This window comes from Mytilus trossulus, chromosome 10 (assembly GCF_036588685.1).
Source record: "Mytilus trossulus isolate FHL-02 chromosome 10, PNRI_Mtr1.1.1.hap1, whole genome shotgun sequence".
Lineage (NCBI taxonomy): Eukaryota > Metazoa > Mollusca > Bivalvia > Mytilida > Mytilidae > Mytilus > Mytilus trossulus.
In genome coordinates, this window is record NC_086382.1 from 53,221,217 (window position 1) to 53,438,111 (window position 216,895).

General features: G+C 32.0%; 9 protein-coding genes across 18 annotated transcripts; 6 read left to right on the forward strand and 3 right to left on the reverse strand.

Annotated features, from left to right (window-relative positions):
• The first annotated feature begins 8,994 nt into the window (after positions 1-8,994).
• LOC134686339 (multiple epidermal growth factor-like domains protein 10) lies at positions 8,995-29,491 on the forward strand. Of its 3 annotated transcripts, none has more exons than XM_063546011.1 (6): positions 8,995-9,343; positions 24,802-24,927; positions 26,373-26,498; positions 27,223-27,405; positions 27,870-27,995; positions 28,895-29,491. In XM_063546011.1, the coding sequence occupies exons 1-6, from the start codon at positions 9,022-9,024 to the stop codon at positions 29,239-29,241; spliced, it is 1,230 nt and encodes a 409-aa protein (XP_063402081.1). In that variant the 5' UTR covers positions 8,995-9,021; the 3' UTR covers positions 29,242-29,491. The 3 variants fall into 3 exon arrangements, with proteins under 3 accessions (XP_063402081.1, XP_063402083.1, XP_063402084.1); XM_063546013.1 differs by having other exon boundaries at positions 27,223-27,348; XM_063546014.1 differs by lacking the exon at positions 27,870-27,995 and having other exon boundaries at positions 27,223-27,348.
• A 6,199-nt stretch (positions 29,492-35,690) lies between these two features.
• Positions 35,691-39,087, forward strand: LOC134686340 (uncharacterized). The gene is made up of 4 exons (XM_063546015.1): positions 35,691-35,802; positions 36,739-36,891; positions 37,218-37,319; positions 38,886-39,087. The coding sequence occupies exons 1-4, from the start codon at positions 35,746-35,748 to the stop codon at positions 39,015-39,017; spliced, it is 444 nt and encodes a 147-aa protein (XP_063402085.1). The 5' UTR covers positions 35,691-35,745; the 3' UTR covers positions 39,018-39,087.
• Positions 39,088-40,782: 1,695 nt separating this feature from the next.
• Positions 40,783-57,339, forward strand: LOC134686341 (uncharacterized). The gene is made up of 4 exons (XM_063546016.1): positions 40,783-40,852; positions 41,265-41,417; positions 41,756-41,857; positions 57,193-57,339. Exons 1-4 carry the CDS (start codon positions 40,796-40,798, stop codon positions 57,322-57,324), a joined length of 444 nt encoding a protein of 147 aa, XP_063402086.1. The 5' UTR covers positions 40,783-40,795; the 3' UTR covers positions 57,325-57,339.
• Positions 57,340-59,664: 2,325 nt separating this feature from the next.
• On the forward strand, positions 59,665-151,270 carry LOC134687622 (potassium voltage-gated channel subfamily KQT member 1-like). Of its 6 annotated transcripts, none has more exons than XM_063548057.1 (21): positions 59,665-59,766; positions 65,893-65,960; positions 67,127-67,206; positions 68,522-68,649; positions 71,164-71,292; positions 75,109-75,211; positions 93,252-93,627; positions 94,320-94,949; positions 109,517-109,607; positions 113,495-113,621; positions 127,243-127,321; positions 128,559-128,655; positions 131,281-131,424; positions 132,305-132,415; positions 135,925-136,020; positions 138,135-138,417; positions 139,765-139,843; positions 142,069-142,144; positions 143,305-143,399; positions 146,158-146,254; positions 147,563-151,270. In XM_063548057.1, the coding sequence occupies exons 8-21, from the start codon at positions 94,528-94,530 to the stop codon at positions 147,671-147,673; spliced, it is 1,908 nt and encodes a 635-aa protein (XP_063404127.1). In that variant the 5' UTR covers positions 59,665-59,766; positions 65,893-65,960; positions 67,127-67,206; positions 68,522-68,649; positions 71,164-71,292; positions 75,109-75,211; positions 93,252-93,627; positions 94,320-94,527; the 3' UTR covers positions 147,674-151,270. The 6 variants fall into 6 exon arrangements, with proteins under 6 accessions (XP_063404127.1, XP_063404128.1, XP_063404125.1 ...); XM_063548058.1 differs by having other exon boundaries at positions 68,566-68,649; positions 71,164-71,297; XM_063548055.1 differs by having other exon boundaries at positions 68,566-68,649.
• Positions 151,271-155,982: 4,712 nt separating this feature from the next.
• Positions 155,983-157,508, forward strand: LOC134688005 (uncharacterized). The gene is made up of 3 exons (XM_063548472.1): positions 155,983-156,074; positions 156,287-156,588; positions 157,425-157,508. The coding sequence occupies exons 1-3, from the start codon at positions 156,035-156,037 to the stop codon at positions 157,506-157,508; spliced, it is 426 nt and encodes a 141-aa protein (XP_063404542.1). The 5' UTR covers positions 155,983-156,034.
• On the forward strand, positions 157,244-163,097 carry LOC134687623 (interferon-stimulated 20 kDa exonuclease-like 2). Its single transcript, XM_063548062.1, has 5 exons — positions 157,244-157,310; positions 158,326-159,053; positions 159,915-160,084; positions 160,883-161,051; positions 162,819-163,097. The coding sequence occupies exons 2-5, from the start codon at positions 158,345-158,347 to the stop codon at positions 163,058-163,060; spliced, it is 1,290 nt and encodes a 429-aa protein (XP_063404132.1). The 5' UTR covers positions 157,244-157,310; positions 158,326-158,344; the 3' UTR covers positions 163,061-163,097.
• A 14,519-nt stretch (positions 163,098-177,616) lies between these two features.
• Positions 177,617-194,862, reverse strand: LOC134686342 (placenta-specific gene 8 protein-like). Of its 2 annotated transcripts, none has more exons than XM_063546018.1 (4): positions 194,752-194,862; positions 183,542-183,820; positions 181,459-181,598; positions 177,617-178,002 (listed from the first exon to the last, which is right to left on the reverse strand). In XM_063546018.1, the coding sequence occupies exons 2-4, from the start codon at positions 183,804-183,806 to the stop codon at positions 177,910-177,912; spliced, it is 498 nt and encodes a 165-aa protein (XP_063402088.1). In that variant the 5' UTR covers positions 183,807-183,820; positions 194,752-194,862; the 3' UTR covers positions 177,617-177,909. The 2 variants fall into 2 exon arrangements, with proteins under 2 accessions (XP_063402088.1, XP_063402087.1); XM_063546017.1 differs by lacking the exon at positions 194,752-194,862 and adding an exon at positions 186,155-186,286.
• A 6,710-nt stretch (positions 194,863-201,572) lies between these two features.
• Positions 201,573-205,926, reverse strand: LOC134686343 (cornifelin homolog B-like). 2 transcript variants are annotated; one of them, XM_063546020.1, is made up of 4 exons: positions 205,862-205,926; positions 204,169-204,429; positions 203,544-203,683; positions 201,573-201,704 (listed from the first exon to the last, which is right to left on the reverse strand). In XM_063546020.1, exons 2-4 carry the CDS (start codon positions 204,425-204,427, stop codon positions 201,612-201,614), a joined length of 492 nt encoding a protein of 163 aa, XP_063402090.1. In that variant the 5' UTR covers positions 204,428-204,429; positions 205,862-205,926; the 3' UTR covers positions 201,573-201,611. The 2 variants fall into 2 exon arrangements, with proteins under 2 accessions (XP_063402090.1, XP_063402089.1); XM_063546019.1 differs by lacking the exon at positions 205,862-205,926 and adding an exon at positions 205,730-205,855.
• A 3,415-nt stretch (positions 205,927-209,341) lies between these two features.
• LOC134686345 (placenta-specific gene 8 protein-like) lies at positions 209,342-213,630 on the reverse strand. Its single transcript, XM_063546021.1, has 4 exons — positions 213,545-213,630; positions 211,982-212,181; positions 210,603-210,742; positions 209,342-209,818 (listed from the first exon to the last, which is right to left on the reverse strand). Exons 2-4 carry the CDS (start codon positions 212,169-212,171, stop codon positions 209,723-209,725), a joined length of 426 nt encoding a protein of 141 aa, XP_063402091.1. The 5' UTR covers positions 212,172-212,181; positions 213,545-213,630; the 3' UTR covers positions 209,342-209,722.
• Positions 213,631-216,895: the final 3,265 nt, after the last annotated feature.

Consider the following 216,895-nt stretch of genomic DNA (forward strand, 5'->3'; position numbering starts at 1 on the left):
CAAATATAACATCAAAACCAAATACATGAATTTGGGATAGATAAGTACCGTGACACGTCTTATAGTAATGTGAATTCACACTTAAAAATAAGAGAAAACAAACGACATGTCTCATGTTAAGAGCCTGTTGTGTTGATTTTCTAATCCCATCCGTATTTGGCACAGTTTTTTGGGGTTCTCGATGCTCTTCAACTTTGTACTTGTTTGGCTTAATAAATATTTTGATTTGATCGTCACTGATGAGACTAATGTTGACGAAACGCGCGTCTGGTGTATTGAATTACAATCCTGGTACCTTTTATAACTATTAGAAATTTTCGATGGTTTCTGTCTTTAACCTTATGGTTTCTCTTTCATTGTTATCGCTTAAATCAGGTCCTTGGTTTTGTTTGTTTGATTTGTGTCACATTTTGTCATTTTTTTTATAACTTACTATACGGTATGGAATTTGCTTATTATTGTTGGCCTTACGGAAAACGGAATAGTCCGTTGTGAATAATTGTCCATGTGCATTTAAAAATCTCCTTTTTGTTGAAAAAGAATACAAGAAGATTCTGATGACGATATAAAAAAAAATGGAGATCTTCTATCAGAAATAAGAACGCATATGAATAGTGTACAGTACATACGTTATATTTTGGTGGAATTATGAACGTTTATTAAAAAATAATATCTGTGTTATGTAATACTTCTTTAATTGTTAAATTTTTCGTTTATTGTATATTTAAAAATTTACAGTTTCGCTTCGTTGCCATTATTTAAGTATATCTTTATATATATTATAGAATTAGAAAGTACTCCTGTTGGAACCTTGTTTATATCGACAGCAACTGGATGCATTGTTGGTTTTATTCTAATACTCATTTGTACGTCAATGATTTGTATGAAAATGTGTCATCGGAAGAAACAAGAATCACAAACTACAACCAGCAATACACAAATCGCTCATACCAATGTAGAGGACTCTTCTTTCTATCACGAGTATATAGACAAAGAAAATATCAACAATGACAATAGAAACGCTTTGGACAAATACGAGAGTCTTCTTACGTCTGGAAGTTACGAAGACGTTTCAAACTACGATATAATTTTGAAACTAAATGTTGGATGCAAAAACACAATAGACGTACTTTTGAATCAATACGAACCTCTACGGGGCGCGAATCAAATCTCGCATATTCATATCTATTCTGACAATTCTGCTTATGATGATTCAATGTATACAGATATTTATGGATAATCCTATATATATAAAGTGTAATGTTTTCACCAGACGCTATGAATTTTTAAACAACAAAAGAAAAACTTTCACGGCCGCACATGCGTTAACAGCTCTGATTAAGTTGATGCCATTATAAATGCAACTTACAATGTAGCAAAAACAATTGTTTGTATTTGCAGGAAATTATAAAGACATACAGAATGTTTTAGTCTTAGTTAAAACAGGTTTAAGTGGTCGATAGAAATTAGTTGCTCTTTTGAGTTTTAGCTTAAAATATGATTTTATTCTAGAATAAATTGTATTTTAATTTTATTTATTTCTTAGTTGATTAAGGAAACATGTGCGCAAACAGCATTACTCGTGTTTTTTTTATTAATGAATATAAAGTATTTGATAAGAGCTATATCTTTCTTAATCTTTCTTAATCATTTGCTAGGCCAATTTTAGCCACACTTGGTCACAATCATCATTAGGGTATGCAGTTTACAAACTGTGTCCGATGACCCCGCCTGCCAACCAATATGGCCAACATGGCTAAAAATAGAACATAGTGGTAACATGCAGTGTTTGACTTATATCTCTGAAACTAAAGCATTTAGAGCAAATCTGATATTGGGTAAAAATGTCCATAAAGTTAAGATCTATCTTCTCTGAAATATTTAAACGAATCAGACATCTCGTTGATGGGTTGCTGACCCTGCATTTGTAGTTTTAAGGAAATTTTGCAGTTTTTTGTTATTATTCTGACGGGATTGCGTCCCTTAGAACATGTTGTAGATACTTAGTTAGCCGTAAGCGGTTGGGCTAAGGAAGTACTTCTTTAGCTCAGTCGGTTGACGCGCTTCTTTGTAACACAGAGGTCCCGAGTTCGAGTCCCGGTGGAGACAGATGATTTTGTAATGAAATCCGTGCCCTCCGGTTACATTATCTTGAATATTATTATAAGCGTTCTCATGTTTTACCAAAAAAAACTACAACAGGGCTGAAATTACAGTATAATTTATACTCTGTCTTCATGAGGATCTTCAGTCTTCAGGTATTTCGGTTCATTAAACTATTCAAATAAGCGTCTTTTCCCAATTTTTCACACCACTAGATTATGATAGAATACTATGCGACTGTTTAATATACAGAGAAGAAGTTACGGAAGCTATAAAACTAGGTTTTATCCGTCATTTTCTACATAAGAAAATGCCTGTAAAAAGTCAGGAATATGACCGTTGTTTTCCATTCGTTTGATGTGTTTGGGATTTAGTTTTGATATTTTGAATTTTCGTTGGAGATTGTTATTTTTGCTATTTTATAATTGTTTATCAGAGCTGAACATGTTCAAATCAATAAAATGTAAAAAAAAAAAAAAAAAAAAAAAAAAAAAAAGTAATTGGAATCTTGCACTTGTTGTGACTCGCTTATACAATTAAAAACAATCTGGGTTTGTTTGGTTTTGATTACTGTGAAATCAAATCTTAATAATAGCAACCAGACATTGTTGGTTATCATGGTTACATTTCCTCAAATAAAGTCTAGTATGATGCATTCACATCGATATATGTCTACTCTTCTAAAGTACTGACATTACATACTGTCTTAATTTGGATGTCCTTGCCTCACGGTCATAAAACTTTAGAGCATGATTTTTGTACTCAGACTCGAGAATCAACCAATCAAATTGCTGGATTTCATGTTTCGAGCAGGATTTTTGTGCTCCGAGCACTGAGCAAAGTGTTATGCCTTCAAGGCCTTGTTGTTGATAACCCTGTCGACACACCTAGTCTCGCTTTATTTTGTATTTCACGCGGTTTCCTCACTTTACGTTTGCTACTTTGAATTTGTTTTTTTTCTCTATCCGATTTACGATATTGAACATCGATAATTTATTTTCGCCTTACTTTTTCCTTGTTTAAATACTTGTCTTTACGTATACAAACGTGTCTACGAATGGTATGATGTTTTTCACTTTTTTGAAATGTGGCGTTCGTATGTTGCCCACTAGATTTTTTATGACTTTAGATATTATATTATTCCACACATACCTTAAAATGCTGATCTGGTCACGAAACAACGTTTTATTCAAAAGATATGGGTTACAATAATTTATCGATGTTCGAATTTTAGCGCGTATGTACCCGTTTTCGCGCTCGACTGACACCTTATTCGATTTTTATACGTTGAGGCTTTCTAATATTTTTTTGTCTTTTATGTTATTGTCTCTTGTGTTAGTTCTTAGTTACCTTACTAGCGCGCGTGTAACCGTGTTTGAGCTCGACTTAAACCCTGTTACTTATTCGTTACGTTTTCGTTTTTTATACGTTGTACCTTTATAGTGCTTTCATTTCTTTTATTTTCTTGTCTATCGTGTTAGTTTTTTGGTTTATATGGTGGAATAACGCTTTTAGCGCGAATGTACCCGTTTTCACGATCGACTGATTCCCTGTTACTTATTCGTTAAATATTTGTTCCTTATTTGCTTTCTATACGTTGCGTCTTTTTTTATATTTTTTATTGTAGCCTATTAGTTTTTGGTTTATTGAGATGCAAGTATCCCCAAAAAGTTCATATGTCCGCGCTAGACTAAAACATTGTTACTTATTCGTTTTATGTTCGTTGATCATGCATTTCTGCATTTTAAAGCGCTAATTTCTTTTATTTTCATGTCTCTGGTATTAGTTCCAGTTGTTGGATTTGACTCAACATTTTACGGCAAATGTACAGGATAATGCTCTCAATTGATACCCTGTTACTTGAAAAAGGAACAAATAAGTGGCGAATAGGAAACACGGTATCTGTCCAGCACGAAGAGGGATACACGCTAACCAATAGGATAATTGCACCTCTACGAAACAAGAACCAACACCAGAGACAAAAAAAACAGTAAAAATTATCAACGTACAAAAATCGAATAAGGAACAAACATGTAACTAAGAAGTAACAATGTATCAGTCGCGTTCAGGAACGAGAACATATGCTTTTAAAAGGGTAATTCCACATCTTTCAACCAAGAATTAATACAAGAGACAAAAAAATAACAGAAAACAAGAATGTGTCCAAAGTAAACGGATGTCCCACTCGCACTATCCTTTTCCATGTTCCATGGACCGTGAAATTGGGTAATAATCTAATTTGGCATTAAAATTAGAAAGATTATACTATAGGGAACATATGTACTAAAGCCCTTGGATGGTGTAAACTTCCCAAAAAAACGTGTATGGGGTAATAGTGTATGGCATATGGTGCAATGATGTACGGTGTATGGTGCAATGGTGTATGGTGTAAGGGGAATGGTGTAATGGTGTTTGAGGAATGGTGTGATTGTGTAACGTGCGATCGGGAATGGTGTGAATGATGGTGTACGACATTTCATTGGTTGAAAACGAAGTTCTTTCTATTTTATTTTCTCGAATTGTAAACATAAACAATAATAATAATCTTAATATTTGAAATTTAATTGCTTTATGGGTAATTTCGGATCGTGTAGATAGAATGGGGAATGGTGTATTGTGTAATGTGTAAGGTGTATGGTGCAAAGGTGTAACGTGTATGGTGTAATGGTACAAGGTGTATGGTGTAATGGTGTATGGTGTTATGGTGTATGGTGCTAGTGGGAAGTTAACACCATCCAAGGACTGTAAGTTTAAAGTTGATTGGACTTCAATTTCATCAAAAACTACCTTGACCAAAATCTTTAACCTGAAACTCCAACTTTCATTTTCCATGTTTAGTGGACCGTGAAATTGGGGTCAAAAGTCTAATTTGGTTTTAAAATTAGAAAGATCATATAATAAGCAACAAGTGTACTAAGTTTCAAGTTGATTGGACTTCAGCTTCATCAAAAACTACCTTGACCAAAAACTTTAACCTGAACGGACGCACAGACGAAGGGACGAACGAACGAACGGAGCCACAGACCAGAAAACATAATGCACCTCTACTATCGTAGGTGTGGCATAAAACGCATTAAAATGGAAACAAATTAAATCCGGATAAGGAACAAAAAGGTTAAGAATAGGGAATAAGTAACGAATGGGTAACACATAAGGAATAAGTAACGAATAAGAAATAAGGACGACGTAATGAAAAGGTAACGAATAAAGAATATAGAATAAGAAACGAGGATGTAACGAATAAGGAATACTTAACAAATAAGGAATGAGGATCAAATAACCAATTTGACGACTCTTGCAATCACTTATTTTCAGTTTCAATTAAATTTATCGACGTAGTTTTGGAGTCTTTTACATTCTCAAACGTTTTTCTTGTGGAACTTCGTTTTGTCGTGAAATACGACACTGTTGAATTTAAATAAAATGCCTTAGCTTTTTATGTACTTTCGGGATAACAACAAATCTGCGATGTTTGATATTTTATGTATTGTTTGAGTTTGTTTTCAATACAAAAAAAAATAGATTTTTGTTTTCAGATACTAATAGTAAGAGTAATCTTATATATGCATCAGGTATTTGTTTCAAAATTTTCTGAACATAAGATTTAACCTTTTGATAACGAATGAAACCTAAAACTAAGTTTTATTTGGGGTAAATGTTGATTGAATTATAATAATTGAAGTAATATACCACATTAACTTCATAGGCGTTTGTTGTAATATGATTAGATATCTTTGCCATAAATAATCATGCCATGAAATTGACAAACCTTCATTTTGATTTCGTGATATTAAACAACATCTTTAAAATCAAGTGGCATAGTTTGATCAACTAAAATATTTCACTATTTCAATGTCCGGTTCAACTCGGTATGCACTAAAGTTTAATTGTTTTGTTGTAGTTTTAGTTTTGCATTGAAAGAACGATCTGGTTGTTTTTTAAATGAAGTTTATCAGTCAAATTTAAGCTTTATGAGTTTGCTGTTCCATTAAAGTCAATATGGATGCATAAAACTAGAGCATGAGAAACTGTACATGAATATCAAAAAAAGTATCCATAAAACTTTTATACTTTCAGAGATAGAGAAAAATGACAAGGAACGCTCATATCCGAATATCTAAAAAAACAACCAAATAACAATCTAAACAGTTGAAGAGCTATATAACTAAAAAGGACATACAAAACAGCCAAATATATCTAAGGTCAACTTTGCCTAAGGGAGATTTATAAATGAACAATTTTAGAAAGGTTAATTATAAGTAAATGAACATTTTTCAAAATTCTGACCAACAAATTATTTTAAAAAAAATATGCTGAATATCTGTTTTATTGATATAAAATGTAAAAGGAGTCAACTAATTCGTTTTTAGTTTAAATTGTTAACAATCTTCTGTACAGCCTGGCAAAAAAATAAAACGCCAACAATAATTGTGACGTTGCCCCTAGAAATCTGATTTTTGGACGTATTTTGATGTAACAGAAACTCTTGAGGAGTTAATACAGCAAAAATTTATTTTGTGATCCCATATGCATATGACTTGTATACAAATAAAACAGAACTTTATTGGCAATAGCATATCAATCTTTAAGAAAATTCGTAGGAAACGTTATTGAGAATAGGCAGTTTGAAGTCACAGTTTCATTCTTTTCTCTCCCTTTTTTTATGTGCATTCTTGAAAGAGTTGGTATTGCTTTGCTTCATAAAAAAGAATGACCAACGTAGATACAAGTATCTCGTCTTAGGAAGGGATAAATCCTACTTTGTGAAGGATCACTCTGATTCAAACAAAAAATTATCTGAAACTGACAATATCAAGATGTTTGATTTTTTTATTGACAACATATTTGTTACGTTCGAAGGACGTGTTTTTCAACAGACTGTCGGCATTCCAATGGGAACAAATTGTGCCCCTCTACTTGCCGACTTGTTTCTTTATTATTATGAGGCTGACTTTATGCAGGAACTTCTTAGGAAGAAAGATAAAAAGTTAGCAATATCCTTTAACTCTACTTTCCGCTATATAGATGATGCTCTTTCACTAAATAATTCATTATTGATCAAGATTTGGTGACTATGTGGAACGCATCTATCCCATCGAACTAGAGATAAAGGATACTACAGAGCAGTTAAGTCGGCCTCATATTATCTTGACTTACATCTAGAAATTGACAACGAGGGTCGGTTGAAAACAAAACTTTACAACAAAAGAGATGATTTCAGCTTTCCAATTGTGAACTTTCCATTTCTAAGTAGCAACATTCCAGCAGCACCTGCATACGGGGTATATATCTCCCAATTGATACTCCCGTGCTTGCATTTCCTATCATAATTTTCTTGATAGAGGGTTGCTGCTCACAAGGAAGTTATTAAACCAAGAGTTCCAATTGGTGAAGTTGAAATCATCCCTTCGTAAATTTTACGGACGCCATCACGAGTTGGTTGACCGTTATGGAATAACCATTTAAATGTTGAGCATTTGTGATCAAAGTACATTTTGGACATATTAAAATCTGTATTTATAGAATAACTAATCGAAGAATTCAAATAGAGAAAAATATATAACGAGTGACCGAACAACACCTTAATTCACGAATGTGCGTAGCGCATGAGTTAATTATCAGTGTTGTTCGGTCACGAGTTGAATATTTTTCGATATTTGAATTCTTTAATTAGTTATTCTTTTTATTACATTAGCAAATGGGTTTTTTTAAAGAAATTAATGTAAAACATGCAAGGAACTATATCTTTTTTTCTACGCATTCACAATTTGTTTTGATCTGCCGTTATCGACGTCTTGACAACGCCTTTCGTTGTATGACGTCAGAGAGTGAAATAACCACGTTTATATCACATGTGAAATTATCGGTTTTTATTTAACTGGGAAATCATTGTAATTCATTGTAACCAATGTAATAAAACATTATAACTAAGATTCTTGTTTGAAATTAAATCAAAGTACAGTTTTATTTGTTTCAAACAGAGTTCAGAATTAATATTTTTCTATTACTATTGATTCAATTATTGTTTGTGTTAAGTAATTTTCGCGGAATAATACTGAATGCTATTTTTGTGGATATTTGATATCATGGTTGATCCAAAGTATCATTATAGACCTACATGTATATAAAAATAGAACTTTGTTGGTTGGACTTTAGAATAAGTAACATATACCTCCGATATCTACCCAAAAATGGTATCCCACAAACGATGATGAATTCACATTGGCAGTCATTTTAATTCAATGTAGTCAAAATGAGTCAAGAAAGATCGCTATGTTTTATATGCTGGTATGTCATAGTTAATACACAGTGTAAGAACAAATTCATGATTGTATAAATTGTAAATTGTTTTTTATAGAATATTTATAATTTTGATATACATTTTATATTAAAACGAGGAGGTCTTGTATGAATGTTAATGAGAATACTCACCAACAAAGTTCAAATATATGATTTTATAAATTTCATTTCAGTTTGATACAATTTGACAGCAATTCTATTCAGATTAGTTTGATTATAGAACATTGACCTAAGTTTGACAATTCCGCAGATCATATCACTTTGCATAGCCTATGATTCAGTTGTGTCGAGTGTTCATTATCAATTGAAAATAATTTCCAGGAAGGAAACTTCGCCTGTTAAACAAAAAACATTCATACTACAACAACAATTGCTTAACACTTGATTTAAATGATTGTTCATATTGAAACAATGGTCGAAAACATTAAACATCCGATTTTTAATAAAACTTATGAATTAATCCAAATCATATCAATGCAAAAATGACCCAAAATGATATCAAACGTGTTATACTTTGGAAATGAATACTTAAACGCGTGCATATAAAAACAAAATACTTCCAATAACTCCCAGTTAGAGTGGGTAGCATCACCCTACTTATGTGATTTACTTTTAAGAATGATGTACATGTATTGTTTTTCAGTAATAGCCCTATTTATAATCAGATATGTGCAAACTTGTAGGCATTGTAGCTTTGGTTCATGGGAGCCGTGGGGTGTTTGTTCACAAAATTGTGGAGGAGGAACAAGATTAAGAGAAAGGGTTATTTGCTGTCCAAAGAAACAAAGCTATGCATATTGCAAAAAAACATATTGTCGTAAAGCGGACAATGAAATATGGCAATCTTCAGCTTGTAATCAGTACTGTTACAATGGCGGTGAATTTGACGGTAGCAATTGTAAATGTCCATTTGGGTGGAAAGGTGACTGCTGCAACGAAGGTAATTTTTATAATATTTTTGGTACTACTAGATTTACTTTTACTATACCAGGGTTTGACAAAATCATATGAAAATTTCGGAAAGGTAATTATTTTCTAATATTGTGTCCGTACCAATAACTCATGCCTAAAACTTTTGTTTATTTTTCTAGAAACAATTTTAGTGAAAGAAAGAAAAACTTTTAAAGGTAGCTTCTATGCACACTGGAAAAATACATTGAAATTACAAATAAATACTATCATTATGACTCTGTTTCTGACTCTACAACCAATATTGTACGATCAATCACGTTGAGGATGTATGCTAGATTTCGCACCTTTATTGCTTTCAGTTCCGACTCAGTATAACATAACAGATAACATGATATAAGGTCAACGACACTATACTTCAAACACGACATTGTTCTTGGCTATATATTCTTTAAGTGACATCCGATCAACCAAATATATAATATTTTTTTTATTGTACCGTTTTATTGCTAATATAACTTTTATTATCTTTTTATATTCGATTGTCTGACTTAAATTGAGAATTCCAGTCTCATGCATCCACTGGAAAACTAAATATAGACAAAAAGTCGATAAATATAAGGTAATTTGCAATGAAAAAAATTCCGTACATTTCTGCTGTCTGTTGGTGTCATATTATACATTTGTAGCCGTATTTGTCTTTGTTGGTTGTAATTAAAAAGATTATTTAAAGGGGCACAAGCTACGAGATACCTGAAAAAAATCTGATTTGTTTTGGTTCATTCATTTATGAAAGTGAAATAATGAAATAATACTTCCCTTTAAGTAGCCAGTATGGTCAATTTTGTCAAAATAAACAAAGAAATGTCGATGATGAATTATTCACTTGCAAGTAAATAATTCGAACTCATTGAATACGTAATCATGTGGACTTCAATTTAACCCCTTAGCTATAGATGGATTACACATGCTTGATGGGGGTAAGATTATTAAAAGAAAAGAATTTCAACATTGAGAGTGAAATAAAAGTAAATCAATTGATTGACTGATTCGATCCGCAAAAAAAAATCATTCGTATACAGGTTATCTTCGTTAGCCAAGGGTTACGATCCACTCCCGCTCTCTCCACCCTTGGCAGATTAAGCCAACATTTGTGAAAACAATGTTGCGCCATCTATCGGAAGATTAAAGTCACGCCCATTCCGAATACATTATTCTTGACCAATGGTAGTACTTGAACTCTTCAATTTGGAGGTTAAAACACGGTAGCGTTTAGATTCTACACACTTGGTAAAGCCGGAAAAGAAAATATACGTCAACATTCGTGCATTTGTGCACGAAATATACACAGGAACTTCTATTAATTGATTAAAAACATTCAAGTTGTCACTAAATATAGTCGTATGTTTAGGGATGTAAAGACTTGTTGCACAATAAACACGTGGCATTGTTTACAAACACCTTCTACATTTACACGCGATCATGTAATAGGCGCTTTTTTATTGGATGCAGCGAGTTTCGACTGCAACCAATGAAAATCCTAATCCTGTGTCTCCTAAATTTTATCTCAATCCGCCAAGGGTGGAGAGAGTGGGATTGGATCGTAACCCTTGGCTAGCGAAGATGTATACAGGTATAATCGGGGAAAACAATAAGATAAAACACGAAAACAAATAGCAAAGAAAAATTCATTTTCACGAGGACCATGACTTTTGTCTATTTAAATGTATGTTTAAAAAAAGAGGGACGAAAGATACCAAAGGGACAGTCAAACTCATAAATCTAAAACAAACTGACAACGCCATGGCTAAAAATGAAAAAGACAAACAGAAAAACAATAGTACACATGACACAACATAGAAAACTAAAGAATAAACAACACGAACCCCAACAAAAACTAGTGGTGATTTCAGGTGCTCCGGAAGCGTAAGCATATCATGCTCCACATGCGGCACCCGTCGTGTTGCTTATGTGATTACAAATCCGGTAAATAGTATAATTCGGTAGGTCAAATTCATGAAAGGGAAGGGGATTTTAGTTACGACGTAAGGAACATATCCGATATCATTTGTGAAACGGTTATTCCATAACGGTCAACCAACTCGTGATGGCGTCCGTAAAATTTACGAAGGGATGATTTCAACTTCACCATTTGGAACTCTTGGTTAGCGGAACGGCTGCAGTGCAGGCGATTTGGTGTCACGATATCACAGTAGCATGGGTTCGAATCCCGGCGAGAGAAGAACCAAAAATTTGCGAAATTTACAGATCTAACATTGTTGGGTTGATGTTTAGACGAGTTGTATCAATTGGGAGATATATACCCCGTATGCAGGTGCTGCTGGAATGTTGCTACTAAGAAATGGAAAGTTCACAATTGGAAACCTGAAATCATCTCTTTTGTCGTAAAGTTTTGTCTTCAACCGACCCTCATTATCAATTTCTATATGTAAGTCAAGATATGAAGCCGACTCAACTGTATCTGTAGTATCCTTTATCTCCAATTCGATGGGATAGATGCGTTCCACATAGTCACCAAATTTTGAATTGTTTAGTGAAAGAACGTCATCTATATAGCGGAAAGTAGAGTTAAAGGATATTGCTAACTTCTTATCTTTCTTCCTAAGAAGTTCCTGCATGAAGTCAGCCTCATAATAATAAAGAAACAAGTCAGCAAGTAGAGGGGCACAGTTTGTTCCCATTGGGATGCCGACAGTCTGTTGAAAAACACGTCCTCCGAACGTAACAAATATGTTGTCAATCAAGAAATCAAGCATCTTGATAATATCGGTTTCAGAGAATTTTTTGTTTGAATTAGAGTGATTCTTTACAAAGTAGGATTTATCCCTCCCTAAAACAAGATACTTGTATCTACGTTGGCCAAGTTTAAGTTTATATCGTGTTATGTGACCGTCGGTAGTTTTCGGGGTCTCGACTGAGATACACAAAAAGTTCTGATATATATCATCTATAGCTAGTATATGCACTATTAACTATTTATTTAAGACTTATTATAAGTTAAATATGAGTTTTAGTATGTTATAAATCAAACAAGAGAATTTGGGTCAATCGGTGAATATGATTTTGACAGCTAGTGCCCCTTTTAGTTGATTCAAACAATAAACTTAATGTTTCGCTCTTATGGCTTACACAATGAAATTCAGCAGTTTATACTTTTAAAACTTTAAAAAATAAATGCCATTTGTAACTCAAACGTACATGTATTTTTTTATTGAATAAATCATTAAACGGTCAAATATCTTTTCTAAGAATACCAATTGTTTTAACATTTTGACGACGTTTTATGATGTTCAAACAGACAATTTCAAAACATTTCCCTGGGTTTTTTTTATTTTCCCATTTTATAAAGATTTACTAATTGACGTCTTTAAGGATGTACACCTCTGAGAAGCTAAAACTTCTAGAATTAAACTTTTTTTCTTAACCTGATTTTTTGGGTTTATATGACTGTAAAAAAAAATTGGTGAAGAAAAATATCATATGGTGGTGCACTTCTTTTTTTTTCTACGGCCCTTTGAAAGTACCCAATTTTGATGAATTTCTCATTTTTTATCAATTTTTGTCCATTTTTGAGCTATTTTCGTGAATAAAATCACAGTTTCACAATTAAACTTTTTTTCATACTTTCAATAAAGATAAAGTGGACCAATGAGAATAGATTCAACTTAAAAAAAACAACACTAAAGGTAGGTGTTGATATAAGAAAGTTTTATAATATTTTGTTGCTTTTCCTGTCAAATTTACCGTACTGTCAATTTTGTAAATGTGTGATTTTTTTTAATTTTTAGAACAAAATGCATATAATTTCATCTTCTTTGTTATAAATGATTGAAAAACTATATATCTAAGAAATTTAAAAAAAAAAAAATTATATGGGATGTACATGTTTCGGGTAAATTCATATGTTGTGCCCCTCACCCATTTTCTCAATATTTTGGCTAAAAGACTGACTTGATTGGTAATTAAATTAAAAAAATTATTACTCAAAAACTGCTAATTGTAAATACATTTTTTTTTTCGCAGAGTTAAGTTTGATTATAACATTTTTTAAATTCATTGATATTTTCCACTTGTATCACATGTTTTGGAAATAATTCCACAACTAGATTTCAACGAGACTGAAACGTCAGAAGAATACAAAATTAAATGGCTATATTTTACCTTATTTGTATCTATTTAATTTTGATAACTTCATTTCAAATTTATTCAATGGTTTTCAACTTTACTCGATTTAACTTTTTTGATTAGAGAGTCGCCTACAAGTCTTTTTACACAGAACGCGTCTGGCGTACCAAATTTTACTTGCCCTTGCCATGATTGAACAAAACGCTTCGCGTGCAGATATTTAAAGCCTGCTATGTTTGATGAGTTTAATGAATTATTAACATTATGTACCAAAATTGAGGAAAAAAATGCTTCAAAGACTTTTAATATTTTCGACAGTTTTGATGGTACCAGAATATTTCTATATATTTTCCATTTCAAATATTGTCTTGATAACAATATTTTTCTATCCTATATAAAGATTGACAGTTCAATTTTGTACGTAAAACTTAAATTTTACAAACATTACAGTCTTATGATCATATTACGTCGGATTTTTTTTATTTGACTCATTGGCCGATATTTTGGTCACGGGTTTCAACACGTACGTAGTTGAAACAAATGTCAATTTTGGTCACATTATTGGTAACTGTATATATTTTACTTCTCGACCCGACAAAAATCGCAGAAAAGTTACTGATAACTGTGACTCAGTTTTTGTTTAATTAAGGAAAACCCCAATTTCAACATTCAATTCTGGCTGTGGTATTCCTTCGATTAACCAGACATTTGTTTCTTAATAAGTAGTAATCAAAGGTACCAGGATTATAATTTAGTACGCCAGACGCGCGTTTCGTCTACATAAGACTCATCAGTGACGCTCATATTAAAATATTTATAAAGCCAAACAACTTAACAAGTACAAAGTTGACGAGCATTGAGGATCCAAAATTCAAAAAAAGTTGTGCCAAATACGGCTAAGGTAATTTATGCTAAGAATATATAATGTAAAGTAATAAATATTAGAATGGTTGTATTTTTTTTTTGTTAGATATCGTTTGTCCAGCTTTTTAACCGTAGTTTTTAATTTAAAAATAAAACACAAAATACTGCTTTTCTTGACTGACATTAATGAATGCATAAAAATGTAAGGAGCTTGCAAAACGGATGTCAAGTTGGTTCAATATTCAACATTCAACATTCAACATTCAATTTTTTTTAATTTTTTTTTCTTGTATCCATTTTCAACTTTCAACATTCGATTTCAACCTTCAACATTCGTTTCAATATTCAACATTCAACATTCAAATTTTTTTTATTTTTTTTTCTCGTATCCATTTTCAACATTCAACATTCGATTTCAACATTCAACATTCGATTTCAATATTCAACATTCAACATTCAAATTTTTTTAATTTTTTTTTCTCGTATCCATTTTCAACTTTCAACATTCGATTTCAACATTCAACATTCGATTTCAATATTCAACATTCAACATTCAATTTTTTTTTTTTTTTTTTTTTTCTCGTATCCATTTTCAACATTCAACATTCGATTTCAACATTCAACATTCGATTTCATTCAACATTCAATTTCAACCTTCAACATTCGATTTCAATATTCATCATTCAACATTCAAATTTTTTTTTTCTCGTATCCATTTTCAACATTCAACATTCGATTTTAATATTCAATATTCGTTTTCAACATTCAACATTCGTTTTCAACATTCGATTTTCAACTTTCAACATTCGTTTTCAACATTCAACATTCGTTTTCAACATTCAACATTCGTTTTCAACATTCGATTTTCAACTTTCAACATTCGTTTTCAACATTCAACATTCGTTTTCAACATTCAATATTCGTTTTCAACATTCAACATTCGTTTTCAACATTCAACATTCGTTTTCAACATTCGTTTTCAACATTCGTTTTCAACATTCGTTTTCAACATTCGTTTTCAACATTCAACATTCGTTTACAACATTCAACATTCGTTTTCAATATTCAATATTCGTTTTCAAAATTCAACATTCGTTTTCAACATTCGATTTTCAACTTTCAACATTCGTTTTTCAACATTCAACATTCTTTTTCAACATTCAACATTCGTTTTCAACATTCGATTTTCATCTTTCAACATTCGTTTTCAACATTCAAATTTCGTTTTCAATATTCAACATTCGTTTTCAATATTTAATATTCGTTTTCAACATTCAACATTCGTTTTCAACATTTCATTTTCAACTTTCAACATTCGTTTTTAGCATTCAACATTCGTTTTCAACATTCAACATTCGTTTTCAACATTCAACATTCGTTTTTCAACTTTCAACATTCGTTTCAACATTCAACATTCGTTTTCAACATTCAACATTCGTTTTCAACATTCGATTTTCAACTTTCAACATTCGTTTCAACATTCAATATTCGTTTTCAACATTCAACATTCGTTTTCAACATTCAACATTCGTTTTCAACATTCAACATTCGTTTTTAACATTCAACATCCGTTTTCAACATTCGATTTTCAACTTTCAACATTCGTTTTCAACATTCAACATATGTTTGTAACATTCAACATTCGATTTTCAACTTTTAACAAACTTTTTCATTATTTACCGCTCTGACGTTTTATCCTAGACTTTTTGATAGGTCTAAACGTTTCGAGCACGGATCGAGAAGCCAGTCACTCTACAAGATATCGAAAATTTGTCGAGTAGCAGTCGAATTGTTCTGGAAGGATCGTTTAGAGATCGGGTTTGGTTGGAATACAAAAAGTTTACCGATCAACTTTCAACATTCGATTTCAATATTCAACATTCAACATTCAATTTTTTTTTTTTTTTTTTTTTCTCGTATCCATTTTCCACATTCAACATTCGATTTCAACATTCAACATTCGATTTCATTCAACATTCAATTTCAACCTTCAACATTCGATTTCAATATTCATCATTCAACATTCAAATTTTTTTTTTTCTCGTATCCATTTTCAACATTCAACATTCGATTTTAATATTCAATATTCGTTTTCAACATTCAACATTCGTTTTCAACATTCGATTTTCAACTTTCAACATTCGTTTTCAACATTCAACATTCGTTTTCAACATTCAACATTCGTTTTCAACATTCGATTTTCAACTTTCAACATTCGTTTTCAACATTCAACATTCGTTTTCAACATTCAATATTCGTTTTCAACATTCAACATTCGTTTTCAACATTCAACATTCGTTTTCAACATTCGTTTTCAACATTCGTTTTCAACATTCGTTTTCAACATTCGTTTTCAACATTCGTTTTCAACATTCAACATTCGTTTATTCAACATTCGTTTACAACATTCAACATTCGTTTTCAATATTCAATATTCGTTTTCAAAATTCAACATTCGTTTTCAACATTCGATTTTCAACTTTCAACATTCGTTTTTCAACATTCAACATTCTTTTTCAACATTCGATTTTCAACTTTCAACATTCGTTTTCAACATTCAACATTCGTTTTCATCTTTCAACATTCGTTTTCAACATTCAACATTCGTTTTCAATATTCAACATTCGATTTCATTCAACATTCGATTTCAACATTCAACATTCGATTTCAATATTCATCATTCAACATTCAAATTTTTTTTTTCTCTTATCCATTTTCAACATTCAACATTCGATTTTAATATTCAATATTCGTTTTCAACATTCAACATTCGATTTTTAACTTTCGATTTTCAACTTTCAACATTCGTTTTCAACATTCAACATTCGTTTTCAACATTCAACATTCGTTTTCAACATTCGATTTTCAACTTTCAACATTCGTTTTCAACATTCAACATTCGTTTTCAACATTCAATATTCGTTTTCAACATTCAACATTCGTTTTCAACATTCAACATTCGTTTTCAACATTCGTTTTCAACATTCGTTTTCAACATTCGTTTTCAACATTCAACATTCGTTTACAACATTCAACATTCGTTTTCAATATTCAATATTCGTTTTCAAAATTCAACATTCGTTTTCAACATTCGATTTTCAACTTTCAACATTCGTTTTTCAACATTCAACATTCTTTTTCAACATTCAACATTCGTTTTCAACATTCGATTTTCATCTTTCAACATTCGTTTTCAACATTCAAATTTCGTTTTCAATATTCAACATTCGTTTTCAATATTTAATATTCGTTTTCAACATTCAACATTCGTTTTCAACATTTCATTTTCAACTTTCAACATTCGTTTTTAGCATTCAACATTCGTTTTCAACATTCAACATTCGTTTTCAACATTCAACATTCGTTTTTCAACTTTCAACATTCGTTTCAACATTCAACATTCGTTTTCAACATTCAACATTCGTTTTCAACATTCGATTTTCAACTTTCAACATTCGTTTCAACATTCAATATTCGTTTTCAACATTCAACATTCGTTTTCAACATTCAACATTCGTTTTCAACATTCAACATTCGTTTTTAACATTCAACATCCGTTTTCAACATTCGATTTTCAACTTTCAACATTCGTTTTCAACATTCAACATATGTTTGTAACATTCAACATTCGATTTTCAACTTTTAACAAACTTTTTCATTATTTACCGCTCTGACGTTTTATCCTAGACTTTTTGATAGGTCTAAACGTTTCGAGCACGGATCGAGAAGCCAGTCACTCTACAAGATATTGAAAATTTGTCGAGTAGCAGTCGAATTGTTCTGGAAGGATCGTTTAGAGATCGGGTTTGGTTGGAATACAAAAAGTTTACCGATCAGTACTCGATTATTTCAATCTTTGCTCGACTGATATCTGATAATTTCCCGATTAACGCCAACCTGGTCGAAATGTGGTCCAGATCAATCCCGATTGCTTCATCCTCACCGCGACTTCTATTTGTTTTTCATCCCATACAAACTCTACCAATCCCCAATCTCTACACGACGAACACTCGACCACTACTCTACTCGGCCATACCAGACATAAGTTGCGTCCTTTTTCCTTTTTGAATATTCAAATTTTAAAAAAAATAATCTTTTCCTATAATTTTTCCCCTTTTTTCATTTCCTTATTTGGATTTTTTATTTACTAGATTTTCATTTCCTTTTTCGGTTTCGTTTTCCGTATTCAATTTTCATTTCCTTAATTAATCGATTTTTATTTCCTTGTTCTGTTTCTATTTCCTTATTCGGTTTTTATTTCCTTATTCGGTTTCTTTTTTCCTTTTTCTTCATTTCCTTATTTGGTTTCTATTTCCTTATTCGGTTTCTATTTCCTTATTCGATGTTTATTTTCTTTTTCGGTTTCTATTTCCTCATTTGTTTTCTATCTCCTCATTCGGTTTCCATTTCATTTTTTTTCATTCCCTATTCGGTTTCTATTTCCTTATTCCATTTTCATTTCCTTACTCAGTTGTTATTTCCTTATTCCATTTTCATTTCCTTACTCAGTTGTTATTTCCTTATTCCATTTTCATTTCCTTACTGACTTCTTATTTCCTTGTTCTGTTTCTATTTCCTTATTCGGTTTTTATTTCCTTATTCGGTTTCTTTTTTCCTTTTTCTTCATTTCCTTATTTGGTTTCTATTTCCTTATTCGGTTTCTATTTCCTTATTCGATGTTTATTTTCTTTTTCGGTTTCTATTTCCTCATTTGTTTTCTATCTCCTCATTCGGTTTCCATTTCATTTTTTTTCATTCCCTATTCGGTTTCTATTTCCTTATTCCATTTTCATTTCCTTACTCAGTTGTTATTTCCTTATTCCATTTTCATTTCCTTACTCAGTTGTTATTTCCTTATTCCATTTTCATTTCCTTACTGACTTCTTATTTCCTTTTTCGGTTTCTGTTTCCTTATTCGGTGTCTATTTCGTTATTCGATTTCCATTTTCTTAAGAGGTGTAAAAAACGGTGCATGTAAAACAATAATCGGGATGGTTTTCCGTACTTCAAATTCGAAATACTCTGGCATTTCAGGATGCGCCTTTCCATACTACAAAATGACCACTTTCAATTTTATATTTCATTGCGATATGATCATTAAAGTTATTCAGCTGATGAACGGAAATGGACTATCAGGAATAATTGAAACTACAGATCGTACATAGCTTATAGAATGTTACCCCTCTAAGAGTTGTCCAATAAAGATAAATGTAAATGGGTTTGAGGGCGGGTGCCAATATACGTTAATATCATTTTAACATCACTTCGATAGACTTCGATAGACTTTGATGACTTTGATAAAAGAAATATTGTGATGACCACTGTGTTACAATCTTAAAACAAACAATTTTACAAAACAAGCACACAAGCATCTATCAAATAAAAAACACATTTATTGCTTCGCGTGTCTGACGCCAGAAAATGTATACGCCACATAGGAAGAACTGTTGTCGTTCAATGTTTACACAAAGCAATTTTATAATTCAACATAGGAAATGTTGGCATACAGGGTTAGAAACAGGCATAGATTTAAAATTGTCCAGAAGTTCAGTAAAATTTCTAAGAATCCAAAAATGGTTAATATACCACTACTCGTTTGTCGTGACAGTATGGTCAGATCCGTGTTATGCTATGCATTAGAAATATGGGGTTGCCATCGTGCTAAAGATATCGAACTGATTCATAATCGTTTTTGTACGGAGCCCCTAAAGTGCCAAAGATGAAATTAAAAATATTTGTGCGCGTGACTTTAAATTTTGTGCGCACAACTTTAAAATTTGAGCGCACAACTTTAAAACTTGAGCGCACATCTTTTAAACTTGTGCGCACAACTTTTTTGTACTTGTACTTTTTTAATCTTGTGTGCACAAACTTAAACTTGTGCGCACGACTTTTTTAATCTTGTGCGCACAACTTTTAAACTTGTGCGCACAACTTAAAATCTTGTGCTCACAACTTTTAATCTTGTGCACACAACTTTTGAAAACTTGTGCGCACAACTTTAGTTAACTTTTTAAACTGTCCACATACGCTTGATTTTTACGTATATTATTTTGAGAATAAATCATAGGGATATACATAATACTGCATTTTCTGTCATTGTAGCTTATTTGAATATTTAAGCTGTTACCCGAAGTACTATGTGAGCTATTGTTATCAATAAGCGCCAGTCGTGAGAGTCGTGGTGTAGTGGTTACCCGAATACCGTATCGAAATACTAATACAAAGGTTCCTGGTTCGATACCCGTTCCGGTGAGAAGATTTCAGGGACATAATTTTAAGTTCTCCCTAGACACCATTTGCGAGTATGGTCTTGAGAAACGATGATAGTCCGGCGGAAGGGTACGATAAATGACTGACCCGTGTTAAGAGTGAGCAATATCCCTTGCACGTAAAAGACACCCATGTAGATTTCGAAAAAGAGCTGGCTAATGTTGCTACAAGGCAGCAAACGCACCCACAAAGTGTAAAGGGATTTATATAAGTTGTAATAACTTATTTTTCAATCCACTATAACTAAATATGTTCAAACTAAGCGCCAGTCGTCCGCCCGTTACCAATCCACATTTTATTTTTTCCTCTGAAACCTCTGAAATATCCAAAACTCATTCAATTATGGAGTGTACATTTTCCAACTTATACGATGTTCTATAGCTTGCAGCCGCTACTTTGAATTTGTAAAACATTTTTAGAATCGGATGAAGAAATAAATGTGCCAATTAAGGCAAAAGAATTATAGTGTAGTTGGAACATCTGTAATTGATTTAGAAAAAAAAATCCGGTTTAAAAACCAAATTGTGTGAAACACATCAAATAAAAGGGTAAAACAACAAAAAAAAACACTGAAGTGCAACCAAAGAAATGACACTGCAACCCCCACAGAAACGAACTATAAGATAATATCTGACATTTTTCTGACTTGGTACAGGACATTTTAAAAAACAAAATTGGGTTGAATCTGGTTTTGTGGCTAGTCAAGTATTGCACTTTTTTGGCAATATCAAAAATAACACTAAAATGACAACATTACATATCTGGAATACAGTACAAAAAATTGCAAGAATAGAAAGGACCTAGAAATAAACATTACAATAGTAAATTTCGACTAACTACAGAATAAAAACGAACACGTATTGTGTATTTTTATAATAATTACAAGAAGATGAATATAGAATGGTGATTGTATTATCATGATTATCTAGCTTAAAACATAACTGCTGGATAAACAAATACCTTGACACATCTTATATGATTTTGATTGTCCCTCTTGTATCTTCCGTCTCTCTTTCATAGCAATGGGAATTAATACTCAACAAAACAGTCGTGTCTGGAAATAGGTCATGTTCAGACCAGTCTATAGAAAAAGTAAACCATAATTTCAGACTGAACAAATTCGTGATGGTGTCATAAAATTACAGAGTATCAAAGAACATATTGTCATTTTTCTCAAAAATTTCATACAGTAGTACCACGACTGACCTAATAAATAAATCGTATGTGTTTACTTCACAAAAACTACAAGATGATCTTGAGTTATTGATTCTCTTACTGAATTTATGTTCTGTTTTATTTTACGTTAGTTCCTCATTATTTGTCATCGTGTTATGTATCTTTTAGTCATATATTTTTTCAGTTGACTATACTTTGGACGTTCCTATAAAAAAAGAAGATGTGGTATGATTGCCAATAAGACAAATCTCCACAAGAGACCAAAATGACACAGAAATAAACAATTATAGGTAACCATATGACCTTCAACAATGAGCAAAGCCCGTACCGCATAGTCAGCTATAATAGGACCAAAAATTACAATAAAACAATTCAAACGAGAAAAGTAACGGCCTTATTTATTTAAAAAAAATAAGAAAAACAAATATGTAACACATAAACCAACTACAACCACAGAATAACAGGCTGTTAATCTAGATTTTTCATGATGTGCTATTCAGACACAAAGTGTGCAGTATCAATTCTGTTTAGAAACGAATGTTGAATATTGAAAAGGAAAGTTGAAAATTGACTTGAAAACAAATGCCTAAAGTTGAAAATGAATATTAAATGTTGAAAGTTGAAAACAAATGTTGAATGTTAAAAACAAAGGTTGAAATTTTCAATTTTAAACTGAATGTTGAAAACCGAATGTTTAAAATTGAAAACGGATGTTGAAAGTTTAAAACCGAATGTTGGAAGTTGAAAATTGAATGTTAAAAACGGATGGATAAAGTTGAAACGAATGTGAAAAGTTGAAAATAAATGTTGAATGTTGAAAACGAATGTAAATTGTTAAAAAGGAATATTGAATGTTGAAAATCGAATGTTGAAAACGAATGTTAGAAACAAATGTTTAATATTGAAAATCGAATTTTGAAAACGAATGTTGAAAATTGAAAACGAATGTTGAAAATTGAAAACGAATAGTTCAAATGTTGTAAATCGAATGTTAAAAACAAACGTTTAATATGTTGAATGTTGAAATTGAATGTTGAATATTGAAATCGAATGTTGAATGTTGAAAACAAATGTTGAAAGTTGAATATCGAATGTTGAAAACGAATGTTGAATGTTGAAAACGAATGTTGAATGTTGAAAACGAATGTTGAAAGTTGAAAATCGAATGTTGAATGTTGAAAACGAATGTTGAAAGTTGAAAATCGAATGTTGAATGTTGAAAACGAATGTTGAATGTTGAAAACGAATGTTGAAAGTTGAAAATCGAATGTTGAATGTTGAAAACGAATGTTGAATGTTGAAAACGAATGTTGAATGTTGAAAACGAATGTTGAATGTTGAAAACGAATGTTGAAAGTTGAAAATCGAATGTTGAATGTTGAAAACGAATGTTGAAAGTTGAAAATCGAATGTTGAAAACGAATGTTGAAAGTTGAAAATTGAATGTTCAAATCGAATTTTGAATGTTGAAAACGAATGTTGAAAGTTGAAAATCGAATGTTGAATGTTGAAAATCGAATGTTGAATGTTGAAAACGAATGTTGAATGTTGAAAACGAATGTTGAAAGTTGAAAATCGAATGTTGAATGTTGAAAACGAATGTTGAATGTTGAAAACGAATGTTGAAAGTTGAAAATCGAATGTTGAATGTTGAAAACGAATGTTGAATGTTGAAAACGAATGTTGAATGTTGAAAACGAATGTTGAAAGTTGAAAATCGAATGTTGAATGTTGAAAACGAATGTTGAAAGTTGAAAATCGAATGTTGAATGTTGAAAACGAATGTTGAATGTTGAAAACGAATGTTGAAAGTTGAAAATCGAATGTTGAATGTTGAAAACGAATGTTGAATGTTGAAAACGAATGTTGAATGTTGAAAACGAATGTTGAAAGTTGAAAATCGAATGTTGAATGTTGAAAACGAATGTTGAAAGTTGAAAATCGAATGTTGAATGTTGAAAACGAATGTTGAATGTTGAAAACGAATGTTGAAAGTTGAAAATCGAATGTTGAATGTTGAAAACGAATGTTGAATGTTGAAAACGAATGTTGAAAGTTGAAAATCGAATGTTGAATGTTGAAAACGAATGTTGAAAGTTGAAAATCGAATGTTGAAAACGAATGTTGAAAGTTGAAAATTGAATGTTCAAATCGAATGTTGAATGTTGAAAACGAATGTTGAAAGTTGAAAATCGAATGTTGAAAACGAATGTTGAATGTTGAAAACGAATGTTGAATGTTGAAAACGAATGTTGAAAACGAATGTTGAAAACGAATGTTGAATGTTGAAAACGAATATTGAATATTGAAAACGAATCTTGAATGTTGAAAACGAATGTTGAAAGTTGAAAATCGAATGTCGAAAACGAATGTTGAATGTTGAAAACGAATGTTAAATGTTGAAAACGAATGTTGAAAGTTGAAAATCGAATGTTGAAAACGAATGTTGAATGTTGAAAACTAATATGTTGAATATTGAAATCGAATGTTGAAAACGAATGTTGAAAACTAATATGTTGAATATTGAAATCGAATGTTGAATGTTGAATATTGAAATCGAATGTTGAATGTTGAAATCGAATGTTGAATGTTGAAAATGGATACGAGAAAAAAAAAATGAATGTTGAATGTTGAATGTTGAATATTGAACCAACTTGACATCCGTGCTTGCGAAAGTTAATCCATTCAACATCGCTTTAATAATTGTTCCAAATGTTTAAAAATGTGTTTTTCTATACGTTTTACTATGATAGATTTATAAATTTGTTTCATTTGTAATGCATTAAATCATACAAATTTTACAGACACATTTATTTTGGACCAGAATCTGCTTATCCGTCCGTAGCATCTGAGATCTAGGTTTTTTGCCATGACATTTTCAGTTTGTGTTCGACGTATGAGTTTGATTATCCCTTCAGTATTTTTCGCCTCTCTTAATTTGTAGCGGTTTCCATTAAAGGCATATGACAGTAAAACTCATTTTACTTGTAAGTTGCAAGAATTAGTTGCACAAGAAATCTTATTTTGCAGCATGTAACTATCAATATTTTGGTGTTGACTGCCAAGAGAAATGTGAATGTGAAAATGGTATCTGCAATCACGTGACCGGAAACTGTACCTGTCAGCCCGGATGGACTGGAAAAACCTGTAATGATAGTAAGTCTCGATTTATTATCCTTGATAAATTTAAGATCAACACAGTTTGTCTCTATGGCTATGTTAGTGATATAAAGGTTCTCCTTGTACGAGGAATATGCCTTTGGTCACTGTTATAACGGTTTGTTCTTAAACTTAATCCTTTCGTCTTTGTAAACTACTTATTAGTATTCGTTATTTGTGTCTTTGCGTGAATAAACTGAATCTTGAATTACTTTGACTTTAACTTCATTCATCAACTTATTCTGAGACGAACATAAAGTTACAGGAGAGCCAGTCATACAAGTTAAACGATATCAACTCACCTTTAATCAGTGTGCAATCGTTCGAGTGTATAAGAGAAAAGTTTTGAAATATTCTTCTACAATAAGATATGTTTTTAATTATTGAACTGTTTAAAAGTATCTATGAATATTATTCAAGGTGAATTTATTTTATACATTTTTAACCATACAAAGTATGTGTAGTTCTTTCGAATAAACAAAGATCAATCAAAGCCACTTTGACAAATGTATTCAAAATAATAAATCTATATTGACACTCTTATCTTTTTCTGCTAACTTCGTAAAAAAATACTTTTAAAGTGACTTTTTGATCACTTTTCTCTGTATAGTATCCCTCGAATGCCATATCTCTTTCCTTCTAAATTCTTCTGTTAAGTTGTTCATCTTTTTCTACTTATATTCTTCTGAAACTGTCGGTAATTTCGCAGCTGCACCTGCACTAGTTCATTATTTGTTTTGGGAATTATCAAGCTTTATGTGCGATCATTGAAAAAAAAAAAATCAGTATGATAAACAACTCGCAATATAATGTTTTTTTAGCAATCTGTTGGGGTTACATTTCACTCTTTTAATTCTTTATAAAATACCTACTACATTTATAGATAAACTGAAAAGTCTGAATGTAATCGACCAAGTATTACATTTTAGAAAGTTAATCAGTTAAATACGCTTTGATATTTTTTTACAAATGTAATTTAATGAGTTTTTCTATACGTTTTGTAACGAAGAATATTTTTTTCATTTCCAATGTATTGCACCGTTATACATTAAATCAAAGCTTCTTTTATATTTGAATATCTCTGTATCGTGATTTGTTCAGTGAATCTTATTAAATTCCTTTAAGAAAGAAAGAATGCATATCTGCTCATCCTTCCAGATCACCTAAGATCACACACGGTTTTTGGGTGGGTTTGGTGTTGATGAGTTGTTTGTTTTCATTGTCGAGTTTTGTGTACTGTTGTTTGCCTTTCGCCGTTTTTCGGTTGTTTATGTTTTTGCCATGACATTTTCAGTTTGTGTTCGACGTATGAGTTTGATTATCCCTTCAGTATTTTTCGCCTCTCTTAATTTGTAGCGGTTTCCATTATAGGCATATGACAGTAAAACTCATTTTACTTGTAAGTTGCAAGAATTAGTTGCACAAGAAATCTTATTTTGCAGCATGTAACTATCAAAATTTTGGTGTTGACTGCCAAGAGAAATGTGAATGTGAAAATGGTATCTGCAATCACGTGACCGGAAACTGTACCTGTCAGCCCGGATGGACTGGAAAAACCTGTAATAATAGTAAGTCTCGATTTATTATCATTGATAAAAATATCAACACAGTTTGTCTCTTGTGCTATGTTAGTGATAAAAAAATTCTCCTTGCTCGAGGTATTTGCTTATGGTCACAGTTATAACGGTTTGTTCTTGGACTCAACTTCTTTATTTATGTAAATTACTTTATACATTATTGTTTAACTTTGAGGGAAAAAAACTGCATTATGAATTACTTTGACATTACAACAATTAAGCAAACCTCTTCATTCGTCATTTTTTTCTGAGACGGACAAAATGTCACAGGACATCCAGTCTGTGATACAAGTCGAACGATATAAAATCACATGTAATCAGTGTGCAATCGTTCGAATCTATAAGAGAAAAGTTTTGAAATATTCTTTTAAAATATATGTTTTTTAAACTGTTTAATAAAGTATCTGTTAATATTATTCAACGAGAATCATTTAATACAATTCTAACCATACAAAGTATGGATAGTTCTTTCGAATAAACCAATATAAAAAAAAGACACTTTGAAAAATGTATTTAAAATAATAATTCAATATCACCTTTTTTTTACGAAGTTCTTTAAAAAAGAACCACTTTTAATGTTACTGACTTTTTGTTCACTTTACTTTGTGACATCCCTCGAATTGCCATATCTCTTTCCTTCCTTATTCTTCTGATAAGTTGCTTATCTTTTTCTACTAAAATTCTACTGAAACTGTCGGTAATTTCTTTTTTGCAGCATGTACCTATCAAAATTTTGGCGTTGACTGCCAAGAGAAATGTGAATGTGAAAATGGTATTTGCAATCACGTGACCGGAAACTGTACCTGTCAGCCTGGATGGACTGGAAGTACTTGTAATGATAGTAAGTGTCGATTTATTATCAATGATACAACCGATATCATTGAGTGTGTAGTTAAAGGTAATTATCTTTGGTTAGCTTGCTATGAATCCAATATCCCTTATTTTGCTGTTCACTTCTGCAAATGTGCGCTGTGTTAGTGCATACATGTTTGCCTGAGTGCATATATGTGTGTCTGTGTTAGACATAGCGAGACATCTATACTACAGATAAAAGTTGGTCTGCAGGAATAATATTCCTAATCGAAAAGTAACTGAAATGTACCAGTGAAAAAAATGTGAACTTACTAGCATTGTTAGTATGCTACATCAATGACTTTTTTGAAAATACATTATCGTGTCGTATTTGGTCATACAGACAGGTAAAAAAAAAAGGTAAAGAGGAATACAAGCTAAGTCAATGGAATTTAAACCAGGAACATGAAAAAAAAAATTTCACTTACTAGTAATATATGTTATGGCAATGCAAAAGGCAGTAATTTTACTTTAACAATAACACACTTTTGTTCATTTTATTAAAACCAGCTTGCAAACAGGGACATTTTGGAGTAAAATGTCGAGATAAATGTACGTGCTTAAACGGATACTGTGACAATGAAAGTGGAAACTGTACGTGTGAAAGTGGATGGAATGGTTTAACTTGTGATGAAAGTAAGATATTTTCAGTGACACCAAAATGGTGCTGTATTTTAAGGCTATTATTGTGATGTTCATGTGTCTTATTCATATTAACTCATCTTCAAACGAGCATCATACATCTTAAACCTTACAGTACATGTGTATCAGTCAAATACAGCCGAAATAAAAAAAGACTGTTATAGGTTTAGGTTGTACTGCATACAGATTGCGTTCATTGTAGCTATCCCAAACACACACATTTCTCTTCGAGAACAAATGTGTTCTAATGTGGGTAAAAGTTATATTATTTGTTTTGAAAAAGCATGCATTTTTTTCTCCTTCACAAAACAAATAAAAAATTAATGGTTGTTGCTTAATACATAATTTTGAATATATATTAAAACTTTTTGTGTTGATTTTTTCCCCCACATGAAACAAACATATTCCTGATGTATCTGCAGTGTGATTAAAACCGCGAATACATAGTTATCTCAATAGACTTAATTGTAAAATGTTATTTCAGATTCTAATAAACGTTTGAAAGTTTTTATGTAATTGTTTTGATTAAAATAATGTTAAAAACATTTATAATTTTTATTTACATTAGTGAACATGGTTCTCAATTTCACACACACAAAACTATTTATCGATTTCAAAGTGATTTTGTTTTCAAATCCAAAACCTGCGTTGATCCGTTTTGATCTACATTTTAACAAAGACATGATTTTCTTGTATATTCAGTGTAAATAAACTTTGAAACTGTGTCTCCTTTTAAAAGTATATATAAAAGTAAGAAGACGTGGTGTGGTTGCTAATGAGACAATTATCTACCAGTGACAAGATAGCGTCGATTTAAGCAATGGTAGATACTCGTTTAACGTTTTCTTTGAATAGTGCATGCTTGAAATAATTGTTTATACTATCCATCATAGCTGACGCAAATTATTTGTCAACAAATATGCGTTATGGAACCTGGTTTACATCGACATTTGGTGGCTTGGTTGGTTTTGTTCTCACGCTCATATGTTTGGCAATCATCTTTATAAAGTTACGTAGAAGCAAGAAACAAGGATCACAAGTTACAGCAAGAAAAACACCAACAGTGCCTACAAATACAGAGGAGTCCATTCCACACTACGAGTATATAGATACAGAAAATACCACCATTAACAATGAACAAATAATGGAACAGTACGAAAACCTACGAACCTCTAGCAGTTACGAAGAAATGTCCAACTACGATATTATTAAAAACAAAGTGCTTGATGTAAAAACATAAATATAACTAACATAAATTTCCATCAGAATGAACCTCTACGTGTTTCAAAGAAACGTTCACATATTTATTCAGATACTAGTTCTAAAAATGATACAGAGCATTTAGAAGTTTTGGGATACTTGAATATATATGAAATGAAATGATATGGTTTGGTTTAATATCTTACGATGGTATTGCCTAAAAGAATTGATATTCATGTTTTTTATGGAAAGTATGTTAAATACAAAAGTTCTTGGTTGAAACAAACTGACATTATTTTATAATTTTTGGGGCTTTTTTCATCAAAATAGCTAGACATATTGTACCTTTATATTATCATAATATAGTTTTACAATAATACAAAATGAGAGGTAAAAGATACTATGTCGGCATTCAAAGTTTTTGAATCACAAACAAGTGAGAAAAAAACCCAGAAACTCTGACAAGTCGAAAAACACTATAAAGAAAACTAACGACTGGACAACATGGTCTCCATAAAAAAAACAACCTTCGATGGGATTAACTCAAGTGCTCCGGATCGAAGGGTTAGCTGTTCATAGTTCTCCATGCAGCACCCTTAGTGTTGCTCATGATAGTCAGATGATAACATATTCAATTTCTTGTTTTTTCGAATAATCATATAGTATAGGCAACAACTTTTGTAAAAAAAAATATATGTTTTGTATTTCCTAGCATTACAAATTATATTTAAATCTGTTTTATCTCACCAGGGCCAAGTGAGCTTTTCCCGTCACTTGGCCGTCTGTCGTCCGGCATCGTCGTCGTCGTCCGTTAACTTTTACAAAAATCTTCTCCTCTGAAACTACTGGGCCAAATTTAAACAAACTTGGCCACAATCATTACAATGATAACTTATTAAGAACAATGTGTCTGATGACTTCGCCTGACAACCAACGTGGCCGACGTGGCTAAAAATAGAACATAGGGGTAAAATGCAGTTTTTGGGATACGATTGCTTTCAAGCAATCTGTAGACTTATACCGGTGGCTCAGAGCATTGCCCTCACGTCAATCGTTTAATTCTTAACATTAAGGAACATCTCAGATTCTTATGATTGTCTTGCTTTAAAGCAAAGGGATTGAACATAAACAACTTTCCTATAATATTCTTTTCATAATCTTCGTGTTTGATAATTCCCTTGACTTATATGCGTGTTTTTAACAACACGGAAAATAAGAATTAAGCAGTATTTATATTTAGTGTATTTATAAATTTAGAAACACGTCAGAGGGAATTCCCAGTTTTGATAAAATGCGAGAGTTCTCTGAATTCCGATAAATCTATTTCTGTCATCTAAGAACTGAAGTGGAGTTTTTCTTATATATGTTACCGTTATGAAACTGATATTTGTGTACTTCCATAAAGAAATAGAGAACCATCTAGGTCGTTTAATAAACATCAAGGATTTGTATAGTAACTTTACAAATCCTTGTAAACATTTAATATACGTTTTTGCTCCAGGGTTTGTTTTGGAAATTATGCGCATGCGTATAGTTTTCTTGACTTCAGGGGGTTTTAGATTGAATAGTTGCTCTAGATTCCCCTCTCAATTAATTAATTTATAACTCATGGGATCTTTTCTATGTATGTCTGCTATTGAGGGTTATTGTTGTTGCATAATTTTAAATCATATGCATCATTTAAATTAAAATAAATGTCGTCCGCATCGTAGAACACCCATTCAGGCGAAATGGAGTCTTCCACATTAGCGATTCGAGTTGTCTCCCTTCCGGAATTAACTTTCGTGAATTCTCACACTGAATCACAACACGTCGCGTATTCATGATTAGCTCGTTCTGTCAATGAACGTCGTATTATATTAAAAACGATCGCAATTTAAACCGATAAATGTGTACGGAAAGGAGTCATGATCACTGACCCAAAGGAAATTAAATATTTAAAGAGTTAGTAATGGGGTTCCTCCTAGAATTAACGTAGGAAAATAGGTGATAAGATACGAATTTAAATACCTTCTCTCACTCCGAGTCTCAGTGAATGCTGTGGAAAGTAAACTTGGAATTGATAGAACAAAAATAAAACACAATAGGCCTAACTACATTGTTACACTTTTATCCTAGCTATTTTGTAACTATTTTACATGTGCAGTTGAATTAGTTTTGAAAATAATATTATCCAGCTACATGCTATACATGTGTCAATGAAACAACGGCAATCGTATCCCTCAGAGCAATCTGCTCTTTGATTGGTTTATATCTCTGAAACTAAAGCATGTATAGCATACCTGACATAGATAAAAATGTTTACCAGGTTAAGTTCTATCTGACCTGCAATTGGCAGACGAATCAGACAACCCGTTGTTGGGTTGCTGCCTCTAAATGTGTCATTTTAAGGATATTTAGCAGTTTTTGGTTATCACCTTGAATATCATTATAGATAGAAATAACTCTTAATGTAAACTATTAATATAACAATCCGCATTGATTTATTTGGCTTACAGTTTAACCAAATTAGACCGAATGACAATCCTATAAATTGTTACAGTTATCTATCAATCTTATTCATTAAAACTGCATGTTCAAATTCGTCCACGTGTTTTCGTGTAAGTATTAGAGTTTCTGGACTTAAATGATACTCTATAAATGTGTTGATTATATACAAATAGTCTCAAACAAGTCAACTAATAAATATAAAATAAGAAGATATGGAATGATGGTGGTATACTAATGAGGTAGCTGTCCACCATGCAGAGACCAAATTAGTCTATTGTCTACTTAAAATATGTCTAGTTTTGCATTTTCTAATTACTGAAACTTTTAAATCATTCCGATGTATGTTTTAATATTGCCTGACCTCAAAATATGTTCAAATACTACAGATGAAGTAAACTATCGTCGAAATGTACATCTGTGAGTTATTGACGAAGTTAATCGTCTTTTTTAAAGAAGTTAATAATTTAAGATACTAAAATCAGGAGCAGCGGCATGATTGCCAATTAGACACTCAGATGACAAAAATGAAAGCAATTATAGGTCACTATACGGTCTTTGGCAATGAGAAAACCCCATTTCATATAGTTATCTTTTAAAAGCCCCGACATACAAAACTGAAACAATTAAAAATAACCGGCTAAATACAATTTACGAAAAACAAAATCTTAACGAAAACCACTGCAGAACAGGCTCATGACATGAGACAGACAAATGAATAATATGGTTAAACATGTTTGCAAGGGCAAACCCTCTCCTAAATAATCTAGGACAGTGGTGTTACAACAAAACTGTAAAAATCCGTTTCAAATGGCCCAACTCAATAAATCAATACGGAGCCCAATTAAACAAACTAACATAAAAACAATAGACACAAAGTACCGATATAACAGTACTCGCCGTTACTGAAAGCTAGTTCAAAGCTAATTAAATCTCATTGATAATTCATGTTTTTCTAGACTGACGTATCAATCAGTATAAATCTAATGGATTTGGTATAAGGACTTCAGGAACAGTCTTGAGAAACGCATGCACTTTTGCAAACGGAATCCATGAACAGATGTAATTCTAATCGGACAATGCTATTGATTGGGTTGTTTAATCAAGAAGTCTCTGTTGTAACACCTTAACCTTCGTCAACTTTGAAACTAGCTGTCAGTAACTGAGAGTAGTGTCTCTCATAAATTTACCTTGTACTTTGTGTGTCTTTTGTTGTGGGATGTATAGATACGCTGTCACGTCCGGTCTGTGTTTTCGTTAGATGTTTTCAACTGATTTTTATTGTTTTTTCTTATGTTGTACTGTTACACCACTGTCTCATACTAGGTTTAGATCCAGCAAACTAGTTTAAACCCGCCACATTATGTATATGCCTGTGCCAATCAGGAAAATATAATTCAGTGATAGTCGTTTGTTCATGTCTGTAATATTTGTTTTACGGTAAACTGTTTGTTATGAATTAGGCTGTTAGTTTTCCAAATTAAATTGTTTCATATATTTCATGTTGGGCCTTTAATAGCAGACTACACAGTATGGGATTTTCTCATTGAAGTTCGTACCATATTCCCTTTTTTTTAGATACCAGTTATTCGGAGATTTTAACGTAGGCGTTCGTGTGAGATTTTGTCTGCTTCTTTCTAAAACAAAATGTGTGGGCCAGGCAACTAAATAAAGAAATTATTGGTTTCATGGTTTAAATTCTTAAAATCACACGGTTAACGATTATGATATTTCGGCAATAATTTTATATATATCTATATTATGCTATCAAAAAGAGCCAGCTTCCACTCAGTTTATTTCAACTTAGGGCTTTTTAATCTTACCATCTTTATTAAATTTACGTACGTACAGTACAAAAAGTGTCTACTTTGAAGTTCTAACAATAGTATGGCTTATTCCTGATCAAGAAAGTTTTGACAAATTTTTATTACTTGTCCAAACATGCAGATGTGGATCTTGACAAACGGCCACATTTTGTAGCAGGAAAAGCTACACATCTATTTTAATGGTTTTCGAACCTTCAGTTAACATTTCATTAAAATCCATAAAGGCTTGACAAAGTTATTGATGTGTGAAAAAACCTTTTACTACAGATTGAATTTTTAAAAATGTTGACGACGCCGATGCCTAGGTTTACGACGGAATTTAGGTCACGTACTCGCGGCATAAATGTTGCAGACTTGACATAAAGGAGAGATGCAGATGAGTACTAACTAGAGGCTCTAAAGAGCCTGTGTCGCTCACCTTGGTCTATGTGAATATTAAACAAAGGAAGCAGATTGAAAATTGACTACAAAGGTCAATAACTCCTACAGGGGTCAATTGACCATTTCGTTCATGTTGACTTATTTGTAGATCTTACTTTGCTGAACATTATTGCTGTTTACAGTTTACCTATATCTATAATAATATTCAATATAAAACAGCAAAATTTCCTTAAAATTACCAATTCAGGGGCCGCAACCCAAAAACAGGTTGTCCAATTCATCTGAAAATTTCAGGGCAGATAGATCTTGACCTGATTAACAATTTTACTTCATGTCAGATTTTCTCTAAATTATTTGGTTTTTGAGTTATAAGCCAAAAACTGCATTTTACCCCTATGTTCTATTTTTAGCCGTGGCGGCCATCTTGGTTTGATGGCCAGGTCACCGGACACATTTTTTAAACAAGAAACCCCAAAGATGATTGTGGCCAAGTTTGGATCAATTTGGCACAGCAGTTTCAGAGAAGAAGATTTTAGTAAAAGATATATAAAATTTACGAAAAATGGTTAAAAATTGACTTTAAAGGGCAATAACTCCTAAAGAGGTCAACTGACCATTTTAGTCATGTTGACTTATTTGTAAATCTGACCTTGCTGAACATTATTGCTGTTTACAGTTTACCTATATCTATAATAATATTCAATATAATAACCAAAAACAGCAAAATTTCCTTAAAATTACCAATTCAGGGGCCGCAACCCAAATACAGGTTGTCCAATTCATCTGAAAATTTCAGGGCAGATGAACTTCACCTGATTAACAATTTTACCCAATGTCAGATTTGCTCTAAATGCTTTGGTTTTTGAGTTATAAGCCAAAAACTGCATTTTACCCCTATGTTCTATTTATAGCCATGGCGGTCATCTTGGTTAGTTAGCGGGGTCACCGGACACAATTTTTAAACTAGATACCCCAATAATGATTGTGGCCAAGTTTCAAATAATTTGGCCCAGCAGTTTCAGAGGAGAAGATTTTTCTAAAAGATTACTAAGATTTACGAAAAATGGTTAAAAATTGACTATAAAGGGCAATAACTCCTAAAGTGGTCAACTGATCATTTTGGTCATGTTGACTTATTTGTAGATCTTACTTTGCTGAACATTATTGCTTTTTACAGTTTATCTCTATCTGAAATAATATTCAAGATAATAACCAAAAACAACAAAATTTCCTTAAAATTACCAATTCAGGGGCAGCAACCTAACAACGGAATGTCAGATTCATCTGAAAATTTCAGGGCAGATAGATCTTAACCTGATTAACAATATTACCCCATGTCAGATTTGCCCTAAATGCTTTGGTTTTTGAGTTATAAGCCAAAAACTGCATTTTACCCCTATGTTTTATTTATAGCCATGGCGGCCATCTTGGTTAGTTGGCGGGGTCACCGGACACAATTTTTAAACTAGATACCCCAATGATGATTGTGGTCAAGTTTGGTTAAATTTGGCCCAGTAGTTTCAGAGGAGAAGATTTTTGTAAAAGTTAACGCCGGACGACGACGACGGACGACGACGACGGACGCCGGACACCAAGTGATGAGAAAAGCTCACTTGGCCCTTCGGGCCAGGTGAGCTAAAAATAATCCACAATTATCTATTGAACAGGAACCCGTTATTCAATCCAAGACCCGTTTCAAAACTGACTAACCGCTACAATGTATGTACATACACTGTATAATCTAGAGTTCACCAACACTATTATTGTTCTATAATAGTTATAGACTTCTTCTGGCATGATTTTATCCTTCACAGATAAACTTTGTATAAATCGAGATAAGGACTGTCAACATGGCTGTGAGACACTTAACAATAGCAGGAATCTGTCTGATATTTATCATTCATTATGTAAGTTTTATAATGTTGCAATTTAAACATATTTGCTAAAATAGTTATCGAAGGTACCAGCTTAAAAATATATTTACTTTTATCTTACATAATCAAACTGAATAACGTTGTTCACTATTAAAACACTTCTTGTTTAGACACTGTTTTGGTAAAATTGGAGAGCATAGCTCTTATAAATCACTTCATAAGTATATGTAAGAGAATGATAATCCCTTTCTTTATGGTTAAGTACGAGCGATATGGATAAGATTATACTAATTGTCAATGAAAAATACTTCATTAAATTAATGTATGATTGTTAAAAATATGGATCATTTTTGTTTTCTATATTTCTTTTTATAGCAGATGTTAAGTTTCAAAATCATAAGGTCGTCCACCCGTTAAAATTGCCGGTTTGCGCTCTTTCCTCTGCCTAAAACAGCTAAATTTAAGTAGTAAAAATTATTTTCAAATTTAAACATAAAATATAAAGTAGTTTCAAGATGTATTTGTTTGGATAATGCCTTTTGGATTTGCACTATAATGTAATAAGTTACGTTTTAAAAGGTTTCCAGTAATTCAATAAGCGATTTTCACGTAATTTGGAGGTTTCGGGCTATAAACTCAGTACTAGGATACAAAGTTTTTTATGATTCATCAGATGAAAATATAAAGCAGTCTTCAAGACTTTACAAAACTGGAATACATTTTCTTTTTGCCACCTTTTTTATTTGTTTGAATAGTTTGTTATTAACCTATACATGAAAACTGGAAACATTTTCATATTGTGTCTGAAAAAAAATTATAAAATCAATCCATGCAATTCAATACAAAATATTATCTTTATCATTATCACTATCACTTTTTGTAGGTATTAAACTCAGTTAATACTACCTGACATCCATACAATTTTATTCAACACATTTTCAATGTCATCATCTGTTAAACTTTCTGTAGGTATATACTGCAAGCGTAGTGACTACAACCCCAGCTGCCACCCATCATACAACCACCAAACGTCATCATCATCATGGCCACCATCCGACTCATAGTTCAGAAAAGATAGAAAATGACCACATAACTTTCCATTACGACGGCTATTCCATTGAGGTATAAAATTCTAGACATTATTCTATCTTTTTTACAATACTTTTATATTGTTATTTCAAAAATTGTAACAACGTGTTTTGTAGCCATTTTTTTATACTGTTCAGAAGAAAAAAAGAAATGTATTAGGATTTATAACAAAAATAAATGACGCATGAAAATAGTAATTTTGTCATCCTTTACTATCAATTTCAAAAACTGATAAAGATATACCATCTCCTTGCCAGCTATAATACATCACAGACTGTGCTCAAACCATTGCTTTATCCGACAAAGTAGAAATTTATTTGACATAAATACAATGCAATGAAAAAGAGTTTATGTTATAGAAACTATTGGTGGCAAAGCAAAATACTGTTTGTTATGCGTATCCACTGTCCTCGGTGGAAATACAAAATATTCATAAAACAGCGACAATTTTCGGATTGGAGGTAAGTACATGTAATATTAGTCTGAATAATAACGGGAAAAGGTGTAAGCCTTAATGTTTCAACAGGCAGTCAGTATTCCAATGGATACTAATTGTGCACCCCTTCTGACCATATATATATATAAATTAGAAGTGCATGTGAATTTGCATTTTTATACGATGCGTCCCGGTATTTTGTACATTCATGCATTGATCTTTTTTTTTTGTTTCTATTATGATTTTCAATTGTACCACGTGCATATTTTTGGGTGTTAGACCCAAAATGATTTACATTGTTTTTACTTCAGAAGTTATTGCGCGTTTTTGAAAGGGATGGTTTTTAACGGTCAAAAGTGTACATTTTGCATAATTTCAAGTAGGATGCTTGGATAAATATAAATAGTATTTGTCTTACAGGAATATTACCTACGAGATATATATATATTATATATATCATACGATTTTTGTTTGTTTAAAATCATAAATGAAAGTCAAAAAGGGGGAAAATCAGTTTTGTTTGCAACCAGTTTACTTCGGTTTTTGTCACAATAAGATAGGAGACATCACTGGTTAATTATTCACTTGCAAGTGAATAACTCGACCTAATTGTATCCGTATTTATGTGACTTTAAATTATGCATACTCAGATATTTATGGAAAAAATGTCAACATTGAAAGTAAAACAATGGTTATTTTATTAACTGGTTCGATCCGCAAAAACTCATTCTTATACAAGTACGATGATTCATATATACTTTTAACCATCAATTTCATATTAAATCAAACAGACATTGATCATTTTAGTCAAGCCATCATTTAGTTAGCCATGGAGGTGACCTCAAGATACTGTCAACGGCTATATAACCCGATATAAAAATAAACATAGATACAAATAGATAACGAACTCGTGCAACTAAATTTCCCAGGTCGGTTCGATTTTTGTTTATTATTATTTAAAAAAATATGTTAACAATCGTTTTTACCTGTAGGAGAAAGAGTGTTTGTAAAGCTTTGTATGATATGAAAATTGAGAGCTCATGTATTTAATTTAAAATAGATTCAAACCTTAATCGGTCAAATAACAGCAGGAAACTGATGCAAAATGTGTGATTTTTTTCCTTTAAAAAGATGCCTCAACTTTGTAGTTTAACTTAACTTATGAGTATTGTTTTTCTTTCGTTTTCTTTTCTTTTTTAACACCAGGAATTTTCTCAACTTTTCATCGGGTGACAAAGAAGATTGAAAAGCCAAAAATTTATAAAACGTCTGAGAGCTTTCAAGCTAAAAGAGTACAAACAGAACTATCAGTCTCTTATTGGTGCATAAACATAAGAGGGTAAAAGATCACAGTCTTGAATTGAGATAACTTGTTAATTCATTTTAAGGAAAATTGGAATATTAAGGTGAAACATGACTGTTGTATTTGTAACCAATTGCAAGGTTCGTCAAACATTTAAGGTCCTCGAATTTCATTTTATAAGATTATTCAGAAAGTTTTCCATTTTGTCCATTTTTGATGAAATGTTTGTTTTGGAGTATCGGAGTATATTGTGGTTCATACTTTTATATATTGTATGTTATATTTTAGGCTCATGTCCTCCATCAGATACAAGTAGATGCTTACTATAACTGGACCCACGACGACATTTCAGTCAGAAGTACTTATTACACGAAATTCTGTCCACATGATGGCCACGTCTACAGAGTACATCGTCTGTGAAATGACTGGAAAAAAGAATTCACCAGTGTTCCAAAACGTTTCATTCAGAAATATATAACTTGAAAGAACATCTTTTTGTTTCGTTCATTAAAGCATCACATTTTCTTAAAGAACACAGATATTAATAACAAAAATGTAGTTGGGTGATACACTCAGTGCACATTAGACATCAGGTCTTTTTTATAGTGAGATACAAATCTTCGGTCAATGCATGTCATAAAACGCAGAAAAAGTCATAACAAATACTCGGAGTCATTTATATAAATCATTGCATGTCATAACATTGGAAAAACTCATTATATACCACGAAAACTCCATCAACGATCTGATAACTTAAATGTAAAATATCGCATGTCCGACAATGAAAGCAGTGTAAGTGGCGACCTCTGCTTTATTGGTCCCTCATTACGAGGTTCAAGATTTCAAATCAATGTAGCTGAATGGCAGCTCATTATTTTCTCTGTTTCATTCATTAGCAAATTCGCTAAACTCAGAGTTGTATAGTTTGACATATTGTGATGTGATGTGTTTATTTTTGAAGACCATATGATGAAATCTATAATAAATGTATTAATGTTCAAATAAGAAGATGTGGTATGATTTTAGAGTGAGACAAATCTCCACAAGAAACCAAATGACACAGAGTTCAACAAATGAAGATCAGCGTGCAGCCTTCAACAATAGTTAAAACCCATACCGCGCAATCAGCTCTCAAATTCGCCGAATGAACATGTGTTATAGTAGTTTCAGGTGATAAGTGAGAACCGATATCATCATATGGCACTTCACTTCATCTTAATTTTAAAATCTGCAGATAATTATAATATTTTAGTTGTTTTTGAAACTATCGGGGCTGACTGTCGCTGTCCAAATTTAGTTTATCCTAGTAAGACTGCATCTGTCTCTGGACTATTTACACATTATATATATGTCAGTCTAAGCACTTCGTAATCTTTTTTATTCTATATGGTTACCACACAAACGAATATTATATGTAAATTATTATGTTTATACATGCCTCACATACACACGTATATCATAGAATAAAATGTATTTAGGATGACGAAATGATGATAATTCATATAATGCATTTAACTAAATTTGAGAGGTCACTGTTAAAAAAATTCTATGTTTTGTATTCATGAAAACTGGCGTACCTCAATCAGTAACGGACTTTGCTGAGGGACTTTGATATTCAAAGTACTGCATTTATATCATTCATAACCTGACCTCGCAATTTGATGGATCGATTGATTGCTGATTTTTCATTTTTTTCAGTTTAATAGAATTCTTAGCAACTGTCAAACAAACTAGCTTTATAACCAGGTTTAATCCTCCGTGTTCTACATAAGTCTGGAAAATGAAATTCCATTTGTTTGATGTGTTTTAGCTTTTGATTTTGCTATTTGAAAAAGGTATTTTCATTCAAAATTTTCCATAGAAGTAAGGTATATTTGCTATTCTACTTTTGATTTTGACGACGCCAACGCCACCGCCGTCAACGATACTACGGATCGCCATGTCTCGCATTCGCGAACTGATGTCGCATGCTAGAATGTAACAAATGAAAAAGACCGACCATAATATATTGAACAGATTCTTCGAAAAGCTACCGAGCCCAGTTTCAAAACAGACAAACAGCTACAATGTATACATGTACATATATTGATCGAGAGTTCACCAATACTGTTATTGTTCTATACTAGTTATAGACTTCTTTTGACTTAGTTTTGTCCTTCTTAGATAAAATTTGTATAATCGAGATAAGAACTGTCAACATGGCTGTGAGACACTTAACAATAGCGGGCATCTGTCTCGTATTCATCATTCATTATGTAAGTTTTTTAAATGTAACAATTACCACATATTTGCCTAATACATGTTAAAAAATACCTAAAAAAAATTGAGTAAAGTCTGTTTGCCTTGCTATGTAACTACTAACGTTATAGAAAGGTTTCAAAAAGTTAAATGAGAGGCTTTCGTGTAATTCAGAGGTTTCGCGCTATGACTGCGGCTCGATACTAGGAGACATCCATGAGACAAAGTCGTTCCGGATTTATTCTACTAGGTGCTAATTTTTAGCAGTTTTCGCCAATTTTTAAATCTATATGTATTTTACAATACTTTTGTATGATTATAACCTCTCGAAATATTTCCATATTGTGTCTTTTTAAACGTTATAAAATCAGTCTATATATGTACAACTCAGTATATAATCCTTGTCAGTAACAGTTGAAACTTCTTTAGGTATATACTGCAAGTGTAGTAACTACAACCACAGCTGCCAATCATCATACAACCACCAAACGTCATCACCATCACCATGTACATGTAACCCATAGTTCGGAAAAGATAGAAAAGGACCACTTATATTTCCATTACGACAGCTATTCCATTGAGGTATTTAATTCTAGATAGCATTTAATTTTTATTACATTATCACGATAGATTATTATTGTAATTCCAAATTAAACGAGCATGTGTATACATAACGACATGTTGTGTGGCCATTGTTGTCGAGAATTTATGAATTAAGAAACACAAAAATTAGTGACGTATGAAAATAGTAACTTTGTCATCTTTAACTATCTATTTCAAAACCAAATACGTACATATACTATCTCCATTCCAGCTATAATGCATTACCTACTAAGCTCAAACCATTGATTCAAACGACAAGACTGGTAGAATTTAACAGGACATGAATACAATGTTAAGGAGAAGTATTTATGTTGTAGAAACTATTGGTAGTAAAGCAACACACTACCTGTTATGCATACCCACTGTCTTCGGTGGAAATACAAAATATCCACAAACCAGCGACAATTTTTGGATTGGAGGTGAGTAAACGTTATATCCGAATAATAAAGGAAAATGTGTAAGCCTCAATGTTATCAGGATTATTAGGAAGCTCACATATACAATTAAGTACAGACGTGCAATGGAAGATTTATACGTTTTTTTATAACCCATAAATCCTGCCAATGTAGAAAAAAATGATTTTTGCATTTCTGCTATAGTCACATATAATACTGCAAAAATTGTTTTTTTAGAAATCCCAATTATTCCGAGGGGTTGTAATGCACGTAAAATCAGTTAGTACAAGGCCTGGAACCCTACAATTTCCCAACATTTACTGTCCCTCTGGTATCTTTCGTCCCTCTTTTATGTATTGACTATGTATAGGTTGACTGAAACTGTTTACAAAAATGATAGCCTACGGTCATTCGGCTATGTACAAACTACATGCCTTTATCTACACAAAGTAATGCTGTCGAACCATGTTAACAAATGGTAATAGTTTCACAGTATCCTGGTTTCAACTATTCTGTATCTGTATTGGTAAGTGTAGAATCCTGTGAAGGCTTTTATTCACGATGGAGAAGAGCGCCGCTGTTATGGGCGGTGTTCTTGTAGAGCGGTCTTAAATGCCTCTACAGAACCTACATGCATAACTTTATCTGATCGTTGGTTCAGGTGAATAGTTCTTTCAACGTAAAAAGAATGTTTATACTGTGGCTTCTTGCTGTTTGGTACTTAAAGCCCTCTGGTGTTATTGATTATTTGACGTTCAATAAAATTGTCAGTTTCTCTGTTTGAGTATACTTTGGCTTTGATAATTCGTTTATGTCGTGCTAGTAAACAAGTCAAATCATTTTCAGAAATATTCATACATACTCTTCTTTCTAACATTTCTTTACTTTCTGGTCTTAGTAGTTGGACCAGGTTGCGACCCCAGCAAAAATTGCGCAACTTCATTCAATTCTAGATATGTTTGACTTTCATCATCTTCTTGGAATTGAAACGAGTTTTGGATCCACTCTCTTCCTCATCTACGTCATGTGCATCCACATGATCATCATCATCCTCAACATCATCCTTATCTTCATCCTCATCATCCTCATCGTCACTATCCATATGATAAGAAATAACTCTTTATATTTCGGTCCGTACGGATGCAGATTCGAATTGTCGAAGGCCAAATATTATGTTTTCATTTAATACAATGACTTTAAGAAATGAACCTATTCCATTTACGGCTTTTTCTGAGAAAGTTAGAATCTTGATTTTCCTAATGATATCAATAAATGATGATATAAATCATGTCAGAAACAATGCACCAACTACTGATCTATTAAATTAGTAGACTTCCGGACTAATAACTCTTCAGTAGCCGTATCGATCAAGTGAAAGACAAGTAACACTATAGGAAATAAAATATTAGTACTTTACGACAATATTTTATTTCGATTTTTCAAAACCACCAAATACATAATATCAATAGATTTATTTCTGTCGTAACTCAACCTGTATTACGGCGACTTACGAAATTGTGTCCTGTTGAAATATCAATTCCTTCTTATATACAAAATACAAAAAAAACCTTTTTTCTCCTGAAAAATCAGATTACTTTATATTATGTTGGAAATAATAAGCAATTGTAATTTATCTCCGTTATACATTGTGACTTTCTTTACCACATTTTTAAAACTACGCTGTCTTCAAATTATGGCAATCTATCTTATTAAAACGATATTGTTTTAGAAACTACGGCTCGGGGTTATCTAGGCGGAGTTTTTAAAATTAAGGCTACGGTAGTTTATCGATGATCAAATCTCATTAACCGATTTGAAAGGGACAAATGACGGTATCAAACAAAAACTGAGAATCGAACTATTGCCAAAAGGGACGAAACCGGGAACGTCTGTAGAGTAAGCGTGACCTACTATGCACCATGCATCACCGGTCATGCACATTCAAAAGTAGTCAAAATGCCACACTTAAGATTAAAATGAATCGGTAAAAATCAGACGACTTTACATCAAATACGTCTAAATATGTAATTTTGAAGAAATGTGATTGCCTTTAGTGAGTTGAGACACCGACCAATTATATGGATCACCCAATGCATGGTGTTATAAGTATAATTAATAATTCAAATGATTACATTCTAAAAAAAAAATCAGTAAAATAATCAAAATTTTATAAGACTTTAACAGATGGCTTTTCACTATACATGTAAACGATTTATAAAAAGAAAAAATAGGGGTCATTGGGCAAATTTTTTTTAAGACATTCAAATGGATAACATCTACATTACGTCATCGTACCCAATATAGTGATGACTAATACCAAGTTTCTAAAAAGACTCCAATCATTTTACTAGAAGGAAAATAATCAATTTTAGCATTACCAATAAGCTGACCTAGCATTAAGGCCAATTACAACTACAAAATAAACCCTTTCCTCCATACTCAAGTATTGTCGTGATCAGTCTGAGATACGTATGATCTTGTGCAATGTCAGAAATAGAAAATATTAAGGCCACCAAGTGTTTTGATAATTTTTCAAGTTGAAATCGTCCAAGTTAAATGTATTCAAACAATGCAAAAGAAACAAAATAAGACCTACAACAAATAGTTAAATAACATTTGGACATGAACAACGGCAACCATTTATGATTTAAGACTTGTGAAAGGCACATTTGAGAAATTAACACGTTTTTATAATCTCGAACAGTGGGCTAACAAAACGCACATAAAATATCATACAATATAAAAGTGATTAACTTTAAGATTGGGTGTGGTTTATATATATTTGTAATACTAACGCCGTATCAAAATCGGCCAATATCTATTATAACTGATTGTAGCTTTATTAAAAGTCAATAGCAAATATTGCATGCATATTGGATGAGTACGAATAAACATTCGAAAACAGGTACAACCAGGTTTTTTTTGTGTGTCGCCAACAACGATTTTTTGTGATGTAAAAGATAATACTCATTCCCTTAGGGTTTTTTCTCCTTAGCTTAAATATTCAAACTGAATTAACAAGTTGTAAACTACAATAAACTTCTATTGGCTTGAATAGGAAAGGATATCCATTTGGGTTTAAATTTCCTCAATTGGAATTATTTAACATATTTATTCATTTTTTTTTATTTCAATGCTACAAACATATGATTGTTACCAATCTTCGAAAATATAGATATAAAATTTAAACTCACCAGAGATATGGTATCAGGCTTATAAATGTGTATGACAAACAAGAGTTCCTTTTTACGAAAATCGTCAGTACTGGTCGAAGTAAAACAGCTATATATAAGATACGAAAATGAATGTATAATTATAAATGACACAGTACTGGAATAAAGAATTATATAAATCGTTCTTCAATTTTATATACATATTTGAAATATTTTACTTTTATCTTTAAATTTCCCTGATTATCAATATTGCTATAAATAAATAAATCATAAACCCTATCCTTTATATATGTTTTGTCAGACATTATACACTCTTTTCTGTTTTTCTGTTTGTTTTGTTTACGCCTCAGTGTCAATATAATAGAATTTGATGCGACTGATACAACTGAGAGGTTTAGCTACCTATAATACCAGGTTCAATCACAATTTTCTACATGATAAAATGCCTGTACCAAGTCAGGAATCTGACAGTTGTTATCTATTCGTTTGATGTGTTTGAGCTTTTGAATTTGCCATTTGATCGTGGACTTTCCGTTTTGAATTTTCCTCGGGGTTCAGTATTTTTGTGATTTCACTTTTTAAGCATTCATAATCTATTGATACGTGTAAATCATTTGACAAACTGACAAAACAAGACCACCTTTATATATGTATATATATAAACGAGTCTAAATTGAAAAATACGTTCAAACCTATGATTGCGTTGGATAAAAACCGCAATTTTTATACGTGTGCATGTCAAACAAATTTCGTTGTAGAAGGGTCTAAAAACAGCACAAACAACATTTTCCAAAAGACCAACAAAGTGAAAAAGTATATTTAAACAAAACGCATTTGACTAACAGGTCGAACAACTGATGTTCTTTAACCCTGCTGACTGCCATTCGCGACTGCCAAATAAAATTGATCACAAGATGTAACAAACTGGATCTTAATAAAAATTTAATACGTCACAGAAAAAAAAATTGTTAACTTGTGGCCACGATGTTGCGCCACAAACATTCGGTGTCAATATTTCTTTAGTACACCAGATCTAGATTTCGACAATATATGTCTCTTCAGTGATGTTAGGGATCGAAACGGTATTTGGAAGGCCATATAATTTACTCTCAATTTAAGATTGACTATTGAATTTAAGAGTCAATATAGGATGAACGGATCATATAAACCGGAGGGAAAATATGATACATGCCCAAACAAAAAATATATATAAACGAGTCTAAATTAAAAACTACGTTCAAACCTATGATTGCGTTGGATAAAAACCGCAATTTTTATACGTGTGCATGTCAAACAAATTTCGTTGTAGAAGGGTCTAAAAACAGCACAAACAACATTTTCCAAAAGACCAACAAAGTGAAAAAGTATATTTAAACAAAACGCATTTGACTAACAGGTCGAACAACTGATGTTCTTTAACCCTGCTGACTGCCATTCGCGACTGCCAAATAAAATTGATCACAAGATGTAACAAACTGGATCTTAATATATATTTAATACGTCACAGAAAGAAAAAGAAAGAAAAAAAAATGTTAACTTGTGGCCACGATGTTGCGCCACAAACATTCGGTGTCAATATTTCTTTAGTACACCAGATCTAGATTTAGACAATATATGTCTCTTCAGTGATGTTAGGGATCGAAACGGTATTTGGAAGGCCATATAATTTACTCTCAATTTAAGATTGACTACTGTGGATTCATTTATTTTCGTGGGTACCAATTTTCGTGGATAAGGGAAAACTTGCATTTTCGTAGATATTTAATTTCGTGGTTTTGATGCAGTCTACATACAAGCCTATAGTAAATTACTTATTCGTGGAATATTTAATTTCGTGGTTCACCTGTAACCACGAAATCCACGAAAATTGGTATCCAACGAAATTTAATGAATCCACAGTATTGAATTTAAGAGTCAATATAGGATGAACGGATCATATATATAATAAACGTTAAAAGTGACACAAGTTTGAAGACGGTTAATGTTTTGTTATAGAAGGTTTGAAGTGTAAATTTAGCTCATTACACTATCTTTGTGATATTGAACTTTTCACTACAGTTATGTGTCCTTTATCAAATAGTATTGAAAACTTCCAAGAATTGACACGGGAAGTAAATAGGTAGACTTATTGAAATTTAAACACGAAATGGCGTTATCACAATATATTAAACGGGGACAGGCTCCTATGTCATGCATTTTATGTGATAAAGAAACTAAAATCAACTGGAAAAGCAAGGACAGCATTCATATAAAGTACCAATCTGCGAATGACCATAAAATCATTAACATAAAGGAAATCGGTCGGTATCATGAAGAAATGGATTTAAAACACATAAAGTGTAAAGAGCATGATTGGCAATCTTGTGTCATGTTTTGTTTGATGTGTGACAGGTTTGTACAACATGTATTTCGAAAATCCACAATGGTCATGGACTAGTAGAAATGAGTGAAGGATATAAAACTCAAATAGAAAAATTGAAAAATTAACATAAAAAAGCTGAAGAAAAATTTGATGAACTTACGAAAAGAAAACGTGCAATGAGTCCCGTTAGTATTGCAAGCAGTCGACAATACAAGGAATTGATAGAGAAAAACGAAGCTCAAAATGCAAAAATAAAAAATGTAACAGACAAATATACTGAAGAAATAAAAAGGGGTTGTATATAAAAAGTGGAGTGATTTACAGAAGGATGAATTTAGTAAAGTTGACAACGTTACAGATAACTTACACACACTTGGCTTAAGGTGGTATGGGTGTCTTTCGCCATCTTGGATTGTAAAAAACAGAGAATCTAAGGTCCATGTTTCTATCAAATTAGCAAAATTTGATGCAAGAATGCAGATATTTCATGTGTTTTTACATTTAAAAGATTCAATTTTTAAGAATATAACTTATAAATATAAATATATGTACAAGTGCAGATTATTTTTGGTTATTTTTAAATATTTTGAAATTGTCATTTTAAGGGGAGGTAACTCTAAAACAGTGCATTTTCTGTTGGATTGTTCATGGAATTTTCCTACTTTGTATTTTAGCCGGAAAAAACGTACGGTGACCCTATCTTTTCTTTTGATATTATCAAAGCATTGTTTGAAAGCTATATTTTCCTAATTTATTTTACAATTCTATCATTTCGTTTAGTTTCTATTCACAAAATGGTGTTTTTTCCTGTATAATCCATACAAAATGTGTCATTTTGTCATGACCCGTAGCTTGAAAAAATGCACGGTGACCTATCATTTTTATAATATTTTTTAGCATGTATCAATAGATACTACATTTTGGCAAAGTATGAACAAATTCTATCATTTTTATTTTAGACTCCCATACCACCTTAAATGCAGTGGCTGTCATTCATTCGCACAATTTCGTTAAAGCATTAACTGAATACGAGTCATTGTCTGAAGCCATTAATTTAGCTGAAACTGGTCTGGATACCATTTCATTTCTTCCAACAGAGATATCTCAGTATATAGTAGGATCTTTGCAATGCCGTCCATATTAGATTTATAAAACAATTCAAAACCAACATTGCGAGTGTGTTTAATTTATCTACAAGCCCCGACAATTTTTTATATATCAGTGATAATAACGTATTACAGAAAGTAAAGCCAGAAGAACATGAATTAACAGTAGTTTCAAAATATGACATTGAATTTGTGGATTGGCGGTTACACCAAGTGGCGACCTACTCGTGTCCTTGTGTGGATCAGTGCTGAAAAAAATAAGTGGAAAAACAGGGTAACTTACTGATTCCATTTACAACGTGCCTTCGTTTATTCTTAGCATCGTACATTCGACCAAAAATGGCAAAGTCAAAGTGAGAGCATATTTTGAAAAATCGTGGCCAGCAAATGGTAGGCGAGTTATCATTGTGATGAATCAAAACGGTGAACATCAAAATATGTATTTGAATATGACAAACATAGCATTCCGATTTTCACGCGCCCTAAGAGTATAACTAGTACCGATAATGGGAACATTTGTGTTGTGGATGAATTTTCTGAGGGTGGTCGAGTGGTTGTGTTGAGTGAACATGGAGATATTCTTCATATCTATCGAGGTAATCCTGATGTCGACGATTTACCATTCAAACCAATGAGGGTAGAACATACACCGTCTGACAATTTAATTGTGACGGTATTTAACAGTGATACCATCCATATCCTGAATAAATGTGGACAGCTGATCACACACTTAAATATCCGTGATATAGGAATACCGTGTTCGTTTTCACTGTCTTTCACGAAAACTGGACAACTTTATATCGGATGTACCAGAGGAGCAGTTGGTAGTTCCAAAAAAGGAAAGCTATACGAGGTGAATTTATTTGGGTGTTAGACTCCCTACAGCTAACACTATTAAGCGTGTTCAAAAAGGATTGTGTGTGGCGTCTTATTGATAAATTTGCCGAATGATAAAATACCTATGGATACCTACCTATGGATCTTGAGAACGCTGGCACTGTTGTTCCATTATATTCTGCTTTATTTCATCATCGTTGTATTTAATTGTACGTTTCTCACTTCCGGATAACATTTCATATTCGGCTTCAAATTATACATTAATTGGTACAAATGAGTGAAAAAATAAATATTAAAAATATGTGCAATCAAAAAGGTTAGCTATTGATATCTCAACACAGAAATAATGGTATCTATAATGATGTTAATAAAAAATTGTATCTACTGTTACTCTTTTTTACAATCCATTCAATCTATTTCATTAATAAATTTCTTTATCAACAGGATACACATTAATTAGTCAAAATTCTATGAAAATAACTATTAAACCTGAACGTTCCAGTCTTTCAACTGATTAAGATCTGTCATATTATTCATATTTGACTTGGTACAGACATTCTCCTGAAGATTATGTTTGGTAAGTCCTATGTTTATGGCTAGATGAACCGCCCACTTGTTTGACAGTACTGTGTAGTTCCGTTATATTGCCAATATTAAAAGCACCCAAAAAAACAGGCATTATTAAGTTGGCAGGCGGATACCCAGTTGAAATTAAGAAAAGAAATTGAAAAAATAGTGTTGGTAAAAGGCCAAATAGGTAATAAAAGCTGTTTTTGAATTTTTTACACCTGTTTCTATGGGTTTTTAAAGTTTGCTAAAGGTGCATTATCTATGTTTTTTTTATCTTATATACTAGTACATGTTTTTACTTAATAACTGTCATATTCCTGACTTGGTACAGCCAGATTTTTTTTCTACAAAAAGGAGGATTAAACCTGGTTTTATAGCTAGCTAATCCTCTCACTTGTTTGACAGCTGCATAAAATTCCATTACAATGACAATAATGTGTGAACACAACAAACACACATTATAGGTATAAATGTCAAAAATAGGGATACAACATTCAACATTGTGTTATTATTTTGTTCACTGAAAACATGGAAAAATATATAAACACACATTAAAACTTTACCATGACACAATAACACATGTACAATGACAGGATGTATAAATACAGAGTCACATCATATGTTACAAAGAAACACAATATGGCATACAATGTATAGACGCAGCATATTAGCAAAAATAAAAGATAAGAATATAAAAAGTCGAATAACAGAGCTTTTGTTTAATTTCTTCAAATATTTTGAACAATTGGATATTAGTCCATGTTTACATATCATTTTTTAAGAAATAGATACTTGTAACATATTGTATTTGCTAATTTTAAGTTTTGATGCCGTCGCATGGTGACGTTTCCGTACATTTTGCTTTTTCAGTAAACACTGTACAGTTGATAAATACTGTGAACATTTGGTGTATTTCTAAATATGTTTACCTATGTTGAAAGATGTGCATATTTTCAAATCATAAAAATACAAATTGTTTAGTCTCTAGGAAATCTTGTAAAATGTTTGCTAAATATGTGCAAATTGGGTACTCGGTGCAATTTGGGTACCCTTACGTTATAGACTTAGAATATTAGCAAAAATTAAAGACAGGAATACCAAAATTATTATATCTAGCAATAACACAATGACGTGATGTGTAAGTACCGAGCCACGTCAAATTGATACCACAAAAAACACACAAAAAAGTTAAAGTAATATTATAATGACAAAGAAAAGAATATATAAACGCTTTTCATAATGGAAGCAATTTTTCTTAAAAAATAGAACAAAAACAAAGGAGTTATAAAACATCACAAATCGAGGAAAAGTAGAAACAACATGCTTTGGCCTATAAAAATCGGGAAAGCCAACAAAAATAAATAGTTCACAAAACTTTAGACAGTAAACCGAAGAGCAAGCATTGCCAATATCCAAAAGGGATCAACCGTGTATGTCACTACTAGGACACACCCTTTGCAAGTCAGTAGTAGGGACGGTTCAGTTTGAGGCACCCTAAAAACACAGGGCGCTAGGGCGCTGACGTCTTATGCGCATGCCCCGCCCCCAATATGATATATGGGCATATACTAGCCCTAATGACGTCAGTGGAAGTAAGGAAGATGAGTCATACCGAATGCACGCCGTCCATATTTGGTCATGACGCAACCATGAATCATCAGGATGCAAGATCAGGGCATGACTCACTACATGATAATACGGGCTATATATCAAAACAGAAGCACCTGATGTCGAATTATGACTCTTGGACCACCATATGATGAATCCCATATATGGAAAGCGACCACAATACCCTATGACCATATATGGAAATTATGACCAAATTTGGTAAAAAAAACTTATTTTCACTCAAAAATCGAAATAAAATACATGATCATATATGGAAATCGACAAAACAACCTATGACCATATATGGAAATCATGACCAAATTTGGTAAAAAAAACTTATTTTCACTCAAAAATCAAAATAAAATACACGATCATATATGGAAACCGACCAGATACCCTATGACCATATATGGAAATTATGACCAAATTTGGTAAAAACTTTATTTTCACTCAAACATCAAAATAAAACACATGTCCATATATGGACAACAGGTCACGTGATCGTATCGAGGAACGTTAACTCTGGTACAAAACAAGGGCAGCAACTCTGTATATATATATCTCTCTCTTGGATTGACAATTCAACGTTCGAGGCAAGGTCACATGATCATATCGAAGAACTCTGGTACAAAAAAGGGAGACAACTCTTCAAGGTGTGAACGTCAATCACCGATTAATCGTATCGTGTTCGGGGCAAATAGAAAAAAATACCAACGCAGATGTCAGTTTCATATACATTTATTACATTCATTCGTACAATGCAAGCAGTTTGTCGTCGTTACTCATCAAGTCACTAGGGGAAAAATCTTTCACAATGTCTTCCATGCTAATGTTTCTATATCTCATCTTCACGAAATGTACACAATAGAGTCCGCACGTATCGGATGATCCCGGTTGCACTTGAGTCGTACTGAATCTGTATTGAGGTCCATTGGCGATGAGCACGTTCCTGAAGCGACGATGGTAATACTCCGGAGAACGTCCGGGTGAATCGAAGAATTCTGCCGGTCCCGTTGATGGAAAGTGAAACGCCACCCAATGCTTCCCCGGTCCATCGCAGGTATCCGTGTTGACGACATAGGTCATCGGTCGGTGCGAGATGTCTGCGGGTAACTCTTCGGCACAACGTACGTCCACCGGTAACCCTTCCAACGCTTCTTCTAGTTCTGCGTCGCTCATGGGAAGTATGTCTTCGTCCGTGTCGTATTCGGAGGTATCCTCGCTGCTGTCGAGCCTCCTCGCCTTGGAGATCCTTTCCTCCTCCTCCCTGCTACACGCATGCTCCTCCAGTCCGCGGCGGTGTACAAAGACCAGTCCGCATTCTTCGCAGGCGATCAGATCGTTCGTGGTCGTTTCTTCCGTTTGGGTCGTCTCCTCCTCCTCTCCCGCCCCCGTCAGGACGTTCGTGCGCAGTCTCTCCGTCTAGGGGGTCTCCGGTTTGACGTCGACAAGGAGATAACCGTGTCGTCTTCTCGTGGCCTCGTCGAATTGTCGCAGGAAATGTTCGGATCGACCCGGGTACATCTGTCGTGCCAGGGTGGCCACGGGCTGTCGATCGATCGGAGGACAAAGAGGACCATGTAATGACAGTTTCTTCTCTGGGTGGGGTCCTTTCCAAAATACAGGTTTTGGTAGATGGCGATCACGGAAAGATTTTGATGGTGACTTCCTTCGGTGAAGAGATCGTTGATGCGGGTGTCTTTGCTGGCGAGGGTCATCAGATCGTCCAGGACCACCATGTTGCGCACTCTCGGATCGAAGAAGTCGTCGCTCTCCAGGTCGGCGGGGATGCCTCTCACAAACTCCACCGGCGGGTGCACGCCGTCTCCTACGACGTCGTAGAGGGGTTGCCACCTCTTGTACAGCCAGACGATTCTCTGCGGTGCCGGTTCGCACATCGCTTCCGCTTCTCGGAGGACTTTCGCCACGAAATGCGTCTTGCCGCAAGACGTCGGACCCGAAACGATCATAGTAAACGGGTGTCGAAACAGGAACGGACCGGACAGCGGTTGTTCTACCACCGCAGGCACGTGCGGCGGCGGCGACTGTTCTTCCACCGCAGGCACGGGCGTCGGCGGCGGCGGCGTATCCCCATTACCATGCTGATTGCGATAGTGTCTCAACATGACATCTCTCCTGGAAAACCGTCTATGGCAGGTAGGACATTCCATGTTTATACTTGTACTTCGATATCGAATCCGCTATCCTCTTATAACTTTTTTTCTAAAATGCAGCAAGCAGAATACGTGATCGTCCTTGAATCGGCACACTCGTAATCTATCGTCTCTGACGGTGATTTCCAATAGTGTCACCTCGCCTCCTCTCGTCGTGCGGTAGAGTGGTCTCTCGAAGACGACTTCCATCGTCTCGTACCGTCGCACTGCTACGGATTGAAGTAGTGGTAAATACGTGTCTCTGACGTACGATTCTTCCCTCACCACGTCGGAACATAGGTAGACCCTGCGCGTGGGTATTTCGAAAGTAGGCACGAACGTCATTTCCAATAGGGCACACTCCCACGTTCCATTCGTTAAGTGTAATCGAGGTAAACGTACTGAGAACTGACCTCCCCTATTCTCGGGAAAGAGATCGAGCGAGTCTCCGCTATTGACGAATAAATAAAACTCGTCCATGATTAGATGAAGCCCGTGTTCTCTCCTTCTTACGTTTTGAACAATACCGCCGCCGCCCCGCCGCCGCCGCCCGTGTCTGCGGTGGTAGAACAGCCGCCGCCGCCGCCCGTGTCTGCGGTGGTAGAACAGCCGCCGCCGCCGCCGCCGCCCGTGCCTGCGGTGGTAGAACAACCGCCGTCCGGTCCGTTCCTGTTTCGACACCCGTTTACTATGATCGTTTCGGGTCCGACGTCTTGCGGCAAGACGCATTTCGTGGCGAAAGTCCTCCGAGAAGCGGAAGCGATGTGCGAACCCTCACCGCAGAGAATCGTCTGGCTGTACAAGAGGTGGCAACCCCTCTACGACGTCGTACGAGACGGCGTGCACCCGCCGGTGGAGTTTGTGAGAGGCATCCCCGCCGACCTGGAGAGCGACGACTTCTTCGATCCGAGAGTGCGCAACATGGTGGTCCTGGACGATCTGATGACCCTCGCCAGCAAAGACACCCGCATCAACGATCTCTTCACCGAAGGAAGTCACCATCGAAATCTTTCCGTGATCGCCATCTACCAGAACCTGTATTTTGGAAAGGACCCCACCCAGAGAAGAAACTGTCATTACATGGTCCTCTTTGACAATCCGATCGATCGACAGCCCGTGGCCACCCTGGCACGACAGATGTACCCGGGTCGATCCGAACATTTCCTGCGACAATTCGACGAGGCCACGAGAAGACGACACGGTTATCTCCTTGTCGACGTCAAACCGGAGACCCCCGAGACGGAGAGACTGCGCACGAACGTCCTGACGGGGGCGGGAGAGGAGGAGGAGACGACCCAAACGGAAGAAACGACCACGAACGATCTGATCGCCTGCGAAGAATGCGGACTGGTCTTTGTACACCGCCGCGGACTGGAGGAGCATGCGTGTAGCAGGGAGGAGGAGGAAAGGATCTCCAAGGCGAGGAGGCTCGACAGCAGCGAGGATACCTCCGAATACGACACGGACGAAGACATACTTCCCATGAGCGACGCAGAACTAGAAGAAGCGTTGGAAGGGTTACCGGTGGACGTACGTTGTGTCGAAGAGTTACCCGCAGACATCTCGCACCGACCGATGACCTATGTCGTCAACACGGATACCTGCGATGGACCGGGGAAGCATTGGGTGGCGTTTCACTTTCCATCCACGGGACCGGCAGAATTCTTCGATTCACTCGGACGTTCTCCGGAGTATTGCCATCGTCGCTTCAGGAACGTGCTCATCGCCAATGGACCTCAATACAGATTCAGTACGACTCAAGTGCAACCGGGATCATCCGAAACGTGCGGACTCTATTGTGTACATTTCGTGAAGATGAGATATAGAAACATTAGCATGGAAGACATTGTGAAAGATTTTTCCCCTAGTGACTTGATGAGTAACGACGACAAACTGCTTGCATTGTACGAATGAATGTAATAAATGTATATGAAACTGACATCTGCGTTGGTATTTTTTTTCTATTTGCCCCGAACACGATACGATTAATCGGTCATTGACGTTCACACCTTGAAGAGTTGCCTCCCTTTTTTTTACCAGAGTTCTTCGATATGATCATGTGACCTTGCCTCGAACGTTGAATTGTCAATCCAAGAGAGAGATATACCGTATAGCGGGTTATTTTCGCGGGGTGTAAATTTTCGCTTATTTTCGCGGATAGAACAAAATCGCCAAAATAAATTCCGCCAATTTAAAAGTGTACATGCAAAGGTAATGTTAAAAATGTTGAAACCGCCAAAAGAATAACCGCCAAAATATTTCGCATACCTTTTTCAATGAAAATCGCGAAATTTTACACCCGCGAAAATAACCCGCTATACGGTATATACAGAGTTGCTTCCCTTGTTTTGTACCAGAGTTAACGTTCCTCGATACGATCACGTGACCTGTTGATATGGACATGTGTTTTATTTTGATGTTTGAGTGAAAATAAAGTTTTTACCAAATTTGGTCATAATTTCCATATATGGTCATAGGGTATCTGGTCGGTTTCCATATATGATCGTGTATTTTATTTTGATTTTTGAGTGAAAATAAGTTTTTTACTAAATTTGGTCATGATTTCCATATATGGTCATAGGTTGTTTTGTCGATTTCCATATATGATCATGTATTTTATTTCGATTTTTGAGTGAAAATAAGTTTTTTTACCAAATTTGGTCATAATTTCCATATATGGTCATAGGGTATTGTGGTCGCTTTCCATATATGGGATTCATCATATGGTGGTCCAAGAGTCATAATCCGACATCAGGTGCTTCCGTTTTGATATATAGCCCGTATTATCATGTAGTGAGTCATGCCCTGATCTTGCATCCTGATGATTCATGGTCGCACCGCGTCATGACCAAATATGGACGGCGTGCATTCGGTATGACTCATCTTCCTTACTTCCACTGACGTCATTAGGGCTAGAATATGCCCATATATCATATTTGGGGCGGGGCATGCGCATATGACGTCAGCGCCCTAGCGCCCTGTGTTTTTAGGGTGCATCAAACTGAACCGTCCCTACTACTCAAGTCCTTTTAGGATACATGGATGAGTGTAACCCTTTTAAATATCATAAACGGAAGTCATGGACGCCATCATAGACTATCGTTGCACCGGATTCGGAAGGGTTAAAAGTAAGAATATGTCTACTTGAGTTGGATTGCTAAACAAATTTAATCATCTTCAAAACTAAGACGTGTACTGAAGTTCCATCCGCGATTTCAGTGTAAATGAGACGTAAGATGTATCTTCTTGCAAGCTTGTTAGAGTTTTACAAAATATGTTCTTTTAAAAAATGAGATCCAGTAACTAAATCAAACAAATATCGGGAAGGAATAGGATGCAAATAGTGATTATTAGATTTCCCCAGACAAGACATGGCTAGTCACTGAACATTGCATTTACAGTTAAGCATGGTTTATCACAGTGTATTAATTTGAGGTCTACTATGTATTTTATAAGATTTTTCAACTTTTACATTTGTGATGATATTTGTTTTACAATAATCGAAGTATATAGTGGTTCATACTTTTATATATTGTATGTTATATTTTAGGCTCATGTGCTTCATCAGATACAAATAGATGCTTACTATAACTGGACTCACGACGATATTTCAGTCAGAAGTACTTATTACACTAAATTCTGTCCACAAGATGGCCACGTCTTCAGAGTACATCGGCTGTGAAATGATTGGACAAAAAACACTACCAGTGTTCTGTAACCTTTCAGTTCAGAAATACAAAATTTAAAAGAAAGTCTTCTTGTTTCATGCATTAACTCACTAAAGAAACCAGATAATAATTACAAAATGTAGCTAGGTGATACACCAAGTGCACATTGTACATCGGGAATTCTTCTAGTAAGATATAAATCCTCGGTGGCATATAGAGGTCGTTGTATGTCATAAAACACAAAAATGGGGAAAAGACATTACAACTCCTCGATTACATATATAGCTGCGAAAACGTAGCTCTTAAGGTCCTTTTGATGATTTTTGATATTTACGGACACAAAAAAAGCAAAGGACAATAGAGCTACGTTTTTGCAGCTATGACAGATATAGATCGTTGTATGTAATAACACACAAAAAGGTGTTGGGGGTGGGTGGGGGGGGGGGGGGGGGGGGGGGGGGAGTCATTACAACTCCTTGGTGACATATATAATAGATCGTTGTATGTCATAACACAAAAAGAGGAAACAGACATAACTACTCCCCGGTGACAAATATAGATCACAGAAATTGGGAAAAGTCATTATCTACCACGAAAACTGTATCAACGATCTGTTAACACAAAAGTAAAGTATTTATATGTCCGACAATGAATGTGTAGACAACTGCATAACGAGGTTCAGGATTTATCAACGATCTGTTAACACAAAAGTAAAGTATTTATATGTCCGACAATGAATGTGTAGACAACTGCATAACGAGGTTCAGGATTTCTAATCATGGCAAAGTAAAATGGCAGATTAATGTTTTTTTCTCTGTTTTATCAGTTTAGCCACAACTTCGTTTTAAAAGTTTTGAATTAGACTATATGATGACATCTATGATAAATGTCTTAATGTTAAAATAATAAGATGTGGTTACTATGATTGACAGTGAGACAACTCTCCACAAGAGACCAAATGACACAGAAATCAACAACTGTAGGTCACCGTACGACCTTCAACTATGAGTAAAACCCATATTGCATATTCAGTTCTAAAAGGCACCGAAATGACAAATGTACGTCATCTTCAGTTTGAAATCTGTAGAGTATCTGTAACTTTCGGGCTATCGCTGATCAAATTATTTATTTTAGTTTATCCTAAGACTACACCAGTCTCTGGACTACTAACACATATGTCTGAGGACTTCATTTTTTTAATTTTTTTTATTTAATTAAGTTCCACACAAATTGAATACATCGGCATAATTTCACAGTAGCCACAAAACAAAGGTTCAACCCACCATTTCTGACAATGTAAATTCAGGAAAATGGCCATTGTTATATTATATGTCTTATATAGTTCGTTTCTGTGTGTGTGTTACATTTGTTGTGTTTCTGCTCGTCATAGATCTCCTCTTATACTGATTTGGTGTGTTTCCCTCAGTTTTGGTTTGTGGCCCGGAATTTGTTTTTTCGTCAATTGATTTGTGAATTTCGAACAGCGGTGTACGACTGTTACCTTTATTTAAACATGACTTATATACGTACATTTTGAAATAAAATACGTTAGGGATTACTTGATAGAAATAATTCATATCATCACGCATTTTACTAAACTTCAAAGGTTACTTTTTATGGATCTTTATAAAGACTCTATTGTGTGTGTTCATGAAAATCGTATACCTCAATTAAGATCAATTAACGAAATTGAATTCCATTTCCTCATTAAATGTTAAGCGTTAGAAATGTAACCTCAAGTTTGTAATTTAAATGATATAGTTCCATCTTTTGTTTATATGTCAGAACAAGATAAGTTGAGTTTCATTTTGAAAACTGTAATTATACTGACATTAATAGTACTGCCGGACCGTGTATGTGTACTAAGTTGGAATATATGGCAAGCCGTTGTGGAATTTATCCCCTATATTTCTTAATATTGCGATATTCACACCACTATTAAATAATTTCATTTCATTTCATTTGATTAACGGACTTTGATTCAAAGTACTGTATGCATATGGTTATCATTCCTAATCTGACCCGGCAACTTAATTGAAAGATTAATTGTTGGTTACTTTACGTCCAGTGGGCTTGAAGTATTTCATTCCGATACTCAGCCCGGCCTGCTATATGAATAATGATCACTAATATATATATGTTTGCAATTTTGTATCTTTTTTTTATCTATTTTATTATTATTATAATGTTAGAAAATTACAGGACATACATAATATAATTATAAAAATTTGAGCTAATAAAAATCGGGTACGAGTTGGTTGAGTACGAATTATTAAAGGTACGAGTTGGCATTGATGTGAAGTTTCATAATTTCTTTATTTTATTTGGCGGGAATTCTACTTTCGTTTTATCACATTACAGGATGTACAGACACTCACTACAGTAACAAACAGCAATTGGAATGTATCTATACATGAACGTAATGTGCAAACATTTTTGAAATAGAACCCAATCAGGTAAAATTAAGTGAATTACAGTACATTCAAACTGGGAACAGTATTGAATTAGTCCGAGATTACTCTGACGTCCAACGGCTGTTATGCCAGACAAGCTGGGGCCGTGGGACGTCAGAGCTTGTCCCGTATCAAAAAGTGGATATTTGCCCACCCAAAATGGATGCGCTACTTCATCGCTTCTGGAGCCGACTGAGGGCCTTGGAATTATATAAATCGGGCATCAATCTCTTCATTTTTCATTTATCTTTTCATATATCCAGGTGTAATGATAAGTCGTTATACTAAGGCTATTTTTTTCTTATTTTTTCTGTAGACTTAGCTTTAATTTTTTATAACCATGCATTGGCAAGCTTGATAACTCGTAATTGTTTGTCAGTAACTAAATGTACGATGATGTCCCATACGGAACCTTCTGACCTTGTTTGTTTACATTAAAATTTCAATGGCGTCAAAATCACGTGATGTCAATTCGTTATATCCAATCAAATTGCTCTACTGTCAATTAGGGGATTTTTCAGTCTACGGCAATTGCGTTATTTCTTTCTGGGATATTGCTTCAAAATAGTTTGCAATAGTTCTGGGTTTTATTCAACAGGAAAACTCTTTTTTTGCCATCCCTTTTGACATCAAGGGAATTTTGTATGAATATTTACCTACAGTCATGATGGTTAGAGTATTGATCTTTTTATAATGAATAAAAAGAAATTTCTATGAAAAATAAATGTAAATTGTTTCTTATTAACCAACTCTATATGCCTGTTCAAAATTATGGCATGGACATCGTTTTTTCATATAGTTTTACTTTCATTTTTGTTGGGCTTTTTTCGCGGGAAAATCGAGAAAGAGGTAAGGAGCATGTCATTTTTAAATTCCTAAAAATACGATTTGCTTGACCTGTATTGCCTGCCACAAGATTGATGACGCTGAATGGAATGTACACAAAGCAATGGAGGCCGGAAATGGGATTTTGTGAAGTTCTAGAATGTTTTTAAATATTCGGAAGTTGGGATTGAAACGGCATTAGAAAATTGGCATTTTTTGGCAATAATTGAAAACAACAATGAAAACTTACCTTTAGAAATGTTTTTTTATTCAAAAGTGCAGAAAAAACGTATTTTGCACTGTTTTTCTACGCCAGACGTACCGTAGTGACATCAATGCGGAGTTTCCCCGTGTGTTAAGTTCAAACACAAATACCTAACGAACTGACAAAATGAACGATCTTAGACTACGGTAGGATATGTAAGTTTCACCTACCTGCCAACCATTATTTTTCTATATTTTAACAGTTTTTAAAGAGACCCGTCGGTTTATGCATTATGCCTTTCATTTTCAAAGATTATCACGTGACCACGAGAAAATAGTGCAAATAACCATAATGTAACTCCTCGTTCATTTACGATGCAAGATACCTAAATGTCCGAGAGCTTCCGATTGTTATCGTGGTCGGCACTAGATGCTTACTGCCAATCTCCTGTAAAAGGAGGTGAAAAAACGTGGTTGCTTCTAAATGTTAACACATCGATCTCCTATAAAGAAGGTTAAAAAATATAAATATTTGCATATTTGAGTCTCGAGGCCACAAACTCTCTCGTAACTTGACGTCCATTTGAAAGTGAAAGTCAAAATGCATAAACCGACGGGTCTCTGTAAAAACTGTTAAAATATAGAAAAATAAAGGTTGGCAGGTAGGTGAAACTTACTTACTTAGTATTGAATCTGATACGTTGATACATCTATGTTCCTGATTTAAAACAAAAACCATAAGGAATGTAATCATGATGAAACAGCTTCAAATTACAATCCTTCGTTTCTATAGACCATACTACTATTACTAAATCATAAATGAGTACATAAAAATCAAGTGACACGTAAGACATTGGTATTTAGCATATTAAAAAGTAAAAACACAAAAATACTTAACTCCGAGGAAAATTCAAAAAGGGAAATCAAAAGGCAAAATCAAAAATCCAAACATATAAATGGATGAGTTAAAACCATGAAATTCATTAATAATTCTTAATAATTTTGCAAACCGCTGAAGAATTGGCAATAAAAGCGTCATGTCTCCTTGTATATGTCCGTTTCCGATTGGTTAATTCTATGGGAAAGTCTAAATGATTCTCAGAGTTATCTCTGATCTTGTATCATTTTATACGTAAAGTCAAAAAGAGTCTGCAAGACGACATCGGAAAATTTGCAACTTATTGGACATACATTTGTACCACAAACAACACTTGTTAGATTTTTTTTCACGGTATATTATACAATTTTACTAACTGTATGATAAGTTCTATTCATACGAAAACTCACAAATTTTTTTTAAAACGATTTTTATAATAAATCATTTGCTGTGGACATGTATTGCTAATTCTTCAGCGGTTTGCAAAATTATTAGGATTGAATACTTTGGTAGGATTGCTACGGATGATTCTGACAACAAATGTAGGCATGTTATACACCATTGTAAAGATAAATCAATTTAGATTAACGATATAACCAATTTTAGTGGGGTTGAGAGCCTTTAAAGTGGCATATTAAGTACCTTGTGTTATAAAAAAAAATTCTGAGACAAGTGTCAATCTAGCAAAAATTTGACCCTAACCCGAAAGTAATTGCAACAGAAGATTTTTAAGTTTTAATCTTTAGCATTATACCCCAAATATAAACAGAAAAAAGTCCCAATAAATCTAACTTTAGGAAGACTAAAAAAAACACCATTTAAATTCTTATGGAGATTTGCATTGAAAAGGGAGATAACTATAATAAATATCAATAAAAATTGAAACAAAATTATAACTTTACTGCCTCTGTTCATCATTGATTCTTGTTTTTTTTAGCGGTCTATAGAGTATAACAAACATCTTTAAAGGTGTTTTCATATTTTTATCTATCTATGATCTAGATTTCGTTGACCATTTATTTTTCAACATGTCAAGGTAAAAAATCTGAAATTTAATAAAAATGAATTAAGCATGTATTCTTCTTTTTGTAGTTTAAAGATAAGTAAGTTGCTGAAAAAATATTATATACAGATATAAACAATACCAAATTTTCATATTTTTTTTTCAAAATGGTTACAAAGTTTTAAATTTGCAATTTCTTTAATGAAAAATGCATGAAAAAATAAAAATAAAACTACCCATAACACTTGGTTTTGTACATTTCATGAGCAGATAATTCAAGATTATATTCTTTACTCAAAACAAACTTATATCCCCATCAAAGTATCATACTTTACATAAATATCAAGAAAAACAACCAAAAACTGACCAAAAAAGACTCATTTTTGCTAGTGTTATCTCCCCTTCCAGTGTTTATTTCCAAAGTAATTTAAAAATGCTGATTTTGAGTTTTCCTCAAGTTAGATTTTATGGGACTTTTTTCTGTGTATATGAAGGGCATAATGGATTAGAACTAAAACATTTTCTGTTGCAATTAGTTTGAGGTAAAATCTTAGTTTGACTGGACTATACTACCCATATACATATACATGATATAGAGCTACATGTAATAAAGTTAAACATTGCAAATTATAAAATAATACAAAAATAAAAAAAATAAGGGAGCATACTTTGCCTGTTGCTCTGATCATAAGTCCAGTTACTAAAGCACTCTTGCATGCAGTTCCAGGTGGTTTGAATTTTTCAGCACAAGAGAGGATAGGGTATAGCTATAGTTTTTACAAGAAATGACTGTCAATTTATTTAAACTTTAGACAAGATAGCTATGAATCGATGCTTGTAAATACAGAATTTAACTGAGATATCAATGGGCCCATGCATAATAAGGTGTTTAATTCCAGAAATGCAAATTAGTCCATTTGACAGATCTGATATATGGACAAAGGGAGATAATTATAATATTGTAAAGGTTTTCTCTCCAAACATGAGATAATGTAGGATCAATATAAGGTAATTTCTGTCACTTCATTTTTGATGGGATGAATTGATTGTTATGTACTTTAAGCAGTTTTACCTAATTATACTTAATGTACTTTGTAATTAATTTTCAAATGGATCATTTAAAAGATTGTAGAACACTTTTTTCTAGTTCATAAGACTGTGCTTTTAAAAATTATTAAAATAAATTTAGGAATTTGACAGTTGTAATCCATTCATTGGATGTGTCAGAGCTTTTGATTTTGCCATTTGATTAGGGACCTTCCATTTTAAATTTTGCTTGAATTTCAGTATTTTTGTTATTTTAATTTGTTTAAATGAATTTGATAATGATTGTCTTGGAATTTGTCTTTACTTTCTATCTATCTTGACTAAGGAGGTATAGTTTTACATAATTTTAACACAAATTATATAATACATAACGTGAAAAAACTTAAGTTAGTAAATGTCTGAACTTAGAAAAAGGAAGATGTGGTGTGAGTGCCAATGAGACAACTCTCCATTCAAATAACAATTTGAAAAGAAAGGTAAACCATTATAGGTCAAAGAACGGTTCAACACTAAGCATTGGCTGACACCGAACAACAAGCTATAAAGGGCCCCAAAATTACTAGTGTAAAACCATTCAAACAGGACAACCAACGGTTTAATCTATATAAAAAAACCTAAAAAAAAACAACATCTCATTAGGCCACACTTCAAAATATTTTGGTTTGCCCAAACCCTACCCAAGGTTGGGACAGTGGGTAGGTAGGTAGGCATTTTCTTTTTTTTTCCAAAAAAGAAATTGAAGTATCAGATGTTTATTAGTCTTCATGCCTATTTGATTAAAAAAAAAACTTCTTCAAATCAGGACAATAAAAGAATTTGAGTAGGCAGCTTTTTTCTGGGTAGGTAGCGTTTGGGCAAACAAACCTATTATTTATTATGGCCTTAATACCTTAAATGTAACATTTACTAATTACATCCTTATCATTTTATTGAAATAAGAGATGAAATTTTTCAATGTCTGAAAGATCGTTGAAAGGTGGCAAATTATCTAAAATATTCTGAAAAAATTGTATTCCTCTACTCATTGAGTTTGTACATGTACATTATATGGTGAAGTGTAATTCATCTTCAATTTACTTCAAATTTACAAACATGACCTACATGACATAGGGGGCATTATCAATTTTCAAAATAAATCTTTTTATGTCTGCCTTTTCCAATCATAGGGATACTTTTACTAGATTATCCTGATTCTTCCAAAGTTTGAAATATCAGCCCACAGGACCAACTTTTCTCATCCTTTGGCGTCCATCGTCCTTCGTGGTCATTAACTTTTACCAAAAATATTCTCCTCTGAAACTACTAGGCATAATTTAACAAAACTTGACCACAATCATTACATGTATTGGGGTATCAGATAATATCTTGTTAAAAAATGTGTCTGATTACACAGCCAACCAACCAAGATGGCAGCCATGGCTAAAATAGAACATAGGGGTAAAATGTAGATTTTGGCTTATATACATCTGAAACTAAAGCATTTAAAGCAAATCTGAAATGAGTTAATTGTTTATCAGGTCAAGATCTATATATGTCTTAAAATTTTCAGTCAAATTAAACAACAGGTTGTTGCTGCCCCTGAATTGTTAAGTTTATTTAAAGGAAATTTTGCAGTTTTTGAATATTATTATAGATAGAGATAAACTGTAAACAGCAATAATGTTCAACAAAGTAAAATCTACAAATAAGTCAACATGACCAAAATGATCAATTGCCCCCTAAAAGAGTTATTGTCCTTTATTGTGAATTTTTAACAAATTTTTGTAAATTTTTGTAACCTTTACCATTTTACAAAAGTCTTACCCTCTGAAACAACTAGGACAAATTCAACCAAATTTGGCCACAATTATCATTAGAGCATCTAGTTTTAAAAAATGTGTCAGATGACTCTGCCTGCAACCAACATGGCAGACATGGCTAAAATTAGAACATGGGATAAAATGCAGTTCCTGGATTATATCTCTGAAACTAAAGCTAAAGTACAATGGATGCATTAAGTAATGCATCAATTGTAAATAAAAGTATCAGGTGCTCGACACAGTCTCTTTGGAACCTTTAGTTAATTATTCTTTCAGATTTATTGCATTATAATAACCTTTGTCTTGCCTCTATTTACTGATAAATTCCATGTGTCACAATAATTTGATAACCTACTTAAATAATTTTGTTTCAGTTTCAAATACAGATCATACCAGGTTGAAAGACTTGTCCCAACACAACAGCACAGAATCATTTTAGTGTGTAAGTATAATTTACAAGCTCAGTCTGCACGGTTAGCCACTAGTCCGATGCCCCAGACTAGTAAAATTTGGTTCGGACTAGTTAGTTTTTGCAAAACTTTGTTTGGTCCAATAAGAAAAATGTCAAAATATTGGTCTTCGGACTAGTAGTTGAAAAAGTTTTTGGTGCAGACTGCAAGCTGCATGAGTTTAAAATTATAAGTGTAACTTTGTTCTATGAAAACTGTTTTTCACATGTAATATTCTGCAGTATTTTAAAACATTGCATTTTTTTTGGAGGATTTTGTAGAAGTCTAAAAATCCAATTGAATTTCCTTATTTTTTATAACACAGTGAAGATACTAAGGCAGTACATACTTATCAGTCACATAACCAAAAGTGTCAATTGACTTAATTTGTTGCTTAGTAGTTATTGCCCCTAAATTAGTATGTTACTCTTTTTTGTGGAATCACTTATACCGTTCTAGAGTTGTGCCCCTTTACAAATGTTAAAATTGCTGAATATTTTGATTCCGTTCTCTAATTCTAGTTTGTCTTAAGCAAATGTTATTAAACCTATAAACAATGCTTATTACATGTACCACAAAACACAGATCAAGTTTGAATTTTGGTGGTGTTACTTTTTCTGTTCTAGAGTTAAGCCCCTTTACAAATGGAAAAATGGCTTGGTTTTTGGTTTCCATTCTCTAAGATAAGTTTGCCTCAACCAAATGTAATGAAAAGTATACACAATGCTTATTACCACAAAAATCAGATCAAGTACAAATTTAGGTAGCATCAATTCTGCAGTTCTTGAGTTATGTCTCTTTATAAAATAATATATGCAAGTGGGGGCATCATCTATGTCCCATGGACATGCATTCCCCATTTTTTTTTTAATTACAATATTGATTGTTTTTTTTGTTGCCATTAGAGTTGAACATCTAAATTTTCTAAATTACTAGAAATTATTACATATATGTTATTTTATACTCTAGTCCCTATGTACTTTGAGATACCAGATTTTTGGTATTCAATAATGACAAAATGAAGTATGTTGTTTTTCCCCATTTATTTTCATTTATTCGTCATTTGCATATAAATGTCAAGAAAATTGTTCCACTATTTTAGTTTGTAGTGAACTTTCAGTCTGTATTTTGTTTTTAATACATAGTGTTATGATTTCAGATGCAAATATAGTCTGGGGCAGATGTTGAAAAATGAATAGGATATATGCAAAATGAAATGGTAAAATAGGGCAGAAACTTGTAAGTATATTTAAATATATATAAAACAATTAAATAACAATATTTTGATCTTTGATATTTTATGTAAAATGTTATATATGACCTTTTATCATTTGTAGATCATTGTACTAGAATATTTTAAATTAATTATATAAATGCAAAATTCTTCTGTCAGAAAATATTCAGTAACACTGAAAAAAAGACTTTTTAAACAGAACATGTTATGTTGATAATTTTGACTTTGAATGAACCTTTGAAATGTGGAATTTACTTCAGAAATTCATTCATAAATCAGTTTAGGCCAAGCAAAACTTTTTTTATTTTTTATTATATTGGCATTGAAAATAGACGATCACTCCTTTGATGGAAGTGACATTTTCTGTCCTTGAACAATCTCTCCAACATAATCAACTCAACAACCAAATGGTATGTTTCAACAAGAATATCTGTTCTTCCTGGGAACTGATAATTTAAATCTGAATATATATAAGAAAATTAAACATATGATATATATCACAATGTTTGTATAAAAAATTCCCACTTACTCTCTTGAAGAAAAAGGAGATAGCCATTCAATCTCCCAAAATTTTTTAGTCGGGACACCCTATATGGCTTTCAATTAAAACCCATACCTTAATGTAAGCTTTAAACATGATAAAAGGGCCTGAAATAACAAAATTTATTTAACAATTAAGTCAATTGAGAAAACCATGGGCCTTATTTACCATTGTTTACATACAAAACAATAATGGAGAAAAAAAGTATTGTCGACAGCCAACAACGACATACACTGAATTACAGGCTATTCACCTGGGACAAGCAAGTACTGAGTTAGTCAGAGTTACACATGATTGTGAGCCCTCAACCCTCCCCTAACCTTGAACATTAGTAGTAGGTTAGTTGGACTAAATAGGTTAAATTTAATGATGTTTGAATTATTAATTTGTAAGCAAAAAATAAAATTCTTGTTTGTTTTATTTTTAAAAGAAATTTATAATAAGTACTACCTATACTTCCACCCAATTTCTGATTTATTTGGCCTTTGTCATTACTATTTTTGTTGAGCTAATTGATACCTGAGAAAGCTTTATTATTTGTTTACAATGATATAGCTATTAAAAGGAAAACTTTTGTGACAGTCGGAAAATTATTTAAAGGGAACGTGCACTGATTTCAATACAGTCACATTTAATTTATTTTAACTGAATAATGATTTTAATTTATCTAAATACCAACTGTGAGTGAAAATTGGATTTTAGAAATTAAAACAAATAAATGTAGAGACTAATTTGAAATTGATTGCTCTTTAACAATTTGGTGTTAATTTCAATTGCAGCAGTGTTATTTTCAATGTTTAGTATAAGAATTTGATCTTTCCAGGGGATTAGAGCATATCATTCATTGACAGAGATCTGTGTTATCTGTTGGAGCCCTCTGTGTGGAGTCAATTTGTAGAACATTCAGGTTTGTTATTCTAAATGCACCCATTTATTTTAATTGTTCTCCAACAAAGATAGATTTATTGTAATTATTTTATGTAATGCAAGAGTTATTGGCCTTTTCCTTTTGCATTAGTGATAATGTAGGATGACATTTTAAAGTTATTGGTTTGTTAAAACAATGTTCTGTAGAATTAAATTTAAGACTATAATTGCATAAAGTTAAGTAATCTAAATGATTATTTGTAATTTAGTATTGAATTTGGGTTATTTATTTGGCAGGAAAATTAAAGGGTTAATTGGTAGCTAGGTAGACTAAGTATGTATTAAAAAAAATGAAATAAAATTGAGAATGGAAATGGGGAAATGACTTTATAATGGTAGAATTCCTGTGTGTTACTTCTAGCAACTTTGATTGAATTCATCCTTGTAGTTTTCAAAAGAGTTTAAAAATGGAATATTTACAATGGCTATATTTGATGAAAGTAGATATTAGATGTCAGATTGAATCTTGTTTTCTAGAACGAAAATATGACCTTCAAACATGTTAAGTAGATTTCACATTTTTACAGTACATATTAAGGAATTGTTGACAAACATGGAATTCCCATTTAAAATTCTGGCAGGTCAAATATGTAGCCTCAACCATGCTGATCAGTTCTAGCAAAAATAGTTTGTAAAAGATTGTCAGGCATAGATCTAACAGATTATGTCATAACAATTTCTTTCAAATGTGAAACTAATCAATTTCATAATTCTTTAATCCCAGCATGTTCTGTTATTTGCAAACACTTATCCAAATTCATGCAACACATGAAACTGGAGAAAATTAGACCTCTAAGGCCAAATAAAAAAGCATGTGTGTTTCCTGTTTCCCTACCTACCCTATATTTTAAGCTTAGAAATAGCCTACCCTAAAGTTTTTTTGGTCATTTTTCAATAAGCACTGTTAAAGTCAGGATTTCTCTCCCATAGACTCAATGTAAAAAAAAATGGTAAAATAAAAAAAAATCCCTACCTACCTACCCTATTTTTTTAAGAGGAAACAGGAAACACACATATTATTTTATTTGGCCTAATTTAAGTGTTGATTCTTGTTACGTTTAGGTCATGCATATATTTTGCCTAAACTACTAGTAATTACCTCAAACTTTCACTTATGTCATAACATGAGCATTACTTGGATTACCTACATAGATCTACATAAGAATGAAGAATACCATCACACCTGTACATACAATATACATGCCTGGTAAACTCTTTATGCCAAGAAAATTGTTTATGAAATTTTTTAAATAATAACATATCAAATGTTATGGAAACATACATCATGCACAATTGGAAAACAAGATGGACCACCTAGGCTATATAATGTTAAGGCTGATGAATTTGATATTTGATAGAGATATTAAACTGTTTAAAATATTAATTTAGATGGCCACAAAAAGCACAAGTTGTATGCCAATGAATATTTTTTTTTCTTTGTTTTCCCTGCTCTAGTTTAAGACTATTTTTATGCCCCTGTCGAAGCAGAGAGGGCATTGAGTTTTAACCTTTTGTGTCTGTATGTCCGTAGGTACGTATGTCCCAAAGTTGGTTTCCGTTCTCTAACTTTAGTTTTCCTCAACCAAATGTTGTGAAACCTATACACAATGTTTATAACCACAAAACACAGATGGAGTTTGAATGTTGGTGGTGTCACTTGAACTGTTATAGAGTTATGTTCCTTTAAAAATCGAAAAAAAATGTTATTTTTGGTTTATATCTAAAAATATTTTATTTTTTGGGATACCTGAATGAATTTCTGGATTGTGGCAAATATATATTTTCATTGGTATTTTGATTTGGTAGTTTTGTCAAAGTCTGCATTATATACAAACCTATATAAACAATTTTATTTTTACTACAGTAAATAGTATAATTCATAGTTGATCTATACACACAAAATCCACAAAACCAGTATCTTATGAATAATTAAAAGAATCAACAATATTTAGATATAGGGATAAAAGGAAGAATCACAAGACACATGTACATAATTAGATGTGCCATTAATGGCTTATCTCAACTGCATCCATATAACCCTCAGGGAAAATGTCGGATTTAATCAAAAGGAATTAAAAGTATTGTATTTTAATATTAATGATTTCAAATTTGTATCATTCCATTTGATTTGTCGTGGACAGGGAGAAGTATATGGCATGATGAAGATTAGCACTTACAAATATTGACCAAATAATTGTTGACAATATTTCCCAATGTAATCTGTACATACTTCATGTTTATACAGGGTTAGAAATGCAATATAATCCTATTTCATCAACCAGAATTTAAAGATCTTGTTCTAATCTATCTTAAATCTAATAATACATTATAATCCAGCTTGATAATATAGATTATCATCTGGTGTATATTATTACGTATATAATATATTCTATTAAATATCATCACATTCTTAAATGTATTATGGTCAGGTATTCATGGACCTTATGTTAAAAGATATTAATACTTAATGCTGATTTAATAATTGATCTTTCAGATATATCTGGGACGACTGAGCCATGGACAATTATATGACGTGTTTGAACAGTCTCATCAGAAAGTCATAGTTTTTATGGAATATATTTCATACTGCCATTTGTAGGGATGAAGAGCCATTGAACTTATGGTAAGGTAAAATATTTGTCTCTATTTATTTATTTATTCCTTTTGTTGGTGATACTGTTTTCTATTTATACATGGTATTAACCTAGCTAAAGTGTAAGTTCGTATGTTAAAAATGAAGATTTGTATAATTTTACTTTTGTCTAATTAGAATAATATTTTTAAAGCTTTCATGCTCTTACACCAGCATATAAACTATATTGACAAGATAAGGTTAAAATGGAGTCTTAATTATTGGACATTTATAATGCCTGTTATATGATTGTATAATAAGGATGACTTAAAAATAAAGTTTGGAATTTAAAATCCACATTGAAACTAATACTGAATTATGTATTGTGTATATATGTGCAGGATTTAATTTAGATAAGGTGTAGGTGGTCAAATTAAAATTATTATATTTATTTATTCATATAACTTTCTTGCATTTTAGATTTAAAATTACCACTTCAGTGATACTTAAAAAAAACTTGGACTACTTGAGAACATTTTTGGAAGAAATCTAAAATTCATAACAGAATATTTTGATGTAACTATATGATGTAGTGAATACAAATTTGAAATCAGAATACACTTTGCAAATTCACATCCATCAGAAAATGCTATGCAAAGGTTGCAGAGATCAAGAGAACCCTTTAACAGAGTTATACAATTGGAGTTAAATTGTATTTTTAATTCTATATCAGAAGAAGAAGTAGAGGAATGACATACAAGAGACCTCTGTAGCCAATATATTGACCCGTAATTATTATAAACTGTAATGATGGCCACTAAACACAAGTTGGGTTTTACTTTAATTTAATTTTATTTTTTTTAATTTTTTTTGGAGGGGGGGGGGGTGATTTGCTCATTCTTTGTAGTTTACTCACTAGACTTGTTGTTTTTTTTGGTTTGTTTTCTTTTTGGCCGTGGTATTGTCTGTTTTTCTTGCATCAATGAATTATGATTGTCCCTTTAGTATCATCTGCATTTTTTTTTAGACCTATTACCCATATACATTGTGTATCTAAAGTTTTCTCTGTATTCAAAGTTTACTCACTATTTACTTAAGTGCCTAAGAATCAGGCAGTGGTGAAAACATGACCCAAAAAAAACCCACCCAATTTGACATTGATTTCAGTTCATAATATGTAGTTATTCACAAAAATAACATCCATTTCCGTTTTCTGTTCTGGTAATAGAAGATACAATTTGGTTGAAATGCACTAGAAATTAACAAATAAGGGGAGAAAACTCTGTAATTTGCTATCATTCTAACCAATTTTCTAACCAAGTTATTTGATATTACGAGACACACACAAACGAAAGACCAATTATTTTTAACTCAGGATGATGGTTTGTATCAAATAGCATGATTATCTCGGTGGCTTTTTTCTGATCATGTTTTGATTTTTTACTAAATTGCCTGATTCTTTCTAAGACTGGCACTTAATTAAAATACAGATTTATATGCAAAGTTAAAGGCTAAACGTACAGTTTTATCACAGTTCTGTAATATAAATAGTTGTATCAAATGTTTTACATAAAATGTAGCAGATAATCTTAAGATAATCCTTTCAGCATTTCCTTCATGCAGAAATGTAAAATATTTATAGATTAAGTTGAGAAGAGAGATGCACATCTTTTTATTTTTTTATGCAAGATTTAAATGAACTTGCATTCTGCTTTGTGCACTATCTCAGATGATTAAAAGGTTTACTAAAATTATATTAGATACTTTTTTCCAAAATCTATATGAGTAGAAAGACTTGCCTTTCAGATCAATGCATTTGAATGGGGACATATGGTAGGAACACCCCACCTCTTTTCTCCTGTTCTTCTCTGTTGGGACCCCCCCCCCCCCCCTTTTTTTTTTTTTAAATTGACTGGATCTACCTCTGGTTCAAACCCACATGTGACAGTTGTATCAACGCCAATATTAGATGACAAGCACACTGGCTTTAATTTCCATTCTGTACACTATGTTTTTATGTAGACACTAGCTTCTCCCACCAATACAAACTGGCTGCCATAAAGTAGTCATTTGTGCTGAAAGAGGTCTTAAACTCCAAAAATCAATCAATCACTTTCCTGTTTTTATTTATTCTACTTAAGTAAATATACATGAGGTTTGTAAAGTCAATTATAACGAAGCAGATAGAAAAGCTTAAATGAACATTTGTGCAAAAATCTGTAAAATTGTTGCATCATATGATGCTATTGATCCCAAAAATAAAATGCTTTTAATGAAATTTCTGCTAAAAGACATATTCGGTGAACTGCAGACAATTCATTTTGTAAACTACCAAATATGGACATCATTAGGATAATTGTTATTAATGTGAATATCTCATCAAAAAAGGCAAATTTATTGTTTATAATGAGCATTCATTATGTTTGCACATCTGTCAACTATTTGACACACTATAATTAAAAAGTTTTATTGTACAAATAAACACATGTGACTATTTTCACAAAAATCTAACAATTAAAATTGATAAGAAGTTATATTGAATTTTTGACATTAACTTATACGAGTGTTTTTATTTGCAAGTAATTTTGTGAAAAAAGATCACAGGTATGAACAGTCAAGTTTCCCCATGATATTCTATGCATGATGCATTTTCTTATGTCCATATTTTTGTAATTGATGGATTGAAATATAAAATTCAAATTTCCCAAAAAATGTTTTTGTTATCATCTTGTAAAAATATACAAAGTTTTTGTTCAATCAGATAATTTTTTGTAAAAATAAATATAAAACTAAAAAGATATGGTACAGGGAAGGCAAGTTATCACGAAGCAAATGCATGAGATTAAAAGAAAAATGCCACCTAATAAGTATGAAAATGTGTAAGACTTGACAGCACTGTATGATGATTGTGAATGAGACAACCAGAGTTACAATTATGTTTATTTAAGCAATTGTGGTCTTTTTCATTGTTTATTTAAACAACAAAAATACTGAACTCATAGGAAAAGTCCTAATCAAATTCTCTATCTTTTAGGGAAACGTGGTTTTAGAAACTGCTTATTTGTAGGAAATGGATATGTTCACCCAAAGTTTCCGCCAACTTGGTTAACATGACTGATTTTTTTAAAAGTTTCTTGCAAATATCTGAAGCAAGGAAGACAACATATCATAATCTTATCACTATATAAAATTGAAAATGGAAATGGGGAATGTATCAAAGAGACAACAACCCGACCATAGAAAAAAACAACAGCAGAAGGTCACCAACAGGTCTTCAATGCAACAAGAACTATATTTGTATATGAGTGTAGGTGTCATACCAGCAATTAAAATGCACTATGTTTTGACCGAGTAGGCCTACTTTCAGATACGCTCTAAATTTGAGGGAGTAATTGGTGGTGTGACACCTAAAGTATCAAACAACAATGAGTGCTGCTTGATTTAAATTTCAGAATAAGATTATCATACTAGGCGCCTGCTATATTTATTTACAGATATATATTTATATAATTGATTTTTGATGAAAGGTATTAAGTATATTTAAACTTTTGTAATGTTAATAAGTTTATGTATATAAAATTTTCTTTCAACGAACCAGATTTGTGTTTTTTAACATTGAATCTTGTCGATTATTATTAGAAAACCTTAATTTATTGAACATCTGTTTCCTATGAAAACAGTGTGACGTTGTCTTCACTGGTACGTCACACCTGTGTATCTAGAAACGTAACATTTACAACTATTGATTTTCGTTATGCTTGTGAGTCCTACAGGAAATATAGATGGGTTGAAACTGCTAATGCTTTTGATTGACAAACTTGTAATCAACGTTGGGTTCATAACAAGTCCTTACTTTCAATTTTTTAGATCGACATCCTTTCTATATAACCCAGTGGGACTTTAAAGATCGTGTTAGCACACTTCGCAGTAGTTTATTGAACAGATTGCACGCAAGAGAAAACTTTAAAAGGTAAGATGTTCTCTTTAGTAAAATTCTCAACGGGATTGTTGTTTAACAAAGACATAACCAATATTTAAAATGTTTTATCATTTAGGACAATGCAAACTTATCTATTGAAGAATTAAAAGATATTAATCGACAAGACATTTTGCTTTTTAATCTGATTGAAAGAGTTGTGTCCGTTATTTATTTGAATATCACTTATGAAAGAATTGTTTTTGTTCAATATTCTTTGATAAGAACTTACAGTGACACAAATATTTTAGCCTTATTTAATAAAATAATAAGGATTAGATGCTTTTCAAAACAAAGTCTATTTATATGAATAATAATATAACTTACTTCCAATCTACAAGGAAATAATATGAAGAATATTTCCCCTAGCATTAATTCAATTTTTTATCTGCATTTACATGTAGCTGAGATTTGTCCTTGTGAGTTTAGTGCATGTTATATACAGAAAAATGTGTAGTTTTGATAAGTTTAATCTTTGTCTTCTGCAATATCATGAATATAGATTGAAATAACTTTTTTGATAAAAACAAATCTAGCTCAAAGGGAATGAAAGTCTTCTAGAGATCTTCTCTTTAAGGTTGATTTTATTTCCAACTTTTTTTTAAAACAGATCAATTTTATAAAGAGAGGATTTTTTAGGAGCTTCACTGAGAAAAGGGGATTTATTAGCCTTATTTTCTGGATTTTTTAAAATAACAGTTTCTTCACAAAAATAATGTGGCTAAAAATGAAAAATATCTTACATAGAAGTTATATCTTAAGTATGAATAGGCCATAACTGTAAAAATATAGGAGCTTAGACCTCATGCAAGCGTAATGCTTTACACACAGTACAATTAAGAGACAAATTAAGGATGATGTCCCCTGGACACATTCCACATTTATTTAAATGAGTTATGATGCCCTTTGAAAATATTAGATATGTGCAAAGCGAGGGATGTTGGGACTCTGTTCCTTTTATTAGTTTAATGTTTACCTTTTTGTTTTTAATTCTAAAACTAATGTTTTAATCATTTATATATAGGGATGTTAATCAATCAAAACTCATAACTTACACAAAAAATTGTTCCTACTTGTTAAAAGCAATTTTACAAATATTTGTTATTGTTATTCGAGATGATTGAAATTGCCTATCAAATTAGTGTTTTGGTTTTATTGGTAAAGAATATGAGGTTTGGACAATTTGGAGAATTATTTATAGTCAGATAAAAAGCCTGTATAACATTTTACATTGATTTTGTAAATTGTCAGAAATATACATTTGTTGAATTAAAAAAATTGAGTCAATGGAAAAAATAACTATAAGCGTTATATCGCTATTGTCATGCTGTATATTTTGATTAAATATAAAATTTTAGAAATAAGATCTACAGAAAAAGCAAATTGTAATCGATGGCAACCATTTGAATGATTAAATCAAGCTAAAAATGAAAATAGAGATAAAATGTTTTCCCTCATGGTGAAAGCTAAGCCTGTTAGTTATAACTGTGTAGGCAGTCTTCAGAAATTTTACAAAAGTACCCTTTTATATGTATTGTATCACATTTCATACAACTTTTTCAATAAATTTATGGTCTATAGATATGATAATTATAATAAAGCAAAACTTGTAACTATAACATAAACTAATGGACGAATTGAGGAATGACCGTCAAATGAACCCTTTTCATTAATTATGTTAGCATCAAATAAGTCTATAAATTTTATCTTCTTTTGTCAAAGTATATTTTTGGCCTACCATATTAAAGTGTCAAATTGAGAAAAAATTTACTGATGGTATACCTTTAATCAGATCCTGTTAGTCATTTCAGTCTTCTTATCTGAATCTTAAATGTTCAGATAAAAACTTACTGACAGTTTTGCACTTAACAGTTGTCAATGCTACATGTAAAAACTCGAAACAGAAGCATAACTGCTCAAATATTTGTTGCTATCAGATCTATATTCATCTGGTAATTTCATGACAAGGCCAAACAAAAATAGATGTGTAGTTCCAGTTACCTACCTACCCTACTTTTTAGTCGTAATAATAGCCTACCCTAAAGAGTTTTTTGTCATTTTCCGTTAAGCACAGTTAAAGTCAGAATGTTACTCCCATAGACTCAATGTAAAAAAATATTATAAAATTTAAAAAAAAATCCCTACCTATCTACCCTTATTTATTTTTAGATTTAACTGGAACCACACATACTATTTTATTTGGCCTAAGGTCCAGAAAGAATAGCATCAAAGTGATTTATAGATTGACCTCTATTCCATCAGATAAAATTAATCTAATTAATTAATTGTAATTGTATTGGTTTGGAAATAGGTTACAGTAATAAACTGATTAATTCAATCATTGCTATCCCAAAAGAATGATCTATGGACAATATCATATGTTGATATATGATCCATCAGGGATAAAAGAGCACAATCGTGTAGTGTCTACTGGATGGTACAGATAATATGACCTTTCTGAAAGGGTTGAAAAATAGGTCTTTACTGCTGTTTGTTGGGGGCCAAGTAGTACAGGGTTTTAAAATAGGTCTATACTGCTGATTGTGGAGGGTCATAAAACAGGTTTTGAAAATAGTTAGGGTGAAGGTTGGTACCTATTAAAACTTAAACCCTACTGCATTTGTTTGTCTTTTGTTGATTTTTTTCGAAACAAATTCTCTGGATGTCATGCTCAAGAAAATCTCACTATTATTTTTATTGCAAAATGCCAAATTTGTGACAGGTCATTTTTAAAATTGTGGTGGTCATCTAAATCTTTGGACAAAACTGATGTTATATCTTGATAAAAAAAAATTGAATAAATAGAGATGGGCATATGACATTAGCGCCATTTTTTTTTTTTTTTCGATATTTGTGCCAATTGTGTACAGGTAAAATTTCAGGTGAATGTTATTTTATGTTATCATTATAAACCCCTTCAGTTAGGCAAATGTACATATATGTTGTGAATTGTCAAATATAATTGTTGTTCCCTGCAAATAGGTTGTTGTTGTTTTCATTTGACGCAAATTAACTGGTGGGCGAAAATCCAGTCTGTTGGGCTAAGCACAGAGTATAAAGAAAATTCCAAATGCAACTGGTAAATTGGTATCACAGTTTTTTCATTGACCATTAATTTTCCTTCCCCCATGAACCCTTTATGTCTGACGTGCTGTCTGATGACAAATTTCATGCATTCTTAGATACATATACATGCTCAACTTCACGTTATCCACCTTATTGCTGGTCAGTTGCACTGGTTTAAAACTTTAAGAGGGTGAATAAGGGTACAGATTTTTGGAATGTATGTAAACAGAGTGCTTTTATCTTTCAAATTGATTAATCCTGCTCATAAGCCTACTATCACCTCCCTTGGTGAGTAGGTTACAAAAGTTATATACATGTTAGGATTGGCAATTCATAACATATGTACTACCTAAAGGAAGAGGTTTATAATGATCAAAATTCACCTGTAACATGTATACAATCAGCACAAATGACAGAAAAAAATCAGCTCAAGTGCTTTTCAGTGTTTTTTTCTTTAATTTTTTTTTTGTCAGTCCGCATTAGGAGGCATCTGCCTAGTCTATGTAATTTATGTCTCTGGCTACGTCTATCTATACAATATACATTGTATGGAAATTTATATGAATCACTCAAAAAATTCTAGATCTAATACCAAATCCATATAAAAATTTCAAGCACAAGAAATTATGCAAATTTCATAATTAAAAATAATTCTGAGTTCAAATAATAGACTGTTAGTTTTACATACTAGTCAGTTTTAATCTATGTAAGGCCACTTTTTTTTTATTAGTTGGTTTACGGGATTCTTCTTAAAAAAGGAAGGGTAGGAGGTCGAAATAAAAATAAAAATAAAAACAATGAAAAAATGTTGGGTAGGAGGTCGAAAAATAAATAAAAATAAAAATTGGAATTAATACTGGTTTTTTTTAACCAAAAATGGAGAGAAACAAACAATGACATTACTCTATATAACAGTAATATAATCGCTGGAGTATATACACTCAAAAATGAGTCCACTCCTTGACAGGAAGATAGATAGATAGATATGATAGTATTATGCATTTTGTACTTAACATGTATGCAGATCGTTTCATAATTTGGTATTGATTCTTGCTGTTTCAATTTAAATTTAATGTGTTACAAGGAGTCCAATGTCAATGTAGATTGATGAAACCATGTCCCTGATAAAAGGGAAGTGTCTTTACCAATTGCATTTCTCTTTGTTCTGTGTATTTATTTATCAAATTTAGATCAGGGAGTGACAAAATTCCTCATAACAAAATACAATCTTATTGAGGAAATACCATATGCGCTCTGCATGTCATATACCTTCATATGTGGTACATGAAAACATGTCCTTCTTAGGCTTTTTATGCTATTTTACACTGCTATTAATAAAGTATAAGCTTATATCTCGAAGTGTTCTGGGATTGTCCCTTTTTATAAATGTTGAAGTGATTTTAATTGTCAGGCTTTCTATTACAGTAATACATGTTCTGATTTTGTGTTGGGATCTTGTCCACCATTTCCCATCTCTGTTCCATTAAATCTTAATGGGTACGGTGGGATGGTATTTAGGTATTTATATAATAAGGCCAATTAATCAGACACCCATCCCTGGCAGCAAGTTAAAAGATTCTTCCCTTAAGTGACGTCTATCAAGGCTATTTAAAACAAATCTTGGATGCCAGAAAGCCTTGCCAGACGTCATAATTATTTGTACCTCATATATGTAATGACAAATGCAGCTCAATCCTCAAGAAACTAAAACAACCCCTTTCGACGGGTTTCAGACTTTCTGATCAACACTTAAACCAAAGTTGACCCGCCGTCAACCTTACTGACAGTCTAAAACAGGGTTTCAAATTAGCGGTTGTTCGACCTTTTAAACCAAACTTCCCAAACCATCTCAAAAATAATTTTCATTTTTATTATTCATGACTGCGATGTTTATTTTGTTCAACCGTTAAGATTTACACCGAAAATCTCCAAGGCAACAATATTAAAATCGTATCTGGTCCACCATTTCAACTTCTGAAGCAAGGTTGTCGGCTCTCCGAACTTTCCCGAAGTCCTGCGTGTAACATTGATTGCCGAGTTGTTGCCTCCATTTTCAACTGGTTCCTTTTCACCGCATTAAATCATGATGAAACGTTGACTGAACAGGGAACCGCCTTTCAACTGGTTCCTTTTCACCACATTAGACCATCATGAAACGTTCACTGAACAGGGAACCGCACGGGATTTCCGAGGGTATTCCGACTGGAAGAAGAAAGACCGATCTTTTTTAATCATGTTTTTATTTTTATTTGTACTCCTTCAAACAGAAAAAGGTCGGCGGAATTAAAAAAAATCTCCAAAATCGTTTTTATTTTTATTTCAATATCGTGAAAAACAGGGTCGGCGGATCTGTAAACCAACTAATAAAAAAAAAGTGGCCTAAGTATAGTTGTACTAAACCCATTATAATCTATATAAGTACAGTTGTACCGAGTCAGTTATAATCTGATGTTTGCTTTATAAAATTAAAACATGTTACTGGTATTAAAGGACAAAATTCTCCATAAGGTAAAAATTGTCAAATGCAATATTATGCAAAAAAATGTTTTTTAACAATTGTTTAGCCTGGTATGTGAAAAAATATTTTAAACTTATTGCAACTTATGTTTTGTTGTATGTTGACTCTAAGCTTTTATTTACAAGGAACAATAGTATTTCAAAATATGAGATTATGGAAATCTAATTGGACTTTTTGTTTGGGAGACTGAAAATCTGACTGATCATCTTGTAATAATCATTACTCTTACAAGTCTTAATATTCTAATACAAAATAGTGAAATGACCATAAAAAATCACTTCATTATGATCATTTTGTAAAATTTGGTGCTTTCATTTTGCATGCATATATATATGTATGCTTAAATTATTGGTTTTTTGAACTTGAATAATTGTACACTAGAATGAATACATGGATAAGTTGTCAAAATATACGTTTGACAGTTAAAAAATAATTCATGGGGGCTTGGATATATCTTGATTTTACCACGGGTTGGCCCTTTATGACAAATATTTTACCCTGAGCAATATTAATATTGATTCTAATAGGACAAAGACGGCAATTTTTTTGGATTGATGCGCTCTTTGTGGAGGCAAATATTTGCCGTTCCTATAAATTAATGCACTTTTTGATTGGTGTAAACAACAGGGCAAACAGAATAAGTGACATGCTCAACCTATTTACAATATTGTATTTAGATGAATTTTAATGATAATTTACCTTCTATGTATAAAAAACAGGCTTATGCCACATTTGAGCATCGTTTGTTTACGTTTCCTTGTTGTGATGATTTTCGGTATCAGAAGCGTGTATTTTCCCGTAAAATGCTTACATTATAACCTCATCATTCTATGACGTCGGGTACTTCATTCATTAAAAAACATATGACGTGGGAATACCGTCAGAACAGCCAATGCAATATCTTCATATTTTACCACGGGTGTGTACTCAAAGCGTTTGAAGGACGTCATGTTAGAATAACTTATAAACATCAGTTCACAGTGAAAAACATCAAAAGGCTAACAGAGGGTCCTTAATGATACACAAACCCCTCAGCAGTGGTGGATCCAGAGGTGGTTTATGGAGCTGGAATCCCCCCCCCTTTTTGACAATCAATTCTTTTGAATTAGGACATGGATTGAACCTCCTTTTTAGAAATGGCTGGAAATATCCCTAAGCTCCCCATATGACAGAAACTTATTTAAGTCTAATTAAATCATCATTAATTTTAAAAAAAAAGCTATTAGGGATAATTATAATTACAACTACTTGAAGCCAACAGCTAATATTAAATATAAGTGCCATTTATAAGAGAAAAATGGGGATATTTCATTAACTATTGAAAAGTTCACAATATCCAAAACATCAGGCCATACAAATTAAAAGAATAGATTATTGCTCTCTTAGATCTATAAGAGAGAAAAAAATATAGGATTTATTTAAACTTCATTAAAGGAGCATTGCCTTGCATCCTGTAGCAAATTTTACGATTAAAAAAGGAGATGTGGTATAATTTCTATTGAGACAAATATCCAACTTAGTTTAAATGAAGTGAATGTAACTAGTGAGAGGCCACTGTACAGCTTTCAACAATTAGTAAAACCCATATCCCAAAGCAAACTATACAAAGCCCCAAAATAAGATGAATTAAGAAAACTAAATGCCAGACTGTATGTACAAAACAATAGATAAATTACAAGCTATTTATGAGTTAGGAGAGGAACATACAGAATGTGGCTATGTTAAACATGTAAGCAGGTGCCCAGCAATACCTGTAAACCTCTAAAAGTGATAGTAAACAGTACAACATTTGAAAAACCCTTCAATCCAATAAACAAAACAAATATGATCACAGCAATAAACAAAACCTACTCAATTACAGGTTCTTTACTTGGAATAGATAGAATGTGGTGCGATTAAACATGTAAGCATTTGCTCAATGCTCCCTAACCTGGGGAAGTGGTGTAACAGCACATCTTAAGAACAACCAATGAAAATCAGATAAAGGTTTTAACTCCTCAGATCCATACATTAAAGCAGAAAAACAATTAACAAAAACACGAATGACACAATGTGCAAACCTGAGAGAACTCACAATTACTAAAAGCTAGATCAAATGTAATAACAACTAATAAATCATGTTTCTAAGACTCAAATCTTTAGAACTTTACATAACAACACGCTTGAAAAAGACTTCCAGAGATAAAAGAAATGATATTTCTCTGGTTTTCTTTCAGAATGTTATAATTATAATCGGATATTTATTTTTTTTATTCAAAGTATCCTTTGATGAAAAATCTTTTTTTAGTATAACTTAGTGACATTCATTAGTGACTTATTGGCTTAAAGTTTGCTAACTAAGCAAGTAAATCTTTGATGGAAAATGGTTTTTTTCAAATGTATTTCCTGTATTGTTGCTATCTTTACTATTAGTTACATGAACATGTCAGATGGATTTGGTTATATTTATGATGTATATGAGCAGGATCCAATTTAAGTTGATGACTTTTAAATATTATTTTTTTTGATAAAAATAAGAATATGAGGAACTTAAACACATGCATACAATAAGTTCACTGAAAACGTTTAATTATGATTTGTATTGGATTTTATGTGGCTTTTGATAGTCAGGATATATCATCGTGAATATGTCAAATTTTGATCTTTTGATGTATTAATATATCAACAAAGTCAGAAATCTGTCAATAAAATCAGCAATATATTATATAAACATGATAGATACCATGTACAATAAGTTTACTTTTTTTTGTGTACTTTATCACATGTGGAGCAGGATCTGCTTACCCTTCGGGAGCACAAGAGTGAGGTCACCCACATTTTTTGGTTGGGCTCGTGTTGCTTAGTCTTTAGTTTTCTATGATGTGTCATGTGTACTATTATTTGTCTGTTTGTCTTTTTATTTTTAGCTATGGCTTTGACAGTTTTTTTCTATCTATGAATTGACTCTCCCTATGGTATCTTTAGTCCCTCTTTTACACTGATTAAGAGTTGTGAACACATATTTTCCTGATTTCTTATTCCAAAATGCAGATGTAATTTTTTACTTAAAATATTCAGTAAGATCGAATCAACAAAAAAAAATTATAAATATTTTGCATGTTTCCAAAAGTCAGTTTTGTTGTTATCTTCATGTGCCTGTAAGGATAATATTTTTGTTTAGAAAACAGGGTTTATTTTAGTGTAATTAATGTCTGTTTTTTAATTTTAGTCTTATTGGGGCCAAATAAGGTCATAAATTCATGCATGATTTTAATTTTAGTTGTATTTATTGTGCCCAATAAGTCTATAAATTCATGCATGACTTTTATTGTAGTCTTATTGGGGCCAAATAAGGCCATAAATACATGCATGATTTAAATTTAAATTTTATTGTGGTCAAATAAGGCTATTAATGCATGCATGATTTTAACTATAGTCTTATTGGTGCTGAATAAGTCTATAAATGCATGTCTATTGTTAATTTAGAAGTAATCTCCCATTTGAAGTAAAACATACATAATTCAGTCTATACTTTGCTGATTTATATTCATTTGTCTGTACTGAAATTGTATTGTCTGTGGTTTTGTATTTCAGTGCCTCTTTTTTACTTTGAAAAAGAAGCAAAAATCAATGATTTATCAGAGCAATTAAAAACCAAACATATTTTATTTCCCGTATTCTGCTGGGGGATACCAATTTTCCATGATGGTATGTAATTACATGTCACACAATTTCACTTCATTTATTTACGTGGGCTGATTGTTTACCAGGATATTTATTTTAAACTTTTGTTCCAAATCAATTGGTAGCTGAATATCTAAATAATGTGAAATAAGATGAATTATTGTCATATTTTATTTAATAATTGGAGAAGTTTTAGAATTGTAATTTTATACAATGGATTCTGAGTATAGAGAATAGGAGATTATCAATATTGGTAGTTTATTGTTGTATTTATGAGATATCCGTTTACATTGATAAATGAAATGGTTTTTGTTTTATGATTCTTTTATTTAACATTTCAAGCTGGTATGAAATTTTTTAAATATTCTATTATGGTTGCTAGGGGGTATAAAAGGGGAGTTTGTCGGATATAGATAGTGATCATGTGATCTCTACAGAATGTACAGAGATCCTCCATCCTTCATCTGTTTTCTGCTTTTTGGTTGGGTTGTTGTCTCTTTGACATATACTCACCATATCTGTTCTCAATTTTATCAATTTCATCCTCCAGTCATTCTTTATATTACACAGTCAAATATCAAATCTTGACATGAAAGTGTTAAAAAAGCATAGAAAAATGCATACTTAAATTAGTAAAGGGTAATTTAAAGATGCAAGTTGTTATTTTAGTGGTGTTACATTCCAAATCCTTCTTGGGTCATTGCTGTCAAACGGATGAAACAAATGTTAGAAAAACATACAAATCCACTTAGACACAGCTTATAATCCTAGAATAGCATAGTTTACAGGTTTTATTCAATTCTCATTAGAGACATATGCATTAGTAACACAATCCATATTGTATATACCTTAATATGCCCTGAAGTTTCCACCTGGCATTATGATGCATTCATTTCTTTGAATGAATATTGATTATAAGACAAAATAATAATAAAATTTGACTCGGAAAATTCCATTATATTTATTTATATACTGGAATGAAATGTAGTAGTGACATACATTTCAGGGACTTTTTGTGAAGCTTGTTGGAAGAAAAAGTAAAATTCAAATTTGAAAGATGATAAAGTTGTCTGAAATCAAGAAAAGCAATACAAAACATATAAACATAGAAAAACAAAGACTGTGCTACACAAACCCAACCTAAGACAGGAATTGATCTCTGACAGGTGCTCTGAAAGGGTTAGTAGATCCTGCTCCACATGAGATACTAGTCATGTTACTCTGATAAAATGAACTGTTTAGTTATATCAATTGACCTATATAAGTGGATGGTAATTGAATCTTAGACTAACTGGTATCTTATCATAAAACATCACCAAAATTGTGGAACAAATAGACTTGTATTTTTTTAATTTTCTTTTAATTATATTTTGGTCTTTTATCACTGAAATAGTACACATTTTTGTTTTTTGGGACCAGCTGAAGCACGCATCTGAGTGCAAGATTTTCTTGCTGTATTAAAGACCCATGAGTGGCCTCTGGCTGTTTACTGCTCTTTGGTCAGGTTATTGTCTCTCTGACACCTTCTTTATTTCAAGTCTCAATTTCATTTTTGAAAGACTTTCTATTATAGGTTTTGATTGTATTTGTAAACCAGAGCTTCCACCTATAAAATATCTCTCTTTGGTCCATATTTGTAAACTAGAGCTTCCACCTATAAAATATCTCACTTTGGTCCATATTTGTAAACTAGAGCTTCCTGTTACCTATAAAACATCTTACTTTGGTCCATATTTGTTGTAACTATTGTATTATTTCTGTCTAGATAAGTCCAGATGTGATCCATTCTCATAATCGCGCATTCAAATTGAATTTCCCAATGACAAAATTTATGATCTACTGGAAAAATAAACTGAAAATAAAATATTGATAGCATTGGGTTTATGGTCTAAATATATTGTGACAGTCTATGCATGTCATAAACAACATCTGTTACAAGCTTAGGGGTTTTATAAGTCAACCAAAGTACAAATGACCATTGATGTAATAGAGAGAAAAAAAAATACTAGTGACACGTATAGTTCTAGAGCTCATTGGTGGCCAGATATTGGAGCATGCTTATAGAAAGCCATATAGTCATGCTAGTTATATATAGAGTTATTAATAGTAAATTAATAAATAATGAATATGCTTTATTTAGAATTGGCATAATATACAAACAAGGACATAAAATTCATATAAAGTTCTGTTGTGTTGTTAACCGACATAATGTTGTTGTAATAGATTTGTTACAGATTTTTACTGTAATTTTGCAATGTATTGACTGCCATACTAGGCTATGTAGGTCTGAAACTACAGAAAGAATATATATGCATTCAGTGAATATGCTTAAATCATAAACTGAACCTACTAAAATTGTGGGGCATCCTTAGGCATTTATAATTTGTTACATGTTCAGCTAGAAATATAAAAGGCCACAATATTGACAGAACATCAATATTCACACTTGAAGCTACTGTTTTGAGAATTTTCTTCACATTTTAAGATATTTTTAGAAAGGCCCTGGTTTAAAATAAATTTGGTGATTGGGTAGGTCCTAATTCTTGAATTAAGATAAAGTTTTGCAAAAAATAGTTTGATATTTTGTATGAGTAACAGTTGATCAAAACTAACATCTTGTAGAATTTTCTCTTTTGTGCAATATATATATTCATGCCCAAAATCTATACTACCAATAATTGGTTATAACATATTTAATTGCATTTTTATTTTGTCCTATTCATAACTATCCCAAAACAATAAATTGACGGAAATGAAATACAATGGTTCAGTTAACAATGCATTACCTAATTATATCCTTTATATTGATAAGCTCTGGGAAATGTCCAACGCAAAATCATTTTTGGAAAATGACGCAGTCATTGTTCCATAACTGCCGACCTGAACTTTTACATTTCTCTGCCTACCGCGCTTGGTTTCGTATTTCCTATTTTCCATACAAACTGGAATCTGCTTGTGTTATCATTATGCATCATTGTGTAGTATTAAATCAGCCAGGACCCAGTTTACACTGGTTTTTGCTTGTATTCCACTACACTCAAACAAAGTGTTGTAGTTTGACGGGAACCAGTTTTAGAATTTGTAAACTACAAAACGTAATCGGTTATTGTTCATTCCGTTTTGGTGTTTCATACCGACTTATATGGTTTGAATAAGCTTAAGACCCTTCAAACATTAATGTGATAGGTATATTAAAGATTGTTTTACAAAAAGATTGAACTGTTTTACTTTCAAAGTCGTACTATAGGGATATCTGTCATATACGGATTTCCACTCTCACCGGTTAATTTCTTCTTTTACACGTGCTTTGGAAACTTCCTGTTTAATCGCAAGTTTTAAAATTGTTTTTGAGTGAATTAAACTTATTTTAACAATCATGAAGCGTTCCAGAATCATTTTAAAGCAGTTTCTTCTTCTCTTTGATGATGGAAAATAGGTTTTCTCAAGAAAATACCGCAAACGATCGCAGAGGAATTGAAACGTACAAGTCAAGTCGGCACCTGGTTAAATTGGCATCTAGTCAAATCGGCACCTATTCGACGTCAATTCGGCATCCAATAATATTTGTTATAATATTTTCTATTCAATTAATTAATTACTGTTACCAAGTACATAGTGAATATGTTGTTGTGTATTTTGGTAAACCACGAAACGAAAGTGAATATGTAGTGTATAAAGGTAAACAACGAAGCCCTTACCAAAGCTGTTGTTTTAACAATTAGACAATTTGTGTAATTGTAAAAACAAGTCAATTATTAAAATAAAATGGAAAACTATGAATCCCTTTCAATAAATCAAACTTGCATGCCAAATAATTAGCAAATTTAAGGTGTTTGTTTTTCAGTAAAGTTTAAACAGCATTAAACCAACAATCCTGTAAAATGCTCAACTGGTTAAAATAATGCAGAAAAATACAAAATATCTCATGTGTAAGTCCAAATAATTATGACGTCTGGCAAGGCTATTTTATTATTTTTCTGGGACGCCTTCCTACGACGTTCATAGGAAGGCGTCCCAGAAAAAAAATTAACATAGCCTTGCGGTCATAGGAAGGTGTTCCAGAATAAAATTAAAAAAGCCTTGCCAGACGTAATAATTATTTGGACTACTCATATATATATATATATATATATATATATATGCGAAAGCAAATTTACAGATCTAACATTGTTGGGTTGATGTTTAGACGAGTTATATATATATATATATATATATCATTAAAAATACACCAAAAAAGTCATTAGATGAGAAAAATAAATATATACAAAATGTACATGAACACCCAAAAATGTGAAAGTTAGTATTAAACTCTTTTTGCTTAAATACTGAAAAAAATTCTGGTAACCCCTTTCTTATTTTTACCCTATTGCTTAAAATACTGTTAAAAATATATATTTAACATGGGTGACGAATTGACTATATCAGGTGTCGATTTTAACCAGGTGCTGATTTGTCCAGGTGCCAATTTAACTAGGTGCCAGTTTGACTAGAATTCTTTGAAAAATGTTTGAAACTATCTGAGTTTCATTAGACCTTTGATAGCAGTAACAAAAAGATTATTTACTTAATATTTTGTGGGAGAAGGGAGTTCAGACTGTGTGGTATCAGGTCTGTTTGTGCCCCATACATTTTCGCACCCTACACGTTCGCACATTCACACTCTACTCATTCGCGCCCAATTTTAATTCAAATTCAAGTTGAATAATTGGAAAATCATGGTTGTTGTTTTAAATTGCTTTGGTGTAAATACTGAATGTATTTATAGCTTGGTATGAGTAAAACATTGAAGATTTTAAAGGAAAAATCACAAAAGATAATTGTTTTTAACAGCTTGGTCCCATTGATCTGAAACAACGAAACAATAAAACATAGAAACCAAAATATAGCAATCCACTAATATAACCAAAACATGATAAAATTTATTCAACACGCAGAAACAAACATAGTCAGAATCTCACTTCATTTTGAAACAAGTCAATGAAACAAGTTATAGCAATACACTAACCAAAACATGATTAAGAGTTATTCAACACAAAATAAAACGTTGACAAAATACCACTTTATTTAGAAAGGATTATTATTATTTTAAGCAATACCTTATCCAAAACATGATTAAGATTTATTCAACACAAAAAAAAATTGGTGTCTCACTTTATTTTGAGACAATGACAACAATTATACTTATAAGAAAACACTTGCTTACAGAGTTATTACACACAAAACCAATTAAGATTGGGTGCGAACATGTAGGGTGTGAAAGTGAAAGGGGTGAACATGAGTGGGCGCAAACGTGAATGGAAGCGAACGGACCCAGATTCAGACTATGTACTAGTGAGAAATATACAAGCCTTTCTACGGTATTTATTTGTACAATTCAGCTAGTCTTGACCTATTCATTTGTCTTAAAAAACCAGCCAGTTGTCACCTTCACTTCACACATACACACATATACGAATATCAATTATATGCTCACGATACATGTTGCATTGTTAAACTAATTACGGTATGTGAAAATCAAGACTTGCATAAAAACTATCCCAATATTAGAGACAGTGGCGTCATTTTTCTTCAGAGCTTTCAGCTCTTTGATTAAAAAGTAAAATTTGATCATCTGAAAAGCCTACTCATAAGATATTTATAAGTTTGAAGATGAGGCTTACAGACTTATATGAACACTTAAATAATATAATCAATAAAAAATTATCTTTGGAAATAATTTCATCAGTTTTTGTCGGAGCCTAAATTTAATTGCAAAAATTGAATCACTCAGAAAGAAGAACCGACTTATTTGTACCTAGAACCTACCTTTTTACACTCAGTTTTAAGGAGTGGGTTACTGTCAAACAGTGTCTACTAATTTTATAAGAATTTCTTATATCATAATGCAGCAAGAAACTGATTTAAAAAAAAAATGAAATCATAACTAGATTTGGTAAATTGGTCAGTGAGAAAACATCCAAAAGAAGTAGATTTAACAAATTTCAGGTACAGAAAATGTACAGCCTTCAACAATAAGCACATTCCAGTTATATAGTCCACTATGAATGTTTTTGCTTTATTAACACAGCCCTCTGATCTTTTTGTACAGTCACCTGCCTAGTGTTGAAGACTGTAACAGTATAGGCACTGTTGAAGTCTATGTTACCCTCTGATCTTTTTGTACAGGTACCTGTCTTGTGTTGAAGACTGTATGTAAAAAAAAATGCCCTCTGATCTTTTTGTACAGGCACCTGTCTAATGTTGAAGACTGTATTTTGCCCTCTGATCTATTTGTACAGGTACCTGTCTTGTGTTGAAGACTATGTTGCCCTCTGATCTTTTTGTACAGGTACCTGTCTTGTGTTGAAGACTGTATGTTGCCCTCCGATCTTTTTATACTGGCACCTGTCTAGTGTTGAAGACTGTATGTTGCACTCTGATCTTTTTGTACTGGCACCTGCCTAGTGTTGAAGACTGTATGTTGCACTCTGATCTTTTTGTATTGGGACCTGTTTGGTGTTGAAGACTGTATGTTGCACTCTGATCTTTTTGTATAGGGACCAGTCTAGTGATGAAGACTGTATTTTGCCCTCTAATCTTTTTTGTACAGGGAGCTGTCTTGTGTTGATGATTGTATGTTGCCCTCTGATCATTTTGTACCTGTTTTAAATGTATAAGACTGCATGTTTCCTTCTGACCTTTTTTTGACTTTTATAAATGCTCAGGCAGCCTAAAAACACAAAAGTAATATGTTTTGCTGTTTTGATAGGTCATCAGTACCATGAATTAGATATTTTCATTCTCAAAGCATAAATATTAATTATCCTGCAGTGTTCTGTTTCAAAAACTAATTCAATAGTATCAATAATCAAAAACCAAAACTATACTTATTGGTAAGTATATTTAATTTCACTTCCTTTTGGTCATATTCATTTACCGGTATATGAGATTGCCATATCTTTTTAGCCCATTAGGTTCAAAGTGAGGCTAGTATTATTTTGATGAAGAGGCTAGACTAATGTGGGAATAGTGGTTAGCTGTTTTGTGTCATCATGAACTCTTCAGTTTCAACCCAGCGACCTGAAATCTCACAGAAAGATTGCACACATCTTCAAGTTGTGAACAATAGTTAATGTATTCCTTGTGTTTATTTAGTATGATTTATAAATGACATTAGCAGTTTTGTGTAAATATGTTCCTTAAAAATAGTCTTGATGATATAATAGTTTTAATTGTTTATACAAAAAAATCAGAAAAATTCATTCACCTTTAAAAGATGTAACATGCTGTTGCAAGGTTTACATTATGCATTATTCATTGAACAAGTTCAAACTTTCCTAACTGAATGAATTCTTTTTTGTCTGACATGGTTTTTTTTCATTATGAATTTTATTGTAAAGGAACAGTTTTACTCATGCTGCTACAATTTCACATTATTCATATTAAAATACATTCCAATATTTCTAAATAAAGTTCTTTTGTATTACCTATATATAGCTAGTGTTCATCTGTACGTTAATGTTTTTCCCTCCTTTTTCATGAGAACCACTGAATAGAAAGAAACTTAAGGTGGTGCCAAACACCTTGACTAAAATTTATTTGGCTTGTTTAATTTTCATAAATTTTTTACAAAATACTTACTTTGACCCTTTGACGAAAATATAAAAATTTCAAAAAAATTTGAATCTTACCAATTTATCAGAAAAATTACACAGGTTATATAGAAGTTGGGACAAACACTAATTTTGATCATTGAGACGCTTAATATTCCATTAACAAAACAACATAATTACAATGTTTTGCTGATTTTATAGAGTTATCTCCCTGTAGTGTTGGTACCACCTTAAGTGGCAGAACATACTTTATAAAGTCTTTTCCAAGTTGATGACTTTTTGTTTTTAGACCTGATGAAGTGAAATAGAAATAACCTTGCATGAAAGTACTTTAACAAATAGAGAACAGTTGAAGTTTAATGTGAAAGATAATTTTCATCGAAGGTAAATTAAACATGTTTTAAATAATTATTGCAAAGTGGAAATTCAAAATGGCCACCAGTGGCAGTAAGAATTCTTGAAAAAAAATAATTGAGAATTTGATTTTGACTTATTTCAAGAACAGTTGATATAAATATATGACATGAAACCAAACTATAATAGGAATCTTCTTTGAGGATATATTTAGGTAACACCAAATCATAGGACACATCTGGTTGCATACAGAAAAAAATATTCCTCTAAATTTGACAGTTGTAGGAAATTAATTAATCCTATATTTCAAGGCAGGAAAAAAATTCTGGGTCATAAACCTATATCTTTGATGTTTTAAAGTACCATTATTTTATATTGGTGTTTCTATAGAATATTTTTTAGGTTTCATGGTAACTAAAGTTTGTACACAAGGAATTTTGGTTGGTTTACTTTTTAGTGATGGTTATTTTTTTATATGCAATGCAATGTTATGTGAACTTTTGTCTTCAGTATATAATCATGTATATACTGGACAGGATAAAACTTTACTCATGCCAAGTATTTCTTTATTGGAAACAAAGATAAATTCTGCACAATTTTTTGGAAAGTGCAAATTTTACAAAGATTAAAATGGGAAAATCAATAACCTACATTATTATTTACTAATTATTAGCAGGAATATGACAGAAAAAAATCCAAGTCATATGAGTGTGAAAATATGATATTATTGCTATCATAGTATTCCCTGTGGGCAGTATGAATCCTTATTTGGTCAGATTTCACAGAATATAAATGTCTGATCATTATACCTAAAACAATATTTTTCTTTTGTGTTTTGCAGACGCTGAAGCCATTAGAGTTTGATTCCCGTATTTTCTGTCTGTGATGACAACAGTAACATGATCTGTCATCAATTGAAACAGTTTGACGAATTATAGATTTCTGACAGTCGGAAGAGGCAAATAATGTTATTTTGTTATCAATATGAACAAATTTCTCTTCATTTCATTGCAATAATGGCACTACTATAAATTATCTGCACTCAATTTTCAATGGATTGAATTAGAATAGGATAGAAATAAATCATGGAATATTATATTGGAACTAAACTTGATGTTACAATTATTGTGTAGTAGCCAGATTTGACAGTGTAGATTATTATTGTCATATGATTGGAACAGTACTGATATTGTGTTAGCAAAGAAAATATATCTTTTGTAAGTTGAGAGATTAACATTTAAATATAAAACAGAATTTTTATCTGTGTAAAATCTAGAGAGATCTTTATTTATAATTGATAAATTTATTTATTTTAAGAAAACAGTTTTATTTATTTAAGCAGATTGTCTGATATGATTAAAAGATCCATCCTCATACAATATGTTATATTTTGAAATGGTTATCTGGGAATATACTATTTGTAAGAAACAATATTATGATGATACAAAAAAAAAAAAAAGTTGATACATTTTGAAATGATTGTCTGAGAATATCATGTATGTCAAATACAAAGTTATGACAATACACACAAAAAAGTGAATGTCATATCTTGATATGAAATAGATAGGTGGAATATATGCTAATTATGTAAGATGCAATATTTTGATATAAATACAAAAAAAAGGGCATATTTTGAAATGATTGTCTGGAATATCATGTAAGATACAATATTTGATGATACAAAAAAAATCCAATGGCATATTTTGAAATGGTTTTCTGGAATACCATGCATGTAAGATACAAGATAATGATATATAAAAAAAAATATGTCATATTTTGAAATGGTTGTCGAAAATATTATGTATATATATGTGAGATACAATATGCAGCTAAGAACAAGATAAAAAGATTAGGCATCACATATTACTAATTACTATATTGTACTAACTTTCTGTAATTATCTTTCTAGCTGTTTGTAGAGGACATTTTTACCAGCTGTTATTTGATTGATAGACTGTCATTATCAGAGAGGAAACACACGAAAGATAATCACTGAAAAGTGAAAGAAACACTAAATATTTTGAAATTAGAAGCCTTTATTGAGAAATGTTGATTACAATAATAGAAGCACACTACCATGATAATGTGATTAACTTAATCAGCTGATCAATTACAGTATGTCGATTACAATGGGAACTAACAGTTCTCCTAGTCGCCTGTGTAACAAATCACAGAATATAGAACTAGAGCAATTAGCATCAGGTCGGGATAAAAATACATGTGATTCTGAGAGAGGTACAGCAGAAACTGAGGCTGATTCTCCCTTATTGGATAAAGAGACCTCATACTCTAATCAGGAAAAATGGGACAAGGAAATGCAGTATGAACCTCGTCAATCTGGAGACGACACTGCAGTTCAGGAGGGGTCAAATTCTGCATGGATGCAATTTAAACCAGTGATGACACAAATGAACAAAGTGATTCAAGAAAAGTATAGATACAAACCTAAACCTGTGGCAAAGTTATCGTTACAAAATAAAGTGTATAACTTTCTAGAGAGGCCGACTGGATGGAAATGTTTTATATATCACTTCACTGTGTAAGTATCTATTTATTCATCTAACTTAATCAATAGTGACAGCTACCCAAACAAAAAAAATGGTTGAGTTATGACATCTAGAAATACCATACTTTTTTTAACCGTAAGTAAGTTTTTATCCTATATTATGCAACAATTAGGAAAATGTAAGTTGTGTCAGATTTTTATGTCAGATAAGCTTCGGGAAATGGTATTCAGTTATAAACTTTTACAGCAATTATACATTGGGATGTTTTGAGAAGGGAGAATAAACCAAAATGACCCTATATTTTCCATAACAGTGCATATATATAGGCTTACTCCTCTTAATTTCCTTGTTGATCATTAAACTTACCACTTTAAAATTGTATCAGTACAGAGAGGATGTCTAGAACAAATCTCACAAAACAATCAAACATGGAACTGTATGTTATTTTTGTTTACTTTATTTGTTGACAGAGAATTGGTGTAATATTTACCCTATCACACTTTTATATTAGATTTCTTACTTCTGTACATGGTTAACTTATATTTCAACAGTTGATTTCCATAGGGATCATATGGAGCTGTTGATTCATATCTTTGATCCTTTGTTTGGCAAGCTTTCACAATAAAAGGCATCAGTGTATTCTGTTGGTTTTTTTTTATAAGTTCCCACAACTGCAATTAAAGATTTTCAGATTCATAATTGAGTTTGGAGAAATATTAGACATGTTAAAGTTCATGTGGTATTGGTTCATTGCTGATATTTACTTTATATAGCAACTGTAGATTAGAGAGTAAGATAGTATGGCATCCAAAGTCCACTTTTCAAAAAAAGTCCATTTAGGAATAATCAAATAAATTGCATATACATCTCTAAATAAATCATAACAATTTCTTTAAATTCTATCATTTGTTGTTGAAGAAGGACTTTATGATCTTTAGAATTACTGCAAAGAAAAAAAATCATCTTTTTGAAATCCTATCAAACTCCTGCTAGATGTTGTTTTGAATAATTTTGCAATGATTGTGTTTTTGCGAAATACTTCCCAATATCTCTTCTTTTAATGAACATGATGAAAGTGTTTGTCATTAAAGACTGCTTTCAGAGAAATTGGTTATTGCGAAAAAATATGGTAGATTTACACATACATGTACTTAAAAGAACTGAGTTTTAAAGATTGGGTTTACTTAATGTTATTGTTCAGTGATTTTAAGAAATGATAGAATCCAAATCACATAATTCACCAAATGTTGAAATAAGTAGTTTACACATTTTTAATGATTAGATGTCAACATAATAAGGATCAAGTTTCAAGCACACGCTTATCTCAATTAATTTTAAGGTACATACTTCAGAAAGTTATTTATAAAATGTACAAGCAATTAACAAAATATTAGTACTTAATCTATTTTTAAGTTGCAGGCCAAAAATTAGTTTTTGATTATATTATTAGTCATTAAATATTTGCACATTCTCCAGTTTCATTTGGAGAGAAGTGTTTTAAAAGATTATGGATAATTTTTATTTGTTTATAATCTTGTGGGTGAATAATCTCCAGTGCTATTTTCAGATATAACAGTTCATTAGAAACACCTGGGTATGTCGTCTACCTCAGTGTTGTCAGCAAGAAATGAACCCCAGTATTGCTTAAACAAATGAAATAAAATCAAATCTGTTCAAATAATTTTCATTTAAACTTGGCAGAAAAAATGCTATTAAAAAATGATCAGTGCTCTTGAGAAGTGAAGTTGCAAGTGCATGGTAAGCGATGCAGATTAAACTTCTAGTTCACTGTGCAAAGCTAATGTTTATCTTCAAGGTTACAGCACAGGCTTAATTTTACCGTCAAGATCAGTGCAGTACCATTTAGCTCTACTGCTTGTACTATTTTCACCTACAGCTATTCAATCTCTCTCAAGATGAGTGCAGTACCATTTGGCTTTACTGCTTGTACTATTTTCACGTACAGCTATTCAATCTCTCTCAAGATGAGTGCAGTACCATTTGGCTTTACTGCTTGTACTATTTTCACCTACAGCTATTTGATCTCTCTCAAGATCAGTGCAGTACCATTTGGCTTTACTGCTTGTACTATTTTCACCTACAGCTATTCAATCTCTCTCAAGATGAGTGCAGTACCATTTGGCTTTACTGCTTGTACTATTTTCACCTACAGCTATTTGATCTCTCTCAAGATCAGTGCAGTACCATTTGGCCTTACTTCTTGTACTATTTTCACCTACAGCTATTCAATCTCTCTCAAGATGAGTACATTACCTTGGCTTTACTGCTTGTACTATTTTCACGTACAGCTATTCAATCTCTCAAGAAGAGTGCAGTACCATTTAGCTTTACTGCTTGTACTATTTTCACCTACAGCTATTCAATCTCTCTCAAGATGAGTGCAGTACCATTTAGCTTTACTGCTTGTACTATTTTCACCTACAGCTATTCAATCTCTCTCAAGATAAGTGCAGTACCATTTGGCTTTACTGCTTGTACTATTTTCACCGACAGCTATTCCATCTCTCTCAAGATGAGTGCAGTACCATTTAGCTTTACTGCTTGTACTATTTTCACCTACAGCTATTCAATCTCTCTCAAGATGAGTGCAGTACCATTTGGCTTTACTGCTTGTACTATTTTCACCTACAGCTATTCGATCTCTCTCAAGATGAGTGCAGTACCATTTGGCTTTACTGCTTGTACTATTTTCACCTACAGCTATTCAATCTCTCTCAAGATGAGTGCAGTACCATTTAGCTTTACTGCTTGTACTATTTTCACCTACAGCTATTCGATCTCTCTCAAGATGAGTGCAGTACCATTTAGCTTTACTGCTTGTACTATTGTCACCTACAGCTATTCGATCTCTGGTTGCTAGTTGTCTCATTGACAATTATACTATTAAATTTTCTGAATTTTATGTGTATAGTGTTATTCCCAGGAAAACACTGTGGAAAGCATTCTGGCCTAGAACTATAAGATAATTAGGAAAAACAGAATTCAGAGTAATTTAAACATTAATTGTTTGAATTCATAGTACATATTGAATTAAACTGAAAGATTTATTGACTGATTTTTAAACCAGTAATTAGATTTTTATGTTATATAAATATAAAGTATTACACAAATAACTTGCTGTTTACTTTCTTTAGTTGTTGTCTTATCAATCAATTAAGTAAAAACAAACAATTCACCTGATTTGGCCTTTGTCATCTAAAATTAGGAAAAGAGAAGATTCTAAGATTCCAGCACATGGGGGATGTGTTTCTAATAAACTTCTACACAGCTGCCTCTCCTACCAGCATGTTTATCATACAACCAACATTATCTGTTAATCTACCATTGTCCATGTCTAATTATAATTCTTGTGGGCAGATGATTATGATTAAACACTTGATCACCTTGATTCAATTTTGGATTTACGTGTTTTGACCTTGATTCAACTTACTTCCTACACTGATTTAGGTTACCTCAAATTTACATGATATCAATCTTGCAGTTTGAAAGTGTTTTTGTTTAGTTTTAATTACCATGTAATGAACCAAACTGCATGTAAATTGTCTTTTTCTTTTTAACAATGCTGGCTGGGAAAAGTCAGTGGAGGATTCAGAACTTTTCCTAAAGGGGGGGGGGGGATCTGACTGACCTTAGGGGGTGGCTCCAGTCATGCTTCAGTGATTCCCTATATATTCAACCAAATTTTTCCCACGAAAGGGCGGGGGCCCTCCCTGGATCCGCCTGTGAAAGTCACTATAGTGGTTCAATGGGTTTAGTAAGCTTAGAGCTGATGATTAAAATAAATTTCAGAAAACTTTTTTAGGTTAATTATCAATTATTATTCATATCTAACACTTTGTCCTAGGGAAGTTTTTTCAATTTTGCTTCAAATGTTTATAAAATATAGTGGTATTCCTCATCACCTTTGATAATCTTTGTTCAAATCATTGACAACTTGTGCACATGGCCATAGATAGAGCTTGACATATAATGTAGAGACAGCTGTTTTATACTTTGTCGAAGATTGTAGAGGGGCATTATGTTTCTGGTCTGTGCCTCTGGCCGTTTGTTTGTTCTTTCAATCATGTGTATGTTCGTTTGTCTGTTCGTTTGTCTGTTTGTTCATCCGTCTGTCCCTCTTCAGGGTAAAGTTTTTGGTGACCCCAATTTCACGGCCCACTGAACATAGAAAATGATAGTGCGAAGTTCAGGTTAGAGTTTTGGTTAAAGTTTTTGGTCAAGGTAGTTTTTGATGAAGTTGAAGTCACATCAGCTTGAAACTTAGTACACATGTTCCCTATATGATATGATCTTTCTTATTTGAATTCCAAATTGAACTTTTGACCCCAATTTCACGATCCACTGAACATGGAAAATGATAGTGCGAGTGGGGCATCCCTGACTGTACTATGGACACATTCTTGTTTAGAATTATTTTAAGTTATATTGAAATATTTATCACTTAATTAGATGTATTTTTACTATTAAAGTTGTTTTGTAAAAAGAGCGACAGGTGTACATTGATCCCAGCTTGAATTCTTAATTAACTTATGTTATTTTTAGATTGTTATTTTGACAAACTCTATCCATGTTTAAAAACTTAAATCTGCATTTGATGTGACTATTTTGTTACAGAATATTGTTGTCATTAAAATTGCATGATCATCTGATATTTTGTTTATCTTAAATTGATCAAATATAGAAATGTGTTCATAGAATTTTGTAAAGCTGTCAAATTAATAATATATTCCACATTTGTCAAACAATAGCAAATTTTAATATTAGATGTAAATGTAAGCTTGTCTAAATTGTGTCAATAACTTGATAATAACATAAAAATTGTTTTGTTGATTCAAATATACAAATGATATATAAACATTGACAAATAAAGTTCAACCTCTTTTAAAATCTATGGGTAGATATCACATCAGTATAAAGTTCTTGAGGAGGCTCGCTGGTATAAGATTTTAAGAAAAAAAATAAACATTTTGTTTCGCATTTATTTTTTATTACAAATTATATTACATTGTAATTACCTTTTAAAGTATTTGTTACTTTATCATGTGGCACAAAAATCATTCCAAAAAATCAATTCGTGTTGGCCCTAGCTGACTTTTAAAATGTTACGATACCACTGAAAAAGCTCCAAATTATCTCCCTTTGGTACAAAACTGCCATTTTTTTGCATTAAAATTGAAATATCTTTTTTAACTCATTGGTGACCTATATTTTTATTGTTGTTTTCAAATAAGCTGTATATAAACTAAATAATGGTAAAAAACAGTCATTTAACAACAGTTCTCAAAACTCAACATGGAAAATTGAAAACTCTTAACCCCACTAAAAAGCTGTGGTGATCTCAGGTGCTGCAGAAGGGTAAGCAGGTTTTGCTCCACACGTTGCACAATGAGTTGTGTCACTCAAGTAAGTACAAAACCAGTGCTAAGTCTAATTTGGAATGTAAGATTTAGTGAAAATGGGATGGGTGTGTAGTAATGACACATGGCATAAAAATGTAGAGTTGGAGACAGATCAGAACTAAATGTAATTCCTGATAACTTTTTGTAAAAAAACTTGCTGTCATCAATTTAAATGTCAGATGCTATGGAACTAAAGAGGCAGAGATACAAGATTTTGTGAAGAGCAGAGAAGAATGATATTTATATAGAGAATGATATATAATCTCTACAAAAAAATTACATATTTTATTCTGTAAATACAGTGATTAGGCCTTTTTTTTTTAATTAGTTGGTTTACAGATCCGCCGACCCGATTTTGTTTAAAAGTGAAATAAAATTAAAATTTTGATTTCGTGTTGTTTTTTATTCCGCCGACCCGATTTTTCGAGTGCTGTGAATAAAAAAATCCGAGGCATTCCAAAACGTTTTGTCTGTGTCAATAAAGCGTTTGTAGTGAACGGCGTATTTTGAAAAGCTTCGAAATGACGCAGACGAATTCAAAAACCCAACGAGGGAGGACCATGGAGTCTGACGGCTTCATCTACTTTATATTTGTTTCTTCTGTGGGGACACAGATATTGTGCCAGACACTAATGAAACTATCAAAGCATTAAAGCAGCAATATTCTATTGTAAGACCTATATGTCCCACCTGTAACAGTTCCGGCAAGCTACCTGCTGTCAGAAATGCTATGAAGGTTCATGGGAAGAGGAAAAACTAAAGAACTATCTGCAGTTACCTGTTGAAAATAAAACATTGATCTCAACTTTTTATTTCTTTGCCACCATTTCCACTTTTCAGCGAACGGGATTCATGCATAATTTAGATGCTAACAAATTTCTTGTCTGTACAAAATATGTGTTTTAGTCAAACTTTGGTACATTGCTATTTCTTCATCAGCATGATAGGATCATGAACACAGTTGATTATCAAACATTTCATAAATCAAAGAAATTTGTTTATGTCAAGTATATTGTCCTCAAAAGATTTTTGGGTCAAAAATGCACATATATTCATACGTGAAGACCACATGCACCTTAAATGTGATGGTATTGTGTTCACCTGGAGAGTGAGAGATCTTGGGTTTGAACCTTGACCCGGTCAAATCAAAGACTTAAAAATTGGTATCTGCTGCTTCTTTGCCAAGCACGCTGCAATTGCAATTATTAAAGGAGTCAGAATAATGTGTTTGGGTAAGGTAACATATCTTTGGGGGAACTGTTACCTTGTGAGCTAGCACATTTAAATTCTGGCTCAGTGTGTCAGTTTAGCATTTCATTTCTCATTATCATATTCTCATCCTAATTATGCATCTGATTAGCCACTAGACATTAAACAACAATTGACCATCCATCCATCAAATGCAAAGCATATCAAGATAAGAGCTAAACTATTTCTCCTCCTCAACCCCTGTAATGTCATGAATGAACAGCATTTTTTTTTTTTTTTTTTCCTCCGACTCAAATTTTTCAGAACAGTTATACGTGAACAAAAAAAATCTAAGATTGCTATTTTATTTTTATTTTTTTTACCTCCTCCGACCCTAACCTTTGACACTAGTTGTCCGTAAACCAACTAATTAAAAAAAAAAGGCCTTACTACATATATATTTCACGTATTTTTAGCTCACCTGGCCCAAAGGGCCAAGTGAGCTTTTCTCATCACTTTGCGTCCGGCGTCGTCGTCCGTCGTTGTCCGGCGTCGTCGTCGTCCGTCGTTAACTTTTACAAAAATCTTCTCCTCTGAAACTACTGGGCCAAATTAAACCAAACTTGGCCACAATCATCATTGGGGTATCTAGTTTAAAAATTGTGTCCGGTGACCCGGTCAACCAACCAAGATGGCCGCCATGGCTAAAAATAGAACATAGGGGTAAAATGCAGTTTTTGGCTTATAACTCAAAAACCAAAGCATTTAGAGCAATTCTGACGTGGGGTTAATTGTTTATAAGGTCAAGATCTATCTGCTCTGAAAATTTCAGATGAATCGGAACAACCTGTTGTTGGGTTGCTACCCCTAAATTGGTAATTTTAAGGAAATATTGCTGTTTTTGGTTATTATCTTGAATAATATTATAGATAGAGATAAACTGTAAACAGCAATAATGTTCAGCAAAATAAGATTTACAAATAAGTCAAACATGACCGAAATGGTCAAATGACCCCTTTAGGAGTTATTGCCCTTTATAGTCAATTTTTAACCATTTTTCGTAAATCTTATTAATCTTTTATAAAAATCTTCTCCTCTGAAACTACTGGGCCAAATTAAACCATACTTGGCCACAATCATCATTGGGGTATCTAGTTTTAAAATTGTGTCCGGTGACCCGGTCAACCAACCAAGATGGCCGCCATGGCTAAAAATAGAACATAGGGGTAAAATGCAGTTTTTGGCTTATAACTCAAAAACCAAAGCATTTAGAGCAATTCTGACATGGGGTAAAATTGATAAGAAGGTCAAGATCTATCTGCTCTGAAAATTTCAGATGAATAGAACAACCTGTTGTTGGGTTGCTACCCCTAAATTGGTAATTTTAAGGAAATTTTGCTGTTTTTGGTTATTATCTTGAATAATATTATAGATAGAGAAACTGTAAACAGCAATAATGTTCAGCAAAATAAGATTTACAAATAAGTCAACGTGACCGAAATGGTCTAATGACCCCTTTAGGAGTTATTGCCCTTTATAGTCAATTTTTAACCATTTTTCGTAAATCTTATTAATCTTTTATAAAAATCTTCTTCTCTGAAACTACTGGGCCAAATTTAACCAAACTTGGCCACAATCATCATTGGGGTATCTAGTTTAAAAATTGTGTCCGTTGACCTGTCAAACCAACCAAGATGGCGACCATGGCTAAAAATAGAACATGGGGTAAAATGCAGTTTTTGACTTATAACTCAAAAACAAAAGCATTAAGAGCAAAACTGGCATGGGGTTAAATTGTTTATCATGTCATGATCTATCTGCCCTGAAAATTTCAGACAAATCGATAGTCAATTTTTTAACAATTTTCATAAAATTTGTAAATTTTTACTAACACTTTCAACTGAAACTACTGGGCCAATCATTATAGATGGTGATATATGTACGCAGCAAGAATGTTCAGTAAAGTTAGATGATTAGATCTACAAGCACATCACCATCACCAAAACACAATTTTGTCACGAATCCATCTGTGTCCTTTGTTGAATATTCACATATACCAAGGTGAGCGACACAGGCTCTTTAGAGCCTCTAGTTTAATGTTTTCATTATTTTGTACTAAGTAGTGACATCTGATGTTAAATGTTATAGAGAAAACATAAAATGCAATTGTAAATCAATTGATATGAATGGTTACATTGTTATCTTTGATGTCTGGAATATGATATATTATTGACACAAAGTAGAAAGTTTTACAAATTTACTATTTGTAATATTGATAGCCAATACTGATAAATGGAACTCTTAAATTTCAAAGTGATGGATATTTTAATGTCACATTTGATGTTTTTAAAAGTATTGATTCTATGCGTTGACTATGTTGAGTTATCAATGTTTGAAAAGTAGATGTAGAATAGAAATATAAATCAAGGGGATACTGGCTTTATCTGCATTTGTTCCTTGATCTTTTTTCAAAATTAAAGAAAATGGGGCTTTTTTAGAGTAACTTTCCTGTAACTAATGAGCACAACAGTCTCCTTGGGGGCTATGTTTTAATGATTTCAATTCATGTCCTATGCTTACTTAGAATCATTTATGCCTTTTTGTCCAGGTTATAAACTAGCTTTATCTGCATTTGTTCCTTTAATTTAGTCTTTCTTTTCAAAATTTAAAAAAAAGGGGGGGGTTAAAATTTTAGTCGTGTTCCTTTAACTTATGCACACTACAGTCTCCTTGGGGCCTCTGTTTTAATGATTTCATGTTCTATACTTATTTATGTATTGTATTCATGAGGAATTTCTGATTTACCAGGAATTTGATCCCAGTTGACCATATCTTGTGTTCATTATTGCTTCTAGTGATGTCATTTGAGGAAAATCAAGGGGGTGATCGAATGTGTATCAGTGATTTGATAGCAGATATTTCCTATATAGAATTAGCAATTACAGCTTAATAGTTTATATATACATCAATATATCATACTGATTCAGTCAATATTGGCTACTGTACTGTAACTATTTTTGTTATCTAACATTTCAATTATTTGATGATTGTTTGAGGCTATTGTCTTTCTTATGAGTAATTTTATTTATCAGGGGTGATTTTTGATACCATTGTTATCAGTTTGATTTTTATATTAACTTGTTGATTTGATAGATGGTAAATAATGATTTGACTTTGAAAAAACAATGATTTGACATTGAAAAAACATCTTATCATTGTAGAACCTTTTTATATAATGAGCATGTGATAAACAATAAGTAAAGTTAATATATTGATTTGGCGATGGAGAGATAAAAGGATTCTATTTCTTTTATATGTTAACACTGATTCTATCTCTAGGTTTCTGTAGGTTCTGCTGAATACAGAATAAACATTTTAGAGGCAGTTAGATCTCCATGATATGTACCAAACATTATATACTTTTGAAAGTAGTTTTGAGTTTCAGTGTAAAAGAAGATTAGATTAAAGTGGTTTGGTCTTTCCCTTGTTGTTTAGAAGAAATTTCAACCATGATGCCAAGGCTTGGGTATCTTTTACCATGCATGTTTCTGTTGTGATGTTAACATTCAGATTTTTTGCCTTTTTCAGTCATGATGCGAAATATCAGTTATTTTTTGCCAAGTTTTTGCTTGACACTATCATTCTGTTATCTTTTGCTGTTTTGTCAACTTACCATTGTTCAGTTATCTTTTGTGATGATTAGTATCTGTTATCTTTTGCAAAAACATTTTGATGTGCCAGTATTTATCTTTTAAAATTCTGATGATGCCCATATTTGTTTATTTTTCTCATGTTGACTCATCATGATGCCTTGGTTTAGTTATTTTTCTCATGTTTTATCTCTGTACATTGCTGTCTTCTCCATGTTCTGATGATGCCCGTATTTGTTTATTTTTCTCTTGATTCCTAATGGTTTAGTTATTTTTCTCATGTTTTATCTCTGTATATTGCTGTCTTCTCCATGTTCTGATGATGCCCGTATTTGTTTATTTTTCTCTTGATTCCTAATGGTTTAGGTTTTTTTCTCATGTTTTGTCTCTGTATATTGCTGTCTTCTCCATGTTCTGATGATGCCCGTATTTGTTTATTTTTCTCTTGATTCCTAATGGTTTAGTTATTTTTCTCATGTTTTATCTCTGTATATTGCTGTCTTCTCCATGTTCTGATGATGCCCGTATTTGTTTATTTTTCTCTTGATTCCTAATGGTTTAGGTTTTTTTCTCATGTTTTGTCTCTGTATATTGCTGTCTTCTCCATGTTCTGATGATGCCCCTATTTGTTTATTTTTCTCTTGATTCCTAATGGTTTAGTTATTTTTCTCATGTTTTATCTCTGTATATTGCTGTCTTCTCCATGTTCTGATGATGCCCGTATTTGTTTATTTTTCTCTTGATTCCTAATGGTTTAGGTTTTTTTCTCATGTTTTGTCTCTGTATATTGCTGTCTTCTCCATGTTCTCATGATGCCCATATTTGGTTTTTTTTTCTCATGATGCTTTGGTTTAGGTTTTTATACGACCGCAAATTTTGAAAAAATTTTCGTCGTATATTGCTATCACGTTGTCGTCGTCGTCGTCGTCGTCGTCGTCGTCGTCCGAATACTTTTAGTTTTCGCACTCTAACTTAAGTAAAAGTGAATATAAATCTATAAAATTTTATCACAAGGTTTATGACAACAAAAGGAATGTTGGTATTGATTTTGGGAGATTTGGTCCCAACATTTTAGGAATTAGGGGCCAAAAAGGGCCCAAATAAGCATTTTCTTGGTTTTCGCACTATAACTTTAGTTTAAGTTAATAGAAATCTATGAAATTTTGATACAAGGTTTATGACCACAAAAGAAAGGTTGGGATTGATTTTGGGAGTTTTGGTTTCAACAGTGTAGGAATTAGGGGCCAAAAAAGGGCCCAAATAAGCATTATTCTTGGTTTTCGCACAATAACTTTAGTTTAAGTAAATAGAAAATAATGAAATTTAAACACAATGTTTATGACCACAAAAGGAAGGTTGGTATTGATTTTGGGAGTTGAGGTCCCAACAGTTTAGGAATTAGGGGCCTAAAAGGGACCCAAATAAGCATTTTTCTTGGTTTTCGCACCATAACTTTAGTATAAGTAAATTGAAATCTATGAAATTTAAACACAAGGTTTATGACTATAAAAGGAAGGTTGGTAATGATTTTGGGAGTTTTGGTCCCAACAGTTTAGGAATAAGGGGCCCAAAGGGTCCAAAATTAAACTTTGTTTGATTTCATCAAAATTGAATAATTGGCGTTCTTTGATATGCGGAATCTAACTGTGTATGTAGATTTTTAACTTTTGGTCCCGTTTTCAAATTGGTCTACATTAAGGTCCAAAGGGTCCAAAATTAAACTTCGTTTGATTTTGACAAAAAATTAATCTGTTGGGTTCTTTGATATGCTGAATCTAAAAATGTACTTAGATTCTTGATTATCGGCCCAGTTTTCAAGTTGGTCCAAATCGGGGTCCAAAATTAAACTTTGTTTGATTTCATAAAAAATTGAATAAATGGGGTTCTTTGATATGCCAAATCTAACTGTGTATGTAGATTTCTCATTTTTGGTCTTATTTTCAAATTGGTCTACATTAAAGTCCAAAGGGTCCAAAATTAAACTTAGTTTGATTTTAACAAAAATTGAAATCTTGGGGTTCTTTGATATGCTGAATCCAAACATGTACTTAGATTTTTGATTATGGGCCCAGTTTTCAAGTTGGTCCAAATCAGGATCTAAAATTATATTAAGTTTTGTGCAATAGCAAGTCTTTTCAATTGCACAGTAGTGTGCAATGGCAAGAAATATCTTATTGCAAAATATTGTGAAATAGCAATTTTGTTTTTAATTAGAGTTATCTTTCTTTGTCCAGAATAGTAAGCAAGATATATCTAATTGTAAGAATTTTTTTATTTGGAGTTATCTTTCTTTGTCCAGAATCAACTTAAATCTTTGTTATATAAACATTCACTTTTTACTACAACTGATAAATTAAAATAATCTTTACCATTCAGTGATAACAAGCAGTTTTTTTACATCTTAACATTTTATGATGTATTTAAATGAGTAGTAATTGTTGCAAACTCCATTAGAAATTTTAATTGAGATTAGTTTTGGAATAAGGGAAAGGGGGATGTGATTAAAAAAATTGGGTTCAATTTTCTCATTTGAAATTTCATAAATAAAAAGAAAATTTCTTCAAACAAATTTTTGAGAGGAATAATATTCAACAGCATAGTGAATTGCTCTAAGAGAAAACAAAAATTTTAATTTCATTAGAACACATTCATTCTGTGTCAGAAACCTATGCTGTGTCAACTATTTAATCACAATCCAAATTTAGAGCGGAATCCAGCTTGAATGTTGTGTCCATACTTGCCCCAACCGTTCAGGGTTCAACCTCTGCGGTCGTATAAAGCTACGCCCTGCGGAGCATCTGGTTTTCTCATGTTTTATCTCTGTATATTGCTGTCTTCTCCATGTTCTCATGATGCCCATATTTGGTGTTTTTTTCTCATGATGCTTTGGTTTAGGTTTTTTTCTCATGTTTTATCTCTGTATATTGCTGTCTTCTCCATGTTCTCATGATGCCCATATTTGGTTTTTTTTTCTCATGATGCTTTGGTTTAGGTTTTTTTCTCATGTTTTGTCTCTGTATATTGCTGTCTTCTCCATGTTCTCATGATGCCCATATTTGGTTTTTTTTTCTCATGATGCTTTGGTTTAGGTTTTTTTCTCATGTTTTGTCTCTGTATATTGCTGTCTTCTCCATGTTCTCATGATGCCCATATTTGGTTTTTTTTTCTCATGATGCTTTGGTTTAGGTTTTTTTCTCATATTTTGTCTCTGTATATTGCTGTCTTCTCCATGTTCTCATGATGCCCATATTTGGTTTTTTTTCTCATGATGCTTTGGTTTAGGTTTTTTTCTCATGTTTTGTCTCTGTATATTGCTGTCTTCTCCATGTTCTCATGATGCCCATATTTGTTTTTTTTTTCTCATGATGCTTTGGTTTAGGTTTTTTTCTCATGTTTTATCTCTGTATATTGCTGTCTTCTCCATGTTCTCATGATGCCCATATTTGGTTTTTTTTTCTCATGATGCTTTGGTTTAGGTTTTTTTCTCATGTTTTATCTCTGTATATTGCTGTCTTCTCCATGTACTCATGATGCCCATATTTGGTTTTTTTTTCTCATGATGCTTTGGTTTAGTTATTTTTCTCATGTTTTGTCTCTGTATATTGCTGTCTTCTCCATGTTCTCATGATGCCCAGATTTGATTATCTTTTCCTATGTTTTAATTGTCAAATTAATAGAATGGCAGGCTGAGAAACATATTTGCGAGTGCTGAACCCTTTCTCTGACCTAAAACAGTGCCTGAGTGAGTTGTTTAACATGACAGCGTAGGAACCAACGTTAAGTCAGTTGGAAAGGCTTAACTGATCAGAAGAGTATTAAAAGCGACATAAAAAAACAGAAAAATAGCGAAAAAGACAATAGACACAAATGAGTGCATACATTTTTTTACAATATTTATCAACTAAAAAAAAACAAAAAACAAGAGGCTCATGGAGCACATCAAATTGTAACATTTAGCTTTTTAAGAATTGATAAAAACTATTAGCAGAGGCAAAATTCATAGAATCTGTTGCTCAAATGATATATGTAATGTAAAAAGACTCTTAAGAATGTTATTTTGAATTATATTTATTAATCAATGTGTGGTGGAAAACAAATTTATCCAACTGGTCAAAACTGGTTTAATGTGTTTTAAAGAATGAATAAAACCTGTTACAGAGAAGTAACTATAACAGTTATGTATGTATATTTATTCTTTATTTCAGTAAATTGCTTTTGAATAAGAATTTTGGTATGTTGGCTCAGGAACAATACAGATTATAAACAAGTGTAATTTTTTATGAAGGATGTTGTAAATAGATGTCATACAAGATGTTTAAATATTTTGTTTGTTTTTTTCAGCTTTATGATGGTACTCATATGTTTGATATTTAGTGTATTGTCCACCATTGACCAGTATGAAGAGTTTGCCAATGAAACTTTGTTTTACATGGTAAGTCAGTATTCAGGGGTAACACCATTAGATGTAAAAAGGATTAGGTTGAATAAATAAAAGATACAACACACGCAAACAAAACATTTCACATGAATGCATATATTCAGAAATGGAAGATAATTTTTCCCATACATTTCAAAGTGGGTCTCATTGGGGTCTAAGCGTGACGCGGGATTGTCGATTTTTTGTAAGCGTGACACGTGAAAGTCAAATTATTGTGGCGTGAAAACGGGAAATGAAGTCTTGCGGGACCTGGGAAATGACAAAAAAATGAGAATTGCTTACGTACATAGTGTAAGCGGGATACGGGAAGCGGGATTAGGGATCGGAACTCCCCAATGAGACCCCCTTCAAAATTTGTAAATTTTCTTTATTGTATGATATTATCTTATATCTGTGATGTAATGTCAATTTTGCTATGGTGAATGTTTTGATTCATTGATCACCATTTGTTGAAAACTAAATTACTCAGATAGAACTCTTTCAAATCTAGAAAAAACCTTCAATTTTAAACAGGCGGTATAGATTTCAGTACCAATAATTTTTATACGACCGCAAATTTTGCAAAAATTTTCGTCGTATATTGCTATCATGTTGGCGTCGTCGTCGTCGTCCGAATACTTTTAGTTTTTTGCACTCTAACTTTAGTAAAAGTGAATAGAAATCTTTGAAATTTAAACACAAGGTTTATGACCACAAAATGAAGGTTGGTATTGATTTTGGGAGTTTTGGTCCCAACATTTTAGGAATTAGGGGCCAAAAAGGGCCCAAATAAGCATTTTCTTGGTTTTCGCACTATAACTTTAGTTTAAGTTAATAGAAATCTATGAAATTTTGACACAAGGTTTATGACCACAAAAGAAAGGTTGGGATTGATTTTGGGAGTTTTGGTTTCATCAGTTTAGGAATTAGGGGCCAAAAAAGGGCCCAAATAAGCATTCTTCTTGGTTTTTGCACAATAACTTTAGTTTAAGTGAATAGAAATCAATGAAATTTAAACACAATGTTTATGACCACAAAAGGAAGGTTGGTATTGATTTTGGGAGTTTAGGTCCCAACAGTTTAGGAATAAGGGGCCAAAAAGGGACCCAAATAAGCATTTTTCTTGGTTTTTGTACCATAACGTTAGTATAAGTAAATAGAAATCTATGAAATTTAAACACAAGGTTTATGACCATAAAAGGAAGGTTGGTATTGATTTTGGGAGTTTTGGTCCCAACAGAATAAGGGGCCCAAAGGGTCCAAAATTAAACTTTGTTTGATTTCATCAAAATTGAATAATTGGGGTTCTTTGATATGCCGAATCTAACTGTGTATGTAGATTCTTAACTTTTGGTCATGTTTTCAAATTGGTCTACATTAAGGTCCAAAGGGTCCAAAATTAAACTTAGTTTGATTTTGACAAAAAATGAATTGGTTGGGTTCTTTGATATGTTGAATCTAAAAATGTACTTAGATTCTTGATTATTGGCCCAGTTTTCAAGTTGGTCCAAATCGGGGTCCAAAATTAAACTTTATTTGATTTCATCAAAAATTGAATAAATGGGGTTCTTTGATATGCCAAATCTAACTGTGTATGTAGATTCTTCATTTTTGGTCCCGTTTTCAAATTGGCCTACATTAAGGTCCAAAGAGTCCAAAATTAAACTAAGTTTGATTTTAACAAAAATTAAATTCTTGGGCCTCTTTGATATGCTGAATCTAAACATGTACTTAGATTTTTGATTATGGGCCCAGTTTTCAAGTTGGTCCAAATCAGGATCTAAAATTATTATAAGGTTTGTGCAATAGCAAGTCTTTTCAAGAAATATCTAAATTCAAGAAATATCTAAATGCATTCTGTGTCAGAAACCTATGCTGTGTCAACTATTAAATCACAATCCAAATTTAGAGCTGAATCCAGCTTGAATGTTGTGTCCAAACTTGCCCCAACCGTTCAGGGTTCAACCTCTGCGGTCGTATAAAGCTACGCCCTGCAGAGCATCTGGTTTTTACTTAGTTCACAATAGAAAATTGGTAGATAGTATTGATGGTGTTAAATGTAACTTTGAAGTGAGGAATATTTTGTTTGTCTACAATACATTTGTATGATAAAGACATGAAAGAAGAGATCTAGGGTTGATTTCCTCTTGAAATGACCAATTATTAGAATGAAGCTCATAGAACAGAAGATATTCACATATCATGTAGAGTAAATAGACTTTGAATTATTACAGAACTCTGCTATACTTTAGAATAGAAAATTCCCTGTAAAATAATAGGTTATAAACCCACAATAGTTATATGAAACAAAATCATAATCATAATTCATTTGAGCATATATTACAACTGAATTATCCAAAAATCTTAAGGAATAAGCACTCAAGCAATAGTAGTTAATACTATACACTCATTCAGTTAGATTCAGTTAGATTTATTGATGTGAAAAAAGTTACAAAAGAGTATTATTTTGTTTTTCAAAAATAAAAGACATCCATCATCCATCGCATGTCTGTGATGATTCTGTAGTTAAGATACTTATCCAAGATTCAGTACAGAGTAATTCCATGATATAAATAGAGATGAGAGTGGTTCCATTAAAAAGCTAAATCTTAAATCACATCTATACTTATAGAATGTTTTGTTTGTTTCAAACCTTTTATATAAAGCACTAAAAAGGCAATAGCAAGAAATGTGATGAAATGATAACAAAAGGATTGAAAATGATTTTTCAAATAACTTGAAAAAACATAAAAAATCTTGGATGCATTTTTGAAATGGTTAAGGCCTGATTTAAAGTAAACATTCATTGATACTATAGATTGTCTTAATCTAACCTAGACCTAATAAGAGACAAAATGTGAATATAAGAGTAACCAGGTATATAGTAAGTGCATGAGTAGTTGTGCACAGTACATCTAGTTTAGTTTGCCTCTTTATATCTAGCTTCATCTATAATACTGATCATAAGGCAAATTGTAATAGTTTGATACATTTAATAAAAGATATTGAAAGACACAGCAAACCAAATTAAAAAATAAATATATATGAAGAAAAAAAATAACTGAGAGATTATTGTAAGAACAATACTTTTAACCTCTTTCAGAAGGAAATATTTAAATACAAGAATTTTGTTGCATGCAGATACAATTTTGCATTGATCCAAAAGCTGGATAAGAATATAATTCAATTGATATTACATCACCATTTATTGGATTTTAACCGTTTAAGAGTTTTACCAAAGCAAATATGTTTTTCTACTTTTGTTAACACATTTGAAAACTCATTTAAACTCTGTATTTTTTTTACATTATTAACAGTTCAATAATAGATTGAAGCTAGCCAGTATTTACATCAGAAACCTGCTCAGACATCAACAATTAAATCCTTAGATATGGATGAAAGTGAATGCTTAGCACTTGAACAATTTGATCAGCACATTGGTTTTGAATAGCAATATGCACTCTAAGAAGTTTTCGTCTCAATGACATTTATAAAGCTTCATACTATGAAGTGTTGATGTTGCTGTCTCACAGCAGATTTTAATAAAAGATGAAGTATTGAAAATTGCTTCCAAATGGAGCTTGTATAATCAAAAGAAATGAAGTTTTAATCATAAAAAAAATTTAAGAAGATGTGGTATGATTGTCAATGAGGCATCTCTATAAAATACCAAATAATACAGAAGTTAGCAAGTATAGGTCACTGTAGTCAATACAGCATTCCATAAAAAGCAAACCCCATAGGAAGCTATAGTAGGCCCCAAAATGACAATGCCAAACAATTCTAAAAAAAAAATCTAACATCCAGGAAAGGATGTTAAAAGCAATTAATGAAAAAACAAATACATGTATGATATTAGCAACCACTGACAACTCCTGAACAATATTTTTTTCTCTTTTCAGGAAATAGTATTAGTATTATTTTTTGGTTTAGAGTATGTTATTAGGCTATGGTCTGCTGGATGTCGGAGTAAATATCAGAGTGTCCGTGGCAGATTATTATTTGCCAGAAAACCCATTTCTGTGATAGGTGAGTTTATGAAATTGTTTAAAACAAAGAAGTTCTTTAAAAACCTTGTGAAATTAAAAATTTGCATATTGTCAGTAATAATGACAATTAATACAGCCAAAGATAACCAAGTTTAATTTTAATGAGGTGCATGCAAGAAACAAGGACACATTATGGGTCTACCTTTCTGCATGACTCAACAATTTTTTTATTTTTTTTTCGAAAACTTTTTAAAGAAGAATAGCTTACTCAGTTTCTGTCTGTCATTTGTAATTCGTAATTGAACTCATTTTCATGGTTCAAAAATTGCCCAAAAAATCTGAAGTTTATTTTTATTTTTCATTTTAATTTCATACTTTGGAGAAATCAAATTACTACATTTGGTATATGGGATTCTGACAATGTCTACATGACTGTCAAACAGTTGACTTCACATCTGTCCTTGTTTCATTGTACTCTCATTCTCTTAAACATCACACAGTTGTCCTTTTTAGCTCACCTGGCCCGAAGGATCAAGTGAGCTTATGCCATCACTTGGCGTCCATCGTCGTCCGTCGTCTGTCGTCGTAAACTATTTCAAGAATCTTCTCCTCTGAAACTACTAGGCCAAATACTTCCAAACTTTAACTGAATGTTCCTTAGGGTATCTAGTTTATAAATTGTATCCGAAGTTTTGATCTATCAACAAACATGGTCGCCATTGCTAACAATAGAACATAGGGGTCAAATGCAGTTTTTGGCTTATATCTCAAAAACGAAAGCATTTAGAGCAAATCTGACATGGGGTAAAAATTTTCATTTGGTCAAGATATATCAGCCCTGAAATTTTCAGATGAATCAAACAACCCATTGTTGGGTTGCTGCCACTTAATTGGTAATTTTAAGGAAATTTTGCAGTTTTTGGTCATTATCTTGAATATTATTAGCTCACCTGGCCCGAAGGGCCAAGTGAGCTTTTCCCATCACTTTGCGTCCGGCGTCCGTCGTCGTGTTAACTTTTACAAAAATCTTCTCCTCTGAAACTACTGGGCCAAATCAAACCAAACTTGGCCACAATCATCATTGGGGTATCTAGTTCAAAAAATGTGTGGCATGACCAGGTCAACCAACCAAGATGGCCGCCAGGGCTAAAAATAGAACATAGGGGTAAAATGCAGTTTTTGGCTTATAACTCAAAAACCAAAGCATTTAGAGCAAATCTGACATGGGGTAAATATGTTTATCAGGTCAAGATCTATCTGCCCTGTAATTTTCAGATGAATCGGTCAATCGGTTGTTGGGTTGCTGCCCCTGAATTGGTAATTTTAAGGAAATTTTGCTGTTTTTGGTTTTTATCTTGAATATTATTATAGATAGAGATAAACTGTAAACAGCAATAATGTTCAGCAAAGTAAGATCTACAAATAAGTAACATGACCAAAATGGTCAGTTGACCTGTTTAGGAGTTATTGCCCTTTATAGTAAATTTTTAACCATTTTTCGTAAATTAAAGTAATCTTTTACAAAAATCTTCTCCTCTGAAACTACTGGGCCAAGTTAATCCAAACTTGGCCAAAATCATCTTTGGGGTATCTAGTTTTAAAAATGTGTGGCGTGACCTGGTCAACCAACCAAGATGGCCGCCACGGCTAAAAATAGAACATAGGGGTAAAATGCAGTTTTTGGCTTATAACTCAAAAACCAAAACCTTTTGAGGAAATTTGACATGAGATAAAAAAATTTATCAGGTTAAGATCTATCTGCCCTGAAATTTTCAGATGAATCAGTCAATTGGTTGTTGGGTTGCTGCTCCTGAATTGGTAATTTTAAGGAAATTTTGCTGTTTTTGGTTTTTATCTTGAATATTATTATAGATAGAGATAAACTGTAAACAGCAATAATGTTCAACAAAGTATTATCTACAAATAAGTCAACATGACCGAAATGGTCAGTTGACCCGTTTAGGAGTTATTGCCCTTTATAGTAAATTTTTAACCATTTTTTCTTAAATCTTAGTTATCTTTACAAAAATCTCCTCCTCTGAAACTACTGGGCCAAATTAATCCAAACTTGGCAACAATCATCTTTGGGGTATCTAGTGTAAAAAATGTGTGGCGTGACCAGGTTAACCAACCAAGATGGCCACAAAGGCTAAAAATAGAACATAGGGGTAAAATGCAGTTTTTGGCTTATAACTCAAAACCAAAGCATTTAGAGCAATCTGACTTGGGGTGAATTTGTTTATCAGATCAATATCTATCTGCCCTGTAATTGGAAGATGAATCTGACAACCTGTTGTTGGGTTGCTGCCCATGAATCGGTAATTTTAAGGAAATTTTGCTGTTTTTGGTTATTATCTTGAATATTATTATAGATAAAGATAAACTGTAAACAGCAATAATGTTCAACGAAGTAGGATCTATAAATAAGTCAACATGACCGAAATGGTCAATTGACCCCCTAAGGAGTTATTGTCCTTTATAGTCAATTTTTAACAATTTTCATAAAATTTGTAAATTTTTAATTAACATTTCCACTGATACTACTGGGCCAATTTCATTATAGATAGACATAATTGTAAGCAGCAAGACTGTTTAGTAAAGTAAGATTTTAAAACACATCACCATCAACAAAACACAATTTTGTCATGAATTCATCTGCTTCCTTTGTTTAATATTCACATATACCAAGGTGAGCGACACAGGCTCTTTAGAGCCTCTAGTTATAGATAAAGATAAACTGAAAACAGCAAAAATGATCAGCAAAGTAAGATCTACAAATAAGTTTAGTATGACCAAAATTGTCAATTGACCCGTTTAGGAGTTATTGCCCTTTATAGTCAATTTTTAACCATTTTTCGTTAATCTTAATTAACTTTACAAAAATCTTCTCCTCTGAAACTGCTAAGCCAAATACTTCCAAACTTTAACTGAATGTTCTTTAGGGTATCTAGTTTATAAATTGTATCCGAAGTTCTGATCTATCAACAAACGTGATCGCCATTGCTAAAAATAGAACATACGTGTCAAATGCAGTTTTTGGCTTATATCTGAAAAACGAAAGCATTTAGAGCAAATCTGACATGTTCATTAGGTGAAGATTTATCAGCCCTGAAATTTTCAGATGAATCAAATAATCCATTGTTGGGTTGCTGCCACCTATTTGGTAATTTTAAGGAAATTTTGCAGTTTTTGGTCATTATCTTGAATATTATTATAGATAAAGATAAACTGTAAACAGCAAAAATGATCAGCAAAGTAAGATCTACAAATAAGTTAAGTATGACCAAAATTGTCAATTGACCCCTTAAGGGGTTATTGTCCTTTAATGACAATTTTTCACAATTTGTTCATCATATTCGCTAACTTTAAAAAATCTTCTCCTCTAAAACTACTCAACCAAATTCAACCAAACTTCAACTGAATGATCAGTGGGGTGTATAAAATATAAAAGTTTGTGTTTAATTTCTATTTCGTCAAAAAACATGGCCGTCATGGCTAAAAATAGAACACAGGATAAATGCAGTTTTTGGCTTATATCTCAAAAACTCAAGCATTTAGAGCAAATAAGACAAGAAGTTAAAGTATTTATTAGGTCAAGGTCTACCTGTCCTGAAATTTTCAGCTGAATTGGGTTACTGGTTTTTCAGGTATAATGCCCCTGAATTGATGATTTTAAAGAAATTTTGCAGTTTTGGGTTATTATCTTGAATATTATTATAGATACAGATAAACTGTTAATAGCAAAAATGTTAAGCAAAGTAAGATCTACAAATAAGTCAATTTGACCAAAATTGTCAATTGACCCCTTAAGGAGTAATTGCCCTATAAAAACTTTTTCACAATTTGTTCATCATGTTGACTTACTTTAAACAATGTTCTCCTTTGAAACTGCTGTATTAATTTCAGCCAAACTAAGCCTAAATGAGTTTCAGAGTATCTAGTATAAATTTTCTATTTTATTTCCTTGTATGTCAAGAAACATAGCTCCTATGGCTAAAATAGAACATAGGAGAAAATTATTTATTTTTTTTGCTTTTGAAGAAAATAGGAAGATTCAAAGAACATTTAAATAAATTGAAAAGCCAAAATAATCATTGATGAGAGATTTAACCCAAAAAATTAAGGTGAGAGATTTAACCCAAAAAATTAAGGTGAGCGATTCAGGCTCTTGAGAGCCTCTTGTTTCTTTTACAAAGCCTGTTGCAGCAGATTTTAGTTTAATAAGTGTATGATGGTGAATTAAAGATGGATTTATTGTCCATTTTTTTAATGTGTTTGAGCTTTTAATTTTGCAATTTGATTTGGGACTTTCTGTTTTGAATTTTCCTCACAGTTTTTTTTATTTTTTAATGTTTTGATTTGGTTAACCTACTTTTTTGAGAAACAGAGTTCTTGAGTCATAAAGACATGTCAGACATATCTTGTTTAGAAAATGTTGAAATATTTATTTCAGAGATTGTATAACACCATACTTTTACAATCTTCTGTGTTATCATCATGATTATAGAAAAAAAATAATGCTGTACAGCAATTGCATTGTGAATCTGATTGAAAATTTATCCATCTTTAATATCTTCCCTCTGGCTAAAAAAGACATTGATTTTCATGAGAGTCCCTATGTTATGTATCAATGTCATTCTGAACTCCTCATTACTTTTCCCTGTATTATATGTCACATTAACAAAGAAGGTCAGGTTGAATTGAGATAAAATGTTACGTCTGGGACCGCTTGTACTTCACTTTAGGACTGCTTTAGGTGAAATGTATCAAACATTTATTTCATCATGGAGTAACGACCTCATTTTCAATACATTGACTCTATGATCTGTATTAAACATGCATTGATAATTAAATTGTAATGCAGATTGCAATTGTCTAAATAAACATATGAGAAAGGGATATATATTGTTGGTTTTCATGGGATAATTATCCCAATATGGGAATTACATAATGCCATTTCCTTACAGCAATATTACAAAGGTCTCAATGGTACATATACCATTGAAAAGTTCTAGAATTTGCTTCCGTGTTGAAGACCTCACCTTGACTTATTAGTTGTTCTTTTAGTACATCACATCCCTCATCCTCTTGAACATGCACTAACTATTTGCCACTGGACGTTAAGCAACCCACAATATAGTAGATCACAGGTGTAAAACATGCTTTGATTGGTAACTTTCTCATTTGTAAACATCTCTTTGTTTCTATATTAGATATCTTCTTTGAAATTTCTTGTTCTTTTCCAGTTAAATGAAATGTTCTTTGGGCATTCTTAAATTTCCATTTGATGTCACATTGAGAATGTTACATGCAGCAAGCTAGTTGTTACAGAATTAGATTGGCATTTCATTTCAATTAAGAATGGAAGAATCTTCAATGTTCATTAACCTGCTTTCTAAACGCGTTGATGAATTTTGGACATGTTAAAATTTGACATGGTGAAAATTCTTTAATTATACATCATTTTAAAAAACTGTTTTAATTTTGGACAATAGCAAAAAATTTAATGGCGGCTAAAACTAGTCATTAATACTAATTTTGAAATTCTGTTACAAAATCTGTTTTCTTGTAGTTAAAACATTTATTTTATATCAAATACAATATTTCAGAATTCCTAAATATTAAATCAATATATCAACTTAATTTTAATAGTTTCTGAGATAAGACAACTGACATTTTTTCTTGAGTGCTCATGTCTCTAAAAAGAAGGGCTTTTATAACTCATATAAGTCAGGAAGGGTAGGTAACTCATGTTTAATACTTGGGACTTATTATAATTGAATACTTGGCATATCCTTGGAACTGGCTCATTGAATTAATTTATTTAAAGTTCATTACCCAAATTATAGGAGTTTTAATCTGGAATAAACCTAAAATTTACGTCATACTACTTCAATACTTGGAACAAACAAATGTTTAAATAATCAAATGCTCTTGGAACAATTTTTACTTTCAAAAGTTTTTAAAAATTTCAACCTTATTACTATTTTGTCTAGATTCAATGACTATTATGAATAGCTTAGATATTTCATTAAGATTGATTGATTGTTAGTTGATTAATGTCCTTTTCATTTAGATATAAGCAGTGTAATACAATGGGAAATCTAATGACAAGAGTTATCTCCCTTCCCAATTTACTCTACAGTACTATGTATACATATGTATGTTCTTTTTAATCCCATGTTTATCAGTTAACTAGAACACTACAGTAAATGTTAATGACAAAATAAATTATCAAAAAGACCAGATGTCATTTACTACAGTAATTTTCTTCTATCATACCAATCACGAAGAGAGCATTAAAGAGAATTGTCAATGGTTTTTGGTCTTTGAAAAAGTGTTTTAAAGGAAGAGCTAAACATTCAATATTTTATTTTTTCAAATTCAAGTTTTAAAAAGAATTTCAGTTTAATAGTACCAACTTGTCCAACAAATTATACTGCTTTCTTTCCTCATTTGTACTGATGAACCTTAATAGATTTTAAATAACTTATTGTCATGAAAACATAAAATTGATTAGTTTTAATATTAATAGAGTCACTAAATAAACAAACATAAAACATCAGGGTTTTTCGGTTCAGAATAACACTTCATAGGAGTTCAACCTCTACTATTTGTAGTTGATATGGCTACAGTGCACATGACTTCTAATATGGGTATAAATGATAAAGAATTGGGAAAAAAACATAGAACTGACCATTTTCATAAAATACAGATTAAGTAAAGTTTTTGCTAGGTCGTTAAAGGTTTCATAAAAGTTGAAGCACTTTTTTGGGGTTTTTTTTGGAGACATGACTTTGAAAAATATGTGTTTTAACCAAATTTGTCATGAGGAACTCTAAGGTAACATGTCACCTGAATCAAACTGTTTCATGCATTTTGAACTTGACAACTGCAAATAGATAGTGCACACTTGTTTGTTTTGATGTAATTGACATCTTTAATTCTTCATATTCGCCATGCAATTTACGTTCCTACTTCATAGATCTGTCATCTTTGGTTTATAATTATACATGCTACAAATAAAAGCATCTTGTGCTTATATAACTAGAAACAGATTTCATTTGGAAATTATGAGGAAACTTATCTTGATTTTTGTAGGGATTTTGATCCAATTAATGGAAGACATTAACCAATTTGTGTAATCAAGCAATGAGATTGATTTATAACATTTGTCATTAAGTACTTATTTTAACTGTACTCTGTTTATACATGTATTCACTGCTCTATGACAACATCCTGTCTGCAGCCATACCAATTGTAATGGTACTCTGTTTATACATGTATTCACTGCTCTATGACAACATCCTGTCTGCAGCCATACCAATTGTAATGGTACTTTGTTTATACATGTATTCACACTGCTCTATGACAACATCCTGTCTGCAGCCATACCAATTGTAATGGTACTTTGTTTATACATGTATTCACTGCTCTATGACAACATCCTGTCTGCAGCCGTACCAATTGTAACATTACTCTGTTTATACATGTATTCACTGCTCTATGACAACATCCTGTCTGCAGCCATACCAATTGTAATGGTACTCTGTTTATACATGTATTCACTGCTCTATGACAACATCCTGTCTGCAGCCGTACCAATTGTAATGGTACTGTGTTTATACATGTATTCACTGCTCTATGACAACATCCTGTCTGCAGCCATACCAATTGTAAATGTACTCTGTTTATACATGTATTCACTGCTCTATTACAACATCATGTCTGCAGCCGTTTTAATTGTAATGGTACTCTGTTTATACATGTATTCACTGCTCTATGACAACATCCTGTCTGCAGCCGTACCAATTGTAACGGTACTCTGCAGCCGGTCTATTTAACGTTACATTCAGATTTATATAGAGAGAGCCATAGAGAGGTAAATACTGTAAACAAACTTGTATTCACAGATACTTTATTTCGTGTTTACACAATCTAACCCATTTCATAGTGATTTAATTTTGCAATGGTAAAATTTACTTAATGAAGGTAAATAAGGGAAAAGTTGCGAAAATAAATTGCTAGTGAAAATTAGTTTGAGTACTGTAGTATTGTATTATACAAGCCATCTCTATGATAGATAGCTAGCAAAGGAGCATATTGTTTTAGGCCTGTTTGTTAGTCCAATATCAAGTTCAAAGGTTTTTTACTTTTCTTTAAAGTTGTAGTCAATTTAAAGGGAAACTAAAAGACTTTTAGTTTCCCTTTAAATTGACTACAACTTTGAAGTAAGTTTTAGTAAAAGTACACATGTTCATTTTGATATGAATTTTATATGCCAAATTAGGGTTTTGACCAAGATTTCGTTGTTCATAGATTGTGATGGATTGAGTTGGACATGGTGTCCAGTCAATAAAGGTCAAGGTCATTGGTTATCAAAAGTTGTAGAATAAATGAAAATGAAAAATGGAATTCCAGATTGTGTCTTAGACTTTCCTTTCCTTGATAACAAAGTAATGTTTCTTCAAGTAGTAAAGATAGGGAGAGGGAAGAAGTCTATTGATATTAGGGTTGATAGGTCATTGAAGGTCATTGTTACTAGAAATGAAAATTGCAAATTTTTCTAAATAACTAAAAACAAATACTGGTAAGCTGTTGTTATTTTAGCAGTACATTGTAATATTTTTGTGAAAAAGTTAAGAATTTCTCAACTGCAGCTGAGAGAAATTTGATAAAAGTGCCAGTGAAATATCAATATAAGAAATGTAATTATGTCAAGAAATCCCAATTTGCTGTACAATATTATAATTTGATTTTTAAGCAAAGCCTTTTACTAGATTTGATGACGTCAAATGGTTAACACACTTAGTAGGAATTATTGTTCAGATTAGTAAGTGAATTGAGGAGAGAAATCGTCAAGTTAAAAAGGGAATAAATAATACCCTTAGGATAACAGATTACTGTTAAGCTCTTACTGTTTCATGAATTTGGCTAATGATTGAATAATGATTACTATAAGTGTTTGATTTATACAGATAATTACATTTGTCACTGGTATTTGTTTTAATCAGATTAAAGTTCCTGCCTGTACAACCTGCACAATTGTGGCTAATTTGCTGTTTCTGTCTTTAGAGAGGTAGAAAATAAGATGAAGCGGGTTTTAATGATTGCATGTGTAAATTTTTGATGAAGTTTTGTTTAATTAATTTGAACTTTAGAGCTAAATGCATTTTCAAAGTGTCTAATTACATTAATGTTTTAACCACAGGCTCTTTAATATGTTATTCTTTATTTTACTTTTGGAAAAGTTGTACTTTTACAATGTTTAAGTTATTAACATTATGGTGATTGAAACGACTACAAGACATACTCAAGCACTCTTTTTAGCTCACCTGACCTGAAAGGTCAAGTGAGCTTTTCTCATCACTTGGCGTCCGTCGTCCGTAAACTTTTACAAAAATCTTTTCCTCTGAAACTACTGGGCCAAATTTTACCAAACTTGGCCACAATCATCCTTGGGGTATCTAGTTTAAAAAATATGTCCGGTGACCTGGCCATCCAACCAAGATGGCCGCCATGGCTAAAAATAGAACACAGGGGTAAAATGTATATTTTGGCTTATATCTTTGAAACTAAAACATTTAGAGCAAATCTGACATGGGGTAAAATTGTTAATCAGGTCAAGATCTATATGCCCTAGAATTTTCAGATGAATCGGACAACCCGTTGTTAGGTTGCTGCCCCTGAATTGGTTATTTTAAGGAAATTTTGCAGTTTTTGGTTATTATCTTGAATACTATTATAGATAGAGATAAACTGTAAACAGCAATAATGTTCAGCAAAGTAAAACCTACAAATAAGTCAACATGACCAAATTTGTCAGTCAACCCCTTAAGGAGTTATTGCCCTTTATAGTCAATTTTTAACAAATTTTCATCAGTTTTTGTAACTTGTACAAAAATCTTCTTCTCTGAAACTACATGGCCAAATTAAACCAAACTTGGCGATAATTATCTTTGTGGTATATAGTTTGAAAAATGTGTCCGATGACACCGCCTACCAAACAAAATGGCTGACATGGCTAAAATTAGAACATAGTGGTAAAATGCAGTTTTTGATTTATATCTTTAAAAGTAAGACATTTAGGGCAAATCTTTCAAGATATAAATGTCCATCAGAATAAGATCTATCCCCTCGCAAATTTTCAGATGAATCTGACAACTGGTTATTGGGTTGCTGCCCTAAAATTGGTAATTTTAAGGAAATTTTGCAGTTTTTGGTTATGATCTTGAATACTATTATAGATAGAGATAAACTGTAAACAGCAATTTTGTTCAGCTAAGTAGGATCTACAAATAAGTCAACATGATAAAAATTGTTAGAGTACCCCTTAAGGAGTTATTGCCCTTTATAGTCAATTTTGAAAAAATTTTCGTCATTTTTGTAACTTGTACAAAAATCTTCTTTTCTAAAACTATGGGCCATATTAAACTAAACGTGGCCACAATCATCACTATGGTATCTATTTAAAAAAAGTGTCTAATGACCCCACCTACCAACCAAGATGACCGACATCAGTAAATACAGTAACAGGTGAGCGACACAGGCTCTTGAGAGCCTCTAGTTTTATTTTGCTTGAAGTTAACTAATAACAAATTAATTAGATTATTCTATACTATCTGTTCATGTGAAAAAAATATTTGCGCTGTTAACCAATAAATGCTTGAAAACTTTTCCTTTATTATTATGAGCTGTTTACGTAATTATCAATAATTTTTGAATCTTAGCTGCATTCCTTAAAGCAAACTATTCAAAATTTACAACTTTTTGTATAGGAGCAAACAGGCTATTTTGCGTTACTACTTCCATGCAATACTTTTATATTTTATCCTAAAGATTTTTTTTCATGATTGAAAAGATTGCAAAGCCTATTCTTGCACTCAGAAATATTGCCTAAAGTGAACGAACAACTAACTAATAAGATTATCTTTATTCAAAAATTTGAAAATGCATTTAGTGCTAAAGTATACTCTAACTGAATTTGAAAATATAATCTGTCTATAGTTCATATGAGAGAAGGTGTCCTAGTTTTTACCAGATTCTATTTAAATCTGATATTCCAAGAAGTTCATCATAATACCAATAGACATTAAACATCAACATCAGACAATTTATGACAGCTACAAGATTACATCTTGGTGGTTATACCAACAAATTATACACTAATTATTGGTTTCTGGACAGCATTTATCTAATTTGTGCCTGGTATTAGTTTAAAGTGTTTGGTATTCATCTATGGGTAATTCTATTAGTCATTATTAGAGTTGTCTTTTGGGTGTTAAAGGATGAAATATTAACTGGAGCTGTACAGTTTTCCTTGATTCAAATTGACAGGGGAATATTCAAATGTACTTTCTTTGTCAAATTATATAGTTTAACCTCTAGGGTCTAAAAGAATTAAATCCTTGGTTTTGTTTGGGTTTTTTAGTTCTTTTTTCTGCTTAAAGTGAATTCAATATGACTCTCACAGAAATTCAAAACAAAGAAGAATTTTTTTTTTAGTTTTGAGAATGTAGAAATACCAGTATGAAATGGTGCAGTTATAGTTCTAAACATTTTGACACAGTAAGGTAGAGTGGTGAACATTACGAAATCTGACTAAAGGAGTTGCTTTGCATATATCCCTGCAGAGACATTTATTGTCAACTTGTGCAACTGGTGCAGAAAAATTGGTGCAATTAATGTTAATATAACATTTTCTTCCTTAATTTCCAATTCACAGTGCATCAATAAGGACATAATTATCTCATCAAAAGAGCTTGTTACTTTCCAATGTAAGTCTATATAAACCATAATCTGATCTTCTATTTATTATAATAAATCAGACGATTATGACAAGGAGATCTAGATTTATTTTGGGTAAAGCCATATTTTATTTTAGTTTAGTACTGACTATGTAAATGGCATGCATATAAGATACCATAAGCATTACTACTAATTACTTCATATTACATATATCTAAGATGTGTCTAATATTTGATATATATAAACCTAAAGGATAATAGTTTATTTGTAAATAGTGTATGTTATAATTAGGAATTACCATTTACATGTGTGAACGTATAAAAAGTCTGATTGATCTAAAACTTTCGTGGGAAAAATTTGGTTGCTTATATAGGGAATCACTGAAGCATGACTGGAGTGATAGGTCAGTCAGCAGGCCCCCCCCCCTTATGAAAAGTTCTGGATCCCCCACTGGAAGGGTAACATAAATAGAAAACATAGTTTGGTGAAAGGAAGTAATTTGTTATAGAAAGAAGTGAAGGAACAAAGAAATAAAAAAATAGGGGAGATAAAAAAAAAATAAGTTAAGAATAGGAAAGCTTATCTAAGACTGTTACTTCAAGTACACATGTTCCAAATGATATGATCTTTCTTATTTTATGCCAAATAAGAGTTTTACTCCAATTTCATGGCCCACTGAAGAGAGAAAATAATAGTGTGAGTGGGGAATTTGGTACTATTGACACATTCTTGTTTTGTTATAACCCTGGTCCTGCCACTGCTCTTTGATCGGTACATTGTTTGTTGTCCATACTAAATACTGGCTCCCTCCTTATGATTCTAAAGAAACATAATAGCTGTTTAGTCTTTATAGATTGCAAAAGGTCTATGATTTATAATTCCTTTTCTTGAAGTAATTCTGCAGATTTTAATTGTTGTGATCTTATTTTCACCTTTAAATGTTTATTTTATGGTAATTTTGATTGCTATTGCTTTATGAATCTGAAACTGTCTGTGCTCATATAAATAAACATAGTTCTGAGAGAGTTTAAAACTATACATAAATGTAAATAAGATCTGCATGGTTGTATATTTTTATTGCCAGACAAGTTTTTGTAGTGATATTTTAACATATTTTTGTATTACCAAAGAGCAGGCATTAGGCCATAATAAATCATAGGTTTGTTTGCCCAAACGCTACCTACCCAGAAAAAGCTGCCTACTCAAATTCTTTTATTGTCCTGATTTGAAGAAGTTTTTTTTAATCAAACAGGCATGAAGGCTAATAAACATCTAATACTTAAATTTCTTTTTTTGAAAAAAATAAAGAAAATGCCTACCTACCTACCCACTGTCTCAACCTTTGGGTAGGGTTTGGGCAAACCAAAATATTTTTAAGTGTGGCCTTATATATAATGTTCTCTAGGGTAACTGAATGTATTTCAGTGACCCTTAACATCACTAGTCTTATTCCTGATTTAATAGCTGACTATGCAGTATAGGTTTTGCTCATTGTTAAAGGCTGTAAATCTATAGTTGTTATATTCTAAATCATTTGGGGTCTGGTGGAGAATTGTCTCAGTAGCAATCATATCATATTTGCTTATTTTTTTTAGAATTTTTATCTGTATTGCAATTTAAAAGGTGTGTAGGGAAGGAGAAAGATTTAGTATTGCCCCCTTGATAATCATATGCCTCTTTTTTTCTGCATGTATAAAAATTGAATGACATTATTTTATGGTAATTCTAATGTGAAGGTATGATGTTCAAACTTCTACACAAAGATTTGATGACTTTTAAATTTATATGTTAGGTACTACTATACAGTGGGTCTTACAGAAAAAACTTGATACATAGTGGTAAAAGTGAACATTGTCATTATTAATTCTAATATTTAACACTATGTCATAATTTAATTACTTGTATATTTACAGATTTATTGGTTGTGGTAGCATCTATAGTGGTATTAGCTGTAGGATCTAATGGACAAGTGTTTGCTACTTCAGCCATTAGGTATGTAACACACAACTGTTTTATATTCCTTGCTCAAAAGAATGGGATTTATTTATATTGATATAAGGAGATGTTGTATGAGTGCCATTGAGACACTTACTCTCCATCAAAGTCACAATTTGTAATTTTTGCTTACCATTATAGTTCAAAGTATGGTTTTCAACACAGAGCCTTAGCTCACACCAAACAGAAGCTTTAAATGGCTCTAAAAAAATAATAGTGTAAAACCATTCAAACGGGAAAACCAGCGGTCTAATTTATAAAAAAAAATAGAGAAAGGAGAAACACTTATGAATAACATCATTCTACAAATGACAACTACTGAACATCAGATTCCTGACTAAAAAGGACAGGTACAAACAAATGCAGCATGTTTAAATGTTTTAATAGGTACCAACCTTCATCCTTATCTTAGTATATTAATACCCCTCTTCCAAATGAGGGATACATCATCCATCAATCTGTCTAAATCTCAATTGTTTTACATTTTTCTCACCGAGAGAATTAGTTAAAGCTTGGCTGCTTCTGATATATATATGGGAGCAAGTTTCCCCTGGCTTAGCCATTCTGTTTGACACTTTTACTGTTCCTTTGGTGTCTACTTCCTGTTTGTCAAAACTTATAGTAGTATAAGTAGTGAGCAATAGCTCATAATACATCTAGTTAATTTGTTTCTCAAACGCAAAACCTGGTCCTCTTTTCTTGGTCAAGATGAATTGTTTTCTTCAGGCACTCTGCAAATCTGTTTAATCCATGTCAAAATGAAAATCAATACAGTTATTTGTACATTGCATGCCTAGCACATAGTCCTTTATAACTTGGAAATAACCTACAAATTCTTCATAGTTTTTTACCTTCAGATCACCTGAAACTTGGTTTGGTGCAAAGAAAACTTGATTTAATTTGTTTGCCTCAAAGCCAATATTTTTTTTCTACAGTTATTGAAATAATCATGATAATGGAATTTTTATCTGAATATAATTATGAAAGAAGAAAGACATATATTGTTTTGTAAAATACATGTACCTCTTTTTATATATTCATTCATTTTGTGCTAGAATATTCAAACCATCATGATATAGTGACTGTCAAAAAATGTTTGTTACATTCAGCAATCTAATAGTGGGAAAAAAGCATTTTCTTCAAAATTAGTTTATTATAAAGAAAGTATGTTTTTTTTTCAAAAGACAGTGATATTTCATTTAGCGTACAAATTAATTTATGAACTTCTTTTCAGAGGTGTGCGATTTTTACAGATATTACGAATGTTACATGTTGATCGACAGGGAGGAACATGGAGGCTTTTAGGTTCTGTGGTTTATATACACAGACAGGTATGTCAAAAATAGATTAAGCAACCCTTATACTACAAAAACTAAAAATTTATTTGCACTTTAGACTGTAAGAATATTCAGATTATGTAATGAGACTCGAGGAGTAAATAATTGGTCTGTGTTTTGTCCAAGGAAGCAAAGATTTGGTATCAATTACCTTTTGAGGTCTAATCAAATATTCCAAGGAGTAGGTCCAGTAAGACTCCTTTTTGGCCCCAAAATATAGCAGTTTTATAAAATTGTTAAAATATAAACTTTTAGTTATTCATTGGACAGTAGAATGCTTCTGCTACATAAATATTGGCTGTTTTTGACAATACAATGCACATATATCGGGTACTAGCACCATGATTAGTCATGCTAAATTACTGAAATCTTCACAATTCTTGCATTTTAGTTAAATTTTAGACGGTTTTCAAGTAAAACGAAAGTGGCCGCATTCGTGTTCATCCTTAATATTGAAGTGTAAGTTGTATTTTATGATAAAACATAACATGTATAAAGGTTGAGGATGAACTGGATGCGGCCACTTTCATTTTGTTAAAAAAAAACATCTGAAAAGTGAAATTTTTTCTGCATGTTTGGTAGATTTTTCATATTTGAGCTTGAATCGGATCGTTTTTAATGACTAAATCAGTTCAAATCTTTCACATAAACTAATTGATTCAAATGAAATAGACACTTAAGTGTTTAAAAAGTGGTCAACATCTTTCGTCAGATGAACCTGACATTTGAGGCCAAAATCGGTCCTTACCGGACCTGCTCCTTTTTCAATCTCATATTTTAAGAGGTAAAAATGTTTTAAACAAATACTAGTTTGGTAAGGACAGAAATATCATGCATAAGTATTCTTTTACATGTCATCCAGATGACATAACTTTTGTTAAGTGCAGTAAAAATATTCAACTTAATGACTGATGAATAATTTATTCTACTATGTTAGAATAGACATGTCAGTCTATTGCTTAAAACTTATCACATGGAACTTGACACTTACTCATATTAAGTCATTACTAGTACTATGCCACATTAAGACCCAATATTTTAGAATAAAGCTCGTGGTAGTGTGTGAATTAATGATACAAATCTAATACAGTCTTCTTACATGCTAAAACCACTGCACTTTGATACGGAAACGGTATATGTTACTGTCAAAATTACATCAGTTGTCAGACCCATCAAACAGTTGTTTCCTGTCAAGAAGACTTGAAGACATGTTATATTTTGTTAGGAACAAACCTGGCATTAATATATTACTAATCAGGGGAGCATTGACAGAAACATGGAACAAAAGGAAACTGAAAATAACGCATGAAACATTTCCAGGAAGAAACTTAATGCTTTTAACCTATTATTTTCTTATCAAGTAATTTCAATACCTAAAGTAGGTATTATGTCACTTTTGGCCTAATCAAAAACTGTTCCAAATTTAGGCAAAAATTAGTGAAAAAGTTGCAATACGTTTTATCAATGTGTGCAATTATGATGTCATAGTGAAATCAATGATAAACCATGGATGCAAAAGTTTGAATTTTAACATATTTTTCATTATAAGTTTTTTTATTATTATTCAACTTGCTAGTAAATTACTAGAAATTTATTTTAGGGATAATATTGATCCATTAAGGAAGACTGTTATTATATATAATTAGTTTGCTTTGTAAAATTGATTTAGTTAACTGCAGGCAATGGTCATTTTTCACATCCACTACTTGACACACACCTAGGTTTTACTTCATGTATATCAATGGGGAATGTAATTCTGTGTTATCTAAAATTACAGACACGCAAATTATTGTTTTAATATTGTATTATGAAAATCATGATTACAATTGGCTTTTATCATCAGTTTCCCTTAGTTGACCATATGATTACATAATATGAAAAAAAGAATACATCACTTCTTTTTAGTGCCAAGCAATGTGCAAAATATAACATAACAGCATGTCATTTTATAAATAGGTTATATCTCAATTTTCAAACAGTCAGCAATTTGTATCGATCTTTTAAGACTATTATGAGCTTTAATTATAGAGAACAGACAAAATGATTTTCTTTTCTATCTCGTATCACAGCAATATATCACTTTGCTACCTAGTTATTAGTAGTTCCATGGCTTTATTAAAGTGCAAAATACAGCACTTCTAATGGTAACTCCAGATTGTTATATTGTCATTACTTAAGTGTTGTAATGATGTTTTGGTTAAGTTGAAAGAGATACAGTTAAATCTAACTTATAGCCTCACAGTATTTACAGTAAAATCTAACTACAAATGAATTCTCCAGAGGATTTACAGTCAGATAGATAACAAAAACTCGAAAACAACAGTGTAATTTGTAGTCCCAGAATCAAGACATTAAATTATGAAAAATATGTAAACACAATCACTTCACTCTGAGCTGTTACAATTAAACTTGGTTTAAACACTGCTTACTCCTATAATTTTACAACTCTGACCAAAATGATTTAGTCTTATGTTCAAGTATATTCAGTCTTGCAATACTTGATAAAAAAAATTATTTAAATACCTCCTCATCATTTTCTTTTTTTAACAATTGTACGTCACAGCAGTGGTTAATATGGTAATACTTTGAAGTAACTTGTTTTTTAATCTCTACTTTCAGGAATTAATAACCACTTTGTATATAGGATTTTTAGGATTAATTTTCTCATCATATTTTGTCTACCTCGCTGAAAAAGACACTACAAGTCAGGATGGTACAGAGACAGATTTTACTAGCTATGCAGACGCCCTCTGGTGGGGAGTGGTAAGTTTTACTAGATATGCAGACGCCCTCTGGTGGAGAGTGGTAAGTTTTACTAGATATGCAGATGCTCTCTGGTGGAGAGTGGTAAGTTTTACTAGCTATGCAGGCGCTCTCTGGTGGGGAGTGGTAAGTTTTTCTAGCTATGCAGACGCCCCCTAGTGGGGTGTGGTTAATTTTACTAGATATGCAGAAGCCCTCTGGTGGAGAGTGGTAAGTTTTACTAGATATGCAGACGCCCTCTGGTGGGGAGTGGTAAGTTTTACTAGCTATGCAGACGCCCTCTGGTGGAGAGTGGTAAGTTTTACTCGATATGCAGACACTCTGATGGGAAGTGGCAAGTTTTACTAGCTATGCAGATGACCTCTGGTGGGGAGGTGTAAGTTTTACTAGATATGCAGACGCCCTCTGGTGGGGAGTGGTAAGTTTTACTAGCTATGCAGACGCCCTCTGGTGGAGAGTGGTAAGTGTTACTAGATATGCAGACACTATGATGGGGAGTGGTAAGTTTTACTAGACATAGACGCTCTCTGGTGGGGAGTGGTAAGTTTTACTAGCTATGCAGACGCTCTCTGGTAGAGATGGTAAGTTTTTCTAGCTTTGCAGACGCCCCCTGGTGGGGTGTGGTAAATTTTACTAGATATGCAGACGCCCTCTGGTAAGGTGTCACACAAATTCATTTTAAAGAAGCAAAATGCTTCAGTATCCATCAGAAACATCAGGGAACCAGAATGATTAAATGACTACAAAGTTAATTGTTCTGTTTTAAAAATTGAGTCAACTGATTTTCATATATATATATAAAAAAATTCTATTTTTGATTAAAGAATATATTTCTTCATTTTCACATGTAAAATTACAGTGGACATTTTATTTGTTTCAGATAACTGTGACAACGATAGGGTATGGTGATACAGTACCCCAGACCTGGATGGGTAGGATTGTTGCTTCCTGCTTTTCAGTATTTGCAATATCATTCTTTGCTCTTCCAGCAGTAAGTTAAATCTCACATTAGTTCCCAGACAAGCTTCCTCCTGGATTTTGTATGTTTAGATTCATCCATTGCATCAAGATTTTACACGATTTGAGTTTTGTTTTCTTGTATATATGGTCAGACGTGCAATTTCTCATTTCAATTTCAAGGAAAAATGTTATTTAAAAGTTCATAGCCGTCAAAAATCTAAATTCCATGTTCAAAACATGGAATTTCAATTAACAATATTAATAAACCAATAATGCTGGTGTTGTATTGACAGTGATATCAAATATCATTTATTGATATGGCAAAATACCTCTAAACCTGAGGTGTCAAAAATGTGGAAAAGTTCAGAGCATTTCTTCTTGTAAAAGAGCTAGCTATAGCCAATTGGCAACATATTACAACAAAAGAAAACAATTCTGATGTTTTATAATTAGAAACATTAAGCCAATCTCTAAAAAGTCAAGGGTAGGAGTTGGAAGGATTTAATACCATACTTTATGAGTGACTAGGAGTCAAATTTCCTATAATAACCAAACATTTTGCTGAATTGAATCTATTGTAATTCTAAGATTGTGTAATTATATAAAGAAACTTTATTATATACTTAGCTGTAATACAAGTTAACTGTATGTGGGATACAATCAATGACCATCGGTCTGTATCAACTGACCAAGATGATATCAATATCAGTCACGATTATAAAGGCTATATCAATTTTCTACTCTATATTGTGTTATGTCACATGAAAACCATCCATTTAAGATAACCACACTCCAACTGTGCTTTTTGCATAGTCAAATTACATTGACATTCAAATTAAATTGTGTTTATAAAAAAAAATGACTACAACAAAACATCAATTTTAAAGAAAATGCTTTTTATAATTCATAAGTTGAATGGGAATTATCGTCTGAGGCTTTTTTCCGACAATTTACTTGGATTCTGTAACTTTTTATTCATTGGCACTCTGCAACTAAAAAAAGCAATCGTTAAAATTTAAGATTAAAATATGTATTTTAGTTTATGTTTAATTAGATGCTTTACATATTACATGCCAAACTGTTAAGATATTCATTAGATTGCTCATTTACATGTCTCTAACCTTTTAATCAGACGAGATAATCATTCCATGACAAAAGAGTCTCTTATTTTGCAAGGGTTATTGATTTTATTTACTAAATATTATCAAAAAAAGTTCTCTCCATGGAATACTCCATCTGTTTTGTAATAGAAAGCTTGTTCATTAAAAGATAAGATCTTGTAATTAATTTATATAGCCATAGATTAAATTTGTTGTTGAAAGAAAGGAAATGAAGAGCTCGGAATAGAGAAATCAGCTGTCCATTTTTATCTACTAGATTTGTAAATCAACCTCTGCTTTGTTGTAGTAAACTATTTGTCTCATAATATACAATGTTTAACATTAACTCTCTCCTTGGTATAGCCTTCGACATGAAGAAGCGCACAGCTTACACTTATGTATTGATAGCCTTATAATATAAAAAAGAAGATGTGGTATGATTGCCAATGAGACAACTATCCACAAAGGACCAAAATGACACAGAAATTAACAACTATAGGTCACAGTACGGCCTTCAACAATGAGCAAAGCCCATACCGCATAGTCAGCTATATAGGTCATATACAAACTTAGCCACAACTTATTTCTATATCAATGAATCAATCATGATTCCGATATCAGAACAAAAATGTTTATTAAAAAAAAGACTAAAAAACTTAGTTGTCAAAATCTAATTGTTCCATCAAGCTTAATTCAATAAACAGACAACATTTAACTTTCTTCACTTATAATTGAATTTTGGCTATCTCTGATAAGATTTATAAAATACAATAATATTTTTATGACCAATAAAACATTTACAATACAATTTATAAAAATAATAGAAAAAGAAGATAATTGTTTATATATTTTGATTGAAACTCGTAAGATAGTTTTAAATATTTCACAAGAATGTTTCGTACAAGTCATAAATCATTTGAATGAGAATTATCTCCCCTTTTATATTGTAAATTTGATAATCAAAATATATGTTTCCCTTAAAGATTTTTTTTTTATATATATAGATCTGACAAGTTCATTCGATTTAGTTTTAATCTAATCTTGCTTTATCTCATAATTGTCAGAGTTTGATAGATTTATTCAATTTAACTTATTCTGGAAAAAGCTTTTATGGAGAATTAGGTTTAAAGACAATCCAAAGAAAATTTTGTCATTGAAATAAACTCTTACCAGGCTCAAGGTTTTTATGATAGATGCTTGTTGACTTATCAGTGATGCTCGAATTAAAAAAATTGACAAAATAAAAAAAAATGAAGAACCTTGGGGACCCTAAAATTGAATTATTTTTCCAAATACTTCTAAAGTAACCTTTTACTCATGTAATATAAATCCTTAGTATTTCTATGTTAAATAAATTTTTCTGCCGTTTGTTTTCATAATAAAGTAAAAAGCTGTATGGACATAATGACATAATATCTTGCTGTGTTTGGTTCACATAGAATCAGACATGAACAAAACAAGAAAATAGTCCATCAAATATCTTGTTATATATTTAATGGATCTAATAGTCTTAGACTGAAAGACTTCAGTGAATTACTAAATGGTCAATTTAACACAAGAATAACAGTTATTTCTATAATAAGGAGGGCAATGTTCCTTAAATGGAGAGAATTTTCCAGACAAAGTTGAATAAGAATCTACCAATTAACCTTCCTAGGCAATTAACTCTATTTTAATATTATGGTACAAAAAAATATTTGTAAGAATTTGACATCACAAAATTGAACTTAGTATCCTGTAAGTAAATCATTTGTTGTCACTTAGCATTGATAAGCTATTGTGTAATCTACATTGACAATATCATGAATGAGTTATGTATTGGGATGTAGATGATCAGCTGTCATTATCAGAGAAGCAGTAGAAATAGTTAGTTATAGACACAGCTAATTGCATTCTCAGAAGTTCGTCTTAGATTCACACTTCTCTGAGCGACAAATACTTGTAAACAACTTTCATACAGCGACAAATACTTATAAACAACTTTTATATAACGACATATACTTGTAAACAATTTTTCATTTTGCGACAAATACTTGTAAACAGATTTTCCTCAATTACTGCTAATTGTAAATATGTTGTTGATGGGGCTTCTTCAGAGACGCAATACTTGATTTTTAGTAACTAAAATGTGACGCAACTAATTCATTGATTTGCAGTAATTATGTACATGACAATCGAATGCTTAAATCATCATTATATTATTATCTATCAGAGGGCTATTTCTCTCATATTTGTAAGATGCACCTAATTGTATCAATTCACTGAACGAGTGTGTTTTATAAAAATTAATTGGAAATAAACTGAAGAAATATCTCTGAACCTAGTTTAGGTTTCAAGTGTTGTTCTTTTCTTCTACCATTTGCAATAATGACAAATCAGCATTAATTATGACTAGTTGTGAATGTGTGTAAGTAATGAAAATTATATTTTATACTTTAAGGGAATTTTAGGGTCAGGATTTGCCCTGAAAGTTCAACAGAAACAAAGACAGAAACATTTCAATAGACAAATTCCAACAGCAGCTTCACTCATACAGGTAATACATGTATTTTGTTAAACTAACTTCCTTCAGTATAAAATAAGGAGATAAGGTATAATTGTAAATGAGACAACTATCCACCAATGAAAGTTCAAATAAAGTGGATGTAAGCAATTATAGAAAACAGAATGTCCCCCAACAATAAGAAATACTCAATAAGTCTTTGAATTCCAACTTGTTTGGTTTTCTTAGATGCAGATTAACCACAAAATTTCAATGTTTAGTGATTTACATATTTTCTAGAGGGTGGTAAGCAGTCAAGGTCAATTTTATTTGCTCTATTTATTGAGACATTTTAAGATGTATATGATTATCTTGTTATGGGCAGGGATGATTCCAGGTGTTTTCAAATGGGTCCCTTGACTATAAAAATTGGGAATTTTCATGCAATTGGGATTTTTTTTCCGGCATAAAATCTATGATGAATTGACACTATTTTCCTGTAAAAACGGAAAATGTATCAAGTTTTACCTATATTTATATATACAATGACTGCTGTAAGAAGTTGTAACATTTTGAATAATCCTTATGGAGCTACTCAGCGGATTATCAAATAATAGTATATAAATATATTATGATTACCAGATGAAATTCTGACATTGGATTGGGACGGGTAAAACTAAAGTTGTTACATGTACATGAAGTTTATTGTACTTCTATTAGTAGTCTGCATCTTAGCTATGGTAACCTTTTTACATATATAGCAAATAAAAAAATCCATTGGGTAATTTTAAACAACTAGTCATCTTTATAAATTGACATTGCTTGAAATTAATTTCAAATTGGACTAGCACATAAGTTCTGTTGAATTCACGAAAGCATTTACAATGGTTTAAGTCATATTTTGGCAAGATATTTTTTGGCAATTTTGTTGCTGATAAAATTATATGGGAGGTTGTCATAGTTTTACCCTAGGTGTAATCCTAAGGAACAATAAAATTTAAACATTGAACCATGATAATTTGTTTTCAAATTTTAATTGTTTGGATGATTTCCACTATTCATATCATTTTCATCTAGAATACAAAAGAAAGAGTAAATTCTGTATTTATTTAATATTTGTTAAGTTTAATTCTCCATGAAGAAACAATATTTTTTTCTGTGCCCAATAGCATTGTATCTTCTTAAAATACTAACCCGAACCTCAACCCCAAAACATTTATATTTAAATACTTATTTATATTTTTCATAAATATATTTGATAACGAGTTCTGTTAATTGATCTGCTTTTACAATAGTCCGAGATAACTCTGACGTCCAATGGCTGTTTAGCCAGACAAGCTGGTCACATGGCCCAGCCTGCTGGCTAAACAACCGTTGGACGTCAGAGTAATATCGGACTACTTTTACGAGATCGGCGCACATTAAAATCAAAGGTATTGTCAAAATAAATAAGTTTTGCTCCCTGCCAAGGTCTGCTCACAGGGGCTTTTAACAAGCCCCTGTGGTCTGCTTTTACGAGACCCATTTTAGCAAAAAGCATCTGTAATCAACCTGCTGGGCGATCGGCTTTTACGAGATCGAATAGTCTCCCATGTAAAAAAAAATTGTCAAATTTATGATATTCTAACTATAAGGTCTCACTCTGCTTTAAAATTACAAAGGTATTGAAAAATTTCTCTTAAACTTTTGAAAGAAAACTTGCTCATTTACCTTATCTTAACAATCTTCCGTTGACATTATTCTTAATCGGCTTTTAACACGCTTTGACGAGAAATGCTGGAAAATTGTAATTGCCTAAGTCAAAAACGGAAAAATTTCCGGATTTTAAAAAAAACCTTTATGACAATTGGGAATTTATTTTCACCCATTTTTTTCGGGGCCGCTAAAGGAATCGAAAGGAACCTAAACTATATAGTAGAATCATCCCTGATGGGTGACCATACCTTGAGCTGACATATATTAAAATTAGTATTTATTTATTTCCAAGATGTAACCTCAAACTTTTTTTATTGCAAATTATTACTGTAAGAAGTCAAAGGCATGAACTTATATTTGGGAAACATTCATATTGATGAAAGAATTTTTAACCAAACAAATTATTTGGAAATGAACTTCTATTTCAAAACATCTACATCACAATTCATTATACATATTTTTTTGTATTTTAGTGTTTATGGCGTTGCTATGCAGCTAGTCACAAATTCCAGTCATCAGCCACATGGACACATCACATGCAGGAGAAAATTCATTACGACCGTCATCATCATCACCATCATTCCAAATCTCAACAAAACATATCTTCATCACAATCCACCTCCGCTCTCACTCGTATGGCTCGTAGAGCTAGCTATTTAAAAAAACGCAGATTCTCCAAAACTTCAAATAATGTATTAGATAGACATGAAAGTGTAGGATCTGTTTCAGGGAATATGGAGTGTAATAGACAATATGGTAAGATATCTCCTTTTATATTTGTTTATGGAAGATGAGTTGTCTCCAATTCTGTAAATTCAGAAATTATTGTATTGTTTTTATTAATGTGTAACATATGACAGGGTGGTAATTACAATTATTAGAATTTGCTTTCTTATATCTGATTCATATACCTGTGAGCAGATTTTCCTGAAATCATAATTATTAATCTCTCATTCTCTTACATTTTTAAAAAATAAAAAAAATAAATGTACACAATAATTTCTGAAGTAACATAATTACTTAAAGTAGATGGAAAATGCAGAGTGATGATTGAGTTGTTTCCCCTTTTATTTTTTTTATTTTTTTTTTATTGCAACTCAACAGAACATTTTGAAAACGAAAAACAACTACATCACTCATAACTCCAGAGAGAAAAACAGCACAAATAGTATATTTTTTTATTCCTCATCATATTAATACAACATGATTTAGATATTGTATTTCTGTCATTCTTGTCAATGATGCTTTCAAAAAAGTATGATTTGGTAATGTTAATCTATTTCAAATATGTCACATTATATTGAATTGTTGCTTTTTAAAGTTCCTTATCTTTTTTTTTACTTTTGCTGATTGAATTGCTTGCAAAATCATTCACTGTGTGGTAGAGTGAAAATGCAGTAATATAAAATATCAATATTAAAACAATTCTAGAACATGGTTAGATAAATGTTGTATTAATATTTAGTAAGCAAGAGACAACCAACGTTCAAACAAATATTATCTTATGAAAGTTCCAACTAATTAGAAAAAAAATAATGATTGGTTACCTTTCATGTATAACATCCTGTTATGATTATTTCATGGATATGTGTCATTATATACATCTGCTACATAGAAGGGATATATTTATGCAGTTCACAAATACTTTGTGGTTGTTTCTAATATAAGCAATCACAAGCCAAACCTCTTATAGCAGATCCATTAAAACACACATGATACCCGGGAAAGGCAGTTTGAAAACGGACTCTCCACCTATGTAGGCAAATTAAAATTTCACTTACCCAGAACAGAATTTCCACTATGCAAAAAGATAGATGAAACCCAAATATAGCTGAAATTCCCTGGGTACAATGTATGTAAAAAGGGAACCATAAGGTTGAGCATATCATGTTAGCAGTATTTATTGAAGTTAATGAAAATCATATGATATATATTCAATATGTTATAAACCAAAATAAACAATGGCTCTGACAAAAATTTGATAAATGTATTATAGTAACATTCGATTATTTATTTGAGATTGCACTAATGATGACCAGTGCATGTTAATCCCTTGGTGATACATAACTTACAATTGTTGATTAACCAAAGTTACTATTGTAGATACTCCTGTAGTATTACATGGATCATGTCAGGATATAGAAGATGATGATGAGAGTCGTGAGATAAGTAAACCAGAAATGTAAGTTTCTAATCAACATAAACAAGATGTGGTATGAGTGCCAATGAGACAATTTGCCGTCCATTTATAGGTCAAAGTATGGCCTTCAAGGTGGAGCCTTGGCTCACACTGAACAGCAAGCTATAAGGGGCTGCAAATGACTAGTGTAAACAATGATAGACATGTGAAAGCTCTCTCACAGGCAAACAACCAATTATGATAAAATATAAAAGTATAAACCAAAAGCAAGGGGACACATTATAATGTAACCACACTGACCAAGCAACAAACCTGCATTTTGATTTCTGTGATTTTGTTTGATACCCTGTCAACAATAAAAAGGGGCATTATGATTTCCTGTATGGGTGTGTCCATATATTCTTTCTTCTGTTGGTCTGTCCCCTAAAACGTTAAAATTATGGTCGAATATGCTGTACCATCAAGTTGTGGTCACACCAACATGGAACATAGGATTTACTGTGGTTAAGACCAATTGGAAGCTTTATGTTCTTTGGTGGAGATTTTGTCTCTTCTACACATTCACTGTTTTCATTCCCTATTCTGTCATAATATGAAAGTTTTGTGTGTCGCAGATCATTATTTTTATGCCCCACCTACGATAGTAGAGGGGCATTATGTTTTCTGGTCTGTGCCTCCTTTCGTTTGGTCGTCCGTGCGTCCGTTCATCCCGCTTCAGGTTAAAGTTTTTGGTCGAGGTAGTTTTTGATGAAGTTGAAGTCCAATCAATTTGAAACTTAGTACACATGTTCCCCATGATATGATCTTTCTAATTTTAATGCCAAATTATAGTTTTGACCCAAATTACATGGTCCACTGAACATAGAAAATGATAGTGCGAAGTTCAGGTTAAAGTTTTTGGTCAAGGTAGTTTTTGATGAAGTTAAAGTTACATCAACTTGAAACTTAGTACACATGTTCCCTATGACATGATTTTTCAAATTTTAATTCCAAATTAAAGTTCTGACCCCAATTTTCACAGTCCACTGAACACAGAAAATGATAGTGCGAGTGGGGCATCTGTGTACTATGGACACATTCTTGTTATTTCTAATATGATTTCTAAAAAAACCTTAAAGGATTACCATCTAGTTTCAATTTATATAATATTTCTCTAGCCATCCTTTCAATTTAGACATTTAACATTCATGTATTTAACAAGGATGATATAAATTTGACTTTATGATGGATTTATTAATGGAATGAATATCAGGTTTGGCCATTCGTGACATAACTATTTATCAATAATTTGTTGGAAGTTGAATATAAAATGCATGTTTTAATAATTTGCTTGTAAACATTTGTCATAATTTGAGATGCACTATTATAATTGATTCTTTGACAGATAAACAGCACCAGTGATGTATGAATTGTGTTGTAAAACACTGATATTATGTAACACTCTGGTTTTGTCAAAGTCAATATATTAAGTTAAAGGAGAGAGAAGTAAGGTCTTAAAAGGCAACCACATAAGGCACCTCAATATAAATAGATACTGCAGATTCTTTTATTCTCATGGCTTTTAAATTTTTTGAATTGAGAAAAACTTTTTTATGAATACCTGAATTGGTTTGGGTTGGGTTGGGTTTTTTTTTTTTTTTTAATGCTTGTACATTTTTATTTAAGTACTGACACTTAAAGTCTTCTTGTTGTAGTTGTCTCCCTTTGTGTGTATGGCCATCTTTTGGTGTCAATATCTGCAAGCCAGAATCCATTAATTGTACCCCCTGAATTGACTCCTTTATTCATTTTTGATTTTCAAAGACTTTTTATATGTTGTATATGACAGTCATCTGACAGCATTAAAGCAATAATACATTCTGTTGCAATTAGTTTCCCGTTTTTCATAGATTGCCTGGACTATTTGTCTTTTATTCACATTATTTCTTTCACAATGATAATCAGGATAAAATATATTTATATGCCCCACCTATGATAGTAGAGGGGCATTATGTTTTCTGGTCTGTGCGTCCGTTCGTCCGTCTGTCTGTCTGTCCCGCTTTAGGTTAAAGTTTTGTCAAGGTAGTTTTTGATGAAGTTGAAGTCCAATCAACTTCAAACTTAGTACAAATGTTCCCTATGATATGATCTTTCTAATTTTAATGCCAAATTAGACTTTTTACCCCAATTTCACGGTCCACAGAACATGGAAAATGATAGTGCGAGTGGGGCATTCGTGTACTGAGGACACATTCTTGTTAACTTTGTGATATTTTTTTTTTTTACAGATTAACTGAAGAACACAAGACAATGATAAGAGTCATTAGAAAAATTAAGTTTTTTGTTGCAAGAAGAAAGTTTCAGGTAGGAAACATACAAATCAGATTTATGAATCATAACAATTTGTATATAAATATAGCATAAAATTTGCTTAACATTGGTTATCAAATTCTTTTTCACATATATAATTTTTATATATGATACATGACTATTGACATTCTTAAACATGATTTCTAACATACTTAAACATATATCCATATTACAATATCTCAAAAGAAACAATTAACAATCCATGGACCCATTACAATTATTCAAATACAAAATAAAGGATGATGATGAATTTTGGTCTGTTTTTGAAGATTTTCTTATAAAAGCTCAATTTTCAAACAGTAACAGACTTTCTATTGAGATATGTTCAACCTGAAATTTGTTAACTGTTTTCTTTTGCATTATAAATTGTCAATACAAATGGTGGATGTGTCAAAGAGACAACAACCCTACCAAAAGCAGAAAACAGTCAAAAGCCACCAATGGGTCTTCAGCACTGAAAAAAACAGCACCAAGAAGGCTTGCTTCAGCTGGCCCCTACACAAACATATGTACTAGTTCAGTGATAATGGACATCATACTAAACCCCAAAACATATAAATGAAAAAATATTCAAAAGCATACAAGACAAACAAAGGCCAGAGGCTCCTGACATGGGACAGGCCCAAAAATTTGTCAGGGTTAAACATGTTTTTTGAAATTTCAACACTCTCCCATACCTTTAGCCAATGTAGAAAAAACATACACACAGCAATACACACAGTGAAACTCACTAAGAAAGTTGACTTCAAAGTCAGAAAAGGTAACAAATGAAACTACCAGTAAGCAAAATGACAATGATACATTATAAAATTGAGAATAGAAATGGGGAATGTATCAAAGAGACAACAACCCGACCATAGAAAAAACAACAGCAGAAGGTCACCAACAGGTCTTAAATGTAACGTGAAATTCCCGCACCTGGAGGCTTCCTTCAGCTGGCCCATAAACCATTAACTTACTTATGTTTATTTCTATCTGGCACACCTCTTATTTAATGGAAAATGCATTCTTTTTGTACACTGCATTTGATCATCTTTGAAGCTTGGTACTGTTGATATTTGATGACCTTTAAAGTATGGTTCTATTAACATTTGAAGTACAGTACTGTTTACTTTGATAACCTTTAAAGCATGTTATATTACTTACATTTTCAGATGGCTAGGAAGCCATATGATGTACGAGATGTGATAGAACAATACTCTCAGGGCCATTTAAATATGATGGTCAGAATTAAAGAACTTCAACGAAGGTAGGAGGTTGATTATATTTGATTTGAATATAATAATTTTGACTAAAAAAAAAATGGAGAATTGAATCAGAAAACAATTCTCTCATGCCATGCTCTACCATTTTAACATTGCTACGCATTTGTTATTATTAGCTTTGAACTGAGTATTCTAGAAAGGTTTAATATGAGATAATTATAATATAAAAAAGAAGAGAGGTATGATTGCCAATGAGACAACTGTCCTCAAGAGACAGTTTTGATAATGCCTATCCATGTTAAAATGAACATATCCATAGAGCATGTCATGACTGATGACGGAATTATTTTTATTCTAATGGAAAAGTATAGAACTTTTGTACTTCGAAGCAGCCCTAAAAGACATGTTCAAAAGGCAGCCATTTTTAACCGGATTTTTTGTGACAAAAATGTCGTTACTGATTTGGGGATGCTCGGCGGGTGGCCAAGCGGCCGGCAATCAAATGTTGTCCGTGCATTAACTCATGAACCGTTCAACCAAAGCCTTTAAAATTTAAATATGTTGTTACTGGCAACTAAATGGAGGTCAAGTTCAATAATGGCGATTTTGACTTTTATCGTTCAGGAGTTATGGTTCTTGAAAGATTAAAAAATTGAGTTTCCAGTCGTGTCCATGCATTTACGCATGAACTGTTCTACCAAAGCTTTCCAAATTTTAATATGTTGTTACTGGTGACAAAATTGAGGTCAAGTTCAATAATGACGATTTTGACTTTTACCATTCAGGAGTTATGGTTCTTGAAAGATTGAAAAATGGTGTTTCCAGTCGTGTCTGTGCATTTCCGCATTAACCATTCAACCAAAGCTTTCCAAATTTTAATATGTTGTTACTGGTGACAAAATGGAGGTCAAGTTCAATAATGATGATTTTGACTTTTACCGTTCAGGAGTTATGGTTCTTGAAAGATCGTAAAATGGTGTTTCCAGTCGTGTCTGTGCATTTACACATGAACTGTTCAACCAAAGCTTCCCAAATTTTAATATGTTGTTACTGATGACAAATTAGAGGTCAAGTTCAATAATGACGATTTTGACTTTTACTGTTCAGAAGTTATGGTTCTAGAAAGATCGTAAAATGGTGTTTCCATTCACGTTGTTGCATTTACTCACGAACCATTCAATCTAAGCTTTTCAAATTTTAATATGTTGATACTGATGACAAAATGGAGGTCAAGTTCAATAATGGCGATTTTGACTTTTATCGTTCAGGAGTTATGGTTCTTGAAAGATTGAAAAATTGAGTTTCCAGTCGTGTCCATGCATTTACGCATGAACTGTTCTACCAAAGCTTTCCAAATTTTAATATGTTGTTACTGGTGACAAAATTGAGGTCAAGTTCAATAATGATGATTTTGACTTTTACCATTCAGGAGTTATGGTTCTTGAAAGATTGAAAAATGGGGTTTCCAGTCGTGTCCGTGCATTTACGCATGAACCATTCAACCAAAGCTTTCCAAATTTTAATATGTTGTTACTGGTGACAAAATGGAGGTCAAGTTCAATAATGATGATTTTGACTTCTACCGTTCAGGAGTTATGGTTCTTGAAAGATCGTAAAATGGTGTTTCCAGTCGTGTCTGTGCATTTACACATGAACTGTTCTACCAAAGCTTCCCAAATTTTAATATGTTGTTACTGATGACTAAATGGAGGTCAAGTTCAATAATGATGATTTTGACTTTTACTGTTCAGGAGTTATGGTTCTTGAAAGATTGAAAAATGGTATTTCCAGTCATGTCCGTGCATTTTCTCATGAACCATTCAACCAAAGCTTTTCAAATTTTAATATGTTGTTACTGATGACAAATTAGAGGTCAAGTTCAATAATGACGATTTTGACTTTTACTGTTCAGAAGTTATGGTTCTAGAAAGATCGCAAAATGGTGTTTCCATTCACGTTGTTGCATTTACTCACGAACCATTCAATCTAAGCTTTTCAAATTTTAATATGTTGATACTGATGACAAAATGGAGGTCAAATTTGAAATTGACGATTTTCACTTTCATTAATCATCAGTAATGGTTCTTGTGATCTTGCCAGGACACAAATAAATGTTAATAAATCCGGTTTGCTGTCGTTGTGACAGCCTCTTGTTAGTTGATGAAGCCAAAATGTTACAGAAAATCAGGATCAGGAACCAAATAGGTCTAATACTAATAAATGTCCATACACCAAAAGCAATTTGAATATTCATTCACCAATTTTAAGAACAAATAGTTCTTATTTAGTAAATCAGTATTAATGAGTAAATCTGCATTTATTAAATTATTGTCCATTGTTGAAGAATCATATAGGCCTGGGTGAGTAATTTCGAATCACCAACTCTTTAGAGGCTCATGTTTCACAGAAGAAATTATCTATTTAAAGTTACTGTTGTAATTATTCGAATTGAGAGACCAAAGATACCAAACGGATATAAAACCTCCAGAAGATTACAACATGACAATGCCATGGCAAAAAACAAAAAGGGATTAATAGACAAACAACAATATACAAATCACATGAAAATAAACTGAGCAATATGAACTCAACTAAAACCTGGGGTGTTCTCAGGATAGCTGATCCTTCATCATACTTGGTTCCCCTCATGTTGCTCATGTAAATACACACTTTGTGATATGTCTAATTTGGTGATACTTTAGAGGTAAAGACTTTGGCAGTCACCCAATGTCATAATTATAGACTGCTAGTTTACAGAAATTTTAAATAGTTCATTACAGAATATATTCCTACTTTTTACAGATTAGACCAAACTATAGGAAAGCCATTTTACCATGGTGGTAGTAAAGATAGACAAAGATCTACATTGTGTTCTAGAGTAGCTCACATTGAGCAACAGGTAAAACATATTTATGTTTGACAGAAATAAATTGTTACTAAAATTATATGCGAAAAAGATAACATTAAAAAACTATGTTATCTAGTCTTAAAGAATTGAATGAAAATGAAATTTAAGAAATAATTCATGGGGGCTTGAATATATCGTGATTTTACCACGGGTTGGCCCTTTATGACAAATATTTTACCCTGAGCGATAGCGAGGGGTAAAATATCGGCATAAAGGGACAACCCTTGGCAAAATCTAGATATATTCAAGCCCCATGAATTATTTCGATTCTAATAGGTCAAATACGGCAATTCTTTTGGATCGAAGCGCTCAAGGTGGAGGCAAATATTTGCCATTCCCAGAAATAAACACACTATTAAATTGGCGTAAAAGAACGGAGCAAACTGAATTAGTGACATGCTTAAACTATTTAAAATAACATAAATAGATAGTTTTGAATTAATGTAAATGATAATTTACTTATATGTCTTAAATGTTTTAACAAATATGGCTTATTACACATTTTAGCATCGTTTGTTTACGTTTCCATGTTGTGGTGATTTTCGGTAATACAAGCGTGCATTTTCCCGTAAAATGCTCATATTCTAACGTCATCGTTTTATGAAAACGTCGCAAACTCAAGTCATAAAAAAGCATATGACGTGGGAGTACGATCGGAACAGCCCATGCAATATATTCTAATTTTACCACGGGTTTGTACTCAAAGCGCTTGAAGGACGTCATGTTAGAATATTAGTTATAGCATTCCATATCATCATATGTCAATAATTGCTGTCAATTTCATACAAAATATGGCTTTACTATTGCTTTAAACAGTACGAGTAATTGCAACACTAGTAGAAGGGAGCGACAGAACAAGAACTTAAAAAAATAACTTGTATCATTCTTGGTTTAATTGTTTTATAAATGGAAGAAGTCCAGGGACTGGTACTAGGGATTAAAATGGTTGACATCACTCAAATATAAAAAAAAAAATAGCATCATCTAGCTTACATAGCTAAATGATCAGTCATTGAAGTTGCAATACTGTGGATTCATTTATTTTTTGTGGGTACCAATTTTCATGGATGAAGGAAAACTTACAACTTTGTGGACATTTAATTTCAGGGTTTTGCAGAAATCTTCATACAAGCCTTTAAAAATCTGTCATTTGTTGAACATTTAATTTCGTGATTCACCTATACTCATGAAATCCACGAAATTTGGTATCCAATGAATAATAATGAATGTACAGTAATCTTTTCATGTAAAATTCATTTTACTGTTCATTAAATAAATATATAATTATTTAATTTTCAGATTGATAAATTAGATACAAAGTTGGATAAAGTTTTGAACCTTCTGAGTGAAGTTGTAGTCAATACAAAGACATGTAAAGCCATCACTGATACTGAACCAGAAAAAGTATAGCGAAGGCTTCTCTTAGTTATTATTTATATTTGTATTTATATAGTTTGTTTGAAATGAAATTCCACACATAAAAATAATATTATAATATTTTAGGACATAATCAATACCTATATCTAATTATGTTTGAGTAAAGTATCTGTCTCTAAGGTAAAATGCGAAAAATGTGCTCTGCCATTTTCTCTTCATACACTAGCTAATGATCCAGTATAGAAAACATGACTTTAGCTAAAACTTTCACAGTTTTTTCCAATTGCTGTTCATTGATAATCAAATGTTTTTAGTGTGATTTACCACCAATATATGATATCCTTAGTTTTTGTTGCTGGGAGATCGCTTTCACATCTTATTACATCAAAACCTTGGGTAATCAGTATAATCTGAAATGGCAAATAACTTTTTTTCAGGAGTGTAACTGGTATAAATATTCAGTATTCTTTACTCTGGAGTTTTTCCAATAACAAAAATGGATAATAAGTTTTGAAGGAGGGACTTGTAACATTTAAGTTGTAGGGATATTGCCTTCATTACTTACTGGATCATCTTCAAATTTAAAGAAATGAATGATGTATTTTTTCTAGAGGGACATGTAAAAATTTTAAAAGAAGAATCATAAGAGATGCCACCTTTTAATTAATGTTTACTTAAGTTCACAGATAAACATTCCATAATTAATTTATTCATTTGATGTCTTCAGATTTACCGAAAAAATAAGTTCCAACCGTTATTACATTTCTTATTTAAGAAACATTATTTGTTTGTTGGAAACCAAATGTTATTATAGTTTATACAGTATTAGAAATCAATTTGTATATTTTTTAAAAGGACATTAGTTGATGTTACTTTTCATAATAGGAAATTGAAATTTTACACATTTTCTATTGCTTGTTATGAAATATTCAAGTTGTTAGTTGTAATTCCATACCTTCATACTATTCTATTTGAATTAATAAAACAGCACCTTAGATGGAAAAAATATATGATAAATGTTGTTTAGCTGTTTAAAAAAACCCAAAGTTTTAATAATATGTACAAATGCACCGAAATTTAGTATTAAAATACTGTTAATATATTTCTAGTCCTTTATATATTTGTTCATTTGCACCATTTAATATTTTTTTAATTTTTATATATCTGTTGTGGACATTAATCTGTAAGTGTTATGGTATATATTCTACCAACAGAACAATCTTTACAAAAGTACAAAGTATTGTGTGTTTCCTTGCTTTATTCTCTCTTCATTAATGTAACTCTTGTGTAAGCTTTAAATCTAAATTTGTTCTTTCCATAGAGAATACTTTTATATGCATTAAAAATTGTTTGCTGTTCAGACAATCATGTTAATGTTACATGTAAACTTTATTTGTAATCATGAACATGATTTGCATAAAATGTTTTAATCCAATTTTTACACATGTACAATATATGTTATGTAGTATTTTTCTATTGATTACCAATTATGATATTTATTATTAAAAGATTTTTATCATGTAATGACAATGGTGATATTTTTTTCGTTTTCTGTCTGTTATTTCAATCCACAATTGTTGTTTGAAGTCAGGGATATTGAACCACTATGATCACTGCATTGTATTCATCACTCGACTCGCCATTTGTTTGTTATTGTTGTGGTTTTATATTACATTTTTACATTTTCTACTATCCATTTTTAATCTAAAAATACATGTTCATGTTTAATATCATTTATTTACGGTAGAATTTGTGTAACTGTCCATGTTTAAATATGTGACATTTTATATCCATAATGTTGATGTGGTCATTAAGTTCTACCCTTGTCTCTCCATCAGCCAATCAGAGGCCTCAGTGGCCAAGTGGTCTTAGTAGCTCTTCTACTGTATAATAGCCAATCAACACCCAGGTTGTGAGTTAAAACCGTGCTCGTGCATATGCATTTGACTCCAATCTTAATTGACCAGGATTGCCAGTTTTCCCATTGAAGGTCAGTTGTTTTCTCTGGGCATTCTGTTTTCCTCTAACCATAAAAACTGACCGCCACGAAATAGCCCAAAAGTGGGGCTTAAAGTAGTATTAAAACACCAACAATCAATCTATCTATCAGCCAATCCATTTAGAGTTAGTTCCATTCAATAAATTTGAGTATTCTGCAACCAAAATACACATCAGGATGAGTTTTATTTTAATCACTACAAAATAAAAGAAATCTGATCCATCAATACTTTCTTAAGCAGGTTTCTTTGAAAATAAAGACAATTTCTACATTTCTAGAAATAAGCTGAAATTTACAGTTCCAATGTTCAAGAATGAAAAGAAGTGTGTGTGTAAGCCACTTTAAATTTTATTACACCTATGATTTAACCTCTATCAATGATAGAAGCCAACCAAACACAAATACATTCGTGTTTTCATATTTATATTCTTGGTGACCCTTGGCTTCATGATACTGTAAACCAACTTATTTTCGTGAGCGATTTATTTTCGCGACTTTCGAGAGTAGAAAAATAACGCAAATATAAATCGTCGCGAATATGTACAACTTGGTTCTTTCCTTATTAAACTTCATCCAGTAAATCAGAAAATCGCAAAGTGGTCAAGAAAGGGTGCAACGTGAAATAAAGAATCTGCGAAAATAAGTTGGTTTACAGTAGTTTGGTGTAGTGGCACCTGTGTACCATAGATACATTATTAGTCTATCATCATTACGTGTTTGTTTGAGTAATAATTTTTTTGTCTGTGTGAAGAATTTCTAACCCTTTGTCTTTCATTATTGCACTGAGGCCATTCAACATTTATTTTTGTTCCTGTGGCCTTTCATATATCCGTATTTACTCGTTTTTTCATAATAAACTCATTTTGGACAAAATGGCTATTGTGTAAAAACAAAATATCGCGAAACCTTAGTGTGTTAAATTTACATTTGATCTTCCAATTTTCAAAACCAGACACATGCTAAATAACTGATTAAACCATAAATAGCAAGTTTTTGAAAATATTCGATACATAAATGTGAAAGCGTAACCAAAATGTGAGATACAAAAAATCAGTTTGAACCAGATTTGGTAGAATTTTTCCTGGATTAAACTAGGCTAATAAATAACAGGAATATTGCCCATGTAAAATAATTAAACATAGTATTTTTTTTAGCATCTTTTAAAGACAGTGGAACTGTTATATTTTACTCCTTTTTTTTAAGTTGATGACAAGAATGTTGTATTTTAAAATTAAGAAATTATTGCTATTTTTAAAGAATTAACAAAAATGTGAAATTTATTATTATGATTTCAGGAAAATCTGCATTTTCATATTATGTTTCAGATATCTTTTTTCTAATCTCAACCAGTCACATCTTTTCACTAAAAACCTGCAATAATTTCTGAATTTACAGTAATCCAAATGTTCATTGACTGAAAGAATGTGGTATGAATTTTATATTCAATTTATTACATTTGGTATTCCTCTTGTTTCTATCTGATTGGTCAATACTCATATTTCATGTATGTATTTATTTATTATTTGAATCTCATAAATGTTAAAATATGCACAAAATATTAATACACTAAACTTCCTAAGATAATTTTATGAAGTTGTTGTTTTCTATTTTGTAAATAAATTTTAAAGTTACTTGTTATTATTCTTAGTAATAGTTTTTTGTTGTCCAGAATAAGAACTTTGTGTGATTGAGAAATTAGTGTGATTTGAAATAATGGATTTTATCAGGTGTTTATGTTTAAGGATCGAACTTTGTATCCTGGTCAAATTTGTGGAATTTTCTATTATATCCAGGATAAATGGCTTTATATTCAGGATTAATAGCTTTATTATCCGGATTTATGGTTGTATATTCAGGAGTGGTGGCTTTATATTCAGGATTGATAGCTTTATAATCGGAATTAATTGTTGTATATTCAGGATTAGTGGCTTTATGTACAGGATTAGTGGTTTCAAGTACAGAGAATGTCATCTGAAATGTTTTCATTGCTAGAGCTGTATAGTTAGTTAATCCACAACCACTTGCAGCCAATCGACCTATTACAGTTAAATAAAAAAAAAATGGTTAAATGCTTACTGGAATCTTGATTGACATACCTGTTCAATGATTTACACAATTTAAATTGGAAAAAAATTGAAAACAACAGGTTCTATAACTTAATACATCTGAAGTGCTTTTCTGGATTTACCTTCACCAGGAACGCTCAAAGCCAAACATTTTTGAAATCCAAGTATGTATAAGTATCGAAATCATTGAAGAGCTATATGTCACACATACCTAAAATAAATAGCCAAACTCATCTAGAGTCAACTTTACCTAAAATAGAGGCAAAAGATACCAAAGGGATGTTAAAACTCATTAATTCAAGACCAACTGACAACACTATGAAAAACACTAAAAATATCTAAATAACAAAAATACAATTAATGGTCTTTAAAACACATTAAATTGTAAAAATATTGGAATTAGCTCTCTCCGCAATATAGCCTTTTTGTGCTAATGTGGCGTAAAGCAACCAACAATCAATCAATCTTTTAAAACACAACAGAAAAAAAGAAAGTGAACAACAGGACCTCATCAAAACTAGATGTGTCTCTGACAGGTGTTTCAAATAAATAATGAGAACTTGAAACCAGAATATAAACCAGATGAAGGCAAATTGTATATACACCATCTGCTATTTCCAAAATAAACCTGAACACACTTTTTGCAACTAATAACTTTTATTTTGTTGTATCTGCTTACATCAATACTGTACTAATAATCTTATATTAGTTTGACCATGGAAGTAATATTTTAATATTACTTCCATGGTTTGACATAATTTGTTATAAAAAATATTCTACAATAGTTTAATGATGATCACTTTTATAAATCCATCACACCAATCAAGGTAAAACAAAAAACAATCTTTGTATAAACCTGTATCTCTTTCGTCTTATAGAGGTGTGTGTTTAATATTGATAACCTTTTCTGACCGAACTATAGTCTTAGATGTCTTAGGGATAGATAAGAGTTGACTACAAATCTGTAGTCATGTGATGCATAATCACTGTTATATCTTATAAAAGTATTCAACGATAAAGCTGTACCATAAAAAGTTTAAAAAAAAAATAAAAAAAAGGAACTCCAAGGAGAATTCAAAACGGAAAGTCCCTTATTATATCAAATGGAAAAAATGAAGGCTTAAACACATCAAACAAATGGGCAACTGTTTTATTCCTGACTTGGCCATAACAGAGCATTATCTGCAGGAGCTGGTCCGGTATTTACCCACAGAACTAGGAATATCACAGTGACAAATTGAACAGCTGTTTGCATAAAGAGCTTGTATAACCACTAGGATGCACCAGAAAAAGAGAACATTTCGAAGACATACAAAATGAAAATAATTGATTTACAAAGGATGGATCACCCGCAGAAATGGAGAGATCTGAAAGATGATTTGTCTCTCTTTTTTAGGAAAATGGAGACTTTCACCACAATAGTCCGGAATGTAATCGGTTTGGAGTAGAGACGAAAGTGTGAGTGGCTTTAATAAAGCTGAGAACAGATGATCAAAAAGCACAAAAGATAAGAAATGAGAAGTGTACTTGGCATGTCTTCTTCTTCTTCCAATACAGTACAGTCCTCTAATTGAGTTTTATTGTTCTATTGCCCATGCTGGGTGTGACAACAAAGGTGCAAGTTAAAAACAGTCTGATGGTGCGATTAAGGGATACTGCAGCTCAGTACCCCCTGCTTGAAAGCATCTAGTGAGGTACTGTCTACCATAGGTTGTTTGAGGCTGTTCCATACCCTTATGCTGTCTGGGAAGAAGGAATGCCTGTAAGTTGAAGTTCTGGCATACGGTACGAGAAATCGTGTTGTGTGTCCTCTTGCTACGGATGATGTAATGTAATAGCTCTAGCGTTGGAATTGCTACAAGGCGATTTACTATCCTGTACATCATAACTGCTTTGCAGTTGGCCCTCCTCTCGGCTATTGGTTGCCACTGTAGAGTGTTTAGTATTGATGTTACACTGCTGGTTTGTTTGTAGACGTTCAATACAAACCGAGCTGATCTTCTTAGACACTTTCTAATTTCTGTATGTTAAGGTTGGTGAACGGGTCCCAGATTGAGCATGCATACTCAAGCAATGGTCTTACTGCCGTTGTGTAGCATACAGCTTTTGTTTGTTGGGGACAGTGCTGAAGATTTCCTTGGATGAAGGGCCTGGTTCAATTAGACTTTTTAGTTATACTTTCTATGTGGGCGTTTCAATTAATAGTTTAGTGGATTGTGATGCCTAGATATTTTTCTGAGTAAACCAGTCTAAATTGTGCCCATGAATGTTGTAGCTTGTAAGATGTGGTTTGCGCTTGTTGGTAACGCGTAGCAGTTGGCATTTGCTGGGATTGAATTCCATTTGCCAATCAGATTCCCGTCTGAGAAAGTTGTTTATGTCTGCTTGTAGTAACTGCGAGTCTGCATCATTTGGGATCCTTCTGCATCCGCAAATAAACGCACTGTTGATGACTGAACATAGTCTGGTAGGTCGTTGATTAACAGAAGGAACACGAGTGGTGCAAGTACGCTCTCCTGTGGTACCCCTGATTGGACTGGTGCAGTGTGAGTTTTTAATCATCCCTGACAACGACTCTCTGATTTCTGGAGCTAAGGAAGTCCATGATCCATTGTAGTGTTGGCCCGCTTTTACCATAGTACTCTGATTTGTACAAAAGACTCTCGCGAGGGACTTTATCGAATACCTTGGAAAAAATCAAGCAAAATAAGGTCAATTTGTTCACCGAGATCTATGTTTTATACTACTTTTAATTTGTACCGAACTTAGACATAAGCTTGTTTATGATCAAAAGCTAGTATTTAGAAGGAAATTTTGTTAATATTTTGTACCTGTGTATCTGTATTTTACTTATAAATGGACTTAGTTTTTTCTTCCAGTTAACATTACATACATTTTGCAGTTAAAATTTTTAAACATTTATAAGTTCATAAACTGTCTTGGATTTTTACCAAACTATGACAGAAGATTCTTACAATCAAAAGATAGTATCAAGAGGAAAATTTTTATTGAATTTTTTCCTCATTTTTGTTGATTTTCAGAAAAAGTAGGCAAGACACTGGTGAACCCTTACAAATTTTTCTTTAAATGTCCTGTACCAAGGCAGGAAAATTGTCATTGTTATATTACAGTTCGATTCTCTGTGTGTTACATTTTAATGTTGTGTCGTAGTTCTCATCTTATATATTTGATGTGTTTCCCTCAGTTTTAGTTTGTAGCCTGGATTTGTTTTTAAAATTTCTCAATCGATTAATGAATTTCGAACAGCGGTCTACCGTACTGTTGCCTTTATTCATGCATTGCATAAAACAGGTATCAGGTCCGTTCGCGCCCAATATACTTTCGCACCCTACACGTTCGCACCTCGCACGTTCGCACCCAAGGTCCGTTCGCACTCTACACGTTCGCGCCCAATTTTAATTCAAATTCCAGTTGAATAATTAGAAAATCATGATTGTTGTTTTTAATTGCTTTGATGTAAATACTGAATGTATTTATAGCTTGGTATGTGTAAAAGATTAAATATTTTAAATGAAAAACACAAAGGATAATTGTTTTTAACAGCTTGGTCCCTTTGATCTGAAGCAATGAAATAAGGAAATATAGCAAAACACTATTATATAAACCAAAACGTGATAAAATTTATTGAACGCAAACGAAAGGGACCGTTAATAGACCACTTTCGAGTTCATCCGTCACCGGAAAAAACTCGTATTTTTTAAGGGATAAGATTTTTTCTAATAACTATTCAATAAGTAAACTACCCAGATAGAATTTCACGGCAAGTAAAAAAAATCCCAGGGAAACATTTTCCTCCTGATAAAAAAATAACAACAACTACTGTGACATTTTTTCCTCCGGATCAAATTTCACCCGGATATAATTTAGCTTTACAATTACAGATACAGATGCCTTATATTATAAATGACTATGTGTATTAAAAAAACTGGCGAGTCTGACGCGAGACATCTTGTCAGTAACAGTTAATTTATTGGCACTAGCTACGGTTACATGGAAATGTAACAATAATAAAAATACTAAGTTATTGTTACATAGGAGACTAAATGCCGGAATGCAAAGTCGGGTAAGGAACCGATTAATTACGAATGTAACAATAATTACTGAGGCTACGGTTACATAACGTTATTGTTACATGAAAAATAGCAATATACGATGAGTCTATTAAAATGTACTAGATAATAAAAATTAAAAACATTTATGTTATATTTACAATACATACAATTATTAAATATAAATTCTTTAATTATTATAAGACTGAAAGGTGCAGAAACGACCGTCGTTGGATTGCCCAGAAGAACGAATAGAGTCATGCCGTTTCTTAAAAGACGACCAAAGGAAAAAGAAGAAGGTAACTAACTTTATTTTTTTAAATGGACAGTTGATATACCCCAAGTTTTTGATAGGATTCGTGTTTCTCAGTCTATATTTGCCTGTTTGCCTTTTTCTTTTTATCCATGACGTTGTCAGTTTGAATAATGGAAAATAATTCACTATTTATTAGTACTTGATGAACTTAAATTTTGACTTGCATGCATGTTTATAATTTATTGTTTTTTTCAGCTATGCTGAGTTGGATACTGAAATCCGAGATAAACCTTACATCCGTAATGGACGGCAATGTAACCATACTGAAAGATGACATAAAACTACATCACATGCTTCCAACAAAAATATTAGGTGAGAACATAAACATTGCTCGAGTGAAAAAGTATTTCTCACCGGAAGCATGGCAAACATTAAAGGTTGCATTATCATCAAAAAGGGATAACGCAGAATGGAACTGTACAGTATGTGATACGGACGTTAACAATGCGGCATCACTGGTGTGTGATGGCTGCTTGGAGTGGTTTCACCAAAAATGTGTCAGACTCAGAAACGCTCCAAAAACCACTTACTGGATATGTAGAAAATGTCATTGCAAATAAATAATTAAAGAATTTATATTTAATAATTGTATGTATTGTAAATATAAAATAAATGTCTTTAATTTTTATTATCTAGTACATTTTAATAGACTCATCGTATATTGCTATTTTTCATGTAACAATAACGCTATGTAACCGTAGCCTAAGTAATTATTGTTACATTCGTAATTAATCGGTTCCTTACCCGACTTTGCATTCCGGCATTTAGTCTCCTATGTAACAATAATATTTTTATTATTGTTACATTTCCACATGCCGGAGATTGACATTTCCATGTAACCGTAGCCAGTGCCTAATTTCTTTTTACTGAAATTGTTAAAAAGGAACTTTCTTTATGATTCATAATTGTATCATTAATGGTAAATGAAAGGGTATTAAATATTGATGAAAACAGCATTACTTCAATTTTTATGAACTTTAGGGTCGTTATCCAGAGGCATATTTAGAATTTTTTTCAGGGGGCTCTAAGACAGTCAGTGCCCCCCCCCCCCCCCCCCCCCTTTCCCCATTTTCCGTATAATGAAAATATTATTTTTCTCCATTTCGTTGCAATCCGGAAACCAAACTGGTATCCGATACCGATTCTAAAAATAGAAACGAGAGTGCATTTCCTGTGATTTGAACATGTGTCCAAAGATAAATATTAGTCTTTAAAAAAGGTAATATGAGGCAAGAGAGCATATGAAAGACCACTAAGTCAGAATAACAGCTTTAAAAATGAACCTCTTCATAGTTTTTTCTTTAATTTGTACCCAAATAATCCATTGTAACAGGAACGAACTTTCAAACTTTTGTCAAAAAAAGCTAAAACCGATTTGGAACAACCTCCTAAAGAGAGATTTCCCTTAAATGAGTGATTGTCTCTCAGACATGGTCTATATTTGCTGTTGAAGAAAAGAAAAAAGCTTCAAACCTAAAAAAACTGAATGCCAATGAATGAAGGGGGAAAGTCGTCATATCTGGAACAACTATAACATAAGGCCAAAAAAAATTTTTTTGTTGTTTCCCCTCCCTCCACCTGGGTCAAAAATAACTTCTGATTTGATTACATTTATGTCAATCATCATCATCATCATTATACACAAATGAATAGGGAATCATATAAATCTAAATTAAACCGAACTAAGGCAGCAACCATTTGATTTTCTGGGGAGGGGGCTATGGTTGTTATTTTCCGACAAACTTTTTTTTCTGCCTTTGGCAAAAACAATATTTTTCCCGACAAGTTGAAAACCATTTTTTTCTTTCAATTTTAGCATTAGATATAGTGGCAGCTGAGGGTGAAACAAACAAATTTTTTTTTCTCCAAAAAACTGGAAAACAAAACTTTTTTTTCCAAAAAAAAACATACACTGAAGCCCCCCCAGAAAATCAAATGGTTGCTGCCTAATAGTTTTTTAAAAATCAATGGATGTCATACTGATTAAACATGATTCTCCAAACTAAGCTTGAATAATTAAAAAAAAAAGTTTAGATACATGTATGCTGTATTGTAAAATCAAGAGGACTGCTTGAAATCCAAGATTGGTTCTTTAAAATTTCATAAGTGGAGGGGCACAGCACTTATAGAAGGTACTGGTCGGTACTGGTCATTGGAAAATTCTTTCTTGACAAAACAGTCTGCAAAAACTTTCCATTTGAGACTTTGATCCAACTTTTTTATTTATTTTGTAGTACACTACTGCATGTAACTATGTTATATGACAGTGGTTTGGATGAAGATGACATTGAGACCTTGCCAGATACTCTAAACAAGTCAGAGAAACATGAAAAATGCAACATGCTGAAAATGAATGTAAATGGTAAAAACATGATGAATGGTGTGAAAGATGAATTTATTTATGACTTAAATGATCATGAAGAAAATGAAGAATTGAAGGGAAATACAGAGAAAGGACCAAGCAAGAGGAAATTGATATCATTATTAGAACCTGATAATATTCACAAAAGATTGAAGAAATCTAAAAAACTGAACTCAAGACTTGAAAGACTGTTAAAGATTAAAAATAGAAGGAACGTTATTCCCTCAGATCCCAAACTATCTCCCTTATATACTGAAAAAGAAATGAAATGGACATCATTTGAAGACGATAAGGATATTAAAAGTCACGAAAATGATTTAGACACTAACAGTACCCATGCACACTCAGTGATTAGACGTGTTCATATAAAAAGTGAATCTATGGAATATTGTACTGAATGTAAGAAATTGTGTAAGAAATGTGCATGTACTGTTCAAAAATCAGATGTAGCAAAATGTCACAATCAGATTAATGATATGAAAATAAATGTTGTTTCTCTTTCTGTGAATTCTACATTGAATAGCATTCCTACAGAAGATAGAATAGTGGCTATGGATTGTGAATTTGTTGGAGTCCATCCTAAAAATAAGAGTGCTCTAGGTAAATGTTTTGTAATTTAATTTGAAGTAGAATGACAATATTTAAAGACATGGTAAAAACTTTGTTCCAATCTGAAGTAGGCACACAAGTACAAATGAAGATTTTGCAGTTAGATTTAATCTTTATCATTTCAGACACAAGGATCATGGCTTGCACTGTACTAATTCTTAAAATTTATATATACATGTATATTGTAGAGAGTCTTATAACAACAACACTTTATGTCAATCAATAAATTTCTGCAGCAGTCTCTAAAGTGTTGTTGTTATAAGACTCTCTACTTTTTATGTTTTTTTATCATAACGACCCTGCATACCCTCGGGTATCCACTTTATGGACCCTTCCATACTACAGACGCACCATCTGTTGGTTCACTTTCGTTTGTAATTGATTTTATATACATTTGTACATATTGTATATAATCATGATAATTGTGCAATTTTGAAATGTAACATTTATAAATAATGAACATTGTATTTAGATACACATGTACATCATTGTACATGGAATTATTGATCCTGCTCTTCCAACTGATTATAACAAAAAAACAAAAAAACAAAAAAGGGGAATAACATGAATAAAGACATCTGAAATGTTTATATTCTTTATTTAAAACAATCTTATACATGTAGTTCAAAATGTGATAACTAGGGTACAGGAAAACATTTATTTTGGACAACATGTATGTATGTGGATTTGTTTAATACTAAATGTTTTACAATATGAATAAAAAAAATATGAGAAGACAGCATTTGCTATGAAAATCAGTTTAGAAAAGTACTTTTAAACATTTGAATTTCACTAGAATATATATGTCATGTACAAAATGTATATAAAAGCATAATACATTATATTTTTCAGGAAGGTGTTCAGTTGTAGATTTCTATGGAAATGTATTATATGACAAGTTTGTTAAGCCAGATGAACCCATATTTAGTTACCGTACACAGTGGAGTGGTATAAGAAAAAAGAATTTAAAGAATGCTATTCCGTTTGCTACAGCTCATCAGCAGATATGGAATTTACTTTTGGTAAATGTTTGAATATTATTAAAATCATTGTGAAGTAAGAATGATTTGTCCACTGATATAACAATTCATGCAATTTGCAAACCTACAATGTACTTCAAGCATTTGATATTATAACCATGACATTCAGGATATGAAGTGATATTTCTACTTTATACATTACTTAAACACAATACATGATGTGTATGTATTTTTTTGTACAATGTACCATACCATGTACCATTCAAACAAAAAATCTAAGCGAAGTTTACTTGTAGATACATGTAGTGCCTCTGACTGTGGAAGCACTGTAGCACTGTTAATACATGTAGACTAGTTGTTCAAAGTGTCAGACAAAATTCTCCAAAGTGTCAGATAAAAATCTCTAATACAATTCAGGAAACAATGACTTACTCTTATTTCAGCTGTTTTATTGTTTTGAAAATTTGAGATTAAAGATTAGTTCTTTCTACTGCAATAGAAATTTCCAAGCGGAACAAAGTTTTCTCATGAAATATGAGAGTTAAATGTTCGTTTTATTTTGAAATAAACAGATACCATGTACATAATTGAATTATATATGTACATTGTACATATTTATACATTTTAATCATAATGCAGTTCAGACAGAAAATTTTGAATTTATTTTGGTTTGTGTTTACATACATTTAAAACTTAAACCTGTAGGAGTTGGTGAACACTAACTTCCACATGTAGACACTTTTGTAGATATAAGGGAAATGTGTAGTACTAACAATAATTATGACCACCAAAAACATATGTATACATGTATAACTCGTGCTTTTATTATTTCTTTTCCAGGGTAAGATTATTGTTGGCCATGCATTGTTTAATGATTTTAAAGTGATGAAGATACAGTATACAGGAAAGCATGTGAGAGATACAGCAAGCTATAAACCACTGAGAGCTTTGGCCAACTTATCAGAGAATACTGCACCAAAACTCAAAAATCTTAGTCAAATATTATTAGGTAAGGCATGATTTAATGTTTATTAGAATACAAACTAAAACTGCAAAAATACTGAACTCCAAGGAAAATTCTAAATGGAAAGTCTGCAGTGTTGGATCCATAACTTTTCCTAAGGGGGGGGACTGACTGACCTAAGGGGGGCCCGCTCTAGTCATGCTTCAATTATTCCCTATATAATCAACCAAATTTTTCCCTCAAAAGGGGGGGCCTGGATCCGCCTGTGGTCTGTTATAAAATTGAAAAATCAAAATCTCAGAATACAACAAATGAATTGAAAGCAACTGTCTTATTCTCAACAATGTATAGGCATTTCCTACAGTAGAGATGGTGGATTAAACCTGGTTTTATCATGTTTATAGAGGTAGACTAAGGGAATAACTCTAACAATCAAACAAATATATAATTAAATTTGAGAATATAAATGGCTATAGACAGACAAAAAAACATTCATTCAGTCCCTTGATAGTAACTCCAACAATTTTGTATAAACACTTTTGTAAATTAAGAAATTATTTTGAGGTTTTAATTATTGCGTGTAATGCCACTGGTTGAGTATCACAGTAAGAACTAACATTCTGATATCAGATATGCATATATCTGTTTGTAGCTTTTGTGCAATAATCCCAATAATAATTACACACAATAATTTTGAATTTACGGTATTCAAACTTTGTACAGTGATCTAACACAAGCTAAAGATGTGCGTCTTCTATTTTAGACAGAATGGAATTTTTTTTCTCATGATTAATTAAGTATGTGTGGAACTTAATTATTTGTGTTACATGTATTAAATGCTGAAAAAGTTACCTTTAATTATGTATGAGGGTGAGGGCCACAAAACTTCCTTCCAACTATCATGATTTCCACAGTATTGTCCTGATTTTCATGCCTCAACCTGATATTGGGATAGATAAATAAGTCCAAACCCCGATTTTCACAAAATGAACCCAAATTATTGGTGACCAATTTTAAAGTTTTTGATCTATTTCTAAAATCTGCAATTTTACCTGGTGACATACTCATGACAAGTAAACAACCCTTAGCTTATCTGTGTTTGATGAGTTTTAGGATCCTCAAAATTAATAAATTTGTAAAAAGAATCTGTTAGTCAGCATTTCAATTTTAATGAATTTATCATGTGATCACAAAAATGAAAGTGTACCATAGTTTCATGAAAAATTTGTACTAAACCATGTAAACCGAAAGCAAAAACTGATATATATATAAACTCACTAGAAAACAATGGTTATCTTGAAATCCTTTAATATTTTCGAAATCAGATGTGTTTTTGTCCAGTTCTGATTTGAAATTGACCCCATTTTGAGTCTAAGCCTACCTCAGTAAGAGACTAATTGCACCTCTCAACAGTAAGAATGATAACTCATATTTTATCCTTCTTCTCATTAACACTGAGAAATAACTCAAAATCTGTCTTTATCCTTCTATCTTATGGACATTTAGGTGCAGCGCTATATCGCCAAGGGAAATTTTAAAAGTTGGCCGGTCTGGGGCCAAATAGGGATATTTTTTTTTATATAATCCAGATGTATTCACTGAGTATTTGGTAAATTGCACTGGTATGTTTTTGTGACATCTGCTTTCATTGTTTGAATACATGCCTTTAAATGTTTTGTACTTATACATTATAAAAACAGTGGTTTGGGCTTTGCTATTTATTGAAAACTACAGTAAAGGTGGAGAACTATCTCAAAATTCTTATTGGCAATCATACCACATCTTCTTATTTTTACATTGATTTAATTTTAGGGAGAACAATTCAGACGAAAGAACATTGCTCTGTTGAAGACAGTATGGCTACTCTGGATTTATATAAGTTAGTAAGTACTGAATGGGAAAAGTCAATCCTGGACAAAGAAATAAGACGTCAAACTAACGATAACAAAGATATCCTTGACAACAAGGAAGAGGAAACATGTGACAACAACTGTGATTCTAAGTCGTATCTTAGTGATGAATTCTGGCCTCAGTATTTATTTCCGTCAAACTAAAAATGATATGAAATTTAGAATAAAGCATTATTTATTATTTGGTTGTTTCTGCCTCAACTGCATACAATTTGAATCTTGGAATACAACAAATGTGTTTTACTTTTATGTTATCATCCATTTGTGGATCCATGAATTTGAAAATTGGGGCCCTAGCTGGGCAATGCTTTGAGTAAAACAGGTTAAAAGTCTTCATAAAGGATGAATGTAGCTATCATAAGCATGATAAGGGAAGGCTAGGCATCCTGGCCAATCCCTCCTAAATCGTCCTTTGTGAACTGTTTCAGCCATGCCACCAAAAAGAGCCAGGATTAAAGTAGTTTTTATTATGTTAACCTATCATTCCTTCCTTTGGTTTTGCCATTTTTGTCGAGCCTTCGACTTTAGTCGAAAAAGCTAGACTTAGCGATCGGCGGCGGCGTCCACAAATATTCACTCTGTGTTTAAAGTTTTTGAAAATTTAATAACTTTCTTAAACTATACTGGATTTATACCAAACTTGGACAGAAGCTTGTGTATGATCATAAGATAGTATCCAGAAGTAAATTTTGTAAAAATAAAATTCCATTTTTTTTGTATTTTATTTATAAATGGACTTAGTTTTTTCTGCGGGGAAACATTACATTCACTCTGTGGTTAAATTTTTTAAAATTTGAATATCTTTCTTAAACTATACTGGATTTCTACCAAACTTGGACAAAAGCTTGTTTATGATCATAAGATAGTATCCAGAAGTAAATTTTGTAAAAAAAAATAATTAATTTTTTCTGTATTATACTTTTAAATGGGCTTAGATTATCTGCCAGGAAACAACACATTCACTCTGTGGTTAATTTTTTTTTTAAAATTTAATGACTTTCTTATACTATTTTAAATTTGTACTTGACTTTCTTCCAGTAAACATTACATACAGTCTGCAGTTAAAGTTTTAAAACATTTATTCGATTCATAAACTATCATGAATTTTTTACCAAACTTGGACAAAAGCTTCTTACAATCAAAAGATAGTATCAAGAGGAATATTTTTATTGATTATTTTCCACATTTTCGTTGAGCCTGGGAGTTACAGCAAAAGTAGGTGAGACACTGGGTTCCGCGGAACCCTTACAAATTTTTCTTGTACCAATTCTAAATGGTGTTATATAACTTTTATAAGATTCGAAAGCCCCATATATACAGCATTCAATACACAACACAAAAGTGGCACCCTGTGGTAAATGACCATAAAAGAACAATTAAACTTGTGCAGTAAGCATGTTGATAGATAGTTGTTCATTTCTGTATTGTTTGGTCTCTTGTTGAGAGTTGTCTCATTGCCAATCATACCACATTGTCTTATTTTTATATGTTCAATAATGTTTGATCTTTTGACAGAATAGCCAAACTATAAGTGTATGATATTTTGCCACATCTTTTTAGGACCTATGCAATGGGTTATGGGCAAGATAATTTTGCAAGCACCTTTTCTAACATTGAAGATAAATCGTTTCTGTTGCATATTCAGGGGTCGAAATTAGGGCTGTTCCAGTGGAATTTGCATTGGACCAGTAGATCATGTTAGTTGGTGGTCTGGCCGACCAGTAAAAAATTGTCTATAAAAATAACTGAATTGCAATCTTGGATTGTTTACCAAAAAAATAACCTGTGAAATGAAGTACTTTATCTGTACTTAGCAATTTGGAAGGAGTTAATCCACTGGACAAAAAAATAAAATAAGTGACATTCGAAACTTAAGGAAGAACGAAATTAAGTTTATGAAATTGACAAAAGGAAACTTAAATACAAAAAAATATTGTGAAAAAGATCGTGAATGGTTAAATTATTTAGTCGATGTGAATTGCATCCAACTACTTTTGTCAGATCTAGTATTCATAATGTTTCACAATAAATATATAGCATCTTTTGATCCTGTACCGGCTATTGAAATGTGAAACATTCCTGGACAGCGCTCCAGACCACCCAGTCAGGTTACGTTGAGGTATTCTATGATCATCGTGAGGATTGTGATTATGTGGAAGACAATGTTGACATTTTTCTGTCCTTGATCCTGATTTTGATAAAGAAAATCATTGACAATATAAACACCTTTATCAAAATCAGGATCAAGAGTCGCTTTTTCTTGTTTAACATATGTAAAAACAAGCATGAAATAAAAGTAAACATCTTATTTATATTAGTGTTTGTCAAATGAATGTCATTTACGCAGGACCAGTAGATTTAGAGCCGGAACAGTAGATAAACAGTGCACTGGTCCGACTTGTCAGTAAACAAAAAAGCTTAAAATCGACCCCTGTGCATATTCACATTATAGCTTATTTTAGTACTATAATACTTCAAAGGTTCTTGTAAAAGTGCAAAATTTAGACTTGAACAGAAATATACATAAATCTGTAATCTGTTAGAGGTTTGGGAACGAAACAGAGAAATAGAAGCAAAAGAGTGAAGAGAGTTATTAGGGAATTAAGCAAGGCAAGCAACATGGTTAAAAAATTAAGGAGACAAGTAAAAAGGAGTTGCGGTCTTACTGAAACAGCGAAAACAATTGTAAAGTGAAACTTTTTTAAAATATCTCAACGCAAACAGAAATCAAAATGAGGTGAATCAGAGCTACATAGAACAGAACAGAACACAGTGAAAGTGGCAGTCAGTGACTCCGACACAGCAGAAGTACTTGCTGATTTTCAGCGATGGTTTCACTATTGAAAGTGATAAAAATATTCTAGTGATGGATCACGTAGATGTTAGTCATCAGTCTATTGAAAAATCATTTACTTACAAAGAAGTCACGGATATAAAATCACCTGATACAGGTAGAGTCCACCCATTACTATTTGAATTAGCCTCGATTGTAGACAACACTTTATGTATGGTATGAATTAGTAAATTTGAAACGGGGAAGGTACCCGATGATTGGAATCTTGTGTCATAATAACTACTTTATTTGAAAAGAAGAGATCAGCTTGAAACTACCGTCCAGTTAGTCTCACAGGCATTCTATGTACAAGTATGTAGTGACATATTCGAAAGGGAATTGTTTAGCAGATGGACAAACAATTTGTTCATCAACCATCAGTTTGGCTTTATGAATGGAAGACCAGCTTCACTTTAGTTGTTGAAAGTCCTAGAAAAGGGGTTTTAAGTTACTTAATAATGGTGGTAATTTACACACGATTTATATGGACTTTATGCAGGCATAATTTGACTAAGTGCATCATATGTGACTGATTGACAAGACAACATTATGGTAAAGTACAGAAGAATTCATTGGTACAGCAGTTGTAGAGTTCTGAAGATCCATAAGTGTCCATATGTAAAACTACTAACATGCCAGCTATGTCGACTTAAAACAATCAAGATTGACAGACTTTATTTTAAGAACGCTGTTCAATGAAGAGACTAAAGAAACCAAGGAGACCGTCAATGAAAAATTATTACAGTTTAAAATTTAGAAAATTTTGCCTCCTTTCTGATTTTTTCAAATAATTTATGGATAAATCTTATATGTTTGGTTAAAAGGAGTGGGTCCTGTAAGGGCCGATTTTTGTCCAAATTTCTAATGAAAGATTTTGGACACTTTTTAAATACTTAAGTGTCCATATTAATTGATTCTATTAGTGTAAGTGAAAGATTTTAACTGATTTATTAATCATTTAAAACGCTACGATTTAAGCTTCACTACGAAAAATCTATCAAATATGCCAAAAACGTCACTTTTCAGATGGTTTATGTCAAAAATGAAAGTGTTCATCCTCAACCTTGATATATATTATGAATTATCATCAAATACAATTTACATTATAATATTATGAACGAAAACGAATGCGAACCCTTTCATTTAAGACGGAAACCGTCTAAAATTTTAAGTAAAATGCTAAAATTGTGAAGATTTGAGTAATTTAGCATGACTTAATGATGTTAGTACCCGATATATGTGCATTGTATTGTCAAAAACAGCCCATATTTATGTAGCAGAAGCACAAGACTTTCCAATAAGTTGATAAAAGATTACATTTTCACAATTTTGTAAAACTGCTTTATTTTGGGGCCAAAAAGGGGTCTTACTGAATCTACTCCTTTGTCCAGTGGTTTTAGAGAAGGTTTTGGTAAAAGTAAACGAACAACGATGACGATAACATACAACGGATGACGATGGACGACGACAAACCTGTAACGGAAGCAAACTGATTGAAAACAGCTTACTTGTCCCTTTATCCTAGTGAGTCAAAGAGGAACTTTGTCCGATCAGGTAATGCGATTTTTTTCTGGTGAAATTACACATTGTACTTGATAAAAAAAAAATTCAGTCATATATTTGGTATTTAATTTTTAAATAGCGTGGTTTTGAAAAAAAAACATATCATTGAAGAATAACCATCATTTTATACCCTGTTGGAGTCTCCGACATTTTTTTACTGTTATGTTAATTACGTCACATAATGTATTGTGTAGTGTATTTGGAGAAAGGGGAAAACTATAATAAATGATCAAAGACACTATTTTAGGAGCTGTCAAATTTTATAACATATTTTCTCTAATTTTTGTGCTATTTTCACATTTCCTGACCGGTGTGAGAAAAATATTTCTCCTCACTAGTGAAAAATCTGTTCTCGGCAAATGATTAGTCGAAATTTGATTATGACGTCAAAATGTTTTGTTTTCTTCTCAATTTTCCTATTGTGACGTCATCAAAAAAGGAGACCTTGGCTGATGACGTCGCATAAAAAGAGCACAATTTTCTGATTTTTTTTTAAAAAGAACGATAAAAAGCATTAGAGAAACAGATTCCAACACTATAACTCGTGTATTACGATATTTCTCCACTCTCGACAGTTAAATTTTATTATTTAAAGGGCTCGGCAAGCCTCGCGCTTTAAATAATAAAATTTAACTGTCTCGAGTGGAGAAATATCGTAATACACTTGTTGCAGTGTAAGAATCTATATGTATATTATCAACAACAAATTGTAAACGTAAACATAAGCTTTTAAATGAAACGATGTAACAGTTTTACGTATATCTATAACACTGTAAAATCCCTTTAGAAACCAACGTTAGAAAAGTTTTTTGGGCGCAAATTTAATTTGTGTTGATTGTAATGTTCAAGTTTGTTATTGTGCATCACTGGATCATTTTGGAGCATGTACGAAAGATCTAGTGTTGCTGACTGTAGTAAGTGTGTGATATTCACAGAACAAATCATTGACGTTGACCCAAGTTCGAATTTGAAGTAGTTGACATCGGCATGTGTAGCTGGCATATTTGCCTTGACTGTGTTTAGAGGAACCAAATTCTGATTTTTTTTACAATAACATCTTCTTATGAATGAGAGGCAAACCGCTTCATGTGGCCTTGTTTGATCTTGTATGATCTTGTTGTGCCGTATATGTTTGTTTTGTTTTGCAGACGATGTTTTGAGTGCGCACAATCGGAAAATTATTAGTTTTGTTATTTTTTTTCGAAATAATTTTAATATTTATTATTTTCCAAAGTAGCTGATGCATAAATATTTATGTTTATTAGAATGTAATTGACATATTTATCGCTTAACCGTAAAATAATCCCCCATCTTTTAAATATTTCTTTTGAAAAATTTTTGGACTCCAATTAGGGTAAAAAACGTCGTATATACCCCGGCAGGTCCCTGCATATATACATTTGTACTGACATCACCTAGCTGTTATCCAATCACAAAACTCGACATATTTGTAATCAGTAATATCAATTTATGTACTTGAATAGTACAAGAATCTGTAATAAAATCAACGGTACCCATTTTGTTGCACCAGATGCGCATTTCGACAAAACATGTCTCTTCAGTGATGCTCGTGGCCAAAATATTTGAAATCCAAAGCTTATATAAAGGATGAAGAGCTATGATCCAAAAGGTCCAAAAAGTATAGTCAAATTCATGTAAATGTAACTTTTAATATTGATGTTTTTTTTATATATATGTAGGACTCAAATCCATGGTGGGTTCCAAATCTATGGCAGATTCCTAATCTGTGGTAAATGTGACGTCATGTCATCCCAAATCTATGGCAAGTTTTGTAAGTTCCTAATCTATGGCGGATTTATGTTATTCAAAATCTATGGCGGATTTATTTTGTTTCCAAATCTATGGCAAGTTTTGTGCAAATGGAAAACAATGCCGTACATTTTCGAACAATGACTTGTCTTAAGCAAGGGGAAAAATACGACAACGGGATGCATGTCTATAAACATTTGTGAAGTAAACATTCCAACAAAAAATCATAAATGATAAATTCATTTTCCTTAATACATACTTCAGGATTAAATGATGTGTTCTGTGAAAAATAACGATTTGTCAGTGTGCATGGTACCTGTTTAACCAATTCATTAAACCAACTAATAAGACCTCTAACAAACAAATGAAAATGAACTGTTTGAATTTTCAAATAATATTTATTTTAGCGATATCGTTAATACATCTTTTTTGTTTGATGACGATTCAAATCTGTATCCGGTAATTTTATATATCACATTATAAACTAAGTTACTTTGACAGCCGAAGACAGTAAACTACTGCTAATTAGACATAGGAAGATGTGGTATGAGTGCCAATGAGAGAACTCACCATCCAAGTTACAATTTATAAATGTAAACCAGTATAGGTTAAGGTACGGCCTGCAACACGGAGCCTTGGATCACAGCAAGCTAAAAAGACCCCAAAAAATCCTAAAATTCTAAAATATGTGGTAATGAAAATAGCGGCGCCATAATACAGTACAGCACATTTGGATCATCTTCGGGATAATAATTCACATCTTCCTTTTAACCACCTGCACATTTTTTTTATAGAAATATCTTCATCTTGAATGGTGTTCAAATCTATGGGTCCCGCCATCGTCAGCGGCGGCGAAGATGTAATATGGCGTTATTTTCAATTGTGACGTTATACGGTTCCCTCTCCTCAAGATCTGCCATAGATTTGGAGTAACAAAAATCTGCCATATATTTGAGTTGTTTGGCGTTTGTAACGTCACATTTGCCATAGATTAGGAATCTGCCATAGATTTGGAACCCGCCATAGATTTGAGTCCTACATATATATACATTAAATTAAATTATATATCTAAGATATATCTTCGTCAGTTACACACTTTTTGGAATAGAAAACTCGAAACAAAAGAATTGTGTTAGATCATGTTATGTAATGCTGTTTAAATCCAAAAACCTTATAATCCAAACTGTACATTTGAAATATCTCATTTTCAAGATACCTGTTATAAAACAAATGTTGTTTGTTTGCTGATCCTACAGAATGGTTTCTGTATCTTTGTGATAATTCGTCTGACTTAAGCCATGTTTCTACTTTAGAATTCCATGCACCTATTTTTGTCAACAAAGCTTTTGTAAACCTTGAAATATTTCCAAATTTTCCTATCATCATCTCCTTGTAAAAATGAATTGGTGCTCGTACTTGAGATTCCCAGTGAGAATTTTTTTTACATGTTTTTATCACTTTTAACAATTCTCCAATCGAAGTGATATCTGCTTTGCACAATTTTTGAGTAAAAGGTGTTCTTACTACTTTGTCAAGGTAAACTGATAACAATCTCTCCCGAGGCTCTCTGACAAATGTGGCCTTTGTCCAATTTTTACTGTACATCATATAAGTAATTTCAGTGGCATTAAAATTCCTTAAAAATGTAAATCCACTTTTTTTAGGATCCTGTAATATGAACGGTTTTCGAACTGTGGAAATATTCTGAATATAATGCAGCACATATCTCCAGTAAGTTGACGCCGATTTTTGATTATAAAAAAAGATAAGTTTGTATGAAGGAACTACAATAGGACACGTGCGTGGTACTCTGCTTCGGGTTAGAATATTAATTTCATGTGGTGTTAACATTGGAACATCATCTTTCACTTTCCAATTGTATTTAAAATAGTTGTGAATTTCATTCCTGTTTATAAATACAATTATCGCTATCACTATAAATAATACTTTTAGCTTAAACCTTTCCATTTCAGAGGTTATTTCGTTGAAACAAACATACATTCATAAATTCTTCTTAAATGTCGTACTAATGTTAATAGTTATCGATCCTTAAATGGATATTATTTAAAGGAATACTTTTATGCACAGATGGCCATGTTATACATTTATATGTGTCATGTGTACTATTGTTTTTCTGTTTGTCTTTTTTCATTTTTAGCCATGGCGTTGTCAGTTTGTTTTAGATTTACGAGTTTGACTGTCCCTTTGGTATCTTTCGTCCCTCTTTTACCAATGAATTATCCCCAGTCTTATATCAATATAACATTAAACCTGTTCTGTCCTATACAGACCATACACCGAACACGTTGCGTCATAGACATCAGACCCTTACAGCGGTACAATATTTGATGTTAAGTTCTAACCTCCTGGTTGCATTGATTCAAATATTGTATCGCTGGAAGTTATCATTAGTCACGCCTCAGTCATTACAGCTGAACGGATGTGTCACAGTGCTGGTTCAGCTCCTGATAATCTGCAAACTACAACGTGAAATTGCTAAATGTATGGCACAACGACTCATTACTTATGTTAAAAAACACTCAGCTAGTATAATGCAAGTCAACAAGGAAAACTCAAATCGGAAAGTTCTTTATCAAGTGACAAAATCAGCACTCAAACACTTCAAACGAAAAGAAAACCAGTCATATTCCTTACTTTGTACAGGCATTTTTATTGTGTAGAAAATGGTGGATTAAATCTGTTTTTTACAGCAAGCTAATTCTCTCACTTATATGACAGTCACATAAAATTATTCCATTATACTAGTATTGGCGACAATTTGTGAAATTGTAAAAATGTCCGCTGCAATATATTTTCTAGAATATGTTATACCGTCTACAAAGTATCTAGTTCTTACAATTCTATAGACTATTTCTTATATTACAAATATATGACGACACCTTTGACATCGGATGAGTCGAACCCCGAATTAGTCGAATGCCTTGGTGAGGTCTCTAAGATTTGGACACAACGAGGTTAGACATTTATTTCATTTTGTCACACCACTGGTCCTGATTACGTTTCCTGAAATCACAAATACTATGACTGCTACTTATCGACTGTAACTACATCAACGTGGTTATCATGCTGAAAAACGACTCGGATAGGCTCGGACAAAAATCCGTTGTGAAACGTAGTAAAGGAAACAACATCCACTCACCAAAACTATCATTGACGCATACTGCTTGACCAACTCCTCTTATGCAATTAAATAAATAAGAAGCTAAAGGCTAAACAAAATACTGTTCAAGCATAAAATAATCACTGATGTTACAAACTTCTAACTCAATAACTGGTATCTAAACAAATCTGGTAATTCTATTTAAAAAAAAACAACATCACAAAAATTCTGAACTCTGAGAAAAATTCAAAACGGAAAGTTCCTAATCAAATGATAAAACATATTAAACGGATGGACAACAACTGTCATATTCCTGACAGATTGTCCAAGCATTTTCAAACTGCTTTTTACAACCAAGAGAAGCGTAAAAAGAAATAACTTGTTCAAATTCAAAACAAATTTTACTCTTTTAGGAATCACACTGATATTAACAACAAATTCATCGACGATGATATGTTTAGAATTTTTTTTAACCGTTCGATAATATATTTGGTGAGTTCGGTTACTAGTATTGATATTTTAACAGACAGTTGATATTCTTAAAGGCACTTACTTTGCACCACTATCCCATGACTTTTTGTACTCGTATAAAACAGATCGCCTATTCAAAGAAAAACATACATCAAGACAAAGCATTTTAGAAAGTTCAATAATTTTACTTTCAGACATATTGACGATCCTCGCTCGATAGCTTCAAATCTTGATAAATTACTTAGTCTTGACATTTGTGAATCGTAGTAAAGGAAACAACATCCACTCACCAAAACTATCATGGACGCATCCTGCTTGACCAACTTTTGACAAACTATAATGTTTAACAATCCTTCTAAATTCAGATGTTATGCATGCTCACGTTATACATATTATCAATAAGATTTTGCTCGTGACACAAAAAAATGTATCACGATAACAAGTAAAATCGATACTAGTATTAGTTTTACCATTACAAAAACGAATAGGATGAACGTATTTGATGTGTCTATTTCTCAACTCACTGTTTTAATTTTTAGTGGTCTTGGTACTTCAGATACTAGAAAAGTCGTAGGATCTGTAACTTTTCCCATTATGTCCTATTCCCGTTAGCGATATTTGTACTACGTATTTATATATTCGCTTGGTGGACAATTTGTGCATAGCAGAGTACCTATCTCATTATCGCTTGAGTTTGGTTGATGCCTCCAAACGTTTTAACCTGGATTTGTATATGTTATCGTTTACTATTCATTAGGTTTGATTTATTAGAAATAAAGTGTGGTTCATAACATACATGTATATGCAATTATTTAATAGATATGAACGACCAAAAAATTCACTGACTAAAACATATTAAAAGAGCCGTCCGACATTTATGTTAATAAGACTTTTCATACGTTTCGTCCATTTTATACCTACTTCAATACATTTGACAGTATCGTGTTCATTAGACACACACATCATACATTTGTAATGGCAAAGAAACATGAATAACATTGGATTATTTACCCCTTTTACTGGAAACATAACTGACAAATAATTTTGAGGTATCGTCTCCCATTTTAATTGCTTTATCTAAATGTCTGAGCAGACTGATAAGGTTTGATATGTGTTAACTTAAGTCCAGATGTTTCTAATCGGACAATAAATGCTCATCGAAAAATATTTATCCTTCAGTTTATGTCAGTCATTTATGTAACGTTTTAACAATTATATATCATATCAGATTTCAATTTGTTAGCTAAATGTTCGATTATTTTCTTTTTGTTACTACTAGAGGTTAACAAAAAGGAGAACACGTGTACTAACAAACAACTGAATCAATCTTTACCAATTCACAAAGGCAAAAAAGTCATGTTATATAGTGTTACACATATTCTTTTTCCTTTTTTCAGAAATGAATAAGGTGCAACTTAAAACATATATAGTAAGAAGCTGTGGTATGATTACCAATATGTGACAATTCTCCAATGCCTGTACTGTTAAAGTCTTCTTGACTCCTGGTACCTTCTCGGTCTGTCAGTCCACCATTAGAAGTTTAGACCAAAGTAATGATATTAAATGTTCTAGTTTTCTACATCAGATGCATAGTTCGAAAAGTAATGTCCCTTTATGCCTTTTGTTTCATTAGTGTCAAATGATAATGTAACATGTCAAATAACTGTACTCAGATCATGATGTCTGTTTGGTATTTTAATTTTATATGTTAAAAGTGAGATGGTGAAAAAATCATTCGCTTTTAGCAGCTAGGTTGGTAAAACTGTCAAAATACTTTAGTAATCTTAAACATCGCTAAAGAATTATTCAGTTGCATGTGAATAATTCGACACATTTAATCCGGATTCATGTGACCTTCAATTTCACCCCTTAGTTAGAGATGAGTAACGCGTAAATTAGTCGTGTTAAGTTATTAAAAGAAAGAATGTATCAACATTTAAAGTGAAACAAGGTTAAACAATCTGATTGACTTATTGGATCCACAGAAAATCTTTCTTTTACAGGTGAAAACGGTGAGTTAACATATATTTTTAACCAATTATTAGAACTAGATATAGGAAGATGTGGTGTGATTGGCAATGAGACAACTTTCCATCCAAATAAAAATTTATAAAGTAAACCATTATAGGTCAATGTACGGCCTTCAACACGCAGCCTTGGCTCAGACCGAACAACAAGCTATAAAGCTTTCTGCAAAAGCTAACTGACGTTACGCGCGATGTTCGTAAATTTAAGCGTAACACAACGTCACGAATATTTCGTAACGTTCAAACCAAATCTTCGACTGAAACGTTGTTTTAAGGCCAGTGCGACATTCTTGTAAGACTCCGCAAAATCGACGGTTCTTTTTAGCTACTTGAAAATCGATGTATTTTAGATTTTTGAAAAATTAAGAAAAATAACATTTTTAAAAATCATAAAACTCTAACCATTATAAGAGCTCTGTTAAGCGAACAATTGACGTAAATTTGAGTTGAGTTCGTTTTACGTCAAAAAATGGCTGTGCGACAACCTTGTAAGTTAAGTCGGCTTCATATCTTGACTTAAATCTAGAAATTGACAATGAGGGTCGGTTGAAGACAAAACTTTACGACAAAAGAGATGATTTCAGCTTTCCAATTGATACGATATTCCCGTGCTTGCATTTCCTATCATGATTTTCTTGATAGAGGGTTGACCGTTATGGAATAACCATCCCCTTCCCTTTCATGAATTTGACCTACCGAATTAGACTATTTACCGGATTTGTAATCACATAAGCAACACGACGGGTGCCGCATGTGGAGCAGGATCTGCTTACCCTTCCGGAGCACCTGAGATCACCCCTAGTTTTTGGTGGGGTTCGTGTTGTTTATTTTTTTGTTTTCTATGTTGTGTCATGTGTACTATTGTTTTTCTGTTTGTCTTTTTTTCATTTTTAGTCATGGCGTTGTCAGTTTGTTTTAGATTTACGAGTTTGACTGTCCCTTTGGTATCTTTCGTCCCTCTTTTGTAAGCCTTTGAAAAATCGCTCATAAATTACCATATATTATTTTTCAGGATATTTATCTATGAATTCATGAAATTAAGCAAATTAACATTGATGTAGTAAATACAAATACTAACCTTTTTCATTTTAGATAGATGTTTTTTAATTCTCAAATCTGGAATTCCAATTTTTTTTCCAAGTGGGACAAATTTGCCCTTGTAGTATGGATCATTTTTTTTCTATGACGTCATCATAACGTCCTCAAAAAATGCATAAAAGACTGAAGGAACCTTTCTGTTAAATAATGGAAAAAACATTTTTCAAAATATTAAGTAGTTTCGACGAAAATCATAGTTTAGTGGTTACAAAAATGAAATATGTTACGCGGGACAGCCTAAAAATAGCCGGTTTTTAAAAATGACGCTTGCTGCATGCGGCATAAAACACAGTTTCAAAAATTATTTTTTTCGTTTTTATTTAAAAAAACATTATTTTTTAAAATACGTACAATAGCTATGAATATGATATCACAGAACTATATTTTTTGGACTTGCATTTGCCTACTACACCGATTTTCCCATGAGGTACGACCATCGCGCGTAACGTCACTGCACTTAAAATGACCGATTTTTTTTTTTAACTCATATGAGAGTTCATACTAAACTTACCTCGAAAATTCAATTGCACGAGTTCGCTATATTTATGGATCTATATTTATACTTATATCGGGTTATATTACCGGTGATAGTCTTAAGAGGTTTCTTCAATAGGTAATTAGATGTCGTCTTGACTAAAATACATCCGAAATAGTGATACATATTATCAAGTCAAAAAAAAATGTTAATTGTTAATATTTTTTGGATTTTTTATAATTTGGATATACGATTTAGTATATCATGAATTAGGTATGATAGTATGAAATCGACAGGTAATGGATTTAAAATACAAATAATCTGATTTGTTTAAAGTCTGACGATTGATATTCATAAAAGTGCTTCAGGCATAGATTAACTTAGCTGTATTTGGCAACACTTTTAGGAATTTTGTCCTCAATGCTCTTCAACTTCGTACTTTATATAGCCTTTTTAACTTTTTGGGATTCGAGCGTCACTGATGAGTCTTTTGTAGACAAAACGCGCGTCTGTCGTATATACAAATTTAGTTCTGGTATCTTTGATGAGTTTATTCATTTACATTCGATATATTATAGGTCCTTACTTTCATATCATCATGAAATAGATATAATGTATAATCAATTCCCTTTAGACAATGATTTGATTATAGATGAAATTGATTCATAAATAAAGCAAACTATGTTTTATCCATAAAATATTTTATGAGTTAAGTGAATTGGTATACCAACAGAAAGTCGGTAATCCAATGGAAAGCTTACTGCACTTACAATGACCGATTTGTTTTTGAACTCATATGAAAGAGCTCAAACTAAACTCTTTCAAGGATAACCAGAAAACCTAAAGCCTAAATTCAATAATTTCACTTTCATATATTTATATATTTCTATATATATATTGGTGGTGTAATCCACCAACAATATCCATAGTTCATTTTTGTGCCTGTATCTCATATATTCCAGTGGTCTTGTGATCAAGGGAAAAACCGAAACTTGAGTGTCCGCGTCTGGCGTACTAATTTATAATCCTGGTACCTTTGATAACTAATTATATCTGGATATTTTCCTTAGTATTGACACCGATTAGTGAATCAGAACAAGACCTTGCAGATATCAGTTTTCCTATTGTCAACTTTTCAGTTCTGAGCAGTAAGATAATCTCTAAACTGTCGTGTAGCGTTTACATATCAATTTAATTATAAGCTTGTTCAGATTATACGTATTTTATCGGCACATTATATGAAATAGGATGGTGTTGCAATACTACAACATGACCATTTCGACCTCAATTGTAATACGGACATATTTTTTCAACATGATAATCACAGACACTCCTCAGTAAATTGAGATGTTTACATTTTTAATATAAATGTCAATATATCTAACATCGAAATTGATACTAAGAACTCTTCATCTGTCTTTTTGAATACAAAATATACAAGCAATCTAGCATCCAGCTATATATTCTCTTGTCCTCAATCACTAAAAACCAATCTTCATCATGTCTAGAAAAGGCGCTAGATTCGGTATTGAAGCTTTTAGAATTTACACAAGAATAAAACACAGTTTTATTTTTATACATTTTCCCGATTATATTGAAAAGAAAACATGCTAAGTCAAAGAGTTCTACATGTCATTACAGTCCCATATTTCTTAGTTCTCTGTGTTCTTGACAGGCTGCACATGGTCCACAACAATTGACTGTCAGGCAATCATTGCAAACACTTCCCTACAAATATACAGGAATTAAATTTTGAACAAGACAATATTTGTTTGTTGTACCAAAGTATATTTGAGAATACAGTTTTGTTTATACATACAGTTTTTGAATAATTTCTAACTACCTTAATTGTCACGCGCATTTAACAACTACATGTATATATGAATTACGGATTATATACCAACTGTTGATATGCAATTGAAAATAATGATAAGTATTGATTGTTCAATATAAAAGTAATGACTTTTGTGAGTTCGTAATTATTTTTTGGAATAAATTGTTATCAGACGATGTTCAATTAGCACGTTCTGCTTTACCTATTTCTTTTATGGTAATACATTTAATTTTGGAAATTATGTAGTTTGAAATGTTCTAAACATGTTAGATAAAGGCAACAGTAGTATAACGCTGTTCGAAATTCATTAATCGATTGAGAAAAAAACCCGAATCCGGGTTACAAAATCAAATTGAGGGAAACACATCAAATATAAGAGGAAAACTACGATACAACAGGAACACAGCATTAAAATGTAACACACACAGAAACGAACTACAAAATAACAATGGCCATTTTCCTGACTTGGTACAGGACATTTATAAAAAAACAATGCTGGATTGAACCTGGTTTGTGGTATGCCAAACCTCCCGCTGTTACGGCAATATTGGATATAACATTTAAATGACAACATTACATGACTAAAATAAACATAAATGAGAGAACATATGAGACAGAGAAACACTCAAATAATAGCTAACATTAGATAACAGGTTTAAAATTCAATACGCCATATGCGCGTTTCGTCCACAAAAGACTAATCAGTGACGCTCAGATGAAAAAAACCCCATGTAAACGTTAAACTGACAATAAATTATAAAAGTTGAGCTATTACGAAAGAGATTGCAATAATACAAAATACGTTCACTAAATGAATGAAATATATTAAACAATTTTTGAAGGAATCTCAGAATGGAAACACCACATTATGTCGAAACAAATGGTGTAAAATAACTTTGACTAAACAAATCCGCTCAATAAGTGAAAAATTTATGTTCCTTCGGCAGCCTCTTACAGTGTTTATATTTCCCAAATCCTTTGCTATGCTCGTGTCTGTAGTGATGTTTTTGGATTTCAAGGAGCGCCATCTATGTGTTATTTGTATCACGTCAGGAATTTCGTTACCACAAATAACCTACGACTTTAATTAAAATCTTTCTTTGTTTTTAAAATATTTGGTCTGCAAGTTTGACTGACCTGTAAAAAACTAATCTCAAACGGAATATCACATCCTAAGTTTTAGGATGATGTTGTAAACCTTACACGGCAATTTAGAAACAATCCTGATAAACTTATGAATCTTAAGCGTTATCTAAACTGTTCCCTATTCAATACTGTATCTATCTTTGAATATTATTTGTATTGGTATAAAGATTGATTTTGCCAGGAAATTAAAACCATACTTAATACTACACATATATAATCACTTTTTTTGCTGACATGAATTATCATTGATATGGTTATATTCATAAATTAACTGTTTACAAAATTTAGAATTTTTGAAATACTAAGGCTTTTCTACCTAAGGCATATATTACCTTAGCTTGATTAGGCAAAACTTTTAGCCATTTTGGTCCTCAATGCTCTTCAACTACGTACTTTATATGGCCTTTTGAACCTTTTTTTGATCGAGCGTCACTGATGAGTCTTTTGTAGACGAAACGCGCGTCTGGCGTATATACAATATTTATTCCTTGTACTAGTATCTATGATGAGTTTATATTCAACTGTAAAACCATTCGGTCGATACTTATAGTTTGGCATTGCGTAAGGTCATGTTTTTTTCTCTGAATGTTAATGACGTTTTTCCACTTAATACATGGAATGTTGGATGTGTACTGACTATTATTTTAGTCCTATTATTTTACATGATGTTTTTCATAAGTTGTTATTGGCTTTGAGCTAACTGTCAGTAACTATATGAATACTCTCGGATATGTATTAAACAACTTTTTATTTTGGAATGCAAAATGATATGGGGTTTCAAATTTGTTAAAGGCCGTGCTGTTGCCTATAATGGCTTCTATCCACCTAAACTTTGGTGGATAGTTGTCTCATTGGCAATCGTTCAATTTCTCCGTATTTTCATATAGTTTGGCCGTAGGATCATTATCTGCTAGCTTGAATCTTAGTTTTCTATGGTTTAAGATCAGTCTATTAATTTCATTATCTTTATATGAATACATATATAAATATATTACATATCGCATCTATCGAATATCGAATTTTCAGGGTAAAAACTGTGACATAGAAATATGTATTTTCATAAATATGTTCGTAGATATCATAACGAGTGGGAATCATGATATCGCTTGATATAACGACGTTCATGTCCTGTACCAAGTCAGGAATATGGCAGTTGTTAGCAAATAGTTCGTTCCTGTGCATTTCGGCCAGTGTGGTTGCACTTCAGTGTTTCTGTTGTTCTTTTGTTTTCCTCTTCTAGCTGATGTGTTTTCATCGGTTTTAGTTAGTAGCCGCGATTTTTCAATCGTTTTATGACTTCTAAACTGCGGTTTACTACTATTGCCATTATTGCTATCAATTGAGTTACATATTTTACTTCACTATAATATTAATAGCATTTTGTATGTTGATAATTATTTTTTGAATAAATAACGATAGTTGGTACCAAGCATGTTCAATTGTCACGTTCTGCTTTACCTATTTCTATTATGGTAAGCATGCATTCTCTCTATATATGCTTAATAGCAAATTCTTCGACTCTTTGATTTATTCTTTTGAACATCTCAATATGACATCAGCTTTTTTCCAGCAATAAAATACAGAGACTATTTGCTAGATACACTTTCCTTATCATTTAATACTTGTTTCATATCACTTTGAGGGGATATTAACAGCTACATTTTAAAAAAACATAACATTCTGAGTAACAAATATACAAATTAAATGTAAATCATTTCCCATAAATTGTACTAAACGTTTTGTTTGCTTATTGGATCAATCAAGATTCTTGATTTTGCCTTCCATAGTTTTTGCTTTTTTGACTGACATTAATTTTCTTCACCTGACATGCGCACCGAAATACAAACAAAGTTCAAATTAAAGGTTGCATGAATTCGGATTAATTAGGTTGAATTGCTGAATTCCAAACCAAGTTATTCATTAGTGAGATTTTGTGCCTTATTTTAGAACAATAATCTAATCTGACTGCTATTTGCCAATGATGATTTCAAAATCGTAGCTAATGCCTCTGTTGACTACACCTGCATAATTATGGATCGCTGTGCATCGCCTTTCATTGCTAGCGATACAAAAAATAAATTGGAATTAGAAGCCAATAGAATGGTTTCAGTTAAGTTTATGATACATATTTGTATATACATTATGTAGGGTGTACGTCATCTCACACCAAGTGTTTGATATCATATGGTGCGATAGGTTCTTACCCTTATTCCACCGATTGTTCTTATTCTGGCTCGTAAAATAATTTCTGTGCCTGGTACACAACATGGAGTACACAAACATTCACCAGTACGACTAGCCAACTGACAAACGGCACATGGATAGCAACACCACGTAAACAAACCTAAAATCAGAACCATAAAATACATTATTATACCTTACATACATTATAAGCAATTCTATTGGGTAACACTTTATCGAATGTCACGGATTATTTCAGATAATTTTCATTAATTTGACAGGAAGAATGAATAACCCTTTATGATTACATCAGCGACAAATAAACCTATATTTCACCGGCAAATAACCTTTCAATTTCTAGTTTTATACACGATTTATTTCCCTTGAAAATGACATCACAAACGTAAATTGAAAAAAATTGCAACATTAACGTAACAGAAAGACAATTGAACGACTAGGAAACAAGGCTGTTGACATGCATCTACATATAGTGCCAATTATTTGTGTGACAGACTCATAATTCGTAATTCTATTAACCTGTTTGTGTGCACTGTTTTGAATTAATTCATATTGTGTGATTAAGGTGGTACCTAACACTACAGGGAGATAACTCTGTAAAATCAGCTAAACGTTTTAATTACGTTGTGTTGTAAAGGGAATATTAAGCTTCTCAATGATCAAAATTGGTGTTTGTCAAACTGCTATATAACCTGTGTATTTTTTCTGATAAAACGGTTGGTTCAAATTTTTTGAAATTTTTATATTTTTGTCAAGGGGTCAAAGTAAATACTTTGTCAAAATTTTATGAAAATTAAACGAGCCAAATTAATTTAAGTTAAAGTGTTGGGTACCACCTTAACACGTCGAAATGTACTATAATTTATAAATTTAGGGTTTTTTTTTCTGTTTTGGGTATTCTTGCATTTATTTGTACTGTATTCCCGTCATAAAATGTTGTCCTTTTGAGCGGTATAGTTAACATTGTCATAATTCCAGGTTCAACCCTACATGTTTCTTAAAATGTCCTGTACCAACTCAGAAATATGACAGTTGTTATCTAATAGGTCATTTCTATATGTAGCATTGTAGTTTGTTTTTGTTGCACTTCGGTGTTCTGTTGTTTTGATGTTTTCCTCTTATAGTTGATGAGTTTCTATCGGTTTTAGTTTGTAACCTGATTTTGGTTTTTTTCAATCGATTTATGGCTTATCCACAACAAATGGAAGTTTTTAACGACATTGACTGGGTATACTACTGTTGCCTAGTAACGGTCATTTTCAGGGTCATCAATATTTTACAAAAGTGTTCTATACATTTTTTGTTCATACGAGAAATTCTAAAATACAAATTTCCCGATCGTTAACATGTGTTTGCTAATATAGTATGGTAAGTGTTTTTTCAATGGTTCAAAAGGCACTTGCACTGTTAGATAAGTATTATAAATCAATTGTTGCCTCTTAGAAGCAGCGATGTTTCAAAATAGTAAACTCTCAACAATTATTTCACGTCATCTGCGTACTCAGTGAAATAGCTTTATCGTGTTGACACTTATGGATATTCATTATGATACGGGACATAATTATGGTATAATATCATTCGATAAAGGTTATTAAATTAATTAAATGAAACGGTTCAATTTATTCAAATTACAATATGTAATCAAATGAAAGCTTACATATTTGTTTTCAAGAAACCAAAAATTAAAACATAAATCTATTTGAAAACTACACATATGAAGTATTGGAGTAAGCAAAATCTGAATTTATCCTAACACTATAAATAAAATCGTGTTTGTGCTAATTTTAAATGAGAAAAAAACATGGTTTCAAAACACCACACAGTTTCACATTCACGCATATAACAGTAACCAATATCCACGAGGTGTTTGTTATTCACTTTACTTAAATATAGCGCGTATGTTATATTTCTATTTCTTCTTTATTCTTAGCTGCAGTATATTTCTATTTTTTTTAGATATGGGAAGAAATGAAATGTGGGAAGAAATGAAATGATAAATTCAATATGTGTGACAGTCTGGGCTCTATCTTAAAACCTCATACTCCTTATTGCTTTTCGCATTTTATTTATAATTTAAATTATCCTCACAATTTCCTATATCTGAAAAGCAGTCACAAATTCCTGTTGACCATTCCCTCGTTCCATAAATATCCACAAGCTTTAATGGATTTTGTTGTGTATGTGGTTGCTGAACTATAACTGTGGTCGTTGACTGTTGTTGTCCACCGTATCCTCCCATTGGTTGCGTTGGTTGGCCGTAATTTGACACTGGCTGGCCATGCATCTGTCCAACTGGTGGAGGGACGTGAACTTCAGGATACATTCCTGTTTTGCTATCGTTATTATGATCCATCTTTTTATAACAGCCTATTTGAAAAAAGAAAACAAAAAAAACCTATAACTCTTTTTTATGGCACACGTATTCTTCTATCATTTAGGTGATAAGAATTAAACGCCAAGTTGTTTCTGTGTTTCAATCAAATTGACTCAATATTGGAACAAGACACAAACAAAGAAATAAAGCACATTAAAAAATGAATTATCTTTTTGTCGTCCGAATAATTTTGAAATCCGAGAGTTCTTACAGGATAATTGCAAACAAAGGTTTCCAGAGAGGTATAATTACAAACATGAAAAAACATAAGCTACTTACAGCAAATGCAAAAAAAGCACCAAACTTAAATTGACTGCTTTGAGCAATACAAATTCTTTTCAAATTAGGGAGTAATTACAGTAATTAACATATGTGCCTGCTCCAATATAAGTAGGATAATGGCAGAACAGAAACGTATTGGGTTGTAAGGGGTTCATTTTATTCTAGCCAAAACGCAAATACGACCATCAAGACGACTAATCAAAAGATACTTAGTGGTAGTTAAAAAGACAACAGTAGTTTACCGCTGTTCAAAAGTAATAAATCGATTGAAAGAGAAAAAAATCAAAGAAACAAGCTAAAACCGAGGGAAACACATCAACAACAGGAAAAAAAAGAGAGGAGATGAAATAATACCGTACGTTCTCATCAGTTTAGAAACAACAGCTATGAATAAATTTAAAGAAACAATCAAATATTTACCATGAGCATTAAAGCATGCAAATAACAAAGACCATTTCGATATGACAGAAGACAGACAATGGCGTTGCATAACAGTCTGTTTGACGAGTTGTCTGAGTGAAACTTGCGTAAAGTACCTCTTAACCAACATCACAACAGTATCACCATAAGGGTGGCATTATATAGGGACTCTCAATAACTTTAAAAGGAGATAGTGCGATACACCTACAGGTCTAGCGACACATGCTTAGTATCTCCGTCATATAAATCACAATCTTAATTTCACAATTAGAAAAAAAAAGAAACGATTGGTTAAATTAAATAGACCAGACGAATATATTTGCTGTTATTGAAAGATTAGACAGAAAACATGTCGCTAGTTAGTTAAGACATCGAAAAATTGTATCGATCAACCTATTCGTGATTATAACACCCTATTACGCAGGATCGTCAAGTTGGTTACTTCTTCTTTATTCGTTACTTATTCGACCTTGACTGGCTTTACAGACCTCGCACAGTCGATAACCTATAAAGCAGTATCGATTTCAATCGTTCTTCCTTAAAACTGTTATTTTATTAATGTTTTTGTGTCAGTAGCAAACCCTAGTAACGATAATACCAGTACATGTATAACTCGAACACAAAGATAAACAATTTCTATTATCAGGTGTCATTGCATGTTGATATTTTATCCATTACATTTTATAGGAGTCTTTCACTGATTATCTCAAAGCTTAAAAAGTTAGCTGGAACATGTAAACATCCTTTTTTAAATTTTTGTTTCTAGGAACCGCCGTGTAAATCATTTGTGTACAGTTGCTTTCATCGTGTGCAGTGTTGGATAAAGGTGTTTTCAACAAATATACAGGCGCTGGTCTCTTATGGACAGTTGTCTCATTGGCAATAATACCACATCTTCTTTTTTTTTTATATCATCAGACAATTTAACTACTTATAATATTGTTGCGTTTAGCCTTTTATCAAATTGAAAATTTTTGGCAATGTAAAAGAAAATCAGAAAATTATGCATTTCTAATAAAATGTTAAATTATTCCCGAAGCTAGAAAAAGTAGAAAACCAAGGCAAAACATGGCACATCTTTTAGGATTATTTTCTTTTAACTTCCTAATATACTTTCCAATTGTTTTGCTTTGATCATCATGGATGTGACTTATGTACATACATTGTAAAAACGTTCGTCATGTGAGACGTTGATCCTGTATTTTTCTGAATTAAAGATTTATAAAATGTTGATTTATTCGAATCTGTTATCTCTATTTGTAAGGATTGTTCTACATTGGTTTGGTACTGATACCACATATTGAATACAATTGCCAACTTAGACATCCTAATTATAGATGAACAAAATTTCAAAATGATCAGACAGAATCGACGTATCTGTAATCTTCCTTCATTATATGGCGAAATATCAATTTTAACTTTTATGAGGACAAAAACAAAAATAGTGAGCAAGTTTTTCATAATTTCAAGTGGTTTGTCTACTATGTGAAAATATATCTATGGTTCGTATCGTGAAAATATATGGACGCTCACAGAAAGTGCGAATATGCATAATTACTTTTCTCATAGGCTTGTTCGCGAGCATGTTTCTTTCTTTGTTTTGTTTATTTTAAAGAAAGACATACCTTTTGACAGAAAAATACGTCCTATGGTGGTGATGCAGTGAACCAGAAGATACTCACAGCACTTAATACACAAAGATGGTGATTGATAAATGCACTTGACAAAAGTTATAAAATTGCGACAGGAAACCTAAACTGCTGATATATTATTGATGCACAGGAAAATATGATACATGTAAATCAATAGAAATTCATCCGTTGTTAAGTTGTTAATATCAGGAAAAATAAATTGCGTCAGCTCACAACATAAAATATTTTGCTAACTGCAAGTAATGCAAATAGTCTTATATCACAATTTACTATGTGTCAAGTTTAGAAAGAACATTGGGAATGAGTCGCAGAGACAACAATCCGAAAAAAAATGTGCAGAAAACAGCGATAGGACACCAAATTAGAATGGGTATTTAACACAGCGAAAAAATCCCACACTTTTGCTGGCCCTATTAAAACAAGTGTATATCAGTTCAGGGAAAAATTGAACGTTACACTAAACTTAAAAACATAAATGACATTGTAAGAGCAAAATGGTGGGTTGAGTCTGGTTTTATGGCTAGCCACATCTCCCGCTTTTAGGACAATATTAAATATAACATTAACATGACAACATTACATGACAGGACTGCAATGCGCATAAATGGGGGAACATACAGGACAAAAAAAGAATTACAAAAATAATAGCTATCAAAAGGAACCAGGCTAATAATTTATTACGTCAGACACGCGTTTCGTGTTCTTAAGACCCATAAGTGACGCTTAAATCAAAACTATTCTAAAGCCAAAGCAAGTAAAAAGTTAAAAAGCATTGAGGACCATAAGCTCCAAAAGGTTGTGCCAAATACAGCTAATGGTAAATGCCTGGGATAAAAAAATCGTTAGTATTTCAATAATTCATACTTTTGCAAACAGTAAATTTATATAAATCACTATATAATATATATATATATATTAACACCCAAGTGGTGACGAACTACAGAATAAAACGAATACTTAGTACGTAAAACAAAAAACACCACCGAACGACGTGTTATATGTTAGCCGAATAGATCGACGCAAAAAAGTGACGTTTCATTTAAGTTTCCAAAAAATAGGATAGATATCAAGATATCAAGATTAGTTTAATACCGTACTCCTAGGAAAACTGAAAAGTGAAAGTCCCTTATCAAATGGCAAAATCATAAGCTTTATAACATCAAACGTATGGATAATAACTGTCATAATTTTGACAGGCATTCAAACTTCCATTTAATAGTATAGTATTTTGGGGCATATTTTAACTTTCATCAGCAAGGAGCATTTCTTTCGCAGGATAACCTATAATTCCTGGTTATTGGTTTGCTTACTTTGAGAAATGTTCACAATAATGTTGTTTCCTTAAATCTGAACGATCTCAGAATAAACATAGTAAAATTTTCGAACTTTATTCGTCGGATTTTTGCAGTTTATTCTGACAAAATGTTTTGATAGCTTGAAGTCAGAAATATTAAAAAGTTTTGCAGGGGAATGTTTTAGGCTGATGTTAAATGGTCTAATACTTTGTTTCGTTCTCGTCAGATCTTACACACAAAATAATTAAATGAAGTAATGCAAAACAGTATGTAAGAGACCCGACGGATACAACTATGCATCAATATTGTCCTATAGCACATTATCGTCAGTAATTATTGTTCTGCTAAGAGAATGTTTCTCAATGTTAATTAGATGGATCTGAGTGGAATCTGTCGCAACTGCAACAGTCAAACCATCAATTTTTGTTATGTCACTAGGTGTTGCAGGAATTTTAAGTTCTCCTATTTGAGTTCCATTGTCATCGTATTTGATTAATGGTGTTGTAATCAGAGAGTAAAGAACAACCGTTGAGGAAAACTCCACTGATTGTCTCCTATTAACCCTGGCTATTGCAAATAATCCTTAACCTTTCCGGAATGAAAATTAACGTTCCTTATTTATATTGGATACTTAATGCAGAACCTTTAAAAACGAATCGACCAAGAGAGGAGATATCAGACATCAAGTAATTTTGCTCGAACGATATCGAAAAAAAATCGTCATTCCTGTTTTATTTTTTGACACTTTTTTGTCAACATGGGGAAGTTTTTTTCTACAATGTCTTCCATCCGAACTCGAAAGATAAATCAAAACCTCAAATACTTCAGTCGAATGCAAAACGACTTTTATATTCCTGACTTGGTTTAAACATTTCCGTATGTAGAAAAGGTGAATTAATCTTGGTATTATAGCTAGTTGAACATCTTACTCATATGACAGTCACAAACAATTCCATTATAATTGACAAAAATTTGTGACCAATTCAAACTTTCCATTTTATTGGCTCACTTTGAAAGAAACGGGATATTGGTTGTTTTATTTTAAAAAAAATTATCTCAACATAATTATTAATTAAGACTAGTAACCTATGTTCATTACACTTTTTATTTGAATTACATGTCCTGAATGCGGATTTAAATGAAAATAGAAATTACTATACAATGTACACCAGTAAAATAATCCAGTAATAGAATGTGCAATTTATTTTCAAGTTAATGATTAAAACAGTGGTGCATTGCAATGCCATTCGAAAGGGTAGCTTTTAAGCAATACAGACCCCCTTTTAAATATTGTTATATTACATGATGTATCTTAAGTCGTCATATGACTTTGTATTAAAATGGGTTTTTATTGTATAAATTAAAAAAACTAACCAAATATTTTTTATGTTGAAAATCAGCACTATCTAAAGTTTTATCTAATCTCAACAAAAAGTACAAATAAATATTGAAAGAAAAAGACAAAATAAAATCGCTATTTACAAATATTAGGACATTTTGTTGAGATTAATATAAAATAATTATAACACCTGTCTAAGTAGACTAAAAGGTAAACCAGATCTCGATCAAGTAGGAGATTTAATTTGTTTGATTGATAAAAGTACATACTTCCAAGTCTTGAGTGGTGCGTGATCGGAAGCCGAACAAAAAATACAGGTTGGTTGAAAGTTATGTGAAATTCTTATCGTAAATCTTTGTAGGGCAACAATGCCAGTTTTGCAAATACCGATTTAACTTAAAATGGCCAATGTTATCAAACAGTATTCACTAAGTAGACTATGATAGATAGAGGAAGATGTGGTATCAGTGCTAATGAGACAACTCTCCGTCCAAGTCACAGTTTATAAAAGTAAATCATTATATATTATGGTACGGTCTTCAACATTGAGCCTTGGCTCACACGAAATAAAAGCATATAAAGGACCCTGAAATATTACTAGTGTTAACCATTCAAACGGGAAAACCAACGGTCTAATCTATATAAAAGAAATGAGAAACGAGAAACACTTACATATCACATCACCAAAACGACAACTACTAAAACTCAGATTCATATAATGCAATGCTATTTAACGTTTACTTATTTAATGTTATATCTCGTCTTTCTATGTCTTATCAAACCCATTTTGGTAAAAAGTGTTCAATATGACTAAAAATTTACTCTTCTGTTCTTGTACTATGCTCAACAAAATTATTTATCTTGTAAAAAATATTTCAGTACCTCAGTCCTGTATACCTAACAACACATTATTTTCATTTACTTGTGTGCATTGATTTTTTTTATGACGTTTTGTCCAAGGTTATGTCTTTTTGATACTGTTTAACAGCTTATCCGTTACTTTATCGATTTTGTTTTTAATTCGTGCTATCGATCAAATTTATTCGTTCAGTGTACGTTTACTTGTTAGTGTTAATATGACTTTTGATTGAGTAAGCACATTTCAATTGATAATTTATAGTGTGTCTTTCTGTGTTGTGAAGTTACACTATTTTTTTTTCAAGTAAGGGTGAAGGTTGGTACCTCTTTAAATATTTAAACCCGCTGCAATTGTCTAAGGTCGGGAACCTGATGTTCAGTGGTTGTCGTTTGTTGGTGTGGTTCATAAGTGTTTCTTGTTTCTCCTTTATTTATATAGATTAGACCGTTAGTTTTCCTATTTAAATTGTTTTAAACTAATCAATTTTCGGGGCCCTTAATAGCTTGCTGTTCGGTGTGAGCCAGTCTCTGTGTTAAAGACCCTACTTTGACCTATAATGGTTTATTTTACAAATTGGGACTTGAATGGAGAGCTGTTTCATTGGCACTCATAACACATCTTCTTTTATCTATCTACATATTCAATTATTTGAAGTGCAAACTTCTACTTATGTCTCAGCTAAGAGCTTTACATAATCATTAGATGGTTTGTCAGACTTAAATGTTTTTTTTAAAGTAATAAAGAATTCTTAACGATATTCATTTAGATTTTAGAGCTACATTCAACTATTTACACCACTGGGTCGATTCTTCTGCTGGTGGATGTTTCGTCCCCGAGTCTATCACCAGCCCAGTAGTCAGCACGGTGTTGACATGAATATAAATTTTGTCTTTATTTTTATAAATTTCCTGTTTACAAAACTTTGAGATTGTCGAACAAATAAGATTTTTTTTTTTTATCCTAAGCATATATTACCATATCCGTATTTTGCACAACTTTGGGTAATTTTGGATCCTCAATGCTCTTCAACTTTGTACTTGTTTTGTTCTATAACTATTTTGATATGAGCGTCACTGACCTATCTCTCTTCACAATAGATATTTCTTACTTCCAAATTTTCATTTCTCAGTTCAAGGTTTCCATTTCAAACTTCCAACGTGTCATTTCTCAGCTTTAAATTTATATTTCTTACTTTAAACATGTCATAGTTTCAAATTAAATATGTCACTTTTGAAATAAAAAATAGCAAGTTACAAACGGAGAAGTTAAAAGTAGTATTGCTTGCATTTTCTTTTTGTATGTATATAACCGATAATAAAGTTGATATGCATGGTAAATATATCCTTTTGTTTGGTGTGCATCGGGGGTTGACAATATTGTGGACGGATTTAATATATATGTATTAAACTGTCATTCTTGGTGTTTTCTTTATATTTTTAACATTACTTTTGTAATATATGCAAAAGACTTTTCAAAATACACTCAAAGGCTTGAACCAAACCATTTTTTTTTACTTCAGGTACTAGTATTTCTTTATTCATATATGTGATGTACAAACAATATTGGCCGTTATCATGGACACGAATTGGATGTCTTGATCTTTCTAATCAACTTTTTAAAGAGTCCATTGCATATTATAAGTATGCAAATTTTAAGAAAATTCAACGTTAAACAGTATCTTTTGTAATTGAACTTATTTTATCACAACACAACATTATTTGGAACATCAGGTTATTAAAGACGGTCTGGGGAGATGTCCATAACGGACTGTGTACAATGATGTCTCTTTTACAGTACAAGTTCATTATTAAGTAATTGTTATTATAACATGTCAGTAAATGACCGACATATTACATGTTCTTGTATTTACATGTAATTATATCCTTGAATTAAGGCAATCTGTCTGAAACTTATAAGTATACTTTTCTTGATAGATATTTCCCTGTTTTCTGTCTTCAATTTTATCAAACATATTAATGTTGTACTGTTATACAACTGTCACAGGTTAGGGGAGGGTTGGGATCCCGCTAACATGTTTAACCCCGCCACATTATTTATATATGTGCCTGTCCCAAGTCAGGAGCCTGTAATTCAGTGGTTGTCGTTTGTTTATGTGTTACAAATTTGCTTTTCGTTCATTTCTTTACATAAATAAGGCCGTTAGTTTTCTCGTTTGAATTGTTTTACATTGTCTTATCGGGGCCTTTAATAGCTGACTATGCGGTATGGGCTTTGCTCATTGTGGAAGGACGTACGGTGACCTATAGTTGTTAATGTTTGTGTCATTTTGGTATTTTGTGGATAGTTGTCTCATTGGCAATCATACCACATCTTCTTTTTTTATATAAGAATATATTTATACATGTATATATAAGTGTGGCCATCCTATTGTCACACGATGTTCTGAAAACAGGAATACACGTCTTCAATTCTTTTTATTAGGTGCTTTAGGATAATAGAGCATATCAGAATCATATTTGTTTTAGAATACATTATATGGATATGAAAATAACCCAGAAATAAATATTGTTAGAGGAAAAAAAGTTCACAAATACTATAACAAATGTGATTGTATTGAGTGATATATACTTGAAGTTGTTGAATATAAAGCAGATTGGAATTCACTAGGGTAGTCGAAAATAACTCATTACCTTGTTATATTTTACGTCTTGAAATAAATGTTTAAGGATACAATGTATATAACATAATATGTCATCCTAAACAAATGTTAGAACTCTTTGGAAGTACTTGATAAATTGCATGCTGATTTTGAATCTGTTCAAAGTTTTGATTTTTCTATCCTGTATACCACATTGCCTCACATTCTCATTAAGAAAAAAATCACCCAACTTATTAAATGGGCATTTAAAAAGTCTCTTTCATTGTATTTCTTAGCAGCAAAAAAACAAAAAAAAACTATGTTAATTGTACATGCTTTGATACTATGTATGCCCTTAAATTTTTACTAGATAACATTTTTGTTCGCTTTGGAGATTCCGTATATCCTCAGGTTATCGGAATTCCAATGTGTACTAACTGTGCACCACTTATTGCGGACCTGTTTTTGTATTGCTATGAGTTACAATTTATGACAAAAATCAGCAAAGACACGACCCATCGAAACAACATCTCATAAACAAATTTTATTATACTTTTAAAGAAAGCTAATACAAAGAATGACCACTGTCCTTTCCTCGATCTTGATATTTACATCACTAACGGAAAGCTTAATACTACAATTTATGATAAAAGAGATTATTTTTCATTTCCTATCGTTAATTATCCATTTTTAGATGGTGACGTTCCCTTGTCACCATCTTACGGTGTTTATGTATCTCAACTTGTACGATTTGCGTGTATTTAACAATGTTTTAGATTTTAACGAGAGAAATTTATGTATTACTGAAAAATTATTACACCAGGGTTTTCGATATCACAAACTAGTCAAAACATTTACTAAATTTTATCATCGGTATAAGGACATCATTCGTAAATATAGCTCAATATGCAGACTTCCTATACGTTCAGGTATTTCACATCCAATTTTTTATGGAAATATTCTTAATAAAGCACAAAAATGTCAGTATTCACCTCAGAAACTGACAAAACCTTTAAAAAGGTCATTAAAGATTGCATATTTTGGAGTTAATATTGACTCACTTATAGGGTCTTTGCATCGGAACTAAACACATTTATTAAAAAAAACAGTTGTTGGCATGAAACGGGTTATGTTCCTTTCATATATGTTATGATGGTATGATACTAAACCCCTAACAGGAAGGATTGTGCTTGATATTCATATGATGAAATCATTATCTTTCAATCAGTTTAATTGAAGTCTGGAGCTGATATGTCAGTTAACTGCTAGTAGTCTGTTGTTATTTATGTATTATTGTCATTTTGTATATTTTCTTTGGTTACATCTTCTGGCACCAGACTCGGACTTCTCTTGAATTGAATTTTAAATGTGCGTATTGTTATATATTTACTTGCATTTTTGCGCCTATCCCAAGTCAGGAGCTTCTGGCCTTTGTTAGTCTTGTATTATTTTAATTGTAGTTTCTTGTGTACAATTTGTAAATTAGTATGCCGTTCATTATCACAGAACTAGTATATATTTGCTTAGGGGCCAGCTGAAGGACGCATCCGGGTGTGGGAGTTTCTCGCTGCATTGAAGACCTGTTGGTGACCTTCTGCTGGGTTTTTTCCTATGGTCAGGTTGTTGTCTCTTTGACACATTTCCCATTTCAATTCTCAATTTTATTAGTACCTAAAGTTATTTTCCTGAAATCATTATCGAACAGTATTATATACGAAATCATTAGTTGGCTATTAAAATATATTGTTTATTTTGAATATTTACTAAATAACAATAAGTTTTTAAAAAATACGTCCTTTAAGGGGGCCCCTGGGTATAAATGATTTTTTTTTTCTAATATAGGATTTCACTATATTTTTTCATAAATGAACTTTATCATATACTTAAAAGAAAAATGAAATAAAAAAATGGGGTCACCGTTCATTTAAGCTAAAATCTGCCTCTGGAAGAAGCATACATTTTTGTTAATGTCCTTTTTTTCTGTTGAACTAATAGGAGAAAAAGAGGAGATATCGAAATAAAAAAATAATCTAATATAAGAAATCGCTTAAATTTTACAATTATTTAGTTTAAGTACAGCTTATTTGAAAACAATAATAAAAAATATAGGTCACCGATGAGTTAAAAAAGATATTTCAAATTTAAGGCCAAAAAATGACATTTTTGCACCAAAGGGAGATAATTTGGAGCTTTTTCAATTTTTAAAGTCATCTGGGGCCAAACCAAATCATTTTTTGGACTTGTTTTTTGTACCATAGCATAAAGTAACAACTGATAGTGTAATAAATAAAATTTGAAATGAAAAAATAAAGGTTTAATTTTTTGCTAAAATTTTTGTACCCACGAGCCACCTTAAGATGCATATCGATGACATAGGAATAAATATTCTTAAAGATACAAAATATATGTTTTCAAGGTATTGACAGAAAACTAGGAATGTCCTCTTTTGCATCTTCAAATCTAGTTTTATTTGCTTACCTTACTAATAAGTTATTCTTATGCGTGAGAAAACTTAATCTTAAAATGCTATACTAAAGGTGTATTTCACTTTCTGATGACATCAACAAATAAGGTGTATTTTAAATATCATCTATAGTGTGCATGAATACAATACATGCGTAGAAATATTGACAACCAATTTTATTTTAAGTATGTAATATCGCATTTCTAGCATAGAAAATGGTATAACTTTTTCAGCTAAACGACTCCAAATAACAAAATTAAACAGGGGTAATATGTTTTGAAATACAATAAATGGTCTCAGTGGTAGTTATTATCGAGTAATACTATCCTCAGCACCTTACACTCTTATTTATTTAGTAGATTTTAAGCCTACATAGCATATTTTAGATAAAAAGTATTTGCTTGAATTATGTAATGATAAATTGTCAGCATATTAAGTTACTTATATCTGTATAATACAAACTGTGTACAGTATTTTTTATGGAAGACATAATTAAAACTACATTTTTATATTCGGAGGAAAATTACATCTCAAACTTCCTTCATTCTTTTTATTTTATATCCAGTTTCTATGATTTGGTTATAAAGATGTTTAGAAACATATAAAAAAGGGACGAAAGATACCAAAGGGACATTCAAACTCATAAATCCAAAACAAACTGACAACACCATGGCTAAAAAAAAAGACAAACGGAAAAACAGAAAAACAATAGTACACATGACACATCATAGAAAAACTTCATTTAATATTGATATTTTCTTTTCTTTAAAAGTTGTAAAATCAGAAACAGAAAACTAAGACGCCTTCAATGTTTACACGCCATACACTTAAAGTTGAGTGTAGTGTCGGTAAGAGGCCCAATAGAATTTATGATATTTCTTGGTTGAATACTTTACCGACTCTCATTATCTATCTATGTAATTCAAGAAACAGTCATTTAAATTACCTCAAAAATTAAAGTCATATGAAACGAGTGAGTGGTGAAACATAAAGTTTGTCCAATTCTTGAACCAATGCATATATAGATCATAAACGTAATCCTCTGTGCACGATTTAATCATTATTTTCGCAAATATATCATATAATGGTCAATTTATTTTTCTCTCTGTTTGTTATAATTTAACAAATATGGCTGCTCATTAAATGCCGTGTTTTGAAGCCGAGTTTTACCGATTGTCACCTTCTAGTAAACAAATCACAAAAAGCATGGGTATTGAGCACGTGTTTAACATGTATAATCAGATATTTGTTTATTTTAATGACAGATCCAGGCGTATTGTGGTCACCGGCTTTTTACGAGGAGGGTTAATCTCGGGTCACTATGCATACGGAAAAAATGTCGGCGAGTTGCTTCCTGGAAGCAAGCAATTAAAAAATAAGTAAACTTCTTCTAAATGTGGACAAATTAAAGAATTTTCCTATGAAAAAAATGTACATAAGTTATATAATGAAGACTATCCATTTAGTTATAAACAACATATGCATATTTCTTTTCAATTTGAGGTTTCTTATTACTTTAACTAAACTGATAAATATAACTGTGTACGTGGTGAAGAAGGATTGTTATTTTATCAAAATTAATCGATATTAGATTAGTTCATACCACACATCAATGAGAAGTATCATAATCATGTGTAACCAAACGACCTCAATATCAATGTGTGGTTATTTTACCCAATACCATATCAACGGGTCATATTTCTAAACAAAACATCATTACCTAACTGAACATTCACTACACTCGTCCAACAGTACATGCCTGTTAACATGGTTAACACACTGCATTTCAATCATTTGTTTGTAACTTTAGACTGTATATTGATTTTAAATAGCAAAGGACATATTTACATCTCTACCTAACCATAATATGCGAAACAAAAGATATATAAATTGTAATAAAAGTTTGTTATAATTTTGAAAAAGTAGAAGCAAGCAATTTATAACTTTTGTTTTACAAAAAAACTAAATGTGGCTCAAATTTTTTTTAGGCTTTGTTTTTTCTGTTAAGTTGGTACTTTGTGTCTTGAAATAATTCTGTAAGATATATTTGTTGTGAATTACAAAAGATATAATTTAATTGATCTTACTTAGTATTTGTCGAACTAAATGCATGTGCCTGTCCCAAGTCAGGAGCCTGTAATTCAGTGGTTTTAGTTTATTTAGATTTGTTTTTCGTTCATTTTTTGTACATAAATTATGCCGTTATCACGATTGAATTGTCATTTCGGAAACTTTTATAACTGACTATAAGGTATTGACTTTGCTTATTATTGAAGGCTGTACGATGACCAATAGTTGTTAATTTCTGTGTCCTTTTGGTCTCTTTGACAATCATACAATATCTTCTTTTTTATATAAAGGATTGAATGCAATATTTACAGAATTGAAAGCAACAAAATTGCAATCATCTGATTTAGTTCTACCAAAAACTACAGTAGCCATTAAAATTGTTCACCAAACATCTTCTTTATTCGAAAAAACCTACATCTACCCATTTTATTTTATAAAGTATCCCAATTCAAATCAGCTAAAGTAATTCTTATCTGGAACTAAAAAACAGAATCCTCAGTTTCAACTCCCTTTTTGCATTCATTCTTTTTTTTTTAATAATTATATACACATGAAGTACTTTAATAATTCAAGAAAACTAATTATTGATAGTTTCTAGTACAACTTCAAAGAATTATTCGGGATTTTTTTAATGTCAAAGGTTTTTTCAGCATGTATATTTGGTTTTCTGTGATTTGAAGGAAAAAGTGAACAGCTGTTGTTTGAACAAACTAGTTTTTGAATTCATTGCCTTTGAACAATATAGTATATATATAAATTTATAAATATAACCCTTTAACACAGTTAAAAATCAAAGAAAGGATCGATTCATTTTGTTTACTTATATCTGATAGACATTTAGATTTTTGAATATGTAAAACAAAGATGCTTTATTTAACGTTAACCCAACATTCTTTTGACGATATTGCGTTCCTTAGTAATATATAAACACAATGATGAATTAATAAATTATGTAAGGCAAAATTTGATAAGGTAAACTAGTTTTTGAATGACCTTAAAACATTTGTATGTTATCTTTGAACAGAGTTGATTGAACCCTGAGAAAACAGTATATTGATCATATATTAGTGGAAGACGTGTGTGATTTATCGTTTAAGGTCAAGTAACAGTAAATGGTCCTTGTCACAAATTTTATTCGAGGTTTTATGAACTCAAACCAAATCTAGATTGCCACTGATATTCTTGAATTTTGTCATCTCAGGGACTTTGATAACAAATTATATACTTAAGAAACTGCTCATTGTTGAAAGCCGTGTTGTGACCTGTCTTTGCTTGCATTCACGTCATTTTGTTTCTAAGTGATATCCACACCATATCTCTTTATTTTTCTATTGGTGAACGCAAGCAAAGAAAGACACAATACCTTTGATTTGATTTTGATAGATTAGGTCATATAGCATAAATAAAATGATAAGACTTTGCAATACTTTGAAAATTATTGTTTAGACAAAGAGGGAAAGTAGTCTTCTGGTAAATAGGGTTAATATCACCTCCAGTATTTAGTCATTTTTAGTCAATCATATGTGGCTCGTCGTTTGTTTTTGCACGTCCATTTTTCCCGAAGAGTCGGGTATTGGTTTGTGGTTTGGTTTTGTTGTAATGGACTCTATCTGGAGAGTCCCAGTCAATTTTTCATGCATGATAAGATTTAAGCCGATTATTTGGTAAAATATTGTCGGGTAAACGTCAATGTAATATCATTTCAATTACCATAATATATTAGTAGAAGACATGTGTGGTTTATCATTTACGGTCAAGTAAGAGTAAATGGTCCTTGACACAGATTTTATACGAGGCTTTATGTACTCTAACCAAATATCGATTGCCACTGGTATTCTTGTTCAGTCGTTAAAATTTTGTCATCTCAGTGACTTTGATAACAAATCATATACTTTAGAAACTGCTCATTGTTGAAAGCCGTGTTGTGACCTGTCTTTGCTTGAATTTACGTCCTTTTGTTTCTAGGTGATATACACACCACATCTATTTATTTTTCTATTTTTGGTTGGCTTTTGATAGATTAGGTCATATAGCACCCAAAATAATGGTTTTGACTTTGCAATACTTTAAAAGTTATTGTTTAGACAAAGAGGGAAAGTAGTCTGCTGGTACAACTGTAAGTTGGTTTAATATAACCTCTTAATGTGCCAGTATTTGGTCAGTTTTAGTCAATCATGTGTAGCTCGTCGTTTTTTTTGCACGTCCATTTTTACAGAAAAGTCGGGTATTGGTTGTTGATTTTGTTTATTGTACTGGACCCTATCTGGAGAGTTCCGGTCATCCTTTTATGAATTATGAAATTAAATATAAATCCATATTTTGCAATTATTTGAAGGCTATCGTTTGGTAAAATATTGGCGGGTAAACGTCAATGTGATATCATTTCAATTACCAAAATAACCGAAATCATCTAGAGAGTAAGAGACGTTTTTTTTTTACTCGGCAGGTATTTTATTCTTTATACTGTATTCCTGTCACGTAGTGATATTTTCTAACATTGTCATATAAGGGGGTTGGCTAGTCATAAAACCAGTTTCAGCCTATCATGTTTAGCGAAATATTTCCTCTAATAGTTGATTGTTCCCTCGGTTTTAGTTTGTCACCCGTATCTGTTCTCTCCTCATCGATTTATGAATTTTGAACAGCGGTATGCTACTGTTGTCTTTATTCCTTCACAATATGCCAAGGTCTCAAACGTTTTTTTTAATAAATAAAGCAAACAATTACAGATCTGTCATCGAAACCAATATTTGTAGCTATGATATCAAATAGTGATAAGCTTTTCGATACGACAAACAACAGTAACCGAGGGTCCTTACAACTTTGGACAGGTAAATAACATTGTGGTATAGATAAACCAGTTTACGATCGGAACCCTTTTCTTTTTTATCAGTAGATTAAAAAAAATCTATATCAAAGGACAACTAGTTAACAACTCATGAAAACTTATGCAGTTATGAAATAAATAAATAAATTTGTTTTGCGAAGGCATGTAATTTTTAGAATCATTTGACTGTGTGCCTAAACTACAGCAAAATATTTGCTGTCATAAAAACCGATTAATTTTAGCAAAATCAATAAAACTATATTGCATACTCAAGTAAACTTAAAGTATTACATTTCAAATTTAGTCAGAATGTAACTAGTAAACGACTATCGAACATCACAATAGAATAATACTCTCAAAGACATTATTCCTATTGAAATGTTCTTGATATAATAGTTCAAACGATAGAGTTTATGTCATATTTCTAACGTTTTACAAATACCATCATGACAAGTTAACATAGGACGAGAACCCTTAGTTAGATAGGAACTGCAAACGCCTTTAGATCAAGTCACCTCTATCCATCTTATGCATTTTGAGTTTATTTGACTTAGTTGTCCATGCAATTTTTGAAAGTAGTTGATATTCAATTGACTGTGGTATTAAATTATTAAAGAATTTTTTTCCCTTTATCTTCGAGTATTGCACTTGTTACGTTTGTCGATCACGAGTCTGGAAACAATAAGTGGTAAATATACATGTACAGAAATAACGAAGTAGGGGAGATAATACAATGTTATTACATGTTTTAGTCGATACAGTATACTGTCCCATTTGATCAAAACGAAGGTTGATATTCTTAAATTTGATTTGATAATGTATTGTATATTAAACAAAATAAGATGTGATAAGCTCGTCAATGAGCTATTCACCAGAGTTCCAAATTCATTAGATTTTTGCAATTATAGACAAGCGTACGGCCTTCAACTATAAGAAAAATCCATATCGTGTGGTCTTCTATAAAAAGTCCCGGTAAAGAAAAATATTAAGCAAATCAAACTCAGAAAACTAATGGCCTTCATTTATAAAAGACAAAAGTAAGTAAAACAGACATGTACCAACGACAAACACAGAACTACATGCATCTTTTATATTGATGTATATCATATTACATGGTGCCTTTTATAGCAAATAAACTGACTTCAATTTTGAATAAACAATGTCTAGGGTTTTATATTGTGAAAATAATTGCATATCGTTCGAGACTGCATGTAAATTACGTAAGCACGTCACTGGTTTTAATATTCTGTGGTGTTTGTCCGTGGTGGAATATGTTTGCTGTTGTCCTACAAGTCGAGTTATATTTAATGTGTTTCCCTCGGGTTTTTTTTTCTATCAATCGATTTATGACTTTTGAACACCGATAAACTATTGTTGCCTTTATTTTCTTAATCATTTATATCGGGAATATGTATATGAAAATGTTTTACTGTACTATATGTAATATCAACTACAAAAATGTTACTTGGTTGGCATCTTGTCAGATTTATTAGTATGTGTATCTGAAGTTAGTTGTGGTTGTTTAATGTGTATATACATTTTTTTAGTTGCAGGATTTTGATTTTGTACAATTCTGTTTGTTATGTTTGTTTTTAATTTTTCAATAGAAGGAAACGATAAACAACTGTGTTTCGAGTTTTAACCAGCTATAAACCCTAAATATTTCTGTACCAAGTCATGAATATGACAAGAGTTTTCCATATGTTCTGTTGGCGGATATAGTCCAATATTTGATTTTTTCAGGAATTCGGTGTTTTGTAAATATTTTTTTTTGACAATTATAACAGATCTTATCTTATTTCAAATTGATCACAAGATTGTAAGAAAGCTTAGCAAAAAATACCTTTTTAATAAAATGTTTCAAAAATGACATCTATGTAGGTAAAGATTTAAATATAAAAGCAACAAATAAACGAGTTTAAAGTTTTGAATGTAGTGCAATAGTATTCTGCTTATTAAACAACACTAAAGTATTCCTTATAATCCCATATTCTTTAGTTCTCTCGCTTGTTGACATGCCGCACACATATAACAGCACGAAACTGTCAAACAATCATTACACATGTCGCCCTACAAAATGCATTACATGAGTATATATCAAGTAGTAGCTGCACTTGTTAAACTGCAAAAAGAGATCTATGTTTTATAAAATAAAAAAATCGATAAAAGTATCACTCTCAAATTGACGAAAACGATAACGTGATCATACACCATACGATGATTTTGGTTAACCTGTCAGATCTCTTTTGAATTATATCTCCATTTTTGCTATCCAATCATTAGAGAAAAGATTCCTGAACTATGTCCTTTTTATAACAAACATTATTCACTTCATAAAACCAAACAAGTCGATAAAAATATCACTCTCAAATTGACGAAAACGGGAACGTGATCATACACCACACGATGATTTTGATTATCCCAAACTCCTGAATTTTGTTTTGATGGTATATTTGTTATTCTCATCGGATTGTGTCTAATGCTTAGTTCGTTTCTGTGTGAGTTACATTGTAATATTGTGTCGTTGTTCTCCTCTTATATTTTATGCGTTTTCCTCAGTTTTAGTTTGTTACCCCGATTTTGTTTTTTTCTATCGATTAATGAGTTTTGAACAGCGGTATACTTCTGTTGCCTTTGTTTGGTTGTAACTTAAATTGTATTTGTTTTATGCATAGTCGTATCAACGTGTTATAAGAAAAAGAATCAATAGACTGTCGTGAACTGTCAACGAGGAATTGGTTTGTAAATGTCGAATTTGGTTTTTATATGCTATTTTTTCCATTTTTTCTTCAAATTTGATTGAAAAACAGGCAGTTATCTCAGTAAAATGATAAACACAACGATTTTTTTTTCCAGCGCATTACTCTTATTTGTCTAAATATTGTTATATTTGTTTACTTGATGCTTAATCTTTGTTGAAAGTATTGTATAGTTTCACTACACTTTTTGCGGTTTGAGGTTAACATTCAATATATTTCGGATTGTATATATATGATGGATTCATAAGCAATGCACAATAAAATTATCTTTGATACAAATCAAATAGTTTTCTAGACACGGAGGATTATACACAATCATATATATTTTTTAAACTTAAATTCAAATATCCTGAAATATTTTAAAAGGGTACGAAGGTCTTGTTTCATATGAAATTGAATCTAAGCTTTCAATTGACTTTCATAGAAAGTACCCGTAACCCGTAATCTGAAATGTCTTTTATGTCTAATTTAGTTATTGAACTTTCTTTGTAGGTAATCAATTTCGAATGTCAATGAAATTTTGAAAAACTGAGTTATTTTGGTTTCTTCGGCACTTTGAAAGTAACGGTTAAAACATTATACCGTTATTCCTAAAAATATCTTTTTATATTATTTGACATCTTTCGTCTCTCTTATACTGTTTATATTTGAAAGAATCACCCTTTTTATGACGTAATTTTTTTTTGTATCTTAGATAATAAGTTATAATTAAACATATATAACTAAACATATTTGGAATTTAAAATCCATATATATTATGCATGCAGGAAGTATGCATGTATTATGTAACTTTTTACTTTTTCCGACTACCATAGACTATTTTGTTAAAACTAGTAAAGAAAATATTGATTCGAAATAAACTTTCGAGTACAGCTACTACAAAAAAGCAGATACGTCTGTTATCAATGTAACTTAGTATCAACAAATACTTTTATCAAAATAAATTTGAATGTTTTCTTGTCAGATAGTAGGAATACATTATCTAATATAATCTAATATATGTATAAAGAAAAATTAGATGTAGTATAATTAACAATAATATAAATTATCATACGCTTATCACCCAACGACAAAATGAATTAAAAGTAAGCAAATTGAGGTCAGTATAAGTTAATTCCAGTTTAATTATTTTTTAAAAAACAAAGCTTACTCTTATTCCACCCATGGTCCTTATTCTGGTTCTCATATTTATTGGCGCGGCAGGAACACAGCACATAGTACAACAACATTCACCAAGACGCGATGCTAAAGATGCCATAGCACAAGAGCAACAACAAAAAGTGAACAAACCTGAAATAACAAAACAAAAAACAAAAAAATCATCATAATTAAAACATGTCCAGTCAAACATGTGAAAATTGATAATGTCTATCACACATCCCTTTCTATTTATCTTATATTAACTTTTTACTTATTTTTTTTTTAAATCGGTTTTATAATGCATGATGTGTAATGTCTGGTTTTATATGATTCAAAATTTCAAATTCAAAATGACTAAGTATCGCAATATTCTAATATAGCACAAATACATCCTGATAATATAGTAGGACAGACATGTTTAGTCTTCATTATCTATAGCGCTCGAGTAAAACATATGTTCGAAGATCAAATCATATAAGAAATAAAAATAAATTAAATTGTGGTGCCAAATCTGGTTAAAGTCGCCTGGCAATGGAAAAAGAACTAATATCTTGCTTGATTCGTGCTTTTGATATCTAACATTTTAATTTCCATTGTTGTAATATCTGTTTTAAACTTAATGTTAAGTTACATACAATTGCCGACATCAGAACAGCAATCAAATATTCCAGTAGACCAGTCCCTGATACCGTGTCTGTCTACAAGTAAAAGTGGGTTACCATGCTGTTGTGGCTGTGCAATAACAACAGTAGTTGACTGTTGTTGTTGTTGTGGTGGTACTTGATCGTACCTTTGCATAGACTGAGACGGTGGTGCTTGGTTATAGCTTGGAGCATTTGGGTGTTGATTATAGTCTTGCGAATTTGGATGGACCTGGTTATCTTTAGAATCCATGTCTGAAAAAAATATTCTAGTGATGATCTAATTGTCGTTTTTAAATTTCTTTAAATAGAATATGCATTTATATAGTAATCCAATCGACAGCAAGTATTTGATTTTAGTATGCAAATCTTACATAATCCTTGATAATAGGTAAAACACAAAAAAAAAACCAAAGCTAAATGAGTTTTGGTATGAATACATTGCTTCTTTTAATAGATGAACAGAGAAAAAAATTTACGTGATATGAACTCAATCTTTAGGAAAGTAGTAAATTATAATGCTCGAAATTTCTGCTAGTAAATTACATCTACATGCAGTTGTAGATCTATTGGATATATATATCATTGAAAATCTGAACTATTTATTATGAGACATCACAAAGATTCAAAATAAGACATTTCTATATAAAAAATCATCATAGATCACAGGATTGAAGAAATGTAAGCCAGACAAGCGATTCGTCAAAATAAAACAGATCAGTAAATCTCAAATGAAAAAAGGTTAAAAAGGCAAAAACAATGTACCAAATTGAAGAGGATTGCTGATCCAAACATTCTCACAAATTTTGGTAAATGCAGGTAATGTAATCCATTCCTATGGTAGAAAATCCATGATTTAGTTTGTTTACAGTTGATTTATAATTATAACATTATCAGGTGATACCTTCGGTGTAAAGATCTCCACCAGGAGTTTCATCTTATCATGTGGTAAAAACTCCCAAGTTTGGTACTTCGAACGGTTTTGTAAACAGACAATTCATAATTATGACCATGCCGTGCTGACTACTGAGCTGGTTATATCCTCGGTTTAAAGAGCAGGTGCATCGACCTGCGGTTGTAAATAAACTATTTCTAGATACCAGAATTAAAAGTTTTTATGCAAGACACGTATTTTGTTTTTCCAAGACTTATCCGTCCCTGAGTATACATACATTTCTTAATGAAGAAAATGGTGGATTTAACTTTGATTTATAGCTAGTTAAACCTCTCATTGTTTACTGTCTCACAACAATGTGTTGACAAAACAAAAATACATATAATAGGTATAAATGACAAAAACAGGTACAGCAGTCAAAATTAATAACTAATAAAACAACCAAATATTTCAAAAAAGAAAACAAAATGTCATATAGGCAAAGCGCATGAACAAAAAGACAAGAAAACAAATATAATTATAGAACAGTTACACAATGGTGGGATGTAAAACCAGGGTTATCAACATAAGTGGAGTAAAAAATAAAGGTTGATGATAATATATAGCGACAAATAAAAGAACAATGTAAGACATGAATAAGATGACAAACAACGTCAGTACCTACAATCTATAATTCAAGACCATCATGAATTATGTGTGAAGTTGATACGGAATATTTTCCCACAATGTCTTAGCTTGGTACCTTCCGATATACTTTTTTAGACGAGCAAACTTACAAAATAGAAAACTTACTTGTTCGCAAAACTATTCGTCACAGTTTCTATGGATTTCTTATCAACTAATATCTTCTATTCAAGTGAGTATTATATAATATTGAATATTGATTATAAGAAGGTAAGAAGGGGGAAAATCAATTCTTTTTTATGTTTGTAAAATAATTTTTTATGAATGAAGTAAATTTTACGGATAATATAAAAAGAGCGAGACTGTCACTTATATTAAGTCCTAATGAGCCTTTTTGTCATATTGGTTCAGAAAATATAGCAAATAACAATATATACTTTATTTTTGTGTCCGATTAAGTAAGATTAAGCAAAAAAGTGACTACGTCATGACGAAAATAACTTACCATTTTAAGTGGGTAAAACACTCAACAACTCACCAAACGTTGATTTTTTTTACGTAGTTCGTTCAGTCAAACTTTTGTTCGTGTGATTCTTTGTCAATTGTGTTCTCCAATTTATTTATAGTGTAGGCCTGTGGTGTTGTGTTGTCATTTTGATATTATATTTCACATGGCCATAAAAGTACGAGGTTTGGCATGCCACAAAACCATGTTCAAACCACCATTTTGTCCTTTAAAAATGTCCTTTACCAAGTCAGGAATATGGCCATTGTTATATTATAGTTCGTTTCTGTGTGTGTTACATTTTAACGTTGCGTCGTTTGTTTCTCTTAATTTTGAGTGTAAATTTTCTGATTTAAATTTTAGATATATTGATGATGTTCTATCACTGAATAACCCACATTCCAGTCAGTACGTGCATCTCATATATTCCAGTGAACTTAAAATTAAGTATACTTCTGATACTAGAAGGACTGGTTCATACTTTGATCTTTGTCTCAATATTGACACAGATGGACGACTTCACACTAAAATATATGAGAAACGGGAGGATTTCAACTTCCCCATTATCAATATCTCACTTCTCAACATCGTTTGGTGTTAACATATCTCAGTAGATGCTAGTACATATTCGCGCTAAACCAACTGCATATACAGTAGTGTAATCCTTTCTCATAAACTGCTCCAACAGAGTTATGAGAAGGAAAGATAAATGACACTCCGTAAATTTTATGGACACCGTTACGAATTGGTTGATCTATACGATACGTCTATGTCTAAACTAACTAACGACATTTTTACCACGTCTAAGATTGTGGTCTACATCTTCGTCGTCTGGTCTACTTATACCTTAACGTGAACTATTCCCGAATATGAATATTTTGCCGAGTGTTAATTTGCATTGCTATACGACGTGTCTGGTTATTTATACATCCAACATTCATGTATTAAGTTATGGTGGGTTTTATTTTGTAAGTCTTGCTGGATATTGTGTTATGTCTTGTCGTTTTTGGTTTGAATTCTATTTCTATTTTTCTATATGTATATTAAAGTTAAAGTAATTAATAAGCTATATATTGTTTTAGTTTAAGCAACTATATATGCACAGGATTATTTTGTTTATACACCGTTTTATATTTAAAAGAGAAAATGGTATGGTTAGAAAAAGTATACCGCTGCAAAACACTATTCCATTTTTGTTTTCCTTTCATGGTTAGGAAATACATAAAATAACAACATTAGAAAATCAATCCCAAATTTAGATTCTATCTTTAAAAATTTACCTGTTATGAAATAAACGTCACAAAATATGTTAATTTTTGTGTCGTTGAAACATTTGTGTGACGCGCAATTAACAATTCTATTATGGTCGTCTGGTGAATTGTTTATATTCATGGGAAGTGTTCGTTGTTATTCTGTGGTTCACCTGATATCATGTGCTATTATCTTATATATTTAAGTTTTTCTCTGTCCTGACTGTTCTGGCGTTTATATCAACTTCATTTTAGCGGTATTTTTTTCAACGCTATCATACAAGCGGGAGGTTTGGTTGGCCATAAAACCAGGTTCAACTCACCAATTTTTCTTAAAATGTCCTGTGCCAAGTAAGGAATAGTATGGCAGTTGTTATCAAATAGTCCGTTGTTATGCATTTATGAGTTTGTTTTTGCTGCACTTCAGTGTTTCTTTTGATCAATTTTTCTTCTTCTTATAGTTAATGTGTTTCCCTCGGTTTTGGTTTTTGACCCGGACTTGATTTTGTTGAATCGATTTATGACTATTCAAGAGCGGTATACTACTGTTGCCTTTATTTTGTCAGAATTAAATATAAAAAAAAATGATTGTAGCTTTTACTTCGGTCCAGTTTGAGTTGATGCGTAAATTGCGATGTAATTTTAGAAGTGACCAGGGTTATTCAAGTTAAACATAATTTTTACCAACGGAAAGCAGAAATTTTACTTTTACTGATTCAACGATTTATCCATAAACTCCAAGCAGTCCGACTAATCTCCTAGTTCTTTAGAGATAAATTCTAAAAAATTGGAACAAATAAAAAAATGGAAACAACAACAACCTAATGAAGCATAAAAGATACCAGCGAGAGAAAAAACACAAGTCCAATTAATACAAATATCAACAAAACACTACACACAAATATGAAAACAAGCACGGCAAACCCCACAAAACCTCATATGATAAGCATCAACCGAGTCAGTAGTGATAACCGTCATGTTTACTATTGAAAGCTTAATTACAGATGATTAAACTACATGGTCGTCTGGTGAATTGTTTATATTCATGGGAAGTGTTCGTTGTTATTCTGTGGTTCACCTGATATAATGTGCTATTATCTTATATATTTAAGATTCTCTCTGTCCTGACTGTTCTTGCGTTTATATTTACTGCATTTTAGTGGTATTTTCTCAACGCTGTCATGCAAGCGGGAGGTTTGGTTGGCCATTAAACAAGGTTCAACTCACCATTTTTTCTTAAAAATGGCCTGTGCCAAGTCAGGAATATTATGGCACTTGTTATCAAATAGTCCGTTTTTATGCATTTGTGAGTTTGTTTTTGCTGCACTTCAGTGTTTCTTTTGATCAATTGTTTTCTTCTTATACTTAATGTTTTTTCCTCGGGTTTGGTTTTTGACCCGGATTTAATTTTGTTGAATCGATTTATGACTATTCAACAGCGGTATACTACTGTTGCCTTTATTAAGTCACAATTAAATGTCAAAGAAATTTAGTTTTTTTTCCAAATCCAGTTTGAGTTGATGCGTAAATTGCGATGTAATTTTAGAAGTGACCAGGGTTATTCCAGTTAAACATAATTTAAACCAACGGAAAGCATAAATTTTACTTTTACTGATTCAACGATTTATCCATTAACTCCAAGCAGTCCGACTTATCTTCTAGTTCTTTAGAGATGATAATTCTAAAAAAATTAGAACAAATAAAAAAAAAATGGAAACAACAACAACCCAATAAAGCTAAATATCAACAAAACACTACACACAAATATGAAAATAAGCAAGGCAAACCCCACAAAAATCATAGCATAAGCATCAACTGAGTCAATAGTGATATCTGTCATGTTTACCATTGAAAGCTAAATTACAGTTGATTTAATGAATAAGTTTTAAGAAATACGATATAGTATTTTTAATTGACGCAATTTGAAAGGTAAAATAATAAAAACTATAAAACAATGTTATGTTGTATTTAGTGATTATATCCACCGATCTGCTCTGTTGGCTCGTTTAAACACTTTGCCTTCCATCATGTCCAAGATATAGCAACACACCATATCAAAGAAAATTTAATGTTTGCTACAATATGCTACATACTGTAGTAGGACATATCAATTTTCACTTGGTTGATTACTTTTGATGTGTAAATGACTTCATATATCATACATGTAAAATGGTAATGATAAATCGTTGTCTCGATGCGATACATAGAATAAAATGTTGAAATATATGACAAATATAGCACGTAATCACTGTTGATGTTTTCTATTTTCCTGTCTTATTTGATACCCATATTTGTAAGTTCTCTGTGGTCCTGGCATGTGGAACAAGGACCACAAAATGAAGCTGTTACGCAATCTGTGCACATGGTTCCCTATAATATGAAACAACACATTAGAATAAAGTAGTATGAACGTGAAAGTCATTAGATTAACGCAGTAAGCTATTATGTTTTTTTTTATTGTAATGCTTTCATTGCAAATGCTGGACTTTATTAAAGGTAGCATGGTGACATATAGTTATAACTTCTATGTCACATAGTCGCTGTTACAGCGTTGTCTCATTTAATTCAATCATACGGCTTTTCTTATATTTAAATTGATGGTTGAGATTAGTATGGTTATAAATAAATGTGATGAGTCTATATATATTGATATAATACACCTCTACACAAAAACATAATTTACTTTCATGATTCATGACGTTTGTGCTTATATTGTAACATGAAGACTCGACAATTAATAAATGACACACAAAAACTAAAAAATACAGAAAAGTAAAAACATCAGTCTAAGATACGAAACAGTGGTTTATTTTCGGATATAACCTGTATAATATTCAAAGTAATGCTTAAACATTCATACTTCATTCCGCAATTGAATATTTAAATCTGAATTAAACATAGGAATCACGCTTAACAGCGTGATTTTGTTTAAGGTTGAATAATTGTTAATTGCTTAACGTCCATTGTATATTTCATACACAATAAATGCCCATACTAACCAAATTAAACTGTATTCATGGTTTAACTATTTTTGAGAAAAAGATCTCAGGTAATATAGTTGTAAGTAAAGCTAGTTAAAAATATATTCAAATAAATCATCTTGTATATATCAATATTACTCGATTTAGTATTTTTATTAACAATGCTTCCTCACCCTAATTCCACCAACGGTTCTTATTTTGTTTCGAAGTGTGATATTACTGGCAGGAACGCACATTGGCATGCAGAAATGTTCTCCCATCCGTGACCCAAGGTAACACACAGAACAAGGATGACACATGCATGTCAGCAAACCTGGAATATATCTAGACTATACAGTTTGGAAAAAAAATAGCATTTTCGTTGTGATTTTTTTCTGTTATATATCAATCAAACATAAAACTTTATTAATTTAATCATCCATTGATAGAATGATAAAACATTCAGAAACTATGGGTCGACCTCCTCCGGCAAAGTTTAACATCGGGGGATTATCCCTACTTTTTGTACATTGCTTCTGGTCAAATAGGTCTTAAAATTGTATGACTATTGCTTAAAACACTACTGGTGTGTATAGAAAATGCTTTTACCGCACAATTTTTTTTTGAAAATATTTTTTCTACAAACTTTAAATGTATATATAAACGAAAACTCGGATTACTTACGATATTATATTGATTACGGAAAGACCAAGTATATTTATTTGTTTGTTTTTTTGTTTTTTGTTTTCTGTTTTTGATTTTAATTTTAAATCAAATTTTGAATTGCATTTTAAATGAACATATTGAATGGCAGAAGCTAGTAAACTAATTTAGTTCATATAAAGGGAAACAATCCAAAGAATATGCAAAATAAGATTTTTGGACACATGACCTCATACAAAATTAGTATCTTTTGTCGGAAAATAGTCATAACGAGAAGATAATTATCAAAGGTATCAGGATTATAATTAAGTATGCCAGACGCGTGTTTCGTCTACACAAGACTCATAAGTGACGCTCATATCAAAATATTTATCAAGCCAAACAAGTACGAATTTGAAGAGCATTGACGACCCAAAAATCCAAAAAGTTGTGCAGAAAGAACGTGTGTATGGATATAAACGGTTTTTCCTAAACATGATTATTAATAAAATATGTTGAAATATTAAAACAAATATATGCAAGTCTTCATTTTACCTGTACTCGTCAAAAATGATCTTCCTACTGGCTGCCTTGTTTCATTTACAATGTTGACATTATTTTGTTTTAGTAACTTCATATGCCATGCGTCGAACTTCACAAGTAAGTTATTGAATACTGATTCAAATGAATTGAATTATTCACTTACAGGCAAATAATACATCGAGTTATTTTAGATTATTTTGATAAGATTTAGCCAACACTTACTGGTAACAGCAGTATATGAAATACACATTTCCGCTTTTATAAATGATTGAAACCAACAAAAAATTATCATTGTTTTATTTGTTAACACTTTGTGACTAATGCCCCTTTAATAAGTAATTCCTTGTTATAGTTATTGATCAATGTCATCGTTCTTTAAATGACTTACATGTTGCTGGATCAGCTAAACAGTCACAAAGTCCTGTAGTCCACTCCCTGTGTCCTTCAAATGATGTGACCATTAAAGGATTATTCTGAAGCTGTGGTTGATTGATCACTGGTTGGTTGTATGGTGGCGGTTGGGTTGAACCATAGTTTACTTCTGGATAAAGATGTTTCTTTGTTTCCTCAGTACTCATATTTAATAGGCTATGAAAAATAATATAGTTAACCGATTAAAAGTAAAAGTTCAAATTCTGAAACATAAGTGCATCCTTTGGATTGTATATTCAGATATACAATCGATTTCGGGCAAAGGAGTATACGTATCATTTTCTTATCATGAGTCCAAACATCTCGTACCCACAAAATATTAATCCGGTATTTAACTTACTAAGTAAGTACGTAAATAGTTTTTTTTATAGTGTCACGATTCAATATACAACATTATATACAATTTTTTTTTATTTAAAACCATATTATATGCTAAAAATATATATACTATAATGTAAAATAAACATTTGAATAATGAAACTTTTCTTAATACTGAAAATTCTAAAATAAAATCTAAATTGATACGTTTTAACTATTTAAGGGGTGATAAAACCTACATTAAAGTTGTCATTGAACTAATATGACAAGTAAAGGAAAAAATATAAAAGGAAATATCTGCTTTCTTATGTTGTATATATGATAACATATGCTATTTTGTTGGTAACAAATAGCAATATATGTAGACCTTACCACCCTTTGATTCAATTTATCAAAATAATAGACAAGTGTATACTGCATTATTGGAGAAATGTTTTCGTTTAGGTCATCGTTACATTCACCATAACAGCCGTGAAAATGAAATTACGTTTTTCTATAATAACAACTGTTTAAAGTCATATGAAACGAGGGAGTGGTGAAAAATACTGTTTGTCCAATTCTTGAACTAAGGCATGTATACATCATAAATTTAGTCCTCTGTGCACGATTTTATCATTATTTTCGCAAATATATCATATGATCGTCATTTTTCTTCTCTCTGTTTGTTATGATTAAACAAATATGGCTGCTCATCAAATGCCATGTTTTGAAGCCGAATTTTACCGATTGCCACCTTATAGTAAACAAATCAGAAAAAGCATGGGTATTGAGCACGTGTTTAACATGTATAATCAGATATTTGTTTATTTTAAAGACAGATCCATGCGTATTGTGGTCACCGGATTTTTACGAGGAGGGTAACGCTCGGGTCACTTTGCATACGGAAAATATGTCGGCGAATTGATTCCAGAAAGCAAGCAATTAAAAATAAGTAAACTTCTTCTAAATGTGGACAAATTAAAGAATTTTCCTCAGAACAAAGTATTTGTACATAAGTTGTATAATGAAAACTATCCATTTAGTTATAAAAAACATATACATATTTTTTTTTAATTTGAGGTTTCTTATGACTTTAACATGGATTCCTCTTGAAACCCGTCCTCAAAAAAAAAAATCCAGTCAAATAAGAAAACCTAAAGAAAATAACTTCTTTTTCATGATGAAGTCTGGCTGCAATACTTGTTTTAGCATTATAATTTACCTTGGATCGTCTTGCTGGAGTGTCACCTAACTAATTTCACCACACACGTTGTAAGGTATATATATGCATGATTTGTGTAATTATCACGAGATTTTATGTAAACAATTTTATCTATATTTGCCTTAATGACGCATTATTGTTTATTAACAGTGTCTATGTATCTTTTATCAGCCTATATATTTCTCATTAGTGTTTGTTGAATGATAACACGAGTTTCACAATTTAGTGAAATATCAATTAAATATTTACTTTTCTTTTTTCTTTATCCAATGAAAACAAATTATGAAATGGTTGTTTAAGAGTATTTTTTTATGAAAAGGTACCATTTTTACTAAAATTTTAAAAAGCAACCCAACTTATTGAATAATTAGTTAACGTCAAATTATATCAGAATTAATCAGCTTTCGTAACAGGCTACAGCTAACAAAAGACCTAACATGATTTTACTTTTTTGGACGATCGGGGAGTGACGTTTGACCAAAGACAATATACTGTTGCTGTGCCAATGAACAAAACGATGTGTTCGACTTCTAGTCACATGATATTGTTAATCTAAAGCTAATCTGCACTTCTCAACTGCAGTTCTGTTGTTCCTCTAGTATATACACCCACTAATATAAAACAAAAAAGGAAACCCTTGAAGACGATATCATGACGTAAAATGAAGGGGTTTCTTTTAATGAGATGATGCCAACCCAAGATGAATAACCATTCTTCTGTTATAATAAAATTGAGAATGGAAATGGGGAATGTGTCAATGAGACAACAACCCGACCATTGAGCAGAAAACAGCAGAAGGTTACCAACAGGTCTTTAATGCAACGAGAAACACGGAGGCGTTCTTCAGCTGGCCTCTAAACAAAGATATACTAGTTCAGTGATAATGAACGCGGTAATAAACTCCAAATTGTACACAAGAAATTAAAAGTTAAATTAATACAAGACTATAAAAGGACAGAGGCTTCTGACTTGGGGACAGACGCAAAAGTGCGGAATCTAGGATACACTTAAAATATGATTTTCAATCATTAGTTCTTGTCAAATCTTTTTTGTTTTTCTTTGTCATTAGACTTCAGCCTCAGATATAAAGGTAAATGTCTACCGTACCTCGTTTGGACATTTTAAGTTTCAAAATGTCTATACTGAAAGTCAGTAGTCTATAATAGTAATAAAGGTTGACGAAAAGGGAAACAACCATCTGAAAACACAACACATAAAAAACTAAGATGAGCAATACGACCCCAGCCATTTCAGAGTTGATCATATGCGCCTGTGATAATAAAGAGATCCTGGTACCCGAAGGCAACAGAAAAAGACTGAATTGTCCTTGGAGTTCAGTATTTTTACAACATTAAAATCATATAGCCACGACTGTGTATTTGAACATCACAACATTCGAAGTGTTTTTGTGACAAGTAGTCATACATTATGTTTATTGTGTGTATATACTAAAGGACACATCTGCAGTCTCCGACTTATACATAAATATATACTTGTTCAATATTCAGAATGCTTATTCTGTCATTTTGTCGGGATATTGAATATTTTCACTAAATTTTAGCTAGTATTGCTAATAAAGTTTAGGATATAGAAAAATAACATCGTATTTACTATGGTCCATCCTTTCTAGATTTAACGGCACCAGGGAAAATAAACTAAATTGGTTTTAAATCCTTCATATGTATCCAATAGAAAGACGTCTGTGACGTACACGAATTTCTAATTTTACTTTGAATATTGTTGCACATATTTATATATGTATGTTGGCGTTTGTTTTATTTGCAGATCAGTGTTTCTGTTGTTCCATTGTTTCTCTCTTACAGGTTACGTGTTTACCTCGGGTTTGGCTCGTAACCTGGATTTGTTTTCACGAAATCGTTTTATTAGTATTGAACAGCAGTTTACTACTGTTATATTTATTTATGACGAGAACTAATTAAAACATATAATCATATCAAGTATGACCGATAATATATCAACGATATAAAGTCATTGGACAACTTATTTACAATAAGAATAAACGTCGATGAAATAATTACTGACAAAAAGGACAAAAACAAGTATAAAGTATGTAATTTTTTCAACAATAAATGTGCTTTTATATGGAAATACTGAACAGAAGCGATATTTCCTACTGTGTTTACATTGTACTTGTTTCAAGATCGCGTGCTGTGGCTCAAATTGTGAAACGAAAAATATGAACAGATATGTTATAGTTCATAAGATTTTAGAGTTTATTATGACGTTCATTTTCGCTGAAGAAGTATACATTTTCTTTTAACAATCAGTTGAAAACTCGCCTCTAATTAAAAAAATTCTGAAACTGGCATCATCAAGATAGTTGATCTCTTGATTATTTAATTGTTTTACCTTCTAAAGACATCATTAAAAAAAAACAATTTCTCTGTGAAATATGCCCATATACATGCGTATTTGTTTATTCATTTTGTTTATTCATTTACAAGAAGCAGATTTCAGATAGAAGTACTTAGTAAGAATAAAAAGGACCTTGTATTCTTCATTAAAATAAAGTCGATATAAATGATACCCAGTCACTAAATGATGAGTTTGTAAACTATGTCGAACGCAGATATCCCATCAAACTGAAAATGTAGGATTCCACTGATACAGTGAAGTTGTCTCATATCTTGACTAAACTATGAATAAACAAAGCGAGAACAACACTTTACGACAAAAAAAAGATGATTTTAGCTACCACATTATGAGCATTCCATTTCCATGTAGCAAAATTACACTTATGCCAGCATAAGGAGTACAATGCATATGTTTTCTAGTTATAGCATTATTTCAAATCTTGTATTTTCTTGAAAAGTGAACCTATATTAATCAAGGATTCTAAGTAGTGAAATTGAATTAATCTTTACGAATTCACTCACGAGTTAGTCGGTCGTTAATTTTCCTAGATGACGACGGATATGTTTGTTACCAAAATTCTGTCCCCTTTTCCTCTGGTTTTTAGTGGAGTTCGTGTTGTTTCTTATTTATTATTTATAACTGTTGATGTAAATGTCCTTTAGTTTTGTGAGTCTTTGTTATCTCCTTGGTTTTGATTGTTATTGTCTTTCCTGTAATGTTCTCACCGAAATTGCTCTAAAAGGAGTAACACATGGTGAAATCATAATTTTACGACAATTTGGCACATGTGCACCAGGCAGGGTCTGAATCCATTGAGGGCAAAAGAGATCACTCCCTGTATGTTCGTGCTGTTCAGTCACTTGCTGTGAGGTTTTCTGGTGGTTTCTCACAAGTTAAAGAAAAGATATAGATATAATACAGACTTTCTCCATTGTGTTATCTTAATTGAAAGTTGAAGAGTCGTATGAAAAGGTT

Excerpts from the sequence above, each read along its gene's own strand:
- LOC134686342 (XM_063546018.1), bottom strand. The coding sequence starts at position 183,806 with ATGGATCATAATAACGATAGCAAAACAGGAATGTATCCTGAAGTTCAC. Across the intron at positions 181,599-183,541 it reads CTTTTCAGATATAGGAAATT|GTTTGTTTACGTGGTGTTGC; the intron begins GTGAGGATAATT and ends TTCTGATTTTAG. Across the intron at positions 178,003-181,458 it reads GAACAATCGGTGGAATAAGG|GGAAGTGTTTGCAATGATTG; the intron begins GTAAGAACCTAT and ends GTATATTTGTAG.
- LOC134687623 (XM_063548062.1), top strand. The coding sequence starts at position 158,345 with ATGTTATATGACAGTGGTTTGGATGAAGATGACATTGAGACCTTGCCA. Across the intron at positions 159,054-159,914 it reads TAAAAATAAGAGTGCTCTAG|GAAGGTGTTCAGTTGTAGAT; the intron begins GTAAATGTTTTG and ends TATATTTTTCAG. Across the intron at positions 161,052-162,818 it reads TCTTAGTCAAATATTATTAG|GGAGAACAATTCAGACGAAA; the intron begins GTAAGGCATGAT and ends ATTTAATTTTAG.
- LOC134688005 (XM_063548472.1), top strand. The coding sequence starts at position 156,035 with ATGCCGTTTCTTAAAAGACGACCAAAGGAAAAAGAAGAAG. Across the intron at positions 156,075-156,286 it reads ACCAAAGGAAAAAGAAGAAG|CTATGCTGAGTTGGATACTG; the intron begins GTAACTAACTTT and ends TGTTTTTTTCAG. Across the intron at positions 156,589-157,424 it reads AGTGGTTTCACCAAAAATGT|GAACGAACTTTCAAACTTTT; the intron begins GTCAGACTCAGA and ends CCATTGTAACAG.
- LOC134686341 (XM_063546016.1), top strand. The coding sequence starts at position 40,796 with ATGGCTGTGAGACACTTAACAATAGCGGGCATCTGTCTCGTATTCATC. Across the intron at positions 40,853-41,264 it reads TCGTATTCATCATTCATTAT|GTATATACTGCAAGTGTAGT; the intron begins GTAAGTTTTTTA and ends AAACTTCTTTAG. Across the intron at positions 41,418-41,755 it reads ACGACAGCTATTCCATTGAG|AAACTATTGGTAGTAAAGCA; the intron begins GTATTTAATTCT and ends TTTATGTTGTAG.
- LOC134686343 (XM_063546020.1), bottom strand. The coding sequence starts at position 204,427 with ATGGATTCTAAAGATAACCAGGTCCATCCAAATTCGCAAGACTATAAT. Across the intron at positions 203,684-204,168 it reads CTGTTCTGATGTCGGCAATT|GTTTGTTCACTTTTTGTTGT; the intron begins GTATGTAACTTA and ends TTGTTATTTCAG. Across the intron at positions 201,705-203,543 it reads GGACCATGGGTGGAATAAGA|GGCGACATGTGTAATGATTG; the intron begins GTAAGCTTTGTT and ends TGCATTTTGTAG.
- LOC134686339 (XM_063546011.1), top strand. The coding sequence starts at position 9,022 with ATGATGTACATGTATTGTTTTTCAGTAATAGCCCTATTTATAATCAGA. Across the intron at positions 9,344-24,801 it reads AGGTGACTGCTGCAACGAAG|CATGTAACTATCAATATTTT; the intron begins GTAATTTTTATA and ends CTTATTTTGCAG. Across the intron at positions 27,406-27,869 it reads CATTGAGTGTGTAGTTAAAG|CTTGCAAACAGGGACATTTT; the intron begins GTAATTATCTTT and ends TATTAAAACCAG.
- LOC134686345 (XM_063546021.1), bottom strand. The coding sequence starts at position 212,171 with ATGAGTACTGAGGAAACAAAGAAACATCTTTATCCAGAAGTAAACTAT. Across the intron at positions 210,743-211,981 it reads TTTAGCTGATCCAGCAACAT|GTTTGCTGACATGCATGTGT; the intron begins GTAAGTCATTTA and ends GATATATTCCAG. Across the intron at positions 209,819-210,602 it reads GAACCGTTGGTGGAATTAGG|GGAACCATGTGCACAGATTG; the intron begins GTGAGGAAGCAT and ends TTCATATTATAG.
- LOC134686340 (XM_063546015.1), top strand. The coding sequence starts at position 35,746 with ATGGCTGTGAGACACTTAACAATAGCAGGAATCTGTCTGATATTTATC. Across the intron at positions 36,892-37,217 it reads ACGACGGCTATTCCATTGAG|AAACTATTGGTGGCAAAGCA; the intron begins GTATAAAATTCT and ends TTTATGTTATAG. Across the intron at positions 37,320-38,885 it reads CGACAATTTTCGGATTGGAG|GCTCATGTCCTCCATCAGAT; the intron begins GTAAGTACATGT and ends GTTATATTTTAG.
- LOC134687622 (XM_063548057.1), top strand. The coding sequence starts at position 94,528 with ATGTCGATTACAATGGGAACTAACAGTTCTCCTAGTCGCCTGTGTAAC. Across the intron at positions 131,425-132,304 it reads ACGCCCTCTGGTGGGGAGTG|ATAACTGTGACAACGATAGG; the intron begins GTAAGTTTTACT and ends TATTTGTTTCAG. Across the intron at positions 146,255-147,562 it reads TAGCTCACATTGAGCAACAG|ATTGATAAATTAGATACAAA; the intron begins GTAAAACATATT and ends TTTAATTTTCAG.